Source organism: Chenopodium album, chromosome 27 (assembly GCF_948465745.1).
Source record: "Chenopodium album chromosome 27, dcCheAlbu1.1, whole genome shotgun sequence".
NCBI classification, from domain to species: domain Eukaryota; kingdom Viridiplantae; phylum Streptophyta; class Magnoliopsida; order Caryophyllales; family Amaranthaceae; genus Chenopodium; species Chenopodium album.
The window spans coordinates 408045-696402 of NC_137860.1; the positions used below are offsets into that span (position 1 = coordinate 408045).

At 34.3% G+C, this 288358-nt stretch overlaps 21 protein-coding genes, 2 long non-coding RNA genes, 1 other non-coding gene and 2 pseudogenes across 32 annotated transcripts; 11 read left to right on the top strand and 15 right to left on the bottom strand.

The window, feature by feature from the left end:
* Window positions 1-3409: 3409 nt before the first annotated feature.
* Window positions 3410-6009, top strand: LOC145621045 (putative 12-oxophytodienoate reductase 11). Its single transcript, XM_081675778.1, has 5 exons — window positions 3410-3486; window positions 4189-4329; window positions 4448-4578; window positions 5109-5285; window positions 5411-6009. Exons 1-5 carry the CDS (start codon window positions 3416-3418, stop codon window positions 6007-6009), a joined length of 1119 nt encoding a protein of 372 aa, XP_081531904.1. The 5' UTR covers window positions 3410-3415.
* An 844-nt stretch (window positions 6010-6853) lies between these two features.
* LOC145618937 (antiviral protein MAP-like) lies at window positions 6854-7768 on the bottom strand. The gene has a single exon (XM_081673547.1). It carries the CDS (start codon window positions 7766-7768, stop codon window positions 6854-6856), a length of 915 nt encoding a protein of 304 aa, XP_081529673.1.
* A 20994-nt stretch (window positions 7769-28762) lies between these two features.
* On the bottom strand, window positions 28763-32023 carry LOC145620844 (UPF0548 protein At2g17695-like). 2 transcript variants are annotated; one of them, XM_081675562.1, is made up of 6 exons: window positions 31872-32023; window positions 31106-31170; window positions 30835-31011; window positions 30555-30753; window positions 29123-29172; window positions 28763-29055 (listed from the first exon to the last, which is right to left on the bottom strand). In XM_081675562.1, the coding sequence occupies exons 2-6, from the start codon at window positions 31162-31164 to the stop codon at window positions 29010-29012; spliced, it is 531 nt and encodes a 176-aa protein (XP_081531688.1). In that variant the 5' UTR covers window positions 31165-31170; window positions 31872-32023; the 3' UTR covers window positions 28763-29009. The 2 variants fall into 2 exon arrangements, with proteins under 2 accessions (XP_081531688.1, XP_081531687.1); XM_081675561.1 differs by having other exon boundaries at window positions 28785-29172; window positions 31872-32022.
* Window positions 32024-33591: 1568 nt separating this feature from the next.
* Window positions 33592-42562, bottom strand: LOC145620696 (uncharacterized). 2 transcript variants are annotated; one of them, XR_014108289.1, is made up of 8 exons: window positions 41698-42562; window positions 39129-39231; window positions 38963-39028; window positions 37369-37551; window positions 37084-37180; window positions 34251-34381; window positions 34031-34151; window positions 33592-33947 (listed from the first exon to the last, which is right to left on the bottom strand). XR_014108289.1 is itself a non-coding variant. In XM_081675405.1 (7 exons), exons 1-6 carry the CDS (start codon window positions 42386-42388, stop codon window positions 34262-34264), a joined length of 1260 nt encoding a protein of 419 aa, XP_081531531.1. In that variant the 5' UTR covers window positions 42389-42562; the 3' UTR covers window positions 33592-33947; window positions 34251-34261. The 2 variants fall into 2 exon arrangements, 1 of the variants encoding a protein (XP_081531531.1); XM_081675405.1 differs by lacking the exon at window positions 34031-34151.
* Window positions 42563-44521: 1959 nt separating this feature from the next.
* LOC145618938 (S-type anion channel SLAH1 pseudogene) lies at window positions 44522-46101 on the bottom strand (annotated as a pseudogene).
* Window positions 46102-65000: 18899 nt separating this feature from the next.
* LOC145619246 (transcription factor SRM1-like) lies at window positions 65001-73272 on the top strand. Its single transcript, XM_081673898.1, has 3 exons — window positions 65001-65212; window positions 66918-67677; window positions 72338-73272. Exons 2-3 carry the CDS (start codon window positions 67289-67291, stop codon window positions 72837-72839), a joined length of 891 nt encoding a protein of 296 aa, XP_081530024.1. The 5' UTR covers window positions 65001-65212; window positions 66918-67288; the 3' UTR covers window positions 72840-73272.
* A 1083-nt stretch (window positions 73273-74355) lies between these two features.
* LOC145621248 (GEM-like protein 4) lies at window positions 74356-75743 on the bottom strand. The gene is made up of 3 exons (XM_081675988.1): window positions 75403-75743; window positions 75019-75248; window positions 74356-74909 (listed from the first exon to the last, which is right to left on the bottom strand). Exons 1-3 carry the CDS (start codon window positions 75617-75619, stop codon window positions 74712-74714), a joined length of 645 nt encoding a protein of 214 aa, XP_081532114.1. The 5' UTR covers window positions 75620-75743; the 3' UTR covers window positions 74356-74711.
* Window positions 75744-81477: 5734 nt separating this feature from the next.
* LOC145621378 (GEM-like protein 4) lies at window positions 81478-82587 on the top strand. The gene is made up of 3 exons (XM_081676108.1): window positions 81478-81752; window positions 81857-82104; window positions 82219-82587. Exons 1-3 carry the CDS (start codon window positions 81554-81556, stop codon window positions 82393-82395), a joined length of 624 nt encoding a protein of 207 aa, XP_081532234.1. The 5' UTR covers window positions 81478-81553; the 3' UTR covers window positions 82396-82587.
* Window positions 82588-85085: 2498 nt separating this feature from the next.
* On the top strand, window positions 85086-86380 carry LOC145621331 (GEM-like protein 4). Its single transcript, XM_081676071.1, has 3 exons — window positions 85086-85335; window positions 85455-85702; window positions 85843-86380. Exons 1-3 carry the CDS (start codon window positions 85158-85160, stop codon window positions 86035-86037), a joined length of 621 nt encoding a protein of 206 aa, XP_081532197.1. The 5' UTR covers window positions 85086-85157; the 3' UTR covers window positions 86038-86380.
* A 2044-nt stretch (window positions 86381-88424) lies between these two features.
* LOC145621281 (GEM-like protein 4) lies at window positions 88425-89631 on the top strand (annotated as a pseudogene). The gene is made up of 3 exons (XR_014108372.1): window positions 88425-88756; window positions 88874-89103; window positions 89234-89631. The product of XR_014108372.1 is annotated as a GEM-like protein 4 (transcript).
* Window positions 89632-92601: 2970 nt separating this feature from the next.
* Window positions 92602-95981, bottom strand: LOC145618941 (uncharacterized). Its single transcript, XM_081673551.1, has 11 exons — window positions 95922-95981; window positions 95623-95813; window positions 95434-95542; window positions 94296-94350; window positions 94140-94235; window positions 93991-94025; window positions 93760-93930; window positions 93368-93582; window positions 93161-93248; window positions 93019-93069; window positions 92602-92688 (listed from the first exon to the last, which is right to left on the bottom strand). Exons 1-11 carry the CDS (start codon window positions 95979-95981, stop codon window positions 92602-92604), a joined length of 1158 nt encoding a protein of 385 aa, XP_081529677.1.
* Window positions 95982-112715: 16734 nt separating this feature from the next.
* LOC145621618 (uncharacterized) lies at window positions 112716-115292 on the top strand. The gene is made up of 3 exons (XR_014108457.1): window positions 112716-112831; window positions 113225-115028; window positions 115126-115292. It is a non-coding gene; the product is annotated as an uncharacterized LOC145621618 (long non-coding RNA).
* A 1523-nt stretch (window positions 115293-116815) lies between these two features.
* On the top strand, window positions 116816-119759 carry LOC145620512 (F-box/FBD/LRR-repeat protein At5g44980-like). Its single transcript, XM_081675196.1, has 4 exons — window positions 116816-117039; window positions 117680-118599; window positions 118722-118862; window positions 119219-119759. Exons 2-4 carry the CDS (start codon window positions 117697-117699, stop codon window positions 119486-119488), a joined length of 1314 nt encoding a protein of 437 aa, XP_081531322.1. The 5' UTR covers window positions 116816-117039; window positions 117680-117696; the 3' UTR covers window positions 119489-119759.
* Window positions 119760-127711: 7952 nt separating this feature from the next.
* On the top strand, window positions 127712-129091 carry LOC145621042 (GEM-like protein 4). Its single transcript, XM_081675776.1, has 3 exons — window positions 127712-128027; window positions 128208-128440; window positions 128584-129091. Exons 1-3 carry the CDS (start codon window positions 127811-127813, stop codon window positions 128779-128781), a joined length of 648 nt encoding a protein of 215 aa, XP_081531902.1. The 5' UTR covers window positions 127712-127810; the 3' UTR covers window positions 128782-129091.
* Window positions 129092-132835: 3744 nt separating this feature from the next.
* On the bottom strand, window positions 132836-135485 carry LOC145620611 (uncharacterized). The gene is made up of 2 exons (XM_081675310.1): window positions 134895-135485; window positions 132836-133995 (listed from the first exon to the last, which is right to left on the bottom strand). The coding sequence occupies exons 1-2, from the start codon at window positions 135274-135276 to the stop codon at window positions 133100-133102; spliced, it is 1278 nt and encodes a 425-aa protein (XP_081531436.1). The 5' UTR covers window positions 135277-135485; the 3' UTR covers window positions 132836-133099.
* Window positions 135486-137664: 2179 nt separating this feature from the next.
* On the bottom strand, window positions 137665-141814 carry LOC145620528 (uncharacterized). Of its 2 annotated transcripts, XM_081675216.1 has the most exons (6): window positions 141537-141814; window positions 140332-140450; window positions 139273-140120; window positions 139073-139178; window positions 138541-138746; window positions 137665-138179 (listed from the first exon to the last, which is right to left on the bottom strand). In XM_081675216.1, exons 3-6 carry the CDS (start codon window positions 140016-140018, stop codon window positions 137909-137911), a joined length of 1329 nt encoding a protein of 442 aa, XP_081531342.1. In that variant the 5' UTR covers window positions 140019-140120; window positions 140332-140450; window positions 141537-141814; the 3' UTR covers window positions 137665-137908. The 2 variants fall into 2 exon arrangements, with proteins under 2 accessions (XP_081531342.1, XP_081531343.1); XM_081675217.1 differs by lacking the exon at window positions 140332-140450.
* Window positions 141815-142625: 811 nt separating this feature from the next.
* Window positions 142626-147109, bottom strand: LOC145620551 (FAD synthetase 1, chloroplastic-like). The gene is made up of 5 exons (XM_081675244.1): window positions 146747-147109; window positions 145703-145755; window positions 144619-144754; window positions 143793-143968; window positions 142626-143707 (listed from the first exon to the last, which is right to left on the bottom strand). The coding sequence occupies exons 1-5, from the start codon at window positions 147046-147048 to the stop codon at window positions 143205-143207; spliced, it is 1170 nt and encodes a 389-aa protein (XP_081531370.1). The 5' UTR covers window positions 147049-147109; the 3' UTR covers window positions 142626-143204.
* Window positions 147110-151306: 4197 nt separating this feature from the next.
* On the bottom strand, window positions 151307-153358 carry LOC145619540 (uncharacterized). Its single transcript, XR_014108155.1, has 3 exons — window positions 153240-153358; window positions 152095-152168; window positions 151307-151419 (listed from the first exon to the last, which is right to left on the bottom strand). It is a non-coding gene; the product is annotated as an uncharacterized LOC145619540 (long non-coding RNA).
* A 287-nt stretch (window positions 153359-153645) lies between these two features.
* On the bottom strand, window positions 153646-157578 carry LOC145620767 (uncharacterized). Its single transcript, XM_081675473.1, has 2 exons — window positions 157319-157578; window positions 153646-156518 (listed from the first exon to the last, which is right to left on the bottom strand). The coding sequence occupies exon 2, from the start codon at window positions 156482-156484 to the stop codon at window positions 153818-153820; it is 2667 nt and encodes an 888-aa protein (XP_081531599.1). The 5' UTR covers window positions 156485-156518; window positions 157319-157578; the 3' UTR covers window positions 153646-153817.
* Window positions 157579-158682: 1104 nt separating this feature from the next.
* LOC145619296 (myosin-1-like) lies at window positions 158683-173766 on the bottom strand. 2 transcript variants are annotated; one of them, XM_081673962.1, is made up of 24 exons: window positions 173175-173766; window positions 172413-172924; window positions 170747-170848; window positions 170520-170663; window positions 170285-170435; window positions 170137-170164; window positions 169089-169254; window positions 168930-168993; window positions 168767-168780; window positions 168602-168686; window positions 167633-167733; window positions 167358-167496; window positions 166840-166958; window positions 164762-164914; window positions 164501-164590; window positions 164067-164144; window positions 163734-163892; window positions 163218-163424; window positions 162629-162834; window positions 162393-162528; window positions 161265-161394; window positions 160917-161063; window positions 160188-160255; window positions 158683-159707 (listed from the first exon to the last, which is right to left on the bottom strand). In XM_081673962.1, the coding sequence occupies exons 2-24, from the start codon at window positions 172770-172772 to the stop codon at window positions 159042-159044; spliced, it is 3513 nt and encodes a 1170-aa protein (XP_081530088.1). In that variant the 5' UTR covers window positions 172773-172924; window positions 173175-173766; the 3' UTR covers window positions 158683-159041. The 2 variants fall into 2 exon arrangements, with proteins under 2 accessions (XP_081530088.1, XP_081530087.1); XM_081673961.1 differs by having other exon boundaries at window positions 172413-172963.
* Window positions 173767-177628: 3862 nt separating this feature from the next.
* Window positions 177629-181929, bottom strand: LOC145620379 (uncharacterized). Its single transcript, XM_081675049.1, has 2 exons — window positions 180657-181929; window positions 177629-178247 (listed from the first exon to the last, which is right to left on the bottom strand). Exons 1-2 carry the CDS (start codon window positions 181814-181816, stop codon window positions 178241-178243), a joined length of 1167 nt encoding a protein of 388 aa, XP_081531175.1. The 5' UTR covers window positions 181817-181929; the 3' UTR covers window positions 177629-178240.
* Window positions 181930-186268: 4339 nt separating this feature from the next.
* On the top strand, window positions 186269-186375 carry LOC145621821 (small nucleolar RNA R71). Its single transcript, XR_014108616.1, has one exon. It is a non-coding gene; the product is annotated as a small nucleolar RNA R71 (small nucleolar RNA).
* Window positions 186376-213987: 27612 nt separating this feature from the next.
* On the top strand, window positions 213988-214425 carry LOC145618943 (uncharacterized). Its single transcript, XM_081673552.1, has one exon. The coding sequence runs from the start codon at window positions 213988-213990 to the stop codon at window positions 214423-214425; it is 438 nt and encodes a 145-aa protein (XP_081529678.1).
* A 1631-nt stretch (window positions 214426-216056) lies between these two features.
* On the bottom strand, window positions 216057-226949 carry LOC145620887 (uncharacterized). Of its 2 annotated transcripts, none has more exons than XM_081675610.1 (16): window positions 226630-226949; window positions 225787-225862; window positions 225399-225487; window positions 224561-224650; window positions 223241-223285; window positions 223097-223152; window positions 222204-222342; window positions 221885-221962; window positions 221603-221790; window positions 221407-221509; window positions 221161-221331; window positions 219651-219868; window positions 219471-219558; window positions 218999-219058; window positions 218817-218884; window positions 216057-216658 (listed from the first exon to the last, which is right to left on the bottom strand). In XM_081675610.1, the coding sequence occupies exons 1-12, from the start codon at window positions 226786-226788 to the stop codon at window positions 219695-219697; spliced, it is 1368 nt and encodes a 455-aa protein (XP_081531736.1). In that variant the 5' UTR covers window positions 226789-226949; the 3' UTR covers window positions 216057-216658; window positions 218817-218884; window positions 218999-219058; window positions 219471-219558; window positions 219651-219694. The 2 variants fall into 2 exon arrangements, with proteins under 2 accessions (XP_081531736.1, XP_081531735.1); XM_081675609.1 differs by having other exon boundaries at window positions 218806-218884.
* A 21545-nt stretch (window positions 226950-248494) lies between these two features.
* On the bottom strand, window positions 248495-253481 carry LOC145620470 (FBD-associated F-box protein At5g22730-like). 3 transcript variants are annotated; one of them, XM_081675151.1, is made up of 4 exons: window positions 253401-253481; window positions 251861-252768; window positions 251602-251742; window positions 248495-249140 (listed from the first exon to the last, which is right to left on the bottom strand). In XM_081675151.1, exons 2-4 carry the CDS (start codon window positions 252749-252751, stop codon window positions 248874-248876), a joined length of 1299 nt encoding a protein of 432 aa, XP_081531277.1. In that variant the 5' UTR covers window positions 252752-252768; window positions 253401-253481; the 3' UTR covers window positions 248495-248873. The 3 variants fall into 3 exon arrangements, with proteins under 3 accessions (XP_081531277.1, XP_081531278.1, XP_081531276.1); XM_081675152.1 differs by having other exon boundaries at window positions 251861-251906; window positions 252666-253431; XM_081675150.1 differs by having other exon boundaries at window positions 251861-253431.
* Window positions 253482-260248: 6767 nt separating this feature from the next.
* On the top strand, window positions 260249-266761 carry LOC145618944 (uncharacterized). The gene is made up of 5 exons (XM_081673553.1): window positions 260249-261197; window positions 261800-261890; window positions 262051-262139; window positions 262259-263215; window positions 263430-266761. Exons 1-5 carry the CDS (start codon window positions 260249-260251, stop codon window positions 266759-266761), a joined length of 5418 nt encoding a protein of 1805 aa, XP_081529679.1.
* Window positions 266762-288358: the final 21597 nt, after the last annotated feature.

The window sequence follows — 288358 nt, forward strand, 5'->3', positions numbered from 1 at the left end:
CGCTTTTCGGTTTGGTTAAATTTGGGTCGCGTTGACAAAATTCAATATTCAAACAAATAAGATCAGTTTTAAACTAGGAGTAATTATTGAGCAATATCTTATTATAAGATAACTATCAGGTCATTTATGTATCATTATTTTCATATCGAGTCAATAAACTTACTTACGAAGTATATATTAGGTTTCTCAATAGATCGGTTCTTGTTTCATTTTTATCTTTAAGTCAAGTTAAAACCGAATTTACAATGACTTATTGTATCTACGTACGAAAATGAGATCGATGATATGTAATGAACTAATGACAATTTAATAGAAGATAGCTACATATTGATTAAGTCTAGTATGCCAGCTGGGAACATGTTAAAGTTTGCACCAAAAGTCGACACGATAAGTATTGTTTTGGCCAAAATATGCTCGCTAGATTCGACCAGGTTCTATATGACAACAACTAGATTAAAAAGTATGCAAATGATAGTGTAGGTTCAATGAATGAGGGTAAATAATCTACGAAAGATGAACAAAGGGGAAAGGGAAGAAGGGACACAAAATGATGACGCAGATTACCCTAAGAATAAGGGTAAAAACTGCGGGTGGCGTTGAGTCCACCAATCTACTAGTTTGAGAATGAATTTCAGGTACAATACATGTTGTTTTGTGACTAAGAATGAATCTGTAATTTAGTACTAATTGCTAATGACTATGAAATACGATGCCTCGGGCTCATATCTTGTGTTTTTACAATGGTGTTCCATCCTATTTATAATAGGGGAGTGTTTTGAAGTCTTGTAACAGCTTCTTTGATGATTCCTTGAAAGTAGGAGTTAGCTACCAGGTTCAGCTCCGATGCCATGTTCTCTTTGTGCTTATCCATTGTCTTTTTACTTGTTCTTTGCTGCTGGTTACTTGGAGAATAGTGGGAGTGTCCCCCATGCATGAAAATAGGAGAAGTAGTTTGACTCCTTGATTTGGTCTTTAATGAATGTGGACTTATTTGTGGTGCAGATACATTTAACATTTTCAATTGACTTATTCCTGGTGGAAAATATTTTAATTGTGAAATTGCTAATGTTTGTAGGAAAGCTTATAACAACCTTGATTTCGTTCAAACTTGGATTCTCTTAGAATATTCCCTGGAAATATATTTGTTTAATTTCGTTTAATACATGGAACCAGATAGCGATCACGTAGCAATCTGTAACCTGTAATCTAGCAACCTGTGACCTGCGACCTAACAACCTGCATAAATCTGAACCTATAATAAAAATTTAGGCAATAACAAAGGTAGGAGGTGATTTCCAAGTTTTGGGTTGTATTAGAACAGACTCAGAGTAGGCAAGCAAAGAATTGAAGAGATTCACCATAAGTGGGGTGGCGATGTGGTTCTCTTTTAGATTATAAAACCAGCTTCCTTAGCTTGTTACTTAATTTTTTTTAGCCTGGTTGGTTTAAGAGTAGTATTTGTGTTCTTAAAAGATTTAGGAAGGCAATATACAATATCTTTCTACTATCTTTTGGATTTACACCAACCAATTAACAAATTACGAGTAATAGCAACTTGGATCGGAGTGTATTTGCGGTTAGTGTAAATGGACCGGATTGGACCAGACCTGAAAAACCCCTAATAATACCCTTTGTATGTAATTGTATTACAACACACTCACCGCGAAAACTCTAAGCTAGAAAGCTAGTCAGTTACTAGAGATCTCTCCTTGCTTGTAAATGTGCGTTGAAGAATGATATTTTACATTGTCTTGTATTTTTTCATGTTTTGTATTATTTAAGATAAACGGTCATTATCATGTTTATGGAAGATATGAAACTAACCCACCATTAATCCTACTAACTAGTATTATTGTGGTTTATAACAAGTAAGAGGCGAGTCAACAGTAGGGATGCAAGCATTATATATGAATTTGTTCCACTTTTTATAATATCAAGATTATCAACTAAGCAAGCATGCATATATCAAACTCAATTCAAATATGCTTGTTACTATGGATCTGTTCTCTTACGTTAAAAGTTCAGTTCAGTTCAGCTCAGTTCAGTTCAGTTCAGTTCAATTCAGCTCAGTTCAGTTCAGTTCAGCTCCTAATTTCCTTCTCTATAAATATTAAATTCAGTTCAGTTTAGCTGAGTTCAGTTCTGTTCAGTCGAGTTCAGTCAGTGAAAACAGACCCTATGTTAATATGACCTCACTATCACTGTACTATCAAACATCAATGTGTTGATTACCCAAGTTCGTATTTGCAACAATTGAAATTATTATCTCACTTAAAAATAAGCATAATATTAAAATAGGAGTAATAATTTGCATAAATTGAGATTGTATTACTTAAGGACTCTCACTTTATGTTAATAGACCTCAAAATTTAAAAGCAAGCCGATTAAAAAGGTACGTAAGCAATTACGCTAGGTAATACTCTAATTAGCTATGAAATTTCGTGAGCAGATTCCAAGTCAAGCATAAGAACATACCTCATATTTAACTTGAATGTGAGATCGATTGGGAAAGGTACAATGCTCCCATGTATCTATTGTTGTAGGTTATTATCATGTGGGGTTAACGTTTAGTCACCCATCACTTCAGTCATTTCATAATAAAATGACACTTTTCCGTGCAAATGTGGTCAAATGCGGTCATGCTGTGAGCTCCATGCAACTTGAGGATAATTATATTGATAAGACCTCACTATTATCACTATGTTAATTATCTTGTCAATATGTTACCCGAATTCTTCATTTTCACTTAATTACTGTGTTGGTTACTCAAATTTCACATGATACGTTAAATTACTTTTATGGGACAAAAATATCATGCAAAATTTTCAACTTTATAATAGATGTGTACTGTTTTATAAGACAAGTATTCACGTTAAACACTTCTAAACGAGTCTGAGTAAATAGGAGCTAAGTGGTGATCAGGGCATACTAGGGGATTATATACTCTCATTTGGAATGTAGACATTATTCACAACGTAAAAGGAATTTCTAAGTTATTTTCAATAAATAAGAAAGAATAGGGTCAAGTGGAGTTATGTTTAATTTGATTCATCTTAATGAGCTTTTTTAGCCTTTTAAAATGTCAAATATATATCATTTTAGTATTTTGTTGCTAAAGCATAATTATAAATTTAAAATACACGATGACAAACGCGCGTTAAAAAAAATATGAAGAACTTATTAATGGATCACAAGGAGTATTATTCTAGTAGCCGCCTATTATCTTAGGCACATATTTTTTGACTAAATTTCTTCCTAAATTACTTATATATACTACTTGCGTGATTTGAATTTTCTTTGAATAGTAATGGGTGAATTCCTTTTTCGTTTAATTGTCAGAGGTTTATAGCACTATAAATAACTCTAGAAACAATTCGTAAGTAAGTACCAAAACAAATTATTAGTTCAGAAAATAATGGCTACTGATTCAACAACTATCCCTCTATTGAGCCCTTACCAAATGGGCAAGTTCCAACTTTCTCATAGGTCCGCGAGCTTTATTTATTTTTTTAATCTTCATTATCTTCTGTTTTTATATTTTGTTAAATGGTTTATTAGATTTCCTAGTTATAGCCACATACATGAGAAGTTCATTGAGAACGAACCTAAAAGAAGTTTAATTTTTGGCACTCTACTATAGTTGAATTTCAATATACCTAAGTTAGATCATCAAAATCTTGTCCAAAAAAAAAAAAAAGTTAGATGATGAAATAGAAAGAAAAAAATTATAAATTTTTAATAAGACCGCCTTATCATTGTAAGATCACCTTGTAGGTGCGTGGTTGAGGCAATGGTAGAGAGAAATTGTAATAGGGCTACATGTATACTTACAATGACCATTTTTTTTTTTGAATGATGCAATGACTCATATAAGTGGTCTTAATTATAAGATTATAAAATGATCTAACACAAATGATAAATGTTTCTCATTAGCTTAAAGGTTAGTTAAATGTCTTAAGCTTCCATAATAAAGAGTCTTGAATTGTTCCTCATCTTGCTAACGACTTGAATTTTTCTTCCCTTCAAAGAATGTATATCTTTCGCGCGAATGATCAGATCATAAGATAGTAATGTGCTCGTTTTATGTTATGTATGGTTGATATGATACTGATGAGTGCTGACCTTCCTTCCTTCCAAAATATAGACAAAACATTAATCATAAATATTATTATGTCTAAATTATTTCAGGGTTGTTTTACCACCACTAACAAGATCAAGGTCTTATGGAAATGTACCACAACCACATGCGATTTTATATTACTCTCAGCGGACTACAAAAGGAGGTTTGCTCATAGCTGAAGCAACCGGAGTATCTGAAACTGCTCAAGGGTATGTTTGAGGCTCCTAATTCTATATATCTTTACCTTCATTCAATTCAATATATGTTACTACATTTTAAAAAATACTCGTATAATTGTTCAAATACTTTCTCAATCTGCTTGTGTAGGTATCCATACACGCCTGGTATATGGACGAAACAACAAATTGAGGCTTGGAAACCTATTGTTGATGCTGTACATGCTAAAGGAGGTGTATTTTTCTGTCAACTCTGGCATGTTGGACGAGTTTCCAGTCGAGGTTCGTACTTACCTTCAAATTAATACGACTAAATATATACGGAGTACTTCGTATAATTTTTAACATTATAAGCACTTTTGAGATTACTTGCTTAAATAATATGAATTCTTTTATTTTTGTGTGTACATTACTTCCATTGTCCTAGAATAAATGGCACAAATCAACCTAATTTTTTTATATTTAAAATCAATAAAAAATTAAAAAAAAAAAAGCTTTTGTATGAAACCTCATACAAAGTATTAATTAATATCTATCCAACAACTCATTTCATGATAAAATATGTACTTTTGCATGTAATTTTTACTTCTATAAAAAAAAGCTATAGTCAAAGTTAAAATATGAATTGTGAAAAAAGTCAAATGTGTCAGTTAATCTGTGACGGAGGGAATATATAAAATTGTTGTTAATTAGTAATAAGTCTATTTTCTGCCTTTTGTGATTCTTGTTTCTCTCTTAAATTTGGGATTTCTTAATCTAACTTTCCTTAGTAAAAAATAACGAATTTAATTATTTGTTGTTGCAAATCATAGATTATCAACCAAATGGGGAAGCTCCAATCTCATGCACTGATAAGACTCTATCACCTCAACTTCGGGGCAACAACAATGAAACTGATCAATTCTCTCCCCCAAGGCGGCTTAAAGTTGATGAAATACCTTCAATTGTAAATGATTTCAGACTTGCTGCTAGGAATGCAATAGAAGCTGGTAAGTTTATATCGACTAGATAGTAGCTCAACAAAAAAAAAAAAAAAAAAAAAAAAAAAAACGTGCGTAGGAGATTAAAAGTTTCACGCTCTAATAAATACATATATGAAAACTTGCATTTTCAGGATTTGACGGTGTTGAAATCCATGGTGCTCATGGATACCTTATTGATCAGTTTATGAAAGATAATATCAATGACAGAACAGACGAATATGGTGGATCTATAGAAAATCGTTGTAGATTCGCTCTAGAGATAGTCGAAGCAGTTGTAAAAGAGATTGGGGCAGATAGAGTTGGATTTAAAATCTCCCCTTATATTAATTTCATGGAAGCAACAGACTCGAATCCAGAGGCTTTAGCCCTTTATATGGCTAAATCACTTAGTAGCTATGGAATTTTGTATTGCCATGCAACCGAACCTAGGATTATGGAAGTTATCTTCGAAGAGGAGATGGAATGCTCTTATAGCTTAATCTCCATGAGAAAGGCTTTCAATGGCACTTTTATTGTTGGTGGTGGTTATGGCCGAGAAGACGGAATTAAGGCTGTGGTCGAGGGCCACTGTGACCTTGTAGCTTATGGCCGCCCCTTTCTAGCTAACCCGGATTTGCCTAGAAGATTTCAGCTTAATGCTCCTCTTAATCGCTACCATAGAGAGACATTTTATACTTCTCATCCCATTGTTGGCTACACCGATTATCCTTTCCTTGAAAATGCAGTGTAGTCTATCATGTTTTAAATGATGCAAATTTAATCAAATGCATTTTGATTACGTTCTTTAATTTGGTTTCAGTCATCTATTAACCATGAGATTGAGTGGCGTCAATCCAAAGTTATGCATGGTTAAAAGATTTAGTTGTTATTTACATAAATTGTCCTATGCAAGATTTGGATTAGTTCTGGGTAGATCTAAATTTTTATCTTTATTTGGATCAATTTTTATTTTTAATCTTTATTTACTTTTATGCATCTGGTTGACTGACAAAAAACCCTCAATTTCTACGAGAGTTGGGATCTATGTGCTAGTTATTTTTTGTTAGGTCTACTTAGAAATATATGTCATCAAGTCATCAATAATTCTTGTCATTTTTTTTTACTAGAATTATTCTTGTCATTTATTAATCAGAAATGAAATAATGCGTTTATTTTATAAAATAAAAACTGAATGTTTGCTGCTTTAATGTTTTATTTGTTCTTGTCAAAAAAATGTTGTATTTGTTATATAATAAATTATTGATATGTAATCAAAATTGATTTATACGGTTCTTTCAAAAAAAAAAAAAAATTGATTTATACGGATAAAAAATTATTGTTAGAAGAGGAGAATGAGGCTTAAGTGCTTAGCATTACATCTTTTTTATTGGTACATTGGTACAACACGCATGAATTATTTATTCATATACTCCGTAAGAAGCTACGGATCGGAATAGTACATACATTAAAAGTAGTAGAGATACATATGATATATATGATACATGCTTAACTAGTTAACTGTCTCTGAAGCCGGCTAAGGAAGACAGCCATATTATTGTTACAGATCAGAAGTAGTGCAGATTGCAAGACTCAGACTATATATCATCGTCCAAAATCGAGTTTCCGATAACACTAAGGGTGCTAGATTTGTACTTAAGGAGGCCCATGTCGTTTTGTATTTCGTCCACTTTATTCACCTCCTGTCGGTATTCAACGTTACTAATTATAAGAGTTGGTGTAATCGTAACGCATTTAGGTGTTGCCGCTTCTGCTTTGTGAATAGCTTGAGATATCGGATCCCAATCATTCTGAAAAGCTACCATTTTCTTTTTAAAGTCTTCGGAATTATTCCCATCAACTATGGCCTGCTCCATAAATTTGAATCGCGCTGCCTCTGGAACCATTTGAATCGCGATAAGAAAAAACCTAGCCTCATTCTTGCCCTGGTTTAGTTCACTCTCTTGTTTATTGTACACATTTCTAATGGCTCCATCTAGGTTCTGTATTCCTAGCACAAGTTTCTTTCGATTTGTACCAGCAGCCGACTCTAGGCTGTTATAGTTTCCTCCAAATTTAGTGGTTCTTCTCGTTGATCCTGGGAAAAGGCGGTCCTTAGCAGCCTGAGGAGCGTCACTAAGGAAAGTGGCTCGGTACTTTCCATTGTATTTTACGTTGTCTTGGTAAGCCCATACATATAAATCTTTGGCATCTATTCCTAAAGTGACCCACTGCGTGCTACTAATTTTGAGGTCTACTAAGACATATTCGGCTCCTGTTAAAGGCGGGTTTCGAGTTGATTGTAAGCTGCAAGCCCTAGTTGGGGCTTGTACTTGATTGCGCAATCTTGTTAGAAAACTTGAGTAGCCCTTAACATCGTTTTTTAGTTCAAATGTTACAGTGCTGTAGGCTAGGGTTTCTCCGTCTTGTGCTGTTGCTAATGGTGGAACAACCACCATCATCATCATGCACCACCATATAATAACCGATATTGGTACTGCCAACAACTTCATACTTTCCTTGTTAACTTAGCTTACCTGTATACCTATAATAATAATGGACTATATTATATGGACGTACGTATATCTACACTTAATTAAGTACGAGTAATACGTAATAATATTATAATATATACCATATTCTAGCTACCATGTTACTTTGATTGTATTATAACTTACGAAAATTTAAAATATTATAATATATACCATATTCTAGCTACCATGTTACTTTGATTGTATTATAACTTACGAAAATTTAAATTTTATGATAACATGTATACTAACTTGTAACGATAATATATTAATTGAAAAACATAAACATGATGGCACATATTGAGTTTTTAACGAAAAAGATCAGGTCATCTTAGAAAAGGTATTAGAAATTTTCACTAAAGCTTTATAACGAGTTCTTCAACTCAAAAATAAAATAAAATAATAATAATAGCACAATACATAAAAAGTTATTGGTTAAAGTCAATTCTAATACCCAACTACTATGCTTTTATGAATATAATTTGCTTTGCCAAACTTAAATTTAATTCTCATATATCAGTTCTAATTAGCCAAAAAAATTGTCTGCATTGTGGGATTTTTTTTTTTACTTCTTTAATTTTAATTAAATTTTTTAGGTTCAAGATAATTACTGGTTTAATGTTTTACTTTTTGTAAGAGATTACTTCAAATACAAATCCTTTCTCCTCAGCTTGAAAAGTTATCCAATCAATTAGTAAAAAGCTGCACAGTAATGATTTAGGTCTTTATCTTTTAACTCCATTGAGATTACTAAAATTTATGTATAAGCTGTGTACATAAATCAGCTGTAATATATAGACATAAGTCATGAGAATTGTAACAAATAAAAATTGTAATCAATAAATATTATTTTTAAACCATAAAAATTAAATACGAGTAACATCTTATAGATCAGATAAAATTAATTTTAAGTTTCAAACTATTTATGTTGAATTTTAAAGGCCGTCAGAATTTTTTAGTTAAAATTGGCTACTCAAGCCACTTTTGATTCCCGGCCCGATTTTTTATTGGTTAAAAAAAAACTTGAATATGAAATACGAGTACATTATTTGTTATTTTTAATATAAGTAGATGGTCATTAAAATGATTTCGCCATCATTTATCAAAGCAAGCAATGAGATTTTTGCATAAGGTATAATACAGTATAGTTAAAACTATATATACACTGACGCAACACATTATTATTATATAGTTAGCTCTGATTGAACGTACTACACAAAACTACAAAACACATATAATTGGGAATTTGGGATGGAGAAACTTACTGAAATGTTAGTTGAGGCGTTGATAATGTAGAAAATGATTAGTAACTAATTAATGTGTGTGATAATTAGTGAAAGGCAAGGTTTAATGTGTAGCTTAATCTTCTTAAATAGGCAAACAGATCGACGACTTGAATGGTAATGATTAAACACGAGGATCACGTGTACAAGGAAGGGTTAACAACGTTACAAAGAATAATGTAAGGATAATGTATATTTATTCAAGGGTCCGGCGGCCGACTATTAGTTCGTTTGTGATGAAACAGGATGCTAATATAATTTAAATATTACCTATTTGAAACAAGTATAAATTATTATTTTTTTTTTGATGAAAAGGAAACACGAACATGTTATTAAGTTAATTAAATCAATTATTGTCGAGTAGTAATGCTTTGATGAAACGGTTCAGTACAAACAAGTAAGTTCGTCACTAGATCCGGTATCCTACCTAGCTTTGTGATGGACAAATATGTTACAATGTTACATGCTCGTCTAACATGAGAAAACACACATACATCAAATAAATAGATATCGTGTCTGAGATCCTACATAAATTAGATGGATTAGAGTAAAACCAAGAGTCTTGCCATGTACACTTTATTTGGATATGATCATATGAGTATGTATTATTGTGGTACATAATAATTAAAAAAAAAGGGTTTCATAATAGTCAAATATGCATAGATCTGGGATATCGGGTTTGGTTCGGGTCATTTTGGGTCAACTATGTCTTCGGATTGGTACATATATCGGATCTATTAGGCCAATTCAAGTTTATCTAGGTGTGCATGCTTAGGTCAATAGATAATAGGTTAGGTAATTAGGTTTCATGTTAAAACTTTGAATCAAGTTTGGACCGGGTCGAATTTAAGGCTAAATTGCAATTGACCCTTCCCAACCTAAATCTGGAGGGCCACAATTTCAGATTAAGTTCGGATCTAGTCATTCCAAGCCAGGTTAATTTTTCTTAGCTTGTAGCTTAGTGCCATAGTTTTGTACCAACGCAAAGTTCAAATTAGGTCACTTTGGGTTGAGTCAACGTTTAATTTGAACATTCGAGTATTTCACATAAAGAATTAATAAATTGGGTTAAGCTTAAACCAATCAATGAAATCAAAATTAATGGTGATGTGTATGACCTAGACTCGTATGTACAAGCATTGCATATCTAATCAATCAATCCACAATTATGAATTATCCCATCAAAAAAAAAAAAAAAAAAACAATCAATCCCCAATACTTTAAAGTGAGATGTGCCCAGTTTATCTTTGTTTATCTGGGGATATAATCGTCTTTTCAAGTACAAGTGGAGGGGTACATGCGTCTTTTCATGTACTAGTTGAGGGGTACATGTGTAATCTCTTAAATGCAAGTTGCAAACAGTATTACAGTAATAGAGCAGCTCACCAAAAGTACTAAATAGTTGACCACACTTTTTGAATATATTTACAAAAATTGTCACCAGATTAACAAAATTCGTTAGTCCGACAAATTAACTTGTATTTGCCCCTTTTAAATACCCTATTAATATGTACATAATTTATTGTTAGAATGAATCAACATGTTCTTTTTTAGGTTATAAAATTATCATAACAATTATTTAACTCATTATTATTGGTGAGAAATACTCCCTCCACCCTATCTTTTTGCGTCATTTAACCTTTCACAGTATTTAAGACGCTTTTTAAAGCGTATATATCTCCATTATTTATGTTTAAAATTTATTAATATATCTATGGTCTACTAGACTACTACACTCATCTTAGCTTATAGATAACTACAAGAACATTTGTTAAAAACCTTATCAATAAATACGCATGTGAACAGTAGATTCAAGGGTTGATTTTCTTACAATTGTTATAATCAACACTCTACTTGGTTGCGTGATAAAATATTTGAAGTAGGGCCTTTTCTTGATATGTTTGGCTCAATTTTATTTATTTATTCATTTTGATAGGATGTTTGGCTCAATTATTACTCCATATTATTTTGATCAATTATTAATATTAATGTAGTACACATATAGGAACGAAGTATATAATTTTTTTTTTATTTTTTTTATTTTTTTATTTTTTTATTTTTTTGTGAAACTAGTAAGAAGTATATAATTAAATGGACTTTGGACCACGAATTAATAATAATCTGTTCCAAACATTAACATGTGGATTTTGTTAAAAGAATCTACTATATTCGTCCATATCAGTATCAAAATATTAAAGTCTACTATTCAATTTGTAGATCTAATTGGTTAACAACTTAATTGTAATAATTAAACCAATCAACCTTATTATATAGGTACATTATTAAGTTTATATTACATAGTATTACGTTGATATATTGATAACTACACTACAAAAAGATTTTACGTACTCATACTGAGGAATTGAATTGGCAAGGGGGAACCAACGAATTGAAGAGGGCAACTTCATTTATTCAAGGAAGGTCTCCACAAATCAGTGAACTACAAATCAACTAATAAAGGCGAAAACAACCATGTTTTCCTTTTGGATGTTTCTACTATGGTCATCTTACATATGACTATAGGTATACTTAAATCTCATTGGCTGATTTTTGATTTATTTTTTTAGCTTGGTCAAACTTTATTTAAGGGTATTCAAGGTATTTTCTGTTTTTTAATTCATTTTCTCATTTTCCATAATTCAATTAATGAATTTCTGAAAATATTATTTTAATTTTCGAATTAATTTTATCTAAATCTAATTTTAATAAAATCTAAAATTAAGATTAAAAAAAAAAAAATCGAAAAAATTTGTTCTTCGTCGTTCATCGATGTTCATCAATGTTCTTCCTAGTTCTTCCAAATTTTTCATCAAATAATGAAATCAACCACGATTTTATGTTCAATGTACCTTAATTTCAATCGCGCATCAATGGAGACCGAAAAAATAGGCCAATTTTATACAGCCATTGCGCAACTTTATGGTACATATAATCGGTTTTTTCATCCTGTGGGTGGGTTCTTAATCTTTGAATAACATATTTTAATTGTACAAAGTCAAGCATCGGATTCCAAAATAGCGATTCAAGGTATAAGAAATAAAAAATTTTTAAGTTTTGAGGTAATATATGTTCGTCATGAAAATCTGAGAAGAAACCGTAACACATTTTTTCTCACAACTTTGTTTGATCCAAAAAATCGAAGATCGAATTATAAACACTGTTTGTGATTAAGGTATTGACCCAAATTTGAATATGACATAGCCTTAATTGAATTTTAATAATTGTAAACAGATAATGACCAAACGTAACATTGGACATTTCCAATTATTATAACAGAATTTACTTCGATGTAAATTTATAATACGATGAACCTAGACATTTATTCGAACTAATCAGTAAACAAAAATTATGGAATCGATATATTTTAAGTTTAGAAATTGCATTTTAATATTGGAAATCACTTATTCTAATTATGATCTTTTCCTAAATTTCTATCTTTTTAAATTTTGAATAGATTAAATATTGGTAATCAGTTATTCTACATAGGATATTTTCCTAGTTTATTATCTCTAAAATTTAAATGATTTTTATCTTTTAAATTTTAAAAAATCTTTACAAACAACAGCGTTAGGGTTTTTTGCTTCACATCTTTATCATCCTCGCATATCCTTTTCAACCAAATTTGTTTCACAGTTTGCACAATTATTTTTGTTATTCAAATCATGGTGAAAAAAGCTAAACCCAATGTAAGTATACTCGAAATTGAATTTGTTTTTTGCTATGTATTTTAACCAATATTTAAAATTAAATTAATTTTTTTTTTTTTTGCATATGATGAACAACTTTTTATTTTTTGAAGGAATTATTTATGAACATTGATTTCGTCTATATAGGGTTTATGTTTTAAGCTAATTAAATTCATTGATAATGGTATAATTCCATTTTTAAATTACTCATGATCTCTGGAATTGATTTATCGTTGCAGAAAAGTAAGACAATGGAGAAAGAAATAACTGATATTCACTGCAAACTGTCAAACATAGAGTTGACATTGGCTAAACTCGTTGCCGATGTTGCTGCTAGTATGTCACAGAGTTCAACCAAGGTTCCAGAATCAACTGATTGTAGGACTGACGGAGAAGGAGACACTGTTGGTAAAACTCCGCATGGAAATCGTTCGTATTCTCCTTTCCTAAGCCCTGATGGCGAGTTGATGGTTAGCTCACATATCTCAACAACTAAGAGAAAGCTACAAGTTAATGAAGAAGGCGAAGAAGGCGAAGAAGTAGAGGAAAAACACTTCGCTGGCTTCGATGTTGAATCATTCGACATAAGAAATATCCGTTTTACCGAGCCTCAATTTCCACCTGGTCTGGAAACACTCCAAGATCTTAAAGAGGATGAAGAAAAAGCGAAGGACAAAAAGACAAAAGATAAAGTTAGAAGCCCTGATATCAAAGTGCTGACTCCAAAGCCAAAAGAAATAACAACCACTGATAACGGTGAACCACAGACAAATTCGGAGAAGAGGCCGCTTAGGAGGCCAAGACAAAGGAAATTGAGTCAGATTGATGATAACAGTAATGTGAATTTGAAAAAGGTAAATATGTAATCAGTAAATATAATATTGGTCACTACATTACGGTTTTTTAACGACATAATCTATTAACTGTTCTTCCCCATTCACAAACACAGGTTTCATCTTCATCAAAGCCAAAAAAGGGGAATAAAAGCAATTCAAAGGCCCAAGATGCACAGGTAATTTCATCATATTTATGCCCAACTTTTTTTTTGTGTACCGACTAATCATAAAATGGTATTCAGAAATATAATTACCTGTAATTACATATTAAGTTATTACTAATGCCATAGGCCCAATTATCAAAATCAAAAATGCGGAAGGAATGCACTTCTAATGCAATACCTGAAGAGGTGATATGTAGTAATATTTATTTAATCAATAGGCAAAGACATATACATATATAGCGCATTGCCTATATATGTATTGCTATATGTCTTTCCTAAACCTTTTAATCTTAAACTGCAGGGACCAAGTGAGGTAATTGAAGTACATACTACTGATGATGATGAGGATGTGTTACGGGTTAATGAAGAACATTCAACACAATCTTTATTTCTTGAATATGTATCACATTTGGACTCCTTGGAAAAACAAATATGTGTGAATGTTCACAAAGATGAGAGCAGTGAGGAATTTTATTGTGCCAAAAATAAATCAATTATCAGGTTGTCTGTGGGTGAATCTTGGTGTTTGTTTCCGGATAATGTAATTACTAATCAGGTATACTATTATTACTAATTTCACATCGAATTTGTTTTCTGGGACATTATTTGTTTTGGTGGAACATGACATGACACTTTTAATTTATTTAACTATTTTAATTGCAGCTCATAAATGTCTATTTGTATGATATACAAATGGGGTTAGATGACCCAACTAAGCTGATATTGCCAGCAGCATTCCAGGTACATTGGCTTTTACATAAAATGGGAATAAAAGTATTATTTGCTAAACTCATAAATTTACATTATACATGCTGCGTGTAGACATTAGTACTGAAGTCAGACAAAAGGTGCTGCATTACATGACTCCATCTATTCTCAATTACTGTTCCAAAGTTTTTGATCCATTTATACCGTCTTGGGATCTCAACAAGATTGAACAGGTTTGATATATTTAACATATACAAGTTTTGTCTAACATAAATTTATGTCTTTGATGATCTTTGATGATAAGTGAGCCACAAAATGTTGTTTGTTCATCAGATATTCATACCCGTTATGGAAATAGAAGAAAATCATTGGTTCCTATTGGTGTTTAATGTCAAAATAAAAAAGGTGTGGGTAGTTGATTCACTACTGGTCACAGACAACAGATACAATCTTGCTAAGGATATGGTAATTAAATTAACTATATGCCAATACTCTTATTGTTATTAATTGTGTGATTAACATGGTTGATAAAATTGTGATTAGATTAAGTGTGCCAGCAATGCAATGCGGAGAAATCCATTGGGTCAATTTTTTAAAGATTTCAATAGTATTACAATGGACACTTTATCTCTTTTAACACAGTCAAACAGGTATATCCAACAACATTCCTTTTACTAGATTGTTTTCATTGTTGTAATTTAAAAAATTCTAATTTAAATAATTTTTGGTGTACAGTCATGATGGTGGAATGTTTGTTTTAAAATACATCGAGTGTGGTGATATCAACGCCATGAAGGACATTACTTACAGAGTACGGATCAAATTTTATTCTTTGTGAAACTTATATATGTCATTTGTGGCACAATTAATAACTTCCTTTTCATTTGTGTCATTGACCAGACAATTGACATGCGTGTTGAACGATTAAAGTACCTAGCAAGTCTTCTTCTTAGCAAGAACAATGATGAAAGTAACATCGAGAGGTTGATTGGTGATAAATCCAGCTGAATTTCATGCCAATGTATCTTTTGGTTTGGGAATTGTTTTACAAGTATTTACCTATATTAATTATGGACAACATAAATAAAAGTTCAAGCCTTACTAATTTCATTAATGTTTACAAATTGTTTTTTTTTTCTTTATTAAGATAGAAGTTGTGTAAACTATTTCTATCTTTCCTTTAGTAATGAGTGATGTCAAAAATGAATGATACTGCTAAAAAATAAATTGAACACTGTACTTTTTTACAGTTACTCTGTTAATCTTATGTAATGACCAACCTATATTATTGCCATAACACAAATAATTTTAATTCCAACAATGTTGTAAGAGTTGTAACTTGTAAACAACTACTTCTTCACACAAATAATTTTCTTTTTTTAACAAAGTTCATTGAAATTATAAACGAGTTCCATAGCATTTCTGTAAACAACTTTAGAGATCAATAGTAACATGTATTTTGAATAGGTTTTTACCTAATGCAATTAATGATATTACAAAAATAGTGTTTTATCTTTAGAGATCAATAGTAACATATGTAATGGCCAACTTTTATTCTGGCCAAATCATGTACTCCATTTTTACAGATACATTAATAATGAAATTAATAAAACGTATTCACATAAAAAGGGTATGTGATTAATTAATGATAATGTAAAAATAGGCTTTTCCCTAATTGTAAAATACATTGATAATTGAGCACTTTACAATGGCGTTAATGAAAATACAGTGATTAACGATGATGCAACAATAGACTTTTCCCTAATTGTAAATTATGCCCAAATAGGTTTTCACCTAATGTGATTAATGATAATGCAAAAAAAGGCTTTTCCCTAATCATTATTCTAAATGAATCCCAAGCATTATGTAATGACCAACTTTTATTATGGCCAAAACATATACTGCAAAATAGGCTTTTCCCTAATCATTATTGTAAATGAGTCCCAAGCATTATGTAATGATCAACTTTTATTATGGCCAAAACATATACTGCAAAAATAGGCATTTTTTTTAACTAAGTTGCATTTTTTTTCTAAACATATTTATAAAACACCATCTAACTGTATTCTATTACAAATACTACATTATATTAAAATTATAAACTAAGTAATACTACCTTGTTCATGTCAGCATACTACACAACAAACTTGTCCAAAATATTAATCGAAATAACACATAAGAAATACGAAATAGGTAATGTTCAGAACTAGGATTTGTTAATGCCAATCACATGTCAGTCTCTTGGTCCTTGTTTTCAGTGGTTGAGGACCCACCTTCAGGCTGAAGCTCACTTGCGCTGCCCACATTTGCAGTAGGGTCTTCAGGCGCAACCACATCTGCAGTAGGGTCTTCAGGCACACCCTCATTTGTAGCAGCATCAGCAGCAGCTTGAGGACTTGGTTTTTCCTCCGCACCATCAGCAGGAACATCAAGAGTTGATTCTTCACCCTCAGCAGCAGTAGGAGCTTTAGGAGCTTCAGGAGTTGGTTCTTCGACCGATGATGAAAGGCGCGAAATCACCAATTTGACGCTTGAATCAACGTCCTCCGTGACCTCCTTCTCACTGCCACCACCCTCTTCATCACTCTCTTCCTTTTCCTCACCACTCTCCTCCTTTTTCTCACTTTCTGTTTTTTCTTCACTCACCCTTTCCTTTCCTTTGGTTTTTTTGGTTGAAACTTCAGTTTCAACTGCCTTGTCCTTTGCCTTTTTTTTTTCAACTGTCACAATTTCAACTTCCTTCTCTTTCAACCCCTTCTGTTTTTTCTTTGGTTCCTTTTCACCTTCCTCAAAAATGATCTTCTTCTTCACCGTCCCTTTCTTTTTGTTCACATCTTCTTGTTCTTCTTCTTTTTCTTCAACCACTTTCTTTTTCTTTGAAGGTTGAACCTCTTGTTCACTGTCTGCATAATCACCAGTGCCAGAGTCCTCATCATCCTCATAATCACTGCTCTCCTCCTCATCTTCTTCTTCAGATTTTGCTCTCCTCTTTTTCCTCTTATCTTCTTCACTAGTCACTGGATGATACTCTGCCAAAAAATCAGATATCAGCCTCCACATCTGATTCACGGCTTCACCCCACTTGTCAATCTTATCGTTGATGCGATCAAAGGCTCTCTCAACCATCTCAACATGTGGTTTTGGAGCCTTTCCTACCATATTCGCTTTATCCTTGTCAATAACCCCCATCATCTGAAAGATAAACAAATATCCGTTCATACAAGTAAGAGAAAATATGACCAAAAACAAGCACAAACATGTTTTTGACTCACCATAGGTGTGAAGTAGCCCTCTTTTAACTTGCAGATCATTTCATGCAAATTCTTCGTCTTCACATCATTCCAGTCCCTAATCCTTGGCAGATCATACTTCCAAATGTTGTGTAGTCCCTCCCTAGGGGAATACTCACAAAATATTCCCTACATATATACCCACAAGCTAATTCTTATTACCAGTGTACACAAGGCATACAACAAAATAGATTCTGCCACATTCAGGTAATAACCTATATACAAATATGTCAAAACAATTATTCAAACAGAACTCAGCATACTAAAATGTATATATAAGTAATCACCATTAACAATGTTTGTTAATACCTAATACAATTCAGGACAGAGACAAATCTACATTTGTTTTTAGGTAATGATTAACATAAACATTTGTCTTTACAAACATATACTGAAAATACACTAACAGTCTGCCAGAAAATACTCTGACATATACAGGTAATTACCAATATTCAAAGATGTCAACACACACATCACTCTTTGTTAATACTTTCTCTGGTTGAGGACATACACAAATTGACTTTTATCATTATAGTAATGATTTACATAAATATATGTCATAACCTACATATATTGAAAATACACCAATAGGGCCCCATCAAGACAGGTACTAATCCTAAATATACTCTGCCATTTACAGGTAATCACCTATATACAAACATGTCAAAACAAACACAAATATTATTAGGATGTATAAAAAAAGCTCATTTGCATAATTATTGTTTTTTTGTTTCCATTATTTTAGCCAAGAAATAAGCACTGAATTTTGAATGGGTCAATTCTTGACATAAATTATAGAGGATAATTTACGTATCATATAAGATATTTAAAGTAAATATAGCAACATAATAATGTATATAAATTGGTTGACTGCAATAACCACGAAAAAGCATCCTTCATATATTTTTTCCATTTTTTTAGGTTCATCAGATATGTTTATATTGGAAAATTCAATTAATATAAATCTTCTTTATTGATATCAGTCGTTTAGGGAAAAAGAAATTCTTACTCTATTTTTAACAGCGTTTTATGCATAACGGAAATAAAATAAAATAAAATAAAATAAAATGAATTTCATTTTATATGTTCATAGTGAAATTGCTTGTCAAATTTTTCTTTTAAAAAAAATGTATCATGTAAACTGTACTCATTAATTAGACGATGTTATGAACAAGTAGTTACTACAGTAGAAAGGTAAATACGAGCATTTAGATTAACTATTTGAAAAAGGTTTGTATTAAAGTAGGTATTAACCTATACATTTATCTAGAATTACAAACAAAATTAATTATAATAACAACAACGTTAAACTCCATGATACTTCGTATTAAGAATATATAACAAATATAGACACGAACTTGTGTCACTTGTTTAATGACACCAACGTGCCCAAAATATTATAAAAGTGACATTATAGACATTAACATTCAATTCATAACACATGTATGTAGTATTTTCTTTCCGACACAGTAAGACCTCTTTGAAACTAATGATTGTTCAAAAAGTCACACATACGTGATTAAGGGTTGTTCACTTAAGCAATTTTTATAAATGATAATTGTTTATGATCCAAATAGATGTTGGTGATTACAGACGTTGATAATGTTTAGTAAATAAAAATTTATTTGGTTTAACAATAGTTTTTAATAACATCTTATATTCTTATTACATAATTTTGTCACACATATTTTATAAACTCTAAGATTTAAGAATTTTAAGAAATTAATAAATGAAAGATAAATAGGCATAAACATTAAGTCACTTCATATATGTCATCATTATCCCACATCATATCAACCTCTACACTCCATCTCTCCCACCCACTTATTTACCTCGGTTTATGTAAATTGTATTTAAAAAAACAAATTTAAACAAAATTCACAATAACTCTCCCTTAAGTAAACAAAAAAAAAAAAAAAAAAAAAAGAAAAAGAAAAAACTGTTTTATTGAACCGTCAAAAAAGTGAAAAATAAAAAATAGAAAAAAAAAATTTTCAAAACCGCCTTTACCTTTCACAACCCTCCCCCATTTTTTCAAAAACCACCATTCTCCACAATCACCCCTCAAAATTGGTTACTTCTCTCTTGAAAAAAACCTCCATCAACTTCAAACCCGAACAAAGGTATGTACTATTTTAAGTAATTTGCTTTAATTACATTTTTTTGGGTTTAATTATCATAAACTTTGAATTTATGCTAAGATCACCACTTCCGAATGTAATGTTGGGATAATTGCATATAATTTTTTTAGATTGTTCCGATTTTTCTTCATTTTTTGGGAATGTTTACTCATGATTGTGCCTTTTCCGTTCTTCTTCATGCTTTATTCCATTTTTCGAGCAATTCTCATGTTTTTTCGACTCGTCGAGTTCGTGTGTATACTATGTTTTGTCAGTTATTTTTTTTGCTTTGAATTTATATACGATAATAAAGGTTTAACATATAGACCTAATTGCATGTAATATTTGTAATTCAGTCCTAAATTTCACAAGTTTCTCTATTGTTGGTAGTTTTTCGATTATTAGATAACTTAAATTATTTAATTTGAACAACTTTATTTGTTACTTTGTCTAATGTGAATTTTGCTGTTACAAGAGCAATGTATAATAAATTATTACTTACAAGTGTTGGTTTCTAGGCTAATTGACTATATTGTAGCAAAAATTACATTGTTCTGTTTTACTTTATGATTTTTTCCTTTTTGTGTCTTTGATGATGAGTGCCACTGTTAAAAAAGTGAATAACCTTTTTGTTTTTCTTGGAAATAATCAGTTATTAGTTTGGTCACCACATGTTTGCCCATTAACATTGAATGCTTTTCTGCTTGTCATTGGTTATGACCATTTTATAATTTGGTCTATACCTATTTGTCACAGATTGCTTTGTTCTGTTCTTTTAGGTAATGAGCCTTTGTTATTTTAATCTATACCTGTTATCCTTTGAAAGTAAATGCCTTGTTCTGTTCTCTTAGGTAATGGCCATTTGTAGTTTTAATCTATGCCTGGTACCCTTTGTAAGTAAATTCCTTTGATAATGATCATTTATTATTCTGGTGTACATCATATTGCCTTTGAAAGAATATGGCATGTTTTGTTTTTCATATGTAATGACCCTGTGTAGTTTAGGTGTATACATGTTTTTCTATGATAGTAAATGCCTTGTTCTGTTAACCTTTGGTGATGATATTTCATTCTATTGGTGTATACATGTTTGCATTTGAAAGTGAATGAACTATTCAACTTGTCATTGGTTTTATGATTACTCTATTCGGCTGGATCACTTATCTTTAAAATCTACACCAATATTTCTTACAAGACTTTATGCATTTTTTTTTCAGAAAAATGGTTAAAGTAAAGCAACAAGCAAGGCGACAGAACAAGAGACCAAGAAGAGGGGCACCCATAGTTGGGTTGGAAGAAACTTCCCCTCCTACTAAAATAACAACAAGGCAATCTGCATCCACTCCTGCAAGACCTTCTCATGCTGCAGCAGGTGTTAGCACTGAGCAAGCACCAGAAGCTGATGAACGGTTCCGGTCCAACCTGTACCGAGAGTTGTACTACAAGACATTCAGTAATCGGGCAATTTGTGATGGGCGACATGTAGACTTTGAATCCCTCGGCGAAGCCCATGCTGGTTTTATACATCAGTGGTTTAAACTCCAAGGATGGGATAAGTTGCTAACTGAACAGCATCCCATATACCCTGACCTTGTTCGCCAATTCTACACTCACTTTGATCATGCTAACAAAACGAAGGGAGTAATATACACTTGGGTCAAGGGAAAAGAGATTAAGTTGGATGAAAGTTTATTGGCTAGAATCTTGAAAATCCCGCGACAAGGGGTGCACGCCGTTCTTCCGGGTAAGAGATGGAGTACTCTTGAGGCATTTGATCCACAGAAATGTCTCAATCTTGTGCTAATGGAAGAGGACTCTGGTAGACATAAGAAACCAGAAATTAATGATCTGCCACGGCCTACTCGTCTGCTGCATTTGATTCTTTTCTACACGTTCAATTGCCGCAATGGTAGACTGTCTTCTTTAACATATCTTGACATGTTGGTCATGTACTTTATACTTACCGGCGTGAAGATGAATATGCCAAGGATGATGATTGACTACATGGTTGCAGCTCAAAAGGGAACAAAGAAAGGCTTATTCCTTCCTTATGGGATGTGGTTAACCAAAGTTTTTGAGCATTTTGGTGTGGATTTTTCTGATGAAGTAGTGCAATCTGGACCAAAAACACCATTCAACAAAAAGACAGTCAGTAATGCATTGGGTTACAAGTATGATGTGGATGAAAAAAAGTGGGTGTATAAAGCGGTTAAGCGTGCTCGAGTTCGAGAGCGAATTGATGAAGAAGATGATGATGATACCGGTGAGGTAAAAGGGCATGGAAACCTCAAAGTTGTCAAGTTTGAGAGCATTGTTGTACAAGAAATGCTTAAGCGCATTAGGCCGGAGATCTTCACTGATGACGTTATGATTGAGATTCAGGGGATAGCAAGGTCTAGGATGGACGACCAAGGTGGTGATTCAGGTGATTATAATTCCTTTCTTGACCTTAAACTCATAACTGTCTCTATTTGTAATGACCTAATATATTTTTTTTACATTACCATTGAGTCTTGAATCATGTGCTCTGTTTTTATAATTTGAAATATTTGTTCTGTTTTATAATTGGTATTCATGTATATTGTTTTTGGCTATCACCTAATTTCGTTTTTTTACCTTTGTAAAATCAGCTGATGTTATATTTGATATCTGTTTTATAATTGGTATTCAACTATCTTATATTTGGTTATTACCTATTTCATTATTTATTAATTCCATTATACTTGTAGGTTTTCTATTTGTTATCTGTTTTGTAATTGGTAATCAATTATCATGTATTTGGCTATTACCTATTTTTACGTTTTTATTGATTAAGCCAAATCAACTGATGTTATATTTGTTATCTGTTTTAAAATTGGTAATAAACTATCATGATTATGGTAATTACCTATTTTTTTTTCTTTATTAATTGAGTAAAACTGTCTGGTGTTATATTTTGTTAATTGTTGTGAATATAAAGATGATGGTGATGATGATGATTTGGATGCAACCTCTAGTGGAAAAACAAGTGCTGGTGGTGGTGAAGATCCATCTGGTGATGATGGACCATCTGGTGAACCATCTAGTGATGATGATGATGATGATTCTGGAATGATGAATTTTAACAAATGTTAGGGATCCTGCTTTTGGTGTAAAATTGTTGTACGCGTTCAAAAAAGTGATGGGTTTTTTTTTTTTTTTTTTTTTTTTTTTTTTTTTGTTGATGAAGACGACATTGTTTTTAAGGTACTTTTTGTTGTACTCTAGGTAAGCCCTATAATTGTGGCAAAACTTTCTAGTTAAATTAACTTTTGATAACTTAGCTTGGATTAGTCAAGACCATTTGAAGTTTTTTTCTCTTGCTTAATATATATATTCAGTTGTTAAGTTGATTACTATATTTAATGTATTAATTTCTTTATTTAAAAATTATCATATAAAAACAATTAAACAAATAATAATTAGCAATAACAACTTTATTAATAAGTGATTCAATTCTACTGTGTATTTTATTCAATTGTGTTTAGCACCAACTAAAAAATTCAAAAATAATTGAACATAAAAAACCCAACCCATGACATAAGTAACGCTGGCAAAATCACCGTTGTGTAAGCAATATGTTTGTTCTTCTCCATAGTTGATTGACATAATTGGCTTTTCAAGTCTCCAATTTGCTGCTCAAATTGTGACTTTTTAACTTTCAATTTGTCTAGCTTCGTAGTTAGAGATTGAACTTCTTTCTCGATTTCATCCAACCTCTTTGACATCATCTCACACTCGACGCATCCACCGACATCATCATACAACCATTTGAAAAAACCACAGTCAGCCTCCTGCAATTTGCAAGTATTTTAAAAACCCTAATTGGTTTTCCAAAAATAAATAATAACATATAAAAAAACTAATTGGTAATTGGAACCCTAATAAAAAATTTATGCCGTTAACTTCTAATTATTGAAATTAGACCAATTAAAAAGTGAGTATCGCCATTTTTTAGTGTTGATATAATAAATATATGAAAGCACTGTTCCTTTGGTCACAAATTAAGCACAAGGATTTAAAAAATTTACCGGATATTTACCACAACCACGAAATTTTCTACCCCTGTTGTGGTTACGCTTGTTCACAGTTCGTATCTTAGAGGGAACACCACATCCACATTTCACCATGAATCCCCCAAAACTAGAAGATGAACCTCCGGAATTTAGTGAATCCCCCATTTTATTTTTTTTTGTAATTTTTAAGATAGAGAAGGGTGAGAGTTGGACAAGTATATAAATTGAAGTTTAGTAACTGACTAGCGAAAAATAAGGGCGGTCATTTAAAAAATTTTAAATTTAGTTTGGAAATGCAATGCAGTATTAAATATACTAAAGCGATTAGTTTAAAAAATTAATTGACTAAGCTGTTACATATACTTATATCCGGTTTTACCCTGCTAATACTTATGTCATTACCTATTTGGAAGGTAATTGTGCAAACTGTGAAACAAATTCGGTTGAAAAGAGTATGCGGGGATGATAAGCATGTGAAGCAAAAAACCCTAACTTTTTTGTTTGTAAAATATTTTTAAAATTTAAAAGATAATTTAAAATTTAAAATCATTTAACTTTTAAAGGAAATAAATTAGGGAAACATCCTATTCTGATTTCCAATATATAATCTATTCAAAATTTAAAAAGATAGAAGATTAGGAAAAGATCCTATTTAGAATAAGTGATTTCCAATATTAAAATGCAATTTCTAGACTTAAAAGATATCGATTCCATAATTTCAAATAATTGATTAATTCAAATCATTGTCCAGGTTCATCGTATTGAGAATTTCCATCGAACTAAATTCTATTATGCTAATTGGAAATGTCCAATATAGTGTACGGTCATTACCTTTTTATAATTAATAAAATTCAGTTAAGGCTATGTCATATTTATATTCTGGTCAATACCTTAATCACAAACAAGTTTTATATTTCGATCTTCGATTTTTCGGATCAAAGAAGGTTGTGAAAAAATGTGATACCGTTTCTTCTCAGATTTTCATACGAACATATATTACCGAAAAACTTAAAATTTTAAGATCGTAATGCATAAAATCGCTATTTTCGCATTCGATGCTTGACTTTGTACAATTAAAATCTATAATTCAAAGATTAAGAATCCCTTGCGAGAAGATGATAGAAACCGATTATGTGAACTAGAAAATTGTGCAATGGCTGTATAAATCTAGCCTATTTTTCGATTTCCATTGATGCGCGATTGAAATTAAGGTACATGGAACATAAATTCGTGGTTGATTTCATTATTTGATGAAAAATTTGGAAGAACTAGGAAGAACATTGATGAACATCGATGAACGACGAAGAACAAATTTTCGATTTTTTTTTTTTTAATCTTAATTTTAGATTTTATTAAAATTAGATTTAGATAAAATTAATTCGAAAATTAAAATAATATTTTCAGAAAATAATAAATTGAATTATGGAAAATAAGAAAATGAAATAAAAAAAGGAAAATACCTTAAATACCCTTAATGAATGTTTGACCAAGCTAAAAAAATAAATCTAAAATCAGCCAATGAAAATTGAGTATAGTGATGGTCATTGTGAGAGTGACCATACTAGAATTTTTATTTCCTTTTTAGTTCACTTTACTAGTATAAGCCTTTTTTAAAATTAAGGTGTATTGGCTAGAGGTGTTACTTCAGATATGTGGGTCGAGTTCGATAAGGTTGGGTCAAAAAATTGTGTTATAAATTATTAATTTCATACAAATTAAATTGAACTTTAAATTGAGTTTTGTTCAAATCGATTTCAAATTGAATCGACTAGGTTAGTTCTGACACATCTAACTTAGGTATAACCATGCCATATGTTATGTTACAACTTACAAGGTAGGTCAATCATCCAAACGACTTAGAATTCGGTATATGAAATTCTTAACTTTGTCGTAATATATGTGCCAATTTTCAGCTATAGCTTTGAATATTTATAATAGTTAAGAGAGTCTCACACGTATTAATTTGAAAATTGCAACTAGATGATATATTAGCCTCTACAAGCTAAGTATTATTATAATATACTGCCTTCGTGTTTTTTTTTTTATTTTTTTTTTATTTATTTTTATTTTTTTATGCATCACTTGAGAATGCACATAGTTTTAGGAGATAAATATAATATTGTGAGTGGGTGAATAAATTATTATAATAAAAGTATGATGGGGACCATGAAAGAAAAAGTATGTGAGAGAGAATAAATATTTTATTATTTAAGTGGAGACATAAAAGAGAGAGAAATGATAATATAATTTGAGTGGGGTTTAAAATAAGTACAAACTTTTAAATAAATCGGATGTACAATAAATATTGTACATCCGTTATAAAGTTACCCCTAAAATAAGCAAAAGTTACCCTAATATGGACCCTAACATAAATAAATGTTACAAAGTATTTATACTTTATTGATAAAAGTTACCCAAAAATTGTAAAAGTGACCCTAAATTTGATAAAAAGTGACCCCCGATGTACAGTAAATTACTGTACACCGGATGTATACAAAAGTTAAGAGAGAATTAATAAAATATAGTATAACTTTACCAAATATAGAAGTGATGCATATAAAAAAAAAACACTCCTAAAAAGAAAGTGATGCATATAAAAAAAACGGAGGGAGTATTCGTCATTTTCCACCTAAAATGTAAGACTAGTCCATACCCATTGTTCCTTAGGAAGTGAGAAATAAATAAACCCAAGCCATCTTTGATGCTCTGAATCATGGAATATCTATCTTTGTTTAACGTGTAGACTTGTTTGCATTTAAGATGATTAGTCTTTAATTAAAATCTACTGTAAAAGATTGACACTGCAAAATTAAAAGTATATATTTTCAACTTATAGTTTAATAATATAATTTCTTATGAATTACGAGTAATACAAAAACTAATGATCAATGTGGTGTATGTGTTTGAAAAGAAAAATTAATAATAAAAATAAGAATACAAAAAGAACAATAATAATAATATAATACTCCGTAATAGTAAAACATAAACATAAATTAATATAATTATTTAAATAATATATCCATTTTAAAAGTTGTTTAAAATAAATTAAAAAATATTATGGGGTGCTCGGTTCCCGGCACGGCACCGCACCGCACGGCACATAAATTTAATCGAAAACAATGAAATAAATCCATTGATGGTAATTGATTAAACTACTTGAACTTTGCTCCACATAAATCCACATAAATTTGTAAGTATAATAGAAAACAATGAAATAAACCTATTTTCATGTGAGAAACTAGAAACGAGTACTATTGTGATAATATCAATATCAATTTTTTCTTAGGCACGTACATATATAGTATAATTTTCTCCATTTTGTAACATATATAATATTGAAAATTGCGAGATAAAATATAAATTCACTTTGTATGTACTTAATTATATTTATGTATAGGCGCAGGCACAAGTTTAGGTTTGAGTGATATTGCAACACATAAAATACCAAAACACTAGACAATAAAAACGTATTATTATGGCCTGGCCTTATTTGTTTCGTTACATGCATTATTGACAAGCATGGTACACCCAAAGCTTCATTATTAACTTATACAACGTATACTTTTCTTAAACAACATACGTTCTACAATTGCTCAAGTATCTTGATGTCGACGGCGGTGGTGGATATATAGAAGCCTAGACCAGATCTCCACAAGTTCCTCGTGTGTAGCATACAAGGTCTGGACAACACTTAAGGTAAGCGTTGCAGATTTGGTTCCTTTTCTGGCAACCGGACGGTCCATTGTTAACCGTTTCGAGCATTATGTTTGAGAGGGGAATCTGTTGTATGGTGTTTGTGGTGAGTGGAGTTGGGCGCACTGCCAAAGTTGGCTGTGTCATGGTGCCTACTAGAACAATTGCAACCATGAACAATAGCACATGACCAACTTTCATGCTCTTGGCCATTTCGGACATTTTAATGCACTAAATTATATTTTATGTAGATGGAAGTTGATGCCTGAACTATGTATACAAAATATATATAATCTTCTTGTATGAAGACGAGTTTGATGCGTTGGTATGATTGATATTGAGAGACCTCGTTTTATAGCCGGCGCAATGTTTAGTTTGCGGTGACTTTCATTTTCTTTAATGCGCTCATCAATGAATCTAGTCCACAAACTTATCTCTTAAGGATAAACATTTTAATGAATTAGGTGTAGAAATTCAACATGAAAACTTATTATTATATAGGAAAAATGTGAATCAACAATTGATACTCAACTAACAAACGAAAGGACAATAATTGAAGGGATAATATTGACTTGAAATGAATGTCACTCACGCATACGTTTCTTTTTTTTTTAATCAAGGACAGCGATATTGGTAGAAATAGGGCTCTAAAGACATGACAAAATAAAAATAAAAACATCCGTAAAAAATTAAAAAATATAATAGGTAATGAACTAAGCTTTTATGGACACAGCAACATTTTGATGCTCATTTAGACTGAATTAGCACACAACTTCTTTAGACATAAACATGTTTCATGAATTGCATATATTAATACCACTGCTGTGAGAGAATGCACGAGTATAGCTGATATTATCAGCAAGTATGAGAGAGCATGCATCGGGTCAAAATGTCAATCTTGATAAAAACAGATGTTATATTGTACCGGAAGATCGGAGAATTGCAATTCTGAATACCTTGGGTGTGTCCCTATGAAAGAAGTTGAAAGCAGGGGCGAAGCCAGAAAATAAAGTTTAGGGGGATGTTATATATATGTTAAGTAAAAATGTTTGGGAAAATTTATTTCGTATAAGATTGAAGGAAAAAAATGATGTAAATAAAAATGCTCGAACAAGTGACCTGCGTGCATACTTGATGGACCTTGGTAAAGTTGCTCCAACCACTGAGCTATATGTTTACTTACTTCCTTATATTCAGAACTTATTTTTCTAATATTATTTTTCTTATGGGGGCCAGTTAATAAGAAATGAATAGTCCACTGGTACATCAAGACTTCACTCTAACATAGAATCAAGCCAATCACTTGCAAATTACTACATTAAATGCTCAAAGATTCAAATAAAGAGCTTACATCCATAAAACCAGCCAACACAACAATTGCAACTAGTATCACTCAGCAGATATATGCTTCAATACAGCATCTGTAGACTTCTTCGCGAAATACTTCTGCCTAAACTGTACATAAGGATAACCCATAAAGGAAAGGAAATGTGCCGGTTTTGAAAAGGAAAGTATTTCATACCACACTTGATTCTTGTCATCCAGCTCTACTGAAAAGCGTTCTTCCCCGGCCTGTGTGTGCAAACATCAAGAACTTTGGTGAAATAGGCTACTTTAGAATCCCTATGATAAAATGTTATTCACCATAAAATGCAAATTCAACAGCTGTTCTCTCACCTATTGTGAATAACATTCCCTAGCTATCCTGGTTGGCATTCACAATTCGGAGATTATGAAAGAGAAGGAATTTTTGGTATACAGACAAAAAGACATCACTTATACCCAGGTTATCAAGCTAAACAATTAGCTCACCCAAGAATTTCACTATGTCAGAACACCCCTTTAGAAAGAATTCAAAGCTCCTAAATGAATAATCATGAGCCCCTGACATTCTCTGACCTCACCATATTTTAAACTGTCACAGTGTCACCTCCATGGCTCCACCGCATATTTCTCAAGTCTCAACTGGGATTGGAGGGGTGTGAAGGACCAGAAATGATCAATGGGTTTGAGATTTCTTCTGGAGCTCTAATTCTACAGGCTAAAATGTGGCAGAATATCTAGCTTTTCACATTGGATTAGAGTGTGCAGCCTGCAGCATTTGGGAGAATGCATCCATATTCACTGGTTCAAGAGTGGCTATTTCAGCTCAGTTACCCAAAATTAGAGACCTGTTCATTTGGTGAAGCTAGCAAAGGAAAATAAGATGCTGAACAGTTGGAGGTGAACCCCTTCAAAAATTTATCGTAAGTTAAATTTTTATGTATTTCATATTTTCTGAACATGGTTTATCCTGAACCTATTGTGCCTAGCAAACCTAAGCACAGCTTGATTTGTGGTAATCTAATGTTATCCCTCTAAGCTTTAACCTAAAAAAGGCCACAAAAATTTTGTGCAGTTTTTAGATCTTGCCAAGGAAAGAAGACCCCAATGAGACCCAAATGAGTGAGTGACCAAGTAATTACCTTATCCAAACTTAGAAACCAATAAACTGCAATTTGGTTCTACAAACCTATGTTCTATATATATATATATTTTTTTTTTGACACAATGTTCTATATATTGTTATTGTCCTTCAATATCAACAATAACTGACCAATCTAGTAGTTTTACAGCAATAAGGAAACCCACAGCCAAAATTCTGGAACTTCCTAAACATAGCATGTGAGGCAATTCTGGATATACAGGTCTGATGTCTCACAAATTTCATTCAAAGGATCCAAACTTGGTTCTTCAAACCTTAATATTCAAATAGTTGAACACATTATTGCCATTGTAACATGATAGGAGGAGGGTTGAAGGGAGGGGACTGTGGGGAAAAGGAGAAAATTAGTACACAATTCAATCACATACCACTATAGAATAGAGCAAAGTTATTAAAAAATTCAATCATGTGTGACATGCCACAAAATCAGAAGGTATAGAAGAGCAGTGAAGAGGGAAAAGATACTGACCAACAGGTGACCTTGAAGGGTGCCACTACCAAAGCTGAAGGAAGCTTTCATTTTCCCAGAACGCTTGTTTTCATTCACATACACCACCTGAAGAGGCATCATCAACCATGGAAGGAACTCCTTGACACAAACACAAAATTTTACCCCACTTTTGATCGGAGTTGTAGGTTCAACGAATGTCCAGTTCATTTGGAAATGCCTGTATATACATGACGATCAGGGAAATCAATCAATGAAAGATATCCACACTATCTAAATCTTGAGTACAGAACGAAACTACCTCCAATTCTGAAGTGCATTCTTTCCTTTCTCATATGTCTCTTGACCAGAACCAATTAGAACGCGAGCATGATTTAATAAAAAACCCTCTTCTGATAACTGATCATCTTTCTGCAGTGAAGATATTGACCTATCAGTAGCTCCTATGCGTTTAAGATTATAGTTGAAGGAATCAGTCCTGCAAATAGCATAAAAGAAACAAAAAGAAATCACCTTGAGAAACAGAAGAAAGTTAACAAAGGCATAAAACAGAAATTGAAACCTTGATTTACTTTTCCAAGCAAGCCTTTTGATCTTTCAATGACGGACGATTCCAACATAGGAAAACCATTCTTTCCTGTCAAAAGCATTGATGTTTCTAGATTTAAGCAGTCAGCTCAAACTATGATCAAAGAAAAAAACTTGTTCACCAATATAGAATAAGATAAATTTATAAACACAAAAGTAAAAAAAATCACCCCATTATCATCAAAAATAGCCCAAATCATTGATAAAAATCACCCATATCTTCATTCTCTTAAATGAAATTTTCCATATTTACTAAAAATGTGTACATTCATCAACTAAAAACTAATTCCTCCGTTTCTTAATACATGCAACATCATATTTCATTGGATTTACAAATATTTCCCAATACATGTATCATTTCCTTCAACGGAAAGGACAACTTTGTTAAAAGTTGTGAAATTTCATCTCTCTCCGCTCAATTGGAGTTTACTTGCATAAATAAATTATTCGAATTTTTTAAAACCAGTAGTACAGAACCCAATTCTCATTTCTACAATATATCAAACAGTTGGTGTGCAATGCTCATCATTTGACAATCCAACAACGGCCTCAAATAAAGGGGAAAAAATGCAATCTTTATGCAAATCAACAACCAAATTATCAAGTTACCAATAAATTGAACAATATTTCATACTAAAATAATAAAAATGCTACAATGTTGAAAATTGATGCTAATTTTAGAGTAAAGTTGAGAAGATATATGCAATAAGATTCAAACCAAAGACAATTGAAGAAATTTAGAAAATTTACCTAATTAAAGTGACAACACTGATGAGTAGTCTGTGGAAGTAGTGATAAATTTAGAGAGAAGAAGTCAATTGATTTTTTCTTTCAAGACCAACAAAATTAACTAAGCCATTAAGGAACCACATTTATCCGAAACAAAATTTGATCCAATTTGTTACTTCGTGTTAATCTGAAAATAATTTTAACAATATTTAGGTAACTTTGATTTGCACTCCATGTTAAGTTTGATCGCATTTTAACGTGTGTTTTTAAATAGAGATAGTTTTTAAATTTAAGTAGAAAATTTTATTTTTAGTGCGCAGCTGGCCAAATTATGTAATCGCTTGTAAAAAAATAAAGTAGCATTTATAATAATAATAGAGTAACCATTATAACAATTGGGAGGGACTATAACCTAACTACTCAGAACTGATTCCGAATCCGAATTAATCCAAAGGGTGAACTGGGTAGAACACCAAAAAAAAAAAAAAATTATTATACTTATTGAATAACCATTAAATAACAAAGTAATCCCTACGTGACTGACAAAGTAGCCTCTATATTACTACTAAGGGCCTGTTCTCTTCCGTTGAAATTCAGTTCAGTTCAGCTCAGCTCAGTGTAGTTCAGCTCTTATGTCTAATGATATTGCTAATGATATAAAGCCAAATTTCATTCTTTTAAGCTCTTATTACAACGACGACAACAACAACAACAAATAATAATAATAATAATAATAATAATAATAATTAATAATAATAATAATAATAATTATTATTATTATTATCAATAAATAATAATAATAATAATAATAATAATAATAATCATGAATAAATAATAACAATAATAATAATAATAATAATCAATAATTAATAATAATAATAATAATAATAATAATAATAATAATAATAATAATATACACATAGGTATAGTAATATACTAGGTTAAGTCCCGTGCCATGCACGGTAATTTTTAATACTTATCATTAGTTTAAGACTACTATTTAATTATAAAAAAAATTATACCTAATTGCAAAATATGATGAAAGTTCGGTAGTTACAAAAAAAAAAAAATTATCACACTAAAGAAAACAGAGAGAAAAATATATGCACGACTAATAAAAATAACTATGAATTACATTACAAAGTTATAGATTGAAAACCTATTATTGCATATATAAATAAATAAATAAGATATACTTATCAAATAGGAAGTGAATTATTATTGTATAGTTTGTATTAAAAACTTTTCTAAGAAGCTTTGGCCAAAAAGATAAAAAAATAAAAAAAGAAAACTTTTGGAGGGAAAATTTTTAACCAGTAAATGACATGTGTCATTTCTGGTTTTGCCTTTAGTATAAAGTTATAGATAATCAAAGAGCACTAATCCGTAGTTAAAAATCACTAATTAATAAGTTTAGTTCAGTTCAGTTCAGCTCAGTTGATTTCAGTCAATCAAAACAGGCCCTAAGTAATCCTTATAACCCTCCTTAACACTAACCGAGTAATCTATGATGGTTGGCCATATCAGATAAATAATATAAGTTCAAATTAAAATAATTTTAGATACAAACATATAAACAAAACATTGTTTTGTAGATGGTAGAACAATGAACAATATACAATATACAATAATGAGCTTAGTAAAATAAATATGTTGCAAATTTGCAATTCATCATAACCAAAGGAAAAAAGAAAAGTGTTGCAATTGATTTGAATTGGAGGGCATAGAATTGGAGGGCATAGAACATTTAAAAACCGATTTGACCCAATAATTTTTGTAACAAATAAAAAGTTAAGACATCAAACAAATAAGCCATTACAAACAATCTATCAAACTAGCCAACATCCAATTGCCAACCAAGGCCACTGTCTCCATACCCCCCCAATCAACTACCTCTATTCATGTATTTAAACTATATGACCCTTTTATAAGAGGCTATCGTACAGCTATTAACATACCAGATTACTAGTAAACATACATGGAAAAAACAGTATGTCGCTAAACTAGGTGCAAAAACTAAATGTCATCGCTTCAAAGTCAAATTCTTGATGTCATCTAACTCCGAGGAAGTTCTGAAAACAGCATGAGATCCATAATCTGCAAAATAGGTGAATAACATCAGAGATAACATTCCAAGTTATTTTACACTATAGCATGATGATAAAAGAGTTGAGACGCACCTTAAAATCTAGACAGTTGAGCTCCTAATCACATTTAAATCTTTGTTATACCAACTCTACAACTTGCACGTGTTACTTGAAATTTTGAGTGAAAAAAAAAAAAAAAAAAAAAAAATCCATTCTGCATGCAGAGAAGTGTAACTATCATTAGATTAAAGATAAAACATACTGTAAGAAGCTCTTATTGGAATTGTTACGATATGGATAATCTGTCAATTACCTATTGTAAAATTAACGAAGCTCATCGTGGTAGTCATAATCGTCTTCATCACTGAAAATAGTACTATAGAAAACATATGGATTATCAATCATCTCTTCCAGTGAAAGCCGTCCATCTTTATCAGTATCAGCCTGAGATACATGTAGCAGGGATATTAGAACTACCAAAGATAAATAGGAGGGGAAGAGGAAAAAAAAAATTAAAAGACTACTAGGCTAACATGCAGATTTCAGCAGAATACTCTCCACCACAACTTCCAAAAAGGAGAAAAAAGAGCTAGCTTAAAAAAACCCGTGGATGGTAGCAAAACCAACAGTCAACAGAGATTAACAAACATAGTGTAGATTGTGCATACCAACAGCCATGATTACAGATATTACAGACAATCCAGCACTATAAAAGGAATGGCTTAGTCCAATAATTTCTTTGATGGCAGGGAGATGATTTCCAACTTTCAATGACTTACTGCCTACCATTTGTTCATGTAGATCCACAATTTAATCAACAACCAATAACTCATTCTCGCCTATTCAATTCTCCTTTTTCTTCTCTTCTTTTGTGTCCCTCTGCTTATCAATTTTCTATCCTTTCTTCTAATCTTCCGTCCAACTATGTATATCTAGGGACTAGGGTTAGCATTTGAAATACACTAACCCAGAAATTCGGGCTGACACCAACAAGAAACAGCATACACGTAACAAATTTGAATTCCCGGATAGGCCAAAGGTCACAAAAGTTTCTATCCTCCCTCAAATTTTTTTTCATTGTTAAAGCTTTTCTACTCTTTGTTTTTCAACTAAAATTTATTCAAAAACTGAGGATGACATAGATAAGAGACAGAGAAAATGGGCAGCTGCTCTTTGAAGTGAAAATTCACATGCTGAATTGACGGTGTGACAAAATCAGTAACCTCAAACCATTATCAGTAAACTCCTTTAAAACTTTATTATTAACTCCTTCGAATCTTTAGCACCAACTTCATCGCTTATCAAAATGAATAACTCCATATATATGCATGCATGGCCAGTAGCCTCATTTAGTTATCAGCAATTCAGCATCACATTTTATGCACAGTCAATAACACCGTCAGTTTCAATACCCCCAGATATGCATTGTCAGTAACTTCATTTAATCAGTCACAACATTAACAATGGAAGACTAGATTGTTGGGTGGGGCCATTGACCACAGATTATCAGAAATATATCACCAGACACCAACACCTAAATTTAACCTTATGCACAAACAAGGTTTATCAAGACCTATTGACCTGTTGTGAATTGTATTTTAGGCGGAATAAAAAAAAAACATGTAGAAATGCGAAATGTGTGGCAGTGTGGGTAATTGTATAATACGTGTTACTGCCACATGCCTCAACTTTAAAGAGCCTTGGCAACTCAAAACAAATTGTGCTAATAATAAGCTTTTTAGTGATTCCAATAGCACTAGTAACCTTATAATTTACTTATATGTGGGAGTTACAAGCTGTAATTCTCTACTTTAATTAAGTCATGCTGAGGTGGGTAGTTAGTAATTAGTTTCACTTTATTTCCAGATTCTGCTGTAATAAAGCTTTGTAAGCTCTTCTTGTATAAGAGGTTTCCTCACTCCTTTCATTTAATGAAAACAATAAGATAGCCCATTATGAGCTCTACTTTTCACTCTCCTGATTATAAGAGGATTCATACATAAAAACCTATTATAATTGAAAATAAAGGAAGTTGAAATCCTAAACCAAATACTGCATAATCGAATGGCCTTGATTTAGTCTATTGTAGTAGCAGTAGCTTTTCTTATGTGGTTGAATTCTCCCTCTACCCAAAATAAGGGGCAAGAAGTCTACAACAACTTAAGCTTAGAGGTAAACACACTCCAATTTAGAATTACATCAGACAAAGACAAGCTTAACAATTATGGCCTATTAAATAAGGGTTGACAGATGGACAACTTATAGATCAGGAGCTTTGTAGGTAGCTATGAATAAGCAGCATGTGAAAGAGCCAGATGAATCATCATTTCACTCATGAGGTCGATAAGGATGTTCACAAAGCTCCCCTAACCCCTTACTAATGAGGATCACTTCTAAAATGAAAGTTCCAAGAAGAGTCAAAGACATAAGAGCATGATGAGCAGTAGTTATTAAACTTCCAAATTAAGAATCATTTAACAATGTTCCAAAAGAGTTAAAAAGTGAGTTTGTTTGAAGCGTTTTAGCATTAAAAAATTCAAAAATATACTAAGTCAAAGAGAATACCTAAATAAGTTGATGAGAAACCTAAACTTTAGACCAGGGCTCCTCTTTTCACACTATATATATTCAGGTAATCATACTAGTCAATCTAAGAGCAGCTAGACAGAAAATAACATCCTCCCTCTAGGTGTACCATAGCTTGTAGCTCCCCGGCCTGTAGGGCCACTTGTAGCCATATTTCAACGAGTTCTACACAGCTGAGCCTACTATTTCCTTCTACAGACAACGGTCTTTCAAAAGCCAAACTTGGCAACTGGAGAACTGCTTATGACTTTGCCAATTCAGCTATATGCATCAAATTACGTAAACTAATGCTTTAATGCTTTCAGCGAAGACAATGATACCATGACACCAACCAACCACACCACAATCACACGTCACCGGGTGATAACTCAATCATGTGTTACCAACGTAACACTGCAGTTGCTAAATATGACAAAGAATTGAAGCTTTAGCACTTAGCAGAATTCTGAGTATCATACAAAAGTAAAAAATAGCATAATGCTCTCACAAATCAACACTTTTCTAGCCACAAATAAAACTTAAATGCATAAGAATAACAAAACATTAATTAAAAGGAATACCTGAGATATGATGTAATCTGCCTGTTGTTTGGCATAGTAGCGTTCTGAAGGATGAAGCTTATCAATTATAGGTAACAACTCTGAGTCTGACAATAACCTGTAAGCAGAAATATGTCATGTTTTACCCTAAGGAATTATTACAGGCCATAAATAGAGAGCCCTAAAAATAATAAAATTCAGAGAGCCCAAATCAACAGGAAAATTAATCTGTAAAACAAAGTATGCTGGAATGAAAAGAAGAGGAGTCCTGAACATATAAAAAATCCAAAGAATTTTGAGATGTACCCATCACCATCTATGTCAAGCTCATTAAACAATTTCCTAGCAGCAGGAGTTTCAGTAGAATCATCTAAATGATGAGTAGAATTGTGCCCATGCCCATCTTCTTCGTAGTTTCTCACCAAATCGAAAAGCCCATGGAAAAATTCGCTGAAGTTGACCTTGCCATCTTTATCTGTGTCCCTTTCCCTGCAAATTAAAAAGGACACAACAAGATCAGAAAGATCCTTGACCATCAAGCCACAAAATCCTATGGCAAATCTAGAACCAGTTAAAATGTTTCTTAAAATATAGACAAACACCACAACATATACACCATCAGACAAAAGTTAAGAAACACACGATAGTCTTATTAAAATTATCAAGATAGGAACATTGTTGCAGCAAAGTTCCCAGTCAAATCAATGTTGCTCATTTACTCAAGATATTTGAAAGGATTTCTGAATTTACTGTGTTCTTGACTCAAAGAATTCATAATAAGAAACTAGCATGCATCAATAAAAAGTAAGTGACTCCAAAAGTGGCACTCAAATGAGGGGAAATGAATTTGAAATTAAATCATTGATTGGGTTAAGAGCCTGATTGAGGTAGACCAAAATTTTGGTTGTCCTTTTAGAATACACCCAGATTTCATAGCAGAAACCTGGATAAAGGAGGAGGGTTACGGTATGCCAGTGACAGCCAGTATAAAACTTTGTCACATCCCATGACAAGAGCCAAACAGTAATACTCCCTCCGTCCCCAAATGATAGTGTCCCTTATGGGCAAAAATCACGGGAATTAAGAAACTTAAATAAAAGTAGTTAAATTACATTGAAAAGATGAATTTACATTGGGTATGTAAAATAGTAGAGAGAAAAAGTAATAAAAGTACATTGAAAAACAAAATTTACATGGGAAAGTTAAATTTGCACAAATATTGTTGTAATTGGAAGAAATTTTGATAAAAAATTGATATTAATGGTACTTGAAAAAAGCAAATGGGACTATCAATTTGGGACTAAAAATAGGCCATAAGGGACTATCATTTGGGGACGGAGGGAGTAAAATTTGGTTCATGTTAGCAGACCCTACTTTGGGATTAAGGCTTTGATTGATTGATTGATTGATTGGGTTAAGACCCTGATTGAGGTAGACCAAAATTTTGGTTGTCCTTTTAGAATACACCCAGATTTCATAGCAGAAACCCTTCCCCTTCGTCTAAAATGGAGAGGAACATCAACATTATATCACACTACACAGGACATACAGAAAAAGTGATCTTTGTAAGCTCAGCAACTGCAGCTTCATAAATGGACAATCATTCAATAGCATTTTCTTGCAAACAAGAGACAAAAAATAATAGCTTATTTCCAAAAAGATTTGTTAAACATACAACGGAACCAACTTCCTAAACTAGTAATATTGTTGCAAGGCACCCTATCAGTAAACGGTATAGACTTAGTGCAAGGCACCCCATTGCAGCATGGACATACTTCAGAAATACTCCGTGGAAAACATGCAAAAAGTTTCGAAGAAACTCAAAAGAACATAAAAGATAAGACAAAAATATGATAAAAGGATGTCTGCCAGTTTGAATAGAGAAAACTATTCAACATACCGTATTTCCTCTTTGCACAGCCACTGAAGTAACTTTGGGTTCTTTGTATCAGCAGGATGCAAGAAGCTATCAATTACAAAGAGAATTGATTAGGAAATCTATATAAAAACCAGTAGCACCCAATGACACAAGTGAGAATTTTAGACAGATGTAACATGGAGCTTACTCCTTGAACTCTGTAATATTTAAAAGACCATCTCCATTTATGTCAGAAGCATTGAAGTGATCCTCTCTCCACCAACCCATTTCATATCCAAAGGTATTATTATCTGCAGAATTAGATGTTATTCAGTAATTAAGGCAAAGTATATAATAGATATAGTAGCAGTTTAACACTAGCACCTGGATAAATGGCAAAATATGATACTCTGTAAAATATCAAGATTCTGAATGGAAACCAAATTGTGGATATAGAAAACAACGAACCAAATAAACAATTGAAACTTGGTACTAACACCCTTTTCCCATTAAAATATCAGCCCAATAACATCAAACAACAATGTGAAATGTGAATTTTGCTTGCAAGCACAACCACCATTCATGCCCCTGGGCATAAGTGGGTTTAGAATGTAAAGCACAAATATATCAATCAACTCACTCAATGGATAAATAATGCCCTCACGACCTAACAAACCTTACAACTCATGACAACACTAAGTAACTCTGAGGATGGCCTACAACAATTGAATTTAATAGTTTAGTACATACACTTGACGATCTTAGGCAGATTAACAGATATTAATTGAGACTCGAGGGAGAAAAAAATGAAAATGTATACAGAGATTAGCGGCATTGACGACTATAAAAGGATCACAAAAAACTATATTTCTTTGCACATCTTGTTAGAAACACTGATCAATGGGGTCCAAGAGCTATCTTAGCACAATATCAACTTTTGGCAATGTTCATTAAGCAGCAATTACTTTGTTATGCAAGAAACTTGCTCAATTAGGCAATTTGATGGTATGACTCTCATTTTCATTAAGGGGTCCATCATCAATTTATCATAGCAGTGTACTAAGATAAACCAATATTTTTACCAATAGGAGTCACCGAGTCAGTGCATCAAAAACTTCAAAATGTGAGTAAAGAATATTTAACTTACAAACCCCGCCCACCACCAACCCATTTCATATTATCTGCAGATTTAGATGTTATTCAGTAATTAAGGCAAGATTGTAGTATTATACAAGTAGTAGGTATGGTAGCAGTATAGCACTAGCACATGGATGAATGTAAAATATGTAAAATGGGAGTAATACTCCATAAATATCAAGATTCAGATATTCTGAATGGAAATCAATTGTGGAGATTGCAAGATCAAACCATATAAACAATTGAAACTCAGTACCAACTCCCATATTCCAGTAAATATATCAACCCAGTCAAATCAAACAACAATATGAAATGTGAATTTGGCTAGCAAGCACAGCCAACATTCATGCCCCTAAGCATAAGTGGGTTCAGAACGTAAACACAAATAGCTCAACTAACAACCTCGATGAGAGCACTAACTCAGTAACAAATTAACAACTACAGCAATTAAATTCAATTATTTGGTACGCACACTTTATGATACTAGGCACATTAACAGATATTGATAAAGAGTCAAGGGAAATTATAGATTGAAACAGATACAGTGATTGCCAGTATTGACGATTATAAAAGGACTACAAAAAATCGCAAAAAATTACTTTTCTTTGTACATGTTGTTAGAAACACCGAGCAAAGGGGTTCAATGGTTATATGTTTACAGCAGTCATAGAAGTATCTATTGGAAGCAAATCTGAGATAAATCATAAGCACAATATCAACTTTTGGCTATGTTCATCAAGCAGCAACTACTTTTTTATGCAAGAAACTAGCTCAATTAGGGCATTTGATGGTGTGATTATCTCATTTTTACCAATAGGAGTCGTCAGTGCATCAAAGACTTATTAGTGTGAGTAAAGAAGATTTAACATATACAAACCCCTCCCTCTTTTCTTTCCCCTTGAGTAAGCTCTAATTTCAATCTCTTTAAATATATATATCCTTGATAAGCAGGGGGCTTTGATTGCTAAAAGATTATCCAACAACATAACTGCCAAACTCACTAAAACCAAATTAGATTCAGGATTCCTATGCCCAGCATCTTAAAATCAGACCTTTACTGGAAACAGAAACCATAACTTCCCATCAATCAAGTAGCAATAATATCCATCAAGAACAATGTAATTGAATCAAGAGAAACAAACCAAAATATTCTCTGTTAACCCACCAAGACTAAAGCAAATTACTCAAGTCACACCTTGAAAGCTGCATTATCTTAAAGACCTTGATCCCTTATTTTCAAAATCACTGAAAACTACCAAACCCTAGACAACACCATTAAAAAATTGTACCTTACTTTCCCTCTGAATTTTAAATAAAAGTGTTGCATATCTTAGACAAATCAATCACATAATTCAGCATATTCAATATCAAACATAAGCCACCAAACACCCAAAACAAGTCCTGCACTTGAAAAACCATAATACATACTAAAACCCTAATCAATTTCAGTAAAGCAGCCAAATGTGATCATCCCTCCCCAAAACACTACCACCACCAGTCCACCACACACCCACCAGCCCATTAGAACTCGTTACGAACCCGAATCATTCATCGTTCAATTTCAACATACATTACAAGTTCAAATCAACAAATTGAACATAAAATAAATCAAAAACATAAAAATTGGAAAGAAAGTAAACCTGCAGATTTAACCCAACTAGGAGGCTCATACTCAGAAAATGAAACAAACCCATCACGATTCTTATCATGCAACTCCATCTCCCTTTGAGTCCTATGATAAACCTCCGTCTCAGCCTGCCGCAAATTCCACTCAGTCAGCTCATTCTCCGAGGCAAACCCATCAATGGGGTCCACATCAATCTTCGGAAACAACACCAACAATCTACTAGTCACATTAAATCTCTCCTCATCATTCAAATACTCTTCAGCATCCATGAAATCCTCCCACTCCGGCTGCTGTTCATACCCTGGAGCATGATGTTCTTCGACACGGCCGTGTTGATGATGCTCACTTTCTCTCTCCTCCCCGTGCCGGGAAAGTCCGGCGATCTCCTGGTGGTGCTCCTCGAAGTACATCCGCTCCCACTCCTTGTCCTCGCGGTGGCGCTCCATCTCGGCAACCACCGGATCGAACGCAACTGGGTCATGGTGATGGTGGCGGAACTCGAAGTGTGGGTCGGGGTGTTCAAGGTGGTCTTGAGATGTGAAGGTGAAGTTTGACCGGAGTTTGAGGCGACGGTGGTTGGTACGGCGGTGATTGCGGTGGGTGTCAAGGTGGCCGTGCGAGTCGTCACGGGTTGGTGAACGGGAGAGGAAGAGGAGGAGAGAGATTCCGATGATAATGTAGAGAATTATAGATAGTTTCACCATTGTTGGGAAAGAGAGAAAGATTAGAGTTGACAATGTGGTGGACTGATTGAGATAAAAATGGAGGAGAGAGAAAGAGAGAGGAATTTAACACGGGGTGGTGTGGTGTGGTGTAACACGGGGTGGCCGTGCAGGTTGTTGTTGAAGGCAAATCTAAATCTTGGAGTCTGCTGGGAATTTAAGTACGTATGTAATCTAGATTGCTACTAGTATCCTGATTTCCTCCTACTAATCTTTTGACTTGCATTTAATTTAATCACAAATTTTGGTTTGTTAATTGTTTAATTAAGGGGGAAGGAGAATGACAAGCTTGGGTTTGGGTCAATTTCTTAACTTAGGTGATGTTAATTGGATATACATACTTGTTCAAAAGCCCATTTTTGGTCATTTTTGTGGGTATACCATGAGTCCATGACCAAGTGTGTACTCTTTTTTTTTCTTTTGGGTACTTTGGTTTGAGCATTAAAGGACTAAGGACTTAGAGCCCAAGTTAATGCACACAATGTCAAATGAGGAACGAGTTTAACTAAAATATAAACAAAAAAAGAATACCCGTACTTACAAAGTTACAATAAATTTGCATGGACACACTAACCTTGTACGGTTCAGGTAGAGCTAAAATATAGACTCAATTTGATAACTCTATTTTTCATACTTTTTATGTTTCAAATTTTAACGAATTACAGGAAATTATCTTACATGGTTATACCTTTTCTAATTATTTGTATTTTGTGAGTGCAAGTATAAAAAATAAAGGTTTAGTTAGCCTTACAGAGTTACAATACAAGGTAAAATTGATGGGATGGTGGAGATGCTCATAAGATTTTATATATACATCTTGTCATTTTCCTTGTATCTTAATAAAAAAAAATCAAATTTCTTGTACAAAACTACATGCAAGTCAATTTACCCTTTCCCCAAATGACATTATTTGGTTATATATATTTGTTCAAAACTCATTTTTGATCATCTTTGTGGTTGTATTACTATGCACCAATTATTACAATTATAAGTATTGTAGAAGATCTTATAAGGCGGGCCGGGCCGGGCCGCGTCACCTTATCGGCTTACGGGCTTACCATGGAGCCAAGTAATATCTACTATGCCGTAATAAAAAGTCACGTTCAAATAATGAAAATCATGTAGATTGCCTTGAATAAGATAGATATGAGATTTTCCTCAGAAAAATTATTAAAGATAGATATGAGATAAACCACTTTGTAAACAATGGAGTACTTCGGATAATGTAGCTTCAAATAAATATGTCTCAATTCCGATCCCCCGTTAGTTAATGTTTGTAAACAATGATCTGCTTAGTTTCCAATCTTTGCATGCATGAAGTTGAGAAAATAATGCGATCGGTTTTAGGAGATAATATTTATACGTGTGTGGCAGCTTGAGGAAACCTCAAGGATAACATCATTACAACAATGGTGTTTAATTTTACAAGTAGTTATTTTGGTGCATAAGAAGTAAAATCTTAGAAAAAAAATACACTACACGAGCCACGAGGACAAAGCTTATGACTTATATAAGAAGGCATTTTGTTAACTATTCAATTCTATACAACATAGCATATAAATAACTGATTTGACAAATGCTCACAATTCTTATTTATAGCTTTAAGCCTTTAACTCTTTAAGCTATGTCAGATATTATCTAGTGGTAGAATACTATAGTATACCAGTTGTTAAAGCTTGTGACTTTTACACTGTTTATTATAGACTCACCACTAATTAAGACCTCACTCCCAAAAGCTTTAGTCTTTAACTATATGGTGGGTATCTTAAGATGATAAATCCTATACAACATATGTTTCTTTCAATCCAAAAATGATTGAAATCATCCTCAACTTATTTACTAGCAAGGTTTAATTTATAAAAGAAAAATGATATGTATAAATAAGTACATCGATTGGTAACACAAATAGCATTGGATTTTCATAGTTGAGATGTGTAGATCACACTACATATATAGTTATAGGCTGGTGTGCATATATATACGTGTACATTGATATATTATACCCCTCATCTCAATCTTAATTACCTCGTTCCTAATAAAAGGAAAGGGGAATGAATATGAAACCAATTAGTACGTACATTAATGTAATTCATTAATAATTACACTAACAATTAATTAGTTAGGATTATTGGTGTTTGATTTTGATTTATGAGTAGCAAGAAACAAGTTGTTGATCTTGATAGTGGAGATGACCATTAAAGCAAGGATAACCACCATAGAAACAATTGATAAGGCAAGTGCTAGTGTTTGTGCTGCGCCATCTTTCACCTCTTGAGCGTACTTGACGGATGCCAAAGCCAACGTTGTCAAAGGAAGTGAAAAAGACCACCATGCTATAGTAAACTTTCTTAGTGATTTCTTGAATAGTGTTGGCCTACATACCTGCAACATTAATTAGCAAACACATGTCAATAACTCAACTACGTACAAACACGTCTATATACTCTATCTTATCATCTTATGTTAGTTATGTATGGATTGGACAGTGTAATATTGAGTCAGATCCTCACTTTTCAACATCAATAGTAATTTGTATTGATAAAATCGTAAATTAAAGTCTTATATATAGCTTACAACAGATTTGAACATATATTTTTTAAATACGGAGTAATGAAGAAATAAGATTCCTAAATGTTATTATGTAAAAGGTTGTTGGATCATAGAGTAGTTTCTTGCTAAACACGTTGTGTGTTTTGTCGGTGAGATAGAAATCTACTATTAGTACCACTAAGTGGTGGAATAAGTACGTACTATACGGTGACTCAAAGGGCAATTTTAAAGTAGAAAAGATAGGAAAATTAGTGCTTACTTACCAAGGACATGAAGAGAAACATGGAGAGAAAGAATAGCATCTTTGATGCAACATCAAAGGTCCCGGCTATTGAGCACCATGCTATGCTAGCCATGCTTGGAGTCGCAATGAACAAGAAGAAAACCGGCCTTAGTGACGGCGAAACACCATTGCTCCCTGGATGTCTTTGATATAGAGTGACAAACAACACCAAGTAGTGAGCCATGCTCAATGCGAAGAAGCACAACGCCATCTCCGACCATCCCATATACATAGCTTCCTTCGCGGCTACCAAATTTGCTATGACGGATAGCTGGCAAGCCGGGTTAGCCACCTTTGTTAGAACTCGTTTTCCCTTAATAAACCATTGCCCGTATAACTTGATATCAAGCATTATTATAGGTACTACAAACATCCACCAAGTTAATTGTTGGAAAATGCTACCATCAGGAACGACAAGCATAGGCGAAGTTTGAAGCAATAACAGGCTTGACATCCAAGGAGCAAACAAATAGTTGACCCCTACATGGTGCAAAAACTCATCCTTCACCTTGTCAAAGTGATAATAACACCTTAACGTGTAGAGAATAGATAAAGAGATCAAAACGAGTAAGGCCGTCGACCATAATAAATGAGTGGCCGTCGATGGGAAGGACAAGAGCATAGGGTGAAATTGACGAGCATGGTTGTCTTTGGTAATTTGGACTAGGTTTTTCCATAATAACACTTGAGCACATAAGGCAAGGCTTATTCTGAAAAAGCCTGCATGGAAATTTGCTAATATGGAATACACGAAATGATCGTAAAAACCTACAACAACCATCTTATGGTCGTTATTACTCATGGTTGTATCGTCAATTACAACTTCTATGCCTGGTTTATTAACACCTAATTTCGAATCCATATTTATTTGTTTACTATATAGTATGTATGAATGTAGGGATGATTATATTGGATGAAGTAATAATGGATCAATCGATCGAGCTAGCTTAATATGCAATGTAAGTAATGAGATGTATTTATTTTTAATGAGGATTATGTATGTGGTATAAATAGAGAGGTGTTTAGGATATGCAAGTTTAGGAGACTACATATTCTCTTATATATATAGGAGTGCAAGATCACGTAGTTACACCAAATAAATAGCACTATCAAGAAGTTTAGGGTACGTACATGTTGCTCTACAACTAAGCGAAGATAGGGTACAAAATCATAAACTCTAAAGCCCAATACCTAAAAGTCGAATTCAGGACTTTTAACAAGAAATGTACATTAACACAATTTCCTAATTTTCTATTTTAAAATAGTATGCACCGTCCAATATTTGTATCACTAGTATTTACACGAGATTTCACAAAAGTTCATTTGAGTGAAAGAAATATAAAATACTACTATTAGAATGTAAAATTTGGGCAATAATATATGCAAAGTATTATTATCTTTATTATACAAGTCAATGGTGGGGTGAGATAGTGATATCCACATGAAATATCTAACATGTTCTTTTTATTTTTAACTTTCTCTATAAAAATGGTTAGTGAGTGTATACTTCCTTTTATCTTTTTTATTTGACCTAATCTGACTTTGTCACTATTTTTTACTCTCCTTTAGCCGGCTTTTTTTTTTTTTTTTTTTTTTTTTTGTAATTTTGTAATTTTTACGAGTATACATAAGGAAAAATATAATCATGTGAATCTTCTTATTAGAACTGTATTAGGAACATTAGGAAAATATATAGCCATTATTACATGTGAGTTGAAGTGGTTAAAAGGACTCCTTTTGAGCTTGGGAGTGCAACATCCTAAGGCTATCAAGCTATTTTGTGATAGTCAATCCGCTTTGTACATTGCAATTTGCAAAGAATCCGGTTTTCCATGAATGAACGTAGCATATTGAAGTTGACTGTCACTACGTCGTCCGAGATGCTATTTCAGAAGGTTTGATTGATTCATCCTACTTGTCATCATTATTGTTGTTTAGAAATCCTAGCTAACCTCCAAGTAATATATACACCTAATTACCTTTAAACATACCCAATAACAAGGTGCAAATTCTTGTTAATAAGTTTCTGAAATAAGAGGAAGAATATATGCACTTACTTACTTGACAACCAATTAAGATATATACAACAAGTAGGATTATAATATCACCCCCAAAATAAATCAATCTTGGTAGTGCACCAAAAAACATTCAACAATGAAGCAAGTAGGATATGGTTTAGTAGGATTGCACATTGCTGCCACTGAGGACTACAAAGGCCAATATTGGTTTTTATTTAATTATTATATAATTATAACCATGACCGGTTTTTTTAAAGAGCATTACACCTAAGACTCCATTTTCTAATAAAGTCCTTTCACGTACATCATTTAATTTGATATCCTAATGGCCAAATTAAACCTCCAATTATAATTCACGTCCCCTTATAATTATGTTTATTATCTTCTAAGTTTTAGATAACCTATTTGTCAAATTAAAATAAAATAAAATAAAATAAAGTTTAAGATAACCTATCAAACTATTCGATAATCTAATATCGCATGCAAGTATGCAACTATGCAAGTTAGGTACTTCGTCATCCTATTAAAATCGACCCCTATGCAATTTAGATCTTGGCGTTCCTTTATTTATTTTAATTCTAGCCAAAGTTTCTTTACTATAATTCATTCCGATCCATTTACAATTTAGAAAATTAGAACTGAAAATGTAATTGTGTTAAGATTTCTTCTTGGATGATACGACACTAGTGGTGGCCTTTTAATGAGGTTTTATCTATCATGAACATACAAAATGGTTATGATTTTAAATTTTTGATTGTACAAGTTATGTATAAAGCGGTGGAGTGTGAACTATGGCAGATATATACATGCAAAATAGTTATGATTTCGATTATAAAAGTTATGATATTTTCTCTAAATATATATATATATATATATATATATATATATATATATATATATATATATATATATATATATATATATATATATATATATATATATATATATTTGGACAAGAGCAAAGGGAAAACAAACTAAAACAAATTAATAGTAGTAGCTCGGCACTCCTTAGCAATGTCATGTGCCTTTTGTACTTGGTCTCTTGAGACCTTCATGATGGTGCATTTTGTGAATAAGGTGCCCACCTTCCTTATCTCATTTATCGTCCATGAAATCTCAATTTCCTTACCTGTAATGCATGCCCCGGAGATTGGTGAGAAGGTACCTGTAGTTTACAAATCTTTATTATTATTATTATTGTAGATGTCGTATGATTATTATTTATCAATGATAAAATCAGTCTTTCTGATAAAATAAAAATAAAATAAAATAAATAAAAGGTAGTGAGCAATCGAGGTGGAAAATTAGGATTTAATTAAGACAAGAATGAATGTACATTATATTATAGCCCCAAATATATTCAATATACTTATGATGAGCACATTAACTACAAGTATATTATTTTAAGAAGCAAAAATGTGAACATTAAAATATTATGAAAATGGCATATATATAGACTCATGTTAAAATGATTGAAGATGTGGTGGTGACTTTGGTGACTATAGTGAGGGTCCTTCAATCTTATGATATGGGGGTAAACTGTTGTTGAGAAGCTAACGACGTCACATTGACCCATTATTGATTGTATACTACAATGTTGATGACGTACGTGTTTATGTATAGGCCAAGAGTTGTCCTCCATGGCTTTTGGATACATATCTGCCCCCTTTGATCAACTTGAGTCACCTTTGATCTACTTGACTCAAAAGCTATAAATATACAAGTAAATTATCTATACTTATATATTAAAAAGCGTTCCTAATACAAGATATGTGCCACGTGGCACCCTTCACATGTATTAGAATTATGCCACATCATCGTAATATGCCACATCATCCATTCATCCATTGAAATATGAATATGAATGAACATGTTTCAATTGCAATAAAAATGTTTATTATATATTAAAAAGCGTTCCTAATACAAGATATGTGTCACGTGGCACCCTTCACATGTATTAGAAGTATGCCACATCATCCATTCATCCATTGAAATATGAATATGAATGAACATGTTTCAATTGCAATAAAAATGTTTATGACAAGGTTTGAACACAAGACCAATGACAAATAAAGTAATGTTATTACCAACTTTGCTATCTTTACATTGTGATTCATATTCAATAATAATACAATAAATATTTTAATTTGTACTTTACAAGACATCAATTTGAGAGCGTTTATTTAATTTCATTAGTTATTATTGTCCACTTATTTTTTGTAATTATATAGTTTATGATTTTATAGCCCAAATAATATATGTATTGATATTCAAAGCAAAACCCGGTGCATCGCCCGGGGCCACACACTAGTTATTAAATTAAATTTATACATACAAGCCTTAATGTTTTGACACATGTAATCCATACACACATTATTATTAAAGTCTTAAAATAACTACATTAGATCCCGTGTGTAATGCACGGGTTTAACAAAATTTTATTATGAATTATTACAATTTTTGAAAAGTTATACAATAAGTTACATAAAATAGAGAGTTATAGTTCCTTTATATACTTAGTTTTATACCAGTTCTTAATTTAACAAAGACACCAAGGCCAGGTTAGTACAATACTCTATTAATTACATCCTTTAGTTAGTTTTACAATAATTTACAAAAAACAAATAAATTAGAGGCAATCATAACATTTATGCATAAAATAATATGATTTTTTTTACCAAATAATTTATACCTAAGAACAAAGACATCCAGGTTAGTTATACAACACTCTTCCCTTACCAATTTAATTAGTTGACAAACTTTGTGGACACATGTTTTGGGCGATAATTAATAATGCATTACTTTATATAAAGATACGAAATTTAAAATATGGAAAATACAACATTAGGAATTGACACGTGTCATTCCTGGCGTCTGTTTTAGTATTATGTTATTGATACTTTTTTTGTTCTCTAAATATTGCATGAGGAATTGAGGAGAGTCCCATGCACGTGGCACTTAAACTTGTTTAGAAACGTCATTTAATATTATATAATAATATATAATAATAATAACGTTTCTAAACAAGTTTAAGTGCCACGTGCATGGGACTCTCCTCATTTTTTTACTCCTTATGTTTAAGTCACATGGCACTCCATCATTTAATCTGATTTTTACTTCATGTTTAAAAACATGATCTTTACAAGATTTGAACTTATAACCTCAAGTTCAAACTCTTTTAATTGCAACGTTGAAATCTATTGTATAGTAAGCAATATGCATCATATATACGTTCTCCATTCTCTTTTAATTGCAACGTTGAATATTCCACCTTATATTACTTAGCTTATGATACAATATACATAATGCAAAGCAGTAGTTTTCCCATTTGGCTCCTAAATATGGCTATACGGTAGTACTAGTTCTTTGCTCGAGCAATGCTCGGATATTTACAGGGAAAAAGTTATATTTGTATATTATTATAATTATGTATTTATTTATAGATTTTGTATACATGTAATATTTTATTAAAGCTGTAATTTTTCTATTATTTAGGCTGTATAATTTTTTTTTTTTAATCAACTATCTTATTATTTTGTTAAGAAAAAAAATAAAATTAAAAAAAAAAGTTTTAGGCGGGAAATTTTTTAATGTGGATGCGACACATGTACTTCTAGAATAATCCTGGTGATTACTTTAGTATATAGTAAGTATTGATGATGTTACTAAATGTATTTTAGATATAATCTAGGCATATTATTTTTATTTAATCTTTATTATTGGTCAAAATATCAGCCCAAACTTCCATCACTTTAACATCAATGGAGTATCATAATCAATGAGCCCCACTTCTTCTTACTGATGTTTCTCAAATTTGGATTCAAGTTTAATTTGATGTTGCTTTTGGTCTGCAAGCATATATATCAAGGTAGTTTGATAGTAAATAATCACATTTTTTCCTATATTATCATTCAGTTGTGAATGCTATTCACTTATCCTCTACTATTTACTATCTATTTTCCCTTACCAGGCCAGCTGATATATTTGAGGATTCTACACCATTTGCAATCTCAGGGATATAATATATGTTTGTATTTTTGAGTTTGTATTTTAACATGAAATATGCGCGAGTGTGTTGGGGGGTTTACAGTTAGCAAATAACAGACATGTTAGCTCTGGAACTCAGTTTAACACTACCAGATTAGCAGCTCTATAGATTTAGAATGGTTATAATACTTCTGTTAGTTTAGCTTCTTTTTGGTTTAGGAAATTCGGCAAGAATTTTGGCTATTATTGCTTGGTGTAAGGATCATAATTAGCTTAGGGATTATTGATGAAAGAACTATCTTGGAAATTCCAATATTATGCTTTGATTTTATACGCATGAGATAAGGTAAGCCAGGGAAGGATTGCTTTAATTCATGTATTGATTGAAGCACAAGTAGACCAATCTCACTAGTTCTCTTCTGAGTTCATACTATTTCGTTCCCCTCTTTTCTTGTTTTCCCTAGCTTTCGACATTATCGATATACTTGTATCATTCTTCTTGTGGCAGCATACACCACTATGTAATGGTAAAAGGGAAAAAGTTGCTGAACAGAGAATGCACTGGAACCAAGTTTGTGCTCGGTTGATCTAGACAAGACTAAAGCTCAAGGTAAACGACTGAAGGAAGCACGAAGTATTAATAGATCTCATGGTGAATATATTTTACAGTTTTAGCTGAAGGAAGCTTGAAGTATTAATAGATCGAGGTCTTACGTTTCAGCTGAAGGAACTTGAAGCACAACTTTGGTAGAGAGAGTTAGCATGACTAACATGCAGACATAAAAGTAGCTTAATTGCACAGGGCCTCCGTAATAGTTGTGACGGCCCTAAGAAGAATTAAACTGTATGGCACGCAAGCATACTCACAATCACAATGAGTGGGTCAGTAGTAAAGACTAAAGAGCATAAAGAAGTCAGTTCCCTATCTATCCCAATACAAGTTGGCAGTTGGCAAGCACTTTACTGTGTACATTTAGTGAGTACTTGTAGCTAACTTGTGTTGTGTACTGTATCTTATGTCTTCATGTTTGTCCTACTTTTCACATCTTTCTTGGCTGCTATCATGCATCACAACCACTGCACACACCCATCACTAACGAGTGCCATCAGGATTCAGGAGACGTTGGTTCATGGTTTAATTGGCGAATTTGATTCGTATGTATCCGATAACTAAACTCAAATCAAATGAGTAGTTATTCTTGGAGTTACATGGTCTAAGACTCCAAGCCCAAGAATTAAAGTGACTTATATTGTCATTAGTAATGGACCCATACAACCTAGATAACTTTAAAATCAAACTATAAATGACTCATCCATCAAATATAACTAGAGCATATGATGAACCAAGGATCTTCAGGGTAATACTAATTTTGTTTCATATTATTTGCAGCTAAGGGTATTATTTGTGAGATATAAAATATACCTTTGTTACAAGTAATACGAAATAGAATGAAATGAGGAGTACGGGCTTGAGTTTCTTTTGTCATGGTTTATGGATTGATACCTTTCTTTTACCGCAAATTTTTAGTGGTCCCGAGACTAGCCATATCTAGCTGGTCCCTCATTTTAAAAATGAACCTTCAATATAACAAGAATGAACATTTTCTTGCTATAGGATATAATTTCTTACAAAATTAAATATTCATTTTCATACTATCATATGTTCATTCTTACAATATGAATATTCATTTTCATACTATTAGATGTTCATTATTCTTATAATATTAATGTTCACAATTTAATATAATAAAAATGAACATTTTCTTGCTATAGGATATTTATTCTTACAAATTAAATGTTCGTTTTCTTACTATCATATGTTCATTCTAACAATATTAATGTTCATTTTCATACTATTAGATGTTCATTATTCTTATAATATTAATGTTTACAATTTAATATAATAAAAATGAACATTTTAGTAGAAAAGAGTAATGTTGTTACTGAGATCCTTCTTTCGTCTTCTTAGTCAGGTTGATTTCCTAAGATCCTTCTTTCATCTTCTTAGTGAAGTTGATTTCGTCAAATTGCTCAATTGGTTAGATTTTGGTGCTGATAACGTGTTCTAAATTAAAGAGAAAGAGAAGAAAATAGCTAGGGGAGAGAATCGATCAATATTCTTCCATAGAGTGGGGATATATATATACATACAATGTAACTAGGTTTGCTTAGATAACAATAAACCCTCGATCTAGAACATTTTGGAATGATAAAGAAGGATAACGGATATCCACACAATATTTCATAACACTTTTACAAATTTTCTTATATTTTTGGAAGAAATTATTTTGCGTATATTGTTTATCATTTTTTTAAAAGAAAAATAATATACTAAGGACATACCAGAAGATGACACGTGTCATTGTTGGTCATAACTAAGCACAAATGATCTCCAAAAACATAGACAGTCACCACCTAAGCTAAATGTAAAACAAATTAAAATCTCAATATTAAACTATGTTCTAGTTCAAAAAATGAAATGTTTCTACTCTTTTGATAGAAAATTAATGTTTCTAATCATACAATACATAATTAACAATATGTTGATGGTCAACGTCGTATAATAAAGATATTTCTCTATTAATCTTTTTCGTAAGTTCACCTTCTTTTAGAGACATCAACTTCATCGCATACTGACAATTTTTCCTTTCGATTAGAAAGACTTCTACAAAACATTAAATCCCTATTGATTTAACAATCTTGAATCCATGCAATTTTGCCTAAAAAAAACAAAAAAAAAAAAAACAATTATAAATATTTTAATAAAATACTATAATAATAATAGTATTTATTAATTAACAAATTACATGAAAATATATGGAATCAATTTGTTGAATTTAATTTGTAACAAGTGGATTTTCCATTAGTTAAGGTAATCCTAGTTTATTACCTAAAATATAAAAATTGAATTGGGTATGTATTTGGGGATGCCTACTCTAACGAGTAGGGTCACTAAAGAGACATTTAGTCAATTGTGTGAAAAGATAGATAGACGTCTAGCAGGATGGAAGACAAAGTACCTCTCGTTAGCAGGACGTATCACATTAGCAAAGGCAACCTTGTCGACTATGTCTGATTACTCGATGCAAACTGCCAAAATACCAAGGTCGATATGTGATGAGATCGACAAAAAAACAAGAAGATTTATTTGGGGTGGTAATGAAGAAAAAAAGAAAATTCACTTGCTTTCTTGGGAGTGTTTGCAGCGGCCTAAGGAATTTGGTGGGGTTGGAATATACTCTTCCAAACAAGCGAATTCTGCATTTCTCACCAAATTAGGGTAGAGATTGCTTAGTAAGCCACATCCTCTTTGGGCTAGAGTCTTGCGTGCAAAATACTGGAAAGGACGTTGTGATGTGGACATGTTCACTCCAAAACTTGTTATGTCGAATGTATGGAGTGGAATTACAGAAAATGCCAAAGTTATTGGTGAAGGAGTTCGAGTTGCAATTGGTAATGGTAATAGAACACTTTTCTGGGATCACAAGTGGGCAACTGACAAGCCTCTAAGTGATTTAGCAACTCAGCCAATTCCTATGGAAATAGAAGGAGCCACGGTTGAAGAGATGTGGGAAGAGGGCCAAGGGTGGAGGTGGAACATTTTTTCCCCTTTTCTGCCGCAAGAAGTCCTTAAGATTATCCAAAATCATGAAGTTAGAGCTGATCCTTCTCTGTGTGATCTGGTTTATTGGAAAGGTAATTCGCAGGGGAAGTTCACAATAAAGTCTGTGACGAGTATTATGAGACATGAAACTGAAGTGCTTGATGATCAATGCTGGGACCTGATATGGAAAGCTCCTACACAGTAGAGAATAAGGGCTTTTCTATGGTTAGTATGTCATGACCGCATTCTGAGAAACAGAACATGTTCAAAAGGAAGCTAACTGACAGCCCAATTTGTCATATATGTGGGAATGGAGATGAAAATGCCTTACACATTCTCAGCGATTGTCCTAATGCAAAACTAATCTGGAATAAAATCTTGCATCCGAGATTTCACAGTCAGTTTTTCCAGCTCTCTTTAAAAGATTGGCTTAGCTATAATCTGGAAGAAACAAGCAGCATTAACATTGAAGGTTGGGATACTATGTTCTGTATTTCAGTATGGTGGATATGGAGGTGGAGAAATTGTCGTGTTTTCAATAGAATTGATGAAATTCCAGTTGATCTTGGGGCTTTCTTAAGGGTCCGATTCAGAGAGGCAAAGGACAACATGAAAAAATCAGTGACAGAAGTTGAAAATAGATGCAATCAGAGGGTGGAAAAACATATATCCTGGCATACTCCTTCAATTGGCTGGTTTGTATTGAATTGTGATGGTGCAGCCAAAGGCTGCCCAGGGCCTGCATGAGGAGGTGCAATCATTCGAGACTATGCAGGACAATTTATTGCTAGTTTCTCAGCTAATTATGGCTACTGCTCAGCATTTAGAGCTGAGGTAATGTCCCTGGTGAGAGGACTTGAACTTGCTAAGAATCTGCGCATTAAGAAGCTAGAAGTGCATTTGGATAATCAAGCTTGTGTGAGAATTATGCAAAACAAGTCAAGAGGAAGTGGTGAATGTGTACATGACATTAATCATTGTCTTAAGATGCTTGGTGATAGTGAATGGGAAGTGAAAATAGTGCACATTTATAGGGAAGGTAACCGAGCGGCGGATTGGTTGGCCAACTGCGGCGTCTCTCAAGACTCTCAACTCATCATTCTAAATTCTATTCCGGAAGAGCTTGGGAGGATCTTACAGGAGGATACTAGAGGGGTTACTTTACCTCGTTTAGTCCCTCCTTAATAGCACTAGTAATCCTTTAGGAATGCTGGTGCAGTAGTAGTTTTTTGGTTTGTTTTGCTTGTTTTGCTTGTTTTCTGTTCTGTTTTCTTTGCTGCTTGTTTCTTTTGCTTCCTTTGGAATTCCGTATTCCTCATTTGAATCAAAAAAAATATATATGTATAAATTGAATTTTAATTTCTAATCAATTATTTATTATTGATTTTAGGATTGGCTGCTACAAATTTTATCGGGAGTGGCATATCTCCATAGTGCATCGAGATTTAAAGCCAACAAACATCCTAATGGATGCCGACAAACGTTTGAAGATTGCCGACTTTGGGCTCTCTCGTGTATTTCTATGCCTCGGAACTATATTTCTATTTCTAAATTATTTGATTTTTGTTTTATTGGATGATCTTTTAAATACTCGATTATGGCTTAAATTTGTTGGCTTAATATGTCATTGATTTTTATAATTTTGTTTTTGAAAAATCATTGAAAGCATCCCTCTCTAAAGTCATCTCTACATTATATTTGTAACACCCCAATAATTCTCTCTTAAAAACCTGTGAGAAACCTGTAAATAACCTGAACAAATCCAAGAGATTTACTGGTGTGCTACCGCCACGTGTTCAAACGTTAAGGCTATCTCAGAAATTAGCAGCGGAAAACCAAAACAGTTTTAAATAAACCTCAAAGCAAAGTATTTAAATCAAAATAAGTATTACAAGTTGGAACCTTTAAGGCCCTTATTCAAATCCCAAAAGTAATAGTAAGTAATTAAAATTCAGTGTTAAAACAAACTTAAACCAAGAGAAATAGTGTCAAATAAAATCGAGTTAAAATAAAATCAAACTTGCAAGGAACACGAAATATAAACCAACTCTCTACTCAAGATCCCACAACCCTGATGAATGCTGCATGTGAGAGAACCTGCGGTTATTCTGCTCCCCAATATTACAAGTGTAAAAATTGGATCGTCACAGGGTCATTGAAAGGCGAAGGCCATGACCAAAGAAGGACACACACACAAAAGCACGCAATCAGCAAAGCTAAGTACATACAAGCTGCAAAGTAAAATAAGGAAGTACTTAACATGCTACCAATAATCAATCATACGCATCATTAAATAACAAACTCAACACACGACTCGATTATTTAATTTATTAAGACTCCACTATCTAATTGTAGCTAACTCATTTCAATTTATTCATTGGATTTAGCAATAGACAAGGTTGTCCAACCCATGTCCCATTTGGAACATCAATAAAGAAAAACCCCATGCCTCCTTTCGGAAACATCAATAAACATCCAACGACCACGGGCGCGACTCCGTGACCGTAGTTAGTATGAGATCTCACCTAACTCCTAGTTTTGAAAAATATTTGAAATAAGAGACTCGTAGATCAGACGACCTTGAGAAAAGTACACGGCTAATACCCCATGTACCCCAACCCCTGATTGTCATTACTCCAGAAGTGCACCAATCCAGAGTTTTATTGCTCATCCATCTTGCACTTTACGTGATTTACAGGTTTAGACTTGGTGATGACTCATATGCATAACAATTCAATCAATCCAATATCAATTCAATCAAGTAAAACAACTTTTCAATTTCAATTCTTGATTTATTAGTGGCAAGCAACATTTATTAATTATTCCTTTACTACCTCGGTGTATAAACACCTTGAGTGCATAAGGCACCCCAAACTCTTAACCTTGTCTTATAAGACATGAACCATTCCTTTACTCATCCTATTTCATTAAATCATGAATGAGTAATAATTAAATCGTTTCACCATTCGCATACCTTTGCCTCTAAGCACACCTTGCATAATTAGTACATAACCAATAATTGCAATAAGAAATAGTGCACATCAAATGAAATTCACAATGTATAACCAAACAATTTAACCCAGTCATCCCTAGACATGATACTAAGTTCTCGATCCATCCTTAAACATGCACCTAAAAGCAAGGTTTTGTAACTTGTACGTACCTTGAGTAAACAATTCGATTGCCCACTTTAAAGACTAGAAATCACCTTCTACGTACAAAGTCCTCTCCTAAACCAAATAATAAGGAATAAATCAATACCAAAGCAATTAAAATTACAGCAATACTAAAGTATTTAAAAACCTCTCAAACCATTAAAATAAAGTCCTTAAATTAATCCAATTAGCCAAAACTAATAGTACAACATCCCAACTACAAGTTTAGGTGTTAAAATCATGAAAATATAGTGTTTAATAATAAATTACAGCAACTTTAAAGTGGTTAAATAAATCTGAAAATTTGGTTTAAGCATATAAAATAATCCCATAAGCATAATTATTTGAAAAAGCCATCATATAGCAATTTAGTGTGTTAAAAACCCAAAAATACATTAATTCAACGCAATTAGAGGCTTCAAAATAGAAGATACAAAATCTGAAAATTTATTAATAATCAAAATAATTGAACTTAAACATAATTTACACATAATATAATTAGATAACTTAATTAATACGTTTTAAACCCTAAAACCATGAAAAATCAACATTTAAACCCTAAATTTTTAATTAAACCATATATGAAATTTTATTCAATAAATTAAACATGATAAAACTCATAAATTTATAATCTTTAATAACCCAAGTATAATATCAAACCATAATAATAATAATTCATAAACAAAATTTCAATAAAGATTAAAACTTTAATTAAAAATAACAAGAATAAGAGAAGGAGAAATAAGGGGAAGGAGAAAGGAGGAAGAGGCAAACTGCAGTGGTGGCAGCAGGTGGCTCGGCTGGGCGGCGGCAGGGCGGTGGACGGCGGCAGGGACGGTGGTTGCTGGGCGGCAGCAACTGTAGCAGCAGGTTTTTTTTTTTTTTCTTCTTCTCTTCGTGAAACAGTAGGAGGAGAGTGAAAGCTTTTCTTTTTTTTTTGTACGTGAGAATTGAGGGAGGAGGAGTATAAGGGTTTTTATTTTGGGCTTTAATTTCCTAATTAGATTAGGAGTAGTATTCCTAAATAGACTAGGATTATTTGTAAATCAATAATAAAAAAAATACACTACTTTATTTTAAATCCTTCCATAAAATAATTTATTTAATGAAATTACCATAAATATAATTACAAGAATAATATATAATTAAATTAAAATGTGGGGGATTACAATATTTGTTCTGTCTCAATTTATTAAAGATATACTTCATAGTTCATAAATTTAAAGATATATTTCTGAGTGTTAAATTTATAAAATAATTGGTATTAAAGTAGTTTTTGAGTTTTGAAAATCGAGGAAGAAATTCGGGGAAATTTTTTGGTGTTTTTCGAAGCTATGTGATTGTGATGTCAGAAAATTTAATGAATAAATGTTCTTTGCCATGGATATAGGGTTTAGCAAGATATGGAAGATACAATGGTAGAGATGGGGTTGTCATTTATCAAGTTGATAAAATTTGAGGAGGTAGCAATTCTTGATACTTAACATGGCGCTGAATAAGAAATATAGCACCTACTATCAAGGCAATGTAATGTATAGTGAGTTAAATGCTCATTTTAATTAGCTAGCTAATATCTCTCTTTCTAAAAGTTCTTCGCGTTCTGATTTTGTTTTTTTTTTTTTTGTTTTTTTTTTTTTGCAAGATAATTGCCGTCCTGGTTATATAACGAATTGACGAGTGATTTTATTTTGGTAAAATTGGCTCCTACTATGTACTTTTGATGTTTAATTATTGCTGCGACTATATGTTTAGAAACCTGTTGGAATGAACAATATTTTTCTATCCCCTTTTGAAATCATGTAAACTGATTGCAAAGTAATATCTTTTTAAGCTTAAATTAGTGTCTTACCTGTGAAGCTAAACTTTTCTTCCATGACTTATTATTACTTCACTCCAAATGGTTAAACTATTTATTTGTTAACAAGGTCAATAAGGCAGTCAGTCAAATGCCAATTGTATGAGAAATAGCTGTTACCAGAAATATTATTAGTGGACTTGACAATTCTATGAGAAATAGCTATTATTGAGATATTTAGTTTTTTTTTTCTTTCTTTATCTCATTGTAAAGATTGAGGAGGTATATATCTTTGGTCATTGAGCAAATTTTTTTATATTATCCTCAATCAATGAACAACTATCTCATAGATATTTGGTCATTGAGCATGTATGATCATTTTATATGTCGTTTGTAATAGCACCAGTCCATATGTGAGTCATAATAATATCACTAAGTAGAAGTTAAATGATTATAGTCCTAGAATAAAGAATGAACTAAATAGTATGAAATAGTCCAAAATTTCTTACGGTCCAATGCTTCATTCTCATGCAAATCCATATTTCTCATATCCTTCCTAACTCCTTCCAACCAAGTCATTTTCGGTTTCCCTCTCCCTCGTTTAAGCCCTCCATGGTCCCACTCTTCGGACCGGTGCACCCTCGAGTCTCCGTCTGACACGCCCAACCAACACAGGCGGTTTTCTCTTAGTTTATCTGCAATGCCAGCCACAACTACTTTCTTGCGAATAACCTCATTTCTTATTCTATCTCTTATAGTATTCCCACACATCCATCTTAACATGTGCATTTTTGTAACCTCCATCTTTTAATGTGCTCCTTCTTAAAATCCCAACATTCTGTACCATAGAGCAACACTGGTCTTATGGCGACAGTCCTATAGAATTTTCCCTTTAACTGTAAAAGAATGCTTCGGTCACATAACACTCCCGTGGCCGCTCTCCATTTAAGCCACCCTGACTTAATCATGTGGGCCACGTCTTGATCAATGTCACCATTCTTTTGGTTGATCAACCCAAGATACTTAAAACATTCACTCATGGTCAAATCCTTTCCATCCAAACTCACCACTTCATTGCTTGTCCCCCTCTGAGTACCAAATTGACAAACCAAATATTCAGTCTTACTCTGACTTAGCTTCAACCCTCTAGATTCCAACCTTTGCCTCCATTGCTCCAACTTGGCACTAACCCCCTCCTTATTTTCATCCACCAATACGATATCATCCACGAACAACATGCAACATGGAACCTCATCTTGAGTTGGTCTAGTTACTTCATCTAGAACCGTTGCAAAAAGAAAATGGCTTAATGCAGACCCTTGATGCAATCCGATTATAATAGGAAAATCTGTTGTCAACCTTTCACATGTCCTCGCATTTGTTGACACATCCATATACATATTCTTCACTAGGTCCATATACCTTCGTGAAATACCTTTCTTCAACATTGCCCACCAAAGTATCTCTCTTGGCACCTTGTCATATGCCTTCTCTAAATCAATAAACACTATATGAAGATCCTTCTTCTTTACCTTGTAAAACTCCATCATTTGTCTTATCAAATGGACTGCTTCCATAGTAGATCTCCCAAGCATAAAACCAAATTGGTTATCCAAAATGCTTGTGCATGCCCTTAACCTATGTTCAATCAGACTTTCCCACAACTTCATAGTGTGGCTCATAAGCTTGATCCCTAGATAGTTAGAACAATCTTGAGCATCTCCTTTGTTTTTATAGACTGCGACCAAGGTGCTCTTCCTTGTGGCCCTCCATATCTTGTTCAAAAGATCTGTTAACCAATGAGTACCAATCTTACCCAAACACCTCCACACCTCTATCGGTACACCATCAAGGCTAAATGCCTTCTTAGACTTCATCTTTTTCAGTGCAATCTCCACCTTTACTCTCCCAATCCTCCGTACATACTCCATGTTGATTTCTTCATCTCTCACAGAGGTATCTCCTGTCACAACTCCATTAAATCTATTAAACAATTCATCGAAGTACCCCTTTCTACCTGTACTTGATGTCCTCCTCTTGTACTAAGACCATTTGGTTCTTATCTTTGACACACTTCACCATACCAATTAATATCCTTCCTTGCCTCTTGTGTTCTCTTTGCCATTTTATAAATGATATTTTTTCTCTCCTTGGAGTGAAGCTTTTCATAAACCTCCTGATAAGCCTTTTCTTTTGCTTGGCGAACAATTGTCTTTGCCTTACTCTTAGCCTCCTTATATGCTGCAAAGATTTCGTCACTCCTACATTTTCCCAAGGCTTGATAGCATGCCCTTTTTTGCTTAATTACTGCTTTCACCTCTTCATTCCACCATGAAGTATCTCTCTGTATTGAAGCTCTTCCCCTTGATTCTCCTAGGACCTCTTTGGCCACTCTTAGGAAACAGTTATTTATTCGTAACTAAGTCATGTCTGGATCCACCTCTCCATATCAATCCGCCCCCTTAATTACCTTTTCAGTAAAAACCTTAGCATTTGCATCCCTTAGAGTCCACCATCTTATCCTTTACTCCTTTTGTCTTCCTTTTTTTCTTCGCCTTCTTTTTCAAACAAATAGTCATAACCAAAAGTCGGTGTTGGGGTGACGACACTCTCTCGTGGGATGACCTTGCAGTTTAAGCACTTTGTCTATCCGTGCTCCTTGTGAATAGGAAGTCTACTTGTGTTGCATTTGCTCCACTCCGGAAAGTTATCAAGTGTGAATCCCGCTTTTTAAACCAATTATTAGCCAAAATTAAATCATATGATTGGGAAAATCCATAATAGCTTCACCACCTGCATGCATCCCTCTGCCCATGGACACTCTCGTAGTCATCTCGACTCACCTCAACGTGCCCATTTAAATCACCTCCAATATATAATTTCTCTATGTGGTGGATACTTTGTGCCACCTCATCTAAATCCTCCTAAAATTGTCGTTTCTCTTCTGCATTCAAACCAACTTGGGGAGCATAAGCACTAATAAAATTCACAATCTCCGTGCCACATAGCAACTTCACCCTTATCAATCTATCATTCTTCCGATAGACCTCGATCACCTCTTTCGACAACCTCTCATCGAGAATCACACCAACTTCATTCCTAAATACACCATTTTAAGTCCTATGACTCATTTCTTAATTGGTCTATTTACTTCATCTATAACCGTTGCAAAAAGAAAAGGGCTTAATGCAGACCCTTGATGCAATCCGATTGTAATAGGAAAATCTGTTGTCAACCCTCCACATTGTATAAATTATTTTAAATCAATTTATTATTTTATTTTGTATTAAATAAAAAAACTCATATACATATATATATATATATATATATATATATATATATATATATATATATATATATATATATATATATATATATATATATATATATATAAATTTCAGAGATTGATGTGCGTTAATCCTGCTAACAATAGAATTAGCGCTAAGGATGCTCTTAGTCATCCGTACTTCAAGAATGCTTAATCTACTAGGGTTAAATTAATTACTTCCTCCCACTGTTCTTTTTACACTATGTCTCCTTATCTTGATTATGTTACCTATTTACAGTATTATGCTTTTGACTACTTGTATGTATCTTGTTGGGCCTGTCCTATGCAGATCTATTGGCTTTGTGTCGTTTGTTATATGCGCCATGCCCCCTGTTGCTAGTCTTGCTACTTGGTTTTTTTTTCCCTATTCATTGTTTCACTTGTCCGAACATGTTGTGTGAATATGTTACCTTTGTATCCAATATGCCCTTTCTATCCATTTTGCTGCTCTTTTCTGTGCCCCCCTACTTTAGATTAAACCTATCTCCTATGAGTTTTATGACTATGCCTTTCTTCTAAATTTCCACCTTATGGCTTGTTATCTAGATTTACATCTATTTCACTTAATTGTGTCTTTTATATGTTCCTTAGCAACTACTTCAGATTATGACCATGTTTCTTTTTGTCGTTTGCGGCACCTTTACATTAATTATTCAATTTTTTGGTCCCCCTCTTCAGCTATGGACCTTGATTTTTAAACATATATATGTCATCGATGCCGTAGGTTCTCCGATAAATCAAGCAGAGGTCCTTCATATGCATTGTCATTAGAAGAGCTTAGAAAGGTGGTGTTGATGCTACTGGCTAGAGAATAGCTCATCTGTGGATGTAAAAACATTTTTGTAATTTATTGTCAAATGTATTAGCATTGAGATCCGAGATATTCAGCACAGGTTCTTCGTGTGCATTGGTCATGGGAAGAGCTAGGAAAATTGTTGTAATTGAATTGACATTTGTGTAGAAGCTAGGTCAAATAAAACATTGTTGGAATCAACATTGGTATAGTTAACAAACTCATAGGCATAAGAAGCAGTAGTGTTATACAAGGCCGTCTCAACTGTTTAGAAGGCCTTATATTACTCCAATATTTATGTTGGGCCTCTCACACTATTTCCGTTATATATTATGTGTAACAAATGTTGTTATTTTTTTTAATTTTTAATTTTAATTTGTCATTTTATTTTATTTTTCTCTTGATCACATGTGTTTCTACCCTTTTCTCTTTTTTAACACTCACAAATAACATTTTTCTTAGGAGTTGGTGTAATCTCATTAGTTTAAAATGAAGGTAGTAAATGAAGTATTCAATCAGCATGGTAGTAGACTAGTAGTATTTTGTGATAAAAACTCATTGAGTATTTTTATTGACATGAAATGATTTTCAAGTGGGAAGATAAATAAGTATTTAAAAAAAAAAAGTCACAATGACTATTTGTTGACTACTCTATAATATTCAAGATAGAGGAAAAAGAATAAGGCAAGTAAGGATGTAAACTCAACATTAAAGAGTAATTTTTGTTAAATACAAATGGATCGTGTTAATTGAAACACTTTGAAAGGAAAACCGAAGCGTGTAACACAATGTACTTTGTATTTCATTTAATGAAATTCCAAGTAAAAATAACAATTTTTTTTCACCCGAAGTAAAAATAGCATAAGTGTGGACTAAAGTTTGACAAAAAAATCTTAATTATAATGAGGATTGGTGGGGTCATATGATTCCTAAATTAGTTAAATAAGTAATGAAATGGATAAGAAAATATCTTAGTATTTGTTAATTCCTAAATTATCTACTTAATGATTGATTGATTAAGTTAACCAAGTATTAAAAAAGGATCATCTACCAAATTATCCAAACCGCCGCGATACTTCCTCATTTCTAGAGAGAGAAAGTTTGAGAGAGAAAGTTTGAGAATCATTTGAGCAAGCAGTCTACTCACAGAGAAAGAGAGAGTCAAAAGATAGAGAAAGTTCAATTGTTGTCGTAGTTCAATTTTATATGGTGATTTTGGGTCCTAAATTCCTGAATTTGACCAATTGCAGATTAAGAAGAACGAATGATTCAAGGGAAGTTTGATTCTTCAAGGTAATACCCAGATTATAATTTTTTAATACCCTAATTAAAAAATTGTATTTTTGTTCTAGGGATTGATTTAGCTTGAAGCAATTGTTTGAATTTATGCCTCATTATTAATTTTTTCTGCAATTGAATGCATATATTAATTGAAATGCTTCTATTTAATTTCTGTTTTAATGGGTGTGTAATTTCAATTAGAATTATAGGTTAGAAATGATGAGTAGCAATGATTATAAGCTACTGTTGCTTAAATCTTAATAAATCCTCGATTAGTCGGAGTCGAGTAGGCTCTAGATTACCGAGTACGCTCCGTAGTTGTATATTGTGGGTCACTCTCATCATGTTGATGTTGAAATATTGAATTAATGGAGGAAGGATGAAAGATGCCAGTGATTGCCCCTCTTCTTTAGGCAACTTGGAGGCCCTTTAATTATTATAAATTTATGTAGGTGCAAAGAACCCCAGAAAAAAAGTCCTAATTATGTAAATTAATTGTCTTTTTCTTCACACAAGGTGAGTGAAATTGAGGTTGGAGGTGTAAATGAGCAAATGCAAGTAGGGTATTGCTGGGACCAACTTAGCTGACCCCATCTCATCTTCTGCAATTTGGATAAATCCATCTACATCATTCATCATTTCCATTATTTGCCTACTTCCTTGTAATTTCCTAATTTTGAAATAAATTTTTGATTTTTTCTTTTTTATTTATACCTACTAAATCGGTTTATAATTTATATAGGAGTTAGTTTTTATTTTTAATATTATTTTTTTTCATTTTTTTTTTGAGGTGGGGGTTTTTTGCTTTCTAGATGCTTTCCTAAATTGGTTATATTGTTAGGGCTGGCAAAATATCTAACAATTTATTGCTATCTTTGTATGCTCTTTTCCTGCCAACTTTGCAATAATCTTTGTGTTTGTTTTCTATTTTTGATGTTGGAGGTTTTGCTCCAATTTTGTTTTGGTTTTTCATACTGTCAGATGCTTGGTTTAATTCTTTAGAGTTATCATTAGCATTATATGTGTGCACAAGGGGAATTTAAAAGGGAAGATGTAAGAATAAGAAAGGTGTCGGTTGAGTTGTCATGTTATGATATTGATTCCGCCGTTTCGATATTTCAAAACAGTAATGCTATAATTTAGAAAGCTGAACAAGAAAAGGAGATTAAAGTTGGGGATTATGTGTCTTTTTGCCTAAAGGTAGATTTTGAATTAGGAAAAGATAAAAGTTTGACTCACTTTTATTGTTTGAATATTGTTCACCTTCAATCCTGAACTAAATTTACCAAACATAAAAAATTTACTGAAAGAAAGGGATAGAAACCATCAAAATCACAGTAGAAGGAGTGAAAGACTAGTAAGTTTGTTGTGGGCCTGTGGCTGTAAGTTCTGTCTTTGTCAAGTAGGAATTGGTGGTTGTAAACAGAAATGGCAATTTGAGTGATATTTTTATTTGTATGAATCTATCAACCACCAATTAGGCTATTAGCTTCTCTGTTTTGTATGATTTGTTTCTCTACAGGCAGCAATCCATTGCCCTAATTGTGTGTAGCCTTTTTTTTTATTCATTCAAGTTCTGTTTTATTTGAGTGAGCTTGACACCATCTATTTCTTAATATCCACCTGTCAAATCTTGCATACATGATTTCATGAGTGTTGCTCTTGAGATATTTTTTTTGAGGCGTAACTAAATATGGTTTTTGCTTTTAATAAATAGGTCCGCATTTCACATGACTCCAATTGTTGAGTTATAGTTCAGTCACCTTTCATTCCACTCCCTCTTTGTTCGGGATTTCGTAAAACTGATTGGAGGTAGCCGCTAGTCACTCACCGCCTCACCGGTCAGCTCTAGTTTTTTTTTTAGTCTGCACCTTCCTTGTTTATGAATCTTGTCTGAAACACCTGTATCTCATTGTCCTACATCCTAATTAGTTATTAGTTCGGCCGAAGTAAGTTATATTTTCTTCTGTTTCCTAGTACTGGATCCTGTGCTTTTGAAGCCCACATTGGTCTGACTGTTGCTTCAATTGGCTAAACCTATTCAACTGTACTGGCTGAATGTTTGAGAGTAGATTCAAACTAGGTTAGATGACTGTAGACGAAAAGGGTGATAGCAGTTTTTGGAGTAGAGAGCAGGATAAGGCATTTGAGAATGCAATTGCCACTCATTCTGAGGATTTGGAAGATAATTGGGATAAGATAGCTGCAGATGTGCCTGGGAAGACCGTAGAAGAAGTCAAGAATCACTATGAGCTTCTATTTGAAGATGTAAAGGAGATCGAGGCTGGTCGTGTTCCGTTGCCTTCGTATAGTTCTTCTTCAGAGGGATCTTCAGGAGGTCTTGCTGCTGAAGAAGGTAATGGCGGGAAAAAGGGCCAGTTTGCTAATGCAGGTAGTGAACCCAATCAAGGCAGCAAGGCATCAAAGGCGGATCAGGAACGCCGGAAGGGGATTGCTTGGACAGAGGATGAACACAGGCAAGTTTGCTATCTGATTTTGGTTTGTTTTTAGATTTCTGTTTTATCTACCTGCCTGGCATAAGCAGCTGCTTGCCTGCTTCTATATATATATTATATTTTTTTTCCTGATTATTGGTTTACTTCAGCAAATTGTTTTTCATTAGATGTTTTCATATTTAATTTACTCTTGTGATTTATGAGCGTGTTGTGATGAGGCAAAACTGCAAAAGAGAAAGCAATGTAAACTTCATTTCTCTTCCCCCTTCACATTGAGAAAATGCCAAGTAGGGTTAAGGAATGAAATTGGTTCTGGCTTTTTGCTTATACTAGAATCTTTTGTTTTGCAAAAATAAGACGCGGCAGGTTTTTTTTTTTCAAAATATATAGAATTGGCACTTTTGGCAGTGTCTCACCCGTCTTTTCCATTTCCGAATGAAAGATGCTTATTCATTTAATCTGTATCTAGGTCAGGTCTCTATTTACTTATAAGTCAGGCTTCATTCACAATGAAAAAGTTAATATAGTTTAAGTCCATATATTGGTGCAGAATGTTATTCTATGTATTTGTTCCATTTCTTTCATCAACTGGGACCTGTATGAGCCCTGATGAGTGGGCAATGCACATATATGCACTAATTAAAGGAAGCTAGAGTAAGGATAGTCATTTGTATCATAGAGTAGTTGCTGTTAAAATGAGAACCCAAATCTTTAGTAAGTGGCTCATCACTTAAGCCTGTTGCTGTCACCTGCTATCAATGAATAATTGTTTTATTTTATCAGACATTTAATATCAGTAATGGCTTTTCAACTGTGTCATACTTTGCTAGCCAATTAGGCTGCTTATGTTTAGAATTTTGCAAAATTCACATGTAGTGCAATACGTACTGATTTTTTAATTTTTTTGGGTTGTGGGTATTATTGGGATTTGGGAATGGATGTATGTGAAACTGGCTTAAAGAACAGGCTGAAGAAGGTGTAGCTAGTTGCCCAATTATGTTTACCCCGCTGGACGACTCAGTGGATAATTTTTTGTCTGTTCAAGAACTGGTTCATGAGAGGAGATAAAAGAAAAATCAACTGTAAGGGGAAGATAATAGGAAGTATTAAAGAAGATGGATGGTATTAAGTTAGTGGACTTAGATCTATGTTGGATTATATTGCAGTGAATAGCATTGCATACTAACAAAAAATTTGGAACATGGTGATTTAGTTATGGTTTGGTTGGGTTTGCAATTTGCTTTTACTTCATGATGAAAGTGTGAAGTAACAGAAAGAAATAAGCTTAAGCTGAGTAATGCATTAAACACATAGATAGAATTGACGATTAGGATAAATATAATATATGTATATATTAAAATAGAAAGGAGTTTTTTGGTGATTGTGATTTAGAGGGAGGATGAGAGGATCTAAAGGCTGTAGGTGCTGGAGAACAATGGCCAGAGACAGATGATGGACTGATGGAGAGAATATGTGGCAGATTTGAGATTAGATAGAGGAAGAAGGTCTAATATGCTCGAGTGAGATAGCAAGGTGCTATTTTTACCTTGCTCCCAACAGCTAAACCACCCGCATAATATGAAGAGGTTTCGTTATTATGTTTGAGCATTTGGAAAAAGGATATTTAGCAAGGGTTTAACTGGTGATTCCTCTAATTATTACAATGAAGAGGAAAGATGTCAAGGCTATAGATGTTTGTCAAAATAGGGCGATAAAAACTATTGCAAGGAATCAATATTAGGGGAAGGGTATGTTAGTCATAGCCTATAAGTAGTAGCTTGGGAAATAAGTTAGAGTTTGTTATGAGAGTTTTTCTATAAATAGACCTCATTAGGAGGAGTAATTATCATGTTGAATATTGTGAGGATTCTTATTGGGAGAGAGTGAGCCTCTCGAAAGCTCATATTAGGAGAGCATCCACCTCTCAAAAGTGGAATTATCGTTATATTAGTGTAATTCACATATTATCAATACAATCATCATTTTCAGTCCCTAATTTCTGCCATTGTTAAGCTGTAATCATGCTAGAAACCATGCTAATTCCTAGCAACTATATAGGGTAAGAAACTAGAGTTAACATAAATCTATGCCGTCTATCATAAGAAGCAGTTATATTCAATAGCATGTTAGGGCCTAGGGATAACACATCTTCGCCAATATCTGTAGTGCTTTAGTAACTAATTAACTATGAAGTCCTAATTTCATGGGAATAACTGTTATTCGTTTCTGCTGGGACCAGAATTTTTATTGGTTTTATTACTGTGCAAATATGAATATGGCTCAGTTATCATGTGTAAGACAATATAATTGTTTGGTTGTACATTGTGGCAGCTGTCTCTACTCCCTTCTACATTTGGCTGATCTTGTGAGTAGTGATGTCTTTTTTATGACAAGAACCAAGTCTTTTAGTACATGGCATAATTTCTTCAACATTTGCGTTAAATGTTGTGAGAAGACGTGAGAGTTGGGACTGTCTGGTAAATGCTCCTTGATGTCTCTTGCTCTTCAGTTGCTTGTTTTGCTTGACAAGATGGTAGGGAGCAGAAGCTTACTATTCAAAAAGCTCTCTTCTGAAGCAGTGTTTTGATTGTTCAAGAAAGTTCTTTTAAGATCATGCTTTGTACTAAGTGGATGGTCACACCAACCTTATGGATCTTGGGGACAACTGTGTTGTGTGCTTACATAGTATAAGATAAACTTGTTTCCACGAGGGTTTTGTTTGTGACCATACAGCCATTTTTGATGTTCTAGTGTTCTTATCTGCTGTCAAGTAGTAGGTAGGTCAATTTATTGCTATTCAAATCAAAGGTCTTTCCGTCCTTTGAAACAACCACCTGTAAATGTCTAGGACTACAAGATCCTCTTTGTAGTTGTATAGAGATGGCTATGAATGTCTCCCCCTTCCTCAACTCCATCTGGAGCCTAATTAAAGCACTGGGAAAATGAAAAGGCAGAACCTGACCTTATCTTATATAGCAGTAGTTAATAGCAAAATGTTCGATATTGTACAGGTAGCATTTAAATTGCATACACAACAGAATTAGTCATTATGTTGCCTCTAGTTTGAATCACCAAGATTCCTATTGTGAGAGCTTATTTGGTCATGGTCCATCACTCCATTGCTCTTTACGTCTTTTCCAGATAGTATTATTATAGCTTGGGGTGTCACCATATGGCTTCAAAGAGGATGTACTTTAATTCTCATCAAGGTGTTTTGCTTCCTTATTTGAGCATTGTTAGCTGTGGTGTGACTGTGTGACTATGGATGTTACTGTGTTGTGCCTTAGTGCCTGTGGGCTGGCCAGGCATGGTGGCCTTAGGCCGTGCTGTGTGCTGTCAAGTACAAAGGGTTAGCCCATAGCACAGTATGACCCCACATACCTGTTGTGCCGTGCCTAGGCTTAATTTTTGTGCTTTATCGTACTTTGTTGTGGCATTATGGGAGTTCACTGCCCAAAATTGTGGCCTAGGGATGGCCCAGAACACAAAATGTCTTGCTGGGTCAGACCATGCCTGTCTCGTGGTGTGATTCAGACGGCTGCAGCCCAGTGAGAGCTTTTATTTTGTCATGTATATGCCATGTCCATTTTAGACCATTTGTTTTCAGAATTATTGCGAGTTCTTGTGTCATGTCTCTTTTAGAAGTCTCTATTGTGCGAGTTCTTGTGTCATGTCTCTTTTAGAAGTCTCTATTGTGCGAGTTCTTGTGTCATGTCATGTCTCTTTGATGGTTACAGTTGATTTTCTAACTTAAAAAGTTTTAGTAGCATGTTGCCTTTTTATTTTATAGTCTAATTTGTTGCCTGTCTTAAGCACAGCTGTAACACCTGTAAGTAACATACTCATGGTGCATGGTTGAAGTAATAGGGATCAAGTTCGATGATTTAATTTTGTGCACAAGATCCTCTCTTCTTTTTTTGTTAATTTAGATCATATTGCACAATGCATGTGAATTTGTTGATTGTTTACTGTTATTCTGGAAACTGCTAGAACTTCGTTAAAAAAATATATATATAATACTTTTTAGCGCTGCTCAATTGAGCAATGAAAGTGGAAACTCAAAAATAGAGTTGTTTATGCCTTAAAAGTGTATATTCAAGGGACACACCCATGTGGTTGTATTGTAACACTCCAATGATTCCGATCCATTGTTCGAAGGACTTAGGTGGGGATTGAAGAGTCCTAGGATATTGTATTACTAAAGGAAACTTCAGGATATAATGAAGTTGCTGCTGTTTTCTTTGTGTTAGTTTCATTGTTGGCTTTTGTTGGGTGTTTGGCTATGTTTCTGTTATGAACCTTTTGGTGTACCAGGTGCTTACTACTTATGAGGCCATATGATTTTTTTTTAAAAAAAAGATAAACTGATCTGGGGCAGATTTCATTGGGGTAGCACAGTTTGGCATTTAACTTATTTAGCTGCTAAAAAACTAAGTTGAGGGAAGAACTTTTGCATTATGTCTTATCTATGTATCCAGTTTATAATTTGATATATAGAATAGTGCTTGAACACGAAACATATTTGTGCTACATTTTCTGTTGCCTATGCCTCAGCTATCATTTTACTTTGTATGTTGGTCTCTTAATTTCCATTTTGCTATAGTGGTCTCAGATATATCTTACCTGTTGTATGTTTTGTACTTGGTGTGGTTTTCATTTTGGTGTTATCTTTTGTGAACAGGCTATTTCTTCTTGGCCTAGAAAAATATGGAAAAGGTGATTGGCGGAGTATATCTCGGAACTTTGTGGTGACAAGAACACCGACTCAAGTGGCAAGCCACGCTCAAAAGTATTTCATTAGGTTGAACTCTATGAATAAAGATAGGAGAAGATCGAGCATTCATGATATTACCAATGTGAACTCTGGGGATGTTTCAGCATCCCAGGGGCCAATTACTGGTCAGGCAAATGCACCTGCGTCTGGGACTGCGCCTGGAAAAACTGAAAAACAGGTTGCTCAGCCCCCTGCTGCTCCTTCAGGAGTGGGTATGTATGGCACTCCAACTATTGGTCAACCAATTGGTGGGCCATTGGTTTCTGCTGTTGGGACTCCGGTGAACCTTCCACCTCCTCACATGGCTTATGGTGTGCGGGTACCAGTGCCTGGATCAGTGGTCCCTGGCGCCCCTATGGGCATGGCTCCTTTAACGTATCCAATGCCGCACACCTCTGCTCATAGGTAAGATAATTGATGATCAACTATATTAGATGTACAAATGGAAAGGAAAGAAAAGTTTGCTTTCCCCCATGTTTGGGTGGGCAATGGTTTTTTATTTTCCGAAATGAGTTAGAATATGGTTGCCTTGCCTGGGAATACCAGTTGTACTTGGTCACTCAAAATTATCATTTTTATACAAACCTAAAATAATTCATAGGAAGGTGAAATTATGCAGTCTTCTTTAGTTTGTATAGGCAGCTGTGGTAGGTTATTGCTGCTCTTAGGGGGAACGACATTTTCGTTCCCTAGTTTATTACAAAGATTGTCGTGCTATTATTTAGCAGCTAATTAGTGCAAGTAGTTAGGAGCTTCTCTTAGCCAATGTTCATCTGTGGATTGTTTTTTTAAAAATCCTTTGAGCTGTTTTCATTTAAGATTAAGACCTCTTTCATTTGTAATTGGATTTTTGCAAGCAGTTCTTGTGCTGTGTCTCGCACTACCCGATAACTGCAGAAGAAATGGCTACATGTTGCTATGATAAATGTTTATTTACGCTTTCTTTGGTCTATTTCTCGTTTTGGGATAAGATATGCTACTGCTTGCGTTTTCTGGTTGTTATACTATATGTTTTATTTAGAGAATCATCAAGGACAAATGACATCGACGGAATATGATTTCAAATTTTGAGCATCACTCTTGTGTATTGTGTATAATGATTCAGCACTGACGTGCCGCACCTTTGTTTGTCGTATTGCACTGACTGATGTATATAATTGCGCACATGTGGTCAATTAATATGGCCTGTTATTGTCTTGCTGATCTGGACATGCGCCTCATCTAGAAATTCGCATGAGATTTTACATCAGGCAGTATGTAATCCTGCACTATATGAGTAAGGAAGAATAACGGAATTTTGGGTACTTTACTCAAATTATGCGACAAAATTAAGTGGAAGTTAGGTATTCCTCAAAAGTGTAGCTGAGAAGGCCATCCATATATTTTGGCCAACAATAATTCTTGGATTTATAACTTTGGTTTTCCACAATTTATTTCAATCTGAGGTAAGGTCTGATTTGGTCTAGTCTGATCAATTGTTTTCTATCTAAAATCAGATTATGTGCATACGTCCAAGTATTGACACGGCCGTGTTGACTCTATGGTTCTATCGTACAGCCTTAAATTAATCACTTCAATCCAACATTATGTAGTTGCAATCTGTTGATTAAGATAGAAGATTTATTTTACTCTTGTGAATTATGTAGTTAGTCATTATGTCGCATACTCTGTAAGCATGTCAACACGCATATCCCTTTCTCATACCATTTGTATACCCCGATTTAGAACTTCTCAAATCTCAACACACATCTTTATACTGGGTCATTCTGCTTGTAAGGAGCATGTTTTGCTAGTTTCGGTTTCGTCAGTCACCTAGTTTAACCAACACATATAGTGTAAATTTGTCAATAAACGATTCCATGGCATCGATGTAATTGGATTCTCTACTCTTGGGCATAAAAAAAATGCAAATGCTATGCCAAAAATAAAGTGAACTTAGCTTGTTATTGTAGGATACGACAGTTTGCATCTGTGTTGATACTCTGAAGTCTGTTTAGTTGAAGTAAATTTTACTTCAGTAATCAGAGCTAATTGTTACAGATGGAAATGTTTCGCTCAAGATTGTTAATTCTTAGCTAGGAACTCATTGAAAATATAATGCTTATTCAGAATGAGAAACATAACTAAGGAATAATGTACAAAATTGAATTGCGTGCCATCAAAAACTCGAGGGGAAAAACTTCTTTCCATCTCAGAGAAGTTGATGAGTTAACAGTTACAGAGCTAGTGAACTACTGTCTACACCTAGCTACATCAGAATCCTAGTTAATTAGGAGTATAATTAGCCTGTAGTACTCCTATAAATGTAGCTTTGTGAGACTGCTTGTTGTAAGCATTTCAATGTTTTGTTGTAGTTAACGAATCCCATGAACCAGAACTCAAACTCATCCGCGGTCACTACTTGTAAATACTTTTGTGACGGCTTTTTCATGTCTTCACTTGGATCCCATTTTCCGATCTTCATTAATGGTATTACTATCTGCATATACACGAATAAATCCACATCAATTAAGTTATTCAAGACAACATACATCAGTATTAGTACACAAAATTCAGAGTTAAGTGTTATTAGTTGCCTAATGTAGTACCTTGTAATGGAACCTAAGAGGTTCTCCTGTGGGGGAGGAAACTTTCGCGATTGGCCTGTCACTGCAGAAGGCGAGTTTCTCTGTGGAGATGAAGAGGCGGCCTGCTATCGGACCTGCCGTGGTGTACAAACTACAACGAGAAGCCCTCAACAACCGCTCCCCTTCTCGAAGGCTAAAGATTCTTCTAAACAATTTGTCAACCCCTCCTACTAAGCTTAGCTTTCCTTTCACTGCATAGTTTAAATAGATTGTGAGCAAAAATTAATTATGATCCATATATTATAAATACAGTAATGAAAAATTACAAAATCAAATTAATTTACATTAATAATGCAAGAATGATTTGAACATTTGTGTACGTAAATGTAACATGTGTACACGTACCAAGGTTATTCATCGTGGTAAAAACTGATTCCACTTTACGTTGTTTTGTAGTAACCAACGATTTATCTACTTGGCCTGTAGAAGGTCCAGGCAATAGTTTGAGGGTAGAAGTTTTTCTTGTTTGATCATAACTAATTTTTGACAACCCATTTCGAAGGAGATGATCTCCTAGCATACTCTTCATATGCCTTGACTTAAACGCCTCAGAAGCATTCATTTTAGCTTAATTAGTATCACTAATCGATCTCGATAAATTAATATAAGTAATTTTTTAAGACTATAGAGAAGCTAAGAGCCTAAGATTGTTTAAGGTGATGAAGAGCAAATAGTGTGTATTTTGGTAGTTGATGGTGGGAAGGGAGTTTGTGAAGGTAAGATTGAATCTATTTATAGAGGTTGATTGGAATATCTTTTGAATTAAAATTTAGTGGGAATAAGTCATTAATGACTCAGCAAAAGTAAAAATGACTATAAATGATTCCTTGCTAAGTAAGTTGATGATCCAATTCAACTCTCATGCATTTTTATTTGATTTGCTTTTCATAAAGTGATGACGAATTAATATGTAATCAATTCTATAATTAGAGTTAAAATAAAGTCATCTTTAATTTATGAACCCAACTTCTAGCATTATTGATGCCAAGGAAGTTTATTTAATGTAATCTTATGGCTTTGAAGTTTAAAGAATATTCTCCAATCCTCCAATTAATTCATCCTTATAATAACACCCCCATTCAAAATTATCTATCAAATTGTCATATAAATCAATTTCTTATAATTCACCGTTTATTTTTTAATTAGTTAGTAGTGATGATAAAAAACAATACTCCGTAATCCATATATATGACTATTATATTGAACGGAGAGAGATACATGCTTAGTTTACTTGCATGCAATGTAGCTATACTTAACCACAAAGTTACATTACATTAGGAAAGGTTTTACCCATATCTTATATATTTCGCGGTGGGGTCATGCTAGACACATCTAATGGCTGACCTAAGTATGAATCACTATAAGAAAAAATGATTAAAGATAAATGATAAAGTTAACAAAATGTTAGAAAAAGCTATCGATAATCTAGGTAAGCATGATGTTATTACAATTCTAATTAATTAATTAAACCATGCATAATCAACTTTTTGATGGACCATCTTATATAAGGTAATGTTTATACTAATAATATAGTACTTGTTTCTGCAAGAAAAACAACTTCACATGCATGCCTATGGCCCTAAGCATGCATACACGTAGGCCACAAAAATCAGCTGATCGATCGGATCAGTGTTTTTATAAAAAGTGGATAAGCTAACTTAAACCGCTGATCAAGCTAAGAAGGTGGGTGTGGCATCATAAAGTTGTTCTTCCACCACAAAAAGCTCTATTGCTGATAGATTTATCATACTCAATTAACTGCTTTTACAAACTGTTATTACAAAACAGGGAAAATATAACAGAGGAAATCAAGTGTTGCCTGTTTGCCTAGCTCATTGTACAAGGGATCAAACATGATGACATGGCGCATGAGAGGACGCCTTCTTGAATATGAAATCTTGCCTGAGATCATGTATGTCTTAGCTAACCACATGATTTATGTCGTAAAGAAGGTAATTACGTTACTCGTTTAAGTTATCATTTAATATAAAGTACGAAGTAATTTATATGAACAATTTATATGGTCTATACATACGTTATATGTTGAGTTGTCCGGCTATAAACTCCATAAAAATATTAGGGCCGGGTGCGATCCGCTCTTCATAGACAAACCTGAGATATAAGTGTGCATGTGTTACACAAAACTTTGGTAAAATGGGACATGTATAAACCGATTTTTCAATTGCGTGGAAATAAACCAACAATAATATCGTGTTACAATATATACTAGTATGTAACATACCTACAACATTATGTTACAATACTATTCTCTTCGAAAAATAAAGGTTACAATACTAGAAAGTAACATGATTTTTTGGTACATTATTTCAAATATCGAAATTTTTATATGGACTAAATGCTAATCATCAGTTAGAATTCGGTGCTTAATGCTAAACTAAAGTATGGCTCCATAAAATTAAAGTAACGACTGCTTAGCACTGAAGAATTAATACAACCACCGAAGCCAACTAATTAATTCTTTGCATAATTAATTAATTATCAAAAAAGATATATGCTTCATTCAAAAATTAGCCAATCACACAACAATATCCAACTAAAATTTGCAAGTAATTAATTCCAACAACTCAATCTTAGGTGGGAAGATTATTTCCATAATCTAACAGAATTTGTTTGATTGGACAATAATTTATATTTTGGACGTATATTTCCTCCATCCACAAATTTACATGAGAATATATTCATGCATGTACGATGTATCACTTTTTAGAATAATACTGTCTTTATTTTTTTTTTATTTTTTTTTTTTTTTTGTGGAAATTAAAGAAGATTTGCTATTATTCATGAAAATATATACATGCATATTCTTTCAATGTACATAGGTTACGATCATAATCATTTACTCCATATCTTAAAAAGCATGGTAGGATATCTTCTTTTTCTTTTTAAATTAATCTTTTTGCATTATATAGTTTGTTACTTTTTATGCATAATTTTGCAATAATTCTCAAATGTTATTATTGGCTATAATTTAAATATAATGAATGATTTCCCTAACAATAGGAAGACAAAATTTGATTTGGTTTGACCAACTAAACTGATTGTTTATATAATGATAGCCTACATACTTTTGAGCTGCCATCCCTCCTGGAATAAATTTTGCATCCAATTCGTCTTTCTGTTGTATTAAAATTCTTAAGTGGTTGTATAATTCTTCAATGGTAAGTGTGATGTATATAAGTATATTAGTAAGTTTTTTAAGCTAAAGAATACGAGTACTTTGTATATATTTCATTAATATTTCGATTTATATTCAGCTTAATTAGGAATGTCCATAAAACTTACTACTATATACATCACACTTACCACAAAGGGGAAATATAATCGATATAATATCTCTAAAATCACAGCATATTAATCATGTTAGACACATCTCGTGGCAGACATATGGGTTTTTAAGTGCTACACATAAGAACATGTAACAAATGACAATCATTGAATTTATAGGGACAAGTAAATGTGGTAGAAAAGGTTATGACTTTAGGTAAGCAATTTGATAAATTAGCAAACAAGAAACTTATGCAACCACTAGCTATATCTTAAATTAGCTATATACTTCTTTTTTATGGACAATCTTATTAAGGCAAAGTTTAATAGTGTTGAATTAATTGTTTCTGCATGGAAAAATAAAACATCATCACATGCAAGCATGAAAATTTGATCGATCATAAGTTTACAACAAAAGAGCCTAAGCATCAAAAAGTTGCATTGCCAGCACAAAAGCTTCAGTGCTGATGCTCCAAAAGTATTAAAGATTTACTCACTTTTACCCAACTAACATCCCATAACTGCCTCAACCGCTTCTGATTTTTGATTTTTGTTTGTCAAGAATGTATTAACTTTTATGCCAAAATAGGTGTATAGTAAAACCAACCAAAGCTTTTCTTAGCTTGATTGATTGTTTGTTAACAGAATAAACATGACATATTTTTCCATCTCTATTTGAGTTGGACTAATTGCCTAATAGTAGTTAGACAACTAATAAGAAAAAAAAAATTTGTAAATTTACAATTTTATTTTTTTTTTTTTTTTTGTTGTTGTAATTTGTCGCATTTTGAAAAGTATTATGATCTGTATTGATTCATCAAATTAAGGTCGGCTTCTTTCAATTTAATCTTGAGAGATTCTATGACAAATAGAATCCAACAATTTATGATTTTTTTATTTTTCAAAAAAGTCATGTTAGATATTGCATGTAAAACTCATTTTGATTTTTGGTTTTTAAAAATGTAATTGTTATATACTACCTCCGTCCCCAAATGATAGTCCCTTATGGCCTATTTTTAGTCCCAAATTGATAGTCCCATTTGCTTTTTTCAAGTACCATTAATATCAATTTTTTTATCAAAATTTCCTCCAATTACAACAATATTTGTGCAAATTTAAGTTTCCCATGTAAATTTTGTTTTTCAATGTACTCTTTATTACTTTCTCTCTCTACTAATTTACATACCCAATGTGAATTTATATTTTCAATGTAATTTTACTACTTTTATTTAAGTTTCTTAATTCCCGTGATTTTTGCCCATAAGGGACTATCATTTGGAGACGGAGGGAGTATCTTATAATACTTAACATGAGAAATTTTAATCACAATAAAATTGCATTAAAAGTTGTGCAAAAAAAAAGGAAAAACAAGTGCTGTTTAATACTACTTGTATTAAATTTGTTTTAGTTGAATTAAAGATCCAAGGATGATTTCCTCAAAAAAAAAAAAAAAATCCAAGGATGATGTGATATATACATGTCTAAACATCTCAAAATCAACCAACCAACGTCATTCCTTTCTTCCTAGATAACGTTTTTTCTTCTTCTCTATTCAAATATTCAATTATAAGTTGATCAAAATCTCTTTCATAGTACTGTAAGTCTGTAACTAAGCCTAAATATCAAATAGCTGAGATATACAATCAATAATGTTCGAATTGAAAAAGCTTCAGTGATTGTACAACTAACTATGAAGAGTTTGCTTCCAGACGTTTTACTTCGTAATTAAACATCAAAACCAACAATAATAATGTACAAAAATATGATCAAGAAAAGAGAATACGTACAACCTAGTTATTAGGTTCTTATGATAATGTGAACCAAACAAGACCGTAATTAAGTAATAACATCAATAAGAAGAGGGAACAAGGGAAAAGAGGGAATACTCTATATGTGATTGTAGTTTAATCCGAATCCGAATGTCAAACAAACTTTTGGGTGTTGTGATTTATGAAGCTAAAATTAGAAAACTTTGTTGCATGTGAGTATCCTTAAATTTGAAAGATCTTTTTATCTTAACTATTTATTTTCATGAAGTAATAGATTGCCATCATTGAGACCGAAAAAAAAAAGCACTTTTTCAAAATCCAAAAGTATGTTTTATGACTCAAAAGTTACTACGCATTGCAACGATATGATGCTGATTCAAGCATGAAATGGTGGCCATGTTTTACTAATTCAATTCTATGGTGGCAAAACTTGCCATGCATGAGTCACACTCACACCTCAATCTTGCAAGTTCACACATCAGCAAGAAAGTGAAATATAACTGAAATTAAACGTGTCTAACTAATTCGGATTTGGATATACGTCGACTTTTAAATCAAATTGGGATTAGAAATTAAAAAAAAAAAATGTTCCAAAATTTAACTTGTCAAGTGTTTAGTTAATAAAATAAATACCAAAGAAAATGTTACAATAAATTTAGTACTATTAACGTCATCCACATAAACAAGTGCACCTAAATAGTGCGAAATTTTGGCCTCTAATACTTAAATACATCAATTAATTCGAAGTATGTAAATAATTGAAAGAACCTCTTTCAAAATAATAATGGACAGTAATGTTGATCAAATAATTCAATATAGTAATTTAAGCAATAATATATGAAGTACTACATAGCATTGTTAATTATCTCGACGTACCTTTAATCCTTCTCTAACATACCTTAATTAGTTGCTAATACAAAATTCTTTGATTTTAAGGTAGGTTTAAATTGTACTGTTGGTTTGGCCTTTCAGATTCTTCAAAAGCTTCTTTGCTAATTTGCTTACACAAGCATGCATGGATGGTTTGTGCATCATCATCCTAATCATATATTACTAGTTATGGTTAGACTCGATTAATTAAGTAACCAAAAGAAAGATAATAGGTAAAACTAAAATAAACGAACTAAGGCCAATTTTTCTAAAGTTGAGTTTGGATCTATTTGTTTCCTCTTTACAAAAAGGAACAAAACATCAGAACATGGTATCAACTACCAACTTCTTGAATAAGAAAAATAAATCATAAAATTTTGGATGTTTGTCTAAAAGTTTCAAGATTATTCTATATCCAACTTGCTCCAATTTCTTACTACTAGTATATATATATACACATGCTCATCTTCATTCACCATCATAAACATCCTAAGTGTCCTTCGATTTCAAACTCGAAAAGAGCTTACTGATTGCAAAAAAATTGTTTAACAAGGTCCAATTTTTTACAACAAATGGAAGGAACAGATGCATTCAAATCCTTGAAGTGTATGCTAGGGGATCATGTCCTTAGAATTGAGTCGTCGATAAATGATCAAAACAAACGTGTGAAGTTGTTACCAGCACCATCTAGCCGTATTGCAGATGGGTGTAACTCAAAAAATATGATGCAGGGTAAAAAAGAATCAGTTATCAGCACAATGAACAAGCTCGGTATGTTAATTAAGAACAGAATAAGTTGTGTAAATTCAATAATCAAACTCTTTATGATCGATTTCTAGGACTAAATGTTTGTATATACTGATTTGTTTTAACAGCAAAAGGGAAGCTGAGTTTAGGAGCAAAGATTCTGCAAGTAGGTGGGGTGGAAAAAGTATTCAGACGAATATTTACTGTCAGTGAAGGAGAAAAGCTTCTGAAGGCTTCTCAGTGCCGTTTGTTCACCACAGCCGGAGCTCTTACAGGCCGCCTTTTCATCTCCACAGAAAATCTGGCTTTCTGCAGCGACAAAGCCATTGCTAAGTATTCTTCTCCTTCAGGGGAAACTTGTAGATATCATTACAAGGTAAATCAATTTTACTAACCAAACATATAGTAGTACTGTCTGTCAATCTGTATAATATTGCAGATTGTTCTGTTTTAATGTTGAAACTAAAGTGTATTATTGGTCTTAATGCAGGTTGTAATCCCTCTAAGAAATGTCAAGCAAGCCAACCAAAGTGAAAATGTAAAGAAGCCTTCGAAAAAGTACCTACAAGTTGTCACCAATGATGAGTATGAGTTCTGGTTCGCGGGATTTCTGAATTATAAGAAAACTTTCAAAAGCCTACAACAAGCACTATCCGGGAATCTATGAGGCTTAATTAGATGAGATCAATTGAATGAAAGTTTGACATGGATTAGTAGGAAAATCATTATTTATTTTCCACAATGATCAATGAGGCTAGCTTTCTGTAGATATATATGTATACATGAGTAGCTTTGGAAATGCTGTTTAGGATTACTGAAACATTTTATCTTCAGTAAATGAACCTGTCCATGCAGCAGAATTAAGTACACAAACATTGTATAACTCAAATTTCAGGAACAAGATGGTTTAAACTTTAAAACCGTCTCTGATTTGATGAATTTTACTGAAAAAAATATTATGATTCGTGATTTGATATAGTTATCTTTATGCCTTACAAGATGTGATAAACAGCATATATCTGAGCTCCGAATTGATTTTCATTTTGTGTTACAACTCGATAGAAATCAATAATATCATATCAGAGCACTGAATAATTTTTAAGGTGTAAATGTTCTTATAGATACTCTATTCATGCCTAATCAAAATCAAGGAATTCAGTCGTGTGATTATGAGAATTATATACAAAGAAAGACTCATGGAGTTCATTTGATTTATTTATTCTTGTTTGATATGCTTACTTGCAAATGGAAATACTTACATACTTCGAGGAAAATCAGCACAAGTTTCTTTATAATTTTGTACCCTTCAAGCCTTCACAATATGTATAATACATAGAGCAAAGTTGGTGAAATAGGGGGGGTAGGGGGTGGGGGGAGAATTACTCACGAAGTATGTTTTTATGGAGCAATTACAGTTTCTACCTAGAAATTACGAATGCAACAAAAAAGTACAGCATATAGTCTACATAGAAGAGCTTACAACATGGTGTACCTTAAGGTTGTGTAACAACTACAGTTGGGTTTGTTGCCTTAGGACGTCTAGATATATGGATCCGGAACAAGGTCACATAATAAAGAACTTATAGTTGGTTAGTAGTTACTTAGCTTGACCAAATAGAAATGGACCAGTAGTTGATCATGCAACTAAGGCATCACCAAGTGAAGTGGACGCGCAGAACAGAATAACAGTTTTAAGTACTTGCTGAAGTATTTGGATATGCTAAGTGTTAGTACTCATACATGGGGTAACCTTTAATTTATTCCAAACTGATACTCTTGCTTAGTGCTATGCTGTAATTTATGCTTCTTCCTAGGTTAGTACATACAACATCTTGACTTCTGCACTATTTAAATACAAAATTTGACTATAATTTTGATTAAATATATAAAACAAATGTTGTTATGTAAGATGTCATGACATTTGTTTCAATACATATATTAAGAAAATCATTTATTTTTTCCTAGTAATAAATTTTGTAGAGATGTTAGATGATCAAATTTTAACATTAATTAGTAATATACTAATATATGCATGAAAGTCAAATTGTTAAATGAATAATTGATGCTTAATCTGGATGCTAAAGTTAGCTTATTTTTAATTGATAGTGAAAGATTCAATGGATATCAAATTCCTGATTTTTTGTAAAATAAAATATCAACCTCTTCCTGATATTTTTCCTGTCAATAGACTTTCAGATGACCAGAAGCTGATTCAGCAAACTTTTTGTAGCATGTTAGTATCCTAAATGTTTGGGGAAGCTTTAATTTTAAACCTTTCCAAAGCAAATCTACCTGAAACCAGGCCTAAGGAATATCCTTCATTAGGAAATCAAAGGAAAAAGTAAACTATCCTTGCCCAAAGTATATGATTTCTGACTCAAAAGTTGTTATAGATTGCAATGTTGCTGATTCATGTATGACATAGCTAATGTACATGATTTTTTTAATCTGTCCTGTGACGGCAATCCTCGTGTCACACTCACACCTCAATCCTGCAAGCTTACACTTCAGCAGAATCAACCAAAAACAGAACAACAACATAGATGCGACCAAAAGAATACCAATAAATGGAAGTAATAATGTGTGGAAAATGCTGATCAAGGTATAAATCAACATCAGTTATTAGTAAACTATCAAATCTGTCAGCCAAGTCAGTTTTAAGTTGGCTAAACTCAGATTTGTACAGGTCAATTGTTAGGTCTTTTTTTTAAAAAAAAAAACCGGCTTTGTAACAAGCTGCAGGCCTTACAAAAAATCTGTTCAGCACCATATATTTTTGTACAAGTTCTGTTTTGTACAAAATAATGACCCTTAAGATATTAATTTGGCATTTTTAGTAAAAGCAACATACAGTTTTGTTCATATAAAAACCTCTGTCTACAATACAGTCACAATTAAGAAATATAGTCACAAATCTTGATGTGTTTTGAATCGATCTTTTGATTGTTTATCAAGGAGATAAATTCGGAAACTAACTCTCAAAGCGAGAAATTCCCTGCTTACCTATTTATGCATACAAACATGTTACATTAAATTATCTGAAGTCCACCAACACCACTTGCTAATTTTTATCAACTGTCTCCACTTGTTACTATAACTAAACAAAACAGATTTAAACCTAAGGGGAAAAAAAAGGGAGACAAATACTTTTCTAAAGTAGATTTTGCCTCTTTATAAAAAGCAACCATACACGGTGGTATCAACTTCTTGAATAAGAATTCACACTTGCTGATCCTTGGATGACTCATTCCTTGTAAAAGTTTCAAGATTCTTTCAACAACTTGCTCCACTTCTTTGCTATTTTATACATATATCCATGGTTGTAACGCGCTTCATTCCCTCCACTAATCATCACATATACCTTGTTTCACCTGCTCTCAAGTTTCAATCCATAGAGACTCATACATAGAAACAAACAAGGTAAAAAATATGGATGTTGCTAATGCATTTCAGTCCGCGAAATGTACACTTGAGGATCATGTCCTCAGACATCAGCACAAGCCGATGAAACTATTGACTGCACCATCTAGCCATAATTTAGATGGGTGTAACTCTAAAATTATGAAGAGTAAAAAGGAATCAGTAATCAGTGCAATGAACAAGCTTGGTATGTCACTATATATATGTATACTAGTGTATCATGTCATATCAGTTTATTTCTGTAAATTCTAAGAATAATTCTGTTTTTCTAGTGACTAATTAGTTTTTACCAATTTTGTTCCACAGCAAAAGGGAAGCTGAGTTTTGGAGGAAATATTCTAAGGGTAGGCAGAGTGGAAAAAGTATTCAGACAAATGTTCAACCTGAATGAAAGCGAACAGCTTCTGAAGGCTTCTCAATGCTCATTGTTCACCACAGCAGGACAGCTTACAGGCCGCCTTTTCATCTCCACTGACAAGATAGCTTTTTGCAGCGACAAAGCCATTGCAAAGTATTCTTCTTCTTCAGGAGAAACTCTAAGATACCACTACAAGGTAAATTAAATTAAATGCCTTTAAACATACCATGTATACAGTACTACTGTCAGTAAAGTTATTATCAGCTGGTTTTTTTTTTGTTACTTAGATTGTAATGTCATAATATTAACTAAAGTGCATTGATCTATACAATGCAGGTTATGATCCCTTTAAGTAAGATCAAGAATGCCAACCAAATTGAGGACATGAAAAAGCCATCGAAAAAGTACCTTCAAGTAGTAACTGATGATGAATTCGAGTTCTGGTTCGTGGGATTCCTAAACTACAAAAAGACATTCAGAATCCTGCAGCAGGCACTCTCTTGTGAGCCTTTGTTACAAAAGATTACCTGAATGTTAAACTCTAGAAAAACAGGAAAACAAATTGTTTTCCTAACGCAATTAGGCCTTGTGTAGAGATAGATACACATGACAAGTACATATATAGATAGCTCTGACCTGTAAATACATTGGTTGCTTGGGACTACACTCGGCGATGTACCAGATGAATGTGTACATGAAAATACGCGCTTCTAATGGCATATTGCAATGGCCGAGTACCTGTGTATATACATTGAGTTATATGAGTATGTTTAAGATGCTAGAGTGTAAACATAACATGGATTATGTTCATGAAAATATATCTACTATCCTTCTATTGTACAAGTGTATAACACTCAGATGTTCCATAGCTACATAATGGGTGGATAAATCAAAACGGATTTTGACATTTTTCAAAGTAACAACTTATTTCTTTGGAATTTAACTACATATGTACAATTACTTCTTATGTTATTTGGGTTAATTATATGTTCGTTCTAATTACTTCTTACGTTATGATTTTGTGTTATTTTTACAAAGTTTGTTAGACCATATAATATGTGTAGATTATGGGCCGTTATTATGTTCCGAGCCCTAATCTCTTAGGTTGTAGATACTTTATTAAAATTAAAAATATATGTTCATTCGAGTTTGTGTCAAATTTTTTTTCCAATTAGCACATTGTAATGACGATAATTAATAGATAAATGTATGCCAATTATATTGATGTTGAAAACTTAATTAAAATTTTTAAGTGGAGAAGTTTTAAATGTGAAATTTAACTTAATTCATTAAAATGATTTCCATGCATGTATAATTTCTTACATACAATATGTCTAAGTGAACATAGCTAATAAGAGGCTAAGAGCCAAGGCTTAGGGCCTGTTCTCATTGACTGAACTCAGCTGAACTGAACTGAACTGAACTAAACTCATCTGAACTGAACTGAACTGAATATTTTATAAGAGAAGGAATTAGGAGCTGAACTGAACTGAATTGAGTTGAACTGAACTGAACTGAATTTCAACGTAAGATAACAGACCCTTAGTCATTTTTAATCTATTATCATAGAGACAGACGTAGAATATATTTTATGGTCATTGTCATAGTCAAAATAATATTTATTTATTACTCATCAATTTATAATCAAATAAATTATATGTGCATTATATAATTGGTAACTTTCCAAATTCTACAACTTCATCGTACATAATATTGTGAAGTCAAGGTGCATGTATATATGAAGATATAGTGACAATATAAAAGATTTCTTCGCTTCCAATTAAGCTGATTATTCAGTAACAAAATTCAATTGCACGTTTCGACAATTCCATGTGTCATCTTGTCAGCAACCAGTCATCTTGTATAATGCTCATTGAATTGGATTATAACATTATTTAAACAATATCCGGATTAAAATCAAAAAGAAGAAAAAGAAAAAGAAAAAGGAAAAGGTAGTCAAACATACTACAGTAGTCATAAGCTATGAACTTGTCAAGTTAGCGCTAGATATTGATTTGAGTAGGTGGCTGGACTTATAATGCATGTGTGAGGGATTTAAGTCTAATATAATATAATTGAAGTTATGTAAAAAATTTACGATGAAAACAATCCTAGGGTAAATTTTTTGATAAATTTTTTCGTTTTACTTATAATTTTTCAAAAATCACATAGCACAATCTCAACAATCAAGTTTAATCTTGCGTTGCATTTAATTTGATTGAGTATCTTAAGTTAGTCATCAACTATCGAGTATATGTATCCTTAATTAGTAAGCAAGCCAATGTCAATCTTCATTTTTAATACAAGAGTATATACCTTGCCTTTTCGTTTTATATAACTTGTCAAGTAGTATAATTTTTCAATTAGATGAGGTAAATTAGTATAGTAAGAACTTTTAATGATAATCTACCTTGCCTCTTTCAATTTAGGTCTAAAATGTTAGAAAGATAGCATCAGAAAGTCACATTGCCGACTCAAAAGCTACAATGCTTACACTTGGATGATACATCCTTAAACCCCACATCACTTTCTAATTCATTCTAAGCTAAGACTAAAATTTTTGAAAATTTATAATACTATTACTTTATTTATTAAATAAAGTAGATTATTATAATTTACTTTTTTTTTTAAAAAAAATATTACTAGATCGTCATCACTTTTGGAAAGCAAATGAAATATATACAATTATACATGCATGAAACCATCAACTTACACAGCAAGAAATCTTGCATTGTATGGTGGATTATTGATGGTGGCTTTTTTTATTATTAAATATGAAGTATGAAGCTTAGTATATATCTATTTCCTTTTGCTGACATATGAATGACCTTAAATAAATTTTATATATATTCATCAAAATTTTATAAAGTTTCACACATTTTGCTCTTATATATACACCTCCCTTTGACAAACATATTTTCCATCACCAACTACCATTTGCTTCAACTCATCTTTAAGAGAAACTTTTAGCCTTATCAAGAGTTAAAAGAGAAATCATTTATTCACACTAAGTTAGCGAGAATGAACGTTTCAAAGGCATTTCAATCATCAAGGAGCATGAAGAGTATGCTCGGAGATCATTTGCTTCGAAATGGTTTGCCAAGAATAGCTTATGATCCAACAACAAAAACATCGTCCATCAAATTATTGCCTGGACCTTCTTCCGGTGGGCAAGTTGATGGAGCTTTAATCACTTCGAAACAACAACGTATTAAAGGGCAATCAGTGTTTACCACGATGAACAAACTTGGTACGTACTACCAACCTTCAATTTATATATGTGTAATAATACTTTGGTAGTTTTCTATATAATTTTTACATATCATTAGGGTACAATATTAATGGTCGTTTATTTTAATTAATGCAGTGAAAGGAAAATTGAGCTTAGTAGGAGGATTTGACAAAGTGTTTAGACGAGTATTTAGTGTACGAGAAGGAGAACAGTTGTTAAGGACTTCTCGTTGCAGCTTGTACACCACGGCCGGTCCCATAGCAGGCCGCTTATTCATCTCCTCGGAGAAACTCGCCTTTTGCAGCGACAGGCCAATCGCGAAAGTCTCCTCCCCTGCCGGAGAACCCCTAAGGTTCCACTACAAGGTAATGCATACCACCATTACTTAATTAATGCCCTTGCTCATGTCTAAATTATTTATACGTACGTTTGTACATGTTTGGTATCGAATGAATTAAATTAAATTTTAACGCGAATGAAATTGTGTTGGTGCAGGTTGTAATCCCGTTAAGGAAGATCAAGAAAATCAATCAAAGCGAGAACTTGAAAAAGCCATCACAAAAGTATCTAGAAATAGTAACCGCGGATGAGTTTGAGTTTTGGTTCATGGGATTCCGATCATACAACAAAACTTTGAAATGCTTACAACAAGCAGTCTCCCAAAGCTTAATCTGTTGAGTTGTGAAGAAGAATTTGATTAATCAAGGAAGATTTATATCTAGTGAGTGTACATATATAATTAAGGCTATATAACTCTGTAAATACTAGTACTAGCTATAGAGTATGCACTTCTTTGTCTAGAATTATATTGATAGAGGCAGAGTTTGTACATATATAGTAACTAGTAACATGCATAACAATTAACAATTACGTAGCTCATGTATGTGGTAACGTTGTACTGTATATGTAGTAAATGGATTTTGCCTTTAAGCTTCAACTAATGTAGTGTATTCGAGATTTTGAGACATGCAATTTGTATAATCTCTTAATCTTATATTAATTATAAGTTAAAGCTAAGTAAACAAGGGAGTTTTCCTCTACTCCTCTAACAAGGCCCGAGCTAGCATCAACCTTTAATTTGCGGCAAACATTACAAGAAAGAACAGAACCGTGCATCAAAGAACAATCCCTCAATCACCACGTACAACACATACGGGTGACTAGCTAATAGCTCCAATCCAATGCACAAGAATATGGCAAAAAGAAACAATGCTTGCAAATGAACCAATGCACAAGAATATGGCAAAAAGAAACACTGCTTGCAAATGAACCAATGCACAAATCCACAAGACCACAACATTAAACCATATGGCCTGGGTTATTTCTAAGGAATAATTCATTATATATGAAGTACAACAATACACTCATAATTTTACATCTCTATCATACCAACCCTTACAGATTCTTGGTGAATGGCATCAAACATACAGTATTATGAAAAAGTTTGAAATTTGAAATATTTAATATTGACCTAAGATTTGGGGATGACACCTAAAAATTTGGTCTATCATTAAAGATCGAAGGCAGTATCAAGTACGACTGTACGAGTAATAAATAAACTTATGTGCTATATATTCAAACAATAATCATGAAATATCAATAGCGCATTTTGTCTTAATTACCAAGTGTGGAATTACAATTTTTACTAAATTGCATAAAATATATCTTTATAGAATATAAACCCAGAATGAATATTGCATACTTCATATTCTCTATTAACAAGGTCTATCTACTAATCAAAATGGTATTAAATTGTAACCATTTTCGTGTAGAAATTATGAGATCATAATCTACTATGGATATTTTGAGGTGATCCTTTTTCCCATATATATTCTCAAAAGGCCTAACCTTTAAAGTATATAAGAGCTAAAAGATATATATTTACTCACTTCCTAATAAGGAATTGAAGCTTTTAGACGGAGCATAAAAAAAAAATTAAAAATGGTCATCAACTGGTCAATAATAATAATGTTGTTAACATTAAATTAGGATTCACAATTAACAAATTGTGGACATTGAAAGATATGATAAGATAGTTTAGCAAATAGGCACTGGCAGTCATGCTTTACGCACGTTGGTCTAACATCATCGACAATCTCAAGTGTCAATTTAGAGCAATAGGTAGACTACTTTCAAATTAAAAACCGCGTTGCATGAATCTGATTTATCTGAATCCATGTGGCCTGCTATTACGTGACTAGGATCTTCGACTATTCCACCTCATCTTATATCAAAGAAGTAATAAAAAATCCTAGCTACTAAAACATCATAGCTAAATGTGATGACTACATTACTTACTTCTAGTGAAATACATCACCTACTATCATTTAATTATTTAATAATCGAAACTAGTTATCTAGTCAAATTAAACCTCCCTAAAAATTAAAGAGGTCCATGTTATAAACTTGTTCACATAATTTTTGTTATAATATCATTTATCTCTTCGATTATCACAAACCACGATTTTTATTAGCAAACAAAAACTTATTTTATACTTTCTATTATCTAATATGGTATTGTACGTGCATGGCAGTTTCCATTTGTTGATAACGATTACCGCATTATATATTATAGCTTCCACGAAATTATACATACCACTATTGATCAATTCACTAATTTAATTCTATGGTGGCCCATGTTTTTACTAATTCAATTCCATGGTGGCAAAACTTGCCATGCATGAGTCACACTCACACCTCAATTTTGCAAGTTCACTCGTCAGCAAGAAAGTGAAATATAACTGATTTTAACGTGTCTAACTAATTCGGGTTTGGATATACATCGACTTTTAAATCAAATTGGGATACAAAATAAAACTTGTTCCAAATTTAACTTGTCAAGTGTTTCTTCTTTGAGATATAATATATCTTCAAAAGGTTTTGTGTGAGACCGGATTCACGTGAGACCGGGCTCAATAACAAAAGTCCAATAAAAAGGCGCGGGCTAACTAAACCCGATCGCGAGGTCCGCAACACCAAAAACATGATAGTGGACTCACGTGAGTCCGTCTCACCCAAAACTTTACATAAAATCTTTACAGGTGACAGTTAATAAAATAAATATATCAAAGAAAATGCTACAATTAATTTAGTACTATCAATGTCGTCCATATAAATGAGTGCACCTAGCTAGTGTGAGATTTTGGCCTCTAATAATTAAATACTTCAATTAATTTGAAGTATGTAAATAATTGAAAGAACCTCTTTTAAAATAAAAATGGACAATAATGTTGATTAATAATTCAATATAGTAATTTAAGCAATAATATACTACATAGCATTGTTAATTATCTCGACGTACCTCTAATCCTTCTCTAACATACCTTAATTAGTTGCTAATACAAAATTCTTTGATTTTAAGGTAGGTTTAAGTTTGTACTGTTAGTTTGGCCTTTCAGATTCTTTAAAAGTTTCTTTGCTTACACAAGCATGCATGGATGGTTTGTGCATCATCATCCTAATCATATATTACTAATTATGGTTAGACTAGATTAATATGTAACCAAAAGAAAGATAATAGGTAAAACTGAAATAAACGAATTAAGGCAAATTTTTCTAAAGTTGAGTTTGGATCTATTTGTTTCCTCTTTACAAAAAGGAACCAAACATCAGAACATGGTATCAACTACCAACTTCTTGAATAAGAAATATAAATCATAGAATTTTAGATGCTTGTCTAAAAGTTTCAAGATTGTTCTACTCCTACTTGCTCCGGTTTTCATTCGATTTCAAACTCGAAAAGAGCTTACTGATAGCATTAAAATAGTTTAACAAGGTCCAAATTTTTGCAAGAAATGGAAGGAGCACATGTATTCAGATCCTTAAAATGTATGCTAGGGAATCATGTCCTTAGAATTGGATGATTCACAGCTTCTTCATACTCCTAAAGTAGGGATGATTCACAGCTTCTTTGGCAGAAATCCTGTTATTAGGATTAACAATCAACAGTTTCTGAAACAAAAAAGTAAATAAATTAGTTTTTTTTATTTAATATAAAATAAAGGAAAATATTCAATGGCTACATAAAAAATGTTATCTATTAATGATTATTGATTAATCTTGTCTATCCATAAGTAAATGACTTCTAAAGTATACAGAGTAGTCAATAATTTTAAATTAATTTAGTAAAAAATAGGTATATGGAAGATCAATTATCATGGATTGGATTAACGGTCTTAATTTACATAATGATAATCAAGAGTGTGATTTCATTTTTGTGGTGGCTACAATTGCAAAACTGCCCTAGAATAATTAAAAACAAAAGTGTAAACCCTTACATACCCTGAGTAAGTCTTTTCCTTCCTCATCAAAGCTTGTGAGAACATCCAACTCCTGAAATTATTAAGATCCAAATTAACATAAATATAATATAATGATTCTTTTTTTTTTAATAAGAAAATTTACAAAAATAAATAAAATTTACCGCCATTTTGTAGACTTCTCCTCCTGTGGGATAGTTGGGGAGGTCTGTAACACCTGCCCAACTAGAGTCGTCAGGTGTGCCCAACTTCCTACATATATAATACAACAGTTTTTGAAAGAATATATAATACAACAGTTAGTTTTGAATTAAAAGAAAACAAATATTAAAAAAATGAAATAAGCAATTTAAATAATTAATTTACTTTACCTAAATATGTTGTTCAGAACCAAATTAGGCATCACATGCCCTAACGGGGAACTTGTCTGAAATAAATGAGCAGCTAACGATTCATGATTGAAGAATGGGTTTTCTCCTTGTATCATCAGAGCAAAAATACAGCCAATTGACCACATGTCAATGGCTGTACCATACTCCCGAGATCCAAGTAAGATCTCAGGAGCACTAAACTCAGGAGTAGCTTCCTGTAAAAAATTAATTACATATATAAGGGCACAATTCACAAACATGTTTGAAGTTATAAAGCAAATGAAGTGATAAAATAATTAGTATTTGACAATTATAATACAAGCAAGCAATATTTCACATAATTATTATTTGACAGTTATAATAAAATAAAATAAAATAAAAAGAAAGAATACCAAGGGAGTAATTTGTTCTCCGGGAAACAAAAAACCTTGAGAAAGACCGAAGTCAGCTAGTTTTAAGTTTCCATTTTTTGTCTTCAGAATGTTATTTGGCTTCAAATCGCGGTGGATGATATTTCTGTCATGGAGGTAAGCAACGGCACAAACTATTTGATACATCCACTCCTACATTTAAAAAATTATAATCACATTAGCCCAATGGCCCGAATTCAGTCTATAACATACAGCTGCTATTGTTGCAACAATCGGATGTTCCAAACCTAGATTTTATTAACTAAAATAGACAGTATTTTAAATCATGATTATAAAGATCTATTTTACTTTTTTTGGTAATCAATAAACTCAAATGATCAAGCATATCAAATAGCGCAAACCTCTTTGATGATCAACGAAATCAACAAACAACATACTTGCATAATTCAACTTCCAAAAAGCAATTGCATGTAGTACAAAAATCAAACCAAAGAACCCTAATTCACAAAATTTGGTTACCCATCAGCACTCATGATCAAGCATCAATAAGCACATACCTTCAAAGAAATTCGGATATAAAATCAACAAATAACCTACTTGACGATTCAAACACTAAAAAGCAATTCAGCATGAACATACCCCCAAAACATCCGCAAGAGCTAAAGTGACAACAAGCTAAATAAAGAAGTCAAAACCTTTCAGCAAATCATGACATGCATTTTAAATATTTTTTTGTTGTATTTTTCGATTATGGGTCTATTGGTTTGGTTATTGACGGTTGAGTTAGTGTTGATTTCGTTTCTGAATTTTAAAATTACAGCTTATACACCAACAGGCAAAAACAAGCATCATCAAAATAACCAAAACGGTGTCCTCAATTAGCTTCCACTGCCTACTTACAGTCTTGCACCGAAGTTGGATGTACAGCACCAGATTACAATTACATCCAAGACTCGGGAATCTAGAGTATCACCAATTTACAGCAATACTCATACAGTCATACTTACATAGTTACATATACGGTTTAAGTCCAATGTCTAAGAGCTCTGAAAAAGCCAATAAACTACACTACCTATATACAAGTATATGGCTACTCTTAATGCCCAAGTAGTCAAGTACAAGCGCGATTCAACTCACAATTACTGTTTAATACCCAGGTATCCTACAATCTTAAGTACATAACCCAATTGTACCTATAAAACTGTATTTATCTCATCAAGTCTGTAATGACAAGGAACACCTAATTACAGATCTCAGATTCGACAAATTAGTAGTCCCTACTTATCATAGGAAACTTTGGTCCTTTTCTCCAACCATCTCAAATGTTTGATACTCATATAAATACTAAACAGAATAATTAAAATCAACCACAGATTTACCATAAAATTACTTCATTTTAGTGACTATAATTACCGAAATTAATTAGACAAATTGATAACAAAGAAAAATAAAACATTGTACCAAACAATTAATTAGAAAAGTCTTAACACTTTCATTGATTAAAATTCACAAGTACATATACCAACTAAAACTTCTACTAACCAGCATATATTCGAGATGAATCAACTGGAAATTCATATTACTACTACTAATATCTCAAAACCTAACCCTAGAAATTCCGATTACTACTCCATCTCAAAAAAAAAAAGAAAAAAAACAAAAATTTAAATGCAACAACATTAATTAAAATTTTACCCGCACATCAGCATCACTCTCTAGGGGGAATGATTCGTCCTCCAAGTCCGCCTCCAAGAACTCCATAATCAAACATAAATTCTCCCCTTCTACAAACACGGTTTTCAGCCTACACAACAAATCAAACAAATATTAAAATTCTTTCGAAAATTCAAAAAAAAAAAAATAGAAAATTGATATACCAATTACCTAACAATATTTTCGTGGTTAGTGTCATAAAGAAGTGATATTTCTCGTATCACTTCTTTAGACAGCTCTCCCCTTTTAATTGAAATCAATTTCAAAGCAAATTTTTCTTTGTTTTCTCCTTCTACTAAATAAACATATCCAAAACCTCCAGATCCTAAGCTTTTCACGACGGTATAATCACGAAATTTAGACTGTAAAACAACAAAAAAAAATAATCAATGTTACTTATATTTCAAAAAAAAAAAAATAGTTAAAATAATTTTTTTTTTTTTTAAAAAAAAAAAAATTGAGGATTTTACCCCAACTTCGGGGAAGAAGGTAGCTGGAATTGTGATCGATGGAGGAATGAAATCAGACATTGTAATTGTTGGAGAAAGAGAGTATCCTTTGAAGAAAGAGAGTATCTTTTGGAAAGAAATTTCTATTTTATTAAGTGATAAAGTGGAGGGGTGTAGGCCTCCTAAAAAAAGACGTGTGTAGAAATCTTGCTCCAAGAAATAAACCCTAGTATAAGGATGCTCAATATTCTAAAAAATGGACGGACAAAGATATAATAAGGCAAATAAGCGACAAATATATTGTCTTTCTATTTCAAAACTTTGTTCTTACCTGTTTCAATTTTTGGTGCATACATAATTTTTTACAACATATTATAAAAATAAAAATATTAAAAAAAAAAAAGGAAGGATTTTGGAACTCTTGGAGTAAAGAAAATATAAAGATTGTAATAAACGCAGGCCTAGGTCGCAGACTAGTAGTACACTAGCTAGTAATGTACCGGCCAGCCCAGCCTGCAGCTATTAAATAATATATATAGTGTTACAACGCTAGTCCTAATCTTGTTAGGAAATCTAGTCTGATAAGAATACAAACTATATCACAATAATATACAAATATATCCTAATTGTGTGACAAATATTATCGTAAACTCTAATATCTATCACTATGTATAATAAGTTGTCTCGTACTCTTATTAATTTCATAATAATGTGCATTTTATTTAGAAAAAAGCTAACAAGAGTTTTGTAGTGCTTGTTAGCAACATCCTTTTATTAATACAAGTATGTAATTCATAAATTTTCTCATTACATAACTAATTAAAAATAACAAGCCTTCAAAAAAAAAAAACATATGATATAATTAGTTAATATAAATGTTAGAATTTATACAATCTGATGCCTAAACTTGCGAACATGTCCTAACAAAATTGAAATTGGTCTTTAATAAAGCTAAATCATATTATTGTTATTATATTATATTATTTTGCAGAAAAAGAACAGATTTTAAAATATATATATACAAGGGTAAGAAACTTCAAAGAACAAGATAGTTATACAATGAGATCAATAGATCATTTTAATGGAAAAAAATCCATTTATTTTTAGTTTTACATTTTCACATGTAATACATACGGTTTTCAAAGACCGCAAATTTAATTTCAAAAACTTTCATGAAAATGATATCTTTTTGTTGTACGTAAAACATCACCCTTCCAAGAGCATGAGTAATGCTGAATGAATTTGTTAGATAATATTTATATTATCTCGTGAATATTCTGTAAATGATATATTTTGTGTATTTTAGGTATTCTCATATTTAGGTTGTAAATCCTATATATATTCAATTAATGAGAAAGCCTCCACTAAGGAGAATTACACAATTCTACATGGTATCAGATTCTCTCTAGGGTTTCCCTCTCTTCTCTCTAAACCCTATTCGATCCTAAGCCGTCTACCTTCTTCATCACCGTCCCTTCTCAACCGACCATGTCTGGTGACGCTATATATTTTGTGTATTTTAGGTATTCTCATATTTAGGTTGTAAATCCTATATATATTCAATTAATGAGAAAGCCTCCACTAAGGAGAATTACACAATTCTACAGAATTAGGTATGTACTATATATGACTGTCCAGCTATTGGCTAAGGAAATGCTCCCAATAGTATTAGGTATGTACGGAGTAAAACTTTCATGGAAATGCTCATTGACCAAGGAGTACTATAAAGGCATGTTCCTTTTTACGTCTTCATGTGTCGAGAAATTAATAATATTTATACATTACTAATAGAGAATTGTAGGTTTTCTATGAAAAGGGTACTTGTATATTTTATTTTTTTGACGGGAAAAAGGGTACTTGTACATTAGTTTAATTTGTTAATTAAGCTTTGTTAAATTTCTACTGTTAATGGAAGAGGAATTAAGCTATGAAATTTAAATGTAGTAACTTCTCACTTTCTTCTTACTAGTGTTAAATTTTGTAAGTTTATTTATTCGTTTATCTAATAATCTAATGTATCTATAGTAATATATAAAGTGAAAGGGGGTTTTGGGTGATAAATTTTACTTTCCCAAAATACCCCTTTCATCTAAAAAAACTACCATCCTTATTTTTTTTTTTAAAAAAAATGTAACCACCATCTAAAAAACTACCATCTTATTAGTTCAAATTAAAAAACTTCCATCTTAAATTTTTTTTTAAGGGAAATTAAATTTTATTATTTAGCCTACATGACATCATCAACATATTTTTTTTTTATTATTACTTTTTATCAACAATTTTTAAACCTACTAATATTTTTTTTTATTAGAATAATTAAAGAGATAACATTGTTGGAAAAAAAAAAAGAATTGAGCTTGATAGATTATTTATATTGCACACGCACGCATTGTGTGTGTCTCTTAGCTTGTACTTTTAAAGTGTATGCTGAAGAGATGTGTTGCAAACTTGTAACTTACAAGTAAATAAAAACAAAGAAAATATATAGGATTTGTTTGGTAACTAGCTTATTTGTTATTTGAGCAAAATTAGCTTATTTGACCAACATTAGCTTATTGACTATTAAACTAGTTATTGGCCCGGGCGATGCCCCGGGTCATTATAAATTTATTACTTTAATCGATCTATATATATTTTGGCTTGTTTGTCATTGAGAGATTAAGTGGTGGTTTTTTTAAAAAAATTTATTTAATATGATAGCTTAAGTAGTTTGTTGCTTGTATGAGTTGGTTTGATTATAAGAGTAATTTTTTTACATTAAAATAATCATAAAAATATGATAAATCAAATCTTTATAAATTTGATGTCAAAATATATACGATTCCATAATGCACAAAAATCTTTTACTCTATGTCTCTATGATTACAATTTTATGAGTTAATGCACAAAATAAAAATAGAGTAATGTTTAATTTCTTACAAACTTTATTATTATTTAATTATTAAGGAGTTATAGTCCAAATTAAGGGAAATTGTCATGCCATGCATATGAAGAGTTTATCAATTAAATTTAATATTAATACATGAAAGTTAATGCATAGAGTTTTTCAATAATTAATGCTATGGTATGATTTGGCGACGACACATCATATGCCAAATGGCAAAATTGTTGACACATGGCAAAACATCATGTCTTGCCATGAGTTTTAATATATATATTGATTGATTGATAAGCTATTTAAAAGTGTTTGGTGGAAAGTTTATTTGATTAAAGAGCTTATTTATCTTTTATCAAAAAACCTTTTTCAATTAGCTTATTCAATTTTTAAGGTGAAATAACACTTAATCTGAACTACTTACCTCACAATTAATTTATTGTTCGTTTCACATAAACAATTAACTATAAACAATCAGCTATTTACCAAACACCTTTCTACAATAAGCTAATAAGATAAGTTGGTCAAATCAGTTAATACAATCAGCTAGTTAAAATTAGCCAATACAATCAGTTTCGGCATTAAGCTTTTCTCCAAACACGGTACTTCGTATATATAATTTCATCACAATATGAATACATGAATAATTTAATGTATCTCTAAAAAGCAAAATAATATTTAGGGTAAATTACTCTTTAATTAATTATATATACTCCCTCCGTGTTTTTTTAAGTGATACATATTGACCGGCATATAGTTTTAGGCAATTTAATTGACTTAAATAAAATAAGAGGTAAGTGGGGTAGTGGAGTATTAAAAAAATTGTTAAAAAAAGATAATGGGGTTAATAGTTTTTTTTGAGGGAAAACGTCAGCAGGAATTTTATTCCAAATCAAGTTCCGCAAGAGCTAAAACGCTTTGCGGGAAATTACCCAAACATACAAGTTCATCGTTTCCACGGGTATCCCATCGTGCCACAAGATGGGCAACCGTGTTTCCTGCTCTACGTACATGAGAAATACTAAAGACATGAAAAGACTTAGCTAGACAATCTACATCATCATAGACAAGCTAAATAGAAGAAAGACCATCTTTTGCCGACTTGATATTGTTAACCACACGCTCAGCATCACATTCGATCCATATGTGTTGAACACCCAAACGCTTGGCCATTTGACACCCAAACCTAACAGCAGATGCCTCTGCCAACTCCACATCCCAATTGGCAGGGGTTTTCTTGACAGCAGCCCAGAGTATGTTGCCTTCCCCATTCCTAGCAACCACCCCCAAACCACCATTAACATTCGAACCAATATGGGCATCAACATTAATTTTGGTCACACCATTAGGGGGACGAATCCACCTGCTAACAGCAGCAGCACGGGTTACAGTAGGGTGTTGGTGAACCTTGGCAGCATAGGTGTTGTAGTCATTAACCATTCTAAGGAAACCTGCAGCAATAAAGTCGACCTCAAGCGCATCATTGTTATGTACCCTCTTATTCCTGCAGAACCACATAGCCCATGCAATAGAAAGAATGGTAAGTAGCTTCCTCTTGTCCACCTTTTCAGATATCCATAGCAGCCACTCAGGGAAGGGTGCTTGTCTTGGTGAATCTGCAATTATAGTGTCAAGCTCATACTTTCGCCATACATCACGTATTACCCTACAATCACATAGGACATGGCCTATAGACTCGACCTCAACTCCGCACCCCCCACACACCTCATCAGGAGCCATATGTCTTCTATGCAATTCTTTCTTGGCAGCCATGCTCTCTTTACAAGCGTTCCAAATAAAGTGTCCTAGTTTGGGTGGACCACCAGCATTCCAAGTAATATGCCATACCCTCTCATCAATGTAATTGCCAGCTATATTACCAGAAGGAGCCACGCCCAATTTCCCAAGCCAATAAGCTGTTTTAACACTAAACACACCATTCTTTGTATGACCCCAATACTTCATATCATTTGGCAGACCTGATGATAAAGGAATCTGGAGAATGAGAGCACTGACCTCACTGGGAAAAATTTGCTGGATTACCTCCTTCTTCCACTCACCACATTGCTGGTCTATCAAATACGCCACACGAAGATCGGGATCAAAATCAACTCCATGAGCAGGGATAACATTGCCAGGGATCCATGAATCAAGCCACACTCGAATATCTTTCCCATTCCCTATTTTCCACTTTAGCCCCTCAATTAGTAAAGAATTTGCCCCCCATAAGCTCCTCTAGGAATAACTAGGATCATACCCTCTATACGCTTCAAGAATAGAACTATGCTTGAAATATCGAGCCTTGAGAATAGCGTGCAGCAAAGGATTCGGGGAAGTATACAGTCTCCACATTTGCTTGGCTAACAAAGCTTGATTGAAAACCTTGAGATCACGGAAGCCAAGCCCACCTTGAGATTTCGGTTTACACATAGAATCCAACTATGCCAATGCATTTTCCTAGAAGACTCCGAGGAACCCCACTAAAATCGGGCTAAAAGAGTATGAATCTCATCAATCAAAGTCTCTGGAATCCGAAAGATACTCATCATATACGTCGGTATCGCCTGAGCAACAACCTTAATTAGAATTTCCTTCCCGGGCCTAAATAGAAGCTTTTCCTTCCACCCTTGAATTTTCCACCAAATTCTCTCTTTTAAACTGGCAAAAAATAGCTTTCTTAGATTTACCAATTATCGTCGGTAAACCTAAATATTTTTCATGCCTCTCTACTTCCCTCACCCCAAAAATACCAACAATCTCAACCCGACGAGAATCACTCACATTTTTGCTAAACACAACATCTGTTTTTGTCAGATTAACACTTTGACCGGATGCTCTCTCATATCTGCTGATAATGTCAGCTATCACCGAGCATTCACTAACAGTAGCTTTAGCAAAAAGCAGGCTATCATCGGCAAAAAATAAATGTGACACTCTGGGGGCACCCCTACAAACTCTCGCTCCATGAATCAAACGATCATTTGCCGCTTTCGACAATAGAGTCGAAAAGGCGTCAGCCACAATGAGAAAAAGGTACGGCGATATCGGATCCCCCTGACGAAGACCCCTAGAAGGTACCACCGGCCCAGAAATTTTCCCATTTATTTTGAAAGCAAACGAGACACTTGAAAGACAGTCCAAAATTCTTCTAATCCACCCATCACAGAATCCCATCTTCATCATAACTCTCTCTAGAAATCCCCATTCCACCCTATCATAAGCTTTGCTCATGTCAAGCTTCAGAGCAACAGTGTCATCCTTTCCTTCACCTAATGGGGTTAATAGTTTATTGAAAAGTAATATATGTAAGAGGAAAGGTATAATAAAAAAAGTAGTAGTGGGTTTGGGTGGGGACCATGAGAGGAGAGATATATAATAATTTAATGTATTATTTTGACAAAAAAAAGAAATGTATCACTTTAAAAAAATACGACCGGAAATGAAAAATGTATCACTTAAAAACACGGACGGAGTAATGAATTTTATTGGGGTAGTTGTAATCAAAATACATTAGGGAGTGGTTTTTGGAATTCACGTCACAATGATGAATTAGGTAAGAAATGATGAAAAAAGGAATCCCAAATTGTACATTTTACTCTTTTGTAGTGTCAAAACGTGTAGTTACAAACTTACAAATTACAACCCTATAAACTCCTATAGTCCTATTGGACCTTAATGATCATCCTGACAAACTCCCTACTCTTGTTCTCTTCAACATAAATCGATTCAGATTATTGTCGATATTCAATCTGAGCATACAAATTAGACATGTTCAAATGCAACCTGATTATAACTCATAATTATCAATTTCTTATTGAGTTATTGCTAATATCTTTAATCATATTAAAATGTCAATTAAATTAAATTACATACTACCTCCATTTCTTATTACTTGTAACAAATGAATATTTTACATCTCACAAATAATACCCATTTGTTGCGAGTAATAAGAAACGAAGGTAGTATTTGAAAAGTACTCCGTATAAGATAACACGTATCAAACACCTTCTAATGGCGAATGTCCCTATAGTTAAGATTGACAATAGTATGGAGTAATAATTAATACTCCGTAAGTGAGAAGGAAGCTTTAATTGCTTAGTTGGCCAAATCTCTCGAATTCTAGGTGAGAAATCTCAGTTCGATTCTCATCAAACTACTTTAAGAGGATTTCACTTATTCCCCTTCTCAAGATGAGTGTTCACCTTATCTACTACGTACATAGAAATATTCCTTAAAAAAAATCTATACACAAATATTCCTAATTATCTTTTATATGAGTTGTGTATATGCGTTTAGACATTTGCATTTCATCAATCTTATATATTAGTCTCACTGTAAATATTTCAAGAGAATAAGGATTTTGAAACATATCGTAGTATTTGCAAAATTGGATTTTCCGGTAAAAATGGTCGAAAATTGGATTTTAATTGTAGTTTAAAATGTTAAGTGATTGTTTCAAAAAAAAAAAAATGTTAAGTGATTATTTTTATTTTTATTTTTTTTGACAGGAATGTTAAGTGATTATTGTAGTTATAATTTACTATATAAAAAAATAATGATTGTAGGTAATTTTACCGGTTTTAATTGAGAATTCTCCTACTCGTATAAATTACACCACGAAGTACGGAGTATAAAATTTATGCAAAAAATAAGTGTGTGGGTTAATGTGTTACAGAAATTTGGCAAAAAATAGGTGAGATAGTATACAGTAGAGCATTTGAAGGAGTGGGATATGTTGGCGTGTAGCAGGTTCTCTTCAGTGACATAAAATCAAAATTCAGTATCACATGATTCTTTTCTAAGGAAGTATAAAGTACAGTATGTCTGTGACTAGTCTCTTCCAACTGACCATCACAATTTACAAATGAGGGAAGGAAGGGAGACAATTTATTTGATTCAAAATATTTTTTTCATTATTATTTAGTTTCACACTTTTACATGCAACACGGTTTTCAAATGCTCAGATCAAAACTTTCATGCAACTTTTGATTTCATGCAACAAGGTTTTTCATTATTCCTCTAATGATGAATAAATTAAGAAAGATTAGTCCCAAATGATGAATAGTTTAAAAAATTAACCCCAAATTATACATTTTACTCTTTTGTAGTATCAAGACGTGTAGTTACAAACTCACAACCCTTAAAAGTGTCAAACTTCATAAACTCCTATTGGACCTTAATCATCATATCGATCCTTACCCTTTCCAGACAAACTCCCTACTCTTGCTCTCTTCAACATAAATTAATTCAGATAATTATCAGAATTAGATCTGAGAATACAAACTAGACATGTTCAAATGCAACCTGATTATAACTCGATCATAATTATCAATTACTTTTGTTAATATTTTTAAGCGCATTAATATGTTAATAAAAGTTATGTATTTGAACAGCACACAATAATAACACGTATCAAACAACTTCTATTGGTGAATGTCCCTATAGTTAAGAATGACAATAGTACAGAGTAATAATTAATACAAAGTAAGTAAAAAGTAAAGTTACTATTAGGGAAAAATTTATTAATAGTTAAGAGTAATAATTAATAAGTGAGAAGGAAAGTTACTATTAGGGAAAAACTTATTAATAATTAAGAGTAATAATATAAGTGAGAAGGAAAGTTACTATTAGGGAAAAACTTATTAATTACTATTACTCTGTACTATTGTCATTCTTAACTATAGGGACATTCACCATTAGAAGTTGTTTGATACATGTTATTGTGTACTTTTCAAATATATAACTTTTATTAACATTTTAATACGCTTAGAGGGCGTTTGGCAAGTGGAAATTGAGGGTGGGATTGGGAATATTAATCCCAACCTACGTTAATTCCCATGTTTGGTTTATGGGAATGGGAAAATAAAGGGGAAGGGGAATGGGAATAAAATGTTTCTATTCCCATCATTCTATTACCTAGGGGGGAGTACGTAATAGAGATGGGAATTGGAAACAAGTAATGAATTGACTAAAATGCCATTAATGAAATAGAATGGAATAATTTTTACAAGGGTGTTTTCGTAATTGTAAAATGTTATTTCTCCTCTATTCCCATCTCTTTCCAAACAAGACTTTGGACATATTTTATGAATTCCCACCTTCTAACTCTCATTCCCATTCCCATCCTATAATCCCCAAATTCCCATTCCCACTTGCCAAACATCCCATTAAAGATATTAACAAAAGTAATTGATAATTATGAGTTATAATCAGGTTGCATTTGAACATGTCTAGTTTGTATGCTCAGATTGAATATCGACAATAATCTGAATTGATTTATGTTGAAGAGAACAAGAGTAGGGAGTTTTTCAGGATGATCATTAAGGTCCAATAGGACTATAGGAGTTTATAGGGTTGTAAGTTTGTAACTACACGTTTTGACACTACAAAAGAGTAAAATGTATAATTCATTAATTTGGGATTCCTCTTTTCATCACTTCTTACCTAATTCATCATTGTGACGTGAATTCCAAAATCCACTCCCTAATGTCTTTTGATTACAACTACCCCAATAAAATTCATTATATATAATTAATTAAAGAGTAATTTGCCCTAAAATAAATTATTTTGCTTTCTAGAGATACGTAGTACATTAAATTGAGTATTTACGTATTCATATTATCGTGATGAAATATACGGAGTACTGTGTAGCTGAATGTCAAAACTGATTGTGTTAGCTAACTTTAACTACTCCCTCCGTTTCTTATTTCTTGCAACATTTACCATTTTTAGATGCCTCACATTTCTTGCAACAAACTTCATTTTTTCCTTATTTAGAAACTTTTTTCTGCCAAAAAGACCAACATACCCTTATTTAAAAAAATTTAACACATAACACTACACATAATCACAAACTATTATAACCCTAATCTGATTCAATTATCTCTAACCCTTCCCACCCAAATTAAATCATCTCCCCATTATCTTTCTCTCTCCTCCTTATCACTCATTTCGTCTTCTTCATCTCTCATCTCTCCTAATCAAATTTCATCTTCTCTAATCTCTCATCTCTCATCTGTTAAGAGAATCCGTTGTGGAATTCGGTTGGTTTTGGTGGTGTCGTGGGTGGTTTTGGCGGTTCATCAGCCTAGATCGGGGAGGTTTGGTGGTGTCGATCGATGGGTTTCGCAGGGGCTTGTCGGTGGTTTAGGTGGTCTGGGTCGTCGGTGGTTTAGGTTGTTTGGTTTGTGGGTGATTTAGGTGGTTTGAATTGGTGAGTCGGTGGTTTTGGTGGTTTGGTGGTTCGTGAATTGGTGGTGTCGGTGGTTTCGCAGGGGTGGAGGAGGCGTTTTGGTGGTTTCGCAGGGGTGGAGGAGGGGTTTCGTAGGGGTGGAGGAGGGGTTTCGGTGGTTTCGTTGGTGGTTCCAGGTGGGTCTTGGTGGCGGTTGTGGGTGGCCTGATTTCTAGATCTGGGTGGTTTTTGGTAGAAGTGGTTTCGTTGGGTGATTTCAGGTGGTTCTAGGTGGATTCGGGTGGTTCTGGGTGGTTTCCAGGTGGTTCTGGGTGGTTTCGTTGGTGGTTCCAGGTGGCAGCGTTTCGTTGCTGGTGGTTCTTGGTGGCTTGCACGTTCTTAGGTGGTGGTGCTGGAGTTTTAGCTGTTTAATTAATTATTCACCCTCTCCCCTTAATTACATTATTTACATGCCCTTACTTTTTTATAATCATGTTTAAAAACTTTTGACTTGGGAACCGTGCACCCCCCCTTTGTTGCAAGAAATAAGAAACGGAGGGAGTAGTTGATTTATTTTATTAGCTTATTGTAGAAAAGTGTTTGGTAAATAGCTGATTGTTTAAAGCTGATTGATTATGTGAAACAATCGATAAACTAATTGTGGGGTAAGTAGTTCATATAGGATTTTTGATTAATGGAGGTATACCTTAAAAATTGAATAAGCTAATTGAAAAGACTCCTTTTAGTAGCTTATTGAAAAAGAGCTTATTTAGTGGAATAAGCTCTTTAATTTAAATAAGCTTCCCACCTAACACTTTTAGTTAGCTTATTTAATACTCCGTAGTCAATAAGCTAATGTTGGTCAAATAAGCTAATTTTGCTCAAATTAGCTAGTAACCAAACACATCCTATATACTACTATTTTCTTTGTTTTTTTATTTTTTTATTTTTTTTTTTTTGTTGAGGAAAAACGAGCACAATATATTGATGAAGATCAATATCCACCAAAGTTTGTAAGCTTTGGGGAAAGGAGTTCATACAAATACGCTCCCTAGCCATACTCGTGTCCCATCGCGCAACACAATGAGCCACAATATTACCCGCTCGTTTAACATGAATTCCAAAATCCACGCCCTAGTGCTTAGTTGGTTGCTAATGGTTGTAGATCTAATTTGTGTAGCTTCGTTACTTAAGTTTTTTCTTTTCCTTGCTGTTGTAAATTAAAAAAATAAAAAATATACAAACCCTGAAATATAATTACACAATATCTTACTTATATACGTAGTATAGACATACGCAAATCCTTAAGACGATTATAGCTTTGCAATCACAGCTTTTTAGTCAGTAGACCAACCTTTTTTGTTTCTTTTGTGTTGACCTCTCTTTAGATCGATGGGGTGTAAATATGTTACGACGTTACGTTGATAAAGAAAATTAATAAAGAAAGATTTGATTACTTTTGACAACAATCATGCAACTGATGTAAGTGTATACTATTAGTCAATTAGTTGTGAGTAACGGCTTAATTTGCATTTAGTTATGTCCTTTTCCTCGTTTCCCTTTTATCTTAACCATACTTTCACTTAATATTTATTAATTACTAGCTCATTCACTTATTCATATTGTATATCCTTCTTTTTTTCGTTCTTTAATTCGATCTTTTTAATTATGCTTTTCAATCAATTAGGGAAAAGAAAAGAAGAATTAAAAAAAGAAGCCTAAACATGTATGCTTTTTTTATCAACACTCCCTTTCATTTATTTTATTGTGAATTTGTGACAATTGAAACATAATTCGAGTGTGGTGTTTGGTTTAATTTAATGAAAGATTAATACGAGTTAATTAATCGGTGTTTGTAAGCATATGTTCAGTGATGTATAATGTTAGGGTACATATTGTATGGGATAAATTAAAACAAGCTAAGGAAACAACTTTAAACTCACCCAATGAATATGAATATTTGTGTGTTGCAGCCATTGTTGTAATTAGGACCGTTTAATTTCGGATATCCGATCAAATCCGAAAATTCGAATATCTGAAATTTTTGAATTGGAGAAATTGTGATCCGAATCATCCGAATATATAGTCGGGTTTTTGGATCGGATATATAGTCGAATTTTCGGATCGGGTAGTTAAAATTTTCGAACAAAATCCGATCCGTATCCGAAACGTTAAAAACCGGATCGGATATCCGAAATTTCGGATCGGATCATCGGATTTTCAGATCGGATATTTCGGATCAGATTTTTTTGAACACCCCTAGTTGTAGTTGAAGGATTTATGTCTTCGTCGTGTGTAATTACTATATAAATGGATCAAATTATGGAGATAATTAAGTTCGGACATTTGGGTCGTCGTTTTATCATAGCTAGAGGTACTAACGATCTTTGGGCTATTAAAAAAGCCCAAAGCCCAATTGGACGTACGGATTCTATAAGGTCGCACAAAGGGCCTAGATCGAGCATTAGAAGACGAGGCCTTTCAAGGGCTTCATCACTCTAAGTGGCGGAGAAATAAGGAGGGTTTTGGGCTTTGTGCCCTATTCTAATTATAATATGATTATAAATAGACTATGTGCCTATGGTTTGATGTAAGCAATTCAGTGACCAGTTTGATCAAACCCTAATTAGCAACACACGAAGCCTAACCCTCTCAAACTCCCCTCTCTCTCACGGCTCTCTCCTCCTCCTCGGCGCCGGTGGTGGTTCATGGTGGTGGTGGTTCGTGCGGTGGTCGGTTGTCCATAAAGGTGGTGATCGTGGTTTCCCTCTTTCACTCGACTAATCTAGTATTGGTGGACGGCTCGTTCGAATCTCGTGGACTAAGTAGAGGAGCAACGCTTGGGGCTCTATTCTCTCCCTTATTTGCCAGCTGAATAGCTTCGTGGAATTCACGCTTCAAAAGTATAATTATGTGTCTTGTGTGTTATGCATGCGATCTTGGGATTAGGTGCTTTTATGAATATGATTCATGTGTTTTCCGCATTATAATACCTATAAGCTCTTACAATAATGTTAATTTATGTATTTATGTTTGTCCAATGTACGGCTAACTCAAATAAACAACATATATCTCCCTTTTTGCCCAAAAAGCAAGCTAATAATAATCAAGCTAGATTTGGTCATTTTATTTGATTTTAGGATAAATACACTTTAATAATTCCAACTACCGCCGATTTACTTCTAATAATCTCGATTAAGTTTTATTTTTTTAATAATCCTAACTATGCCTTGACTTTGCCTTCAATGATCCCAACCAGTCAACACCAAGTCAATAACTTGTTGTAACATTAATTTTGGAGACTAAGGGCCTATTCTGATTTACTAAAGTGAATTGAACTGAATAATTTATGAGAGGAGGATTTTAGAAACTGAACTGAACTGAATTGAACTTAAGCTGAAGAGAATAGGCCCTAATTGAATGTCAATATATCATTGTAAGGCAATCAAGGTGTGCAGCATAACCATAGCATAACCATAGAGTGGGTGTTCTTTCAAATATAGAGAATTAGAGACTCTTTGTGTTAAAACATACAACACATTATTATGTGCTGGGTTGTGGGTCGTGTTGGGCTGCGTTTGTGTTAGAAACTTAGAACATACCAGTACAACACATTACTATGTGTTGGATTGTGGGTTTTGGGCTTTAATTTAGTGAATATTGATTTAGGCACATAAGCACATGCTACACGAGTGCATGTATGCTCAAGTTATGCCTTGACCATCAATATTATATATTAAAAGACACATCAGCAATGACACGTGTTATCTTCTGGTGTGTTAGTTTTCAATTATTTACTAAAAATCAAAATTTTAAAATAATCTTACAATAAGAAAAATATTGATTGGAAGCTACAATTAAAATTGCAAATACCAAATTAACATATTTCATACTTTTATTATTTCTCGACTAATTTATGATTATACTGAGTACAGTAATACTTCTCAATCAATACTATATAACTATATATATAACTAAAGATCACCGTGCATGACACGGGATCTAACCTAGTCCTTTTAAAATTTATGGCATGCTCCTAGTAGTTATGACGTTTTTTTTTTTTTTTTTTTTTTTGTTTTTTTTTTGTCACAACTTGAGCTTTGATCATATTTCCTCTGTCCTTTATTTACATGCTTATTTCTAAGATTTATTTTTCACATAATAAATAGAAATAAACATGAAATTAAGGAAGTAAGGGACAAAGGGAGTACTTGGCTAAATTCACATTACTATGTTATGAAGAGATTTTATTGTATCTATGAAGCAATGATGATTGATCTAACAATGTTCTTAGGACCGAGTTATATAACACATGGAGATTAGTCATTAGCTCATACTTAATAGACAATGATATATTACGTATATTTATGGTGAGAATTGAGAAAAAAAAATTAAATGAAAAGGTTAATATTTATTTGTTTTTTTTTCTTTTCTTTTTTTTTTTTAAGAATTAAGAATGATGTAGTACAGAGGTATAAAATAAATTTAAGGAAAAAGTTACAAATTTTTTATTAAGAATGCTGTAGTAGAAGGGTTTAAAAATATTTGGTTTTAAAAAAAAAAGAAGGGTTTAAAATATATAAAAAGGCGGCGACTGACCTTTAGAGTAAATTAGATATTACGGGGTAGTGTAAAACGAGATTGTTCTACATGAGTAACATGAGTCAATGCACACGACTTAAGGTACGAGGGAGATTAAGGGTTTAATCTATTCACCTGATTTTCACTAATCTGAACTTACCTTAACTTATTTGAACTTTAAAACCTTATTAAAACTTATTTTGGTTGTCATTTGTACTTTGGTAACTCTTATCAGAACTTATCAAACCTGATCTGAATTTATCTGAACTTATTACACTTGAAATAAGTGAAAATAAGGTGAATAGACGGGTCTGTTTTGTATTGTCACTTATTTCAGATGTAATAAGTTCAGCTAAATTCAGATCTGATAAGGGTTACCCAAATGCAAATTACAAGTTAAATAAGTTTTAATAAGTTCTAATAAGTTCAGATAAGTGAAAAATAGGTGAATAAAACCTATCCTAAATCAAAAGTGGAGAAGGTCCAATTAGTAGCAAGTAGGGGTAAAAAGGTCCATTAATGAAGATTTGCCGGTTCAGTGATTGAAAGCGCGCGATTTTTTTATTTTGCCCAAAATTTCGAGCTTCATTCAGAGGAGAGAGAAACAGAAAAGGTTAAGAGAGAGTAAGAGCAAAGCCGAAGCAGAGAGAAAGAGGCTTCTTCATACGATTTCGTTGTGAATTTACTCTCGGAAGTGAAACGCTACAAGGTAATTGTTACAGTTGCTCAACTTTTTCGAAAATTTGGTTTCATTATTGTACATTGCTATATGATTTTGATTAAATTGGTTTAATTCGGTGTAATTGTCAAGTAATTTATTTGGATGAGGTGCTTATAGGTTGTTTTCGTCCATTTGGATGTCGATGTCACTTTATTTTGTTTTGATTTGGTGGGATTATGAATGAACTCATTTATAGGGTTGGGGTGAATAGTTATACTAGGTAAGCTCTTCGGGTAAAGTTCAGTGTTTATGTTTGGGAATGTTGGTAATTTTGTTGTTCATATTCTAGGGTTTGATGTATTGAACTAATGTATAAATGAAGCTTTAGTCAGTTTCCATATTTTGGCATTTTAAAGGTGAAAGATAGGACATATGTGAATTGCAATATTGTTGATTGGATAAAATTGATGGTGTTTATTTTGAAATTACTGTATTTTTAATTCTCTAACTAAACCAGAAAACTCCACATCATTGATTAAAGGAACTCTTTGTTGTTTGGGTTTTGTAAGGGAAATTATATAAGACATACTTTGTATATTGTAATGCACTTTTGTTGATTGGAGGACTTTGTTGGGCAACACAATCGATAGATAGCAAAATGATTAGGTTCTTAAATTGATTGCTAAGGTTATCTTACTTTTAGAACCTCAAAAGAACTTGGATTGAGATATGTCTACGTTAGATGTTCCAAGAATCATAAAGGAAAAAACAAGGCTTTACCTTTGCCTTGAATAATCCTACATAACCCTACAGAGATGGAGATTAGTGGCCCAACAAGCCTTATGATATTATTGTACTCCGTATAGAAGAGAAAAGGGCCAGAAGGGGGTTTGAAAATGGAGAGTATATATGTATGGTCATATCCATAGAAATGACTTGTTAGTTATTAGTTATTACCCTACCACTACCCATCTTTCTTGGCTTTGATTTCACTTATTAGTTATTACCCTTATAATTCATTAATTTCCAATTCAAGCCTGCCTTTAAGATACAGAGATTGCCTGCTATTATCATCTGCTTTTTTATTCAAGAAGTAAATATAGTACGTGATGCATGTTTATGTTAGAGATAAGATCTTGATTTGTTGATAAAATGCAGATTGGCGAGTGGAAAAGCTAGTGAGGGCTCTTTTTGGAGTTGCCAGTTGCCATCAACCAGCAGTTAATCAGTTATATTTGTTGATGAAATTGATTCCCTTCTGTCGCAGGTAATGCTGAACTCTGAACTTTCTCTATGGAAGAAGAGGCCTCTTATCGTCTTTATTGCTTCTTTATGGAATAGACTGCAGCTAATATTTGCCTCAGTGTATGGGATTCTTGAGATTTAAATTTGTAGAAAGGAGGCTTTAAGAGAAAATGTGACCACATTTATAATTATATTTTTGAAGATGAACAATTTCAGATCTCGCATGAACCCTAACTTTTCTATTGCTGAAAAGTTTTATAAAAGTTTCTTTTGTGACAGCGCAAATCAGAAGGTGAGCATGAAGCAAGTAGGAGTTTCAAGACTCAGTTTCTCATTGAGATGGAAGGCGTTGACAGTATAAGTGAACAGATTCTGCTTATAGGTGATTGTTCAAACTGGTATGACAGATATCCAACTTGACTACAGATGATCTTTTGTAGTAAAACCTGCCCCATTAAGTAGAGTATTCACTGTATTAAAATGCTTAACAATTGCATTTATTTTGAATTTTACATCAAATATATTTAGCTTGGTCTTCAAGCAAAGATGTTAAACTTCAATGGCTCTCTTGTAAAAGTTGGGCTTTCCAAATCTCCTATTATATTCTTGTTGATGTCTTTGCTATTACCAACTTGGTTGCACTTGGATGCCAAGGGCTAGCCTGTTTCATCAGTGTTTATGGGCATGACAGAATGGACTCTTTATGCTTAGTTATTGCTCTGAATGGTCTTTTTCATGTTTTGAATGAAGCGGGTATCAATTAACATTTCAAAAATATGTGTACTATGCAGGAGCTGCAAGTAGGCCTCAAGAACTCAATGAAGCAGCAATGTGGCGGCTTACTAAATGGCTGTACATACCACTCCCATCTGCAGGTCAGTGTCTCTCTTTGTTGCCTAAATTTTTAGCTGATATCACAGACAGGATAATAATAATATTATGGATGCACAGAAGCAAGGGCCTGAATTATACATTATCTATTGGAAAAAGATGTGGGCTGTTTAGACTCTCAAGTCTCAAAAGAGGATATTGACATGATCTGCAAATTGACTGAAAGTTTAAAGTTTTTATCATACCCACTGTTACCAACTTGCGATGATACATTTGTGGCTTTGACCTGTTTTGTTCTTACTATTTGTATCCCATCACATCCCATCCCATGCCAGGTTTGTAATAGACCAACATTAGGAAGGGTACTTTGGGAAGTCTAATGCTTTTAGGGTTAGTATAAATAGGGATAGTATATGCAGTATGATAGCATGTGAATTGTGAGGAAAAATGTTGAGAGTAGTAACCTCAAGTTACTAGGAGAGTGATAACCTAAAGTTATTAAGAGAGTGATAGCCTTAAGCTATTAATCTATCATTTTGTATCAAAATTCTGCCATTATTAATCTAAATTATCAAGCATTTATATCTTAATTAGTCTTTAAATCAGAAAATACAACATCAGTCCATTACAAGGTTACTCTGGATCGGATATGAAAAATCTTGTGATTGCTGTGAAGGATGCTTCCATGGGTCCACTTACTTACTTAGAGATGCTTTGAGGCAGGGCTTAGAGGTTACAAAGATGGACAAAGAGGACATGAGGCCAGAAACTCTGTAGGTAAGCAAGTCTTGCTTTAAAATAGCATATTTTATAGTCATGTACTCATGTTACACTAAATTTTATACTTCTGGAAGTACAATTGAACTATTTCTCACATGTTTGTTGTGTAAATATGTTGAAGTTGGTTGTTTATAGATCTTGAGATTTCCCACAATTGATATTATTTGGAGTTTAGACAAGTATTAATATTGTTGTTTATATATCTGGAGATTACCCACAATTGATATTACGTAGTATTTGGGGTTTTGGTGGTGGTATGGCTTGTTTTTTCTTATACCATTTCTAGCAGGGTAACCTTTTTTCAATTATAGTGATGAGATTCTTTGTTGTATGCATTACTTTCATGGTGATCAATTTCCTTTTTTTGAAGCTCTTGGAAACTTATGGGAAGCTGAGGTTCTTTTCTTAAGATGGCTAGCAAGTTCGTCCTCATATATATCTTTAAAGTTTTAAAATATCTTTTTCAATGATCACTTAAAATAAACCTTAAGTTTTACTCATACATTTTTTTTTTTTATCATCTATTCATTATTGCTGTAGTTTCATGTCTTGCATATATATATCCTAGTTCCTCGATTGATTGAAATTGTATTTTCTTGTTTCTTAGATAAGATTAGAAGGGCATCTATATTACCAGCTGTAGTTTCAAAGAAAAAGTTCCTCGTGGGGATGATGTACAACTTGCTGTTAAATGTTGCTTCCAAAATGCCGGGGCGTAATTAATAAATACTCCCTTGTTCTTTCTGAATTTTGTATTTATAAAACTATACATATGTTTACACTTAAATTAGAATTAAAAATCACAGGTCAAAAGAAAACACTCACAAGCAACAAAATGCCAGGTTCTTGTTGTAGAAGCAGTTCATGGACAGGACACAGGAGGGTTGTACTCCATCATTACCCTTCGTAGAGGAAGACCTGCTGCTAAACCAAATCAGCATTTTCTGGTTGTCTGCATCAATTCTTCTACTGTAACTTGTGTTGGTAAACCAAAACAAAATTTCCTCATTTATGCTTGCATTATTTAAGTAAATAGACCATTATTTAGATTTGTATTATTAGAAAATGGTGATCTTTGCAGGTTTCAAAGTGGAGCTTACAGGACGTACTTTCTGATCAGGAATGCTCTCTGGAATTTGGGGTGGTGTAAGATGCTGATTGTCAAGATGCTATTGGTATTTTATTAATTCCATTGTTCTAGCATGGCTACCTTTTACATTTTCATGTGTGAAAGAAGCTCCTTGTGTAAGTTAGGGGGATCTTGAATGTAATATACTACGTAGTTAACTTCATATTGATTAGATGGTTTATTTGGTTGCCTGAAGTATTTTAAAGCCATAGTTAGGAATATGCCAACTTTCCTTACACTACTAATTTTTTTTTTTGTATTGACACTCAATAAATTCATTTTGCTTATTGATAGCAAAATGGTTTATACCTATGCAAAGGGTGGACCGTAAACATGCGAAGATAGCAAAATGGTTTATACTGATGAAAAAGTTAAAGAATATACGTTAAAGAATTCATTACCTTAAAGAGCATACGAGCCATTTTTCAAAAAAAAAAAAAAAAAAAAAAAATACGATCCAAATTCAAAGAACATACGAACCAAAAAGAACATATTTTGTATTATTGATAAACATGTTATCAAACTAATTCGCATCCTTTGTACACTAATTTGAACCTGTAAACGCCATTATCGCGACATCCCAATCATCAGTTACTTCTTCCTCTAATTTTAGTTCACCCTCTTCAATTTCCTCAACTTTCACATGAAATCAAAACAAAAAGTAAATTGTACGCATGCAAGACCAAAAAAACCCCAATTCTAAACCTAATCATTCTCACATTGACGCAAATATATTCAAAAAGATTATTGAAAACAAATTACCTCACAATCTGCTTCAATAATGGCGAAGAAAGAAAAAAAAAAAATTCTTTAGAACAAGAGAACAAAATAAAGAAAATATGGAGAAGCAATATTGATTGAAAGGAATGACAAAGGGCCTGTTCACATTTACTGAACTAAGTTGAACTGAACTGAACTGATTAGAGCTGAATAGAACTAAACTAAGCTGAAATGAATATTTTATGAGGAAAGGAAATTAAGAGCTTAACTGAACTGATATTAAGTAAATGGGAACAGACCCAAAGATAATGATGATCAGAAAAAAAATGGATTAAAAGAAAAAGTCAGAAGGGCAATTTCGAAAAAAAAACAAGGATAAAAATGACAAGTCACTATTCTTTTGGAGAAACACTAGTCATTCTTCCGGCTTTTAAATGTACTCTCTCCGTCCCTAAATTACATTTCTCCTTTCTATTTTTTGTATTCCAAAATTACATTCCTCATTTCTATTTTTGGTAAGTTTTTGTTAGTAAATCAACTCTTTTTTCTGTTTTATATTTAATGCTTTCTCACTCATCCTTACCTAACCTCACTCATAATCCTTGTGCCAAATTACAATGAATATGATTGGTTAAAAATTTTCAATTAGGAGCATGTGATTGGTCCTTTTTTTTTTTTTGCAAAGGATTGATGACATGTCATGAACAATAACTAATCTATCTTTGTACTTCCCATTGCATAATCTAATTATTGTTATTTGTCTTATTTTTCCCTCCTTAATTCCCGTGTAAATTTCCAAAGAGGAATGTAATTTAGGGACGGAGGGAGTAGTAGAAAAGAACTCAACAACCATATTTTAAGTGTAGGGATAAAGTCATAAAGAGGTTTAAAAAAAAAAAAAAAAAAAGAAAAAAAAGGTTAAGGATAAAGAATTGAAGTATACTTGTCATCGTCTATTATTAGAAATTCCAATGGTAAGGAGGTTTCCTAGTGTTTTCTTACCATTATAAATAAAAAATTAAAGACTCGTCCTACCTAATATCCTCCCCTCTCTCTTACGAGTCCTACCCCCTCCTGCTCTCTCTCTCTGGTCTGCATTGAAGCGCCTTCTGATACTTTGTATCACCCGTTGAAGCAGCTTCTGAGGTAATTTGTTGTTGTTGTTGTTGTTTTTTTTTTTTTTTTTTTTTTTTTTTTTTTTTTTTTTTTTTTTGTAATCATCAGGTCAATTTACTATCTAGGGTTTACCGTTAATTAAATCTAATATAATTTAATTTTCAGTGTAGTAAGTTTAGGATTCGTAAATTTGAATTGGTTCTAATTATTAAAACCAGCGACTGTGTGAATCAAATATCCCTAAAATTATTAATGCGATTTTTCAAGTCTTATTTGATAATTGAATCAAATTGGGTTGCTAATGTGTTGCAGAACCCTTTAATGTTAAAATTGTACTATGAAATTAAATTAGTGAAAACGCTAATTTAATTTCATAGTACAATTCTAACATTAAAGGGCAACCTCCCCTCCTTCCTGGCTCAGGGACGGGCCTGAAAAGGAGTAGTTTATAGCTAGATGATTATTATAATTGTCGGTTTTTTTTTTTTTTTTTTTTTTTTTAATTAAATTTTTTGTAAACTTATAGCTAAATTATTTATTATTTATTGTTGTTAAAAGTTATAGCTAAATTATATTGGTTTTCTTTTAATTTTATGGTTTTGTTCAAACAAAGTGTTAATAAATAATTGCAACAAAACCTAACAAGTTGTACGCTTCTCTTGGATTGAAGGTAACAAGTTGGATGAAATGGATGATTACATAAGCAAATTACCAGATGACATTGTTATTCATATCCTCTCTTTGTTGCCTATAAGAGATTCTGTTAGAACAAGATCATTGTCACCTAGGTGGAAAGACCATCCCGATTGCCGTTCAATCCTTGAGTTAACTTCTGTAAGTCTGTTTGGAACAACAGATAATTATCGAGCTAAGTTTGTCAAAGCTGTTAATCAGTTTCTAGAGATATGGAAAGCACAGAAAATAAGTAAATTTAATCTCAGTTTTGGTCTTACAAATGAATATGCTTCACATATTGATGCATGGATTGCTAGTGTTATCAGGAAGGGAGTTGAGGAATTGTACCTCAACCTTCATCACTTTAACATTGATAAGGCTCCAATATATATTTTACCTTGTCATCTTTTGCACTCCGAGGCATCCTGTTTGAAGCATTTACGCCTACAATATTGCAACCTAAATCTTTGTTCAGAGTGTAAAAGTGGGTGTAAAACTTGGCTCACTCAATTAACTACACTCGAGTTGGACCGTGTCACTTTGCTTAAGAGTGATATGGATCATATCCTGTCTGCTGCTTTGAATCTCACATCACTAACCATGCTTTCAATAGTTTCAAGCCACTGTTACTCTGACTGTTTAAATGTTAAACTTCCCTATTTAAAGAAATTGGTTGTTAAAACAAGCTCAGACTCAGCCATTCACATCGATTGTCCTTGTCTTGAGATCTTTAATTATACTAATAAATGCTGTGATGAAATCACATTTTCCCAACTCCCTTGTTTGAGGGAAGTGTATTTGAGAATTTTTTGTAGAAGAGGCGACGGCTGCTTATCTAAGTTTGTTCATCACCTCACCAGAAATGCTCCTAAGCTTCACCATTTATCTCTTATGGTAAACAGTTTAACTACCGAGGTTGGTGAAAAAGTTTTGAGTTTTTAATTTGTAAGGTCTATGTCATATCACTTTAAGTATGTACTTCAGATTTGCCTTCTAGTAAGTGGTAAGTTGGTAACATGTCTGTCGTATATCTTCAGGTACCACCAGTGCTTGCAAGCATTGTTACGCGTAGTCTGAAGCAGCTGCATTTACGTTTATGCGTTCCTGTAGGTTTTGATCATTTCACTATAATTGATTTCTTACATGCTTCTCCCACCCTTGAGGAATTACATATAGAGGTTAGTCATTATTGACTTCATCTAAAATCTCAGAATCTATGCTGATTATAAATCTCCTTTTTCTTGGCTATTTAAGTAATTATGTGACACTACTCTCCAAAGCATATACTACCTCCGTGTTTTTTAGTTGATACCTCTCTGCTATCACTCTTGCCTAGACCTGTACACTGGTCTTCAATTTGGTAAAATCATAAGAAGTGAATTTTATTAAAATTTACATTGATATGATGCAAACAAGATTAAATAATGCAAAAGTCAAAGTGTCCCTAAAAAAAAAGTACGTTGCTAAAGATGGTGTTTTAATCTGTTACAAACTTATTACTCTGTTAATGTTTTACATTTTTGATGGATTACAGATGAAGTATCAGTCGAAATTCAAACGGAGCCCAGAAAGAAATTATCCAAACCGCCTACATTTCCAGTTGAAAAAAGTTACATTCGAAAGCTATAGTGAAGTGTGTAAAGAAATGGATTTTGTGATATATTTGCTAAGAAATTCCATTGCACTTGAGCAACTAGTCATCGTGCCGAAAAAAAGAACTAAGTTGCTGACAAAGGAGCTAAATTTCAACTTGTTTCAAGGGGTACATCCGACTGCCGAAGTCATAATATCCCATCAAAAGTAATCCTTATGTTTTCTGGAGTTGCAAACGTGACGTATTGTATCGTGTCGTGTCGAAAAAAATTCCAAGTGGTTTAGGGAACCAATTTCAACTTGCTCCAGGAATTTGGTTCGACTGTAACTTGCAGCCTTGCAGGTAGCGGTAGATTCATGTTGGGTTTAAGTAGGTTTATTTATCTACTAATTTTTTTAAATAATAAACTAGTGTGTGGCCCGAACGTTGCACCGGGCTATCACTTTAATTAAATTGTTTATTTATGAAATATATTATCATCCATTATGTATGTTATGCTAAAATGTTAAACACAATGTTACTAATTAACAAAGAGTATTCATTTCAAAAAAAAAATAAAATTAACAAAGAGTATAGAAAGCAATTTTTAATACTCTATTGTTTGAGAAATGTTGATTTTATTCCTCTTATTTTTTTTTCAAACTACTTATATTGTTTTTTTTTTTTTTAATTGGTGCGTGTCATTAATAGTTATATTTATTTGTATAAATGACATGATGAATTATTATTAGCTAAGATGGTAAAGAGTTAGATCTTGTATCCTCAAGGTGTTATAAGAGGAGAATGACGTGACACATAAACGATTTTAGGAACACTTTTTATGTAATACCCGAATATTTTATGATTTTATATATAGTTTATATTTATTTATTAAATAACTTTCCTAATTCCATAATTTTTATTTTAGAGTTTGGAAAGTTTTAAAACCCTATTTTAATTTAAATAGGACTCTTTTTATCAACAACTATAAATTATCTTAAACCCTAATAAAGTTATTGTATTTGATAAAAAAAAAAAAAAAAAAAAAAAGAAAAGGAGAAAGATAGCAATATAGCAGTCGGCCGTTTTCCAATTTTATGCTTTGTATTCATATACCAAAATCATAATATGTTCTTTTTTAATTTTTGTTTTTCGTTCAACCATTTCCATCATCCATATCTATTGTTTTATATGATGATCTGATTACTTCATGATTAGATCAATTGAGAAGCCTCAAGATATTTTCTTTTTAATATCATGGCCTACAAACACCAATCCTATTTCTTGGCGTAGTCCGAAGCTAATTTGTTCGTATGGTAATCGCACGAATCTTATTTCTTGATTTTGTTTGATTATAAATTGTTAGTATTGATTGTACTTCGTATTGTGATATGTAAATTTTATTATTTGTGAATTATATATGATCATGATTTATATGTATGTGGTTAGTGTGTGGTATTGTATGATTTAAATGTCGCATTGATTGATTGTATTTTATTCTAGGGTTTTTTAATGTTGTTGTTATATGGAGTATTGTTTTATCGAGGTTTAGGTTTATAAATGCAGAGTATTATTTTGGGTTGAGAATTAATTAATTTTGGGTACTAGTATTAGCCATATAAGAGTTGAGATATTTTATGAATTGGGAACTTGTGCCAATATTGAGATATTATTTATTATCATGTGAAAGATCATTTGATCAAGTATGAGATCAAAAGGTTGAGAAATTATTATTTTGTTCTTGGTTTGAGGCTCGGCGTTATAGACCTAGTCCTTGGCATGTTGGTAATGAGATAATGATCATGAGTTAAGAATGAGGTACAATCTTTATATTATTTATATTATCTATGGTCCCCTACAGTGGGAATTGGCCCGTATGTGGTCTGGTTCAAGGTGTTTTCTAATTATTGGGAGTATTCAAGTTTTTATACTTGTTGGTTTGTTATTCGAATTACCCATGTCCAAGGCTAGGTATAGAACAATGAGCATGGCACACTTATGGGTTATATGAGATGATTGAGTAAAGGTTCGAATTATTATTCGACGTTGAGTTGATAAATTAAAGGTTATTTTCAGAGTACAATGTGTAATGTAGTTTGAACTACATTGTTTAATTGAGCTAGTAATGTTGATTATTTTGCTATTCTATATATTCTGATATGTGGTGATTACTCAGCTTTTTGCTGACGTGTGTGTTATTTTGTTGTGCTACTTGTGTTTGCGGCCATATCTTTTTCTTATGGTGGCCCTGCGACGATCTATTTTGGAATTTGTCCTTAATGGTGAGCAGACAAGACTGTTTTAGCAGGTTGATCAAGTGATCGTAGCTAAAGGAGCTCAAGTGATCGATTAGTATGCTATAACGAGTTTATAAAGTTGTATAAATAGCTCACCTAGATTTGTTGGGTTGTAATTATTGGGATTTTGTAAGCCTTAACACTTGACAGGTTGTCGAGTGTGGCGGTAATACCTCCGATTTAGGTGTATGCTTCCGCAATTTTATTTTAAAGGTCGTTAATTTTCCTTTAATTCTTGTTTATTATTAATTAGTAAATCGGGGGTGTTACATTTTAATATATAAGTATAGATATATATTAATAAAAATAAAAGCTGAGGAAAAGGATGTAAAAAATTTAATTGCATAAATAAAAGAGGAAAACAAGCTGCATTAAGTTTGTGTGCCTTGGGCCCTTTAGGTTAAGGGTTTGATTCTATGTACATTTATTTTACAATTGGATGAGCTATATTAGAGGTGATCAATGTGTGGGTCGGGCCGAAGGCAAAAAAATTTGCCCATTTCTCGGGCCGGGTCGGGCCGAAAAACGTGTGCCCAAACTAGTCGGGCCATGCGGGCTTTTCGGGCCGGGCCAAAAAAATCAACTAAAAATGCATAAAATCCATTTTCTAAACCCGCCCATTTTTTAAAAAAAATTGGACCGGGCCGGAAAAAACTGCCCAAAACCCGCCAAAAATCGGGTCGGGCCAACGGGCCGGGCTCATTATGATCAGCTCTGAGCTATATCTACATATTTTTGCCTACACTTTAGTGTAGGCAAAAATACCTGCACCCCCCATTCTAAGGACTATACAAAACGCATCTCAACCCCGCATCACCGCACTTCACACACACCTACTTTGCTATACTGTAGCACCGTACCAAGAATAGTTAAAATCACAACGGCAGCAACCAAACAGAGCAATTTAGAGAAGATGTCGAATTTATATGCACGTCAATCGAGTTAACCCAAATTGATCACAAATTGATAATCCTAACTTATATTCAATCAGCAAATTACAAACCTAATTGAAGCAACAACAAGCAAATAGCACAAGAATAGTAAAGAAATTTTAAGCCAAAAAGCACTAAGGTTGTAACGATGAATTGTTGTTGTTGTGGCGACAATGACGACAACGTTGAGGCAACAATATGGCGGGAGGTTTATGAACGCTTAGACTGTTTCGGAAATCTTCAAATAGAACTTGAGGGAGACCTTTTGTGAAAATATCAGCGATTTGATAGCGAGATGGAACATGTAATACACGGACTTGACCAACTTTTTCACGTACAAAGTAGATATCCATCTCGATATGTTTGGTTCGTTGATGTTGAACCGGGTTGCCGGAGAGATAAACAGCACTCACATTATCACAATACACAACCGTCGCTTTCTTGATAGGACAATGAAGTTTGAGGAGGAGGTTGCGCAACTAACAAGATTCCGCCACAACATTAGCAACACCGCGATATTCGGCCTCTGCGCTTGATTTAGATATGGTGGGTTGCCTTTTGGTAGACCATGAGATGAGGTTGTCACCCAAGTACACACAGTAGCCGGAGGTGGAGCGGCGGGTATCGGGGCAGCCCCCCCAATCCGCGTCAGTGTATGAGATGAGGCCGGAGATGGAAGAGGGATAGAGATGCAGACCGAAATCCAAAGTGCCTTGGAGGTACCGAAGAATGCGACGCACAGCATGCATGTGCTCCTGTCGCGGGTCGTGCATGTATAGACATATTTGTTGAACAACATATGAGATATCCGGGCGAGTGAACGTGAAGTATTGCAAGACCCCGGCAAGACTACGTTAAAGATTAGCATCATTGACAGGTAGGCCGGAGGTGGAGCTTAACTTGGCCTTAGTGTCGACGGGGGTGGCTGAGGATGCAAGAGGACATGTTTGCACGGGCTATTATATCTGCAGCATATGATTTTTGAGAGAGAAAAAGACCACCCTTGTGCCGAGTAACTGAGATGCCGAGAAAGGAGCTCAAGGGGCCGAGGTCGGTCATTGCAAATTCCGAACTTAGACGAGCCATGATGGAGAGACGGAGATCATTTGATGAGGAAGTAAGACCTATGTCGTCGACATATAGAAGAATGTAGGCAACATCTTTACCATGAGAGTAGATGAAGAGTGAATAATCTGATTTACTGTGAGAAGAGCCGATGATGGCCACAAATGAGGCAAAACGATGATAACAAGCCCTAGGCGCTTGTTTAAGTCCATATAGCGCCTTGTTGAGAACACAAACATGGTCCGGTTGATTTTTGTCACGGCCTCGGTGGTTGATGCATATAGACAGTTTCGGCAATATCTCCATTTAAGAAAGAATTCTTGACATCCATTTGATGAATAGACCAAGATTTAGAAAGAGCAGTGCTAAGAACCGTGCGGATGGTAGCTGGTTTGATAACCGGACTAAAAGTCTCGTCGCAATCAATCCCAACCTATTGATTCCTGCCATTAACCACAAGACGGGCATTGTGCCTCTCAAAAATACCATTAGCATTCTTTTTATGTTTGAAAAGCTACATACAAGGAATAACATTCACATTAGGAGAACGGGGCACCAACTCCCACGTCTTAGTTTTAATAAGAGCATTGTATTCATCGAACATGGCATTTTTCCAATTCGGATCTGATAGAGCGGCAATGGGATTTTTGGGTAAGGGAGAGGGAGTGGACTGGCAATGTAGATCAAAGATAGGGTTGGGCTTAAATATCCCATGGGAACTCCTAGTTTGGACTGACAAAGGAGGAGGAGGAGGCCTACGTGGCTGCTGGCCCAAAAGAGGGGGGGCGACAATAGTGACCATTGGGGTGGGTTGGGCCTGCTGGAGTACTAATATGGGAAGTAGGAGAGAATAGTGGAGTATGTTGGGCTTCTGTAGTAGGAGAGCCAGTAGAATTTAGAGGAGAGTGAGTTAGATTGGGCCGAATAGGAGTAGGGCCCAGTTGTTGAGTAGTTTGGGCTGGAGTGGTGTGATCCGTAGGAAAAGGAGGGAGAGCGCGGGCTGAAGTGTGCTGGCCCGTAGGGGAAATAGTAGTGGTGTGGGCTGGAGTGTGCTGGGCCGGAGGGGATAAGGGAAGAGTAGGAGAGTGGGCCTCTGTAGCCAGGCTTGTAGGATGAAAAAGTTGATGGACTAAGCTAGGGTGTAACTGTGTAAGCCATCAGTAAGAAAATCATAATCAGTAGGTGTTGGAGCGTTGATTTTGGCAAAGGGAAATTGATTTTCATCGAAAATCACATGACGAGAGATGAGAATTTTCCGAGTAGACAAGTCATATCATTTATACCCACGATGATTGGAAGGGTAACCTAAGAAAACACAAGGGGTAGGCCGGGATTGGAGTTTATTTGTTGAGGTAGACGGAAGAAGAGGGTAACAAAGGCACCGAACACCTTTAATTAGATAGAGTACGAGGGATCTTGTTGGTATAGAATATGGAGGTAGTGGTTAGTCATTATTGACTTCGTCTAAAATCTCAGAATCTATGCTGATTATAAATCTCCTTTTTCTTGGCTATTTAAGTAATTATGTGACACTACTCTCCAAAGCATATACTACTACCTCTGTGTTTTTTAGTTGATACCTAGCTCTCTGTTATCACTCTTGCCTACACCTGTACACTAGAGATGGAAATGGATCGGGTTCGGGGCGGGTGGATCATCACCCGCATCCATCACCCGCCTCCATCCACCCCACCCGATCCATCCACCACCCGCTAAAATTTTCACCCGAATCCATCCATCCATCACCCACGGGTGAAACGGATGGTTCGGGTGATAATCGGATGTATAATATAAGCAACAAATTAACAAAAACGCTGCAGCAAATTCGTGACAAAAAGGCAAAAATATGTGAAAATATATTATTCATATCATATATATCAACCCTAATAACAAGCAGAAAATTCGAATTACAACAAGTCAACAACATGTACTCCATATAATTTATTTCGAATGAACAAAACCCTAAAATTAAAAAATTCGTATATAATTAAATTTAACTAGTGAACAAACAAAATTCGTGAGACGCCCTTTTTATTCCTTGTTGGTTGCTGGTAGGGATGGCAACGGGTCAGATCTGGACCGGGTCCGGATGGACCCAGATCCAGATCCGTTTTTGTATCTAGGATCCAGATCCGACCCGGATCCGTCGGGTCTGGAAAATGAAGACCCGGATCCAGATCCGACGGGTCCACGGATCCGGGTCCAAAACGGGTCCAATATATTTTGCCTAATTTTTTGCAATAAATGTAATGTTTGGGTCAAAAAATTTATTTTAAACTTTCGTTGGGGGTTATTAATTTCAACCTTAATTAATGTTATACACCTAATCTAAAAACACAAAGTAACTAATTTATACACTTATTTTTTGTAATAAAAATTATAAACAACGGAAAAAGTACAATACTACATTTACGATGATATATTCAATATGAGCATTTTAAATAAAGAAACAAACAATTTTTTTTTTTAAAAATATGTAAAATAAAAAACGGGTAAACGGATCTGGATCCGGGTCTGGGGCCAGACCCGGATCCAGATCCGTTTTTGTCAGCAGGACCCGGATCCGTCGGGTCCAAAATTTAAAGACCCAGATCCGTGAAAAACGGATCTGGATCCACGGATCCGGGTCGGGTCCAGATCCATTGCCATCCCTACTTGCTGGAGTTGGAGAGTTGGAGTTAATGCAGTTTTCCTTGTTGCAGCGGCGCCATCGTGAGGCAGAGACAGGCAAGAGGGAGAGAATTAAGAGGGAGAGAGTTAAGAGAGAGAGAGAGCTGTGGTGTTTTTTTCTTTTAGAAACTTTAGGGTTTAGGATATTAGGGATGGAATTATAATACTGACTTAGCTTCACTTGGGCCTAGCCCATTATACAGAATTTCAGAAATTGTAAAAAAGTGTAGTGTTTTAGAAATTTCGGGTGATGGGTCGGGTTAACGGGTCAAGTGACGGGTGAAAATTCTCCACCCGAATCCGATCCATCACCCGCATCCGTTAATCCATCACCCGCTATCATCCGTTTAAGCCGGGTTTTTCATCCGTCCAATAAGACGGGTGGAGTGGGTCAGCGGGTGATCCACTGGATATTTCCATCTTTACTGTACACTGGTCTTCAATTTTGTAAAATCATAAGAAGTGAATTTTATTAAAAATTACATTGATATGATGCAAACAAGATTAAATAATGCAAAACTCAAAGTGTCCATATTAAAAAATAAAAATAAAAAAAATAAAAAAAAATAAAAAAAAAATTATGTTGCTAAAGATGGTGTTTTAATCTGTTACAAACTTATTATTACTCTGTTAATATTTTTAGATTTCAGATGAAGTATCACTTTGAAATCAAACGGAGCCCACATGACGTCATGTGGTGGAGAAGGTGGTAACTTTTGATGTTTTTGAAAATAGAATGCGGTAATTTTCAAAAAAAAAAAAAAAAAAAAAATACAAGGTGGTAATTGCTAAAATGGATCCGGACATAGTAAAAGGTGGTAATTGTCAAAATTTTCCGACATATATAATCAACTTATTAGTTGAAGAACCCTATCCATATATGTCGGCCGATCCCCCATGTTATTGCCAAAGTATCTAAACAATGAAATTAAGTACTTTATAGTTGAATTTTACACACCTATAAGCTAGCTAGCTAGTACACAAGTAGATAAGGTTAATGCAAGCAGTAATGAACAATGTATCTTTAGAAAACCACTTGCCGTTGTATAGTGTTCAAAAGTTAGCTACCATCACAAAGTTCGTTTGCCAACTCAAAAGCTTCTAACTCTTATTAACCATCAACAATCATTCACAAACCTTGACCCCACTTTTCCTAATTTAATTCACACTATTTGTTAATTACCCTAGAAAAATAATAATAGATTATATTTTGTAATAAAATGTTACTTGATTTTGGACTCATTATTTCTATCTTCTAAAAGTATAAAAAAGAATGGATTAGATTTGTTCCTCATCACTTTTGAAAAGCTAATAAAATATGCATGAATTCATCAACTTACTCACCAAGAAATAAATCTTTTTCTGATGGCCCTTAATTTTACTTTTTTGATGATCCATGCATGACTCATTCTAAAAGCTTCTACAATATATTTCACCTTCTATATATACCTCTTCATAACAAACTATATTCCCAACACCAACCACCAAAATCATTATTCTCTTTCATTCTCTAATATAATTTGCTCCATCTTATTAGTTAATTAAGAGGTGATCGATTGTGTAATTGATAATATAGTTTCTAAGGGAAAATGAATGTTTCCGAGGCATTTAAATCAAGGAGTTTGAAGAGCATGATCGGAGATCATCTCCTTCGAAATGGGTTATCAACAATAAGTTATGATCAAACTAGGAAAACATCCACCATCAAACTATTGCCTGGACCTTCATCCGGCAAAGTCGATGGACCTTTGGTTGTTTCAAAACAACGTAGAGTGGAATCAGTTTTTAACACGATGAATAAACTTGGTACGTATAGTATGTATATTATGTTATAACGAGCTAAGTAAGATAAAAACCATACATATCTCATTTGCCTGGCCACAATCTTCTAATGCTTTGGTTTCTCTACATCGATCTTAAATTAATAAATAATTAATAATGTAATTTGAACTAGTAATAACTTGATTGTTTTTTCAAACGATGCAGTGAAAGGAAAATTGAGCTTTGTTGGAGGAGTCGACAGAGTATTTAAACGAATATTTAGTGTGCGAGAGGGTGAGAAGTTATTAAGGGCTTCACATTGCAGCTTGTACACCACCGCAGGTCCCATAGCCGGCCGCCTATTCATCTCAACGGAGAAACTCGCCTTCTGCAGTGATCGGCCAATCGCAAAAGTCTCCTCCACCACCACCGGAGAGCCTCTTAGGTTCCATTACAAGGTAATTTATTTAATTATCTTGTCCTACAAAATTTTATACATACGTACACATGCACTGCACTACATCATTTTCAAAGTTGAGTAACAAATTTTGAGTGTCAAATTAATCAAATTTTAACGTGGAATTTTCTTATACATATGCAGATTGTAATACCATTAAGGAAAATTCAAAGATTGAATCAAAATGAAAGCACGAAAAAGCCGTCACAAAAGTATCTACAAGTTGTAACCTCGGATGAGTTTGAGTTTTGGTTCATGGGATTCCGATCATACAACAAAACTTTCAAATGCCTACAACAAGTATGCAGTCTACCAAAGCTTAACTTATTGACCTCGAGTTAATTTGTTAATGGCGCGTTTGACTAATTAATCGAAGTGTTGGACTAATTAATCTATCAAGTGTTGGACTAATTAAAGTAGATCAAGTTATTTGTTGTATGTAAATATGTAGAGTTATGTGTGGTTAGTTTATTTAAATTTTGTAATTCTACCTCTATAGCTAGGAAGGAAAGAGATTGCATTGTACTTTGTTTAGTTTATCCATTATTGTTGCATTGTATTCTTTGTAGTAATTGATCAATGGATTACTTGCTAGCTAAGATTTGTAACTTTTATCGAAAATAATTAATAAAACCATATTTTATTTTCTTGAGCCTATAATGAATGCAGTAAATGAAGACTGCAGTAATCCTCTTCATGTTTGTTTATTTAAACCATATCCTATCCTTTCATAAGTTGTAGCTAGGGAAAAAAGAATGTATAAATGTGTATTATCATTTTTATAAAGTGTACCTCATATACATACTAATGGAACGTGCTCTTACTTAAAAGGAATTTTTATTTCTTTATTCTTTCTATGTAGGATTTGAATAATTGAATTGTCTATCGTAAAAATAAGCAAGGTTTTCATGTATGTTTATATGATAAAAAGCAATTTGTTTTCACTATAATAAACAATGTTATACAGTTATACAGCTAGAGTAGTACTAATACATGGAAGTTGGAACGTATAATTAGAATTTCTTCATATATAATCATCAATTTCACCGATAACTTTCATAAATTTTCTCGCAATAACAAAAAGGTGCTGAATAAAGAATAACGTAGAAAATAAATTCTTTTATAGTTGTATGTATTAATCTCTATATATGATCAAAGCCCAAGTTGTCACATGAAGCTAACTTTCATAACTACTACAAGCTATGGCCTTCATCCCATGTTGTGCCTTGGTTAGTGTAGAACCAAGAGTAAAGTTTACACTTTAACCCTCCTAAACCATAAATTTTAAAAGGCGGTCAAGGTACAACTTGAGCATATACACGCTCTTGTGTTGTGCTTTTGTGCCTTAATTAAAACGTGTAATGAATTTCAAAGAAAAACACAACCCAACACGGTACGAACCACAACCCAACAAATAAATGTGTGGTAATGCTCTAAATCAAAGAGTCTCTGTACGGTTTGAAGGATCACCCGCGCCATGGCTGAGCTGCACACGTTGATAGGCTTATTGATTGCCTTACAATGACATTCAATTTCAATTAGTCTATACTACAAATGTGTTCATAATCCATACTCGTACTTACTTAAGACACACCCAATTAAGATCAAATAATTAAAGTGATCTGACCAAATCCAGCTTAATTATTAGCTTGCTTTTTGGGTAAAAAGAGAGATAAATGCTGTCTATTTGAGTTAGCTGTACATTGGACAAACATAATCAGTGTCTAAATGGCTGCAATATACAAGTAATACACAAACATTGATATTCATTGGGTGAGTTTAAAGTTGTTTCCTTAGCCTGATTTATCCCAAACAATCTGTACTCCAACATTATACATCACTGTACTTATGCTTACAAACACCCATTAACTCGTACTTATCTTTCATACAAGTTTAAACCAATCGCGACACTCAAATTATGTTTCAATTGTCACAATAAAATAAATAAAAGGGAGTGTTGATCAAAAAGCATACATGTTTAGACTTCTCTTTTTCATTCTTCTCTTCTTTTTTCTTGTCAATTGATTGAAAAGCATAAAAAGATCGAACTAAAGAGCAGAAAAAGAAGGATATACAATATGAATACGTGAGTGAGCTAAGAAATTTTAAGTGAAAGTATGCTTAAGATAAAAAGGGATCGGAAAAGAGGAAAAGGACATAACTAAATGCAAATTAAGCTGTTGCTCACAACTAATAATAGTATACACTTACATGATTGTTGTTAAAAGTAATCAAATCTTTCTTTAGCATTTTACACCCCCTCGATCTAAAGAGAGGTCAACACAATCGAATTGGTCTAATGACCAAAAACTATAAAGTTATAATCGTCCTAAGGGTCGTATATATGATGTTGTGAATTATTATTCCAAGAGTTGTTAGTTACTTAATAAAATTTCAGGTTGATGATTGTGCAATTTAAATGTAATTTTTCACCAACTAGTATTATTTAATTTTCACTTATAGTTTAAGGGTTGCATATATCATTTTCCTATAATTTTATGAAGAAGTATCAGCTTCTTCAATTGGCTAATGAATCTATTGCAAGCTTTCCAATTACCACCTTGACTATTGGGCCTTTTTACCCTCTAGTTTTTGGGGTTTGTTGTTTATCTTTCATTCCCAAATTATATACGAAGTAACATTTAACATTTGAAAAAAGGGCGCAAATGCTTCTCTCCTTGCCCAAAAAGGCACTGAATACTACTAACTTACTAAGTTATAGTTCACTCATTTACCATTGTAATTTGTAAATAGAGTTGTCAAAACGGGTGTGCCGATCTGGTCAATTTCAGGTTTGAACATAATGTTTCTGATCATATCGAATTTGGTCATGCTAATCGCTAGTTCAATGTGTATGTTCAAATCAAATGTAGCTTATAGTCACTTCAAATTTGGTCAGCCAGATATAAATTCATATATTTATAGGGGTTGTCCATAAATGAGTATGACATAAGCCCATGAAGTTCCCTTTAAATAAAAATAAATTGCTGTGATTGAACGAATGAAGTCCACGTGTCAAATGTAACACGTATAACTACATGTGTCATTAACAGGAAACCCAAGCAAACAGAATTTGTCTACTTAGTAATGTTTAGTTTGAAGTTTTGAACATATCCTTGTTCTAGTTTTAGTCCAAACAGACCAAAATCTGAAGAAGATATGACAAGCTGCATTTCTTCATCACCTTTGTTTAATCTTTTGAAGAAATCTTTACCACTTTATGCCCCTAACAAATTAATCATGACTCCTCATTCTCCTTACAATCACTTTACCATTACTCCAAGGCCTTTAGCCGTCACGACCATGTCCACGACCACGACCATGTCCATGTCCACGACACCACCTGAGTTCCCTACGAGGCGTACTCAAGAGGTTAACCTGCCTACACCGGTTGAGATGCCTCCAACCCCGTCAAACCCCAACGAGTTCATCATTGCACCTGAACCAGAGATTAAACCGCATATACCAACGCCTGATCCCACACCGAATCCACCGGGACCAGAGATTCCGCACACGCCCACTCCCTCCCCTCCTGGACCTGATATATTCCCACCGCCGGAGGTTCCACCTCGTCAGCCACCTGATGTTGTTCCGCCTAACGTACCGGAAATAGACCCACCTCCATCAACACCAACGCCTGATATAATCCCACCTACAGGTCCTATGGTTGTATTCTAATATACTCTCTAGTTTAGTTAGGACTGTAAGTTTAAAGTTTTTGTAATCTTGTTTAGTTGTTGCCATCTTTACTTCCATAATACAAAGATAACATAAATACTACCTCTATTTCATATTATTTGCAACGATTTGACATAAAATAGAGAGAAAAAATGTCTAATAGTTGCAAATAAAATGGAACAGAGGTAGTAAATAATGTTCAAAACGTTTCTGTTTATAGCAATACATGACTGTTGTTACAGTAATCAAGTACGAGTACTATTAATCAGGGCTTGAGCAATGTAGAACTCTATATTAGTCCATACACGATATAGACAGAGTAATATTCCAAATAGTAACAAGTAGTACTCTAATCAAATGATCGTTCAGTTCGGGTCATATTCCAGTGATGCCTTTACTGGTCATTTCAAGTTAATTTCTTAACAGGTCAAAATCCTATTATGAGATTTCATATACAAGCACGATTCACGTTCGGAAATAGACGATGAGAAATGATCGTCTAACAGGTACTCCTAGAGGAGAGAGTAGGCTACTAAAGACAAGTAAACAACTATGGCTCCGTTTGGTTCAACGAAAAATATCGTTTTTTTTCAGGTCAGAATCCATTTAGTTTGGGACTGTCCACATTGACAGATAAATGCCAGGCAAAACGATGGACGACTCAGAAATGTGTTATAATATATCTATACAAGATCCAACCCTAAATTACAAGAGTACATCACAGATTTATCATAATTATTGCCATGAAGTCCAACAAACAATGCTACAAAGATACTATAGTACATTTTCTACACCAAATTATACACAGAATTCTGCAGCAGAAAAAATAACTATAGAAACAAGATAACAGGATGCACGCCACCAACACCCACTACGGTACGAAAGGGAAAAGGATAGCATAACCCTTACCTTTTATTCCACATGCCAAAACACGAACAAGGATGCACATCTATGTATGTCAAGCCCGAAGACTATAACATGCTCAAACCAACACGTCTGGTTCTGTTAGGCTTCCATTAAAATTCACTTTACAGGTTTCGGGAATCTGAAGTCCAGCCTCATCAAGACCAGCTTTTGTAATGTGTGGGCATGAAGAAACATCAAGGTATGTTAAGAGTTTGCAGGAATCTAGAATTATGGCTAGTGCAGACACCGTGATCTTTGAACAATTACCGATCTTCAAGACCTTCAGATTTGCTGCATGGCCATCCCCTCTGCCTAATCCACTGAAAGCACCATCGGTTACCTCTTCGCAACACCTCACATCCAGTCCCTCAAGATTCTTGCAATTCATTAGAATGCAGTTCACTGAAGAATCAGTGATGCTTAAACACCAATCCATCCGCAAATTCTTAAGGCTGTAATTACAAGAGAGCGCCAAGGACTTAATAGACTTGTCAGTTATATCCCGGCAACCACCAATAATTAGAGTCTCTATACTCTTGCAAACCTTAGCCAAATTGGAGATAGCATCATCTCCAACTTTATAGCAATCCCATACCTTGAGAGTCCTTAGAGAGGAATAACAGGCTTCAGAGACACTAGATATCCCAGCATCTCCTACATTGGTGCACTTGTTCAGATCTAAATACTTGAGTTGTCTACATCCACTGGCAAGTACGGTAAGTCCAGAGTCAGTTATGCGCATGCACCCTTGCAGGACCAACTCTTCTAAATTACTACAATGTTCAGACAGAGCTTTTAGTGTACTATCGGTAATGAATCTGCAGCCCTCAAGGCGCAAGAATCTTAGGTCATTACAGCCCTTAGCCACAGCAGACAATCCCTTGTCTGTCACTTTTTTGCAATGTGATAGATCTAGAGATTGCAAAGAATGAAGACTACTTCCTATTGCCACTAGTCCAGCATCCGTAATACCTGCAAATCATGTAGCAAACTTGCAATAAGAAATTCAGGAGAAAAATGCAGCTATTCTGCCATCGAAATTGAACCAAAAGATCATTTATGGACTTGCAGCTTCTTCAATCGGAGAGTATCCATAATAGTACAAAGAAGAAAGCAAATAGCATTAAAGTTTTGGGGAGTATGAAATCGATGATGTTAAAGGGTGATGTGGAAGAGAGAAATTTGGATGAATATAAGTTCCATCAACTGATTTAAGGTGAACTCTAAAACTTCAAAAGAGACCCAAAGGTGCTTTCAAAAACCAAACTGAAAATTTTTGTTCTTTCTTATTTAAGAACAAAAGAAAACTTGCTTATAATTGCACATCACTTCTCTTATTTTTGCTCATTCTTCATTACTCCAAAAACACGAACATGTCATTCAAAGATCAAAACCACTAGCTGATTAGCTAAACTCGCTTTCTCAAATCCAAAATGAACTAAATCAATAGGAATACTTTCAGTGAAAGCTTCACCTAAGAAACTTCCAATTATATACCAACAAACATAACACCAATTTATTTCCAATCTCAACATTCAACATTTAAGAGCTCATAAACAAGCTAGGACTATATAAAACCACATTGAACTCAATCCCAATTAACAACTGTCAAATTTTTCTCTTAATAAAACAAATTTCTCACAAAATTAAACAAATTTCCTCAAGACACCCCTTTTCAAGTTTTCAGCTACTACCTCTCCATTCAAATTCCAAACAGACAATTATCGAAATCACATAACACCAAAACCTGTCAATTTTCCACAGAAATTACAACAAGTTGAAATCTTTCACACAAACCCATATACAACTCAACACAAAACATCAAAATTTTCAATCTTTCACGCAAAAAACCCACCAACTAAAAAAATTACCTTTACAATTGCACAAATGGAGAATGCGCAAACTAGGGAACCCATCAGCAACAACAGAAAGATCAGAATCAGTGATCCCAAAAGACCGAGACAGAGACTGCGACAGATCGAGCTCAAGTAACCCAACAAACCGCGAACCCAAGCGACGAAGCATGTGGGGACCAGCGCGAGCACAGAGCTTCCTTCTCTCGGAGCTCTGAAGATGGAGCCATCTCTTGCACACTAATCCGAACACTTCTTTATCTTTAGTGCACTCTAATTTCGCAAGAATTGCTCTTAATTCATCGTCTCTTAGGGTTTCGTTAATGCACACTGTTGATTCGCCATTGTTGTTGGTGTAACGAGTTTCCCTCTCCTTTGACATTATCTCCACCATTGACATTGATTCTTCGATTAGGGTAGGGGAGAGAAAGGGGAATTAATTAGAAGAGGGGTGTTGATTAGGGTTTGATAAGCAAACCCTAATTTTTAATTTGATTGATCACAATTCCCTATTTCCCCTTTCTCAATTGAAATTGGAAAAATGATGGGTTGTTGAATGTTGATAGAGAGTGAGGAAGAGAGACGACAGAATATAACATACTCCAACTCCGAAGTCCTAACTCCAACTGAACTTGTTGGTTGTGCACATGACGTGCGTGTGACTCATCAACCCGGCATATTTTCGAGTATTGGCGGTTGGTATAGTGGTGATTGGGACTACACTTGATAAGGATGATCCGTGTTCGATTTCTCGCAGCAACAATAGGGAGGGAACTATAACCTAATCACTCAAAACTGATATCCGAATCCGAATCAGCCCAAAAGATGACGGGATGGAACCAAAAAAAAAAAAGTGTTTTTTACCTTAGATAGTTTAAAATTAGGACTCGTAATCTTCTATTTGGGAGATTATACATAACAACAGGTAGGGCATTTAGGGATACATTATTCTCATCAATAATAAAGCATTCTAAGATAACAAAGCACGAATATATTGATCACTTAATGTTAAGTTGTTAATGTGTCTATCATATACTTGGACGTATCTAAAAATACATTCGTCCACACTCATTATAGATTTATACAAACACATTGTAGATTTATTGTAGATTTATACAAACACATTGTAAATTTATACTTCATATAAGTGTTATATGTGCTGATGGCTCATCAAACAATGTAAACCTTCAATAGTGTGAGTTTCTAATTAAACAAACGCTTGCCTAGCCTATCCTAGCCAACTAATTGTTTTATTTATTTGATAAATTACTTTAATTTAACAAGTAGATGTAGATTAGTGTTAAATGAAATGACATAGATAAATGTAAAACAAAACCACTAATATTTGTGAGATTGCAACTGAAAAAAAAAATAATAAAAAAATAAAAAAAAAAAAGAAAGAAAGAAAAATAATAAAACAATTATGAATGAATATTTGTGAGATTGCAACTTTGCGTGACCAATATTTGTGGATCACATAATAACACTTTTATAAATTACAAGTAAGGAGGATATCAACCGATTAAGTCAATAATTGTCTATTTAATTCTTTTTTTTTTCCATATAGAATTTTTTTTAAATGAATAAGCCTAACTAAATTATACTCGTATCAAACATTGACAAACTTATCTCAAATTCATTCATACTAAAATCTACATTATATTGATGTTATATTCGTAGATATATATTGTAGGTTAAACCTTTAAATACTTTTTTTTTATCATTCTCGTGTTATTGTTGGGCCCAAATTATTGTCATCAATGATTTTATAAGTTGAAAACTTTTGAAAAATTAAATACAAAAAATATCATATAAATTTTTTATAAAATTAATAGAAAATGGTTGATGGCATCCAATCATTTATAGGTTTCATCCAAATATTTACAAGGAAACTAGAGCTGAAATTGTATTGTCCTTTCAACTAAATTTGCCTACAAATTAGAACAATACATATACATAGGAAATTTTTCTTCCAAGCCATCCTCTCTTTTTAGCCATTCACTTGTCTACAACATTACTTCATCTTTATTGCTAAAAAAAGGGTCATTATAAGGTAGTACTATTGCACGTCTACCATACAATAAATATGTTGTCATAGTGCTATTACTCATTTGTCTGCATAATTCAACAATCATGATTCATCATTATCATCAATTTAAAGATTATTCCAATCATTCCATTGTTTGGTGTTCCACTCATTATAGACAGCACAAAACATTTGGGTGGTTGTAAGACTTGTAACTACCACTTGGCTGGTCATAATTAAGTTCTTACTTTCATTCTAACCCGGCGTGATGGATGGTGTATGCCGGTGCTTGGAGAGGTGGCCGGTGAAGATAAACAACGCTAGGTGAGGAGAGACGGAAAAAGGAATGACTTTGGGGAATTGTGTCCGATAAGGGGATGATAATGTAATAATTTAGATGGTTGTTTATTTCTTAATTCATTGTTTTTTTTTGGCGAGTATCTAAGACACAAGGCATTCGCTACCATTAGTGACTAAGCGTATGGCCATTTTGAGTTGCAAGTTACCTGACAATGGCCTATTTCGGATTCACTCGGAGCTTTGGACCATAAGATGTGAGGCAACATGTACTTGTATTCTTGATTAAGTAGTCTTTGATGTTGAAATTCTGTTTTACTACAAGTTTCGACAAAGACTAGGTGAATGCAATAACCAGTAAAGAATGGCTCATTAAAGAAAGGATTGTTGTGCTCTGTAACCAAACAGGCAACAATACTATAGCACCAAAGAGCACAATTATGTAAAACTAAGACCAATTCTGCATTTGTTGGATGATCAGAACAGCAGTAGAGGTAATATACAGCATGCAACAAACGGTAGCTCAGCCTGCAGGAAAACATCGACTAGAGGCTGAAACTTTTGAATGCTTTGTACAATTGTGTAACTTGTTACAAGAAGCTTGAGGGCAAATCTTACTACCCTTGTTTCTAAAATCATCAGTTAAAAATCGTCCTACCTATCACATGTAACCTTGAATAGGTTTGTATAAAGAATCAAAGCTATCTGTTCAAAAAGATCCTTTGCAACATTTAAGTACACAATCTTCCAAAAATTTGGTTAGCTGAGATGTATACAATTGTGGTTCATTCCGGAAATGATCTACATGAGGCGTGGAGATGAAGTTGCACGATCTAACCTCATGTCCAGATTTCCGCTGCTGCTCTATAAATGATTCCACAGAACTTGCTGGGATAACCCTATCCGAAGAACTGTATATGTATAGCTGCGGACAGCTCGGCTGCTTAGACGACAGCAATCCCATAACATCTGTCAGTCTCCTGTAAAAGTTGACCAGAAAGAGTATAAGAATTATGCCTCCATCAAAGCATAAAAGATATAAGCATGGACACTTGACACTTCAATGTAAAGTTGGCATGCAGACACAGGACAAATTGTTACTTCGTAAATTCTAATGAGAATGTAGAATGTGTCCAAGTATCCATCAAAAAGCTAGCATTCTCTAGAAAAAAATACATGGTTTTGGGTATTACGTTATCAAAGCATGTTCTATTCATAATATCAATCATAATGCCAGGCACTAACTAAGCGCAAGTAATCAGATTTGTGTCAACCAGTGATCGTAGCTGTTAAGGAGTTGTAACTGTCAAAAAGTAAAACCCAGAAAAAAATAGTAATTACCTGTTCACAGGAGGAAGGTTTAATACAACTTTAAAGAACTTCTCCAACAATACAAGTAAAGCTGTTTCAGTCACCGCAGGTTTTGGCTCATTAACACTTCTTGCAACAACAGATTCCTCTTCGTCCGAATCACATGCGGCTGCTCTCCCCTTTGTTGCAACACTTTGCTTTTTCAAAAAGGCAGCAGAGAAACCTGAAGCCCATACCTGCTTGGAGATAAGTAATGTTGTCATTAGAAAAGTGCAGAAGCTCCTTAAAAGCTTGAGCGTTAACACTCTCCTTTGTAGGCCAAAATCATGTTCAAGGCATGAAGAAGCATCCTCATACAGTGACATAATGGCTCACAGTAACTCTAAAGTCTAATAACTTACCATTGACATACAAAAAAGTCAAGAACCTATAGAAGAAGAATAACAGGCAGAGACCAGATTCTAATAAAATTATACAATGTAAATAATTCACCTCACCAAGTAACTAAAAATAACATTTTGATTTCCATACATGTAAAAAAATTAGTTTTCAGCATAATTACCTGAGGATCTGGGGATGCAGCTGGAGCTGAATCCACAATACAGCCTTTAATTCTTCCTATTAAAGAAGGGTCTTGCTTATGAAACTTCTCCAGAGCAACTCCGTATCTATTTAAGGTGATATAAAACCATCTAATTAGCAAATATAACAAGCAAATTGAGAATATAAAATGGTAAGCAAGAAAATGAGATGGCGACTTACGTTAACCAACCCGTGTTACTGAAGGTGTGGAAAACAAGGTTCTTGCCATGCTCCTCTTCTAGCCATTCAGCAAGATGGTTTACAAGCAACTCAACATCCTGCTCAGCTTTCCCACCAACCTGGTAGCTGAGAACCTCAGACATTGGAAAAGTAAAGGTGATTACATGAAAGCCCTTTGAAGTATACCATTCTGCATATTTACTCAAATGCTTCTGCTTTGCTCCCAACCATCCCAGTAAAACCACCACTGTCCTAGATTTTGCAGAAGAGCAATCTGACTTGCCAGCAACATCAACAGTAGTAGGCTCAGGCAAATGCCACCTGTACAAGTCTGAGGATGGCACGCTTGGACTAGGATAAGAATATACTTTGGGTTTCGAGGCCTTGGCTAACTCAGCAGACTGGTAAAAGTTAACCAAAATGGGAGATGACCCCACTGAATTTCCAGCAAAACTGCAGCTTGAGTTTGGTATTGGATGATAATTAAAATTAGGCACTGGCACCCGGATTCTGGTCACAAACGACAACCTTGCAAGCTTGGAAACTGAAATGTCAGACACCCATGACAATCCTGAACTCGGAGCTGAGTCATGGGGAGATGATGAAGCCAATGTTTCTGAGGCAACAGAAGGATCAGATTGTTTGGTTTCTGTTAACTTGTTCGGAAGATCAGTTGAAACAGATGCCACGGCAACAGCAGCAGCTGTGAATAGAGGTCGCTGAAGGCTTCCGGACAAGGTACCCATGATGCACAGCAAGCTCAAAAACTCTCATAAAACAATATCAAGCTCTATTTCAGATCACTAAACAGAGCAACCCACGATAAGAGCCAGAGAAAGTGAGATCACCTACACACAATAAGTAATTCAGAGTATATTAATATTGAAATCTTTAATTAGCCTTCATACAGGTATTTGCCCAAACGAAAAGAATATTATTTCTGATAAGTGACTTGGAAAGGAATCCTGCTTCCAAGAATAAAGGAAAAGCAACTAATAAGAGAAAAGCAAACAGGAAAATGAAGATATATATATATATACATACAATATTGATCAATACCTGGACTTTTTGACTGAGTTCAATAAATCGGGCTGTCAATATTGTTGACAGCCCGACCTTTTCTATAAACAAACCCCAAGTATAGGAAGAAGACTTAACACGGCCAAAGGCCTTGCTTCCTGGCACATGAACAAAAACACACACGTTTATCTCCATAATTCCCACACTTAAAATGACACAAAATACATTCAAGATCATAATCAAAATTCAAACCAATAAAGTATATAATGTTTGACTAATTGGGTCCAACCGTCCAAGTCATATATGATAACTATTAACAAGATTAGGTGACATTACATGAGGACCATATTCTATTGCCAAAAGACAACGCATTTATCAAAAGGGTAATCAAACAAGCAAGAGTCATGTTACACAAACACTCATACACATCACAACATGACGCGTACACATGTGAATAATCAACCAACTTGTTACATTCATTCACAAAAAGACTTTGAATGCGACATTAATAAAATAATAACCTCTACCAACAACCAATTTTTTTCTTCCTTCTATGTTCTTCATTTTTTCTCCATTTCCCGCTATTTATTAGTAGTTGGCAGTTAAGTTATAGAGATAAGATTGTACAGAAATCATAAATAACAATAACAACAAAATTCATGATATCTGGCAAATTCTTGTAATAGATTGTCCAACAGGTATTCTATGTAAAAATATACAAAAATCAAAAGCTAAGAAAATGAGGTAAAATATTAATTTGTTCAACAAATAGTAAAACATTTGGTCAGACCATCTACCACAGACCAAACTCTCTGATATTCTCAAATACTAGCATATTCTAATCAAGATACATTGATAATTATAATGGTTAATTAAGAACAAGAGCTAGGGTAAAATGTGGAAAGTGGAAAAATGCCAGTTTTTGGGAGATAACAATGGAAATGGGACCACTGGATAATTCAAACTCAATCAGACCCACAAACACAAAATTAGACGGTTTAAACACAAACATTCATGATTGAGAAATTTCAAACATTCAACAAACACCCAAAATTGAACAATTAGCAGAACACAAATTAATACTACAAAAAACTCTCAACTTTGACATCAAAATTCAAACTTGATGCAACCAATTATATGGGTTTTTATCCAATCTCAACAAAATTCAAACTTTAAACAAATTAATTCACTGAAAAAAACAGAATTCAAGAAATCAAAGACAAAAGGAGAGAAAGAAAAGTGACCTGAAGTTGAAAATGTGAAAAGGGTATGAATATTTCTCTCTCCTCAGATTAATTCAAGCAAAGAATGAAGGAGGAGAGAGAATGGGAATGGTTGTGTTAAGCGTAAGGTGGATTGTTGGGTGGTGCCGGAAAATGCGGCTGTTCGCGTGAAAGTAACGCTCTTTTAATTTGCGCAATAACTTTGGAAATTGGATTCAATTTCGGCCCTTTTTTCAGAATTGACTACGATTTGTGGAATAGAATCCTTGATTATTTTTTCACGTTTTTAAACGAATCCTCCTAAACAATTGGGGACAGTTGATGGGAATATTCTTTTGGGATGAAATTTGGTCCAAGCTTTATACTCCATCAATTACTTTATATGGAAATTTAATTATTTTACGGCTATGTTTTAAATATAAATATTTTACGGGTAGAAATTTAAGTTCTTCGTATAAACAAGACATAAAAATAAATTAGTCTTTGCTCTTTTGATCAATCAGTGGTAGGAAGTTATTCCGCCTAAATCAACAATCATAGATAGTCACGGAAAAGTAAAGTACAAAGTAATATACGAGTAACACAAACTTAAAGAGTGTAAATAAGGAGCTAAATAAAGTCTCTTTTGTTTTTAACAAATCAAATTCTTTTGTTAGGTAAGCATTAATAATACCGATCAATATGTGATTCCATAATGAATTTTTGCCTAACATATTAAAGAGTAATTAACAAAGGTCAAATGAGTAAATATAATTAGTGTAGATATTACAAACTTTGCAACTTAAGTTAACGGAGGAACGAGGAAGTATATACTACGATTTATGTACCGAGTATTGTTATTCATTACGCTATCGTAAGTAGCTATTCCAAGTTGTTGGTTTAGAGTTTAGACCAAGATCACTTCTCTCCCAAAAGCCAAGCTTAACTTGTGGGCAAAACATAGCCACAAATTCTTTGCTTGAAAAAAAAGCATGGTGAGTTGGTGACTGGCGAGAATAGCATCCCCATGACTCGAATTTTGTTGAGTGATTGGAGTATATTCCAAGGAATATTTTTCATCACCTTTCCTAAGTCAATTTCAAGAAATAAATACATAAACCTTGCTTTCCAGAAGAAGACTGTTGCATTTTTTTTTTTTTTTGTTATATTTCTTTTTTCACCCAAAAAAATATACCAAGTATATGATCTGTAGCACTTACAGACTATCAACGCAATACATTTACATGGGTGCTCAGCAACTAATTCAAAATTACCTTTCTCAAAAAAAAAAAAAAAGAAAAAAAGAAAAACTTATTCAAAAATTAAAATAAAATAAGAAAATTGAGAGCTATTCTAACAATAATGATTAATGAGTCTAGTATGTTGTGCAATTTGCATGCTGCAGCAATAACTACTGTAAACCTTCAGTCTTCAATCGATGCAGGTTTGACGCCAACTTGCTAATTGAAGGACAATTATCCAAGAACCAAATCCTAGTACCAGACATCGTATCGTATCTGTCGTAGCATCTTTCAAACTTTTGATATAATTAGATTGGGACCAAATATGGCAAGCAAGAGATGAACAAATCGAGATGAGTAATTCTGATCCAGGTCAGGTTTCTTTCACCTGAAGTACCTGTTCCATTGACTTTGTATCATCTTCAGCTTCTTTAGCACATGCATCAAATCTCTAGTCATCAAAATTTATTCAGCTACAAAACTCAATCCCAAAAAGGTGATGATTGTTGATAGCTTCAAGAAGAAAGGTATCCTTTTCATCTGATTCTAGATGAATATGTGTTGAATCAATGAGAACCCTACATGACAACTGATTTTCATCACCAACTATAAGGGAGCAGTTATCATACAAGCCCTCTTTCGGTGGTAGGTTTAATAAATAGGATTTAGGAGCAGAAAGACGATTTCTAGAGCCAACAAACTCATCCTTCTTTTCAGTTGATAATATGAGGCGATGCTGACGACCCAATAGCTCAGACACATAGCCTATGTCTCCCTTGCTAAGAGCATAACGTACACGTGTAGATGAGACTTGCCCTCTTTCCTTCTTGTCTGATATGGCTGAATTAACCATGTCTTGATTTTTGTCCATGACAGAATTTATAATATAAGCCTGTATTCCATACTCGTCACATAACCTCACTAGTTGAGATGCATCACCAGCAGCTTTATACCCAAACCTATAATTTTCACCTGCAATGACAAACTTTATAAGATCACTAAATTATACCAGATACACAAATCAATACATAAAGTGATAAAGATTTTTCAAGAAAACCTGCTACAACTCCATGGACACCAAGCTCCTTAGACAACTTCTCCACAAATTGCTGAGGAGTAAGATGCCTTACACTTGTAAAGTCAATCAAAAACTCCTTAGGAGGAACATTACCACAGAATGGAGCCCAGGAAGAAAGAATACGATGGCGATCACATTTTGCAACAATGGGAGACCTGTTTATAAAACATACTGTATGTAATGTTCAGAAACAAGAAAATCAGACTATTATATTTAAAAACCTAGAGTCCTCAAGCACCTACTCAAGAAATGAAAACCAAGCTCAGCAAATAAATGTTGCATGGAGAACAAATTAACCAACGGTGAAGGCAAGTAATCATTATAATTTTTAAAATAACACCACTACATTGTTAGGCCTGATTAAGACATTGTTCTACAGTTGCAAACGTGCAATAAAAGCAGGTTTACTCTTAGTTCAATATTTCCCTCCTTTGTAAAGAAAAAGAATAATAAAATATGGAAGCAAAGAATCACTGGAGCAGACAAATCACATGTTTAAGAACAGAATAATATCAATTTACTACCTTTGTTCTTCATTTAATGAGTAGCACAGCAATTGGGTTCCTACACAATTTACAGATTTACACAGTACGCTTTGACCACTACAAGTGGTTTTTTACTCAAGGAAAAATATAGTCAGATGGGATTTTACTAATATAAGACATGAATGATTTGAACTCTGTGTTGGGATGCATGAAACTCCAGCTGTTAAGATATACTTGTATAAAGAGCAGAGGAGAAAGTTTGCTAATTGTAAAGAACAGGGGATAAAAACTAAACAGACAAATACACAAGATGCAAATACCTAGGTGTCCAACCAAGCACTTCTGCCATCCCTGCAAATGACAAAAGAAATGGAGCTCCAGCTTTAGATGCTTGAATTACAAGTTCCCGATGACCAATGTGTAGGGCGTCAAACTTCCCCAATGCTACTATGCCTCCTGTTAAACAAAAAAAAAAAAAACCCATTTACACATAGAAAAGAAGACGGAAATAGAAAAGACTATTCTCACAGTTAATGGCAAATCTCTTTGAATAGCAGCCCATCTAGACTCTAGAGTATATGAATGACATGCAACTAAAGAAATTGCTGAATCACCAAAAAATATATATTCACCTTGAAATTCAGCATTACAGATTAAGTATGGCTTATGGTTTATCGACAAGACTACAACCTAGTCCTCTCTTTCTTTCAGGAAATCAACCATAACATACTACTAGTTCCTAGCTGACCAAAAATTATAAAATTGTGTGTGATAACACTGGATTCAGTCTAGAATACATGGGTCTTAATTCATTCAATTACCCTCACTAAGTCTAACGTTTGTTACACTTCTTGATCAGAATTTCCTCATAGAATAACAATTGTGTTACGTATCAAATGTAATAAAGTATGCATACATGGAATCATTAATCAACATCTAATTAATGTAATTATCCTCATCCTAGTCTCAAGCAAACAAGTTACCAAATTATGTAAATGATAAGTACTGCTTAAGGACAAGGATTTAAATCCATTTATTATCACCATAAAAAGTCTTCCTCCATCATTTTACAAACTTATCAGCTAAACTTACAACTGCAAATTCATAATTAGACACCAAGGCATCATAAAAGTACATATATAAAGATAAACATGCACTGAGTTACCAACTTCAGTTTTCTTGACAATGTGCAAATATAGACAGAGTGAGTGCAAATATATAAGAAAAAAAAAATTAGAATATAATATAAATATAGACAGAGTGAGTGCAGTGAAGGAAAATCAAAAGATGATGGAATGCTTCCAAAAATTCATTAAATAAACAAAAATGGGACACTACACAACCTTCTTAATCAGACATGTATTTTTTTTTTCAACAAAAAAGTTTTAAGAAGGCAAAGGGAACCTGCTATTGATGACAATCCTTCAGATGAAAGCTCGCAATCATCATCCTTCTGGCTTCACCCAATAAAAAAAAAAATAGACATTAACATGCTGACACAAAGAGATAAACATATAATATGTCTAAACATCAGCCAGAATTAATAGGCTTGTACAATAACTAATATGAGAAGTATATTTTAATGGCAAAGACTCTTTTCCCTCATCTCTGTCCATCTTTAGTACTCATGGGGTCTTAACTTCAAACAAAGATCATCACAATGAGCGCAAGAGTCACATTATTTCTGTTCAAGCTTTAATAGCATGTACAACAATGAATGAGAAGCCAAATTACAAGAAGGTTCGGAGCAAACTAGCACAAGGATTAACTACTCCTGTGCCACAGGCCACACCGCCTGTGCCAAGTAAGAAGTATTTGATAAGAAAGTATTTTAATTTTCTGCCACTACCTTTCAACTCCCAATTTCCACAAATTATTCCAATCTCGGCTAGGTTTCATTTCAATTAAATGCATCTACCCCAGTTGAGCTAACTTTGATAAACCTTTCAGATTAGCATTTCAGCCAGCTTATCATTTTCAACTAATTCAGCCAAGCAAATCTAAAGCTTTTCTGTAACTATTGTTTCGCTCTCAGCTAACTTTCACCTAGATTTAGCATTAGCAAGCTTACATTCTCATCAACAAATTTGAGCTATTTTAGCCGAATAAAGCCAATGCCACAAAAGTACCAACATGTCTTCAGTAACTTAAGCATCAAATCAACCCAATTATACTTTCAATCAATATATGGTCAAATAGTATTATTCCGAAAGTAAATTAACAATTCTACATTACGGGTATCTATTCAATCAACCATTAATTCATTCTTCATAACACTAAAATACACTAAAGCTATAACATTTAGCAACATAATCAACAAAACCCACTTATCATTATTCACTCATACAAAATTATACATGATCACAGCATCAGAAAGCATAAAAAAAAATTAGGTGGAAAAAAAAAAGGTATAGAAAATGAAACAAAAACAAAGGAACAAAAGAAAACCTGAAAGAGGAATCTTTGAATGTGGGAATTTCATTGGAGAACTTAGATTGAAGACAATTGATGAAAGAGAATGAATTGGCAGAAGAAGAAGAAGGGTAATTTGTAGTAAGTAATCTTGTAATTGAAGATTTGGTCCATTGAAAAGGTGGGATTTTGATTTTGTGAAATCGAGGTTGAGAATGTTGTAGTTGGGGTTTAACGAAAGAAGAAAATCTGAATTTTGGGGAAGAAAAAGAGGGAATCCCAAACCCAAAACCATCCCAGTCTTTGAGATGCTGGGTTATTCTGCATCCACAACTCATTCTCACTTCTCAGTAGAATTTGTGACGACTGAGGAGGGTTCTCCAAACTAGGTAGTCCTGTTTAAACTATTTATCTGTGTCGTGTTCAAACTGTACCCGTTCGTAGAGGGGTTTAAAAACCCGGTCCGGATAGGAAAATTGGAGTTCGAATTATCCCGTTCGTAGGGGGGTTTAAAAACTCGATCGGGATAGAAAAATTGGAGTTTGGACTAGTGATAAAAGATTAAATTGTAAAAGAGATATATTTACAAATTTTATCACAGAAATAAATTTGGATTTTCTTCTATTGCGAAAATTATACAATAAACAATCATTTATTTTATGTTGATTTTTTTTAACATTATAAAAAAAATATTTAAATTATAGAAAAATTCTAAAAATGGTCCAAGGGCTAATTTTATCAATCTAGTCCAAGTATGATCAAGCCAAAATTACTTGCCACACAAATGTGATTTGAAACATGGATAAATCATTTTATGCTATTATTTGATTTGAAACACGGATAAATTAGTAGTACTACTAACCCTATATCGAAAGAATAGAATAAAAGTTTAACGAATGTTGATTAATCGGAGATAAAAAAATCTTCATTCAAAGAGGATATCTTCAAGTTTGACATCACAATGGACGATGACCCATTCTAGACATTGTTGGTGAAGGTATGTTACGAACAAGTGTTTTTCCAAAGAACCATTAACAACATACTCATTAAACCAAGATATCATGTGTTCCCTACATTCTTGCAAAGTTCATATGCTCAATCCTCAAAATTCATATCTCCTTAGACGAAATTTATCTAGTTTCTTCACAGCAACACTCTCTCATCATCTGCTGAATACCCTTGTAAAGGGCACCAAAGCCTCATTTTCCTAGAACTTCCTTGAAGATTCCAGTCGAGATCTCGAGCTCGATGTAGCAAAAGGTCCAAAAATCATTTGCAATGGCACGGCATCCATCTTCCGTAGAAGCTGAAAGACCATGCTTAGTTTCCTAAGCCTACGCAAACACATACTGCTAGCTACCAAAGATAAGTAATGCAAATAATATCCTAATAAATCTAGATATTCCCAAATCAAATAATAATATTTCCTAAAATTGCCACACCGTTAATAATAATTTTATGATAAGTTTTCTAATTTATTGTTGAAGATAATATTTGAATTCTATCAGGACTAGCTCTTCTGGAAAGGCATATTGTGGCTATAAATAAGAGTATTGAACATTAAAAAAAAGCATAATAATAGTGCACGTAAAATATTGTGAGTTTGAGGTGTTAGATACTGATAAAACCATAATAATGAATAATCCAACTCTTAGCCTATACAAGAGAATTAGATACGAGATATTCAAGTCATCAATCACTAGAGAACGCGAGCTGAAACGTCATCATAATCCTCTACCAAAGCCGAAAGGTTATCGTTTTCAAGCAAGCATATACCCGGGTAGGTTATCGGGCACAGAAATAGTAGGGGAAGCATTGGATAAGTCCATTATATGGTATATGGCTAAATATCCATTCAATGTTATGGAACTATACTGGGAACAAAGAAGAAGATATCGACTCCAGCAATTATCTAAGATGAGGTGTTTAAAATCGGCCTTGTTAGCCCCAAAAATAGGTGCAGCTCAATTAGGCCTTTTATTTGGGGCAACGATCTTGTTAGAGGGCTTATTAAAGAACGTTGTCTATAAATTGCGTGGTAACAACAAGTCTGCTATGGATGATATTCTTATTGCCGGGTGTAGCGGCATGTCTGCTGCGTCTATAGGCTTTAGGCTCTATCAACCTGGCGACCCAACCAATATTTGTCTCGCCGCCTTGTTCGGTCTTTTTTGTGTGGGTGCTGAGGCTTATAAGGCGTCTAAATCAACACCTCCTTTGAAGAGACGGGACTACAAATACGAACACTGAAAGTGGTCCTGTGCAATTTTATTAAATTCCTTGCCTGTATTCTTTTTTGGAGTCTTCAACATTAATAGCTTATTTTTATTTTAAGGTATTACTAATCGAGAATATTCTCTACTTTTTTTATGAGTTGTTATCAATTTTGTACAAAGTATAAGTTTAGAGATCAGTAAAATTCTTCAATCAAAGAGAAAATTTTCAGGTTTGCTCACTCCTCAAATTTCATCAGCTCCTTGGACGACATTATCTGGTTTCTTCACAGCAACTACTCTCTCATCTGCCAGAACACCCTTCCTTGTAAGCAGCACCAAAGCCTCCTTTTTCTAGTACTTCCTTGAAGTTTCCAATCAGCCTCTTGTGCTTCTAGCAAAAGCTCCAAAAATCATTTGGAATGGTACGGCATCCATCTCCCATAGAACCTCAAAGACCATGCTTCTTAAAAAGGAGACACCACCCTGCAAATATAAGGACAGCCCAACAGAGCGAGCAGGAATTCCCCAGCTTGATCATGTAATATATAGCAGGCACTAGATTATCTTGTGGAACTAAAGAAGTGAGTGTAATCAGCTTTCATTCATACATTACTGATTATCAGATATTCCAATAATGGTAAAGGGAATTACCATCCCAAAACCTTCATTGCCACATTGCAGAGACCTAGGCCTGTTAACAAGTGGAATAGCAACACCGCCTGAAATCATTGACAGTTTTGTCAATTCAGATTAATAGCAGATGCAGAAAATATATCTGATATGCATGCCATGGCCTTTTGTGATTGCCTGTGCAAGCATGGAGCAACAACAGCTGACAAAGGCCTCGAATGCACTAAGGAAGCTTTATGAGCAGCAGGGACAATCATTGACATGCCATCAAAAAGTGTTTTTCTATCTTAACTGATTCAACATCTACCCAAAAAACAGAAACAAAAAAAATTAACTGACACAAAATTTTTAATAAATTAATTCAATAATCATCTTAGATAAAAAAACAATAGGAAAACAAAATTACAACAAAAGAGACGAGTGAAAAGAAAGGTCCGGTGGATTGATACTTGTACCAAAATTAAATGCTGGAACCTCCCTCTCATTATAGTGTGATCAAGAAGCTCCTCTTATTCGGTGGTTATTGATTTGCATAACCCAAGTAGATAAATCACATAGATGATCTTTTCTAAAGAGATATTCATCAAGGAAGAAATAGATCTAGAAAAGATAAATCCATATACATTCAAAGAGTATAAGAAACCCTAAAACTGAGTTCAGGAAACTTGCAACTCGGATTTAAACAAATCAACATCACTTACAGGAAATATAGCTCAGACTTACCAAATTATTGAATTATTAATGTATATAAATATATAACACATAGTCATGGATGAATTTGGTATAACTAGTCGTGCAATCGCGCGCATCAATAAGGTAAGATTAAGTTATGTATGAAGGAAAAATAAAAAGGTAATCTACATTTCAATTGTCTATATAATTATAAGGTAAAAGAAGACCAACCTAAATACCTAACTCGTACATCCCTATATTGTCCAAACTATATATATTTTGTTTTGAAGCAAAATTGTTCAAACCTAAGTACCAACAAAGTGTTGGCTCACTTGATAAGTTTCTTCCTCAAATCCTAGAAGTCTGAGGTTTGAATCCTACCAAATAAGGGTGGGGATAAAGATTTCCTTACCCTCCTCTCTACTCCCAAGTGTATGGCGTGTATGGCCAGCAAATAATGGACCCAAAAACCAGGAGGGTTGAGGTATGGTGAGGGTCCTCCTTGCCTTTTTTTTAAAAAAAAACATAAATAAATAAAAATCAAACTACTAAATCAAAGTTTTCCAAAATTCTATAAGCAAAAATCTGAATCCTAAATAAAATAATAAATAATTGCTGTAAGCTATAAGAGTAAAATAATTCTGGCCTCCCTATCCAAAAAATAAATAAATATAATAAAATAATTATGGCCACCAATTTCCAATTAAAGAAATATTTTTATTCGACAAATTCTAGTCCTAAAGGACTTGGACCATACTCCACCACGGTTCATCCATACTACCTTCCTAATTTAGGCCAGCATACCATGGATCCTTCAATTGCACTCTCCTCCATAGAAGTGTAGTCCGAGTTCTCTGTTTGAAGCGATTCTTAGTTTAACTTCCTATAAAAGTTAGACCTATGCCTAAAACACAGATAGACTTGAAATATACAAGCATAGAAGAAATAAAAAAGGACCTTTGCATGGGTCACATACTTCATACATGATATATATTGATATACGGATCAGATTTTAATTTTAAAGGAAAATGAGACACTCAGGTAGTCAATTATTCACCTTCTAGCTCTTCATTCACCACCCCTCCCCTTCTTTCGCCTCCTCCGCAAATTTTAGTGGAATTTCCGGTGTACCTTGTGGCAAATTGTGGTGGCGGTTTATACTATGACATTCCCGAAGCAGAGGAGGGAGTCCTGTAAAAAGACAAAACACAAATCCAAAATGAAATTCAGCATAGATATGCTCATATCACAATTAGGCGTAAGATTGATAAAAGAAAAACAACATTCATAGGCATAGCAGATATGGTTTGAAGTAGCAATCTTTAAAGCACCAAGGCATACCATCAATATCCAAAGTGGATTAGGTCATATATCTTTGCTAGCAACCATTCTTTCCTAACTCAATTTGATAACACTTCACCCCATCTCTATTTATAAGGAAAATAAAAAGGTATCTTTTTGGTTAAAATTAAAGATTCATTTAATTTAGATTGAGTTTCATGAAACGCTTCACAATTTCAGCATTTTATACAACCTTTTTCCTTAACAACATGCTGCCAAAACTGCACAGAAATGGAAGTACACAGCGTTGAAAGAGTTTAATAAAAAGAAATCATGATACCATCTACCATGTCTATTCTTTCCAGCATCATAGCCCATATTAATCACTTGATGCAACGCAAAGACAAACAAAACTACATGCTATAGAACATCTAGGCAGACCGGGTAATATATTTGTACATCTGTTATTAAATCTAATCTGAACAGGAAGGTCTTGGAAGGAAGAGAACACACTGATGGGAAATAAACCATTGGAAGAAGGCATCAATGCTATATGTAGCAACATTCAAAAGGCCACACAATTACCAGAACAGTAAGGTCTGATGGAATAATATCACAAGCTATCAACAGTCCCAAGAACACAGGTAGGCTACATCAACCTGCAAAACAAGAAGATTAAAAGAAAGAGAGATTAAAATCAGAGGGTCAGATCAATACCCTAGAAAATGGGGATGGAATTGAGGACTGAGATGGGGAAAATGAGATTACATTTAAATCTTCTCAAACCCCAACTTTAGAGAGAGAAAGAGTGAAATGAAAGAAAAAGAGGAGCAACAACAATTCAAAAGAAACAACGAATTTATTGCTCAGGACCTAAAATGAAACGAATTCAAATTTAACAAAAACGACATAATTTGGTAAAATCAAATAACTTACCAAAGATGAGGAAGATGACCAAGCACAATTTAGAGAGAGTAACTAAGATTGAGGAGAAAAGAACAAAATTGCAAACAAATTGGTATATACATATATATATATATATATATATATATATATATATATATATATATATATATATATACATATATATATATATACATATATACATATATACATATATATATATATACATATATACATATATATATATATATATATATATATATATATATATATATATATATATATATATATATACATATATATATATATACATATATATATATATACATATATATATATATACATATATATATATATATATATATATATATATATATATATATATATATACATATATATATATATATATATATATATATATATATATATATATATATGTATATATATAAAATAAATAAATAAATAAATAAATAAAAAGGAAGTACAGAAAACTATTAGGTTGATAGGAAAGTTTATACCAAATTAAGAAAAAGAATCAAAACAGCTACACATTCAATTTCCCCGCTAACTGTTCATTTCCACAAAGCAAGAAAACCCAATACATACACCCATCTATTAAATTGATTTCAACAAAACTCATGAATATGTAAGTTATAAAAATACAAATTACCCATTTCAGTCAATAGTTCTACAATGAACATCACAAATTATACAATTAAAATAATAATGAACCCAAAAAAAGGTTGCAAAATTTCAAGTAAAAGGAATGCAATAATACCCAGGGGGAAAAATCGATTAAAGAAAGAAATTGCAAGTGAGAAAGTTACCTGGTTACAATGGAAATCTAGGCGAGTACTTTATATTTTGGCTTCATGCAGAGCAAATAACCAATATACATCCAATCAACAAAAATGTTGAATTTTGTACCCACAAAGCTATAATGCAGTTTATCAATTCGCTTGAGTTCAAGAAGTAGAGGCAGTTCAGTTCACTTGACCCATATCCCAATATATCAGTTTTCTTATTACTGCAGCAACAACAATTTTCTTAATCTGGTTAATGCAGTCAAGTTGGTAGACTAAAATAGAACCTTTACATAACGAAACGGTTTTTTTAATTAATTTTAGGGCTGCAACTTCTATGAGCCTACTTCAAATAAAACTAGTACTAACTCCAACCCAAAAACTTCAACCCAAAAAATTTAACAAGAAAAATGCAGATGCGTTATCAGAATACCAGTAATGAAGCAAATTTATTGATGCTACCAAAATTTGTGTTTGCGTATCACATATAAATCTTAGGACTACAGTGTACATATTCTACACTACCATTGATTCTTCTGCAGGGAAATACATATCAGCAAAATCAAAAGCAGATCATCTGTAGAATGTCTCAGATCCTGCAATTACATTGCAGGTCTCAAATGTGGCTGATTTTTTTGAAGTTGCACTTGAAGATTGTGGTATGGCATAAAGTTCTTCTGCCAGTGTGAAAACTGTTCTTTTAATAATTTGAATGCACTTGACTCCGTCTCAGAGAACTCAATCTTTTTGGCATCATCATATTTTAGTTCCATTGGGCAAAGTCCAGCAAAGAAATCATTGTCATCCTCAGCAAACTTAGCAACTATTGTATTGAATCTCTCCCCTAAATCAGAACACGTATGTTCCTCAATTTCATCCAAAAATGCAGATGGCTTATACATGAATACTGGTCTTGGTTCTGACTTATTCCTGTCTTCCTTGAGTGATACTGCACGGTATTTGTCCGGTTTGTCACCAACATTAAGGGTGCCCAATTCCTTGGTCAAACGCATGACATATTTGCATTGTTGGGTAAATATGTCTTCAGGCGAGAATTCATTTACTTTACCCACGAAAGAATATCCACATCTTGAGATCTCATTCAGAACAACTAATGCCGGAAGAGGAAAAACAGGACCCACAAAATCTTCACTGCGTCGTCCTCTGCCTGACCTCTGATTAGTGAAGTGGGAAGGGTCTCTTAGAAAGAAGGGAGGAGACTGGTTTTGGTCAGGAATGACTGGAAAATCCAGAGAAAACTTTTTATGTTTAACTTCAAGAACTTCACTATACTCGGGAAATGCAACCTCCAAAATATTCATAGGTAAGGAGGTCCACAATAGTCTACTTACAATTTCATAAAGGCTTGTTGGCATGTCAACATCCTTGAAAACATCAGCAACTGAAAGGTGTGACATTGGTGGATCACAGCCAAATGACTTTAATTTCTCACCCATAAATATATGGAAACGTTCATTAGAGGATTTCTTTACGCCTGTGGAAGCTGGAATGTTCTTAAATTTTGTAAACAATAGTTTGGCCAGATTACTATTCAAATGATGATTAAGGTTCTCAAGTTTAATGTAGCGGAACCTCTTGGGATATTTATATATCTCATCACCCATAGAGCATAACAAAGAATCTTTGAGAGGATTCACTTCTCCATGAGTCGTTGCCACAATCCTTGCCATTTTCCAAGAGGCACAGTATTGCTGAGATTCAAGCTTCCCAGTGGACATCAGTCGGAAAAGCGTAAAACCCCCATGCTCTCCGGCCTTTGGTAATAAAGAAGAGAGATGCTTGTTCAGAATGCAAAAGCCAAGAACTGACTCCCTTTTCTGCTGCCATTCAATCCACTCAAGAAGATCATCCTTTGCAAATTCCTCCCTCAAAAGACAACTGCCACAGTGGCAATTCTGACCAGCCAACAAAAGAGGTGATGGAAGCTCCCATGCATAGAAAGAATTTGAGAGATTTGAAATTTTACTAGAGAAAGATTTTGCAGTAGCAGGGTGAGGGCGGCCATAACAGAAAAGGCTGAAATCTTTGTTCCAAAATGATCCTAAGATAACAGCAGAGGCTCCTGCATCTTTATCGTGTGGCATGGATCTCAGATCAGACAGAGACAAAACAGTCATGTAACGAGGCTCATGCACATTGTGAGCCCATCTAAGAACTGGCATTAGCGGTTTGCGAACATCGCATAAAAATAGCCATTGCTCAGAAGCCACAGTATAGAAGAAACCATCATTTCCAGCCTTTGAAAACACAACAAACTTATCCTTCGCATGTAGGTCACTCACTCCAAGCATGTCAATCCTCAATAAACAGCTCGTTTGACATTTCCCAAATCTTAAATCAACCACATAAATAGCCTTTGAATTTGCCACGACCAGCATTCTAGGATGCCAACTAAATTCACAACTGAACCACCCACTACCTGCTGATTCACCAAGTTCATTCCAAGCAACATTGATTCTTTTTCCTTTAAACCTTGTATCCACACAAGAACCCATATCAAACAAAAACAATGCTCCACTTTCTAACAAGATCACACACTCTCCAGGCAGATGTGGATTCCAACAAGCATAAGCCACCATGCTACTTGTGAATTTCTTACTGCCCATAAGAACCAAATCAGGCTTCTTGTTGTCTAAACAGTGCCCACTAGTTCGAACACTAAACCAATTAGCAGCATACATATTACAAGCCAATAAGAAACCAACACAAGCAGGACCCCCCACATCAGGAATTGAACAATCACTAAGAGAGCATGCTGTCAATTGAACAATCCGATGATCAAATTTAACTTGGGAAGTCAAAACAGAACCGGTACTAAAATCAACAACCAATTTGGAATCTCTTACTGATAACACAAGATATCCAACACAATCAAGATTGGACCCTGTTGGAAAGAAAACAAAAACCCGGTCGTTGGGGCAGTATAGGTGCTCAAGACGGTTATGGGGGATATAGTTGGAGTTTCTACAATGCTCTTCAGAGTTTAAGGAAGCGGAAATAGCAGAGGCAACAGTAGGAAGGACATCATGGGATGTGGAAACTTGAAGGAATCTGGGTAGAGAGACGTGTGGAGGAGGAGGGATGAAAGGAGGAGAGAGATCAGGCGACGAGAAGAGAAGGGACAAAGACTCAGGGACGGGATTGAAGAACAACGGTCCCAACAAAGACGGGTTTTTGGTAAGGAGGAGGGGAGGAGAATGAACCGAAGAAATCGGAAACAACGATTTCCATTCTTCTGAGTATTGCATTTTCTCCTGCTTCCTTTATTGCATTCAAACAAAGCTGCTACATCAAAGACATTCAAACATTTGTATGCTTCAGTAATTGTTCAATCCTAACATTAAAGGGTTGTAATTTCATAGAGGTGTAATTTCATCGTTGAATCCTAACATTAAAGGGTTGTAATTTTATAGAGGTGTGATCATTGAATCCTAACATCAAAGGGTTGTACAATACATTAGCAACCAAATTTGATTCGAAAAGAGGTGTAATTTCATAGTTGAATCCTAACATTAAAGGGTTGTACAATACATTAGCAACCAAATTTGATTCGAAAAGAGGTGTAATTTCACAGTTAAATCCTAACATTAAAGGGTTGTACAATACATTAGCAACCAAATTTGATTCGAAAAGAGGTGTAATTTCATACTTGAATCCTAACATTAAAGGGTTGTACAATACATTAGCAACCAAATTTTATTCAAAAAGAGGTGTAATTTCATAGGTAAATCCTAACATTAAAGGGTGGTGCAATACATTAGCAACCAAATTTGATTCGAAAAGAGGTGTAATTTCATAGTTCAATCTAACAATAAAGAATTGTGCAATACATAAGCAACCAAATTTGATTCGAAAAGAGGTATAATTTCATAGTTGAATCCTAACAATAAAGAAAGGTGCAAACCAAATTTGATTCGAAAAATACATAATTTTAGGATTCTATAATCAAATTAGGCTCATAACTTTGGTTGTCTTAGAATTTAGAAGCAATAGTTGAGATTTTGGAACCCTACACTTAATGCAGTGACAATTAAATTAGATTGTGAAATTGATATGATGATAACAAAAACCAAACAACTTACCTCGGAAGCTGCTTCAATGGGAAGTACAAGTATTAGATTCAACGGAGAACGTCAACTGCGCTTCAATGGAGAACGTTGAGTGCGCTTAAATGGAGAACTGAGAGTGGCCAATTCAATGGGTTGGACATACGTATTTAATCAAAAGCTTCTTCAATGGAGGAGAGAAAGCTCACAAACCACTTTAATGGCGAATTCAAGGGAGATTTTTTTTTTTTTTATTCTTTTATATTTTTTTGTAAATAGGAAGGATGCTAAAAAACTTATTTGAACCAGAAAATCAGTCCAATATTTGAGTTGAGATAGTATAATTTTCAGTAAAAAAATCGGTAGAAATAGGGTTTATATTGAATTAGTAAATATCTTTAGAATGATTAATTTTCTCTTTTACGAAGTAAAATGTTGATTTGGAATAATAAGTTTTAAAAAATAATTTGGAAAAGATTTTGATCAATTTTATTGATGTGGTTGTAATATAATCCCTATTTTTTTTTTTTTTTTTTTAAAAAAATGCATCACCAAGTGATGCGTGGAGTTTAAGAAGAATTATACTTCGTATAATATTGTGAGTGGATGAATAATTTATTATTATAAAAGTAAAATATACACCATGAAAGAGAAAATATGTGAAAAAGTAAATATTTTTTATTATTTAAGTGGGGATCGAAGAGAGAAACGATACTCTGTAAAATAATTTGGGTGGGGTTTAAAGTAGAAGAGAGAAATAATAAAATATAGTATAAAGTTACCAAACATAGAAGCGATGTATTAAAAAAATACCCATAAAAAGAAAGTGATGCATTTTAAAAATAGAGGGATTAATCAACATGTTCTTGAGTCTTGTTTTTAGATTTTCGATCTTCGATTTGGTTATGAAACCTACCTTTTCTGTTTTTTTAAAGATCATTCATTTGCTATTTTAGAAGTTTACAATATCCTAAATATGTATTAAGCCATTAAAATCTTAATTTGAATGAAGAATGTATAGTAAAATAAGGATGTCTGGAGTAGCACCAAAGCCTCTCTTCCTCGCTCGCTCCCTCCCTCCCTCACCTGCTGAACTAAGTGGGAGAGTCGGAGAGGGGCCGGGAATGTTGCCAATGTAGGCATATAGCTTGCTTTGCTGTTCATACAAGGTTTCAGCAAAATTATTCTTTGTTCTTGTATCTCTTTCAGTCACACTTACACTTGGTAAGTTGGTAATGCTTTTCAATTCTGTGCTTTTCAAACGACAAAAGAAAAAAATAGTTTGACAGAATGTAACACAGTAACAGTGTTTATAATGTAATACTTTCAATAGACAGGAAGCAGCTAGCAATGCTATAAACTTCACTACACCAAGCAAATATATACACCAAACAAATATATACACCAAAAAAAACTAGTTACATTTTTGCCATAGAAAATAGTCAGTTGAAACATTCAACTCACTGCTACTAATCCGTCTGGCTGAACACAAAAACCGGTGTCATTGCCTTTTGACTGTAGTTCAGGTTCCATACAAAGAACAATTTTGAAAGAGGAAAAAAAAAGCCGAAAATGATACACATATACCTTAAAATCTATGCTGCACTTCTTTTTTCTTTTTTCTTTTTTTTTTTTTTTGGGAGGGGTAGGATCTATGCTGCACTGTGAACCACTCAATTTCATAATTACATAGGCTTATATAATTTTTGGCATGACAGCCCTCACAGTTCAGTAATCAATCCTGTAACAAACTAAAATTCTAGCCTAACCGTGTGCTGTTCCTTCTAGTCCACCATTTCTTCTTTAATTTGTCATTCACCCTTTCCTCGCTATCAAGCTTATGCAAAATAACTTTGGTTTCCCGCAATCTCGCTCCATAATCCTTCTTCCAGGATTCAAACATCTGTTTAAGCCTTCTCAGTTCTCTGTCAGGATTCAGAGAAGCATCTACTTGACCTGACTTCACCTCCACCAAAAACTTGGCATCATCTCCAAATACTTGTTTTCTCTGCTCAAACTCCTCTGCCAACCTACTAATCACACTCAAACTAGCACTCATCGGCCTAACCCCGTTGCTTTCTTGACTTCTGAAGGTAACATCACCGCCAGTATCACCACTATATTCCCTCTCATCACTTGCATTTACTGATGCATCAGAATGCCTGGCTGAATCATCTACTGCAAGGCTTTTCTTCGCAATAGAAAGGCTTGATTGTAGTGATCTCATCTGTTTCTGCCAAACTTCTTCCATAGACTTCATTTTCAATTCGTACTCAGACCAACGGTTTTCATACTGACGCAACCTCTGATGAAGGATCTCATTCTCTTCTTCTTTTTCTCTAAGGGCTGCCTCAGCCTTTAGGACGCGCCGCTGCAACTCTGCAAGGTAAGAGGCCTTCACCAGAACTTCATCTGATTCATTGCCCTATTTGAAATAATAGACAAATGAATTAATTGGTTTCTTTAAAATGGAGAGTAATAGTTATTCAAATTTATAAGAACTTAAGAAGAATCAAAATTTTGAGGATTGAGTTCATGCAAAACATACTAGCAAAATTGAAACCCAAAAACCCTTAATAGACAAAATTTTGCTAGAGTTGCTACCCAAAATCCTACATTAATAACTAGATTGAAGCAGCTCAAGTTCCTTTTCAAGTTAGGATTGAAATGAAAGTAGAAGGCTTCAATTTGCATGCCCAAAACTAGGCACATAACTCAATGCAAAGAAATTTTACAACCGGCTGGCCATTGGCCCATGCAGAAAACAATTCAGTCATAATGTAACAAACCTAGAAAGAAAAAAAAAATACAAAGGCAAATTGTTACAAGGAGATCATATCAAAACAATCAAATGATCAATCATTTTAATGAACTACAGAAAGTTTCAGGAAGAGTGAGTGATTACCGCTTTGTCACCAAAATTAAGCAAGCCAATATTTCCAGAGCATTTTCTGACTAGCCAGCCACGAATAACTGTAAGATAATTAAGCCAAAGGAGTATAAAGAAAAAGTATTATTATTAAGGATTTCAAAGAGCATAATTCAAAAGTAGCAATTGGCCAAAAAGATATATCTCCATTTTCGTACATTCAGAACAAAAGGATAACCAATGATGATGCAGTAAAGACATTTAAGGTTGAATCTAGGAGTATCACAGAACACCCATCATAGCTTTTGCATATTTGGTAATTATTGCAACACTTTCTTTTGAGGTCCATTTCATCATAACTGCCAACCTTCCATATTTGGTAAGGAACCACTACTATATTATTATTTCTCTCACCTACCAAGTACCAACCTCTTTTTTTTTTTTTTTTTTTTTTTTTTTTTTTTTTATTATTATTTCTCTCGAACTAACAATTGAATATATTTCCAATAACTATACATAGAAGCATATTATAAAATTCCCCCTATAGTCCCTACCCTAAAAATTTCCTTAAAACTTTGTGCAATGCCTGGTATTGCGATTATTATGGAGCGGAGGGAGTACCTTTTTCTTACCATCTGAATTTCCCCTAGCCACCACTCACAGTATAAGGGGAAAAGAAGAGGCATATTGCCTACACTACATGGTCCACTTAAACTATATATTAAAAAAGGCAATCCAATCAGAACCAAAAAGAACTGAATTTACCTGATTGTATCACTATCGATGCATCAGTTGCTTCCAAGAATTGTTTTCTCGTAAACTGACCCTTTATTTGTTTCTGTATAGTTATGGCAGCTCTCTGTCTCCTAAGTAAGACTGCAAATTCCTTCCTGGTTTTCTCACCGCGAATGACTGCCAAACCAATTTAAATAATTTATTCAACAAATTCTGATGCGTTAAACAATTCAAAGTATGTTCTTAAACTCATATTGTCTCATTGTCATCGGCTTTCAAATAGACTCATAAACATAAAATGTGAACAGTGATAACAGAACATCTCTAGTTTTATGCTAATACAGATAGATGACAAATAAGTCCGAGGAGAAAAATTACATGACTGAAGTGTGCAAATTCCTCTTTCAGTTTCTTTCACAAGGCACCGAGCCTTGTACCCTCTGAAACAGCTTTGAACACGTAAAATGCCATGAAGCGTCCGATTTCTTGTGTCTTCAAGCACTCCAATCTGAGCATTAAAAATACTTCTGTTAATATGGTTAACAATCTAAAAACAGGTTAAAAAACTTATGAAGATAAACAATCCTCATGTCTCCCAATTCTTACGCAGGGGGTTTAAGATTTGTTAGGGGGAAAAATGTCTATCAAAAGGCCATCCCTTTCCAAACTACGAGCAATACAGTAAGCAGAATTCTCTACAACCTTGGACATTCATTGTTTCTCATTATATAACTACCGAAAACAAGCCTTACTTTTTGTAAATGGTAATTTGTGACTTCTTTTTTCTTAACGGAATGTTTAGTATAGCATTAAAGAAAACCGTGAGGGCTGAGGTCAGGGTCCTCCTTACCATTTAAAGATAAAATATAAAAAATTACATGGGTAGTCTTTCAATCAATTGACTAAAAAGAAACTACATTTTTTTAATCATGTAGGATAATCTTCTTAAGGATGAAAGTATCATGTAAGATGAACTTCTTAAGGATGAAACTATCATGTTAAATGTCAACTCTGAAATAGACAATTTACTTTAGCCAATTAGCCATTTTCCTTTCTTTATTTAAGTAATACAGGGTACTATAATTACTATTTGAAGGCAAACTGCAAATTTTAACTTTTTCTTTCTATTCTTCACCTTGTAAATAAAATTTTAAGGTCTAACAAGTCAGATTCAAATGAAGAACAGAAAGTTCAGATAATGTACCCGATTCATAAACTAAAGCTAAATTAAAATACGATCTAATTAGAAAAACTAGTGTAGTTCTCAGCCATTGGGAGAAACAGAACATAGCCTTAAATAAATCTAATACACCCACCATCCACTAATACTTGCTCATGTTGAAGGGGGAAATAATGTATACATCATTAACTACAATGCCTCACAAACATTAAAAAGCATCTAGACAAGAAAATTGTAACTAATATTATTGGATGGAAGCAGTAACTATGATGGAGATTAATTTAATTGAAAAACGAACAAAGGGAAAACAAAAAGGGTAATCTTGCCTGTCCTGTTCGGAAGAATAGTTTTGTGTAACCAACTTGATACAAATCAGGTAGGATATTGAACTGATGAAGAATTGCAACTGAAACACTCAACGGATCTTGAGATGCAACACTCTCCAGAAGAAGAAAGCCATACCTAAATCAACAACAAAATGAAAGTTAACAATTATTTGAGAGCTGTAAATGGACAAAATATTGGGAGCTATAAAAATAACTAGAACACAAGAGATCTACACCTTCTGGCAAACTTCTGGTGTGTCATTCGGGTAGGAAAGCCCGACCTTGAAATTCTAACTACTTCAAGGACACCACAACATCTTAGTTGTTGTAGTACTAGTCCTTGTTCGTATATTCCAGGAGACTGCAAGTTGTTTGGTTTAATGCATCGGATAAAATGGGGCGTTGTGCTTTCCAGACGTTGCATTAGCTGGAATAGTTGACCCTAAGTACACCATACATGCAGTTAGAATAGTTGAGCAGCGAAATAGAAGCTTATACTAGCAGTTTTTTTGTTCCCTCTACCCCCAAAATAAAAAGAACAGGTCAATATTGAGAAACAGGCATCTCACTCTTTTTGTCATCATTGCAAGTTCTTAGATGTAAGAAATGAGCATAGTTTGAAATGAAACTACAAAAGAACTTCAACTAAACTTATACACAACCTGCGAAGTTAAAACATCCTTCTGCCCTTCATGGTCAATTAAAGATCAAGGGGCAAGTTACTCAGAACTTGAGTTATATAAGTCTAGTTTGATACTGCAATCAGAGTAATCAACCTTCCCACCAATGCTACATAAATTTATAGCAAAGCCACAGGATATGTACCTTAAATTTTGCTGCGACACTCAATTTTTGCGAATCAGCTCCCCCTGATTTGAACAAAGGACCGACAACAGGCTTTTCTGACTGTACAAGCATGCTTGATGCAAACTTTTGAGGGAGAGAAGTCTTACAAGAAGACAGAAGTTGAACAGAGTCCAAGTGCATCAAATCTCTGTTCTTCTCCAAAAATCCTGTTGTGTCATATGAAACCTGCAAAGTGAAGCAGTATCACACCAATGATATATATCAACAGATAGTTCATAAGTAACAACCTAAGATTCATCCCATCTATTCTTCTGGAAATTTAGAAATATAGTCCTCCCTTCCAATCTTCCATAACAATGAAGAGAGAAATGAGTGATTTTATCACAAATTTGCTTAAGTAAATCATGAATAACTAGAGTATGATTATGACAAAAGGAACAACTTGCTAACATTCAGCATTTTCAAAATACTATCAAAAATTCACAATTGATTGAATAAAGCAAATGAAACTAAAAGAATTTAACTGCTCATTACCTCTCCTGCATAATGAGACACAGTAAAAGCTTTCTCACGCTCTCCTTTGAAACATGAGTTGGACTTCAAATGCTGCTTAAGCTTATTAGCAAAACTAAGGTCTGTGCCATTTGGAAAGGTGGACTCCTCATCAAGCAGAGACAACAGCCCAAGGGGTTTCTGCAAAAAAGATGAGTCATGCTCCAGAAGAATTTACATGAAATACAAAGTACATGAGTTTGTTTCTTGCATAACAAACAGGATATTCAACAGAATGTGTCGTCGGAGTCAAAATTTAGTATTAACAGTCCTTTAAGTGTTTCAGCATCAAATGAGCAGACATATAGATATTACCTTTTCAAACAGATTAAGACAAGCTTGGTTGTCTTCAAATTCAACTTTTGTCCAATCAATTCCATCTTGAATATATTCCTGGATTAAAATCAATAAATAGTCAGGTATAGTAATATTATTGGTATGTATGGATATGTGACATATGCCAAACTTCATTCTCAGAAATCAGATAATTACACAAGTATCATTATCATTACTAACAGCTACAGGTTGATTAATGTACAACAATATCACAGAAAGCCATGACCAACCACCCCATCACACTTTATTCAGAAAATCATCATCCCCTTCAGGGCTTCAATCACATATGGGCATGGTTTAGTGGCATGCAAACTTGGGCAGAAAGGAAGTAATGCCTGCCCTTAAATTTTAATTTTATAGAGATAGTTTCATATAATGAGTTTGGTATATCCAAACTTTCCTCACAAACTAACCTCCTGCTCTAATTTGAACAGATGACGATTGAAGTGCTGCTGCAGTCTCTCATTTGCATAATTGATGCAGAACTGCTCAAAGCTATTTCTCTGAATCAAAATACATAATTAGTATGTAGAAGTTAGTTAAATAAATGAAATTGAAAGTTAAGCGAGAACAACAGAAGCCCAGAGGGAAAGAAAACATAGATGGGAAGATTATGCAAAAACAACAAAAAAATTGGTAATAAAAAAAATAAAAAAAAAATAAAAAAAACATACTTCAAATGATTCAAAACCATATATGTCGAGAATACTGATGGATTTTCCAGTACGCTGTTTTCCAACACCAAGAGACTTGTTGATTTGTTCTACAAGCCAATCAAACAAGCAGGAATAGATAGATTTCGCCAATGCATCACGAGTATCAATTGCCTGAAAAAGAAAGTACAGATCAATCCAAAAATCCAAACTCATTTTACATGCTCTAACAATGTCATTTAGAAAATATTGCAAATTTAAAATGCAAAAAGACACAACTCATTGAATGCCCAGCAGGAACTTAAGATCAGATAAGGGTCAGGCAAAACATGACAAGAAGCGTAATCCCTCATCTAATCTGTTAGACTTAAAACTATTCACCTAATGTACAAATCTGTTTGGTCTCATGCTTAATTCATCACATATAGTCCTTCATGCTTGGCTCTTTTGGTATCTATAGTTTAATCAAACAGCTAGTCTCATGTATTCAGGTCCGAAACTCCAAATCCAGTGGAGACAAATAGTTGGTACCAAACTTCCTATCTTTAGGCAGATACAAACAGAGATGCAACAGATGTAAACCAGTAAAGTTACATAAGCTGTTCAACATTAAATTGCAAAGATTTGGATATAGTTCTGAAAGACATTAATATGTTATAAACATCAAAATTGATCAGCCAAAAATTCACTAATAAGATTCATAAAAATGTTATCCTATATCCAATCAGATTATTATAAATCCCTCCAATCCATGTCATTTTATACTCTTACAATGATGTCTCAATCCTCAAAATTTGAGAGCCCATTTTACTTCATCTACTCGTTAGTATGGATATCATTTACGACAATTAGTGAAGCCACTGTACGATCAAGCTTTCAAACTAAAGTGACATGATCTTACACTTTCAAAGTGAAGTAATTGGTGGTAAAAAAAATGTCAAGTTTCTCTTGTTAAAATGTTGAATGAAATCTCATTTCTTAATACGCATGTCTTGTCAACCCATACATTATATTATGGTGTGAAAGAACTACTTCTTGAATAGACTCATTATAATGAGCCTTGCATCTCAAGATCAAAACCATCTTTTTAAAAAAATAACAATATAAATTTTTCATTATGTCAAGTCAGTAGTCGATAATGCAGGACCAAGGCTTTTTACACCTCATCACCTCATCACAACATAGGCAAGAACTTCATAAAATGAGTCAGGATGATGATATGGTAAGCATGTAATTGGCAGTTAGCTTTGTGTAATATACTAATATGAGTTGGGCACTTGGGCTCGACCTTATGTGGACAAGGATGTTCTTATGACATTAAAAGGAAGGAGTAAGCAATGCGGATGATACTCATGATAGTTCAGTGGCTTGGGCCGGTAACAGAAAAGAAAGAGATCCTAGTTTCTCAGAGAGCAAAGCATAGTTGTTCAAGACTCAAGAGTCAAGTTTTTTCAATTTTCAAACTGTTGTATAGCTGAAGTCAATTTTTATATTACAAGCAGCAGTTGAGTTGAGGGCATTAACTCTAGCTCTCCTTTTTATCTTGGATAATACCCTCTCTATCATCTATCATAAGAAGAAAAAAAAAAGTTGATATGGTACAGTATGTGCCCAATCAGCTTCTTCATAAATTTAGCTTACTGCTCCCGCTAATGTACTTTTTTTAGGCCAATACTTTGACAATCCATTTTAGTATAACAACAGCATGCAAGACAGACCATAGATGGAGCAAAATGTGAGATAAAAGATGGAGTAAGAATGAGAACCAATATAATAGCCAAAGTGTCTGGATTCAGAAAGTTCACTTAAATAGTTAATTTGATTTTGACCTTAATTACAGGAAAGGAATACTTTAATAATTTAGAGACAATATGTGTATAAAAATAATTTATGTTCTTTAGTTTCAGACTATGACTAACTAGATATATCGTAACTCAGTAAGCAATATGCACAACGCAATTCTAATTTCTTGTGAAGTAATCCCTTGCATATTGGAATTTGGATCATATTGTGCGGCCTTGCCTAATTGCCTTAGCACAAGCCTAAGATACCATGGGGTTGTGTTGATGTCAATGTTTTAAAGAAAGAGAATCTTTCACCTGAGATAGCTTCAGCTTCTGAACAATTATGTCATTTCTAACTTTCATTTTTCTTGTAGACAAAGCAAGCTGTAACTCCTTAACTTCACAACCAATCAATTTTGCCACAGTAAGCAGAGCTGGAAAAGGAAGGATAACATAAGTGGAGTTAAAATCACAATCAAAACAAAAATTCTTACAAGCACATTTCGTAAACAATAATTTTAGGTGGTAGGTTTTTTTTCCCCCTGTTCGTAAGGGTGTAAAACAGGTTCTTTATGGGCCAGAAAAGACCCACTCTCTGCATAGTTGTTTTAATTTGTTTTCTTAAATAATTTTCCTTCCAACATTGATTTCTAGAATGGTGCTACTTGTCCAAAAGTGGCAAGATAATTCAATGTATTACCATAATGCGCAGAAAAATTGTATGAATCAAATGCACAGATTATCAATTTCTGGTTCATGTTCTTTCTGGGTTTAAAGATATCTGAAAAAGAAGAGTTTCACAAGCTATGATTGACATTGCAGGACAAGCTTACCTTCATCGGCCACAGGTTCTACATGATTTTCATTGTCAATGATCGTAAAAGAGACATTTCCTAGCCACAAGACTGCAGCAAGCATTGCGAATGCACTCTCTTGGTCATCCTTTGTGACATGAACTACATCCAAAGCTTCCTGAAAATGATGCACATAAATAACAAGAGCAAAGTCCAGGGGCCTATCAACATATTTCGAAACATTCAAAAAGCATCAAAATCACTTTTACAATCAACAGTTGAAAATCATTTTTGAACAAAGAGAAAAAGACTACCGTAACAATACGAAATTGTTCAGCATCATCCACACCCGTAATGGTGTAACTGCTCTGCATCAGGTATTTGTAATCCTCAACTCTCTTCAAATTTAATTGTTCTGTGCGTCAGGAAGAAAAGGATATTACATATATGAGATGTACAACAAATTGATCATAGGAACAGTACATCATGACATTGCAAAACAACAAAATGGTCACAGGTAATGATTTTTTTCAGAAAACAATGATAACTCAGAGGATCTTCATGCAACCAGACGAAAAAGAAATTGGGCGTTCAGAATTTGAAAATGTTGCATACACGTTGAGGGACTTAAACTTTGGGAAGTCCAATAATACAGCAGAGGGCTCAAAGTGAAGGATGCATACTGTCAAACTTACAAATAGCTGATTGAAGCCCATCATATTTAAATAATTCACCGAAGTACAAGTAACCACAAAATTCTATTTCACTCAACTAATTTAAAGATTTGAAAAATCAAACAAAAGAGTAAAATAGATATGAATCATATGGTAGCAACTCACATACATTGACACCTGCGATATGAGTCCAAGATCCTAGAATGGATTATTCATAAATGCACAAGTGACAGGCTTGATCTGAATTAATTTTATTTATTTATTTATTTTTGGTTATTGTTGTAATGAGACACTAAATAGTAAAGTTGACATTTTAGAGGATAAATTTGGCAGACAGTGCCCTACTATTAAGGCTTTGACTATTGATCATGGTAGGTCTTACCTCACCAAATCATAAATAACATATTCACTTCTTATCTGAAACTACTAATCTGAACTGGAACTTGTCTACTCAAATAAACATGTTCCTATATTAATAAAGTATGCAAAACCGGAACACTTCACACAGAAATGCAGAGGAAGTAAAGATCTGTAAAGACTGTTAACAAATAACACCTAAAAAGATCAAAAAAAAAAAAAAGGATGGAAATAGCATAAGGGCAAACATACCTCTAAGTGCAGCTGGAGCTCCAGCACAAAGTTGATAAAATATATGGTACGAACGTTCACCTTTAGCACATTGCACCACTCTGGACTGTTCATAAATGAGATCACATCAGAAACTAGGATTTTTAAGCAAATTAAGGCAAAGTAATCAGCAGAAGATGAGCGAACCTTTTCAAGTAGGACTGCATCCACAAAACAAATTATGTGACGAGAACAAAGGACAAAAGTTAGTATTAGTTGAGTATGAATGTATCAATTAAAATATCATTGAGAGTAAACAAACAAACAACCAGATAAAAAGGAAAATTCACAGAGCTATCATCAAACTTACAAGTTTGGATCTTTGCCCCAGAAATTTTCCCAGTCTCGCTAAAGAGGATCTCAATCAATTTGCCCTGATCCAAGTTAAATGATGTAAATATTGCATGCTCTCAATAGTATACCTGCCCACTAGAAATTTTGAATCCACAAAATTAAAGACATTACTTACAAATCGACTTGAGTTGTCATTTCGTAAAGTCTTAGCATTGCCAAAAGCTTCTAAAATGGGATTTGTTTTTAATATTTCGTACTCTATTCCACTGCCACCTCCTAGTGCAGCTAAATACTGCATAGCTATCTTTGCTGTTTCCGTTTTTCCTGCTCCACTCTCACCACTGCAGAAATATGTAATGAGTTTCAGTAGCAATAAGTTGAGTGCTCTCATCACAACATTTTGTCCATCTTCATTTAAATTCTAAATTTGTCCTTGTTATCTTTTCACTGCAAAAGGATACGACTCTGTTGCTCCACTCAAGAAGCAGACAAATAAAAACTTTACAAGGTGCTTGCCGGTAATTTTGTGAAAAGGAAGTACATAGTCAAATAACTTCAAGCATACCACTCCCTTCGTTCCACCATACATTTCATAGTTGACTTCAAACAACTTTTAAGAATTACTAAAAGTGATAAGTGGATTTTAATGCAAATAGTAGGATAAATGGTGAAAATTGTAAAATATGATAAGGTTAACAAAGAAAGAGAATATATTGGACAATACTAGCTATGATAACTGGGCCTAAACAATGAAATTATGCTGAATTGCTGATCATCTTGCCAAATAATTCAGGACCAATGATGTTGACCAAACTTGAAAATGCTGGAAAAACTGCACATCGCACATGGATTACATGAAACAGAAACTAAATTTTTTGTGGATGAAAAAAAATTAATTGACCTGGTGTAGAGTAGTATGTAAGAACCGTGATAATATGAGCAAAAAGATTAAGAAATACAAATGTGCAATAGAAGAAGGTCAAACAGAAAAGCAGAAACAACTATGAAATGGAAAATCATATCAATGTTTTAGCCCCCATAAAACCATTTTTTGACCTGCTTGCCAACATATAGAAACCTTCAGAAGCTTAAATCACAAGACCTCAACAGTACACAAACATCATTAATAAAAGAGGGAGAAAAAACACTTGATCAGGCAATGCAAAAACTAATCTTGATGCATACGAATTCAAAGAGCACACAAGTGTGAAGAATTCACCCACCTTATGATAATAGACTGATTCACTTCATCTGTCAACCAAAAAAAAAAGAACAGAATGTTAGAGATACATAATATGAGAGCAATTTTTTTTATTAAATGTACTCATCTTACGCACTAGATAGAGGATGTAAAAGGAAAAAGGCAATCACCTCGTTTCATTTCCCGAAGGGCTGTGTCTGCAATCGCATACACATGCGGATTCTGAATGGATTTACGCTGATATGCTTCAATATATTCATTTCCATATAGTTGAACTTTCTTGAAAGGATTGATGGCAACTAACACAGGGCCTGCTTTAGTCTAGCATACAATGAAATAAAAGCTGTGAGGAAAAAGAAAACAAATACATGTGCTTTGCCAACAGTTAACAAGAAAAGGACTCACATAAATCATATCTCTATCATATCTGTATTGAAGATTGTACAGAACTGTTGGTTCACTAAGATAACTTAGTTGCATTAGATCATCCACACCATCAAGGATATCAGGGTTTGCTGGTAATAAGCAATCATTTTGCACCTTTAAAACCTAATGATGGAGGCCAAGAAGAAGATTAATCAACTTGAAAAAAGTAATTTTCAAAGATATTCCATTCTCAGATCATCAATTACCTTTCCTTCTGGTAGAGAAATGATACTTTCTGTTCCCGAAGCAGATATGATCTTTCCAAGCTCCCAGTTCCCATCAGAGTGTTGGTACCAAGCCTGAACATTCTGAAAGGAAAAAGTTCAACAATGAGTACAAAGAAACCTTATCATATGAAAAACCAACAACAAAAACCTGCGACATCATTAGATGATGACTAGCCATAAGCACATAACATAACAATCAGAACAACAAAAACTATTGTTCATGAATATTATATAACAGCTATGTCTCATAACTTGGTTCATGACAAATGGAAAATTCGCTAAAAGTTATTGTAACACAATAAAGACTTATTATTCATTCCTCAAATAATAAAGTAATTATATAGGAACCAAGTAAAATTCTAAATTGTACGGAACTAAAGATAAGTATCTGATAGACTCTAAAGTAGACTAAGTGATACATCAGTAAGGAAACGAATAGTTGATGAAACCAGCACACTACCAAGTGTGAGGAAAGAAATGTAATCCAAAGAAATTTTAACCTCAAAGGTATTGCCCAGACTACATTGTGGTGGCTTGACATTTAGGGTACATTCTTATTAAGCCAGACTAGCCCTGAAACCCTTTTTACAAGAAACCCTTTTTACAAGGTGAACAGAACACACCCTTATTATTTTCAAAGATGTGGCTATGGTAACAATGTACCAGAAATTCAGAACAGCAATGAGTTAGGCTATGTTCAATTCATCTCATCAGATTTTATCTAAATTTATCTCATATGATCTAACTAGATGTGGTCTGATCTGATTTCCTAATATGAATAAACATTACCTTATTTGTACACTAATCCTTGAGGAAAAAAAATATATTATCAAATGGAATGTCAATGAAAGATATTAAGTGATAAGGTAATAAATGGAATGAAAGATATTAAGCGATAAGGTAATAAATGGAGTTCAGGTTTATCTTATACTGAACCCACATAACTGGTACAAAGGGTATTCATAAACTGGATGCATGATATAGCAATCTAGGCTCAGATGATACAAATAAAAAAGAGATTAATTATTTCTACAACTTCCTCTTTTTTTTCTTTTTTTTTTTTTTTTTGAAGAATTTTACCTTTTCATGTTACAAATTTCTTTCCTCCCGCATTTAATTCACAATTGTTCTTCATATGTCAATTTATACTACAAATAATAATCCTTAAGAAGAGGCAATCAGAGGTAACATTCAATATAACAAGCCAAGTGAAAAGCAAATTCGACCAAACAAGAAGTACCCTTCGTAGTTTGTACAGCATTAAAAGGTTAAGCTGATGATGTAATTTGAACTATTTATGTGACAATTAAATATGGACAAAGGGAGTACAACAAAGTGGCTTCTCCATTTAAAGCCTAGAAAGCAATGCTACTATTGACATAAGTGGCACCAATAGCAGGTTTGCAACAATGAGATGACTTATAAGCGTCCTGATCATAAGTTGGAATGCTACCACAAATTACAAAGAACAAGCAATGCATTAATTACCTCAAAGAAATGAAATTAAAAATTAGAAAACATGAATCCAAAGCTAAGCTTCACATTATCAGTAATCACTAAAGTTGATCGGGGAAACTTAAAAAACAAGAACAGTTACTATACAAGACTCATTAAAAGACATGCTATCAAAGAGCAGGCAATATACCTTCTTCTTTGCATAAGAAGCAGTGTCATTCCATTTTGAGTCAGCAATAGACGGGACCGAAGGCATAGGCGAGGAACCAATTTCAGAATCTTCATCCAACACAGGCACAGCCCTCTTCCCATAAGGTGAATCATCATTAAGCTGATCCCCTTGGCCAGCAACATATTCAACCCCCTCTAAGTTATTATAGTCAGAATCACTCCCATTTGATTGCCCCTCCTTCTCAGATGACTCCATCAACCTAATTCCGGCAGGCAACGATTTAATAGAGTTAAAAGAAGGCGGTACCCGGCCCTTGGGCGCCTTCTTACCCGACGAATTCCTCGATCCTGAGGATGAATGAGTCCCAGCAGGTGCCATATTATGCTAAAAGATCAATAATTCCTCAAAAAAGAGCTTGCTTTTTTTCAACAAAGGGACTTTCAATTATCAAACTTTATCAGAAAGGACCCACTTCGATCACTTATCTGGTGAGCACAATAGGGGACCTTCTTCAACCTTTCAGTAGTCTCCTTTAATCAAACCCCACAATTTGTACACAAAATTAATATCTGCAGAAAATTCAATTTCATATAGTTTAACCTCAATTTGACCCACTCTTATACTATATATTATACAACTACCTGTCCCACCAACATAAGATGCAAACACAAGCAATGAGGCATAAATTATACTCCACTATTCCCAAATACCCAGAAAAATTCTTGCAATTCCCAATAAAATTGGATAAACAATTGAATCAAAAAATGATTGCAAACTTACAAATTTGGAGTCTCAAATATTGCCTTGATCAAATACCCACCAAAAATCAACCTCTGTTGGACCAAATTAGAACTAAATCTCTTGAAACAGATCTCAAAATTCACAATCTGACAGTTAACAAATAAAACCTGAGTTTCACCAGCAAAAATTACAGCAATTGCTTCAAAAATTACCCACAAAATCAGGATAATTCTTATACCCAGAAACAAAAATCCAGCAAAAAGCAAAGAACAGTGAAAAAACTAAGTAGATCGTTGAAAATGTAACTTGGGAAATTATATGAAACTAGAAAGAATGAGTTGAAAATGGAGGGAAGAGTAGAGTTGAGGAAATCCAAGGCGTGTAGGATTTAGCAGCTTATTTTGCAATGGTTCTCTTTCTCTCTCCTCTTTCTACTAGTAGTGTTGGATTCAGAGAAATTGTAAATGAAAGAATTTGATTTGAAAAAATTAAAAAAGAAAAAAAGACAGAATTTTTTTACTTGTGTTTTTTTTTCCTGGTATACGTTTCAAATCCGGAGATTCTGAGGTGCGTGTAATTATGCCGGCACCTAAATCAAAAATTCAAATTTCTTCTGTAGGATAGTGGAGGTTATATTTTTCGTAGATACCCTTTTGTTTCTTTCCTGAAATAAATAAAGCATTAATATAGTATTTAATTGATTCGGGTGACCACGAATAGAGTGACTCGTAAGTAATTAAGTCTCGACTTAAAATTTTGAATTTGTTATTTGAAGTGTAACTCTAATGTACTTCGTAATAGAGATTGTCTATTTGATGTAAAAAAAAATGAACTACTTTTGTTATGGACTTATAAAGTAGCAATAATATTATTAGTTGTTAGCGCGGAGTAATCCGTATTTAAAAAGTTGTTGGGTTCGTAATTCATTGGCTTGAATTTTGTATTCAACAAAACTCAAACTACAAATTCAGCTTTTGAGTTGAGTTTGAAGGGAATGATAGTGAAGTAAGATTAAACTAAGTTGAGCATGTTGGTGTTTGACTTAACTTAAGTCCAGACCCTACAAATGGGTACCTTTTTTCCTTAAAAAATTGTTAGAAAATATCTTAATCTTTATACCCTTGGAAATGGCAATAATTAGTTAATAAAGAAATTCTATATACAATCATCTTTCAAAAAAATCTATATACCAAATACTTTTGAAATGAAAGTTTATCCACAAATTATCTTACACGCAATATGGTTTATCTATTACAATAATATATATTCATAAAGCAAAACTTATGCTTTAAAAGTTTGATATTATGAATTTTCATTACTACTCCATCTTTTATCCTCGTTAGAAAAATCCTTTCTTGTTTCATCACTACAACAGATAGATTTTTTTAACAATGTCAATCCTCTATAATTACTTATTAATCACATGGCTATTCTATTGTTCGATCAAATGTATGCAACCAAAAATTATGACAACTCTAACAATTAATAAATTTGATCCCTCCAATCATATGAATCTTTACATAAAATATAAGATTAAATTATACCGTATATATTGGGAATACATTGCAGAGAATTATGAAGAAAAACATTTTAATCAAAGTATGTTTTTTTTTTTTTCTTAATTTTTTATTTTTATTAAGGATTTATTTATTTATATATATCATTTTTTGTGGTTGGTAAGATTTTGGACAAAGCTATTTTTTTTTGGCAATATTGTTATTACCTTTTAAAACCCTAATATTGAGCAATGAGCATCACTCAAACGAAGCTCTATGCATGCACCACACCACACTCTACGGGTACCCCTAGCTAGTTTACAAATCTTTATTTTTTTTTTATGCATGTTGACAAATATGGGTCTCAAAAATAATTTATATGAAGAAAAATATATAAAATAGTCATAAAATGAAATAAATAAAAATGTGGGTGGCTTAAATTGGTAAATCATGGTCAAAACTAGAAGACATTTAAGGGTTGAATGGTGTCTGAAAAGTCCACCACTCCACCTATTACGACTGGTTCATCATGAATATTGATTTTGAACTACGTTGTTTTTTGACAAATTCCATTTAATATAATAGACAACCCAACCCATTTAATGCCTAACATACATTTTCCATGATTGTGATAGCTTATCATATCACTTTTCTGCTCCTAATTTTCTCACTGACAAATGACTTTCAATAGGAGTATTATTATTTATTTGTTAGGAGCATTAAACTACTTATATTTGTACCATAAGGAGTTGCTAAAATAAAAAATAAAAAAATAAAAAATAAAAGTATTGTACCCTAAGGAGTATTATTATTATTTATTTGCTTTTTTTCAAAAAAATAAAAAGATCAATAATATTCCTAATAATTAAAGACTTTAAGTCAGGTTAATATTTGTCGGCGTTCTCAATAATATGTTACAAAATAAGTGCATCACGCTAGATTGATGAATGGATATATTTGTTACCAATTAACTCTGATTATGAATTTTTTGTGAATAAAATTCAAGTCAAAGATAGTAAACAATAGTGAACAAAGAAAATGCACTTAATAAAAAAATTAAAGGAGTATACTCCGTATAATTGTTTGCAAGGTGATGATAATAAGCTTGATATAATCATTATTCATTCAACGATGTACAATTGAATTATGTTACATAGTATAATTGTTTGTTGGGTAGCGTCAATGAAATAGATACGGGGTGTCCCTTACATATCACATGAGCGACGGGACTATGGGGGAGAGGATCGAACCCTGATCACACTGAAGGAAGATTGAAAGATTAACCATCCATCACTCCTTAATCCTCATACAAGAGTTATTTGTGTTCGTTTATCACAAGTAAAAATACCATGTTATTTTGTTAGCTAGCTTAGTTGATAAGATAGATCACCATATTATATAATACCCCTATTGTCTATGTCATTGTCGTTTAGAACTTACTAAACCAAATAAATTAAGCTTGGTTAAGGAAGTTGGTCAAAGACCGACCATAAAAATATGAAATAATTACACCCGGCAAATATGCAGGACAAACATGCTTTGGTTGTCAGTTTACTCAATATTTAAACAAACGTTACGATCTAAACATACATATATAACAAATTAATTTATATTTGGCAAAGAAAATATCTATAAAATTTATTGTGATTATAATAATATGAGTTGTATATTTAAAAAGTAGGATTATGGCCAAATCCACTAAGGTTGATTGTAGAACCCTTTTAGAGTTTAAGGACATGTGATGTGGGGTCTAATTATTTTGCCCTAACCATATCTCATCTTCATGCTTAGTGAAACTGCAAAGTTTCTATCTAACTTTTTTTTTCATTGATCTTACAATATCATACTTTCCGACATCTTTAGTGGTACAATTTTAGCAAGCTTTTACAACTTTTTACAATTCATCATTGTTGAATTCTTGGAAAAGAAAATATATGGAGTATTATTTATACTATCGTTATAATTCTTTCAAAAAAAAAAAAAAAAAAATACTATCGTTATAATAAGTTAGGAAAATAAGACATAGATGTAATTGCTATATATAGTTTGTTTAACCATACTAAATGGTGCGTGATTTTGTTTAAGTTTTCTTGTCGAACCTTGCTAATTTGTTTAAGAAGAGTAGTAAGAACTAGGAAGTGATAAGAGGGTCGCTTGATTTGAATAATGTGAAGTGCCTAGCTTTGACTTGATATCAGTAGACAATTAAACTTATCATGTTGCTCAACCCATATGCAATAGTTTTGTTTGTTGTTTATGATTTAGATTTGTTCACTCTATGCTAAATATGTTAGAATGATTGTGCTTTTGCTCTCTTTGGATGCTCTTAGTATACAGCACTACATCTTAAGGTTAGTTCATGAGTCGAATGCATGGTTCATCAATAGATCTTTGGTTTGATCATAGCCTACACAATAACATTGGACACTCGGTTCATCAATAGACCTTTGGTTTGATCATAGCCAAAATGATAACATTGGACACACGTTAAAGATGTCGTGAGGCATTCGTGTTCTGGCTTTGGCATAGCCAGCAAACATGCTGTAAGGCCATGATGTGCCTTGTGTGTGTGTGCCTTGCAAGCTAGTTCAAGGTCAGGATGTAGCATCTTACATTTCAACATGGGCTCACCTTGAAAACCATGTAAAAAGAGCAACAAAAGGCAAAGCATCAAGTAAGACTAATACATCGGTAGGTAATAGCTTGATATCTATGACCATTGTGAGCCCAAGCCATAGAAAGAACCCTTCAGCAGATTTTTAAATTACTTGCCAAAGTAGCTATGTACTAAAATACTTAATTACATCAACAAAATGAAAAGTTAAACATGAATTACAATATTTACAATAAAATGTCTCCAAATTATGTCAAAGTTTCAACTCAATATATTGATATAATAAAGTTTCTGGCTTCATATATCTTGAAGAATATTAATTATTGCTGGCTCTTTCTCAAATAATCAGGTTTTTGTCTTCATTAATCTTGAAAAACACAAGCTAAGCATCAAGAAAACTCTACCATATATTATCGATTGTCATGTTTATGACGTAATTAATTAAGTAATGTCAAAACTAGACTAGACGAAGGTAGTACAACAAACATACTCCTAACTATAGATGGAAACAAAGGAGCTGTCACCTACAAACATGAGCAGACAATCCATTGTTGCGAACCTTGAGTAGTTGAGTACGGCCACCATGACCAAGAGAAGGCCCCAAAGCCATCTAATGCACGTGCTAGAGGTGCAAGATGACACTTCTTTAAAAATACAAGGAGTGAAAACATTATCCATATAGCTCGGGAACTAGTGTGAAGAAGTGCCAATACTCGAAAGATCCAATGACAAACACTATCACTTATTACCCAACATGTAGTTGTTATTTTACTTTCTGACCTAGCTCACACAGGCATCATCATGCATGTACAAACTACAAAATGTTAGAATAACAGCCAAATTGGATATACTCTGTCTCAAACAACGAAGAGTATATACTTTCGCAGCATTGTTCTCCATTCCAATCAGCTAGTCATTTTTGAGTTAACATTCACACATGTGTGGCAGGCCCTCTGTCTTCTTGGTGAAGGTCTAAATAAAAAAGATGCAACATCTCATTCCCTGAACAAACAAGAAAAACAAAATTTCAGAGCTAGGATATTGTAATATAACCATCACTATACACAGTAGCATTTTAAATTTAAAAATTCCCATGCTGGTTAACTCACAGAAGTGATTATAGACCAGCTAAAAATGAGTTTTTATTTCTTTTTTAAACTAAGCCAAATCACAAAATAGCATGTGGCAGTATCAAGATAGCGATGTGGTAGGAATAACTACAATGAAGTGTCAATCAACATGTATCCAGTATGTTCATCACATAAGTTGACCAGAGGACTTTAGTAGAGCATAAGCTCATCAACTTGAATAATGTTCACAATATTCCTCAAGTAGCCTATTTGTTTCAAGCAGAAGTATTACCTTACAAATAATGCAATACATCAGAACCTTATCAGCAGTTTTACAAGAATGTTGAATATCAGACCTTATCAGCAGTTTTAAGAAAAATGCTACTCGTACTAGTATAACGTTTCTACAAAGAAGGCTCAAAAGTTAAATGGATATATGTGAAATTGGAAACTACTAAGAAGAAATATATGAAGATAGGTAAGATGCTCCTGTCATAGCTCACTATGAAATTCAAGTGCTTCCCTAAAAGTGAAACAGCAAAGCCCACACATGATACAAATAATCATATGTACATTATGAACATCTCTAGAATTTCTTTCAGGGCGAGGATTTCATTGTGGATAGATCCCCTGACCTGAGTTCCTCCTAAGAATACTTTTGATAATGATAAGAGCCACTAGTCTACCCTAAATTCCAGGCTGTAGGATATGGAAGATGAAGTTAGAGCTCAGCTAAAAGGAACTCTTGTCTTCACCAGAAAAATCTGGGCCAAACATTCATGATAACTGTCAAGCACATGAGAAAGGTGCACTTTGCTTGAGCAAGTCGGAACAGCTTGAAATGGACTGCGTTCTATTTGACACCATAACCAATTACAGGCTCCAGCTAAAAAGCACATAATAAGTCACAGACAATGTGACATTAGGAAACAGTCAATATTCCCATCACTCATCAATCAATCTAGATCCAAATTTAAAGATATCTGAAGGCAAAAGAAAACAGTTACATCAAAAGTAGGTTTTGCGTTTATGTTGACAATAGTGATGATCCTATATCTTAATGCATAATGGAAAAATGTCATAATCCAAATCAACAATACATTTTGACAGCATTAACAAATTCTCCCAAAAAAATTCTCAAGTATTGAGATCTACTGTTTAGGGCTAGAATTCATCATCTTTCATAAGCATCTAACCCTGATTAACATACTTATTACATAATACATACTCTAAAGTTCTATACCTTTAACCGAGGCTCCCACTTGACACCAAGGGGAATGGGCTTTAAATTACCCATTGCAATTACAAAGAGGCCCTATTGGACTTCACCCCTAATATTGCAAAGAGGGAATTGCACCCAAACTATTCCTGCCCATCCTTCCAAAAACAAATGACAAGTAAAGACACTATCCATTTGTTTGACATGAGCTACTGAATATATTATCGATCACTTTGGCAATTGTCCTGTGTATGAGTATGACCATGGCCCTCCAAAGTACATTTCCAAGTTCTAAATATTTACCAACACTTACTGAAGATGATTAGTTTCAAATATAAAACAAATGTAATTTCCATCCAAAGAATCATTTTCCATTTATCAAGTCATCATCATCCTTGCTCTAGATGAGAATTTGCCTATTAACCAACAACCTAATTTCCAACCAAGCAGATCAAGGTAAAGTAAAATGTACACAGCACTTCCTCCATTCTAACCAACATCAGCATAGCTTCAAATTTTCAACAGATCATCATAAATTTGTCTTTGAAGAGTAAAGAATAATAGAGTGGCTTTTGGAAATCCCAATACTGCATCAATGAGTCAATCGACCAAATCTTCAGTTCCTAAAGCATCCCACTTAAGTAGATTGCCAAATTCCAATTTATAATGATAGCAAGTTGATGCAAGTCAACATCTCACACCCACAATTGATATGACCCTAGTTGTCTATATTTCCAACTTTAAAGCCCAAACTGCATTATGTGCCATACTCAAAGACTAAACTCCATTAGAAACTATTGATACGACTCAGAAGCCCAAACGTGTCGCATATATAATCCTACCAACCATCGACAGGGACTCTTATTTATTATTTCCAAAAGACTACATAAACCATACAATAAAACTAGGCACAAGCTTAGGTAAACCAAATTTCCTCAGCCACTAAAGCTAAACACATATGATTAATAAGTAATACCACAAATTGTATATACATAGACACATTCGCGTAATACTGATACTAGAATAGCTTCGGTGGCTAAATATATAAATGTGATCAAAATTCGGAAATGAAACATTCTCAGAGAAATTAAAGACTAGGGGAGAAAGGAAAGGTCATCATACCACGGAATGATGGAACCGAAGAGAAAATGCTGAACAATAGGCACCTTCTCGAGGACCTCAGCACGATACATCTTAAGCATACCACTATTAACCTTATTCCAATTAGGCACCCCACTAATATCATCCAACATAGGAGAGTGTTCAGCAAAAGGCCCCTTCTTAACCTTCTTAATAAAAGCAATACAAGAAAGGTACAAATACTCCTTTGAGAAATTCTCAAGAATATCATCATTATGTATCGATTTCGGCTTCATGTACTTATGATCAATCAACTGAGCAGACCCAAACACAAATGGCAAGAAATGATAATCATCAAGACCCCAAACACCATGAGAACCAGCAGGTTCAAGACAATAAACAAGCTGCAATTTCCTCATCAAATCCAAATACTTAACAAAAACCCTAGAAACAACAGCCTGATAATCCTCCTCATGAATCAACCCTAATCTAGCCAAGCAAAACAACCAAGCAGCAAAATTCGTTTCATGCCCAGTTCCATAATCAATCCTCGAAGCATTACCAAAGCTATCAAGCCAATAAGGAACAAGCTCAATAACAGAATCCCTAATCTCAGGTTGATCAGATTGTTGCAGAATATCAAGCATAAACTTCTGGGAATTCTCAGTCATTCGTTGATGCCAAACCCTAAAAGCAGGATTCCCATATCTGGCAGATTGCAGAGCAGGAGGAATCTCATCAACCCACGAGCTCAAAGCGTCGAAAACGGCGATAATTTTGAAAAGGGTATCTGAAACAGGGCAAGGATCGGAGATCTTGTGACCACGAATGGAGTGAGAGAGAAAAGCGACGAAAGAGAGGAAGGATTTGCCGGAGAAGGAGTCGACGAAGTGGGAAGCGTCGGAAGGAGAAGTGATGCGTTTGATGGGGGTGGTGAAGTGGAAAGGAGGAGAGAGAGGGGGGACAGGGTGGGGTTGAGGGACTGGAGTTAGGATGATGGATTGTTGGGTTTTGGCGGCGGTGTTGGGAGGGAGGTTGACGGCGGGGAGGCGGATTGGGATGTAGGAAGGTGGAGAGGATGAGTCGGGTGGTGGTGGGAGGTTGGTGGGTGCGCCGCATTTGAAGCATTGTGGGGTTGGGAGGGAGGTTGCGGTAAGTTGTGCGGTGGTGTTGGTGGTGCAGTGGTGAGGAGGTGGTTCCATGGTGGTTGGAGGAGAGAGATATTAAGAAGAGGAGGTTTGTTTGGGATTTTGCATCAATTTTTGGGGAGGAATGAAGAGAAAAAAAAAAAGGAGGGAGGACTGAAATGGCCCTACCATGGTCGGAGGGATGGCATTTACAAATGGTTGTATGTGGGCCCCTCACATATAATCATTGTTACTTTGTTAGCAGCAATTGGTTTGTATTGTGGGCCCACTTTCCCCATCTTGTTTCCTCCTATTTTTCCCCTCTTATTTTATTCCTCCCTTTTGACGTGGCATACATACAACGGTATTAAATAAAATAATTCCCTTGATTCAATTCCACCAAAATTCATGCATCAAGTGCATAACATCATTAAATTAACACACATTAGTAGACACATAATTACATGCTTCACACAAATAAATTAAATCATTTAAACATTTCACATTGCATAAAGAATCTCATTCCATTCCATTTGACATGCTTTAATCCTTAAACATGATACTAAGTGATCACTCAAGTTTGTACCATTACATAAAACATACATAAATTAAATAACTTGCATGATTACTTCATACATGAATAAAAGCATAAAGTAATTAATTATAATGCATACGGAAATAAATAATTTATTCTATACGCCCTTTCTAATGCTACCCAAATCTCACCGATAAGCAAAATAAGCACACAAGTTAGGAATAAAAATAAATAATTAAATTCATTTTATTTCAAAATAACTAAATAATTCAAAAATATATAAAACAAATAAATACACATTTTTATTAAATGCCGAAATAAATATATTAGAATAGAATAATTTTTGAAACCCTAAGTTAACTTTAAATAAGGTAGTTAAACAAAACTCATTAGATTTAAAACGTTAGGTGCCTAAAAACTTTAAATTAATTTTAATGGTAATTAAATCGAACCTAAGCTCCCAGATACCACTTTGTAACACCCCAATAATTCTCCCTTTTCCAAACCACTTGCTTTAAATAAAATAATGGAGAACCATTGACGTGTTACCGCCACGTGTTAAAACGTTAAGGCTTTATCAAAGTATCGCAGCGGAAAGACAAACTTAAGTTTTTAAAATAACATAGTTTAGAAAACGAATAAGTCAAAGCTTACAAATTGGAACCATATAAGGCCCTTAACATAGTTTTCAACATGTTTGCATCCATAATTCCATACAAACATAATCAATTCACCACAACAAGTTTCATAAACATAAGCACATGAATTAAATCAATGTGTAACCAAACAATTTCCATCCAAGTGTTCCCTAATCATGAAACTAAGTTCTTTCCTTTCGGTACCTAACATGATACTACTTATAACGAAGTAGACATGTACGTACCTCGTATAAACAATCCTTGAGCCAGTTTTAATCACTTAAAACTCTCCTAGGGAATAATCACTTCCTAAAAACAACCAACAATTAATATAACTAACCCAAGTAATTTCCAACAATATAATATGATGAAAAACTTATTAAAATAGAAAAAACATATTTATATACTTAATTAACTTTAAACATAATTAATTTTATTAATCAAACTCAAGGATAAAATTTTAAGCATAAAAAAAAACTTCGTTAAAAATGAAAAACTGCCCGAAAATCATATTTAGAGGCAGAATTTGGCCACGAGAGGGTGGTGCTCACTACCAAAGGTAGTGAGTCTTTCTTAAACATCGTTTCCACATGGAAAACACTACTTTTTTGTCAAAATCGGATGAGTTCAGAACCTGATCGGGTTTAAAACGGGATTAATATTAACGAACCGAAATCTAAACATTAAAACACGAATTTACGTGTTCAAAATAATCTGGAAACTAATTAGTAGTATAATCACCAAAATTTCAAAACATCATTACTATAAAAGCCCTAAATCAATTGTTCATAAAAACCCTAAAATCATGATTTTCAATAATTAAAAACCCTAGGTTATTAAATTTACAAAATCCAAAAATTATAACATTTATAATATATGAAATTATAAAGTTTAATCATCAAAATACAATTTGATACTAATTAAATTGATTTCAAACAATAAAATCAAAACCCATAATCAATAATTATAATTACACAAATTAATAAAACAAAAGAGAAAGAAAATAAGACTAACCTTTTGTGTGGGGAAATTTTGGGGATGTATGGGGTATTTATAGGAGAGAGAGTGGTGTAGGGTTAGTTTTAAGATTGGGCCTCATAAAATTAATGGGCCAATTAAGAAAGGAAAGTGGGTTTGGTTTGTTTGCTGGATATAAATTATTGAAAAAAAAGGTTCATAAAAAGTTCTTTGTAATAAAATCGTTCATCAAACCCAAAAATAATTTAAAACTTTTGAAATTAAATCCGAAAAAATACAAATAAATATTATGAATAAAATATAATTTCATTAATAATATATTTAAAAATACGGGGGATTACACGGGAAAACTCTCACTATCATCAAGAAAAGCATATTTAAGTAAAGGAGGAAGGGGTTTAAGTTCAACCTTATGAGGAGGCATAGTCCTCTCCTCTTTTACCTCCACATTAAGCACTTCCACTCTTATTTCGTTGTGGACTAAAGGTTGGTTGAGCAAAAGATCATACCCCCTTGTTTCTTCACCTTCCTCAACTAGGCCTCCCGTTAGGATAGCTTGTAGAGGATCTCCTTCAAACAAATTCTCTTGGAACTTCTCTAAGTCCCTTTCCTATCAACTCTATGAACTTCATCATACAATGGCTTTTTCAATGCTTGTGGGAATGAAAATGATATTTTCTCATCTCCCACATTCAAGGTCAATCTTCTTTGCTTCATATCAATCACCACTCCCGCGGTGTTCAAAAACGGTTTTCCCAAGATTAGGGGTACCGTAGTATCTTCTTCCATTTCCATTACCACAAAATCACATGGCACAAACACTCTTCCAACTTGAACCGGCACATCTTCAAGAATTCCCAAAGGTAGCCTAACCGTGCGGTCGGCCAATTTTAAGGACATTCTTGTTGGCTTCAAGTCTCCAACTTTCAAACTCTAATCAATTGAGTAGGGCATCAAGCTCACACTTGCCCCAAGATCACATAAAGCATCCATAGCCTCCATAACTCCAATCTTCATCGGTATTGCATAGCTACCCGGGTCACCAAGCTTTTGAGGAAGCTTGTTTTGGATGATTGCACTCACCTCCTTAGGAAGGGAGATGGTTGCATTCTCTTCAAGCCTACTCTTGTTGGATAGAAGATCCTTTAAAAACTTTGCATACGTAGGCATTTATGACATGGCATGAAGAAAGGGGATGTTCACTTGAAGTCCTCTCATGACTTCAAGAAAATTTGAAAACTTCTCATTCAATTTCTTTTCTACAATCCTATGAGGGAATAGAATTGGAGGCTTGTATACTATCATTGGGGGATTCTCTACTCTTTCCTCATCTCTCTCACTTTCTTTTGTGACTCCCTCGTCATTCTTTTGTTGCTTCTTTTTCTCAACATCAACTATTTCATTTTCAAAGTCATCCTCATTTCTCACCACAACTCCCTTATCTCCCTTTTGAGGCTCCTCTTCACTCATGACCGGCCCCTCATAACCTCTTCCCGATCTCAAAGTAATGGCCTTAGCTTGCTCCTTTGGGTTCACCACCTTTGAGCTTGGGAAGTGACCGCTAGGACTTGAGGATGAACTCCCAACTTGTTGTGCAATTTGTGCCAATTGATTCTCAATTATCTTGTTGTGTGCTTGAAGTTGTTGGATGTTCGCTTGCATATCCGCATTGCTTCTTCCTTGTTGTGCAATGAAGGTCTCAAGTGCGGCTTCAAGGCTAGACTTTTGAGGGGGTGGGGGAGCGGGTTGGTTATATTGTTGCCTTTTTTGGTCTTGGTTGGGATGGCGATATGGAGCTTGTCGGTTTTGAGAGTGAGGTTGGTTGTAGTGGTTTTGGGGTTGGTTTTGGCTTTGATTGTAGCTACTTTGTGGGGGCCCTTGGTTTTGTTGCTTCCATCCCGTACTTTGTTGGGGTTTCCAACCTTGATTGTAGGATTGGGGGTATGGCTCATTTCTTTGCCCAATTGTCGCCACTTGCTCTTGGTTAGCTGAGTTGCAATAAGAGGAGATATGATCATTTCCTCCACAATTGTCGCCACTTGCTCTTGGTTAGCTGAGTTGCAAGTCTCACAAGACATGACTTGTTGTGAGGAAGAGCTTGGAGATGTAAGAGTGGCTTGATCTAGCTTATGAGCTAGCATGTCAAACTTTGATGCAATAAGGTCTATTGCACTAAGATCATGGATTCCGACCTTCTTTACTTGAGGTTGCCTTCTATCACCTCCATATGCGTAGTGCTTAGCCACTTCTTCAATCATTTTGTATGCTTCATCCACTGATAGCTTTTTAAGGCTACCACCAGCCCCGTTATCAAGATTGGCTCTTGAAGTAGGAGTAAGACCATCATAAAAGCTTTGAACAATGATCCATGATGTGAAACCATGGTGTGGGCATTTTCTAGTGTAGTCCTTGAAACTCTCCCAAGCTTCACTCAAAGTCTCATCAATCTCTTGGTTGAAATTGGTAATTTTCCTCCTTAATTCGGCGGTCTTTTCGGGTGGACAATACTTTCCAAGGAAAGCTCTAGTGACTTCATCCCATGTTGTCAATGATCCCTCTTTTACCGTTCTCAACCAATGCTTTGCCTTGTCACTGAGGGAGAATTGAAACATGTGCATACGGATGAAATATTCCGTAATGTTGTTTTGCTTGATGGTGGTGCACAATTCGAGAAAGTTGTCTAAATGAGCAAAAGGACATTCATGAGAACTCCCACCGAATTGATCACCTTGTATCATACGGATGAGTTGAGGCGATAGCTCAAAATTATTTGCATTAGTGGTGGGGAAACGTATGCCACTCCGAAGTGTGAAGGCATTGGGGTGGTCATAATCTCGTAGCAATGGTGGAGGAGGATTATCATCACCCATGTTCTCTTCTTCGTTGGTTGAAAAGATTTCTTCCGGATTCGAATCCGAATACACAATGGAGAACTCGGGTGTGCCTTGCAAAAGTCTCCTGGCGTTTCTCAAAGTCCTATTTAGCTTCGGATTAACGGGAATAAGCGGTGATTGCTTACTCTTCTGTGTCATGCAAAGTCAAACAAAGCTAAGAAAAACGTTAGCAATGACTATCACAAGATGAAAACACAAATAAACAAAAATAAATAAGAAAAATTATGATACAAAAATTCACACACTTAGACTCATTCAACAATAATACATTCAATGTGACTTTGCCTCCCCGGCAACGGCGCCAAAAATTTGATAGGCCGTCGTCGAGCCTACCAAAGAATAAGTCCTATCTTGGTCTCACTAGCTAATAGCAAGGGTAAGAAAGGGTCGAACCCAAGAGAGGCGTTGAATCAACCACCAAAATACTACCGCATAAATAAGCTAAATGAAGTCGAAATTGGTTTGGTTTTATGTAATAAGTACTAGTTCAAAATCAACTAAAGCTAGGAGAGATTAACAATATTTAGAGGATTCTAAGGCTCAAGTTATACCACTCAACTTCATCACAAATCATGATTAGCATGCACAAACAAGGTAAAGTAAGGAAAATAATAGGGGAAATCATCTAAAGCACCCAACTACTCTCTCAAGCTAGAGGGATTACTTGAATCATGAATACAACCTACTCTCGTGGTTACAAAGCATAAAATAAGTGTTAAAGCATAAACACGATGACATAAACATTCCCTTGACTAGAAATTCCTATTCTCATGGCATTTCAAGTCAATCAAGCATAAGGGAGTTAACTCAAGTTCATCTCTCGATCCTTCGTTGAGAAAGCTTGGATAATAGTTCTAGCAATGGCCATATACAAGAAATAAGCAATTAAACCACTTAAGCTCAACTAATTAACACCCAACAAGTACCAAATTAGTACATGCTACAAGTAATTAGTGACTACATTGAGGGTTTTATCCAAACCCTAGAAAATTAGACTACTCACAATCCATGGAGATTAAAGCAATTAAGGATTTCAAACAACTCATGAGCATAATTAAACTAAGAACTAAGCTAATTAACAATCTAAACATACAAGAATCAAGCAAATAATTAACAACAAAGCAAGAAGAAAATAGGGGAAAAGAGTGAGAAAAATATTACTAGAAGCTTGAACTTGAACAACAATGGAGGAACTTGTCTTCTACAATGATTGAGATTGAAAATTTCAAACTAATAATTAAAATCTAACTAATGATTTGAGAGTATTTGTGTTTCTACAATTACAAACTAAGAGGAAGCACTCAAAACTTGGATGCCGTACAATTGAGCCAAGGGGGGTATTTATATGACCCTCAAATAAAAAGGACGGAGAAAACAAGAGTCGGGTACGGCTACAGGTGCGCACGGACGTGCCAGGGGTGGCACGGACGGTGCAGCCTTAGTGGCACGGACGTGCCACCCTAAGCACGGCCGTGCAGATTTGGGCAGTAGCATCTGCTTGGGCCAAGTGAGCTGCACGGTCGTGCAGCTTCTGGCACGGACGTGCTGGCTGACTTGCACGGACGTGCTGAAGCCTTACACGTCCGTGCCAAATCAGGCAGTAGCTCTGATTTGCTGGGACACTCCTGCACGGTTGTGCAGGACATGGCACGGTCGTGCACGGTCTTCTAAGGCCCTTCTCTTCACATTTTCTTCAGTTTTGCTCCATTGTCACGGCTTCTAACCTCGGTTTATCATCCATATGCCTCAAATGATCGTCTTTGGACCTAAAATCTCAACAAAAACACTAACAACCCGTGAAGCAAGAGATACACAAAAATTGAACGAAAATAGGATAGAAGTGAACCAAAATGCCAATATATCGAGTAAACAAGGCTCAAAATCACCCTAAAATCATATCAAATAACAAGTTATCAGCGCTCCTCCCCTACCTTTCCAATCTTCCATATTCTGAAGTCAGCTGGAGAAAGCGTGCAGCAATTCGAAGCGGGCGCTCCTGGCTGTGGAGCGTGCGCTCCTTGCTGGGAATCCATTTTCTTTTGACGGATTTCCCTATGTGTTTCGGGGAGTATAAATACTTTCCCTTTAGTTCATTTGTAACCTAGACAGAAGTAGCCTAGTTTTTAGAGACTCCTCTTAGTTTGAAACATTCCTCTTAGTTAATTTAGCTTAATTTTCATCAAATTAATCATTGTAATAGTTGGTTTCAAGATTTATTCTCAAGATTGGCACTTTGTATTCAACAATTTCAAGCTTCAATTAGTAATTTCCTTCTACTTTTCTCCATTCAATTTCTGATTTTATTTGCTCTTGCATGTTATTTAAATCTTCTTAGTTCTTGATAATTTGTCATTGGATGATAGTTATTTCAATTTTTAATCACTTTTTCCCAATAATTGAAGAAATTAGAGCCCTAATAGTTGTTTGCATGTTGATGAACATGAGTTGTGAGTAGTCTTCTTGCTAGGGGTTGGGTGAAGCTCAACCTTTTGGGTTAATTATGCAAATGTGGGAGGAGTATTGTTTGTATTGCAATTAAATTGATTTTATGAGATTGCTTGTTAGTTCTTCATGATAGGATTAGCTACCCTTGAGTTAGCAGCTTGATAGCATGATATGCCTAGTTTGACATGGAAATGTAAATTGAGTATGTCATTACTTATTGCAATTTGAATATGTATCATCTATTGCTAAACTAATGAGGAATCTAAGTTTAGTAGTGTGAGTTGTTTTCTAATTGCATGAGGTTAATTTTACATATAGTCATTGCTATACCTTGTCTATTTTACTCCCCATTTGTCTAATTGCCTTGGTTGAGTGGATCTCATTCCCTAGTGTCCTTAGTCCATTGATTTTGAACCATAGTTTGTTTGTCTACTTGACGAACCCCAATTCACCATAGACTTCGAATTAGCTTAAGTGTTAAGATCTTTAGCAACCATATCTCATTCCTTGTGGACTGAACTCTTACTTATCATTATGCTTGGTTTGTAAGGTGTTTGTTAATAAATGTGTTTGATTGAGTGTGGAATGTGCGACCGTTCTAACGCCCATCATGTCCATATCTCAAAAGGGTACCCCTACTTCACGTGTTATCATTAACTGTCGTGTTGTGCAAATGCCTAGATACTAATTTGCACAATTTCAGTATGTGTTATCATGCCTCCCCTAGCAAATGCAGTATATGTATAGCCGTACAAGTCTCTCACACTCACACATCCATAGTGTTAATGTAATACCTGTATATTTTATGATTTTACAAATTATAAAATTAGAGTTGTATACTTTAAATTTTATTTTCTTATCTTATTTGATAGTATTTATATCCTTTAACCTTACATTATTATTTTATAATAATAAAAAAAATAAAAAATAGCCGTGTATATCCTTTGGCCTCGTGTGAAACAAACCAAACTAACCAAGATTTGTGTTTTCAGCGTGAAACAAACCAAACTAACCAAGATTTGTTTTTTTTTTTTCTTTTTATTCTCATCATCATATGATAATAATTTATATCATTATGGTGAGATCAATAGAAAGCTACACAAATTGCAATGTCACTTGATATAATTTGCCTTGAATATTGTCATTCCGTTGTACTTTGTCGAAGGTAATCACACGATCTTCTTGGAGTTGTTTGATTATAGATTATTGTTTGTATCAATTGCATTTCGTATTACTGTGTGTAAATTTTATGATTTATTATTTGTATGATCAAAATTTATATATATGTAACTATTTGTTGTACTGTATAATTTAATTGTCATATTGATTGATTGTGTTATATTTTTTTTTTTCCATAGGGTTTCTAATGTTGTTGTTATAGGGAGTATTGTTTTATTGAGGTTTTAGGGTTGTTAATGCAGAGTATTATTTTTGGGTTGAGATTTGATTATTTTGGGTGCTAGTATTATTACCCTAAGAGTTGAGATATTTATTAATCCAATTGTTATGTTATTTGGGAATCTGTGCCATTGTTGAGATATACATTATTAGTTGTGAATGATTATTTGATCAAGTATGAGATCAAAAGGTTGAGAAATTATTATTTTATTCATGGTTTGAGGCTCGGCGTTATAGACCTTAGTCCTTGGCATGTTGGTAAGGAGATAATGATCATGAGTTAAGAATGAAGTACAATCTTTATTATTTATTTTTCTATGGTCCCCTACAGTGGGAATTGGCCCGTATGTGGTCTGGTTCAAGGTGTTTTCTAATTATTGGGAGTATTCAAGTTTTTATACTTGTTGGTTTTATTCGAATTACCCATGTCCAAGGCTAGGTATAGAACAAAGAGCATGACACACTTATTGGGTATGATCAGTTAATTGAGTAAAAGGGTTTGTATTATTATTCAAGGTTATTTTCAGAGTACAATGTGTTATGTAGTTTTGAACTACATTATTTAATTGAGCTAGTAATATAGATTATTCAATTATTCTTTGTATTCTGATATGTGGTGATTACTCAGCTTTTGCTGACGTGTGTGTTGTTGTGCTACTTGTGTTTGCGGCCATGTCTTTTTCTTATGGTGGTCCTGCGACGATCTATTTTGGAATTTGTCCTTAATGGTGAGGGTACGAATCCAATCTACAAAAGAAAGGACCCGCCCTATAAAATAGGCCTCTACTTTGTTCTGCTCGTATTCATGCGCGCTTTTCGAATAACATACAAACATTATGTTAAACCTACCCTGTTTAATCTATGTTGGTTGAAATTAATGCACAAATAATACTATTATTGGCGATCACTTGAGTTAAAATCACATTAGCCTAAACCAAATTATTAATTATCTTATTAAGCGTGATTCCAAGTATAAATTCCCTTTAAACCTGCATAAAAGGCGTGATCAAGCAATAACAATAAAAAATAGATCAAGCAACATGACAACAAACAATATATAATAATCATGATAATAGCATGATAAGGCATAATAAAGCTTAATAACAATAGCAAGATCCTAGGCATGATACTAATAAGATTAATAACAAATCCTGGCACGTCACTAAGCAATAAAGATCAAAGCTTTCAACCTAACATGGTACTAACATGATATTAGAAAGCATTAAATAACATCCTAACATGATACTAGGAATTAAAAGCATCCTAACATGATACTAGGAATTAATAAACAATAATAAACATGCTTTCTACATTGAAAGAGAGTAATAAGATTACATACTTTGAAGCCTCGAACCTCTTTCTAATAACAAAATACACAAGTTAGTAAACTTCAATGAAAATCAATCAAGAACAATTAAATAATTAAATTGAAATCAAATAAAATAAAGTTTTGACTAGTTTTGGACCAAACCCTCAGAAAATATCAACCTTGCACGTCTAGGGCGAAGGCAACTTCGAACTTGGTTAAGAGATTCAAGATCTTGTGAATGCGGAATATTGTATTTGAAAAGCTAGTTTAGAAAGAGAGGGAGAGAGAATAAGAATTAAGAATTAAGGAAGAATTGATGAGAATTGATGATGAGAGTTGATAGTAGTTGATGAATAAAAACAGAGGTTCGGACCCTATTTATAAGGAAAAAGTCCGGAAAATCATAGAATTTGATAAGAAATAAAACTCCACGCTGTCGCTAATCAAACCGACCTTGTCACCACAAATTTATCTTGTCGCCAGGCGACAGAGTCTGTCGCGAGGCGACAAAACTGTCGTTTCGCGACAAGACAGTTTTTTGCGGATTTTGTTTTAATCATATCTTTTGATCTAGAAGTCCAAATAAGTCATATAATATGTCGTTGGAAAGCTCTTGAAGTATACTTTCTAATGCAATTGGAATCAGATTAAAATCTTTTGTAGATAAAAAGATATGGACGAAATAGTGAAAGGGTGTCAGTTTTGGATAGAGTTTCGTATATCTTTAATATCTTTTTCGTTATAGCTCGGATTTATTATTATAATATATCATTGGAAAGATAATTTCAAGATCTATCCAACCATATAAAATTTGGATAAAAAATATGAGGCACGAAAATAATATCTGACTATCTTTGAACATCTTTAAATTCGAATAGAATTAGGAAAGTTTTAAAATAGGAAAGTTTATATTCAAATCAAATTCTATGATCTTATCTTTTCAAAAAAGGATAATTAAGATATTTTAGAAACTTATAAAAGATTCCAATCAATCCTAATTAGTTTAGGAATAGGATTAAACCTTTGGACCCTCCTCATGATCATTGGGTCGTATGTAAAATCCGGTTTGGGCCCAGTTTAGTATTTTGGCCATAACTTCCTCATTATTCATCGGAATTGGGCTTATAATATATCGTTGGAAAGGTCTTTTCAAGCCCCATCCAACTACACCATTATTGGACCCTTATCATGGACCAAAATAAACTGAATTGGACGTTTTCATAAAATAGAAATGGTTTTCGAAAACAGAAAGAAGGATTTTAATAAAAACTAACCGCAACACTTGAATTTTCACACTTTCACCTCATTCGATTATGTTTTGACGTGACAGGTATTCATCACTGGGTTTGGTTTTGGGGAGACACAAATGGGTGTCTACAGCTAGTAAATCGGGGGTGTTACATCCCGTTATTGTCAATGCTAAGTGTAGACACCCATTCGTGTCTCCCCAAAACCAAACCCAGTGATGAATACCTGTCACGTCAAAACATAATCGAATGAGGTGAAAGTGGTTGAAAGTCAAGTGTTGCGGTTAGTTTTTATTAAAATCCTTCTTTCTGTTTTCGAAAACCAATTCTATTTTATGAAAACGTCCATTTCAGTTTATTTTGGTCCATGATAAGGGTCCAATAATGGTATATTTGGATGGGGCTTGAAAAGACCTTTCCAACGATATATTATAAGCCCAATTCCGATGAATAATGAGGAAGTTATGGCCAAAATACTAAACTGGGCCCAAACCGGATTTTACCTACGACCCAATGATCATGTGGAGGGTCCAAAGGTTTAATCCTATTCCTAAACTAATTACGATTGATTAGAATCTTCTAAAGTTTCTAAAATATTTTAATTATCCTTTTTTGAAAAGATAAGATCATAGAATTTGATTTGAATATAAACTTTCCTTTTTTAAAACTTTCCTAAATCTATTCGGATTTAAAGATGTTCAAAGATAGTCAGATATTATTTTCGTGCCTCATATTTTTTATCCAAATTTTATATGGTTGGATAGATCTTGAAATTATCTTTCCAATAATGTATTATAATAATAAATCCGAGCTATAACGAAAAAGATATTAAAGATATACGAAACTCTATCCAAAACTGACACCCTTTCACTATTTCGTCCATATCTTTTTATATACAAAAGATTTTAATCTGATTCCAATTTCATTAGAAAGTAGACTTCAAGAGCTTTCCAACGACATATTATATGACTTATTTGGACTTCTAGATCAAAAGATATGATTAAAACAAAATCCGCAAAAAACTGTCTTGTCGCGAAACGACAGTTTTGTCGCCTCGCGACAGACTCTGTCGCCTGGCGACAAGATAAATATGTGGCGACAAGGTCGGTTTGATTAGCGACAGCGTGGAGTTTTATTCCTTATCAAATTCTATGATTTTCCGGACTTTTTCCTTATAAATGGGGTCCGAACCTCTGTTTTTATTCATCAACTACTATCAACTCTCATCATCAACAATCAATTCTCATTAACTCTTCCTTAATTCTCTCTTTTCTCTCTTGAGCAATATATGCTTTCTTTCCCTTTCTTTCTAAACTAGCTTTTTACAAACAATATTCCGCATTCACAAGATTTAGAATCTCTTAGCCAAGTTCGAAGTTACCTTCGCCCTAGACGTGCAAGGTTTGATATTTTCTGAGGGTTTGGTCCAAATCTAGTCAAAACTTTATTTAATTTGATTTCAATTTAATTCTTTAATTATTCTTTATTATTTTCATTGAAGTTTACTAACTTGTGTATTTTGTTATTAGAAAGAGGTACGAGGCTTCGAAGTAAGTAGATTAGCTTACTCCCTATTTCTTTCACAATGTAGATTGCATGCTTATTATTGTTTATAATTCCTAGTATCATGTTAGGATGTTTAATATTCCTAGTATCATGTTAGGATGTTATTTTATGCTTTCTAGTATCATGTTAGGATGCTTTTAATGCTTTCTAGTATCATGTTAGGATGTTATTTAATGCTTTCTAGTATCATGTTTAGGGTGCCTTTATCCTTTCTAATATCATGTTAGTGCCATGTTAGGTTTAAAGCTTTGATCTTTATTGTTTAGTGACATGCTGGGATTTGTTATTAATCTTGTTAGTATCATGCCTAGGATCTTGCTATTATTATTAAGCTTTATCATGCCTTATCATGCTATTATCATCGTTATTGTTATTTTGTTTATTATTTATGTTGCTTGATATTATTATATTGTTATTGCTTGATCACGCCTTTTATGCAGGTTTAAAGGGAATTTGTACTTGAAATCACGCTTAATAAGATAATTAGTAATTTGGCTTAGGCTAATGTGATTTTAATTCAAGTGATCGCCAATAATAGTATTATTTGTGCATTAATTTCAACCAACATAGATAAACAGGGTAGGTTTAACATAATGTTTGTATGTTATTCGAAAAGCGCGCATGAATACGAGCAGAACAAAGTAGAGGCCTATTTTATAGGGCGGGTCCTTTCTTTTGTAGATTGGATTCGTACCCTCATCCCCGGACCCTGTTTGGTTCAAGACCTTATGGAGTAGTTGATGGTCCTTTTGGATTGTCTTTTGGGTACAAGTTCCTTAAAACTTGTTGGCGACTCTTTTTGCTCTTTGTCTTTCCCTTTGGAACGCCACCGTACTTTAGTGTATGATCACAGTGGGGTTCAAGTTTGGGGTTATCATAATGCTTGAAATATTCCCTACACTAAGCTAGATGACACCTCTCTTGGGAAACTCCTAGATGTTTAAAGGGAGTATAGAGGTGTCATTGGGTACAAAATTGATGACATTAAGGGGATAAATCCTACTATATGCATGCATAAGATTTTACTTGATGATGATCATGCTTCCTCGATTGAGCACCAAAGAAGCCTCAATCCAAATATGAAGGAAGTTGTGAAAAAAGAAGTTTTAAAACTTCTTAAGGCGGGCATAATCTACCCTATCTCCGATAGTAAGTGGGTTAGCCCGGTTCAAGTTGTGCCTAAAAAGGGAGGCATGACCATCATAAAAAATGATAAGGGTGAGACCATTTCTACGAGGTCGGTCACCGGGTGGAGGATGTGTATTGATTACCGGAAATTGAATAAGTCCACCCGGAAAGACCACTTCCCACTCCCCTTCATTGATCAAATTTTGGAAAGACTAGCATCACATAGTCACTATTGTTTCTTGGATGGATACTTGGGATTCTTCCAAATCCCAATCCAGCACGAGGATCAAGAGAAGACTACATTCACATGCCCTTTTGGCACCTTTGCTTATTGAAGGATGCCATTTGGGCTTTGTAATACACCTTCCACATTTCAAAGGTGTATGATGTCTATTTTTTCCCGATATGCTTGAATCATCAATTGAAGTATTTATGGATGACTTTTCTGTTTTTGGTTCATCTTTTGACATATGCCTTTTGAATTTGATTAAAGTGTTGAAAAGATGTCAAGAGGTGAACTTAATCTTGAATTGGGAGAAATGTCATTTCATGGTAGAGGAGGGCATTGTCCTTGGTCATGTGATCTCTAGTAGGGGCATTGAAGTTGATCGTGCCAAAATTGAGGTCATTGAGCGCCTCCCACCCCCTACAAATGTGAACGGGATAAGGAGCTTTCTTGGACATGCGGGTTTTTATCGCCAGTTCATAAAGGATTTTTTAAAAATCGCAAAGCCGCTCACTCAATTGTTGGTAAAGGATGCCCCATTTGTGTTTACTAATGAATGTTTGCTAGCATTTGATAGGTTGAAGGAGGCATTGATTTCGACTCCTATTATTCAACCCCCTAATTGGGAGCTTCCTTTTGAGCTCATGTGTGATGCTTCGGATTATGCCATTGGGTCCGTTCTTGGACAAAGGAAGGATAAGAAGCTCCATGCTATCCACTACACTAGAAAAATATTAGATAATGCACAAAGGAATTACACTACCACGGAAAAAAAGTTTCTAGCTATTGTTCATGCAATCGAGAAGTTTAGGTCCTACTTGTTGGGGTCTAAAGTCATAGTCTTCACCGACCATTCGGCCTTGAAGTACCTCTTGTCAAAGAAAGAATCGAAGCCAAGGTTGATACGGTGGGTCTTGCTCTTACAAGACTATGATATTGAGATTAGAGACAAGAAGGGTGCCGAAAATGTTGTGGCCGATCATCTTTCACGGTTGCCTATCTTTGTAGGTGATCTTGATAACTTGCCAATTGACGATTCTTTCCCGGATGATCAACTATTTGCTATTCTCCAAGCACCGGCACCATGGTTTGCGGACATTGCAAACTACTTGTCTTGCTCTATTCTTCCTCCCGACCTCTCTTATCAACAAAAAAGGAAGTTTCTTCATGATGTTCGACAATACTTTTGGGACGACCCCTTGCTTTTCAAACAAGGTGTTGATGGCCTTTTTAGAAGGTGTGTCCCGGATAATGAAATTGAAGATGTTATCACAATGTGTCACTCCTCACCTTGTGGAGGACATATGAGTGCTAACAAGACCTTGGCAAAAATATTGCAATGCGGTTTCTTTTGGCCAACAATGTTCAAAGATGTGTGGGGTGTGGTGAAAGCTTGTGATCGGTGTCAAAGAACCGGTAATATTTCAAAAAGGAATGAAATGCCTTTGAACAACATCCTTGAACTTGAAATTTTTGATGTATGGGGCATCGATTTCATGGGGCCTTTCCCGAGCTCTTTTGGGAACAAGTGCATTCTAGTGGCCGTCGATTACGTGTCAAAGTGGGTGGAAGCGGTTGCATCTCCTACTAATGATGCTAAGGTTGTGGTCAAGCTCTTCAAAAGAGTAATTTTCCCAAGGTTTGGAGTGCCCCGGGCTGTGATTAGTGATGGAGGCTCACACTTTGCAAAGCGATCCTTTCAAGCTCTCCTTGAGAAATATGGTGTGAGGCACAAGGTGTCATTAGCTTACCACCCCCAAACAAGTGGTCAAGCTGAAATTTCAAACCGGTAGGTAAAAATGATTCTTGAGAAAACGGTGGATAAGTCTAGGAAAGATTGGTCTACAAAGCTTGATGATGCTCTATGGGCCTATCGCGCCGCGTTCAAAACTCCTATCGGCACCACACCATACATGCTTGTTTATGGGAAATCATGCCACTTGCCGGTGGAACTTGAGCATCGGGCTCATTGGGCTATCAAAACATTGAATTTTGACCTTCAAAGCGCTGGTGAGAAGAGGTTGCTTGACCTCCACGCCTTGGAAGAATTAAGGTTGGATGCATATGAGAATGCAAGGATCTACAAAGAAAAGACCAAGGCTTGGCATGACAAGCATATTAGCAAAAGGGAGCTTAAGGAAGGTGACAAGGTCCTACTATTCAATTCCCGGTTGAAGTTGTTTCCGGGTAAGCTCAAGTCAAGATGGAGAGGACCTTTCACCGTTAAGAAGGTATTTCCATATGGAGCGATAGAAATCTCAAATGACAATGGTGAACCGTTCAAAGTGAATGGACAAAGGCTCAAGGCATACTTTGACGGTTTTGTGCATGAGGAAGCCAAGGTTGTTCACCTTGATGAGTTTGATGTTCCCTACTCTCATTGATCCCGCAATGTCGTCAAACTAGTGACGTTAAAAGAGAGCTTCCGGGAGGCAACCCGAGTTTCTCAACTCTCTCTCTCATAAAATATTACTTAATTTCCATCACTCTTACTATTACTAACTTTTCTCTCAATGTCTTTTGTAGGTGTTGATGAAAAGAGAAGTAAGATAAGGTTTTGTGAAAGTGAAGTAATAGGGATTTTAAAAATAATAATAATAATAATAATGGTGATCATAATAATTTTATTATTATTATGCCTTACTATTATTAATTCTCAAAAAAAAAAAAAAAAGAATAAAGTGCAGCATCAGGTCTGCACGGACGTGCAGAACATCGCACGTCCGTCCAGAATCAGGCAGGAAGTTAATAAAATGCTCCGCAGTTCAGCACGGATGTGCCAAAATCAGCACTTCCGTGCGTGTTACTAAGCACGGACGTGCACAACCCCGGCACGTCCGTGCCAAATCAGGCAGGAACTCCACTTATTTCTGCCCGAAACGGCACGTCCGTGCCGATTTCAGCACGTCCGTGCGTCCCCAGATTCAGCTGATAGCAGCACGGTTTTAATCTAAATTTTTTTTCCCTCACTTTCACTCATTCAAAACCCACGATTCTCACTCCTTCTCTCTCTAAAAACTCCTCTTCCTCTCCTCCTTACTCACTCAATCCTTCATTCTCACTTAAATTCTCACCCAAATTCAACTCTTTATACCAAAATCTTCACTCCTTTTCAACAAATTCACAAACTACTACTCCTTTTATCACTTTAATCCCAAAAATCACCCAAAAACTCAAACCCTTACTTGAAAAAAATTGATTTGGGGGTTTTCTTTGGAGTTCAATTTCAAGGCAATTGGTTGAAGGAGTAAGTTCAAGGAAGCAAAAGGAAGGTTAGAAAGGTTCATTTGCGGGTTTTACACCCACGATAAGCTCGGTATAATCGTTTCTCCCTTTTACTAATTTTATGCTTGAATTCTTGAATTTTTGCGTGAAATTGCTTGAGAAAGTTTGTTAAAATTGGTTGTGAGTGATTAATAATTGATAATTGTCAAGTATTATTGAGTTTGAATGAATTTTGGTGTGTTTTGAAAATTCAATTTTTGTAAGTGAGGTTGAGAAATTGATTTTCATATATGACAAAGCATGCTTGTTTGAGTAAATTGTTGTGTTGGATTGTTTGATTCTAGTGCATAATTTTCATATTGAATTGTTGTGGTTGCATTAGTCTTTGTTGCTTGGTGATTCACTTGTCTTAGGTGGGAGACTTAGAGCTTGGCTTGATTGTGTTGTAATTGTTGGCCTTGTTTGAGCTTTGGTTGTGTCTTAGTGGACTTAGCGCCTATTGTGTGTTTATTGTGTTGATTATTTGGTTGTGGTTTGTTTAATTGCATTGCATTAAGACCGACCATGTCTAGAAGAAATCGACCTAGAAACACAGACGCTAGGTACCACAACCCTTCTCCTCCTTCTCCCGTTGATCCACCACAAGTGGATACAATGGGAATAATTTTCAATAACCAAACCTTTTCGAACAATTTTCTTAGAAACAGTAGGAGGAGAATTAGGCCAACCAAGTTCTACAATGAAGATGTAGCCGAGTCCCTAGGGGTAGGGGAGGACATTAGAATGTTATTCGAGGGATGTGGCCTAGGTGGTTGGCTAGACTTACATGCCCCGACCTACAAGAGATTAACTCTTGAATTCCTTTCCACCCTCCAAGTCCAACGGGACACAAACAGGAACCCCCGCCGCATTACCTTCCAACTCATGAACACCCAACAAAACATGACCATCAATAGGGTGAACCAAGCTTTTGGGTGGCCTACGAACGGAACCATTGGGGCAAATGATAGGCCACCCCGTAGCTATAACGCGGGTGAGTTTTGGAGGAAGATCACCGACCTCTTTAACTACAACCCAAGGACCGATAAGGCCACGACCATCATCCACCCTGCATTTAGGATGTCATAGCGCACCATAGCGAACACGACGTTTGCTAGAGGTGATAGTTCGGGGGTAGTGTCCACTAGGGAGCTCCACTTCCTATGGCACTTGAGTGAGGGTAGCACGACCTTAGATGTAGGGTCTTGGTTTGTAGACCACCTAGAGGATGTTGCCACCGGGTCCGGTAACATCACCATAGGTGGTACGATCACTATTATTGCTGCTGCTCTTAACCTTGATTTTGCAGATCAGGAGGTTTGCCCAGGTGCGACGCAGATTGATATGCAGTCGCTAAGGACAATGAGATGGATAGAGGACGTGGAAGGGCCGCACCCCTACCTGTGGCACGTGAGTGGGTGGTCCTACGCCTACCTCCCCGACCCGGAGCGAACCTTCATCTACGACGAGACCAACTGGGTCTTTGAGAGGGACCACGATTGGGCTCCCGGTGATGAGGAGGAAGAAGAGGAACAAGAGCAAGGAGAGCAACAGCAGCAACTGTTGAGGGTAAAAATACCTCGTATACGTGGCCCAATCCCATAGTGACACGTGGCCCAGTTATAGGGTGACACGTGTCACCATGGGAAGATACCACGCAATTCAGAGCCCTTAAGGTCTCAGGCCAACCTCGTAGCGACACGTGGCCCAGTCAGAGGGTGACACGTGTCGTCATGAGAAGATGCCACGTGTTTAGGGCATGTGTTCCCTCTTTAATCAGCACGCCAGAAAGCCCTAACAACGTCAAGGCCCAAATCCCTAGAGATATCAATGAAAGCCGCAAAACGGCGCCCCCAGAGTAGCTCGTGGCATTCACTGATTGCGCAGCCAATCACGCCACGCAAATCTAGGGTACAAACCCTAGAAAGGGGCACGAGTCCCACCCCTATAAATACCCCAATCATTTATGATGGGAGGGGTGGATTAAGACATTTACAAACACAGAGCATTAAATAGCTCCAACTTCTCTCTAATTCCTCTCTCTAGCCTTTTCCGTTCTGATCACTGACTTGATCGTCGGAGGCGAATATTCCGCTGATTGGAATATTCGTTGTTTTGCAGGTTGGACTGTCTCGTGGCCAGAAGAAGGTGACCAGTATCCCAGAAAATCCAAAAAACCCCCGAAACATTTTGCGCCGTCTATGGGGATACTCGTACGTTATGGCGATAGACGGTCAGACACCTAATCCAGGCGAGGATGGACATGTAGAGGATTTAATCCCTACAATCCGTACTAGCGATCTTCTGATAGCCACATTTCAAGAAGCTGATGACCCTCTTGTTACCGCAGCCTCTCTTAAGGCCGCGCTTAACAAACTCAGAAAAGAGATTGAAAACAATGGAGCCTCTACCTCTAGGCAGCCGCCCAGGAAAGAGGAACAGAGGGCTCCAAAGAAGACACACAGCAAAGCAATCCATGCAACGGACGCTGGAAACACCCCCTTTCGAAGACCGACTGGAAGGTCCCCGAGGGTACCACGGACTAATTTCTCTGACTTGCTGGCGAAAACACAGTCGGCTGGGGGGAGGGGTAAGCAGCCTCGGAGAGAGGAGCCTGAGCCGTCCAGACGATGGAAGGACGCAAGAGATTACCTTCGGCATAAGCAGTGGGAGCGCGTCGCCTACTCGGACACGGCCTCAACCCCAACTATGCCGGATGATTTTTCACATCATTCTCTTTCCCAACATACCAATACGACCATCTCTAGTGGAAGTCAGGCGGTTCGCACCCCAACTCCTATTCCAGTCTTTCATACTCCAACTCCTATTTCAGCTCAATCACTGCAATATCAACCTCCTCAGGGGTTCAATGGCTTGATGCAGCCGAACCCCCAGGCATACGGACAATATGGGCCATACGGGCAGGTGTACGGACAGACTTCTTATCTGGCTGGACCGTGCGTGCAGCCACAACCCATCGATTGGCAGATGCGCCTACTTACTTTGGGAGATAATCCGCCCCCGTTTTCGCAAGATATTTTAAATGCCCCTCAGCCGCCAAAGGTGAAGAGTGTACTTGTGGGAGCCTATGATGGCACGGGAAACCCAGAAGAACACATCACCTCGTACAGGAACCTGATGTACTTGCAAAGCGTAGACGATGCTACTTGGTGCAAATGTTTTCCGGCCACTCTGAAAGGTGTGGCGCAGGATTGGTTCAACAGTTTGTGTAATACCCCGTATTTTATACGTATTTTCATTTTAAAGTATGTATTTAATGAAGTATTTAAGTAGATATAATAATTTTAATTAAAGCATTTTATTAATATATTTTTATATTAGGAAAGTTTATTTAATTATCTTTATTTTAAAAAGATGGGATTTTAATTTAAGAAAGTTTATTTTTAACAAATTTTAATTGGAAAGGGATTAGGAGAATTAAAAGAGGAAAGTTTAGGGTAAAAAGGGAGTATAAATATCCCACTTATGAGGCAAATCAACTTTGCCCAGAGTGGAGAAAACCCAAGGTAAGTTTCTCCCCTTTTCTCCTTAATTTTCTTTCTTTTTTTTTTTCTCCCTCTTCCCTTCCCCTTCTCACAGCCGGCCACCACCACACACCACACACGTGGCCGGACCACCACCGCACACCACCAGCAGCCGCCGGCGCACGGCCAGCAGCTGCAGCGGCGGGCGGCAGCAGCCCAGCCCTGCCGCGGTGGCTGCTGCTGCCGTGGCTAGCTCACGAAAAAAAAAAAAAAAAAAAAAAAAAAAAAAAAAAAAAAAAAAAAAAAAAAAAAAAAAAAACTTAATCTTTTTTGTTCCTAATTAATCTATGATTAGATCTATGATTAAAATTTGATGTTTGAATATGGTAATTATGTTAATTAATTTTCAGATTTTGATTTTAATTAAAAAGCCCCAATTTTTGAAACCCTAGGTTCTTGATTTATGAAATTATGAAAGTATATGATGTAATTATGTTTAGACCTTTAATTTAAGCACTTTAAGATCGATTTTCAGCAAGTTTTAATTATAAAAAAAGTGCAGGAATTTTAAGTAGAAACCTAAATTTTATGTCTTTAAAGGGAATTTAAATTACCCATAAAAAGGGACTTATTTATGATGTTTTAATTATAATTTCAGCTTATTCTAATTAATTTATGGAGGGTTTTAAAATAGTATATATTGCTGGAAATTTGTTTAGAGTGGATGTTGATACACTATTATAATTTTAATGTGTAGGAGACTTCGAAGTAAGCGATTTTTACTAGTCGTGGCGAATTTAAGATCATATTCAAGGTACGTTCGCGTACTTAGCATATTTTGATGATGTAGAATCATGCTAGGCTTAAATTCAATCAATTATAAGTAGCATCATGTTAAGGTTCACGTATTGATTTGTGAATTATTGGTGTTGGTGATTGAAATGTGAAGCATGAATTATTTGTGATGATCTATGGATTGGAAAGTTATATTTTGGCATGATTATATGGACTACATATTTATTTATGGCATGTTAGAGAGCATGTTTAATTAAACTAATTGTTTAATTATGTTTGGAATATTGAAAAGGAATTTTATTATGGTTCATATAATTTTTATTGATGCTTTAAGCATGAAGAAGGAGCTAAGTAAATGTCTATGTACACAAGAAATAAATTGTATGTTGGTGCTTTAAACACCAAAGGATAGGATTGTTGGCGCTTTATGCGTTTACAATGTCCAAGACACTGAAGTAGTAATAAAAAGGGGTTCAACATTAAATATTATGTGGTCACTAAATATTCAAGAATTAAATTGATATGTTTGAATGGTTGAATTATTATTGATGATTGAATTGTTATGCTTGAGAGTCATCACCAAGTCTAATAATATGTAAATAACGTAAAGTGAAAGAGATTACGCACCAAAACTCTTGGAACGTATATACCTTGAGTATGAACATATGGGGGGAGTTATGTGACTTTATATTTGATCATAACTTCTAATGGAGTACAGGACGCTGTATATTCCCTTTTATTATTATTATTATGCGCTGGAATTCCGCCACCAATGTGTGGCACAGGTGATGCTGGCACGGTTAGCTCCCGTGTCAGTGGTTCTCATTTCATTGAGAAAGGTATAATCAAGTTAGAAACCCGTTCGATGCGTAATCAACGCTAAATAAACTATTTAGTGTCCAGTTAAAGAGTCTTGTTGTGTTGTGTGTGTGCTTGTAAACAGGTGCAATGAGGTAAGTGTGTGTGATGTTAGGGAAATGCATGTTAGTGTGTTTAAATACGCTTATGTACTCAGCTTTGCTGATTGTGTGTTTTGTTTGTGTCTGGCTATGTCTTTATCTTGGCCCTACGATGATCCATTTTAATGGAGAGTAGTGGGGGCAAGTGGAGAATCTCTTTTCAGGTATTGAGGCATGATCATGATGGGGCATGAGTGAAGAGAGAACTATGCTAGCTTTCATTAGGATGTGATATGTTTAAGTTTTGAATAATATGATTTATTAATTGTTGGACCAACATTATTATTGGATTTGACGGTTTTGAATAAGGGCCTTAAAGGTTCCAAGTTGTAGTAGCTAATCTTTAACTTGGTTTTGTGATTTTCAACTTTACTTTCGTTTGGTTCAGTTTTTAAATTGTTTTATTCCTTAGTTTGACTTTCAACTTCCGCTGTGTATCTTTGATAAATGCCTTAGCCGTTTTTACGGTGGCGGTAATGTCTTAGATATTCCTAAATCGTGTTTTAAAGAGAGTAAAGCGTATTTTAAAAGGAAAGGAATTTCTAGGGTGTTACAGTTTGCCGGCCGGATGTATCAATTGTTTCACTACTCTTAGTTTGCTGTTTGTGGGAAAATTTTCATACAACATACCGCCTCGAAAGACTAGCCTTAACTTGGCGACAATCGTCCAAGGAAAGAATGAGGGCCTACGCTCGTACGTCCAACGGTTTAACCAAGAAAAAGCCCAAGTTCATAATCTGCCGGACGAAATGGCTTACTTTGAATTTCTCCGGGGATTAAGGCACAATGGTTTTAAATTTGACCTGGTTAGGAAAAAGATTCGGTTATACGCAGGTGTCTTGCGGGAAGCCGAAGCTTATATTGAAGCAGCGGACTTTTGTTCGCTCACGAAATCAGAAGCGCCGGCCAAGGGGGCTGAGAAAAAACCTTCTCAGCAAGACTCGGCCGGCAAAAAGAAAGAAGGAAAAAAGAGAAAAGAAGTCTGGGTGGCTGATGCCCAGCCACAGAAGTCTAAGAAGGTCAAGGCGTACGAGCCCCAGTTTGAATTCAACAAGGATTGTTATTCTATCTTGATGGAAATCAAGTATAAGTTTGAATTTGAGAAGCCACAGTCGCTGAGAGGCCCGGCTCAGTATAGGAACAAGAACAAATACTGCCATTACCACAAGGACGTGGGACATGACACAAACGATTGTATCAACTTGAAGAGACTGCAGGACAAGCTAGCCGAGAATGGCATGCTGAATTCGTATGTGATGATGTAACACCCCAATAATTCTCCCTTTTTAAACCACTTACTTTAAATAAAAATAGAGGAGAACCATTGACATGTTACCGCCACGTGTTAAAACGTTAAAGCTTTATCAAAGTATTGCAGCGGAAATCCAACTTTAATCTTAAAATAATATAATTTAGAAAACCAATAAGTCAAAGCTTACAAATTGGAACCATAAAGACCCTTATTTAAAAACCAATAATCAAAATCCCAAAACATAATTAGAATAGTAAAACATAAATAAGTTTAACACAAAGAACGAATACTCTCAATCACACTAATCCCTTGACAATGCGTATGTCAAATCCCTGAACTTCACATCATCAAGCTAACCTGTGCAATACTGCTCCCCAATAATACAAGTGTAATAATTGGATCATCACAGGGTCATTGAAAGGCGAAGGCCATGACCAAAAGAAAACACACAAAAGCACGCAATCAGCAAAGCTGAGTACATACAAGCTACAACGCACAAAACCTAGCATGCTCAACTAATTAAAGTAAATAAACATACAACACGAATTCATTAATCTAGACTCCACACTTAAACAATTCAATCGACTCAACATACTTGCTAATCAATTCCACACACTTGACTCTTTATATTTAATTTAATTAATTTAATTTGGAGTAAGCAATAGACGAGGTTGTCCAATCCACCAAATCATTTTGGTCCCAAATGACCATTTAAAATAAAAGTTTAGCGCGATGCAAGAATGGGCGCGACTCCATTCTCACAAAGTTAGTCTAGGATCCCATCTAACTTTCATTATAAAATAAAAATGTAAATACCAAAAGAGAAGAGGACATGTTGATCAAACAAGCCTCGGAAAGCCACGGGCTACCACCGTGTACCCCAACCCATAATTGTCAATACTCTAGAAGTGCACCCTTTCTAGAGTTTTATTGCTCATCCCTGTTTCACTTTACGTGATTATAATTTTAATTAATAGCCAACTCAATCAAATAGACCATACATAAAAATTATACATCAATTTATTTTTAATCTTATTTAGGACAATGGTGATCACATCACAAGTTGACCTTTAGTTTCAATAAACCTCCAAATTGTTGAACATAGTCAACCCATCTAGTCATTTCGGCTTAATCCACTTTTACTCAACATACTAACAAGTCATGCTCGAGTAATAAATAAAATAATAATAACCTTGTGGAATAATTAATAAATTCATTCCACTTAAACCATTCAATTCTAATCCTTTAATAATCCAAATGTGGTTAACAAACCAATCCAATAAAAATATGCTTGTATCAACATTCCATACAAATAATTAATTCAATATAATTCAATATGCTTGCATCCATAATTCCATATAAACATAATCAATTCACCAAAACATGTCTCATAAACATAAGCACATGAATTAATTAAATGTATAACCAAACAATTTTCATCCAAGTGTTCTCTAATCATGAAACTAAGTTCTTTTCTATTGGTACCTAAACATGATACTACTTGCAACGAAGTAGATATGTACGTACCTCGTATAAACAATCCTTTGCGCCACTTTTAAAAACTAGAAATCACCTTCAATAATCTCCTCTCCTAAACCAAACAATAACATCTCAATCAATACTCAATCAATCAGATTTACAGCAACACTAACTTACTTTAAAACCTTCAAAATCCAAATCAAACAACACTTTAAAACCCTCCCTTTAGTTAAAATTAAAGGCTTATATATAGTTCTTTAAATTTTCTTCATAAAAACCTTAAAATACATCATTATACATGAAATTACAGCAAGTTTAAAGTTTAATTAAAATCTTAAAATTATTTAAAAACCTCTAATAATCTCCCTTTTTAATGGGTGATTAAACCCTCTTTATAAAACATCAAAAGTAGTACTTAGGAACTATTTCCAGCACTTAAAACTTCAATAAAAAAAAAATTTATTTATGCTTAATTAACTTTAAACATAATTAATTTTATTAATCTAACTCAAGGATAATATTTTAAGTATAAAAAACTTTGTTAAAATCAAAAACTGCCCGAAAATCATATTTAGAGGCTGAATTTGGCCACGAGAGGGTGGTGCTCACTACCAAAGTTAGTGAGTCTTTCTTAAAACGTTGTTTCTACATGGAAAACACTACTTTTTTTGTCAAAATCGGATGAGTTCAGAACCTGATCGGGATTAAAACGGGATTAATATTAATGAACGGAAATCTTAAAGTTAAAACACGAATTTAAGTGTTCAAAACAATCTGGAATTAAGTTAAACTAATTAGTACTTATAATCACCAAAATTTCAAAACATCATTACTTTAAAAGCCCTAAATCAATTGTTCATAAAAACCCTAAAATCATGATTTTCAATAATTAAAAACCCTAGGTTATAAAATTTACAAAATCTGAAAATTATGACACTTATAAAATCTGAAATTATAAAGTTTAATCATCAAAATACAATTTGATACTAATTAAATTAATTTCAAACAATAAAATCAAAACCCATAATCAATAATTATAAATACACAAATTAATAAAACAAAGGAGAAAGAAAAAAAGACTAACCTTTTGTGTGGGGAAATTTTTTGGGGATTCATGAGGTATTTATAGGAGAGAATTGTAGGGTAAATAAGAATATTGGGCCTCATAAAAATAATGGGTCGATTACAAATGGGTTAGGCTTGTGTGATTGGACATAAATTGTAGAATAAAGGTGCATAAAATAATTTGTTCAAATAAATTTCGACCCAGATTAATAATTTGAAACTTTTGAAATTAAATTATGAAAAATAACAAATAAATTTTATAAATAAAATAAATTTTCATTTATAAAATATTTAAAAAATACGGGGGATTACAGATGAAGTCCAAATTCACTTACACACGGACAAACAACACGTCCGAGCAAAAGCAAAAGAATGACAAGAATAAAGATAAGGGAGATGATGGGAACAGCACTGATTCAGGCTTTGTAGCCGTGATATCAGGAGGATTTGCCGCAGGCGGCCCCACTATGAAGGGGATCAAGCAGGACGCCCGGAACCTGGGAAAGGTGATGCAAATGGACTAAGTAAAGGCTGAACCCTTCCCCGAAGTAATCATCAGTGAGGCTGATCGGGGGGAGGTCAAAGCCTTACACAATGATCCCATGGTATTCATTATGAAGATAGCTAATTTGAAGGTCGGACGAATATTGATTGACACGGGAAGCGCGACTGATATCATCAGCCTGGCCGCCTTGTAGAATCTAAGCTTTCCAGAGGATGCTCTCCAGGACATCACTCACCCGTTGGTCGGATTTGGGGGGAATGTCATCCACCCGGTGGGGCGGATAGACTTACCTGTCCGGTTTGGGCAAAAAGGGGAAGGAAGGGATATGGTTGTCCGCTTCTTGGTTGTGAAAGAGCTGACTAGATATAATGTCATACTCGGACGTCCTACACTAAATGCAGCAAAAACAGTCATTGTGCCTCACCTAATGCTGCTAAAGTTTGAGAGGACAGACGGGAAAATAGGTACAATCCAAGGAAGTCAGAAGATGGCAAAAGAATGTAATCAGTTGGCGGTTAAGCCTACAGCACGCGAACCAAAACCGCCCGAGCCAAAAGAAAAAGGAACCTCTCTCCCAACACACCAGGTCGGCAAGAAGCGTAAGGCGGCCAAGATAGAGCAAGCATAGCAGCTAATGACAGTCGGTCGGCCAGAAGAGTTACGACCCCAACCGGCCGGCAGCCACCAAGATATAGTGTTTGACCCCGATCAACCAGGTCGGACGGTTAGTGTGGGCACTATAGCTTTGGGTGTGCTTGGGGATGAGTTAATTCAATTGTTGAGGAAGTTCAAAGATGTATTTGCATTTGATGTTGGCGAGATGCCAGGTATAAGCCCTAACCTGGCCGTGCATAAGTTGGCTGTAAACCCGGCCATTAATCCTGTCCGCCAGAAGAAAAGGAATCATGGAGAAGAGAGGAATCAGGCGGCCGCAGCGGAAGTTAAAAAGCTTCTGGACGCCGGTTTCATTCGGCAATGTTATTACCCAGAATGGGTGGCCAATGTGGTGCTTGTGAAGATGGGTGATTAAACCCTCTTTATAAAACGTCAAAAGTAGTACTTAGAAACTATTTCCAACACTTGAAACTTCAATAAAAACATATATTTATGCTTAATTAACTTTAAACATAATTAATTTTATTAATCAAACTCAAGGATAATATTTTAAGTATGTAAAAACTTCGTTAAAATAAAAAACTGCCCGAAAATCATATTTAGAGGCTGAATTTGGCCTCGAGATGGTGGTGCTCATTACCAAAGGTAGTGAGTCTTTTTTAAAACGTGGTTTTCACATGGAAAACACTACTTTTTTGTCAAAATCGGATGAGTTTAGAACCTGATCGGGATTAAAACGGGATTAATATTAACGAACGGAAATCTAAAAATTAAAACACGAATCTATTTGTTCAAAATAATCTGGAATTAAGTTAAACAAATCAGTAGTTATAATCACCAAAATTTCAAAACATCATTACTATAAAAGCCCTAAATCAATTGTTTATAAAAACCCTAAAATCATGATTTTCAATAAATTGAAACCCTAGGTTTATAATTCATAAAATATGAAATTTATAACATAAATATAATCTGAAATTTATAATCTTTATACCATTAAAATATAATTTGATACTAAAAATATAATCTTTATACTAAAATCAAAACCCAAAACAATTAAATTAACATTAAGCAAAATAATGAAACAAAGGAGGATGAAAATAAGACTAACCTTTTTGTGTGGGAAATTTTTGGAGATTCATGGGATATTTATAGGAGAGAATTATTGTAGGGTAAAAAGAAAGATTGGGCCTCATAAAAATAATGGGTCGATTAAGTAAACAAATGGGTTAGGCTTGTATGATTGGACTTAAATTGTAGAATAAAGGTGCATAAAATAATTTGTTCAATAATTTTCGACCCAGATTAATAATTTGAAACTTTTGAAATTAAATTATGAAAAATAACAAATAAATATTATAAATAAAATAAATTTTCATTTATAAAATATTTAAAAATACGGGGGATTACAGTTTAACCCAAAATCGGTCGATTTCGGCCGTTCGTGGCTAATTTCATTAGAGGTGGCTAATTTCGAGATTTGGGGAAGGGAAGGGGTAGGGGAGGGGTTTTCGGGGGTGAGGAAAGGGAAGGGGTGGCTGGGCGGTGGCTAATTTCGAGATTTGGGGAAGGGAAGGGGTGGGGGAGGGGTTTTCGGGGGTGGGGAAAGGGAAGGGGTGGCTGGGCGGCGGCTTCCGGCAGCGAGGGAGGGGTTTTTGGGGGTGGGCGTGAATTTCCGGCGGGGTGGGGGTGGTGATGGAGTGTTTTCCGGGAATGGGGGTGGTGGCTGGGTTTGGTGGTTTTTTTAATTTTTTTTTTTTTTTTTTTTTTACCTATCACGTGTTGACACGTGTCTAGGTAACCTGCTACATCAGGTTGGATGACCTGTTGGGTGCAATAGAAATTAATACCCCCTAAAGTTGGGTGCAATAGATGATAAACGAAAGTTGGGATTAATTTCGGCGGACGAGGCAAAGTTCATACTAATGGGAGCAATTTTTCCTAGTATATTTGATCATTTTAAGGAGTGTGTTCGGTTCGATTAATATTCCTAAAAATTTGATGAGCATTTTCAATCCAACTTTCTTTTCTTTCTCTTCTACCTTTTTCGAAAACAATTCATTTAAAGTAAAATCCTTATATGATTACCTTGTTGAAGTCAACACAAATCATGACATTCCATTAATGATTGTTCGTGAATTTTTTGACATTCTTCATCAACAAACTTGCTTAAAGTGAATTCGTATTACAAGGATAAAAAAAAAGGGTAAAACAATCATTTTGACTCTAGTTCATTGTTTGAATGCTTGGCAGAAGAGGTTTAAGTGAACGCGCTCAATTTCTCGTGACACACATTACTAGGTCATATTCCACATTCGCATACTAGTCCAATCACGAGTGACAAAGCAGCATTGGAGAAACTTAGACAGGAACTCCAAAACCTAAAGGCCCTACGAGAAGAAGAAGCCCAATTAAAGGCTCATAAAAAAAAAGCAGAAAAGGCTAAAATAAAAGCAGAAAAAGAAAACATTCTGCAAGAAAAGGCAAGAGTCGAAAAGCTAGAGGCCTTGGAGAAACTTGTCCTTCGAGCTAGCTCAGGGACTAAGTACTTCAATTATGAGCTTGCACCACAACCTACGATGGGAACACCCTCCTTACAATGAGTAAGGCGTATGCCGTATGATATGGTGGAACGGGTCTTTTGGGAGAGAGTGATGGACAGGATGGGTTTCTTGGGTGCGTGGATTGGTAGAATCATGAGCTGTTTGCCGAGTGTCCAATTTGCATTTCAAATAAATGGACATATCTCAGGTTCGGTCACTCCCTCAAGAGGTCTCCGCCAAGGTGATCCGATTTCCCCGTACTTATTTTTGCTTCGTGCGGATGCCTTCTCGACTCTCTTAAATAAAGCTGCTATGGAGGGGCTTATTCATGGTGTAAGGGTTTGCAGGGGGCGCCTCGGGTGTCACTTTTGTTCTTTGCCAATAACAGTATTCTTTTTGCTTGAGCTAATACTCAAGAGTGCTCTGTGATAGAAAATATGATTAGCAAGTATGAAAGAGCTAAAACTAATTTAAATAAACTGAAGTGGCTTTTAGTTAAAAAGTGTGTGAATCTCATCGGAAAGATTTTTTTGATACTTTGGGGGTTCGGGAGGTGTAGAGACATGAGAAATACCTTGGTTTACCTACGATATATAATTGGTAGATCGAATAGAGCGTTTTTGCAGGGTTAAAGGAACGTCTCTAGAATAAGCTACAAGGGTGGAAGGAAAAATTGTTATCAACGCCCGAAAAGTGTTGATTAATGCGGTTGCACATGCGATTCCCACATTTTGAAGATCCCTGGTGGTATCATTGATGAGATACATACTCTATTGGCTAGCTTTTGGTAGGGGTCTACGGGGGCTAGGAATAAGCTACATTGGCAAAAGTGGGAGGATTTATGCAAACCTAAAGCTATGGGTGGTATGGGTTTCCGTGATCTCCGGGTTTTCAACCAAGCTTTATTGGCTAAACAATGTTGGTGCCTCCATCATAACCAAAGTACTTTGTTACACTCCATCTTGTAAACTAAATATTTTAAACATTGTGATGTGTTGGAGTCTTGTCGTGGTTATGATCCTAGTTATACTTGGAGGAGCATGTGGGGTGCCAAATCTTTGTTACTTGATGGTTGAAATGGATAATAGGAAATGGTTGCAATATTCTTGTTTGGGAATCGGCTTGGCTACTAGGGGCGTCTTCCATATGTGTTCCAAGCCCAATGAATCATAGAAACATGGATTTGCGAGTGAGAGACTTAATTGATCATGAAAGTATGCATGTCTTGGCGTGCTGATGTTATACAAGATAATTTTAATGCTAATGATCAAGCTTTAATCTTATCTATCCCATTGTCTTATCGAAACACTAAGGATAAGATGTATTGGTGGCCTGCAAAGAACAGGAAGTACTATGTGCGGTCGGGATATTGGCTGGGAAAGGAAGGTATGGCTTCAAGGCAAAATCAACCGAGTGATGTTGCGTGGAGAATCACAAAGGTCCCCGAAACTTGCCTACTTCCTTTGGAGGTCTTGTAAGGGGTTCCTAGTTGTTAGGGAGAGGCTTCACTTTCGTCATTTGGTTGATGATGGGACTTGTGGGATATGTGGAAATGGTGTTGAATCCATTATTCATGCCACTTTTGACTGTACCTCTGCTCGTACCATATGGGCTGCTAGCAGTTTCTCTGCACTCGTGGATCAAGCACCCTCATTGTGCTATAGAGAAAGGTTGATTTGGTTGGCGTCTAAGGTTAGTAGTGAGGAATTGAATTCTATTGCAACGTTGGCTTGGGCTGCTTGGTGGTGCCGCAATTTGATCACTTTTGAAAATGCTTCTGCGTGCCCGATTAGTATTGCTTCCAATATGTCAAAATTGGTTGCTGAGTATGGTAGGTGTTCGTGGGAAATGGGTTTTAGGGGCTACCAGCTGCAACTGCTTGGTTTCGGCCTAGTAGAGGGATGGTGAAGGTGAATTGCGATGCACACGTGGGAAGCGAGACTGGACTTGCATGGGGTAGTAATTAGAGACGAGGGTGGGAGACTTTTGGCTGCTGCAGTGAAGAAGGAACGAGCTGGATGGAAAGAAGACCTTGCGGAGGCTGTTGCGTGTCGCTATGGTCTTCAGGTAGCATCGAGGCTTGGTTACTCTGTTGTGGCCTTGGAGAGTGATGCGTTTAATATCGTGAAGTATGTCAAGATGAAGACTGATAGCTATACACCTTTTGCTCTACTTGTTGATGATATTTGTACTCTTTCTTGTTCTCTTGTAGCTTTTTCTATGTCTCATGTTAAGCGTACGGGTAACACACTAGCACACCATGTTGCTAGGTGGGACTCTAGAGGATGTAACGAATTTGTTTACTTAGGTTCGTTTCCCCAAAGCCTCTTAACTTTGACGGAAATTGATCTTTATTAATACTAATCCGCAGGTGGTTTCAAAAAAAAAACATCTAATAGTATGAAAATGAACATTAATATTGTAAGAATGAACATATGATAGTATCAAAATGAACATTTTATTTTGTAAGAAATAATATCCTATAGCAAGAAAATGTTCATTCTTGTTATATTGAAGGTTCATTTTTAAAATGAGGGACCAGCCAGATATGGCTAGTCTCGGGACCAGCTAAAAATTTGCGGTAAAAGAAAGGTATCAATCCATAAACCATGACCAAAGAAACCCAATTCTGTACTCCTCATTTTATTTATTTATATATATCATTATTTGTGGTTTGTAAAATTTTGGACAAAGCTAAGTTTTTTTTTTTTTTTTTTTTTTTTTTTTTTTTTTTTTTTTTGCAATATTGTTATTACCTTTAAAACCCTGATATTGAGCAATGAGGATCACTCAAACGAAGTTCTATGCATGCACCACACTATACTCCATGGGGTACCCCTAGCTAGTTTACAAATCTTTATTTTTTTTATACATGTTGAAAAAAAAAATAATTAATAAGAAGAAGAAAAAAATATTAAAATGCCATGAAATAAATAAAAATGTGGGTGGTTTAAATTGGTAAATCATGGTCAAAACTAGAAGACATTTAAGGGTTGAATGGTGTCTGAAAAGTCCACCACTCCACCTATTACGACTGGTTCATGAATAATGAAATTGAACTACGTTGTTTTTTTTGACAAATTCCATTTAATATAATAGACAACCCAACCCATTTAAATATTTAATGCCTAACATACATTTTCCATGATTGTGATAGCTTATCATATCACTTTTCTGCTCCTAATTTTCTCATTGACAAATGAGTTTCAATAGGAGTATTATTATTTGTTTGTTAGGAGCATCTAACTACTTGTAAATATAATTGTACCATAAGGAGTATTATTATTTCGTTGTTAAAAAAAAAAAACAATAATACTCCTAGTAGTTAAAGACTATAAGTCGGGTTGATATTTCTCCGCGTTCTCAATAATCTGTTACAAAATAAGCGCATCCCGCTAGATTGATGAATGGATATAATTGTTATCAAATAACTTTGGTTATGCATTTTATAATTTGTAAATAAAATTCAAGCAAGTCAAAGATAGTAAACGATAGTGAACAAAGTCAATACACTTAAAGTGAACTGAAGTGAAATTAAGCCAAATCCACTAAGGCTGATTGTAGAACCCTTTTAGAGTTTAAGGACATGTGATGTGGGGTCTAATTATTTTGCCCTAACCATATCTCATCTTCATGCTTAGTGAAACTGCAAAGTTTCTATCTAACCTTTTCTTTTCCATCGATCTTATAATATCATACTTTCCGACATCTTTAGTGGTACAATTTTACCAAGCTTTTACAACTTTTACAATTCATCATTGTTATTGAATTCTTAGAAAAGAAAATAATTAAATACATCAACAAAATGAAAAGTTAAACATGAAGTACAATATTTACAATAAAATGTCTCCAAACTATGTCAAAGTTTCTATTCAGTATATTGATATAGTAAAGTTTATGGCTTCATATATCTTGAAGAATGTTAATTATTGCCGGCTCTTTCTCAGGTAATCAGGTTTCTGTCTTCATTAATCTTGAAAAACACAAGCTAAGCATCAAGAAAAAGATTGTCATGTTGATGACACAATTAATAAGTAATGTCAAAACTAGACTAGACGAAGGTAGTACAACAAACATACTCCTAATTATAGATGGAAACAAAGGAGCTGTCACCTACAAACATGAGCGGACAATCCATTGTTGCGAACCTTGAGTAGTTGAGTACGGCCACCATGACCAAGAGAAGGCCCCAAAGTCATCTAATGCACGTGCTAGAGGTGCAAGATGACACTTCTTCAAAAATACAAGGAGTGAAAACATTATCCATATAGCTCAGGGAACTAGTGTGAAGAAGTACCGATACTCAAAAGATCAAATGACAAACACCATCACTTATTACCCAACATGTAGTCGGTATTTTACTTTCTGACCAAGCTCACACAGGTATCATCATGCATGACAAACTACAAAATGTTTAAATAACAGCCAAATTGGAAAGACTCTGTCTCAAACAACGAAGAGTGTATATACTTTCGAAGCATTGTTCTGCATTACAATCAGCCAGTCATTTTTGAGTCAACATTCACACGTGTGGCAGGCCATCTATCTTCTTGGTGAAGGTCTAAATATAAAAGATGCAACATCTCATTCCCTGAACAAACAAGAAAAACGAAATTTCTGAGCTAGGATATTGTAATATGACCATCTACTATACAGAGTAGCATTTTGAAGTTCAAAATTCCCATGCTGGTTAGTATTAATAGCATGTGGCAGTATCAAGATAGCGAAGTGATAGGAATAACTACATGAAGTATAAATCAACATGTCTCCAGTATGTTCATCACATAAGTTGACCAGAGGACTTTAGTAGAACTGTAGAACATAAGCTAATCAACTTGAATAATGTTCACAATATACATACCCATTTGTTTCAAGCAGAAGTATTACCTTACAAAGAATGCAATATAACAGAACCTCATCAGCAGTTTTTAAAGAATGTCGAATATCAGACCTTATCAGCAGTTCTAAGAAAAATGCTACACATACTAGTATAGCATTTCTACAAAGAAGGCTCAAAAGTTAGTTGGATATATGTACAATTGGAAACTAGCAAGAGTAAATATATGAAGATAGGTAAGATGCTCCTGTAATAGCTCACTATGAAACTCAAATGGTTCCCTGAAAGTGAAACAGCAAAGCCCGCACATGATACAAAAAATCATACGTATATTATGAACATCTCTAGAATTAAGGGCAAGAATTCATTGTGGATAGACCTCCTTAGAATACTTTTGATAATGATAAGAGTCACAAGTCTACCCTACATTCCAGGCTGTCAGATATGGAAGATGAAGTTAGAACTCAGCTAAAAGGAACTCTTGTCTTCACCAGAAAAATCTGGGCCAAATACTCATGATAACTGTCAAGCACGTGAGAAAGGTGCACTTTGCTTGAGCAAGTCAAAACAGCTTGAAATGGACTGCAGAGTGTAGTTCTATTTGACAGTTGACACCATAACTAATTACAGGCTCCAGCTAAAAGCACGTAATAAGTTAAAGGCAATGTGACATTAGGAAACAGTCAACAAACATCAATCAATCTATATCCAAATTTAAAGATATCTAAAGGCAAAAGAAAACAATTACATCAAAATTAGGCTTTACGTTTATTTTGACAATAATGATCACCTTACATCGTAATGCATAATGGAACAAATGTCATAATTTCAACCAACAATACATTTTGACAGCATTAACATATTCTCCCAAAAAAATTCTCAAGTGTTGAGATCTACTGTTTAGGGCTAGAATTCATCATTTCTCACAAGCATCCAACCCAAATTAGCATACTTACTAATACTCTTAAGTCCTATACCTTTAACCAAGGCTCCCACTTGACACCAAGGAGGGTGGGCTTTACATTACCCATTGCAATTACAAAGAGGCCCTAACGGACTCAGCCCCTGAATTGGCAAAGCGGGAATTGCACCCAAACTATTTCTGCCCATTCTTCCAAAAACAAATGACAAGTAAAGACACTATCCATTTGTTTGACATGAGCTACTCACTGTATTATTGATGCTTTGCCAATTGTCCTGTGTAAGACCATGGTTGTCCAAAGTACAGTTCCAAGTTCTATATCTTACCAACACTTTCTGAAGATGATTAGTTTCAAATATAAGACAAATGTATCCAAAGAATCATTTTCCATTTATCAAGTCATCATCATCCTTGCTCTAGATGAGAATTTGCCTATAAACCACCAACCTAAATTCCACCCAAGCATATCAAGGAAAGGTAAAATGTACACAGCACTTCCTTCCATTCTAACCAATATCAACATAGCTTCAAATTTCAATGGATCATCATAACAGAGTGGCTTTTTGAAACCCCAACTCTCCATCAATGAGTCAAATCGACCAAATCTTCAGTTCCTAAAGCATCACTTAATTAAATGGCCAAATTCCAATTTATAATGATAGCAAGCTGATGCAAGTCAACATCTAATACCCACAATTGATATGACCCTAGTCGTCTATATATCCAACTTAAAGCCCAATTTGCATTTATTGTGCCATACTCAAAGCCCAAACACCATAAGCAACTATTGATACGACTCATAAGCCCAAACGTGTCGCATATATAATCCTACCAACCATTGATAGGGAATCTTATTTATTATTTCCAAAAGACTACAAAAACCATACAATAAAACTAGGCACAAGCTTAGGTAAACCAAATTTCCTCAGACAAGTTCATATAAATTAAAATAAGTAAAAATCAGGTGAATAGAACACACCCTAACCCTACTTGAAGTATGGGTGACTCAGAGCATCCTTAGCGCTGATCCTGTTGTTGGGATTAACGCACAGCAATCTCTGAAATATAAATATATGTACATATAAACAAAAGAGTTAGTTTTTATTTTTATTTAATACAAAATAAAATAATAAATTGATTTAAAATAATTTATACAATAATTAAACATTTACCTTTAGTAGGTCCCTCCCTTCTTCTCCTAATTTTGATACTGATGAAATATCCAGCTCCTCCTATACAAATCAAATATTCAAACAATGGTGACCAAAGTTGTAGAATCAGTCACAAAGGAAACAATGAGAACAAAATTGTTCCAGCAATCAAAGCCATGTGGCCAAATGATGGCACTTCAAAGACAATCTATATATAGCAAGATAATTGCAAAACACATATCAAACAAGATGGTCCCGAGTGGCAACAAGTTTATCAACAAGGGGAATTCACTTTCATATTAGTGCAGCAGCCACCTAATAGTCCAGATTTAAACATCTTGGACTTGGTTTTTTCAATTCCATATAGTCACTTCAACATAAAAAGATGCCAAAAAATGTTAATGAGCTACTAGCAGCAGTTAATCAAGCACTTCATCCATCAACACAAACATACTATGTAAACTGTAAACTTCACAATTTTTTGGAAACTTACTTGTAAACTGTAAACTTCCCAATCTTTTGGAAAATTAGAGAGCTGGGTGACACCCGGCCAGCTCGTTTCCGTGGGTGTACCCAACATCCTTCAAAAAAAAAATTAAATAATAATTCTCATTAGTATCAATTATTTTTTACAAAAACCAATTGAAAAAATTAAATAATACTAAAATAATACCTGAATATGGAATACAACATCACTGTTGACCTAAACTGATCAGATCAAGGGGGGTTAGGTAATTGGATAATTGCATTCATAGACTCAGAAGAATTAAATGGGTCGACACCGAGGGCCATCTCATAAAAGATGCACCCCAGAGACCACATATCGACGGCCATAGTATAGCCCTCTGAGCCAAGTAAAAGCTCAGGGGCACTATACTCTGGGGTTGCAACCTGAAAAAAAATTTTAAAAAAAATTGAATAAACACTTAGTTGTCCATCCATCGTCATACAACCCAATTAAAAACACGTAGGTTGCTTGGACTAAAGAGCTCCCAATGTAAGCTAAACCCTTTTTCAAGACTACAAAGCAGGAAATCAGCAATAGACACACAACTTTGCAACAAACAGAAGATAAAGAAGTATCAGAACATGTGTCTGATAGATTTGGACTTTTGGAGTGTCATTCAAAAGTGTTTTAGGATCTACAGCAAGATTAGAGTCACCATAACAGAGGCCTTCCCAAAAAAATGAAACAATAAAAAAATCATGGTGGGGATGGAATATGCGAACAATTGCAAAATGAAAGGGCATGTTGCAATTCAAGCAAAGGGAGGTAACCAGTAGTATAAAAAGCAGAAAGGAAACAAAAGCAGCCTAGAATATGTAATATGATTCAAATTGTTCTAAAGCTAAACATATTGAATAGGTTTTACAAGGAAATTCAGAAATCCAGAAAAGCTCTACCATGGATTTTATGCGTGAGACATCCAGACAACTAGACACTTTCGAAATTATTGACAAAACAGATCAGAAGATAATATCTCCCAACAAACAAAACATTCATACAAATGACTTTAGAGAGGGATGCTTTCAAATAGCCAAGAAAAGATATACAATATGAACATCAATGATTTTTCAAACAGGAAAATTATCAGGAAATCAGCAAAGACACACAACTTTGCAACAAACAGAAGATAAAGAAGTATCAGAATATGTGTCTGATAGATTTGGACTTTTGGAATGTCATTCAAAAGTGTTGAAGGATCTACAGCAAGATTAGAGTCACCATAACAGAGGCCTTCCCAAAAAAATGAAACAATAAAAAAATCATGGTGGGGATGGAATATGCGAACAATTGCAAAATGAAAGGGCATGATGCAATTCAAGCAAAGGGAGGTAACCAGTAGCATAAAAAGCAGAAAGGAAACAAAAGCAGCCTAGAATATGTTATATGATTCAAATTGTTCTAAAGCTAAACGTGTTAAATAGGTTTTACAAGGAAATTCAGACATCCAGAAAAGCTCTACCATGGATTTTATACGTGAGACATCCAGACAACTAGACACTTTCAAAATATTGACAAAACAGATCAGAAGATAATATCACCCAACAAACAAAACATTCATACAAATGACTTTAGAGAGGGATGCTTTCAAATAGCCAAAAAAAGATATACAATATGAACATCAATGATTTTTCAAACAAGAAAATTATAAAAATCAATGAAATCAAATTATATGTACCAATGGTGTGACTTGGGTACCGGGGCATAGAAACCCTCGAGAGAGCCCAAAATCACAAATCTTCAGACAACCTTCGTCGGTCACCAGAATGTTTTCAGGCTTCAAATCCCGATGCACTATGCATCTCTCATGGAGATACGCCACTCCAGAGAGAAGTTGGAGCAAAAAAGTCTAAAATCAAAAACAAATAAATTGATTAGAAATTAAAATTCGATTTTTATATTTTATGTAATTAACTAGAATTACCTTAGTGGCAGAGGCAATGGATTTTATTATTTTTTGCAAATTATTGGCGACATATTCCATCACCAAACACAGATGGCCTCCGAAAACATAGACTGTCTCCAACCTATGTAAAACAAATTAAAATTTCAATTTAAATCTATTCTAATTTGAAAAATAAAAGGTATCTACTGTTTTGATAGAAAAGTAATGTTCATACTTAACAATATTGGGATGATCAATGTCATATAATAGAGAAATTTCTCTATTAATTTCTTTTGTCAATTCGCCTCCTTCAAGTCTCATCACCTTCATTGCAAAGTTAGAATTCTCCCTTTTGACTTTAAACACCTCTCCGAAACCACCAATCCCTAACGATTCAAGAATTTCCAACCCATGAAGTTTTGCCTAACAAAAAAAAAAAAAAAAAAAAAAAAATTGTAAATATATTGAGTACATTAATTAAATACTATAATAATAATAATATTGAAAAGATGCTTACCCCGATAGAAGGAAAGGGTGCTTTGCGCGGAATTCTTAGCTTGGGTGGTGGCGGTGGCGGTGGAGCCACTCCTTTTTTCTGTTGAGGAGAGTGAGAGTTAGGGTTTTGCAAACATGCAGTCAAACTATAGCACTAAAAAAATACCAAAGGCAGTAGGCATGTAAATTGAAACTTTCCCAATACTACTAACCAGGTCGGTGGAACTACACCAAAAGCGTACGCTAATTGCACAAAATACACATTGCTAGATGACAAGCCAGTAGGCATGTTTTGCAGGAGATAATTACAAGCAAAAGCAGAAAAAAAATGAATTTCACACCTTCATGGAAACGGTCTTCTTTACTTCCTCCACTCTCTCTTCAACTTCTTTTTTATGTTTCTTGTCCACCTCGCTCATGTTATCAGCCCATTTAATCTTCTCTTGAATTGTCAAAAGTAAGTTGTCTGAAGTTGCCAGCCTTTAACACATACACACAAAAATATACACCATTATATAGGATTTGCACTGGCAAGCAATACAAAAGCAAAGTTGTTCTATAGAAATAACCAATAAACATAACAAAGCAGATTGATTACTTAGAAAGCTTGATATGCACCCAACCCTCAACATTAAAACAAATAAAGAAATAAAAACTGCTACAAATTCCCAGCTGCTAGGAGGTCCAGATAGGAAGGGTCAAACAATGATTCATGAAATGTACACCGGACTCCTATTCTTAGAGGGGGGGGGGGGGGATTTGCATTCCTTGGATACAGTCTAAGGTAATCAACTAATCATAGATCATATGACCCAAAGGAATTTCCCAACACGATATAACAATCAAGAATTAGACACTGCAATAAAAATAAATAAATAAATAATCAAATAGTGTTCTTAAAAGTGACCAAGTTATAAAACTTGGGCCAATGTCAGAGTCTTAAACATGTTAGGATGTGACCTAACAGAGTGTTTGTCCACATTCCACAAGCTCTCCTCTGTTTGCTTTCAGATCAACTGATGATATCAGATGAGAAGAGAAACCAATAACTTAATTACAGAACAAATGTGGGGAAAGAAGTAGAATGAGAATCCACAAATATTGGGGTAAAACAATCAATCAGAATGACATACCATCAGTTCACAAGTTACAAATCCAGTATAAAGATCATCCTTATTGGCACATTATCCACTTAGAAAGAAAAAAAAAAGGCTTTATGCAAAAGTCAAAATACCAGTTAGTCCTGCCCAATTGCCCTGGTCTAAGATCCCTTCCAGCAGTGAACACTACCTGCATCCAAATGACAACTGTATCAAACTTCAAAAGGCTTAAACACTCATTGTGAGGAGATGGAGTAAAGAGTCTGCAATTATAGCACCTCAAAACATCCTCGGCATTGATCCAGCTTTCCTCTAACAATGCCCTGTCAACCAACAATAAATGTCAGTTTACGATCGATAAATAAACACATCCTGATACTTAGGAGTTAGGACCCTCCCAAGATCACTCAATTATGTATACATAGAAAAACACTTGTCCAACCCTGTGCATAAAACCATAGCACGACATGATTAAGTATAAAAACAGATAGGTACATATAAAGGCCAATCAGTTTGATTCAGATGATTTCAAATTTGAGTAATGACGCAATGTAGCAAGCTTGAAACTGAATGTGTCTACTGTCTAGGGGCTGGAGCGAGTAAGAAGATAATAGTTTGATGCTCCAAGAAAGTCTAAAGCTAGTCAAGCAAAAAGCATCATTTATTTTGTTTGGAAATGCTAAACAAATATTAACATCTGTAGCTCAGGGCATAGGAGTTGATAGACTCTCAGCCCAGAAGTCAGGCCTGAAATACAAAAGGATCACTGACTACTGCATTCGCAAATTTGCCAAAAATCGTCATTCGTCACATTGATTAAACCCTAATGTCGCTTCTATTACGAAGCCCCCCCCCCCCCCCTCCCAATAAAGCTGGAAGTGAAAGTTCCCCCTCGCATGAATTTTTAAGATAAACCCCTTACAAGAATTAGAGGCCAAATTTTTCTATTTGTAACGAGAGAGAGAGAGAGAAGATCAAAGCATATCATAATTTGATTATAAAACTGTTTGCACTTCGGGTGAGTAACATGTAACAGACCAAACAAATTACTGATTGAATTTTTTTTTTTTTTTTTTTTTTTTTGGGGGGGGGGGGGGGGGGGGGGGGGATCCGGTGAGAACCATCTAGCTTTGGGTTCAACCAGCTACCTTATCACCTAATTTGATTTCGCATTTCTGTGTTTAACTCAAACATTGCTTGCCTCTTTTTGGGTGATTGTTAAGAAATAAGAAGCTGCACCAATAAATAGGCAACAGAGCTGCAGCATTATGCTGACAATTGAAACTTGAACCATAACTTCACAAATTGACTCAACATGACATCCATATAAATCATAAATGATCATCACGATACGACATCAAAACCCAAATTAAACAAGATTGAAATGAAACACAGGCCTGAAGTCCAAAGCTGAGCTGTAGAAATGTTAATGACATCTCATGGGAAAGAAAAGTAAAGAAAACATACCCTGAGTAAAAAGGAATATTTACACAAGAAACAAGATAGACAGATTTATTAATAAAGGCCAATAATACCTTAAATCAGTAAGCTCTATAAGTTTATATGGAGATGAAAATATAAGTTACCAGAATACGTACCGAATGCATGCACTCATTGATAAGAAAATCTTCCAGTTCACGCACATTTGTAACGTCTAGCTCCTCCATCAAATGATCATATGGTAGTACCTGAAAACAGCACAGACAAAAAACAGAACAGCAACAAAATTGAGAAGGAAGCATGGAACCATAAACCAACAATGCATTGCATTGTTTATCAACAACAATCCAGATAAGTTTATCATCGAATTATTTTATACATAGTAACCAAATTTGATGACTGGACTTGTAGATCATGCGTATGTAAAATGTATCAGAACACCAATATCATAGACCGAGGTGGCTATGAGCCCATGACGACTGCAGCATGTCAGTTGTAGTTCAAATTACCCACGTTAAAAGGGAAAACCGGACGTGACATGGTGTCAATTGACAATATATACAAGGAAAAAAAAAAGATACATGACATCCTAGCTGTGTAATAAAGAGAGAAATCGAGTAATTACACTAAGAAAACTAGAAACCCATTTGTTCAAAACCCTATATTGTCTCTCAGGATACTTGTCTCCATGAAACATCTAAGCTTATCGGCAACGAGTATTAATTTGTGAAATATCTATTTCCCACATTCTCCAATCTCAAAAGTAGCATGGAACACCAAGAATGCATTTTACTAAAATAGTCTCATTCTTCTCTTTAAAAAAATAAAAAGAAAATTAAAAAATTCTAGTAAGGGAATACATGTAAATTATCTGACTGGCACTGTACAAGAGTAATACAATTCAGCACTTAATATCAAAACACTAGACTTTGATGCTGAAAATCGACAAAGATTTCAATTCAAGGGGACAACAAATATGAATGGGGGCAGAAGTACCTTGCTTGTCTCAGCCAATGTGAGCACAGTGAGTTGCTTTAACTTGAGTAATTGGTCAGCAGCCAGCGGAGGTAGAGATCCAGCACTGCCTGCACATTAAACATTTCATGCGCCTAATCATAAAGACCCAAGATTAAGAGTTCCACAAATAACGATCAGATCAATGACAATGAAAGGCAAAATCAAACCAATATGAGCATTACAGCACTGGAAAGTTTACCCAGATCATAATAAACACCAGTACACCACAGTGTCATATGCCATGTTAAAAGCATTACTATGTATTGGACTCTTCTTTACAAAATAACATTTGGAAGGGGAAGTTGGGCTATCATTCACAAAACCACAAAATGCCACACATAAAACCAAAAAGACTAGAAAATCTTACTTTTATAATCACTCCAAGTTCCTTGAGCAAACAAACGGAGAAGATTAAGGTACACTGAATGTTCGCTTCCTTGGAGCTGCATCAAGGATAACAATAAGACAGAGAAAACACAAGCAAAAAACCAAAAACAAAAGGCATGTAAATAGTTTTTAGATCAGACAATAACAAGAAAAGAAAAGAAAAAATTCAAAATTCTCAATTAATTAGGAGATGCTACTGACTAAAGTTACACGATGACGGGCTTAGTCTTTAAATTTTCGCTCCAACCTTATTCCTATATCATTGCCATGACAGTTTACTAGTATTTGATAGTTCACCTTAATTACTACGACACGATCGACATATCTCGAGCTATTTTACAATGCAGCTAAATTTTAATTTTTTTCATTTGTAAAACCAATTTATTGCTTAACACTGCTTACTTCACCAACTTAAGTACTTAATCATATAGAATGCCGGCAGCATTACAATCGACATCGAATTAAGTAGAACGGTACTAGACTATTATTCTCATCACATTCCACTTGCTCAAATTCATAGAACTAAGGTGCCTAACCACCCCCCATTAAATTCATAATCAAACCATCATACTTGCATTCTTCTTCATAGTTGGGAATTAGTGAATTACACCAGTATACTAATTTGAACGAGTATCAAATTCTACTAATCAATACATTTTCAAACAAATATACGTACTCTTTCAAATTCCATAACCCTAACGAAACCTGACTACAAAATCGAACCCAAATCGTGAATAAATATCCACTAAAAAAAAAAAAACTAATTACGTGAATAAAATCAACAAAAACCTAAAAATCAATCAAATTGAAGAGAGAGAAAAACCTCGGCGACATTGGGAACAGCTAGAATTTCGGAGAATTTGAAGAGCAAAGGGTTGGAAGTAGCTTCGACGATGATTGGAACGAGGGAAGAACCCTCATTTGCCGACGCTTGCTTTACGAAGTGTTCGATTAATTCTGCTTGTCTCTGCTCGATATCCATTGTTGATGAAATTTAAAAAATTGGGAGTTTTCTGCAACTGAATTTTGATGATTACGAGTTATAATAATCTAGGGTTTCAGCAATTGATGATTAGAAGAAGGTGGAAAGAGAGGGAAAAAAAAAAGTGTGTGTGATTTTTATTTTTGGGTTTAGAGATTTAGAAGTTCGTATTGGTGTTCTAGAATTTTGATAGGAAAATTTTGTATACATCGGTTTTCAGTAATTTACTGTATATGGAGTACACATTTGTCAGATTTAGTGTCATTTGTCAGATTTAGTGTCACTTTTGTCAGATTTAGTGTTACTTTTGTCAAATTTATCAATAAAGCGTAAATAACTCTTATATATGTCAGGGTAACTTTTATGCGTTTTATAGTAATTTTTGCACATTTTATTGTCACTTTATAACGAATGTTCAGTAATTTACTGAACATCCGTTTTATTTAAAAGTTTGTTGGTCGCCAACTTTCCCTTCATCCCTAAAAAATTAACAATCGCCACAATTGGTGTGATTTTTATATTTGATAATTGATGATTAAATCCTATATATAAATCAGAAATAAATGTCATTGTAGTTTATTTAAATTATGCAAAAGTCAGGGCATTTATTTTGAAACATACAGAGATAAAAATTATTTACAGAGTACTACATATTTTCTTTGTCCTTAAGTTTTGGCGTTTTGCCCCATTATTGGAGAAATATGAGTCAAACTTTAAAATACTTTACGATAAAATACTCTTATCCTATGAGAAATAATACACTCCCTACATCTCGAAATAAATGGTATGTTGAATCTGTCTCATTGTATATTATATTAATATCTACTTCTTCCATTTATTTATAATTGCAACACTTTCCTAAAATGGAAATATCACAATAGTTTTTTTCTTTTAGACAACGGCTATAACAATACATCAAAGAAAACTTACCTACCCACTAGATCTGGTATATATTTCCAGTTCGTGGGTGTAAGAAACTTCAACATTATATGATCATGAGCTAATAAATTTATTGAATGGATGAGTATGAAATCGTATTAAAGCTACAAATTCAATATTAAGTCAAAACATACATTAACTATGATAAAGCTAAGCAGGTAGAAAAGTTGTTAGTACTTAGTAATACTATAATAAAAGAAATTACCCGTACTTAAAACATTACGTGTTACAAGTTTAAATTACACTATCAACACGACAACAAATTCCGAACAAATAAAACACAAAATATGAAAAGAAAGAGAAATACCAGGAAGTTCCCAAGGCTCACACTTGTTAAGATCAACTTCAGCTATAGCTCTACCACTAAAATTACCATCAAGAACTTTACATAAATTCACATGTTAATTCACGATAAGTGGCATAATGCATATCAACAAATTTTCGCATACCAATATCGTTAAAAACCTCCTAACATAATCGAAAATACCTAAAGCTTCTAAAGTAGGGCGGTGTAACCACCGTGAAGGAATTACCTCGCGCCCGTAAAGTTGCTCAAGCTTTTCTTTTTGCTCCGGGGTCGCCATTTTGATCGTCGGCCATTGTGGAAGTTGCAATGCCGGGTCGTATTGTTGTGATGAACTAACTCGAGCTTCCCCCTAGGAGTGTTCTTGCCCTCTTTGCCGCCATTTTAGTATATGGGTCAAAAATTTATTTGAATGGAACTTGGAAATTTTTATGTACGTAGGATTGTAGAGGATGAAGAAAGGAGAAGGAATATGTAAAAATATTTGGATTTGGGTAAGAGATGGAGAAGAGATCTTAGAGAGAAGGTAGAGAATTTTAAGTTTTTAGAGAGAGAAAGTAATGGAGGAAAGAAGAAAGAAAGAAGGAAAGAAGGAGGAAGAAGAAGAAAGAAAGAAAGAAGAAAAAGAAAGGGGCCTACTTTGGGGTACCTCGCGCCTGGTCGGGCGCCCACTCGCCCGATCGGGCGATCTGCTCTATTAACATGCCCCCCTTCTTGCGCCCGGTCGGGCGCCCACTCGCCCGATCGGGCGCCCACTCGCCCGATCGGGCGATCTGCTCTATTAACATGCCCCCCTTCTTGCGCCCGGTCATGTGCCACACCGCCCGGTCGGGTGGTCTGCTCTTCAAAATTTTTGATTCCTCTCGCGCCCGGTCGGGCGATAAAAATGTCCGTACACGTCAACTCTCGCGCCCGGTCGGGCGCTCCTCCGCCCGAAAATTACGAATTTTATGACCCTGCTCTCGCGCCCGGTCGGGCGGTCACTCGCCCGGTCGGGACCGAGAGCTAGTTTGGACGATTTTTTCAACACCACTTTTCTTCAAATTTTGACTAACTCTTTTCCTCAAACCTGTACCAAAAACTCACAAAGCTCATTAAATTCCCTCCTCTCTCCTCTCACAAGAAAAAGAAGAAAACAAAAACTAAAAAGCAAGAAAAATACGGGTTGCCTCCCGCAAAGCGCTAGTTTATCTAGGTCCCGCACGACCCTCTTACCATAATGTGTCTCAGGGTGAACTGGAACTGATTAAGTGTAGCAATTCAACCGCACCAATCGTAGCTCCCTCATGGTATAGCTTAAGTCTTTGGCCATTAACCTTTAACTCACTATCATGCTCATCAAACAACTCTACAGAACCGAATTTGTTAGCCTTTTTTACAGTGAAAGGACCCGACCACCTTGACTTTAACTTTCCTGGGAAAAGTTTAAGTCTAGAGTTGAACAACAACACCTTGTCACCCTCTTTGAATTCTCTCGGAAGGATCATCTTGTCGTGCCATCTCTTGGTCTTTTCCTTGTAGACACGCGCACTATCATAGGCCATCAACCTAAACTCATCAAGTTGGTTAAGTTGAAGTAACCTATTTTCTCCCGCTAGCTTAGCATCCAAATTGAGCTCCTTAATAGCCCAATATGCCTTGTATTCTAATTCCACTGGAAGATGACATGCTTTACCGTACACAAGTCTATATGGAATAGTACCTATTGGGGTCTTGAATGCAGTTTATATGCCCAAAGGGTGTCATCCAACTTATCACTCCAATCTTTCCTCGATTTTGCTACCACTTTCTTTAGAATGGCCTGAGGGTATCTAACTTCCGCTCATGAAAGTGGGATCCTCCATCACTGATTATGGCTCTAGGTACTCCAAATCTCGGAAAAATGGTCTTATTAAAAAGCCTATGGACCACCTTGGCATCATTGGTAGGAGTGCGTGGCAATGGCCTCAACCCACTTGGATACATAGTCAACGGCGACAAGTATATAGCGATTCCCATTCGAGGAAGGGAACGGTCCCATGTAATCAACACCCCAAACATAAAAAATTTCAACTTCCAAAATCCCAGTTTGAGGCATCTCATGCCGCCGCGAGATGTTGCCAGTCCTCTAGTAAGAGTCACAAGCCTGCACAAAAGTGTTAGCATCCTTAAACATGGTGGGCCAGTAAAATCCTGACTCGTTTATCTTGGCCACCGTTTTGGTTGGACCATGATGTCCTCCATAAGGTGAAGTGTGACAACTATTAAGTACGCCATGGACTTCCCATTCGGGAACACACCTGCGAAATAATCCATCTGCACACTCACGAAACAAAAAAGGATCATCCCAAAAATAATGTTTAACATCAGAAAGGAATTTCTTTTTCTGTTGGTAGGACAAATCAGGATGTAGAGTACCACCCACTAAATAATTGGCAAAATCAGCATTCAAGGGGTGTTGCTCTACAACTACATACAAGTTGTCATCAGAGAAAGAATCATCAATAGGAAGAGAATCCTTACCCTCATCATACCTGATCCGTGACAAGTGGTCTGCCACTACGTTCTCTGCACCCTTTTTGTCCTTTATTTTAATGTTGAAATCCTGGAGCAAGAGAACCCAACGGAGTAGCCTAGGCTTTGATTCCGCCTTGGCTATTAAGTACTTCAGAGCTGCATGGTCAGTAAAAACAATAACTTTAGAACCAACAAGTGATAAGTGTTATTTATGTCGCTATTTTTAGGAGTTTTCTAGTTAGTTTTTCATAGTTTTTCTATCTTTTTACTTGGTTTTAATAACGTTTTACTACATTTGTCATGTTTATGTGTGAAATGTCGTTATTTGGCTTTTCTTGCATATTTTGGTGGCTTATGACATTAGATTAAACTTTATTGGTTTACTCTTATGTTTAGGAACACTCGGATAAGTTCATTGCTCAAGATTGAAGAAATATAAAACATAAAAGAACAAGTAATGAAGAAATGTGCACTTGATTTGCAAAGATCATACTTCAAACGCCTATATCTTTTGATCTAAAAAACATTTTGAAGTGATTCAAATTGGAGAATAAAGTTCATCTTGAGAGCTTTCCAACGACTGGTCACATGCCTTATTCCGATGAGTAACGAAGAAGTCATGACCTTCCGAAAATAAGTTGTTTCGCCAGAAAAGGGCTGCACGTCCGTGCCAATAAGTGGCACGTCCGTGCAGGTCCCTGTACGTCCGTGCCTAATGAAGCACGCCCGTGCAAGGTCAGGCAGTAGCTGCTGCTCGTATTTTAACAGGTCTGCACGTCCGTGCAACCTTTGGCACGTCCGTGCCGACCTGTAGACGGGTCGTTTTTCTCGTTTTCTCCGTCCTTTCTATTTGGGGTAATATAAATACCTTCTTAGCTCCGATTGTAAAAGGGGAGAGCTTCTGAGTGTAATTTTAGCTTAGGTTAGTTTTAGGTTTTAGAGAGACAAACTCTCAAATTTTGGAGAGAGAAAGTGAGAGAAACAATGGTTTTCATGGATTTTGGATAATCAAAGGAGGAATTTGATGATTTGAAGATCTCCATTTTATATCAATGAGCATTTCTTACTCTCTTCTCTCTTTATGCTTTATTAATTGCTTTGTTAATCATGTTTAAGTAGATTTCATTCTACTAGGTGTTGAGTGAAGCTTTGGTATGGTTAATCAAGTTACTTGAGATAAATTTGATGATAATTGTGTGATTAAATTGATTGAATTGATGATGGCATGTTGTTTGTTTTAGATTGGATTGATCTCCCAAGATAGCAAACTTAATTGCATGTTAGTTCTAGTTTGACAAGGGATTGTGAATTAGAATTAATATATTTGATTGCATTTTGGGTAAATTTCTTCTATTCACCTAGTCAATGAGGGATCTAGGCTAGGAATTTGAGAGATTGCTCTTGAGTGTAATTAATTCTCATTTTAATTCTTTCTTTGCATGATTGATTATCAAATCGATTCCCATTAACTTTTTAATTGTTCAAAGTGGATCTTTGCCCCTAGTAGACTTTATAATATCTTGATCTTTATATGTGTGTTAGTGTAGTTGTAGTGTCCACTATCCATAAACCGACTTCGGCGTAGCTTAAGCATTAGATCGAGAACAATCGAACATTGTCGTTCCTTGTGGTTCGACTCCGAACTTACCACTAGACTTGTTTAGGGGTTAGTTTAGGATTATAATAAATTTTGTTTGGCCGTGAGGAGGTTAGTCAACGACCTAATTTCCCCGCGCTCAAAATGTCGCCGTTGCCGGGGAACGGTGTCAATGCTTGATTGTTTTTGATTGCTTGAGTCTAGGTCTTTGTGTATACTTTTCTTTTTATTTTATTTTATTTTTTTTTTATTTTTGCTTGTTTTTGTAAAAAAATGGTAAGTAACGCGTTTCCTCAATATGACAATGAGCCTTTTTGTGAATATTTCAATAGACTTGAGGGATATTTTGTAATACCCCTAATATTTCAGTACTCTATTTATATAGTCTATTAAGAAAACTTTAGTTTAGTTTTTACTCTCTTTCAATTTACAAAATTATTTATGTACTTTAAGTTTCGAGGACGAAACTTGTTTTAAGGAGGGTAGATTGTAATACCCTAAATTTTTTCTATTTTAAGTTTCGGGGACAAAACTTGTTTTAAGGAGGGTAGATTGTAATACCCAAATATTTCGTTATTTTATCTAATATATTTTATAGCTAAACTAAGTTTTGCTTAGATAAAAATTATATTACGAGTATAATAGCTCTAACTATGCTTAAATAGGACTTTATCTATTTTGTTCTATATAAACTATCTTAAAACCCTAATAATTATATAAATTGCTTTAGTATATATATACATAGTATATGTAAAGCCTTATTTCTTTTGGCCACTGAACGCAAGTCTTCAAAGTTTGGCAGGAAGATGATTATTCATCTAATTTACACTTCTTAGTTAGTTTTCTAAAAAGCAATTATCATTTGCCTAACCTCATACTATCATATTTCGTTGATTGGGTAATTTGTTTCATATCATTCAAATTCAATCATGTTGACGGTTTGTTCGCCAAATTCAACGAGGTCCTTATTCGTATATAATCTATTTGGTGTTTCGATCTGAAAGGTAATCACACGAAATTTATTTTGGAGTCGTTTGTATTATATTTCTTATTATTATATATGAATTGTTTGATTTATTGTTTGTAATCTTGTACATGTATATAATTGATTATTATATGGTGTTATATGATTTGATTGGTATTGAATATTGTATTACTTTTGTTGTATTATATGATTTAATTGTCGAATTGATTATTGTGTTAGTTCTAGGGTTTTAATGTTGTTGCTATAGGGAGTATTGTTTTATTGAGGTTTTAGGGTTATTAGTTCAGAGTATAATTTTGGGTTGTGAGTTAATTATATTTGAGGTATTAGTTTAATTGTCTTATAAAAGTCGAGATATACTATGATTGAACAGAGTTCGAATTGTTATATTATATGGGTACTTGTGCCATTATTGAGATATAATCAGTTAGCTTGTGAATGATTATTTGATCGATATATGAGATCAAAAGGTTGAGAATTATTATTTTGTTCTTGGTTTGAGGCTCGGCGTTATATACCTTAGTCCTTGGCATGTTGGTAAGAGGATTATAATCATGAGTTAAGAATGAGGTACAATCTTTATTATTTATTTCTCTATGGTCCCCTATAGTGGGAATTGGCCCATATGTGGTCTGGTTCAAGGTGTTTTTCTGGTTATTGAGAGTATTCAAGTTTTTATACTTGTTGGTTTGTTATTCGAATTACCCTTGTCCAAGGCTAGGTATAAAACAAAGAGCGTGGCACACTTATTGGGTACGATCAGTTAATTAAGTAAAAGGTTCGTATTATTATTCGAGGTTGAGTTGATCAATGGTTACTTTTTCAGAGTACAACGTGTAATGTAGTTTGAACTACATTATTTAATTGAGCTAGTATTGTTGATTATTTTGTTATACTCTGTATTCTGCTATGTGGTGATTACTCAGCTTTTTGCTGACGTGTGTGTTATTTTGTTGTGCTACTTGTGTTTGCGGCCATATCTTTTTCTTATGGTGGCCCTGCGACGATCTATTTTGGAACTTGTCCTTAATGGTGAGCAGACAAGATTGTTTTAGCAGGTTGATCAAGTGATCGTAGCTAAAGGAGCTCAAGTGATCGATTAGTATGCTATAACGAGCTTATAAAGTTGTATAAATAGCTCACCTAGATTTGTTGGGTTGTAATTATTGGGATTTTGTAAGCCTTAACACTTGACAGGTTGTCGAGTGTGGCGGTAATACCTCCGATTTAGGTGTATGCTTCCGCAATTTTATTTTAAAGGTTGTTAATTTTCCTTTAATTCTTGTTTATTATTAATTAGTAAATCGGGGGTGTTACATATTTGGACTTTAATTGTTGTAGTCTTTGGGAGGCTTGTGAGATTTGTTATTTTGGTTTGAATGAGCAAACTAGGGATGAAATTGAATGCATGCATAATGGTGAATTTAGAGCATTATCAATTGATGATGCTTGGGATTTTTATGTTTGGTTTTCTTGGGATGTCAACAATAAGGGTAATTATGATTCTATTATTGATATGCAATGTGTTGATACTTTCAATATTAGCATGAATTCCCATGATTTGTTACATGATCCCTTAAGTGAACCTAGAACACATGATTTCAACTTTATTTCCTCTTTTGTTCATGATGATGAGGTACATGCTCAAGTTGATGCTAATGGTGTGTTTCAATATTCTTCATTATTTACCATGCCTTCTTGTGATGTGCTTCGTTCCCTTAATGATGAATCTCATGTGTTTGATTGTGCCCCCACTCCCCATTGTGATGTATATGCTCATGATCTTAATGTTAATTTTTCCAATCTTGGTTGTACTTCTTCTTCTCTTGTTGAGCCTCAATATTCTACACCTTTTGAATCCCTTATTGCTACTTTTGAATATCAAATTAGGTGCATTGAGCTTGATAATGAGCTTGGGCCTAGTAAGGAAATGATTCTTAATTCTATGAGAGGTCAATTAGAGATAATGAAAAAGAATGAGGAGGGAAGGAGAAGAAAAGAAGAGTTAGAAAGCCAATTGTCACCTTTGATGCTTGTTTGTGAAAAATTCCAATTTAATGTGTGTGTTGAGGATGATGATGATGATTTTGAGCAACCAAGAGAGTGTGAGGATCCCATTGGTGAGCATATGAGTGATGGTGAAGGAGTTGAGAATGAAGAGAGTGTTGATTTTGAAAATCTTAACCCTCTTTCCCATCTTGATGAGTCTCAAGTGCATGATTGTGATCCTTTTATCCATGAGTATTTGGATTCATTTGAGGTTATGTCTAATGTGTTTATTGAGTGTCAAATGAAAACCCATAGCCTTTTGAGTGAGTTCATTAAGAATACTTCATGGGAGAGAGATAATTTTGAAATGAATTTGCATCCATTCATGCATGGCTTTGAGATTTTAGGCTTTAAGGAAGTTGAGGGAGTTTTTGTTCATGATTGTAGTGAAGGGGATTATGTAGTTCCTCTTGGAAGTTGGATGTTTGAGGAAGATCATATCATGAGTGTTCTTCTTTTGAGGATTCTATGATTGATTTTCATGCTCAAATTGGTGATTTGAGGGATGGTGGTGAAGAAGAGACCATTTGTGAGACCATTGCTCCTATCCCCTTCTCTCATGTCCCTTTTTCAAGGAATTTCAACCATATCCCCTACACTCCTATATCCCTTCCTTCCTTTGTTAATGAGCCTATTGGGGAACCCCTTGCCTATGATGATTTTCATGTCCCTCATTCGTCTTCTATTGAGGAAAAGGGTGATTTTGCCACCCAAAAAGATTTTTGTGAAGAGAGTTTGCCTTTCTATTCTTTTTCTTATTTTCTTGAATTTTCTTTTGATTATTCTTCTTCTTGGCAACTCCCTCTTCATTTTCTTTTGTGTGCCCTAATCTTGGTGCATGTCCTTCTTATATCATTTGCCTACTTGTTATCTTATGAGATGTGTAGTAGTGCATTTGACAAGCTCTTGCGATCGTTGCAATATTATTTACTAGAGCGGCCAAGCTTGGACCTTAAGCAAGCCTTTCTCGGGAAGTAACCCGTGTTTTATTGCTTTCATTTTCTTTTCTTTTTAGAATAGATTTTCTCTCATGGAAATGTTTGTGTGCCTTTTTCTAGGTACATAACTTGATATACTTTGGTGCATTAGTTTGGATCAAGAATCAAGGAAGTTTGGCACCACAATTGCTAGCATATGGAAAACAAGATTCAATTCTTGAGAAAAGTGGCTTTGAAAAGTTTAATTGGGTCATTTGCGGGTATATACACCCACCTAAAATCCGGTAATATCTTTCCTTGCTATTTCTCCATTGGTTGATACCTAAAGTGGCTTTGAAACAGGACATATGTTGGGTTGTTGGATTGATCTCCTTGTTTTCCCCACCCATGGATTAATTGATTTATGATTGAATTTAGTGTTTCATTCAAGCTTCGGGGAGGGTATTCCATCATGTTTGGTGGGATGTTGATTCATATATGCCATGCACATTTGTATATGTATTTTCATGTTCTTTATCTTGAAAATCACAAAAAGATTTTTATTTCTATCAAGGCAAATTTGCAATGTGTTTTCTTTTGTTCTTGCTTTGGACATAATACTTTTTGGACTTGTATTGTTGAATGTCTTTCTTCCTAAATTTTAGAGGTGTGCACGGTTTGAGAATGTGTTAGATTGACTCTAGGATATGGTATGCTAAGGTAGTTGGCTAAGAACTTTGGGACCATGAAGCTTTAGTTCACTTGTTTGTGGTAAGATGGAGTTGCTCTCTATAGTGGATATGAAATTAAGAGTTAGTTATTGCTATCCCTAGTGAGGTATAATTGTTCAAGCTTTCATCATATTTTGTTGAGCGGCATTTTTGGATCCTTGGCTATTGCATTCTCATATCTAGAACTTGACTTTTAGCTCCCAAGATCACAACCGAGCCACTTTAGGGGATGACAAAGGCATTTCTCTTTTTATAGGATTAATTTTCAATTTTTGGATTTGGTTTGCATTTGCCCCTCTTGCTAGCCCCTTTGACCCATATGCATTCTTTTCTCTAGCCACATACAAGCCTTCAAGCGTTGGTTTCACTTTAATTTCTACCTTTAGTTTTGTGAAGCAATTTTGTTTTCGAGCTTGTTTTATTGTTTATGGTGCAAGTTTAGAATTATGAGTTCATTTGCAAAGCAAGTATGTATCGTATATAATTTTGTGCATAACAGCAAATGCATTTTGAGAAAAAAGCCGTCCACAGTTAAAAGAGGCAAGGACAGTAAAAAAAAAAAAAAATAAAAGCGCTTGGAAAAAGGAAATATTGAAAAAAAAAAGTAAAGAAGAATGTAAAGCACAAAAAAAAAAGGTTTTGTTATTGTTGTTTTCCCTGTTTTTGTTATTTTGTGTTTAAATAAGCTTGGGGGAAAGTTATTTAATAAGCATACATGGCACTTTTGTTTTGGAATCGTTTGGATCTTGTGGAAGAAGTTCCACCCGTGCTTCACATAGGTTTACCACCAATTTCAAGAGTTCTCCACACCTTTACTAAACTAGCTTATATGTTAATACCTTGAAAGTCCTTTTGATCCTAGAGGGTTAAGTCATTCAATGATGGCGGGAAATAGGAATCAAGCCTATAGAGCGAGTTTGCATAGCCAAGATGTCGGGTAACCTTCTCAATGTTTTTAATTTCTTATTTATTTTCCGGTTCCTTCGTGGAATCATGAGAAGCTAACTTGAAAGTGGATTTGAAACTAGTAGAGAGAACGTGGTTCGATTGGTTGAAACAAAATGTGGAATGTGTTTCCTTTAGTTCTCTATGCTTAGCATATGTTATGTTTCAATCAACCTTGGACATCTTAGAACGTGCATACCTTTATTATTTTAGAAAGATTGACATTCATTAGTGTTTGTTCCATCATAAAAGTCCACTCTAGAATGCTTGTAACTTTTCTGTTACTTCGATTTATTTTATTTTATTTATTTATTGCTTTGCCTTGATTTTTGTCAAGAGTTATGGGTTAAACTCTTAGGACACCCTTACGAGAGCTTACTCGTCCTCTAGATCAATCTAAGGGGTTTAAAGTGCTTGATGCATACGCTAAATGTATTCGTGATTCCTACGAAAGTGAGTTAGTGTATATTCTTTCCCTTCTAGTTTTCTTTGTTTGTATAAAATGCATCACATTCCCTTGTGTTTCTTTTGTTTTGCTCGAGGGCGAGCAAAAGTTAAGCTTGGGGGAATTTGATAAGTGTTATTTATGTCGCTATTTTTAGGAGTTTTCTAGTTAGTTTTTCATAGTTTTTCTATCTTTTTACTTGGTTTTAATAACGTTTTACTACATTTGTCATGTTTATGTGTGAAATGTCGTTATTTGGCTTTTCTTGCATATTTTGGTGGCTTATGACATTAGATTAAACTTTATTAGTTTACTCTTATGTTTAGGAACACTCAGATAAGTTCATTGCTCAAGATTGAAGAAATATAAAACATAAAAGAACAAGTAATGAAGAAATGTGCACTTGATTTGCAAAGATCATACTTCAAACGCCTATATCTTTTGATCTAAAAAACATTTTGAAGTGATTCAAATTGGAGAATAAAGTTCATCTTGAGAGCTTTCCAACGACTGGTCACATGCCTTATTCCGATGAGTAACGAAGAAGTCATGACCTTCCGAAAATAAGCTGTTTCGCCAGAAAAGGGCTGCACGTCCGTGCCAATAAGTGGCACGTCCGTGCAGGTCCCTGCACGTCCGTGCCTAATGAAGCACGCCCGTGCAAGGTCAGGCAGTAGCTGCTGCTCGTATTTTAACAGGTCTGCACGTCCGTGCAACCTTTGGCACGTCCGTGCCGACCTGTAGACGGGTCGTGTTTCTCGTTTTCTCCGTCCTTTCTATTTGGGGTAATATAAATACCTTCTTAGCTCCGATTGTAAAAGGGGAGAGCTTCTGAGTGTAATTTTAGCTTAGGTTAGTTTTAGGTTTTAGAGAGACAAACTCTCAAATTTTGGAGAGAGAAAGTGAGAGAAACAATGGTTTTCATGGATTTTGGATAATCAAAGGAGGAATTTGATGATTTGAAGATCTCCATTTTATATCAATGAGCATTTCTTACTCTCTTCTCTCTTTATGCTTTATTAATTGCTTTGTTAATCATGTTTAAGTAGATTTCATTCTACTAGGTGTTGAGTGAAGCTTTGGTATGGTTAATCAAGTTACTTGAGATAAATTTGATGATAATTGTGTGATTAAATTGATTGAATTGATGATGGCATGTTGTTTGTTTTAGATTGGATTGATCTCCCAAGATAGCAAACTTAATTGCATGTTAGTTCTAGTTTGACAAGGGATTGTGAATTAGAATTAATATATTTGATTGCATTTTGGGTAAATTTCTTCTATTCACCTAGTCAATGAGGGATCTAGGCTAGGAATTTGAGAGATTGCTCTTGAGTGTAATTAATTCTCATTTTAATTCTTTCTTTGCATGATTGATTATCAAATCGATTCCCATTAACTTTTTAATTGTTCAAAGTGGATCTTTGCAAATATTATTTATGCATTAACTTTGCAAGATGTGCTTAGAAGTAAAGGTATGTAAATACGTGGAATGATTTATTTATTACTCATTCATGATTATTGAAATAGAATAAGTAAAAGAAAAATTCAAGTCTTATAAGACGAGGTTAAGGTTTTGGGGTGTCTTATGCGCTCAAGGTGTTCATACACCGAGGTAGTTAAAGGAATAAATAATAAATGTTGCTTGTCACTAATAAATCAAGAATTGAAATTGGAAAGTTGTTTTACTTGATTGAATTAATAATGGATTGATTGTATTGTATGCATATTAGTCATCACCAAGTTTAAACCTGTAAATCACGTAAAGTGCAAGATGGATGAGCAATAAAACTCTAGATTGGTGCACTTCTGGAGTAATGACAATCAGGGGTTGGGGTACATGGGTTATTAGCCGTGTACTTTTCTCGAGGTCGTCTGATCTACGAGTCTCTTATTGCAAATATTTTTTTTTCAAAACTTGGAGTTAGGTGAGATCTCATACTAACTACGGTCACGGAGTCGCGCCCGTGGTCGTTGGATGTTTATTGATGTTTCCAAAAGGAGGCATGGGGTTTTCTTTATTGATATTCCAAATGGAGCATGGGTTGGACAACCTTGTCTATTACTTAATCCAATGAATGATATAAAACGAGTTAACTACTATTAATTAGTGAAGTCCTAGTAAATTGATAGTTGAGTCGTGTATTGAGTCTATAATTTAATGATGCATGATGATTGATTATTAGTAGCATGTTAGGTATTTCTTAATTTATTTCGCAACTTATATGTACTCAGCTTTGCTGATTGCGTGCTTTTGTGTGTGTTTTTCTTTGGTCATGGCCTTCACCTTTCAATGACCCTGTGACGATCCAATTTTTACACTTGTAATATTGGGGAGCAGATTAACCACAGGTTCTTACACATGCAGCATCCGGATCAGGGTTGTGGGATTTTTGAGTGGAGAGTTGTTTATTGTTCGCAGTTTATTTCTTTTTATAGGTTTGAATTTATTTTAAACTCGGTTTTATTTTTGTTCTACTTCTACTAGTTTGGATTTTGAATAAGGGCCTTAACGGTTCCAACTTGTAGCACTTAATTTGGTTTTATTCGTTGGTTTTGAAATTTATTTATAACTGGTTTAGTATTTCCGCTGCTAATTTCTGATATAACCTTAACGTTTGAACACGTGGCAGTAGCACGCCAGTAATTCTCTTGAATTTTGTTCAGGGTATTCACAGGTTTAAAGAGAGAATTATTGGGGTGTTACATCTCCCATGAAAACCAACCACCCTAATCCCCTCTCCCATGAAAATCGACCACCCTAACCCCAAAATCGACCACCCTAACCCCAAAATCGACCACCCTAACCCCCTCCCCTACAAAATCCGACCACCCTAACCCCCCTCCCCTACAAAATCCGACCACCCCCTCCCTTACCCCTGTAAAATCCGACCACCGTCCAGTGGCTAGGGAAGGTAAGTCGTGGTCGGGGAAGGTGGGTCGTGGTCGGGGAAGGTGGGTCGTGGGAGTTTTTGGGGTTTTTTTTTTAATTTTTTTTTAATTTTAAAATCTTTTTTTGTTTTTAAAAATAAAAAAAATAGTGTATAGGATAGCTCCCGCTGAACTATCGCTCAGCCCCCAGGGAGCGCACTCACGGCCGAGTGAACAGCCAGAGGGGCTCACCAGCCCGGTAGAGTTAGCCCGCAGGGCTGACCATGCTGAATCCTTCACGTAGGAGATAGTACACCTTTAAATAGAGGGAAAAGTACAACGGAAAAGAGGTTAGACACTCAAGTTATTATACTTTCTATATCTCTTTAAGTACAATTTCTCTCTCTAAACACTCTCTAACTTAAGCTTCGGAGGGGGGTTCCTCGAGCCACCCCCGAGGGCAGTTTACGTGTGCTGCCATGTGTAGGTTGTTGACGGGACCCAGCTCACCCAGCAGAACCCTTGGATCCACACCTGGAACAATTGGCGCTAGAAGGAGGGGAAGGATCATCTAACCTGAGGTTCACCAACTGAGCTAGGGACTAGTTAACAAACCACCATGGCCGGAGAAGAAGCTGTACAAACACCCATATCCAAAGCCAATGAGACCAACCAAACACCACAAAAAACACCCTCAGTAACCCTCGATCCAAAAGGATCCACCGAAAATCCCAAATTGACCATCTCATAGAAATCCAACCTCATCGGATCGACATCAGCTGCAGCTAAAGCGACGTCAAAACCAGTCGATCCGACAAGATCCAGTTCCATTTTCAAATACGGAATGCCGTTAACATGCGCGAACAATGAGCCCGTGGTTTCAGCACCTGTAACCCAGAAACCGCAGTCCGTAAACATGCCAGCCATCCTGCAGAACCTCTCTAAGTGCAGTAAGGAACAGCTGGCAGCAATGACGGCAGTCTTTAGCAATATGGATAAGGGAGCGAGCCCGTCACCGACAATGGCAGCTGCGGATCCCGTAGTAAAGAAGCCAACACCCCCAGCCCTCACCCCCGAGCAGAAGGAGCTCGTGCAGCTGAGGAAGAAGAAGACACTCCTACTTTCAATCATGGACCAAAACACACAGACCTTCGTCCTACCACAACCAACTACTAACCCACCACCAAAAGAAACCATGCTATCTGAACTCTCTAACATTGCAGATTGAATTAAACATACACTAAAACCTACAAAACCAGCCCTATAGAGGAAACACAACCCAACCTCAAACCCACATTGTAATACCCCAAATTTTGTAGTATATTTAGTCAACAGTTTTGATAGTATAAACTTTTAAATTTATAATTTATTTTCGAGTATATATATTAAGTATTTTCTATTTTCGAATTTAATATTTAAAAAAATAAAAATAAAATAAAATAAAAAACAATTTTTTTATAATTTCAGAAACTGCTTTGAAAACTGATAAAATAATAAATTTGAAGCTTATCTTTTCAATAGGAATTTGCAATAAATTCAATTTGAACCGTATCTATCTTCTGAATATTGTAGAGAAATTCAACCTAAGCTTTCTAATATATATATATAATAAAAATCTTCTTATTTCTCCAAACTAATTATCAATACAACATATTACAAGAAGTTGCTTAATTACCCACGTACTAGTGTACTACTACTACTAATTTCGTATCATCTATGTTAGTCATACTGACTTAGTATTAATGTCTATTATTGTAGACGGAGGCTAATAGGTGAACGTTGCGGAGGTTAATTACCTTGAGTTTTTACGCAAAATCAAGGTAATTTTCAATGTTCATCATCTTTAGAATCCCGTTAAGAAATTGTTATGAAATATTGTGTATCAACTACGTGCTTGTGTAATTATATGTGATGAGTGCGCTATCATATAATATTATGGAATCATATTATATACTAGTTTTTTTTTTTTTTTTGTATACTAGTATATGTATTTTCGAAATATTTGATTATTTGATATTGTATGAGTTTTTAAAATAAATAAATCTTGGAAATTGGATGATTGATTATATGTGATTGATGGTCTACATGTCATATAGGATGACTATGGTCTAATAATACTGAAATTGAAGTATTGTTACTTGGGAATAAATTGATTTGTGCAATTGTTGTGTACAGTGTAATCGGATGATTTAATCTAATAAAATGTACAGTGAAATTTAATCTAAGAATGGAAATGAAACCCGACAGTATTGTAATCTAAGAATGGAAATGGAAATGTACAGTGAAAGGGTGAAGAACAGATAGCCCGCTAGTAGTTATGGTTGTTACTAACAGACTAAAGTCGTATCACCTAATCAAAAGTAATTACTAAAACCACTAACTGAAATATATAGGGAAGTAGGGTCGAATCCACTGAGAAACAATGTTCTTTTATTTCTAATAAATTATTATAATCTAAATTATTAAGTAACCAAATTATTGTTATTTAAAGGAATTATACTACGAAGAATAAAGTAGGGAGAAATAAAAGTAGGATGAAATCAATGAATAAAAGACCTAGGGCATATATATGTTCACCAGTAAATAATATTCCAGAGTAAAACATAATAATCAATCATCAATGCATAATTAATCAGATCTCACAGAATAATTAATCTACCGGTATTAAATCGCATCTCTCGAATCTTGACTTAACCATTTATAAATTAACCTGCCTATTGAAACTAAGCCTAAACATCAATTCTCATCTCTCGAATCTCGAATCAATATTGCATTACTCATACAATTAAACCAGCGCTAATTTAATTGCATAGCATTAAATCAATCAATAAGAAATTAATCAAGCATTGACAATCAACGATAATAAATTACCCGTTCATATTATTTATGGATCCCCACAAACCCTAGAAAGAGAACTACTCGTGCATAATTAAAAATAAACTAATCAAAGCGATTAAAAAAAACATATTTAAAACAATAATTAGCCAAACTAAAAGAAAACAGAGAAATAACAAAAGTCTAAGGAAATACGAAGAAACAATGAAAACAAACCAATATATGATAAATATAAAAGTAATGAAAAGCAGTAAACTTAATTAAAGGAAACAAAAACGTAAGTAAAAACTAGGAACCAAAAAGTCAACTTAAACTAATTCTCCAAAAACTAATCTTATGGAAAGTAATCAAAACTAAGACTAAAATCAAGAAAAACGAAAATAAGCTGCTCCTAAAAACTAATAATAAAAGCTTGCCTAACTTCTCTAACAACCGACCTAAACTGACACTCGCCCGATCGGGCATTGGGCTGCTTCATTCACACCCAGCAAATCTGATAGTGGGCTGCTTGTGTCTTCGTTTAGGCCAATAATTTAAGTGTCATTTTATGGTTCGTGGCCTCATTACTTGGTCAGATATTTCCTTCTTCTTCATATATCTTAGACTTGTAATAATACGAAGTATTATACTTACGAACCGAACTGAAAATTTTACACTACACCCGGTGTAGCTTCTGCTACCTACACCCCCCCTCCCCAAGTGACGTCATTTTGCACATATAATATTTTAAAACTGAACATATTTTATTAATAGTTGTAAATGAACATATACAATTATTTATAATTGAACATTTAATTAAGGAGCATTATTATAGATGAAAAATGTATAAAATTTATAATTTTGTACTTGTTATTGAAAATTTTTGAAGGTAGCACATACTCCTTATTGTAATTGTAAGAATCATTTCCATGAAAACTACAACATAGCACACGCTCTTATTGAAATTCCTTATTAAATTTGTTAAAATAACTAATTCATGATATAATTGGGTGCTTTAATTAGTAGTATAAAAATGAACTTTTAAGTATATGCACATATTCATTTTAAAATTAATGCATTTACTTGTTGATCATGAATAAGAACGAAAATGAACATTTATCAATACGTAAATTAACATTTATATATATTGAAAATGAACATTTATCAATACATAAATTAACATTTATCATCTATTAAAATGTGAATGACGTTATACTAACATATAAATGAACATTCAACAAAATGCAAATGAACATTCATATAAATAAAAAAAAAAATTAAAGAAATAATAATAATAATAAAAATAACTGCGAACTATAATCTTTGGTTCACTTCTCTGAAACGGTTTCCTTCGCTCTGCAAACAAAACTGAAGAATGTACAGATATAATTTATTAGTTCTTCAATAAAAATTGCTAAGATTATAGTATAATACTTACATTGATTTACATTACTATATATGTAAATGAACATTATGAATTTCATATATGATCAAAAGATTTCATAGTATGCATAAGTCAGTTTCTCAACTCACATGAATGAATATTTATGCATTTCATAAATGTGCATAACGTATCATAAAAATGAACATTTTTTATTTTGGCATATAAAGTCAAATATAAACTCAAATAGATTCAAATATACAAATGAACATTTATAATTCAGTATATGTTCATATATTACCTCGGAATTGTAGAAATGTTAACATCTATACCATAAGTTTTAATATCTTTTAAAAGTTCTTGATCTACAATAGGAGATTTTTACAATGACTATGTAGTAATATATAAATAAATATTTGTATTAATCATTTATTAACATGTGAATGATTATATACTAATATATAAATGAATATTTATCAAAATGAAAATGAACATTTATAAATTTTTTTTTTTTTTTTTTTAAAAAAAAACCACTACGAACTAATTTAATTAATGCTTACTTTTCTCCAGATTTTTTTTGATGTTCTTCTCCGAAGCTAGCTATTTCCTTCATACTGCAATAAAAAAAAAAGAAATATTTCATACTTAAAATTCAAAATGTACTTGTTCAAATTACTAGTTTTAAAACTAAAAATAGTAAATGTTCCTGTAACATAATTGCAACAATAAATTATAAAAATTAGGGTTTATACTCTTTTTGGAATTAAATATGAACAAAATCACTTACTCCTTTGAATTTCAACCTTGATTTGTTGAATTATGTAGCAGTTGAACAACTTTTTTGGATAATTTGTCGCAAAGTTTGTTGAAAATTTTGGATTAGAAAATGCTGAAAATGGGTGTAGAGAGAGAAAATGCAGAAAATGGATGAGGAGAGAGAAAGTGAAAAAAGATAAATGGTGGTTTGATTTTTACTGTACAATTGCAGAAAGTGGATATATGAGGGAGATTGTTAAACGCATCGTTTAGAGGGGGGTGTAGGGTGTGGTACCAACACTAGGGTCTAGTGTATACCAATTAAACCGAACCCTTAATCAACGAACTAAATTCCTTTAACTCGATCTTGGGCTTTGAATATCCGGTCATAAAATACGATTCGACTCTAATGTCTTCGTATTGGCTCAATAAGCTCATAAATTATCATAAATCTAAATTCCTACAAAATAATACCAACTCTACAAAAACACTATAAAACGTATATTAGTAATAAAAATAGCTCCGCAGAGCTCAAATAAACACAAATATGACCGTGGGACGCGGAATAAAAATACATATAAAATAGATTCATCAGAGTTACCAGTTGATTTAAATTATTGTATATTGATATTAGTCTTCCTCCTAATCGCTGGGTATTAGTGAGGGGTGTGCACACTAGGGACATTCTGTTTTATCTTATGGCCATTTGGGGTTATGTGCGACCCTCTGTAAAGTAGGTGGTGACAGGGACTAGTCTCGACTTACTAGCGTTCTCTTTCCCTTTCTTAACTGAAGTAATGGTTGAGTATTATAATGGCTATGAGACTATATTATGTATAAAATGTTTTCAAAATAAAATTATTTATTTTACGGGATGAAGTTCGAATTACTCAGATTATCTGATTTTGGGAGTTTTCTCTCTTTTTTTGTTTCTGATTATTTTGCAGGTTGGTAAGAGGGTACTCGGTTACATGTGAGGAGACGTTAGAATAAACACGTAGCTAAGACAATTTAGTTTCATTATGAACTTATTTATTTTCCTTTTCATTATTTTTTTTTAAATAATTTGCAGTTTTGATGTACTGACTATTTTATTTTTCCACCACTTAGACCACTTAGTTCATTAAATTGCATTTCATTTTGCTTTGCATTTATTTTCTACGGAAAATAAGTGTAGCAATAACAATCCTAGGGTTCGATGGCTGGGTTTTGAAAGTTTAAAAGGTTACTCTTATTGTTTTAAAAAGACTCGAATTTTGGGGTGTTACACACATAAGGTGAATTAACCCTGAAGTTGACACCAAAGTACAAATATGTGCATTACCATTTATAACAATATTTGACCAAAGTACAAATATGTGCATTACCACACTTGTCAAAGATTGTTTAAATGGTAATGTACATGTTTTCTAATTTTTGTACTCCCTACGTTCTAAATTACTCGCAATATTTGGACTTTTTGCACTATTAACATATTTCACTTTGATCATCTTTTTTTAGCTATTATATAAAAGTCAATGTAATCATATAAGATATTATTGGGTCTATTTTAATGTGTAGTTTCTTAATATAAAATTTTAATAGCTTTTATTAATATATAACAAAAGATATTGTCGATCAAACATGTACATCGACAAGCATGTCCAGTCAAAATGTTGCAAATAAACTGGGACAGAGGGAGTAACTATTAAAATAATGTTTATCATGTATAAAATTTCTTTTTCTTCAAATTTAAAGCATTGGTTACTAATTAATCAATTTCCTTTATTATTATTTTTTTTTTATTAATAATTGAGTTAGAATAGTATTTGATCTTTTTTCCAACTACTTTTATTTTTTAAAAAAAAAACCGTGTATAATTATTGCAAAAGTTACACCAAAGCTAAAATACTATGAATTCGTACAAACAAGTTCATCATTAATTGGAACCTTTAGTTGAAATATCAAAATTGCATTAATTGCCTTGAAAAGGCATAATGGGTAGTTCAAATTAGGACACCAGTATTTTACTCCCATTTATATTAAAGATTAAATATAGACTTAATATTGGAATATCAACAAAAGTAGAAATTATTATTGTTATTATTTTTTACTTTTTAAATTAGTCAAAACAAAATATAAGGGATCAATGAACAAATGGAAAAAAAAAAAAAAAGAATTCAAACACCTAAAAATCAAACCAACATTATTTAAAAAGTGGAGACGACAAAAGTGACACGACATGAATCAAATACAAAAAATAATGTTATTGTTAAAATTTTACAACACAATTAAGTATACGGTAAATAAAACACGACGAGGTGATTAACGCATCAAATTAGTGTTAAAATTCTCAATACAAAACTATCACGACTTAACAATACATAAAGTATAAAACGTTGAGTATAAGACATATTTGGATTGGTCCAATAACATGATTTTAGAGCCAGCATGACACAAAAATCACATATTCAAATCTCATCCACCCTCCATTATTAAGCACGTGAAATATTAAGCACTTATATAAATATATTGAATGAGGCAAGAGTTTTTCATGTACCACGACAATATGAAAAATATAATAATGCATATGTTTGCAACTCAATGAAAATGGGGGATTACTTTTGATGGATTAATAAGACTCCCGCAATCGAACGTACTTTCTTAACAAGCTGAAATTGGCTCCCTTATTCACTTGGGAATTCCTTCCACCACGACACTACACAACACATTTGCAACTTAAAATAGTTTTTTTATACGGTAAAATACGGGGGATCCCCCCACCCTATCACATGATTGAGGAAACAAGGATCTAACCGCCAACCATTTGGGGGTGGAGGGACTAACCATCCCTCTGACTCCAGAATAGACGAGAATTACTTTTCATGGGATATTACGACTTTGGCGGTTGGATGTACTCCTTGAAGCAAGTTGAAATTTAACTTGTTCGACAACATAGCTTTCCCTTTCGGCACAATGACTAGTTGCTCAAGTGCAATGGAATTTCTGAGCAAATATATCGCAAACTTCATTTCTTTCCACATTTCACTATAGCTTTCGATAGTAACTTTTTTCAACTGGAAAAGTCGGCGGTCCGGATACTGTCTTATGGGGCTCCGTTTCATTACCAAGTAATATGTCATCTAAAATCCGTAAAAAAAAAAAATTAAAATGTGAACAAAGAGAGTAACAAGTTTGTAATAGATATAAACACCATCTTTAGCAACATACTTCATCCGTTTTTTTATAATGCATCACTTTGATTTTTGCACTATTCACCTCTTTAAAATAAATAAATGTTATTATATACTCTCCGGCATATAGTTTTAGGCAATTTAATTGAATTAAATTAAATAAGAGATAAGTGAGATAGTTGGAGTATTAAAAAATTGTAAAAGAAAAATAATGGGGTTACTAGTTTATTGAAAAGTAATGAATGTAAGAGGAAATATATAATAAAAAAGTAGTATTGGATTTGGGTGAGACCATTAGAGGAGGAGTATTTAAAGGCAGTTTTTTACAAAAAAAAAAAAAAAATGTAACAATTATTAAAACACGGTCGAATTTGGTAAGATTAACACTTATTAAAACACTGGGAGAATAATACTCATTAGATTAGTCCTATAATATATTTTTACTATAATTTTCACTTAACAATAAAAGATATTAAAAGTCAAAATTGTGTCTCGCCAAATATGCCGATCAATCTTATACAAATAAAAAATACAGAGGGAAATAGTACATTGACAAGTAGGGATGATCAAGAATTGACCCGGTCCAAGATTTTTGGCAATTTTGGGTTTTTAATCTGATCTCTGGGCACCTTATTTTCAATTCAGTTCAATCTTAATAAGTTAAATTCAGTTCTTAATTTCCTTCTCCCAAATTCCCTCTGTCCCACATACATTACATTACTTGCAACATTTTGTCCCACATTACATTACTTGAAACTAGACACGCTTGTCGATGCACAAGATTGATCATCAATATCTTTAATTATATATTTATATAAGCTATAAAAAATTTATATTAAAAATTTACATAAAAATACATCCAGCAACATCTTACATGACTATATTGGCTTTCCTACAATAACTAAAAAAGATGTCAAAGTGAAATGTATAAATAGTGCAAAAAGTCAAAACGTTGCGAGTAATTTTGGACAGAGGAAGTAAAATATTCAACTCCAATAAATTCAGTTTTTTATATTAATTTTTAAAAACTTGGTTGACCCAGTACATATATACCTCTTTATAAATAACCCTAGTTTAATTTTTTGGGAAATTCTCAATGGTACTCTCCAATTTATAAAATTCTCAATGGTAAACAATGTTTTATGAAATTATCTTTGGTACTCACTAATTACCATTTCTTATTCAATGGTAACATTAATGATATAAATATGCAATTATAAGCTAACCCTAGTTAACTAAAGGCATAATGACTAGTATAACCCTATTAAAGAAATAAAATAAAAATAAAAATAAAAACCCAGCCACCCTAACCCAAACCCACTGCCAAGCCCTCCCCTGCAAGCGGCGGCCGGCGATCGTCACCCCCCTTTCCTTGGCGCCGACGATCCTCTCCCTCCCTTCCCCTGACGCCGACGACCTTCTCCTTCCCCAATTCCCTCATATCTCCTTCCCCGATTCTCTCTCCTTCCCGATTCCCATTCCCTCTTCCCTCAATTTCCATCCCAACCTAGCCATCCCTCGACACATGCGTCGAAGCCGCTCTGAACCAAACTTTATCACCGCCTAGGAACTGAAATCCGCATTAATTCAAGGCGGCTGCAAAATTGACCCGATTCGTTGAAGCCGGTTCAATCTTCATCGAAACCATCGGAGGAAGTAGCAAGATAATCAGTTTTGGAACAATCTTTGTCGGGTATGAAGATGGCTTTGGTGGTTGGGTAAGATTGGTCAAAGGAGAGTGAATAGTCAACTGTGATTTCGCCGGTGGAATCGTTGAGTTGACCGATTTCGACGCGGTTTGGGCCTTTAGGGTTGTTGGTTTCGCGTATGGGGTTTCATGGTGAGGGGGTTGGTCGGAAAATGCAGTGGAAAGGGGGGGGGGGGGAAGGTGGCCAGAAATGGTGGCCGGAAAAGGAGGTGGCTGGATTTTATGGAGGAAGGGGTTGGCATGGGGGAGAAGGGGTGGTGGGTTTTTGTTCAATAGGGGTATTTTAGACATTTTTGTTTTATCTCCCTTTTAAAACTTTAACCATGGTTAAGATATTCTTAAAATACTTAACTAATGTTACCATTAAATTAGTTTTACAACTTATAGATTACCAATGATAATTTGATATTTTAGTGTTTACCATTGAGAATTTTATAAAATTGGAGAGTACCATTGAGAATTTTATAAAATTGGAGAGTACCATTGAGAATTTCCCTAATTTTTTTTAGTGGTCGTTTGATTCCTACTTCTCATCCTCCCTGCATTTTCTCATTTCATCACTAGTTTTTTATGTGCTTTGGGGAGTGGTGTCACTTTTTTTTTTTTAATCAAGGTATCATACAATTCTTAAATAGCCAAGAAAAAAGAGATTTAAAATCAGCATGGAATCTGAGATTATAGACAAAGTCAATAATGACTAACCTCTATATGTAATTCCTCAAGGATGGGAGAAGCATGTAAGAAATCAGTTATAGTGAAAAGATCAAAAAATACAGGAACGCGTAAACGTAAATGCAGCTTCTTCAGACTATGCGGAACAATGCAAGCAAGCGTTGGTGATACCTGAAGATATACGAGTATACGACAGACATGTTAGTACTTGCCAGAAAAAAAGATATGGAATACGTAATTAAAGTGATATGGAATATATCTTACAAAAACTCAAAACTTTTTCACCAACCTCATTGTCTAACCGAAGAAATAAGTGCTGAAGCTCAGGAGCGTTTCTGGTGAGGTAATGAACAAACTTAGATGAGCAGCAGCCGTCTCTTTCACAAAAAATCCATAAATACACTTCCCTCAAACAAGGGAGTTGGGAAAATGTGATTTTATCACAGCATTTATTAGTATAATCAAAGATCTCAAGATAAGGACAATCGAGGTAAAGGGCTGAGTGTAAATCAAAAACCAATTTCTTTAAATAGGGAAGTTTAACATTTAAACAGTCATGGTATTGGTCGGTTGGAGATATTGAAATGATGGTTAGTGATGTGAGATTCAAAGCAACAGACAAGATATGATCCATATCACTCTTAAGCAAAGTGACATTCCTCAACTCGAGTGTCGTTAATCGAGTGAGCCAACTTTTACATCCACTTTTACACCCTGAACAAAGAGGTAGCTGGCAAAGTTTTAGGCGTAAATGCTTCAAACAGGATGCCTCAGAGTGGAAAAGATGACAAGATAAAACATACATTGGAGCAGGAGTGCGCGAATAAAGTAAGTTGAGGTCCAATTCCTCAACTCTCTTTTCGGTAACACTAGCAATCCACCCATCAATATGTGAATCATATTCTTTTGCAAAGTTAAAGTTGAGCTTGAATTTACTTATTTTTTGTGCTTTCCATATCTCTAGAAACTGATTAACAACTTTGACAAACTCAACTTCATTACTATCATTTATTCCAAACACACTTAAAGAATTAAACTCAAGGTCAAGGGTGGAACGGAAATCGGGAAGGTCTTTCCATCTAGGTGACAATGACCTTGTTCTAACAGCATCTGTTATAGGCAAGAAAGAAAGGAGGTGAATAAGAATGTCATCTGGTAATTTGCTTATGTAATCCTCCATTTGATCGATCTTGTTACCTTCAATCCAATAAAAGACTTTAAACTTGTTAGGTTTTGTTAACAAAAACCACAACACCGACAACAACGAAAACAGCAGCAACACCAACAACAGCGAAAACAGCAGCAACAACAACAACAGCAGCAACAACAACAATTTAATTGTCAATTCATTGATCTAATATATCATTAGACGATTCTGCAACACCTTAGAAATCAAATTAAAAACCAAATTTGATTCAAACAATCGAACGCCTCCAATTTCATGATAACAAAAACAGTTTAATTGTCAATTCATTGTTCTAATATATCATTAGACGATTCTGCAACACTTTAGAAATCAAATTAAAAACCAAATTTGATTCAACAATCGAACGCCTCCAATTTCATGATAACAACAACAATTTAATTGTCAATTCATTGTTCTAATATATCATTAGACGATTCTGCAACACCTTAGAAATCAAATTAAAAACCAAATTTGATTCAACAATCAAACGCCTCCAATTTCATGATTTTATCATAAACCCTAAATATATTTTTATTTTGTAACGGGATAATCGAACCCTAAATTGAGTATGCTGAGAATTAAATCAACAGCCCAAAATTGTGAAATAGAAACTCGATTATTTTTTAAAAAAAACAACACTTACCTCAGAAGTTTCTTCAAAGGAAGATCGAAATTCAGAATTCGCCTCTCGATGGATGAGGAGGAGCGCTACACTATGGAAAACTGATAATGAGATTTTTAAAACAAACATAAGAGATTTACTAGTATTTATTTATTTATTTATTTATTTATTTATTTTTTTTAGAAAAAAAAGAGATTTATTTTGGTCGTGGTCGGAGTGTGCTTTATTCTATTCAAATTCAAATTTTATAATTTGGAAAGTTTTTTTTTTTTTTTTTTTTTTTTTTTTTTTTTTTTTTTTTTTTTTTTTTTTTAAAAAAAAAGATTATTTAAAAGTTTTTTATCCCTCAAAAAAAAAAAATTTAAAAAAATAAATAGCAAAAAATTATAAGTTTTTTATATATTTTTTTTTTTGAGGGGATATAAGTTTTTTATATAGTAAGATTAGTAACCCTTAATATCACTTTTCTACGCTGTGGCCAACACAATGACGTATATCACTTTCTACCCTATAACCACAAAAACATTTTGTTTCCATATGGTAACCTTGCTGTTATCCAACCGTTTAAAATTCCGTTAGTGGGGCCCATTATCAAATTATTAATGAATTTTTATCGATTTGTGCATTGAAAAAATGTTCGTTAAAGGTATTGAGGGCTATTATGGGCCTTAAGGAACCATATTAAACTCAGATTTCACAAAAAAAATAATATAAATGTCTCGTTTTGCGTATTAGAACGTAAACACGTAAATCGAGACATTTCTTAATAAGTATAATAAGACATTTAAGTTTTTTTTTGCCAGATCTGAGTTCAATTTGGCCCCTAAAGCCCTATTAGCCCCAAAAACCTTAAACGAAACATTTTTCAACGCGCAAATCGATAAAAAATTATAAATTGAGAGTGAGCCCCACTAACGCAATTTTAAAACGGCAAGATAACGACAATGTTACGTATGGCAACAAAATGTATATTGGGGTTACAGTATGGAAAGTGATATATATTGAGGCACAACGTAAAAAAAGTGAAAATAACAGCGTTCATATATAAAAAAAAAAACCCCTTTATTTATTAACGATACACCAACAAGCAGGTGTTCCCTCAAAAAAAAAAAAACAAAAAACAAAAACAAAAAAAAATTTATTTCGGTTATGTGGAGTGCGCAACTACGCGAATACTATTTAAATTTGGAAAAAAAAATTGAAAAAAGAGAAAATTAGGACCGTCAAATTTTACTGAAGATATTTTACCAGAAAGGCAGGTTCTACATACCGAACTACATTTAATGGCTATAAATAGCATAATATATTAATATGTTTATTTTAATCCAAATGAGGTTACAACATACCTAGAAGAAAGGAAAAAACAATGAAAAACAGAACAACTAAAAAACCAAAGAAAAAAACATAGCAAAACACGTAATTATGGAGGAATAAAGCGAGGTATAGACACCCCTCTTATGTCCTCCTCTAAAATACGACCAAAACCTTCTAGAGCATTATTGTAAAGTTCTAACTGAGAGTCCTGGACGACTCTACGGTTGGCCAACCAATCCGCCGCTCGGTCACCTTCTCTATAAATGTGGAGTTGTGGACGACCTTTACTTCCCAACATTTGTCATTGATTAGCTTTAAGCAAAATTGGATGCATTCACCATACATTGCTTCTTGCTTTTGGAGAGCTTGGACACATGCTGCATTATCCATTTGAATTTCAAGTTTGTCAATTTGCCGGTTCTTAGCTATCTCAAGGCCTCGAGTAAGCGAAAGTACCTCTGCCCTCAAGGCAAAGCAATAGCCAAAACTGGCCGCAAATGCCGAAAACATATTGCCTGCATATTCTCGAATTATAGCACCCCTACCTGCTGGACCTGGTTGTTTTTGGCTGCACCGTCGCAATTGAGAACATACCACCCATAGGGTGGAGCATGCCAAGTAATATTGGCTGGAATGCGATAACATTTCTTCGCTGTTTCTTCCCCCAACTTATTCCATATAGCTCTACGGACTTCTTCATATCGCACTTGGAGGAAGCAACAAAGTCAATGGGCATTTCATCACGTCTATTGAAGGCAAAGCAGTTTCTCCACCTCCAAATCCACCAAACTCAAATGCAAAAGAATGTAGCCCAGGATTATTCATTTACTGGATCCAATCACGCACATTTGCAGTCAACCATTCTTTTAAGCCTCCTTGATAAAATGCAGCCATGGTATTGTCATCCACTGTCTTACGCCACACAACCCTTCCAGCTGGGCAATCACAAAGGATATGGAGTGTTGTTTCTTCAGGAAACCCACAAATGAAGCACCTAGAATCATCTGTCATCTTACGTTTGAAACGATTTTTATTGCCAAGTTTCGTTGTTGAACCGGGACTCCACATTACATCTCAACCATCATCATCAATAAAATCTGTTTTGTGCTTCATTACGCTCAAAGCAGGTTTAATTGTAAATTTCCACTATCTCCATCTTTCCAATCCAATACACCAAGTCTCTAATACTCGGGTCAGACCGAACCTCATAGCTTTGGATTTTTTTAGCGTGTGTTGATCAAGGAAGGGCGCAAAAATATTCCAACGCCAACCTTCCCCTTATTCCCACATCTCCTCCACTGTTTCCTCTTCTAGCTCACTAGGAATCGGTTGAGTAGCAAGTTTGCTTAGAGGAGTGTCGGTGGCCCATTTGTGATCCCAAAACAACGTCGTCATGCCATTACCAATTGCCATTTTCAAGCCTTCAACTAAGACTTTAGCATTCTCCGTGATGCCACTCTAAACGTTGGACATACCTGTTTCGGGGTTTTTTGGAATCCCACGGGATACTGGTCACGCTCTACCTGGCAACGAGACTCGGACACCTGCAAAACAACAAATCTCCGGTGATCGGAGATTCGCCTCCGACGATCAAGTTAGTGACCAGAAACGGAATAAATTTAGAGAGAGAAAGTAGAGAGAAGTTGGAGCTTTTAGTGCTCTTGTGTAATGATATGTTTCTATTCCCCTTCCCATCATCAATGATTGGGGTATTTATAGGGGTTGGAATTTGTGCCTCTTAGGGTAAGTGACCTAGGAATTTGGGCTCTGATTGGCTGCGCAATCAGATTAGGACAGGTGTCCTTAGGGGGCGCCGTTTTACAGCTTTCCTAGGAGTTTGGGCCTCCTGATGTAAGGAGGCCTTTATGACATAAAACACATTTTCAGGTGCTCTCTTGCTCCTTCTACGTGTCATCTTCCTGTGGTGGCACGTGTCGCCCATTAATTGGGCCACGTGTCATCACGGGATTAGACCACGTATTAGGGGTAATTTTTACCATAAACATTTGCCCCTCAGAGGGGGTGGCTCGTCCCAACTGGGCCGCCTCCTCTGATCTTCACTCAATCGAGCAGCCTGGGCTTATTTGGAGCATTTCTGTATTGCTGGCAGTTCGGACAGGATCGTCCGACTGCTTTATTGGGCTAGGCGCCTCGTCCGAATGTCCTGATGCTTTATTGGGCTAGGCGAACATCAGCCGTATCATCAGTCGGACAAGTTTTGGCCGAATGGCTTTATAATTGGGCTAAGAGCCTTAACTGATTCGTCCGATATCTTCATGGTATTTTTAGCTTGATTGATCAGGCGAATTGGGCCGAGAGGCCTGGGCCGAAAGGCCTTTGGTTGGTAACCAGTTGTTTTCCATTTCTCAAGGAAATGGTTCAATTTCCGAGGTTAATCTCGAACTTGATGGATAATTATGACGCCCGTTCGACTTCCGTCATATATGCTTGAACGTTGGCATGAATTCCGTCAAAAGAGGCGGAACGGGTAAAAACCGTTCGAATTTACGGTTAGGTTCATTTTTGAAGACTAACCGTTTCTTCTTCTTTAGGAGGGAAGTTTTTTACCATTTTAACCCCCATCCTTTGCCTATAAATAGAAGGCATTTGACTTCACAATTTTCACTTTACATTTTCATCGTTCTAGAGAGAAGTCAGAGCTTCTAGAGAGAGAAAGTTACTGCCGCCCTAATTCTTCAAGAACTCCGTCGTCAGTGGAAGTTTTCGGTCAAGGTTTTAGAGTTTTCTAGCCCTTCTTCATCCAAGATCTTCGAAGTTTTTTAACCTTCTACTCGTTAATTCGATCGAAGTCAGAGGCAATGGGATCTAATGGAAATTCCACTTGTTGTAATTTAGAGGCGACATATTCCATAACTATACATAGATGATCTCCAAAACATAGACAGTCTCCAACTTAAATGTAAAACAAATTAAAATTTCAATTTAAATCTATTCTAATTCGATAAATGAAAGGTTTTTACCCTTTTGATAGAAAATAATGGTTTTTCTTAACAATATGGGGATGGTCGACGTCAATACAGAGATTTCTTTATTAAGCTCTTTTGTCACTTCGCCTCCTTTTAAAGACATCACCTTCATTGCTTACTCACAATTCTTCCTTTTGATTAGAAACACCTCTCCGAAACCACCAATCCCTAACGATTCAAGAACCTTTCTTTGTATACTACTATACTCCATCCGAATACAAATGAATCATTTACCAATTACCAGTCACAAAGTTCATATTATTATCTTCACTAATAATATTCCACAACTCTTTTTTCTTAATATAACAGTCAAATCGACATGTGTATTTTCCAAGACATAACTCTGACCATTTAATTTTATACGATTATGTGCCTACACAACACTTGTTAAAACATTTTCCTAATTCTAATTAAAATCTCTACCCTTTTAAAAGCCAGAACTTGTGTCACTGTTCCAAATCTACAGTGTATTTCCGTTCTTACCCTTCTTTCCTTCTTGCATGCACAGTTTGTTTCCGAATTTAGCCTTGTTTCCTTTCTTTTGGTTTTCTTCTTTTACACGGGAAAAATGCAGTGGTTAGTTGGCGTGGGTGTGGGTCCCATCTAATAAAAGTGTTCCTTTCTCCTTTTAGGAATTTCCGTGTTGTCTTTTTATTTTTTATTAGGAGTTTTTTTTTTTTGTTTTTTTTTTGTTGGGGGGGGGTTTATTAGGCTTATTTGATTGATTATATTATTTGGTTTATTATTATTGGGTCCCATCTAATAAATAAATAGCATTAACATAATTAGCAGACCAAATAATGTAATCATTAAAGTTTGTTATTTTTTTGTTTATTCAGTTTGTTAATTTAAGTTTAGGAAGTTTAGTTGATTGATTTTTGCACGTGTTGTTTATTATTAATTTTACAAGTTTTTTCCCTTTTTTTTTTTTTTTTTTTTTTTTGGGGGGGGTTCCCTTTAATTACTTGTATTATGTATTAGTTTAGCTGCTTGGTTTTTGATTTGTTGGTTCCTTATTCTTGACCTTCCTTTTTGGGTGTTTTGTGTTTTTTTTTTTGTTAGTTGATAATTAGTAGTTTAGTTAGGAATTGATTTGGGAAGGATGGTGGTTATAGTTAGTGGTAAACCACTTTGTTGGGTGGATTAGTGTAGGGGATACAGTCAATGAGAATTGTTGCTTGCAAGAATGTGGTCTTCCATGTTTTAAGGCCTATTGTAGTGTACCATTTTCTTGTTTCTTTGACTGTCAATGGTCTTTGAGAATGTGTAAACATTTAGTCTTAAGTTGTACTTTTTGGGTGGTACAAAAAGTATTAGAAAAATTCATTGTGTGTGTTCCTCTATTAGATATATATATAGAAGTGTTTTTCTTTTGGTCTACTTGTTGCTTGCACTTTTGCTTACAAATTTGATTTTCTTCTCTTGGTGGTACTAGAAACTCATTTCAGAGTCATTAGTTCTAAGAAAAGAAAGATCAGGTAATTTAAATTGCATTAATTGTTTGGATAAATGTGTTTGGTGCATATGTATCTTCTTCGTTATTACATTATTATTATGATGTATGCAACGATTGCCAATAATCTAATGGACCAAGATCTTGACTATCCATGACAAAGGACAATTCCATGTATTGAAGGATTGTGACAAGGACATATCAGATATATTAGTGTAATTGGAATATAGATGAATATGCTGTTTGTGTTGGTTTTTTGATGACTCGATTCTGATTTGCTCTGTAAAATAAAGTGTTGCTAATTTGTTGTAGCTTTGTGATGAAATGTGCTCTTGAGTTGTTATAAGGTATGGTGATTGATTTAGTTGTTTTGATGGGTATATGTTGTGTCTTGATAGGAGGGGTAGGTGTTTTATGTGGTGTTGCTGTGTAAATTATATCATGTGTTGTTAAGGGGGGTTTATGTTGTTTGGAATGTAGGTTATTAGTAGTTAGTTGATTGATTTCATGTCATGTGTTGTTTGGAGAACCTTATGCATTTCAATTGTAGGCTGATTCTGTTTTGTGGTTGTGGTTTCCAGCCTGTTTCTGTTTTTTTGTTAATATATATAAAAAAAGGGCTTAGGAGATTATATTCCTTCTATTAGTAATCATGTGATTAGGACATGTGGATTTGCTTTATATACTATAGTTATGGTTTTTGTTTAAAAAAGTTATGAATTATTGGCTATTGGTAAATGTGCTATTGTTATGGACAGTTAATCATTCATTTGTTTTTTTGAAAAGAAGAGGAGGTTTTTAGATCATGTATAGGAAGTATTCTGTTTTAGGTATAGGTTATGGCTATTAATGTATGCAGCTGTGTTGGTGCTTTATAGAATGTTAGGTGCCTTTTATTCTGTTATATGTTTGGAGTTGCTGATTTCAATTGGTTCTGTAGAACTATTTCCAGGAATATTGATCAGTTTTCTAGATTGATTTGGTGCTTTAGAAAAGTAGATGGAACTGTTATCATATCTATCTTTGGGTTGCCTATGATGTTTGGTGTTTTGGACCTATTTTAAAATTTATACCCATGTTTACAGGTCATGGACTTGCCACCCACACAAGTAGTTATGCCGTTTCGTCCTCTTCTGAAGCAAATTACCAACTACTTGAACTTTCCTGATCCAGATTACCAGTTTGTTGATGAGCCTGGAAGCATTGCTTGTGTGGTGGTTCGGACAGACTGCGGTCCCATTGCATCTGTTTACATTGGTGGGTATACTAGCAGTGTAGAAGAGTCCTGTGAAGTTGCTGCTAGAAAAGCTGTATATGACCTTATGAAAAAATATGAAATTGTCATTGAGGATGTGACTTATTTAAGGAAACAGATGTATGATCGTTGTGGCCAATTGTTTTGGTTTAAAAAGGAGGAGCTAGAACGGATTGAAAAGGAGGAACATAAGGTGTGTATGAATGAGGAATTTTCTTTTCAAACTAAAGATAGTCACAAGAAGATTGTGGTGGACTTTGTTGTTATTTTAAGGGCCATCTTCAGAACTGTTGAGATAAGGTGCACCCCAATTGAAACAATTGAGCATTCTCCTGATGAATACACTTCCTGGTTTACTGTCATGCCTCATAGAGAGGGAATAGGTTTTCGATGTCTGTTTAGTGATTATTGCCGGACTGTAGCTGCTGCTAAGCAGAGCTTGGCTAGAAAGGCTGTGGACTATCTCAGTGATGTCTTTAACCTTGTAATAGTTGATGCTAATTATAAGGTCAGTACAGCTAGGTTTGATGCCATCTTATGTTCTTTAGAAAGGGAGAGCTATTTAAGCGTTAAGGAACGCGTATTGGGAATTAAGGAGGAGCTGGAGCCTACTACTGTTCTTATTGAGCAAGACTGCCTTACTCCGCTTGGACAGGAATTTCAGGTTCCGGTGTCTATTCCACCTGCTCTGCCTCCCAAGAAGCGTCTTTTGCAGCACATATATGCTAAAACCTCCCCTGTTGCTGATTCTGGTTGTAAGATGGCTTCGGTGTTTCCAGTGCTGGAAGATCTTGATGAATGCTATAAGCGTGTGAAGTTTGCCAAGAAGAATTAATTCCTGATGCTGTGTGCTGCTATATCGCCTAGCTCTTTTTTGCTTACTAATGTAGCTAGGCCACTGCTATAGTACTAGGATTATAATAGGATTATCTTTTAGCTGTTACTGTGATGTTAGGAATATGTCAGGTGGCATTATGTGCACCTTCTTTTGTGAAAGACAATTCAATGTCTAGGCTTTTATATGGTGTTGTGTTATTTCATGGGATTATGTAATGAAACTAATCATATCTTTTGCTGTATATATGCTAAAATCACTCTTGTTTAGCTTGTGTTTTGGTATTCTAAATTATGCAAAGCCTTTGTCTGCTTATTTCTATAATGTTTATATCTTAAAGTGCTAGATTGTTATTGGCTACCTATTTACTACATGTTATATTTGGTAGTCAGGACTAATGGAAGGCTAAGCATTGCAACAACTTTCTCTACAGGGTTACAGTGAGTTAGGTGCAGAGAATTATACTTTCTTTGGATATGAGTATGTCCTATAATATATAGCTCATACTTTTTAAACAAGCATAACACTGAAGGTTGCTTTTTTGACCTGTGCATTTTTCCAATTATTATTTTATAGATCGTTTTCTACGAGAACCATCATCATCAAAAGGATACAACACTAAACGCCTTAAGAGTTTAGAGTCTGGATATGAAAATGGAGTTGAAAGGTATACATTTTGACATAACAATAGGCTCAGATGATGCTATACATATGTGAAGGTGTATAATTCTAGATATGAATCAGTTAATTGAAGCAATAAAAGCTTTTTATAGATTGCAGAATAGATTCTGTAACAGTTGCATGTCATAATATGCTTGTTGCTGTAGGATACAAGCTGTGCCTGCTGCAAAGCGTGCAAAAATATCGAAACCCAAGCATCCTGTTACAAATAATTCAGTCTATGCTTATCTTTATAGCATTTTACATTTGTATACACCATTTAGATGTAGATATATGTGTATTACATATGCATATCAGCTGTTTAGACTAAACTGCACATGTTTGAACATTTTTTGAACATATTGTGGTGAGCAGAGCTTCCTGCTGCAGCAATTGGTAGGAAGCTACCTTCAGAGCCCTATCAACTTCCTTCATCTACCGAGTGTTATAAGTGTAGAGCACGGAAATTTGCGTTTGAGACAGCTCACTTTTGCTGTGGTGATGGTGAAGTTCAGATTGCTGCAAATGATTATCCTGCATCACTTGTAAGGCTGTTGACTTCTATGGATGAGGATGCTAAACATTTCAGGCAATACATACGGTTGTATAACAATATGTTTGCATTTACATCGTTGGGTGGGAAATTTGATGCTAAAACTAAAAAAGGGATCTATGTTTTTAAGCTACATGGCCAGCTATATCATTATATTTCTTATCTACTTCCTGGAAAAGAAGGGCCTAAATATATGCAGCTCTATTTTTACGATGGAGAACTTGAAGCAAAAAAGCGCTTAGGTTGTTTTCCAGAGTTAAGGGAAGATGTGTTAGCCATTCTCATGGAAGTCACTAAGGTAAATCCTTATGCAAGATTTTTTCGTTCACTGGGTGAGATCCAAATAACTGAGTCTACACAGATTCTAATAAATAAGACAACTGTACCGGATCAGCGTGTTTACAATGCTCCTTCTACTGATGAGGTTGCTGTCATATGGCCAGAAAATACATCTTCAAGTGAGGCTGAAAGCCCTCACATTTTGGTGACAGCAAAAAAAGATGCATCAGAACAGGATTCATCAGAAGATGGTTTATCTGACGATGATTCACATGCCAATGATTCGTCGAGGAAAAAATCGTGTCATAGAATCATGCACTATTACGGCTGCTATGATCCCCTGCAATATCCACTGCTTTTTCCATATGGTGATTGTGGATGGACGCAAGGTTTAAAAAAAATGTCTCAAGGTGGAAGGCAACAACTGCAATCACAGCCTGATCCTGTTTCTTCCTGCAGTGTTCATACTGCAGAAGACCTATTAGAAGAAGAAGCAAGACGTTAGTATACTCTGCACCTTTAATTATGCACAAAAACTATATACACACTCAATATGCAGTTGTAGTAAAAGAGGAAAAAAAAATATGCACACTTTCAAAAAGGAAAGGATCATGTGATTTCCTGTATTCACACAACAAACATTAATTTGTGAAATGTAGCTAAATTCTGCTTTTGTTGGTCTGTAAAATTAAAAATTGAGTTTTGCATTTGTAGGTGCAAATGGAGGGTCATCGAAGACAGATAGGAATATTTCAGCAAGGGAATACTATGCATACAAACTTCAGTGCAGGCCAAATAACATGTTACTAAGAGCAGGCAGATGCTTTCAACAATACATAGTGGATATGTATGTCAAGGTTGAGAATACACGGCTAGATTTCTTTCGTAGAAATCAACAAGCAATAAGGGCAGATCTGTATCAGGGGATCCTTGATACTATAGATTGTGGTGAAAATTGTGCAGCAAATGTGGGTCATAGAGTCATTTTGCCTCCAACATTCATTGGTGGTCCTAGAGATCTCAAAAAGAGATACCTAAATGCAATGTCTTTAGTCCAGCGATTTGGTAAGCCAGATTTATTTGTTACAATGACCTGCAATGCTAATTGGCCTGAGATTAAACAAGAGCTAGCTGTTGGAGAAAAGGCACAAGACAGGCCAGATATAGTTGCAAGAATTTTTAGAGCAAAAGTTCTTGCTTTAAAGCATTTGATTAAAGAGAAAAAGGTGTTTGGGGAAGTAGCAGCAATGATCTATGTGATTGAATTTCAGAAGAGGGGCTTACCTCATGCCCATTTTCTAATCATTCTACAGCAAGATCATAAAATCAAGTGCCCTACTGATTTTGATAAGTTTGTTTGCGCTGAAATACCATCTATTGATAATATGCATCTCAGGAAAGTTGTCCTCAAGCACATGATGCATGGTCCATGTGGTCATCTGGATCCTGAATGTCCTTGCATGAAGCACAAAGAAAGTCGTAATCGTTGTAAGTATGGTTATCCAAAGCAGTACTGTGATGAAACAAGAAATAATAGTGATGGATATCCATTATATAGAAGAAGAGACACAGGAGAGACTGTTACAATCCGAAAAGCAATCATGGATAATAGATGGGTAATTCCATATAACCCATACCTTTCATCATATTTTGATTGTCACTTAAATGTCGAGGTGTGCTCTACTATAGAAGCCGTCAAGTATTTATACAAATATGTCTATAAGGGTCATGACAAAATATCTTTCACAGTGGTTCAGTCAGCAGATGTTACACCTGTCCAGGATGAAATACAGCAGTATCAGTCAGGTCGATGGGTTTCTCCTTGTGAAGCTGCTTGGCGCCTCTTTGGTTTTGCCTTATATGAAATGCATCCACCGGTTTTGCCTCTACCTGTGCATCTACCCAATTCACAGATTATACAGCTTAGGCCTCATGAGCAGCTTACATCAGTAGTCTCAGATAACAAGCGTTCTAGGACCTGTCTTACAGAGTTTTTTCGTATGAATTGTAGGTTGCCACCTGGAACAGGCTGGCTGTATAATGAGTTTTCAGAGCACTATCGTTGGGATGCATCTGACAAACGTTGGTATAAACGGCAAAATAAAAAAATTGTCATTGGTAGATTGGCATTTGTTGGACCTTCAGAAGGAGAAAGATACTATCTAAGACTATTATTGCACAATGTAAAAGGTCCTAAGTCATTTGAAGATTTGCGAACAGTTGATGGACATCTATGTGACACTTTTCATCAGGCAGCGCTTAAATTAAAACTGTTAGAAGAAGATGATTCGATTGATTTGTGTTTGAAAGAAGGCTGTGCAATTCAGATGCCACTTGCAGTTCGAAAACTCTTTGCTACTGTACTTATATTTTGCCAGCCCAGTGATCCTGTCTCTCTCTGGGTGAAATATTACCCTTTTTTGTCTGAGGATTTTAGACACAATTATGGTTCTGATCCGCAAAAAGTGAAACATTCCACTGTTAAATCAGTAGAATGGTTTTTAGAATCAATGGGAAGCTCTCTTGCTACATATGGACTGGACCATTTAGTTCAGCCTGATGATGATGAGATACGCAGAACAAAAGATATAGAGGATGCATTGAATGCTCCAATACCAGATCAATGTCTGCAATGCAAGAACCAATTGAATCAGGCTCAACGAGAAGCTTTTAATGTTATTATGGATCATGTTATAAAGCAAATACATGGGGCATTTTTTATAGATGGTCCAGGTGGAACAGGGAAGACCTTTTTATATAATGCTCTATATGCAGAAATAAGGCTTATGAATAAAATTGTCTTGCCAACAGCAACATCTGGTATAGCTGCAGCTAATATCCCTTCTGGAAGAACTGCCCACTCGCGATTTAAAATTCCACTTGATCCTCTTCAATCACTTGCCTGTAATGTATCTAAACAAAGTAGCCTAGCAACATTGCTCAAAGAAACAACACTCATCATTTGGGATGAGGCTTCGATGGCAAAAAAAGAAAATATTGAGTCACTTGATGTGTTGCTTAGGGATATTTGTAATCCAAATTTATTATTTGGAGGTAAAATTGTTGTCTTTGGAGGAGATTTCAGACAGGTTCTTCCTGTTGTGCCAAAGAGAACACAACGCGAAGCAGTTGCTGCTAGCTTGGTTAGTTCTGCTCTATGGCCGCTGTTAATTAAATTTAGATTAACAGAAAATATTCGAGCTAGACTTGATCCGGCATATGCAGCCTTTTTGCTGGCACTTGGGAATGGACAATTACAGGACACTGAAGATGCATTTGTACAGCTGCCAGCAGAAATAGTGCAGCCTTATGATGCTGCTACACCTCAAGAAATGCATTTGACTTCGGTTGCTTATCCTGAAATGGATATGCCTCCATTTAGTGCAGACATATTTACAACTCGAGCTATACTCACACCAATTAATGATGATGTGGATACTATAAATACAGTCTTGATCGAAAAATTTCCAGGTGAAGCAGTAACTTATAGGAGTTATGATTCAATGATTGATGATAATTGTAACATCTATCCTACTGAATTTCTTAATAAGCTCTGTCCTGGCGGAATGAGCCCTCATGAGCTTGTATTGAAGCCAAATAGTCCTGTTATCCTACTACGTAACATTTTACCATCATCTGGACTATGCAATGGAACGCGTCTTATATGCAAAAAGTTTTTCCCAAATCTCATTGAATGTGTTATTGCTGTTGGCCATCATAAAGGAGAACATGTGTTAATTCCCAGGATTAATCTAAGGCCATCAGAATCTTCGGGTTATCCTTTTCAGTTTCAAAGGAAACAATTTCCTTTAAAGCTTAGCTTTGCGATGACTATCAACAAAGCTCAGGGCCAAACACTAAACAAAGTTGTTGTTTACCTACCAAGATCATGCTTCTCACATGGTCAGCTGTATGTTGCCCTATCCCGAGCTCGACAAGCAGCTAATGTCAGTGTTATAACTGACATGAATGCTGATCAGTCCACTTTTTGTCATGTCAAGAATATTGTTTCTTATGATATTTTGCACATGGCTGGCATCATTTAGGTATATTAGTAAGTTTTCTGTTTTTATGCTCTTATTATAGCAAGCCTATTCCTGATTTGCATAACCTTTAAGATTAACTGATGAGTTCAGAAGCCTGCTCTGCCTAATCTTACTTGATTGTTTCTTTTGCTGCAGGCAAGCCTTTTTCTATGATTTGACTTTTAAATTCTCAGGGATGGTGTATTCTCCACAGATATATTGTTAGTAGGTATAGGATCTTGAACTAAAACTGATATTCTGCTTTTTGGTAACCCTCTACTGCATACTAATATTTTCTACAATGCATTTATTTATTGCTACACAGTGATCCAAGAATATTTTGCTGGCCATAGAACTACCAAGCAACTGATTAGTGTGCATGCTTGGCGTTCATGAAAAGCTGATAGTTTAAGCTCCATTTTTTCGGTCTCATTTTGAGGAAAGAACTAAGTGCTTAATGTAGCAAGAGCTAGGTTTTTTTTATAAGAGCATAGAGTGTTGTTGCTTGGATATATGTATTACAGTGTTTTATACCAATGATCCTATGTTAGTTTGTGTGTATTTGGAGGAAATGTCTATGCTTGGACTACAATGCGGCATATTATTGGTAATTGTGGCATGCAGTAAAGAGAAGCAAACTACAATGCCTAGACTACAATTGAAAAATTAGTGATGAAAAGTTGTTAATGCATAGTTTAGTTTGATCATTACAACAATAAGCATTATTAAAGATATAGGTACTACACAAATTGCAGCTCTGGTTGGTTACTAATTTGCGTCCATGCTGAAGAAAGAATCTATTATGCTGCTTTTTTCCTGCGATTAGAAGTACATATATGTATTTGATAGCAATTTTTACACGATATTTATATTTTAAAGACAATGATTGAAAAAAGAATCAATATTGGTGTCATTACACAATATTTCGCGTGTCATAAACAAATACATTTTACCAACAAAACATGTATATGCAACAAGTACACCCAAGAAGAAACTCTAAAAGGGGAAAAGAAAAAGGGAACAAAAGGAAAAATTCCCAAAAAAAAAAAAAAAAAAGGAAGAAGAAAAGATAAAAGCATATGTATAAGTAATAAATCAGATAACCACAAAAGAAGAAATATTTGGGTTTTTTTGTAATATAAAATTCGAAATTAAAACAAAAATATGTCTTAGTATTGGGAGCAAAGAAGGAGTGTTAAAGGAGTACAAACAAAAAATCCAATGAGTACAATTAAGTCAAGTAAACTAGAAGAATTTCAGGAAAAAGGCATGGTCCAACAAAAATGTATGCAGCCAAGACAAAAAAAAAAAGAAAAAAAGTACAGGCAATGAAATCTACTTCAGTACTTGAAATGCATGTGATGGGAACAGTGTGTTACTGATGGAGTGTTTATGATCAAGTTATAGAGTAAAAAATATATAACTATATATGAAAATCTATATGTAAGTTTTGTTCAAGTACATACTACATACCTATAAAATATAAAATTGCTTATTTTAGGAGTTAAGCTAGCTGATTTTGTGCAAAAAATACAGCAGAACACTGTTATACAAAACAGTAAGTTTGAATTCTTGCTTCTTTCTTTGAATTTTTTTCTAAGCTTGATTGTGCTATAAAAAGAGTAGGCTTAGTTGTTGCTGAGCAAATTATGTATGTTATCAGTATAGTGGAAGCAGAAAATCACTTTAAAAAAAAAAAAAGGGTGAGCAGTAGAAAAAAGCCACGCATAGAGAGATAGGAATTGATATTCTTCAACAACAGCAGTCAATCCTCTGGTTCTTGACAGGTATGATCAACCTATATTCTACTTCAATTTATTGCCTTTGCTAGCATTTAAAGGTAGTTTAATGCAACGCATTATTAGCTGAACACCCATCCTTAGATTCCATATGTGCTTCTATTTATTGTGTGACAGATTCTAGCTATTATGTTTATATAAGAAAAAGGCATTGTTTGTCTGTAGTGTTACTTAGCAATAACATAAAGTGTGGTTATTGTGATCATAGCATAGTTAATTTTCCATGATTAGATTTATAAAATATTAAGTGAATGAATTTACCTATAAATTATTGATGATCATAAACTGAAAAGTCTAGAATTATTTAATAGGCTCGGATTTAGACAATCATGAATTCTTTTGACAAAATGCTGCTGTTTTCAGATGATTATTTATCAATTTGCAATTTAGATATACATAGTCTGCTAAGCATGTTTTGTGCATAATATGCTTGGTATATGCCTATATGCCTTTAAGTATGTACTCAAGTATATTGACAGATTTCTTGCTACCAATGGCACACAATTGATGCTCTACTTAATCTTGGTGCTATATATTCATCTATCTATACTTTTTCTAATATGCAAATTGTAGCTTATGTGAAATCAGTACTAAAAAAACAACAATATTCAGTTATTCAGATTTTTTTACAGCAAACATGTACTTATTTATGCATTAAGCCAGGACTTATCAAGCTATCTGATTTTGTTTTGTAGTAAATCTTGTTATGGCACCGCAATGAAAGTTTCTAGATGAACTCGATACATCGAGCAAATCATACAAGGTTAAAGTGCATATTGCAGAAAAGGGTAGAATGCAGGAGTCTGAGAAGAAAATATTGTACCAATATGTTATCTTACAAGATGACAAGGTATAATTTACACATGCCATATACAAACATGCATTTAATCTATAACAAATAATAGTGCATGATAAAGTACTAATAGAAAACTATATTGTTTATGTCCTTTTTTCTCAGAAAAATCGCATGAAACTGACATTATTTGGAGACCAAATTGAAGCATACAAAGATGTTATCTTATTTAGAGGAAATTATGACATTGCTAATGCCTTAATAAGGCCATTAGATCCACAGTATAGGTCCAAAGAGTCAGATTTGCCATTTCAAATGACAATAGGCAGCAGAACTCTAATCCAGTCTTTGGATCCTGAAGGAATGCAGGTGTTTCCTAAGTATCAATCTCTTGCTTCTATTCCAAAGGTTTCTACTGAAGATGTTCGACATGGTAAAACAAATAATTAGCCTAGAAAATTAAATTTTAAATTGAAAAATCCAATCCATTGTATGCAATTTGCTTATACATTCTCTTCTTTTCTAGATATACTTGTTATTGTGCTCTATGCTGCCAATGAACCACGCAAAATAGTCACAACACTGAACAAGGAATCTTCTGTTCGTGATTTGATGGTGATAGATCACAGGTTCTTGCATGCATCCCTTAAATAGACTTGTTATTATCAGAACATTACCATATAACTACAATTAATAAATATTCCATTTCATTGTCCATATACTTTCAGTACTGATTCGCCAATCAAAGTGTGTACCTGGAATGATTTATCTGGAAGTCAATGTGAACGCCTTGTCTCTGACAGTGAAAATTTCAAAGTAATTGGCATCACAGCACTGCGTCCTATCACTCGCAAAGGTACACCCAATAACTAGCTAATAGACGCATACTTTCCCACACTTATTCTTCATTATCAATTATATTATAACATCATTTGCCCTCCTAAAATCACAGGTTTTCAGCTTGAATCATCCATGTCTACTGTCATAATTGAATATCCTGAAGGCGAAAAGGCAGCTGCCTTGACTGAGTGGTATGCTAACTAACGTGTGCCTTAGTTTCTTTCGATTTAAACTCTTTGAAATTACTGCAAAATGTATTTATGATTTACAGGGCAAGAAAGCATCGCAATGTACTGATTGAGCATCAACTTAGAGTCACAGCTGCATGGAATCCACCCTTAGAAAGAATTCTGACAACAATATCCTTCATCAAAGCCAAAAAAGTACACTTATATGATATACTATCTTTATGCAGCTGTTGTAAAATTCTTTTTAGTTTATATATACTGATAGCAAGGCGATAATCCTTATATAATTTTAAAATTGCTTTATTAAAAATCAAGATCATGCTGACATTTATATTACAATGCAGGCAGCAAAGACGCTTCCACAGGAGATTTATTGGATTAGAGTGACAGCATCTGATATTCAGTATGATAGGCTTAGAGCATATGTAGGATGTTCTTACTGCGGAAAGCGAACACAGCTACCATTAGAGACAGTATATGCTTGCATAGCTTGTCAAAGAAATGAAGTGTCTGCTACTTACCGGTAAAACTCACTAACAGATTATATTATATAGCAAAAGCAGTATGTTATTGATGGCAATTGAAAGGTTAAACCAGTTTGTCAATTTATGCAGAGCCACTATTACTTTCACTGCTTCGGATGGAACAGGAGCTCTGCAGCTTACTGCATTTACTGAAAATTCTGTTCCGCTGCTTGGCATGTCAGCTGAAGATATTTATCACATGAAAGCAATGGTATATAATCTGGAATTCACATTTGATGATAACAGATATTACTCTTCTTTGCTTCACCTAAATGTTTACTTTACAAATTAATGTAAAATCTATCTATGTTTCAGGATGATACTGCTAAGTTTTCTCAAGTAGCTAATAAGCTGCGTAGCACATACTTCTTACTCAAGATTGGCCCTACAACTTCTCTGGAGCAAAACGACGTTCTGCAGTGGGGTATCAAAGGTGTGGAGATGGAAGATACAATCACTGCTGGAGGTGCAGGAAGCAGTTCTGGAAATATTGCTGTGGAACATGATGCAGCAAAGACAGCTGATGATACGGCTGCTGATTCTCACATTTGTCACTTTGCGCATTCACGAGGCAGCTACAAAAACCAGTTCATCTGCAGCCAAAGATAAAGAGAGCCTAAGCAAGACCATAAAAAAAGAAACAGTTGAGGCTTATGACTCATCAATCTTCAGCCAGGAAGAAGAAGATGCTTGCATACTGGCAGAATCTATGGCAGCAGCAGAGAAAACAGCTCAATCAAGTGCAACAGATTCTGGTTCAAAGAGGAAAAGAATTAGTGTTCATGATGATTCTGAAATTGCTACACCACAGAAAGATGTAATTGAGCATGAGATGTCACCAACAATCAAGGCTGCAAATATCTTGAAAGAAAAGGAGAAAGATTCAGGTTATCATGCAGCAGCTAAGGGCAAGAGTGTTGCCTTTGACACTGACATTGTTTCTGCTGAAGCAAATCAGGCTATTAAGCAGGAGAAGGAAAGCAAACGTAGATCGCTCGTGTTTCAGGATGATGACTATGATGACCTCTGAAAAAGAAACAGGACACTTATGACAGATCAGTTGGGTAACAGCTTCACTTATTAAATCTTTTGTTATGTACATATTAATTAGCTGAAGGCATTCAGAGTAAGTATTATGCATAATGTGGCTATGAAAAAGGATAAGTATCTTCAGATTACTTGTCCTATAATAAGACCACATATATAAGCACAAAAGCGGCTATGCTTAAAACTTTTATAGGCTGTGGTCTTGAAGAGGAACAGGTTTTGCACAAATCCTGTTCCTAAACAACACCAGTTGTTGAAGTGTTATCCTTGACACTCAATATAATCAGCCCATCTTTTGCTGTTTGATTGGTTAGACTCACCTGCCAGACCAATCAGACATTATAGTTTTATGTAGGAATAAGTCTCTTAACTTACCTATTCCTATATAACACTATTTATTAGACTGGTCTTTTGCTATGTAATTGCTTGATTAGAATTTCTCAAGCACTGATGTATTGAAACTATCAAGGGAACTTGGCTTCATGTTCCTGTTATTGTAATTAGTGACTTTCTACTTATGCTATCAGGCTAATGCAATATGTTATTATGGCTTGCTACTTTGATTACTGTGTTAGTTTCATATAAGTTTGCAACAATCGAATACCTTCTATTTAGCTAAAGTTAATATGTATAGATTTTATAAATCAACAAATCTTACATTCTTATTGCATTCTTACAATAGTCGATGCAAATAAAATGAGTGCCCTGCATTGTATATATTATATAAAACATAACATGCCAGATTAACAACCACATAAAACAAAGCTTTTATACTCAAGTTCATATGACAGATTAACATCCAATACAAACAAAACATATATAATCAAGTTCATATTCTTCTTGTTCATATATATATATATACATAATGCAAAAGCTAAGTCTGTGCTGATTACAAACTACTATCCTCCTTTACTAAGTACATTCATCATAACAACAGCATTAGCTAATTAATCCTTATAATCTAGCATCCCCAAAAAACAACCAAAACCTAAGAACAACAGCCTTATCCTAACAGACAAAAAAACCCCTTACAAACCCATAGTCTATCCTACCAGTATAATTAGTCAGAAATCTTCATACGAAACATCGAAGAATCTTCGCTTGTTTCCTGATTTCCTTCTTGTTGGTTACCAGAATCACAATCTGAGCCGGAATCATCATCGTTATAACTACAGCTCCTTGATTCAGATGCTTCATCAGAATCGACAGCAGCTTCTTTCACACTGTTAGTTTCTGAATCAGAATTCACATCGCTTTGTGGATTTTCATCGGTTTCATCATCTTCCTCATTCTCTTCATCTTCCTCGTTCTCTTCATCTTCATCAGCCTCATCACATTCATCTTTTTCTTTCCCTTCCTCTTCTGCACCAGCTCCTTCCCTCCAATTAGCTTCAGCATCATCATTGTCTGAATCAATTACAATAACAGGCCATTCTCCACAGCCATCTCTTTCCACCTCCCGTTTTCGTTTCTTACTTGTTTCACCTTTTTCTTTTTTGCTTTCAACCTTTGAAAGCTCTATTTCCAGAAATTTTAGATGCCTCTTCATCTTATTCTCCATTTCTGTGACATACGAACGGAAACTAGCAACATTTTCTTCTTTTGATTTCCCTTCCGTCGGCCTCCAGCTTCCCGGCGTGAATACTCTGCCAGAGGTGGCGGTGCTATCAGTACTTGCCATTGTTGTGGAAATTATAGGAATTAAGACTCAAGCAAAGAACAGGAAAGATTCTAAGGATACTTTAAATTTATATAAAAAAAAAAAAATCAAAGTCAAAAAATAAAATGAAAATGAAAGACAGAAACTGAAGAAACTCTTCACACTCCACGCAAGTAAGCACACACAGTGACCAATGAAAGGCAAGTATAGCAATCATGACTAAAATCTTGAAAAAAGGAGTGCTTTTATGACTTCTTATGTTCTAGCACTGTACAAGTACATTAAAAAATGCAAAAAATAGAAAGTTGCTTTTTGTACATTTCCTTATTTGCACAATATCTATACACACGTGTATTAATCGATTTCTCTATTTTTAGAAACTGATTAGTTATGCAAGTAAGAATTGTGAATGATACGATTTGATGGAAGCTTCCTCAGATATATAGTCAAACTCAAAAATTGCAGATTTGGAAGTACCAATGATTCTAAGTATAGTGAATTTCAACCAATGATAATTTTACTTGCTTTTAATATTTCTCTCATCATAAGTTATCAATAGCATCATCAGAATAGATTCATCACGTTGTCATAAACCATGTTTTTTTGTCTACTGTCAATGTGTTATAATCATGACATCATGTATTGTACAAATACTTAATAAGTTAATAATATCAAATTATCCTAACTCTAACCATATATTCTCTATCACATACATTCATTGTTCGCCTCTATAAAATTAAAAGGGAGGCACACTCTTATTACCAGTAACAACACTGACAATTACAACCTGATAACAACTATATAGTGTTTAAGGGCGCAATTTCTTTTGTACTCCTGGAGAAATGGTACTCCAGGTTGTGTACATTTTATGTTATTTCGATGTATACTTCTTATTATTTTAATTTGTATGTATGTTATTTTAAAAGTTATTATATGTTATTTCGTATGTACATTCTTTTGTACTCATGAAATTCAAAGTTTTTGTTGTTTCATGTTATTTCAAAATTTGTATTATGTTATTCAGTGATGTATTTCATGTTATTTTACTATTCAATAATGTTATTACATAAATTTGATCATTGTATACAAAGGCTACTTTATTTAGTGCATTATGATATTCAGTATAATATAACTCAATGTTATTTGATTGAAAACTTTTTGTTACATAACATTATATGCTATGTTCACCAGGCCATATTCATCTCTTTCGATTTTATTCTCTATTTTTATTTAGCTACTTCCTCTAAAATAAGTTTAAACAAAATAACAAGTTTTTGGCAAAAAAATACAATGTTTAATTAATATATAAAAAAAAGTTATATTAAAAAAAAAAAAAATAACACCAAGTTTAAGCGAAATAACCTCATACTTAAAAAGATCGTCATATGATTTAAACCAAAATAACACAATTCAATGTTTTAACAAAAAAAAAACAAAAGGCTAATATAATATATACTAACACAATGTTTAAGCAAATAACAATATATTTTAGCGAAATAATATAAGGTTCAATCGAAAATAACTCATGGCTTTAACATAATAACGTGTATAGCATGATAGTATGGTACCCAAGGAGTATCATACTCCAGGAGTACTTAAGACTAACTGGTTTAAGGGAAGAGTTTTTTTATTTGTTCGGTTTTTTTTAGTGAGGAGGAAGATGGAGATGATCAAGAAAGCGAGCATGATCCTGTTAGAAGTTGTTGTAGTTGTAACAAGGCCGATAACCATGGCTAATGAATCTGGCTTGGGTGAGTTGGGTCAAGGCCAGTTGGTTTCAATCACAGCTACCCATTATTACGATATTCCCTTTGGACAAATTATGAAAGATAAATATATACTTTAATTTAATATAAATCACTGGTTTCAAATTACAGGGATAGGAGAGCGTCAGACTGAAGATCTGAAGGTTGCGATCCACGCTCACCGCATTTTTTCCTTTTTTTTTTTTTTTTGATAATCTTTCAGATTCTAGGGAAGGATGCAGCTCTCCTCGCCCTTTTAGGAGGCAACTGCGACGAGCCAACGAGCCTACCAGTGGCGATTCCAGTATGGGTTCAGCTGAACCCATACTGGTTTTGGGGGAAATTCGTAATTTAGAGAGGGAAAAAAACTAAGTTAAATACAAAATGCAACTAATTATAGCACTCATATCTGTCTGTGGCTCAGCGGTCATACATCACGTGTAAATCTTCCCTCAAATGGAGACGCGTGATCAAACCTCTTACCAAACCATTTGTTATTTTTTTCCCCAATTTAACAAAATAGCCTGTTTAACTTATTTATTATTTTTTTTTCCTTTTCAATAAAATCAAACCACATTAAGTATTATTTTACACCATTATCCTTTTAGTTAATAGAAGTATTATTTAATTATTTTATATTATTTCCTTTTAAAAAGAGTATTATATTATATTTACTTGGTTTTATTATTGTATACGTATTACTTTTTTCCTTTTAATTAAAATGAAAGAAAATATACATGTATTATTTTACATCATGATACTTTTATTTTGTACAAATATTATTACCTCCGTTTCATATTTTTTACAATTTCATAAATAATACTCAAAAAATATGAAACAAAGATAGTATATAATATTTTGATAAAAATCAGTTAACAAAACAACATTTCTGGTACAAAAGAGTAAAAAAAAAATTGTTATATTCGAGAACTTCGAGAGTCCGAACCCATAATGACAAATTCCTGGAATCACCTCTGGACCCTACTCAGTGGCCAGATGGTCTAATGATGAGGAGCGTAAGGGGATGGGCAGTGGCAAGCATTTGACGGAAGGTTCGTTCAGCATCACCAATCAGTTTCCAGTGAGAATAGAGTTTGGAGGTTGAACTTTGGCTCCACTACGATGGTTAGCCACCTATATCAAAGGCTAATGTGGTTTTGTTTGGTGGTTGTCGACTTGGAAGAGAGATGAGAGAGTGGATAGTGTTTCAAGGGTTAGGCAGAGTCGATGATAGCAAGGATACAAGCATCATTAAGCACCCTTAATATGGGCAATTAGAAGTAAGCGTGGGCATGAAATATCGCTACACTTTGTAAATAATTTCTACTAGTATAACTGTTAGGTTGCCCATATCTTCCACCAATCAATAAATTTCATTATTTCTTTGTCTTCAAAAAAAAAAAAAAAAAAAAAAAAAAAAAAAATATTGAGACTATTAGGGTTTAACAGAAATGGTAAAATTCTATACAAGTACATTGCTCAAAGTCTTAGCAATGTCAGCATGTAACTCTACACCAAATACCGCCACTCGCTAAATGCTGCGGATACTTGCCCCTGCCTGCCATAACCAATACCATGCTTGGATGTTCACTAAAAACATCCTGCTGTTTAAAAGAGCTGATGCTGCTGCTCCAAACAGCAGCACTCTTTTTTCTTCAAAAAAAATAAATAAATAAATAAAATAAAATTTACAGTGGCACTCTTTTTGCTTGCCAAAGAGAGGGCAGAAGATGCAACCTTAGGATAAGATACCGAAAATCCCATTAATCAATGAATGCAGCATTTCTTAACCCATCTCCAAGAAAAAACAATGAAAAAAAATATCTTAAAATCCAGAGTTCAATTTCCTCACCCTTGCCACACTTTGATGCAAGGTTCCGTTGACACTTCTAGTTTCGTACCCATGGTCGTTTAGTTGACATAAATTTGATTGATACGAAATCAGATATGAGAATAAGGATTACTGCATTTGCAAGAACTGAACAAATCCATTTACATGTAACCCAAACAAAATGTTGGTAGTAGTCATCTTGTTCACTAAATACATATAAAAGGACTCATTCTATTATACTAAAACCAATGAGACATAGTAGGTCGTAAATAATTGCCACAAATATTGCCCCTTGCAAGACATGTAAAGAACATATAACCTCCAAAACTGAATCTGATGCATCCTCTCATTAAGTCATGAGTCTCAGCAGTCTCGTGATGTAAACAAAGATTGCCATATCCAACCTGTTAAGCATAATAAGAAAGTACTCGATCACTGTACAAGTATAAAAAAGTAGCAGTAGTTGTTAACCAAACAGGTAAGTTTGTACTGACCAACTCAATAGCCTATTAGCAAACACGAACCAACTCAACATCCATTATTAAACATGAATTTGGGGGTACAAGATCCGTGCCCTCACTTCCGTATCTGCAAAAATATGCTAGAAACAGATTATACAACAAGTACATCATGCAAAATAGTTTGAAAAGATGCCCCAAAGAACTTGCATATTGATATAAAAATCACAGTATAAGAAACATTACCCCAATTCAGGCAGTATTTGAAGCCTTCTCTTACCACCAACACGCATTCCTGCAAAGCATAAGTGACAAATTCATCCTTTGTACACTTTTCATTTACTAGAAGTACAATATACATGTATGACAGTTATGGAATGCTAATCCAATACCAGCAGCACAATTTGGTCATTTTGAAATACTTTTATAAAACCTCACAAGAGTTCACTCAATTTCTAGAAGCCTTTCTTCTTACTACTACTACATACTTATACTAGAGATTGCTAATGGTCAATGGTGACCTTAAGGCTAACACATGTGATACTTAGTTAAAATAGAAAGACAATAAAAGACATAGTATAAGCTTGGTTGCTTTCTTTCCTTCTCTTCTTTTTAATGGGTTTCGTCCTGTTGCATAAGAATGCTTGTGCTTGCTGCGGTTGAAATAATAAATAGAGATGAGATAAGAGAAAGAATAATAAAATTTGTATTTAATACATTGAAAAAAGTAGTACATGACAACATATATATAGTGCAAATTAACTAAGCTATAAGTAAGGAACATGATCTCATGATCATAGATCATGCTAACATTAACCCAATACTATTATGACTCCACTAACACAACTAATACTTAATAGAGCATATTCCTATACACTATTAAGAGTTAACTAACCACTAACAATTTGAAGCAAATAATCCAACACACCCCCTTGCTTCAAATTGGATTACAATGACTATTCGATTTTCACGTTTAACCTCGACGAAATTTACTTTTGCTAGCACTTTGTTATGCACATCTCATCACCCACACAATTTTGTTGGAGCACATTATCACCAATGCCTTACTGGCTTACTTAGCACCTCCCTCCGTACACTAAACCTTGATATTTTTTTGTTGATAGGTCCTTTGACTCCAATATAGCGGTAACGACATGCTGTAGACACCCATTTGTGTCTCCCCAAAACCAAACCCAGTGATGAGTGTCTTTCACGTCGAATCATAATCGAATGAAACGAAAGTGTGGAAAGGTCTAGTATTGCGGAAAGTTTTATTTTCTCTTCTCCCTGTTTTTGAAAACTTTATTTTTAAGAAAACAGCCAATCCAGTTTGGTTGGTTCATAATATGGGTCCAATAATAGTGTAATCGGATGGGGCTTGCAAAGACCTTTCCAACGATATATTTTAAGCCCAATTCCGATGAATATTGAGGAATTTATGGCCAATTTACTAAACTGGGCCCGGTTTGAGTTTTAAGTACGGCCCTATGATCTAGGGGAGGGCCTAATATAATTTATCATTCCTAATGTAATTAGGAATGGTTTTAGTCTTCTAGAACATTCTAGAAGGTTTTATCATTCTTAATTCAATTAGGACTCTTCAGAGTTTTAATCCGATCAAATAGCATTTTCGATTGAAATTATATTATTTTATCTTCCAGTACGGTAAAATTATCAGATTTTTGAAAACGCGTTAAAAGCCGGTTTGGCGTCCAACCCCAGGCCTTGGAGCCTGGAATCAGGATTAGCGCCAGACGCCAGCATTGGCGCCTGGCGCTAGCCACAGATCATGGGGCCAATGAGCCAGGGCTGGCGCCAAGGTGGATTTGTGGTCTTCAGACTCTGTTTTGATAAATTATCTTTTTTGGATTATTTTCTCTATAAATATCGTATTAAAAACTCCGTTTTGATTCACCAAGAATCATCTACTCTCTCAATCATTCACCATTCATCAACAATCAGTTTTCTTTCGCAATCATTAATTCTCTAAATCTCATCAAGATTTTCTTAATTATTCTCTCTCTCTCTCTCTTTTTCTAAACTAACCTTTTTTCGAATACAAAATTCCGCATTTACAAGATCTTAATACACCTAGCCATATTCGAAGTTGCCTTCGCCCTAGACGTGAAAGGTTTTAATTTCTGAGGGTTTGGTCCCAAATCTCTCTTTAAATTATTTAATTTAGTTGTTTGTTTATTATTTTCCTTGAAGTTACTAACGTGTGTATTTTGTTATTAGAAAGAGGTACGAGGCATCCACGTAAGTACTTTAATTGGTTTTTGTCGGTATTATGATGTAGAAATCATGCTTAGGTTGTTATTATGATTCCTAATGTTATGTTAGGGCGTTTTGATATTCCTAGTATCATGTCTAGGGTATTTTTAATATTAAATATGATTGCTATGATGCCTTTTATTCTCTTCCTAATATTTATGATTGTTAGTATCATGTTAGGGCTAAAGGTTTGATTTTTAATGCTTAGTGACATGCTAGGGTTTGTTATTAATCTTGTTAGTATCATGCCTAGGATCTTGCTATGCTTTAGCATGATTATAATTATAATTTATGATTATCATTATGATTGATACAATTATTATTCATGATTATTATTTATTATGTTGCTTGATATGTATTATATTTATTTTATATTGTTATTGCTTGATCACCTCTATTGCACGTTAAAGGGAATTTGTACTTGTAATAACGTTTAATAAGATAATTAATAATCTTGTTAGGTTAATTGTGATTATAAATTCAAGTGATCGCCAATAATAGTTTATTTGTGCATTAAATTCAACCAACATAGATTAAATAGGTTTAGGGTTAATCCTATTGATTGTATGTTAGTTAGAAAGCGCACATGAATACGAGCAGAATAAAGTAGAGGCCTATTATTAGGGCAGGTTCAATCTCTTTTAGGTTGGATTTGTACCTTCATCCCCGGACCCTTATTTGGTTCATGACCTTATGGAGTTGACGATCTCTTGGATCGTTAAGGGGTGTAACCTTCACCTCGTGAACGGTTTACAAGTTCCTTAAAAACTTGTTGGCGACTCTTTTGCTCTATCTTCTTCCCTTTTGGACGCCACCGTACTTTAGTGTATGATCACAGTGGGGTTCAAGCTAGTGGGATTTTAAAGGCTTGAAACTATTCCCTACACATGCTTATAATTTTTTTCTTTGCTAAGACATCTTACAACTTTACTCACAATAGTCTCATTAGTGATGGAATCACCATAGATTCTCATCTAACTTACAATTCCTAACACTCTTGATAAAAAAAGTTTGAACAGACTCTTTACTTTGCATAGCCATACTTTCAAAACTACTATGTAAAGTTTGTAGTTTGACAGCAATCACCTTTTTGTTACCAAAAAACTCTTGTTTAAGAATATCCCACGCTTGCTTGGCGGTTGACGCAGCGGAAATTCGCGGGAAAACTTCATCACTCAATGTTGATTGGATGAAAAATAGGGCCTTCACATCCTTCTTTCGACTTTCTCAAAGACTTTGGCTTGGTTCAACCGGTGGCTCTACCGGTTCAATGTAGTCATGCTCCACCATATCCCAAAGCTCTTGGGACTTGAACATAGTTTTCATCTTCAAACTCCACTAATGATAGTTTTCACCCTTGAATATTGGAATCAAGGGTTGCGACGACGAATTCATACATTAACTGACATAGTTACACTCACTGTGTTTAGTACTCAAACAACTCACAACAATTTTTTGCTTCTCTCACGACTCACGACTTTTTTTAATTTTAATAAGGCCTAGGATTGAACCACCGGCTTGAATACCATGTTGAAGTCAAAAAAATATCAAAAGGCTAATAAAGCAAATTAAAGTAGCAAGAGGAGAAAATGATAATGCTAATTGTATATTCCACTCAATGCAAGTTACACAATTTATAGGAAACATAGTTAACAACTAAGCCTAAGAATCAGGGGATAATCCTAAAATTGGTTTATTTCCAAAAGGAAAAATGGAAACTAAAAATCCATCCTTTGTGCGGTGTGGCAATAAAAATCCAACTTTCCATTAATCTAAAAAAAATCCAACCTTTATACCCCACCTTCTTTGACAGATCCATTTAACCTTGAACCTGTTAAACAGGTAAAATTTTTTTTTTTTTCCTTTTTTTTCTTCCTCCTTCATCCTTCCTTTCTCTTTCCTTCTCCTCCAACCACCCAACCACGACCACCCAGAACCCAACCACAACCAACCTAACCTCTCCCCCCCCCCCCAAAATTCGAGCCACCCAACCACTACCACCCAGAACCCAACCACGACCACCCTAACCCCTCCCCCCCAAAATTCGAGCCACCCTAATCCCTCCCCCCCCCCCCCCAAATTCGAGCCACCCAACCCTCTCTCCTGTAATCCCCCATGATTTTGTAATTGTAATAATTATATTTTATTATTAATTATATGATTATTTTACTATAATTGTATAATCTTCTATATATTATACTAAAAGACAAGCGCCTCAATGTGAGACTGACAAATGTCTTATTATGATTCAATTCGCTGTCTTTTATTAATTTTTTTTTATTTTATTATTATAAAATAAAAATTTATGTTTCCATATGTATAAAAAATCTATACATTTTATTTTAAATAAATACATAAACTATTATAGTAAAGTCTATTATAGTAAAGTAATCTATCTATATACTATACTAAAAGACAAGTGCCTCAATGTGAGACCGACAAATGTCTTATTATGATTCGTTGTCTTTTATTAATTTTTATTTTATTTTATTATTATACATTTATGTTTCCATATGTATAAAAAAATCTATACATTTTATTCTAAATAAATACATAAACTATTATAGTAAAGTCTATTATAGTAAAGTAATAGACATATACACATGCACGGTATATTAAGAAAAGTATCATAAAATATGTTAGTATATGTAAATAATAATAACTACATAAGAATAAAAAATCTTAGTATAAAAAATATCAAAATAACATATGTATGTATGGTAATTCATATTCTCTCTAGAATATTATGTTTATAATGAAAGAAGATAATTCGGTAAATATTAACAAGCCTATCAAAGGCATTATATACACTGTACGCTACATACGGTAAGCTATAAAGTAGGCCTAATTTCCTACAATTAAGGGAAGACAAGTATACAGTAAGCAAAACTATGCCAAAAAATGATGCATACATAAAATAGTTTCTGGTTTTAACATAAATAATATCTAATGAAATCTATATGAAAAAATTTTCTCATTCTATAACAATTAAATTTTCATATATTCTTACTCTTGTAATGCTCATATTCAAAATTTAAATAATTTAATATGTAATTTTATGAGTTTTATAACATTCATAGTTACTGTATAAGAATACATGTCCGTAAAAAAATGCATTACATACATGATTGGTTAGTTGATAAAATATGTCTTTAATTCTTATTATTTTAATAAAAAAATTTTTAATCATATAAAATTTATCAATAACCATTTCTATTCAATCATCAGTTGTTGATTAGTTATATGGATATTATGTAAAAGTTTTTGACACAATGCTTAGCTTAGATAACTGTAAAATATGGCGGTGAATAAGATATAAGGTTATTATCGTGTTTGTAGATAGTGAATGCCATGGGTAAAACAGGTTTAGATTGTATAGATACCGAACAGATAGTATGACAAGTAAATTTTAGTTTTTCTTCCATTGTTCTTCTACAGTAATATGAAAAATGTATGACAAGTAAATTTAGTTTTTCCTCTACTTCTCTTACGTAGTTATGTAGGGCAAAATAATTAATTTATTTTTCAATTATAATAAATAATATTATAAAAAAAATAATAGGGAATAAAAGAAAAGAATTGCAAATGAAATAAAATACTATTCAAATCACATCTTTCTTTATTTTATTTACGTATCAACCATTATTGCAACTGGACAAAATTTTAATAATTAATTAATTGTTAGAGAAAATAAGCCCGTTATTACTAATTGAATTATCTTAGGATTTTTTTTCCTACGGGATCAATCATGCTTTTTTCAAAAAAATAATGATTTGATTTATAAAACGTGCAATGCACGGGCACTATGCTAGTTTTATAAATATTTCAAAAATAATAAATTAGTTTTAAGCTATTTAGCCATTACTAACTATTGACAGTAATCAATCTACCCATAAAAATTAAGAGCCTAGTCCAAGTTAACTCAAAGCCCAACTTTACACCTTATTCCTAAACTTTGGTATATATTTGGGCCTAAACAAATTGTCCTAATTGCATTTGGATTAGAAAACCCCACAAACCCACTTCTTATTACTTATACCCACTTAAACTTTTTCCCCTTCTTCAAAATCTCAATCTTACGTACAAAAGAAAAACCTCAACATTTTTTCCCCTTTGCTTTTCTGCTTTCACGATCAAACAGAAGAAAAAAAAAATTGAAGCTGCTGCCACCGGCGACCACCTGCTGCCATGCTGCCGACCACCGCACACCAGGCAGCCATCATTCTTCTTGTTCTTCTTCTTCTTCCCTTGTTAATTTAATTCAAGTTTTAACCTTTATTATGTTTTTGTTCTTAAGTTGTTATTATTATGATTTAATTATGCTTATAAAGTGTAAAAGACTACAAATTTATAAATTATACTATGTCTAATTTATGGCATAAAATTTTAGATTTGGTTTGATTAAGAATTAAGGGTTTAAATCTGGATTTTTCATGGTTTTAGGGTTTAAAACGTATTGATTAAGTCAATTAATTATATTATGTTTAATTTATGCTAAAGCTTAATTATTTTGATTATAAAGAAAATTTCAGATTTATTAAAGTTTTAATTTTGGGTTTAAATTGTATTAGTTTCATATTTTTATGTTTATAATCTCATAGAACAATGTTTGTGGGTATTTTATGATTTAAAAAGCTTTGAACTTTAAAGTCTAATATCAAGAATAAATTTTCAGATTTATTTACTTACTTCAAAGCTGCTGGAATTTTATGTTATACACTATATTTTCACAATTTTAACATATAAACGTATAGTTGGGATGTTATATTATTAATATTAACTAGTGGGAATAATTTAAAGGCTTTATTTTGATGATTTGAGAGGTTTTAAAGTAGTTTGGTATTGCTGTAAATTTATTTGCTTGGGTGTTGAGTTAGTTTTTGTTATTTGGTTTAGGAGAGGAGTTCATAGAAGGTGACTTCTAGTTGCTAAAGTGGTCAACTAATTCGTTTATTCAAGGTACGTACGAATTACGAAACCTTGCCTTTAGAAGCATGTTTAGGAACGAAAAGTATCATGTATAGAGAAGACTAGGAATAATTGTTTGGTTATACATTGTGATATCCGTATGATGTGCACTATATTACTTTGCAAATATTATTTATGCATTAACTTTGCAAGATGTGCTTAGAAGTAAAGGTATGTAAATACGTGGAATGATTTATTTATTACTCATTCATGATTATTGAAATAGAATAAGTAAAAGAAAAATTCAAGTCTTATAAGACGAGGTTAAGGTTTTGGGGTGTCTTATGCGCTCAAGGTGTTCATACACCGAGGTAGTTAAAGGAATAAATAATAAATGTTGCTTGTCACTAATAAATCAAGAATTGAAATTGGAAAGTTGTTTTACTTGATTGAATTAATAATGGATTGATTGTATTGTATGCATATTAGTCATCACCAAGTTTAAACCTGTAAATCACGTAAAGTGCAAGATGGATGAGCAATAAAACTCTAGATTGGTGCACTTCTGGAGTAATGACAATCAGGGGTTGGGGTACATGGGTTATTAGCCGTGTACTTTTCTCGAGGCCGTCTGATCTACGAGTCTCTTATTGCAAATATTTTTTTTCAAAACTAGGAGTTAGGTGAGATCTCATACTAACTACGGTCACGGAGTCGCGCCCGTGGTCGTTGGATGTTTATTGATGTTTCCAAAAGGAGGCATGGGGTTTTCTTTATTGATGTTCCAAATGGAGCATGGGTTGGACAACCTTGTCTATTACTTAATCCAATGAATGATATAAAAAGAGTTAACTACTATTAATTAGTGAAGTCCTAGTAAATTGATAGTTGAGTCGTGTATTGAGTCTATAATTTAATGATGCATGATGATTGATTATTAGTAGCATGTTAGGTATTTCTTAATTTATTTCGCAGCTTATATGTACTCAGCTTTGCTGATTGCGTGCTTTTGTGTGTGTTTTTCTTTGGTCATGGCCTTCGCCTTTCAATGACCCTGTGACGATCCAATTTTTACACTTGTAATATTGGGGAGCAGATTAACCACAGGTTCTTACACATGCAGCATCCGGATCAGGGTTGTGGGATTTTTGAGTGGAGAGTTGTTTATTGTTCGCAGTTTATTTCTTTTTATAGGTTTGAATTTATTTTAAACTCGGTTTTATTTTTGTTCTACTTCTACTAGTTTGGATTTTGAATAAGGGCCTTAACGGTTCCAACTTGTAGCACTTAATTTGGTTTTATTCGTTGGTTTTGAAATTTATTTATAACTGGTTTAGTATTTCCGCTGCTAATTTCTGATATAGCCTTAACGTTTGAAAACGTGGCAGTAGCACGCCAGTAATTCTCTTGAATTTTGTTCAGGGTATTCACAGGTTTAAAGAGAGAATTATTGGGGTGTTACATCTCCCATGAAAACCAACCACCCTAACCCCCTCTCCCATGAAAATCGACCACCCTAACCCCAAAATCGACCACCCTAACCCCCTCCCCTACAAAATCTGACCACCCTAACCCCCCTCCCCTACAAAATCCGACCACCCCCTCCCTTACCCCTGTAAAATCCGACCACCGTCCAGTGGCTAGGGAAGGTGGGTCGTGGTCGGGGAAGGTGGGTCGTGGTCGGGGAAGGTAGGTCGTGGTCGGGGAAGGTGGGTCGTGGGAGTTTTTGGGGTTTTTTTTTTAATTTTTTTAATTTTAAAATCTTTTTTTGTTTTTAAAAATAAAAAAAATAGTGTATAGGATAGCTCCCGCTAAACTATCGCTCAGCCCCCAGGGAGCGCACTCACGGCCGAGAGAACAGCCAGAGGGGCTCACCAGCCCGGTAGAGTTAGCCCGCAGGGCTGACCATGCTGAATCCTCCACGTAGGAGATAGTACACCTTTAAATGGAGGGAAAAGTACAACGGAAAAGAGGTTAGACACTCAAGTTATTATACTTTCTATATCTCTCTAAGTACACTTTCTCTCTCTAAACACTCTCTAACTTAAGCTTCGGAAGGGGGTTCCTCGAGCCACCCCCGAGGGCAGTTTACGTGTGCTGCCACGTGTAGGTTGTTGACGGGACCCAGCTCACCCAGCAGAACCCTTGGATCCACACCTGGAACAATTGGCGCTAGAAGGAGGGGAAGGATCATCTAACCTGAGGTTCACCAACTGAGCTAGGGACTAGTTAACAAACCACCATGGCCGGAGAAGAAGCTGTACAAACACCCATATCCAAAGCCAATGAGACCAACCAAACACCACAAAAAACACACTCAGTAACCCTCGATCCAAAAGGATCCACCGAAAATCCCAAATTGACCATCTCATAAAAATCCAACCTCATCGGGATCGACATCAGCTGCAGCTAAAGCGACGTCAAAACCAGTCGATCCGACAAGATCCAGTTCCATTTTCAAATACGGAATGTCGTTAACATGCGCGAACAATGAGCCCGTGGTTTCAGCACCTGTAACCTAGAAACCGCAGTCCGTAAACATGCAAGCCATCCTGCAGAACCTCTCTAAGTGCAGTAAGGAACAGCTGGCAGCAATGACGACAGTCTTTAGCAATATGGATAAGGGAGCGAGCCCGTCACCGACAATGGCAGCTGCGGATCCCGTAGTAAAGAAGCCAACACCCCCAGCCCTCACCCCCCTCACCCCCGAGCCCCCGAGCAGAAGGAGCTCGTGCAGCTGAGGAAGAAGAAGACACTCCTACTTTCAATCATGGACCAAAACACACAGACCTTCGTCCTACCACAACCAACTACTAACCCACCACCAAAAGAAACCATGCTATCTGAACTCTCTAACTTTGCAGAGTGAATTAAACATACACTAAAACCTACAAAACCAGCCCTATAGAGGAAACACAACCCAACCTCAAACCCACATTGTAATACCCCAAATTTTGTAGTATATTTAGTCAACAGTTTTGATAGTATAAACTTTTAAATTTATATTTTATTTTCGAGTATATATATTAAGTATTTTCTATTTTCGAATTTAATATTTAAAAAAATAAAAATAAAATAAAATAAAAAACAATTTTTTTATAATTTCAGAAACTGCTTTGAAAACTGATAAAATAATAAATTTGAAGCTTATCTTTTCAATAGGAATTTGCAATAAATTCAATTTGAACCGTATCTATCTTCTGAATATTGTAGAGAAATTCAACCTAAGCTTTCTAATATATATATATATATATATATATATATATATATATATATATATATATGTATATATATATATATGTATATATATATATATATATATATGTATATATATATATATATATATGTATATATATATATATAAATATATATATATATATACATATATATATATATACATATATATTATCTAAATCGGAAAGCTGATACAATACCCATTCCTTTCAATTTTTCCCAAGTCGTCATTCCAAACCGATCTTTCATCAATAAGCCATGAGTTTTCTTACTGTGATTCTCTTGGATTAGATTGAGCTTGGCAAATTTGAAACTCT

Bases quoted from the DNA above. Each gene is read 5' to 3' on its own strand.
- LOC145621045 (XM_081675778.1), top strand. From the start codon at position 3,416: ATGGCTACTGATTCAACAACTATCCCTCTATTGAGCCCTTACCAAATG. The intron at 3,487-4,188 runs GTCCGCGAGCTT...AAATTATTTCAG, and splicing joins AAGTTCCAACTTTCTCATAG to GGTTGTTTTACCACCACTAA. The intron at 4,579-5,108 runs GTTCGTACTTAC...TGCAAATCATAG, and splicing joins TGGACGAGTTTCCAGTCGAG to ATTATCAACCAAATGGGGAA.
- LOC145618937 (XM_081673547.1), bottom strand. From the start codon at position 7,768: ATGAAGTTGTTGGCAGTACCAATATCGGTTATTATATGGTGGTGCATG.
- LOC145620844 (XM_081675561.1), bottom strand. From the start codon at position 31,164: ATGGTTTTCCTATGTTGGAATCGTCCGTCATTGAAAGATCAAAAGGCT. The intron at 31,012-31,105 runs GTAAATCAAGGT...TGCTATTTGCAG, and splicing joins CAAAAGGCTTGCTTGGAAAA to GACTGATTCCTTCAACTATA. The intron at 30,754-30,834 runs GTAGTTTCGTTC...ATGTATATACAG, and splicing joins AATGCACTTCAGAATTGGAG to GCATTTCCAAATGAACTGGA.
- LOC145620696 (XM_081675405.1), bottom strand. From the start codon at position 42,388: ATGGTGAAACTATCTATAATTCTCTACATTATCATCGGAATCTCTCTC. The intron at 37,181-37,368 runs GTACATCTCAAA...TTCTGCTTACAG, and splicing joins CTTGACATAGATGGTGATGG to GTTATTGTCAGACTCAGAGT. The intron at 34,382-37,083 runs GTATTCCTTTTA...CATGTATCTCAG, and splicing joins CAGATTACATCATATCTCAG to GCTGATACTGATAAAGATGG.
- LOC145619246 (XM_081673898.1), top strand. From the start codon at position 67,289: ATGACTGTAGACGAAAAGGGTGATAGCAGTTTTTGGAGTAGAGAGCAG. The intron at 67,678-72,337 runs GCAAGTTTGCTA...TTTTGTGAACAG, and splicing joins TGGACAGAGGATGAACACAG to GCTATTTCTTCTTGGCCTAG.
- LOC145621248 (XM_081675988.1), bottom strand. From the start codon at position 75,619: ATGAATGCTTCTGAGGCGTTTAAGTCAAGGCATATGAAGAGTATGCTA. The intron at 75,249-75,402 runs GTACGTGTACAC...TAAACTATGCAG, and splicing joins TACCACGATGAATAACCTTG to TGAAAGGAAAGCTAAGCTTA. The intron at 74,910-75,018 runs GTACTACATTAG...GTGTATATGCAG, and splicing joins CTCTTAGGTTCCATTACAAG to ATAGTAATACCATTAATGAA.
- LOC145621378 (XM_081676108.1), top strand. From the start codon at position 81,554: ATGGAAGGAACAGATGCATTCAAATCCTTGAAGTGTATGCTAGGGGAT. The intron at 81,753-81,856 runs GTATGTTAATTA...TTGTTTTAACAG, and splicing joins CAGCACAATGAACAAGCTCG to CAAAAGGGAAGCTGAGTTTA. The intron at 82,105-82,218 runs GTAAATCAATTT...GTCTTAATGCAG, and splicing joins CTTGTAGATATCATTACAAG to GTTGTAATCCCTCTAAGAAA.
- LOC145621331 (XM_081676071.1), top strand. From the start codon at position 85,158: ATGGATGTTGCTAATGCATTTCAGTCCGCGAAATGTACACTTGAGGAT. The intron at 85,336-85,454 runs GTATGTCACTAT...TTTGTTCCACAG, and splicing joins CAGTGCAATGAACAAGCTTG to CAAAAGGGAAGCTGAGTTTT. The intron at 85,703-85,842 runs GTAAATTAAATT...TATACAATGCAG, and splicing joins CTCTAAGATACCACTACAAG to GTTATGATCCCTTTAAGTAA.
- LOC145618941 (XM_081673551.1), bottom strand. From the start codon at position 95,981: ATGTCTGATTTCATTCCTCCATCGATCACAATTCCAGCTACCTTCTTC. The intron at 94,236-94,295 runs GTATGTGCTTAT...TTTGTGAATTAG, and splicing joins ATATCCGAATTTCTTTGAAG to GGTTCTTTGGTTTGATTTTT. The intron at 93,249-93,367 runs GTAAAGTAAATT...TTATATATGTAG, and splicing joins GTTCTGAACAACATATTTAG to GAAGTTGGGCACACCTGACG.
- LOC145620512 (XM_081675196.1), top strand. From the start codon at position 117,697: ATGGATGATTACATAAGCAAATTACCAGATGACATTGTTATTCATATC. The intron at 118,600-118,721 runs GTTGGTGAAAAA...GTATATCTTCAG, and splicing joins TAAACAGTTTAACTACCGAG to GTACCACCAGTGCTTGCAAG. The intron at 118,863-119,218 runs GTTAGTCATTAT...GATGGATTACAG, and splicing joins TTGAGGAATTACATATAGAG to ATGAAGTATCAGTCGAAATT.
- LOC145621042 (XM_081675776.1), top strand. From the start codon at position 127,811: ATGAATGTTTCCGAGGCATTTAAATCAAGGAGTTTGAAGAGCATGATC. The intron at 128,028-128,207 runs GTACGTATAGTA...CAAACGATGCAG, and splicing joins TAACACGATGAATAAACTTG to TGAAAGGAAAATTGAGCTTT. The intron at 128,441-128,583 runs GTAATTTATTTA...ATACATATGCAG, and splicing joins CTCTTAGGTTCCATTACAAG to ATTGTAATACCATTAAGGAA.
- LOC145620611 (XM_081675310.1), bottom strand. From the start codon at position 135,276: ATGTCAATGGTGGAGATAATGTCAAAGGAGAGGGAAACTCGTTACACC. The intron at 133,996-134,894 runs GTAATTTTTTTA...CATGATTTGCAG, and splicing joins CCATTTGTGCAATTGTAAAG to GTATTACGGATGCTGGACTA.
- LOC145620528 (XM_081675217.1), bottom strand. From the start codon at position 140,018: ATGGGTACCTTGTCCGGAAGCCTTCAGCGACCTCTATTCACAGCTGCT. The intron at 139,179-139,272 runs GTAAGTCGCCAT...CACCTTAAATAG, and splicing joins AGTAACACGGGTTGGTTAAC to ATACGGAGTTGCTCTGGAGA. The intron at 138,747-139,072 runs GTAATTATGCTG...ATCTCCAAGCAG, and splicing joins CTGCATCCCCAGATCCTCAG to GTATGGGCTTCAGGTTTCTC.
- LOC145620551 (XM_081675244.1), bottom strand. From the start codon at position 147,048: ATGAGTTGTGGATGCAGAATAACCCAGCATCTCAAAGACTGGGATGGT. The intron at 145,756-146,746 runs GTTTTCTTTTGT...TATTGGGTGAAG, and splicing joins TTCAAAGATTCCTCTTTCAG to CCAGAAGGATGATGATTGCG. The intron at 144,755-145,702 runs GTTCCCTTTGCC...TTTGTTTAACAG, and splicing joins AGGATTGTCATCAATAGCAG to GAGGCATAGTAGCATTGGGG.
- LOC145620767 (XM_081675473.1), bottom strand. From the start codon at position 156,484: ATGCAATACTCAGAAGAATGGAAATCGTTGTTTCCGATTTCTTCGGTT.
- LOC145619296 (XM_081673962.1), bottom strand. From the start codon at position 172,772: ATGGCACCTGCTGGGACTCATTCATCCTCAGGATCGAGGAATTCGTCG. The intron at 164,915-166,839 runs GTGAAAGATTCT...TTTCTTTTTCAG, and splicing joins AGAAGCTGAAGCTATCTCAG to GCAATTGATACTCGTGATGC. The intron at 159,708-160,187 runs GTAATCACTCAC...TATTTCAAATAG, and splicing joins TTAATTTTGGTGACAAAGCG to GGCAATGAATCAGATGAAGT.
- LOC145620379 (XM_081675049.1), bottom strand. From the start codon at position 181,816: ATGGAACCACCTCCTCACCACTGCACCACCAACACCACCGCACAACTT.
- LOC145618943 (XM_081673552.1), top strand. From the start codon at position 213,988: ATGCACACGTGGGAAGCGAGACTGGACTTGCATGGGGTAGTAATTAGA.
- LOC145620887 (XM_081675610.1), bottom strand. From the start codon at position 226,788: ATGGATATCGAGCAGAGACAAGCAGAATTAATCGAACACTTCGTAAAG. The intron at 225,488-225,786 runs GTAAGATTTTCT...TTTAATGTGCAG, and splicing joins AACTTGGAGTGATTATAAAA to GCAGTGCTGGATCTCTACCT. The intron at 221,963-222,203 runs GTGTGAAATTCA...TCTCCTCAACAG, and splicing joins AGAAGACCGTTTCCATGAAG to AAAAAAGGAGTGGCTCCACC.
- LOC145620470 (XM_081675151.1), bottom strand. From the start codon at position 252,751: ATGGAGGATTACATAAGCAAATTACCAGATGACATTCTTATTCACCTC. The intron at 251,743-251,860 runs GTTGGTGAAAAA...GTATATCTTCAG, and splicing joins TTCTTCGGTTAGACAATGAG to GTATCACCAACGCTTGCTTG. The intron at 249,141-251,601 runs GTTAGTCATTAT...TACGGATTTTAG, and splicing joins TTGAGGAATTACATATAGAG to ATGACATATTACTTGGTAAT.
- LOC145618944 (XM_081673553.1), top strand. From the start codon at position 260,249: ATGCCGTTTCGTCCTCTTCTGAAGCAAATTACCAACTACTTGAACTTT. The intron at 261,198-261,799 runs GTGTGAAGTTTG...ATTATTTTATAG, and splicing joins TCTTGATGAATGCTATAAGC to ATCGTTTTCTACGAGAACCA. The intron at 261,891-262,050 runs GTATACATTTTG...TTGTTGCTGTAG, and splicing joins TATGAAAATGGAGTTGAAAG to GATACAAGCTGTGCCTGCTG.